The sequence below is a fragment of the Pseudopipra pipra genome, chromosome 2, assembly GCF_036250125.1.
Source record: "Pseudopipra pipra isolate bDixPip1 chromosome 2, bDixPip1.hap1, whole genome shotgun sequence".
NCBI classification, from domain to species: Eukaryota; Metazoa; Chordata; class Aves; order Passeriformes; family Pipridae; genus Pseudopipra; species Pseudopipra pipra.
Genome location: NC_087550.1, coordinates 63,466,890 through 63,687,149, shown reverse-complemented (window position 1 = coordinate 63,687,149; position 220,260 = coordinate 63,466,890). Strand labels below are relative to the sequence as shown.

Below are 220,260 nucleotides of genomic sequence, written 5' to 3'. Positions count from 1 at the left end.
AAGCTGGAAAAATAATATTTTTAGTGCTGTGTGAATTATGTTTGAAAATACGCTTTAAAATATGCTGCCTAGAGGGGAACCATCAACAGGCTGTATGACCAGGAAAGCCAAGGTGGCATTATTTCAGAGAATGTGACTGCAAAATGCTTCATCACAGTTTATAGGATGTTTAAAAAGAGAATTTTCCTTGAAAATACATAGCAGTCCTGTGATGCACACATGAAAATCCACTCACTCTTTACTGCAGCAGCTCACTGGACCTTTTTTTTTAACTCAAAAGTGAATTACTGTTGGGTAAACAAAGGAGAAGCTTTACTTTCTTTTGATGTTCTAACTGAAGAAAGAACACCAGGCTTCTCTAGGTGGCAATGAGCTCTGTAGTGGTAAACATCATGGCCTCCCCACTTTAGAAGGGAAAAGTAAAGTCCAAAATGGGGCAAGACTGAGCACCACCAATGTCCTGCGTCACTGCAGCTACAGACCACAAGGCCTGCTGAAACAGTGGATACGGGAAAGCCCTTGGTCTGGTTTGCAGTTCTACTCTCTACACCACTTTCTTTGAAGTGCATCAGCAATACCATGCTAAAATTTGAAATGGATTAATGGAACAGAGAGTTGACTCTTCAGAGAAGATCTCTTTGGAAAAAAAAGGGGTTTTTTCAATCATTCATCTTGATATGCACTTCTAACAAGGTAATTTTGGTCAATCCAGGTTTTTAAATACTGTTTATTTTTAAAAGAAACCATAAAATATGACAACAGGACAATGGGCGTCATTCAGCAATATCAGTTTTGGGTCTATAGAGGAAATTAAAAAACATCAGCATTTTAAAAAAAATATGACTAATCATATGGAAAACAGGAAAAACAAAATTCATCTTCAACAACACAGACAGATATAAATGCTGAAATGTTGCTGTGCAAGGTAGAGGTAGAGGTAGAGGTTAACCAGACTTTTCCAACCTAGACCAGTTTTAGATCTGCCCACCCTCCATGCACACACTCCCAAAAGTTCCTGTTGCCAGTAATTTCATTTGAATCAGCCTGTCAGCTTCATCAAACTCAAACAAGTCTGTGTGTTCCTTGTAATGCTCTGAGCTGGAAAACTATTTCAGTTTTCTGTAGAAATTAGTTGCTGAGCAACCTGCCACCTGGTTTTGCAACTTGTGCAGCAAAGGAAGAGGCAGGAAGATTACACAGACCAATAAAATGCTCTCTGGATGATGCCCACTAGGACAAGTAGATGGTAGAGCCCTTTTAGGAATTGCAGTAGTCCATCAGCTCCTTGGCGATGCACCCAGAGAACATGCAACACTGCACTTGGGGTTCCCCCACTGAAGAGAGCATGGTCAGCAGAAATATCCCAAATCCCAAATAGGTACTTGCTGTGGGAGAGCCGATTGCCTAATACAGTCTGTTGATACCAAAAACTCACATGGTAGGGCACAACCCAAGAACCCTCTGTACAAAGCAGTAAGTGTCTTGACATAGTTAAATATAAAAACTAAAAATTGCACTGCACACAGATTTTCCAAATGAATTCAAGACAGCTGAAGTCAGATCGTACAAACCGTTAGTTAAAAAAATACCTTCTTGATATTTTGAGAAGTGGAAAGAGTCTTCGTGCAAATGTTCAGCCTTGATCAAGCAGAGGACATAAAATTGTAAACGCATTAGTTCCTTTCTCATCTGCTGTATGCACCCAACGTTATCTATCTTCTGCAGTATGATTAGGGTTAGAAAATTGGTTTCTTCTGTAAATGTCACCTTTCCAGTTCCACTGATGTAACATCAAGACACTACTGGTGTCATATCCCACAACTGTCAATACAATAAAATATAACAACATAGTGAATAACGGTTAAAGACAATAAAATACAGTATAAATATAATCTTTAAATAATTTGCACCTTTTTTCTTTGCTTAAGAGGGGCTACATGGTTAGAGGTAGATGCAACAAGTCTGAAGAAGTTTGATTTCCTTTTCCACCACTCATGTCAGAGTGGTGGAGGTTGACCAAACAACGATCTGTATGTCACTATGTTTTATCCCTATGAGTCAGGCTCATAGTTGGCCTTAAAAGAAACCAAAAAACTCCCATTACATTGCTAACTTGAATGATCAGCATATTCATAACACATTGTGAGGATTTTTCTTTTTTAAATTAATTAAGCTGTTATAAACTTATTCATTGTTTTAGCTATTTCTTTATCTAGCCACACTGAGATTTGCCATGGTGAAAAAAAGTTGGTCTTCCTGGAGGAAAAGCTACAGTTAGAACTTGTCCCAGCCTCCTTCAGGCAATAAATTTATAGACCAAGACCTCCTTGGTACTTATTGGGCAGAAATCCACTAGTGAGAAGCCTCTTGTGTGGAAGAAGGCAGACAGGACATAGCTGCAGCCACATGGGAGAGTAAGGGGAAATGAAATACAGGAGCTAGAGAACATTCCTTGCTCCTACCTTAATAACCTTGTCTGTCCCCGAGGTCAACAGCCATCCCCTGGTGGCATCAAAGTGTACGTGAACAATGTTGTGCTTACTGTCGTGGAAAGTAGCTGTAGGCGCTCGCCTGAAGAAAGAAATCCAAAAATCAACAAGAACTGTAACTGCAGGATTTTCCCCAAAATTTTTCTCTATTGAGGGAATAACTATCTGTCTGCTGCTGTAAGCCATTAATTCAGCAGCCACTCCATAAACTCTACCTTGAGACCTTTTCTGGCATGAAAGGAACAGGGTAGAGGAGGGCTCCTCTATCCCTCCTGGCTTGATAGTCACCCCAGAGGCTTATCTTGCTGAAAAAGCCCAGGGATCACCATGCCAGGCTGCTCCCTCCTGGAGCCTCGCATCTGCCCAGGCCCTTCCAGATGCAGATGCAGATGTTTTGCCCCATTCCAGTGCAAGCCGGCTCAGTGTCCACACTTACTCTTCATCTGTTATGGACTCGTGACAGCTGTCGCAGACCCTCACTTCAAACTCAAACCCCATCAGCGGGATGGAGGAGCGCTTGGAGCTGCATTTGCCGCACACGGCTTTTCCACACTTCCGGCAGTGATGCTGTAGGAGACAACATGCAGAAAGACATCTTAAGCCACAAACCCAGATCAGGTCACTGCTCAGGTCCCACTGGTTCTACCATCTCATTCTAGCAAGACCCAGCCAAGGCTGCAGCAAACAGGAAAGCTTCTCAAACTCCAGGAGAACATGGAGCACTTTTTCACCCCTTTCCCAAAAGTCTCTGTCTGCAGTCCTCTCCTGCTGAGCAGGAAAATACAGCAGCATGTTTCAAGCAGACCAATAAGCCTTTTCCAATACAGCCTGAGCAGTTACACACGTTTACCCAAACTGTTTGAAAACAGCTTTGGTTCCAGCACAATCTCTGAAAATCAGCCACAAATTTCTTTCTATAACATATTTCATTAAAATAAGCAAAATCCCATGTGGCTAAAGCCATGGAAGGCCCCAAAACAATCTATTCAGCCCAAGACATGCCTTTGTTATTGGGACTGGTTGGAAAAACAAAAGTGTGTTCCTCACAACCCAAAACCCAGCCTCATCAGTGGGGCGTTCACTGTCCCACTACTGAGCATTGAGTGGAAGAATGAAGTGCAAGTTCTCGAAGCTTTAGGGAGAAAAAGGTTACCACAATCTATTATGAGAGGAAAGTCTAATTGCAATATGTTAACCCATCAAAGGACACATACAAACCTGCCTGAGGCCTATTTTCTTACTGTCCCACATTTGCTTGAAGTTCCAGAAGAAAGGCTGGTCACATTTTTGACAGGAATCACTATCCAGCCACTCGGGAGTCTGCAACACACATGCACATAAACACAAAGTGGAATTGAGCAACAAACAGAAAAACTTCCAATGGAGCCTAAAGGCAGGACAAGAAAGATGTATTGTGATGTGGCAATATGGTCAGCTAAACTTGATTTAAAATCTCCATTTTCACAGGATGCCATTTTGACTGTTCCCTGAGATGTCTTTTTTGGCTTATCTCTGAGCTTTGAAGGACATGGGAGGAACACTTTGCACACAAATCATGAAGAAGAGTTTGATAATAAGAATACAGAAATAACCTGGGAACAAGTCAGCCTCCCCCATATCTCCAGTTCTGGAATTAAGCATGTAAGAATACTTTGTCCTGTCCTATCTGGACAGCATTTACCACCTGCTATTGCCTCTGATGGAAACTGGTATTAGTATTTCCAATAGCCAAGAAACTCATCTGAAAGGAAAGGGGAGTTATTGGAAATACTGATGTGGTTGGGGTTTTTCATATTCTTTCTTTCTTTAATACTGTAAGAGGTGTTCCTGCTGTCAGAGGTACCTGTGCTACAAATCACACATAGGGGTGAGAAAGATGAGATTAATCTGAACAAGTCAAAGACCCAAACCAGCTCTTTTCTCTACTTTTACAAAAGACAGGGGAAGGCAGGTCTCCTATTTCCTAACATGGTGTGTAGCTTTGCATTCATGCTGTGGATAATGCAGGTAAGAAGACTTAAAGAAAATAAAGACTATATTAAAGGCACTTCTCTCTCCTGCAGCCAGGTTTTGCCATGCAGAGTAGCATGGATCAGATGCCCTGTAGGGAAGCAAGTCTTGCCAGATCCTGAAAGAGCTCAGGAAATGCCTGAAGTAGCAGGAGAGCACATGGAAGGGTCAGTCATTGTCCTCCACTACATTTGGGTCCTCTGACACTTGTCTTGCACTGAGCTGCTGAGGGGCATGCAGTGCATCTCCCCACAGTGTTTAGGAAACCCTCCAGGGGACATGAGACTCGGGAAGAGTCCTGGTTCTTGACCCCTCTCCAGATGGCAGCAGTTTTTCTGTCCTAATCTGGCCTAGTGAGAACGACACTTCTTCCCTGACAGACAACTTCTGCTCCTTTTTCTGCCCCAACAGAGCAAGAGCTCCATCCAAAGCTGGTCCTGGTAAGTTGGTCCATTCCGTGTCTCCAGTGGAGCAGCCCCAGGCAGACCATGACAGCCCTGCCAGTGCTGTGTCTGCAACACTGCAACATGTTCCCACTAGTCCTATCAACACATGAGATTAAATAAACATTGACTAGTGTTTCATACATTGTGAGGAAACAATTAGCAAACTTCAGTTGTCATATCAGAGCCACTTATTTCTCACATGCTGCAAATTAAAATGGCAAGACACACTGCTGAGATTAGGAACTAATACTCATAGAAAAGCCAGACAGATATAAGTTAAGGGCAGATGGAGACCCTCAGCTCCAAGGATATCTTTTATCCCCAGCAATAAAGCAATCACCTGCTTCATATTCTTCTGCCAGTTATTCTGAAGGCAGTTCATTCTGCTGGGGCAAATTTTTGTCTTTTCTACCCACAACAGTCTTTCTGTTTAATGCCTACAGATTTACATCTGTGTGTATAACTTTTCATCTCTTAATCATTTGAATACTATAGAGGAAGAAGACATTTTGCTTGTGACAAGTAACCACTTTGTAGTCAAATAGAAACACAGCTTCTAGCATCTTTCAGATATTGTCTTCTTACAGCTTTTTAAAAATAGAGTTGAAAATGAAGATATGGCTTAATTCACTCTAATGCAATCTCAAAGGTGTGGGAAAATCTGATACAATAAAGTGAGTACTGAGGACACATCACATGGAGAAAACCTTTAAATAAGGGCAAAAATACCAAAGCCAAAATCCAGAAGAAGGTGCTCTAGGACCCCAAACCAAGATTTGGTATTAAAATCTCAAAGATTCATGTTTTGGGAGTGGTTTGGCACCAAGAACACCCTATTGTGCTACTGATAACAAGCCCAAATAGCCATAGGCTGAGAAAGCAGAGCACCCATTAGCACCTGCTGTTAGGCCTTCATTTAGCTAATTATATTTCTCCTCTATTTTTTAAACCAGCCTTCTCATAGCATTGCTGCATGTTTTGCGACAAGCAAACCCTTACTGTAGCCTTTTGAAGGCAGCAAATAAATAAAGATTTTAATTTCTGGATGTTCAAGTTGCAGCAAAAAGGAAACATCTGTTGGGAAGGAGGAAACCACTCTGCATTCATTTCACTTTAGGGGCTGATGACATACTTGGCCATTGGACTAGCAATTAAAGAGAGCCAAATGGAATGCTAACTCACATTAAAAAGGGAGCTCAGTTCCTGCCTATGCCTACTTCAGTAGTTTTTTAAAATCAAGTTTTTCACTTAGATTTCCTCCTTCCTCAAGAGAGACCCACAAAATCAAGGGAGGCCAAAACTCTTAAGAACCAGCAAAGATGATGAAAGCTCACCCTGTGAAAAGCCTTGCTCAGACCTATCCACTGCAGGGACTCAGGGTGCCTTTGTACCCTCTGCAGGAAGAGGGCAGAGGTTTGACACATATCACCAGGATTTGCCAGGCTGTCGAGCAGGGCTGGCACCTGACTCACTCAGCACAGTGCTCCTCCCCCTCTCTGAGTCAAGTCTCAGGAATTGCCAAGTGGAGGCTGCTCCCGCAGTGCCAAAGACATGGGCTGCATTTTTGCACCTGCTTACATTCGTTGGCTGTGAAGCACAAAAGCAATTAGAAATGTGTGGGTGAAATCTTAGTCTGGATCAGCGTAGCCATCATTTACCCTGCTTCTACATTGTTACACCAGAGCACGACCGAGTAGCAGGTGTGACTGAAGCCCTAGTTAAATGTCTTTTTATCAAAAACAGTGAAAAAATCACACTGGGTTGCAGTTTTCCAGAGATGACAAAGAGTTCTGTTGTTTTGTTTTCTTAAAACCAACACTAATCCATCCATTTACATCTGAACTGATGATATTTCTCAGGATAAACAAAGCTGAGCATGTCACAATATCCTCCTTACAGGATGTCTTTCAGAGCAGTAATGTAAAGAGTAAGAGTCATTTAGCAGTCTTTTTAATACACATTTTCTGCCAGTCAATTTCCCCTGTACCATATTATCGAAGACATGGCATAATTGCTGTATAACATCTGAGACATATCCAAAAACATTTTTAGAGCTTGGAATGATCTTGGTTATGTTGAAAGTTGCCATTTTAGAAAGGCCCCTTCTTCCCAAGACTGTTTCAGATCAAACTGATGAGAATTAAGCATCTACCTCCTGCCTCTCAACATCCATGTTCCAGACAACGATTCCTCCATCTGCTCCGCAAGAGATGAGCTGCCGAGTGTGGTGAGCATAGGAGAGAGACTGAACTTTATCACTGAAAAGGAAACAAGACAGTTACTAATCAACCATCTATAGCTAGTGCACAAGTAAGCACAGAATATACAATAAAGCAGTACAAACTGCTTTGTTTGCCCTCCCCCATTCACTGTACATGGCATCCATCAGATGCAAATCAGTCTTTGCTGTCCAGCTGGGACCAGAAAGAGAGTATGGCTTATCTGGGCAGCATCCACAAAAGCAAAGACCTGTTCTGATAACTGGTTTTGCTGCCCCTGAGATGGGAGGTCCCAGCTACACCGGGAAGCCTCAACAGAGCTGCAGCTCTGGGCCTCTCTGAAGGCACAACTAGATGCATGAAAGCTCCAGTAAGGTACCTTCTTGTCAGAGAGTCTGTAACAGCTTTGTTTTTGTAAAGCCCTGCATCATCTAGAAATGAAGCACTGAGGAACTACTGAAGATTTTCTTTTAGCACTAACAAGTACAGAGTTTCAAAAATAATATAGGAATCGCTAAATTGTTCCTAAGCTTTCTCAGAGTAAGGTAGAAAATTTAGGTGCTTCTGTTTCTTCTCTTAAGGAAAAAAACAACACGGGAAAAATAATTCACTCAAGCCTCCAAAGATGGGCTCGATCCTTCATAAAAGAAAGAAAACCAAGCTTCATCTCAAGCTTTTTACAACCTGGGGAATAAAGACCACAGAACACTGTTACAGAAAAAAACAAGGTTATGAAGACACAGTAACTGAGAATACCGTGACTGGAAATAATCCACAATATTTGGTTTTCTTTGCTACCACCACTGATCTTGTCTGCCCAAAGGACTTTCATGCTAACACATTTGCTTTTGCACATGACTGCACCTGCAGAGGGAAATGCACTTATGGAAGAGTTTGGTACAACACAGCCACCTTTCACAGTGCCTGCCTGCTGACACCAGAGGCACCATCAGAATTCTTAGGACTTTATGTTGTACAATTCCAGCTGACAGTCATGCCACAGATTAAGATCCAGAGGCTAATTTCATATTAGGAGAACTAATTTCCACAGCAATAAATCTAGCAGTAATGCATTAGCAAGCACCACTGGAAGGGTATGAGAGTGATCTGGGAACTTCAGCAAGAGCTCTGCAGTGCTCTGAAATCCCAGAGGCATGCAAATCACTCAGCAAGTGCAGCATCACTGTATGAACATGTATGAACATGTATGGCCAAAACCACCATGGGATTTTGCCTTTCCAGACCTAAGCCTGAACACAAGTCCCACATATATGCTGTCTCAATACTCTGAAACAAACTTGTTGCATTGCCAATGTTAAAAGATGCGGAGATCATTGCCACTAGAGCCATTCTGACCTCTAATCAATCCCGTAGGGGCTTAGTCTTCTTCAAAGACATCTACTATGCTGCACAAATGTACATGCAAAGATGATGTCTCTTGCATTGAGGAGATGTAAAGGCTCCTACAGGTGAAACGCATTAATTAGAATTCAGGCTGTAGGTAAAGTGGCTTGGAAAAAGTTAGTGTGGAGGAAAAAGGGACTAATTGTTCAAGCCCGATGCTCCCTCTAGGGGAAGGAAAAACCTTGACACCTAAAACTCGAGAATTTCTCAGCAGCTGTTCTCATTTGAGGACACTCCTCATTCCAACAGAGGTGCAGGCTCTGGCATAACACATTTGGGATTATAGATACTGTGCTTTCCTTCACCACCCTCTGCAGACTCTCAAATCAGCCTGTGGGCTCAACACTGAGAAACTTACTATAAGCAAATTATTCCTGATGTACATGAACCATAGGGAGTCATACATACAAGTTTGAAGTTGTGAAGACTGTAAGCTTTGGGCTGTTTGTTTCCAGATGTGGGTTCTGCCTTTAGCTTTTCTGCCATAAAAGCAGGAGGGAGGGCTTTGAACGTACTTATGTCCTTGCAGCTCGATGGCTGTTCCTTTTCTTCCTCCAATATCCCACATTATAATGGAATGATCAGAACTGCCTGAGAATAAAACTCGCTGTATTGGGTCCCAACAGAGAGCAGTGACACCACCTGCAATAACAGCGCACACAACAGTCATTTTGTTACAGAAAGCGGAAGACCAGAATGTAACTAAATAAAAATGACAGAGAGAGTGATTAAAATGCAGGCCTCTTTAGCAAAGGCCATGCAGCCATGTGCCATGTGCCAGCGGAAAACTAACAGGCTAGAAAACCTACTGAGATTCCTGAGAGCAGCCTAGTTGCTCTTCTGTGGGCAGAGGGCTCCATTGCCACTTGCACTGAACAGTAAAATGCAGTAGAAGAATGGTCACAGTGTGACTATACAGCTTTTCATCTCCACCATTTCTAAGAGATTAAAAGAGAAATAAGTGTGGAATATTATGGACATCTTCTCACTATCCTAGCACAAGGATTGTGCTACCTTGTGATTGACTAGACAGGAGGGATATGGAGAGAAAATGCTGAGGAATGACCACCATTTCTTCTGTTGGATGGCAGGATCCTATCCAGGATTGCTCTTTTTTAAACGGTGATGGGGCTCAAGTTCCAGCAGTGAAATAAGCAATTAGTGCATCCAAGATGTGCCTATTCCCTTTGGGAAAAAGTGTCTACCAGCGTGGGTCTCTCCTTTATGAGCACCCATTCTTCTCCAAAAACTACCACAACTTGTTCTAGTCTTACTCTGCTTTAATTGGTAGCTACTGATTATGGCATTTCCTGCCATACATGTTTTCTGCTCAGAGTTCTGATGACTCTTGTTTTTACCAATACAGCTTCCCTGAACTGCTGTGACAGTTTAAGGTCTATGTTCCTTTTATGCTGTGCACTGACACAAGCCCTCCTAGTGTTTCACAGGAGAGTTAAACCACCATAATGCTGAACACAGATGAAGAACCAGGCTGGGTCTCTGCCTGAGGCCTTACCTGTGTGTCCCTTAAATGTTGTAACAAGGCTGCAGGACTCTTGCTCTAGTTTGAGTATGGTCACTTGCCCAGAATGATCACCAACAAACACATGCCGGGTTTCCACATCAAATCTGATGGATAAATGCTGAGGAAAATATATTGTTTACACAAGCTATGCATTCCTTTCATGACTTGCTAATTCTTTTAACACGAGCATACTGCAACCTTGTGAATAGTGCTCCAGTCTCAAGGAGGTATTCAGAGTGTACTTTTAGGGACCTGTTCATACTAATAGTGCAGTATCCCTGAGTAAACCAAAGAGAAAAAATTAGACTATTCTAGAAGACACAATTTGTGGTTTTGTTATGAAACACCTTTGAAGCAGCCCTTCTCCATGAACATAGGAGTTGTCTCCCTGGGCTCTGTAACTTAGGTATTAGAGTTGAATGGTATCTACTCTCTCCTTCCCAAACTTCTTTAAAATAACTATTACTAGTTTTCTGTTTGTGTTGGATTTGCATGTCAAAGTTTTGGTAGTGGGGGGTATACGGTGTGGCTTCTGTGAGAAGGTTTGCTGGCAGGACTTGTGACCCCATGGGAACCCACTTTTGAGCAGTCTGTTCCCAAAGGGCTGCACCCCATGGAAGGAACCCATGCTGGAGCAGGGGAAGAGTGTGAGGAGTCCTCCCTTTGAGGAAGAAGGATCAGCAAAGACAACATGCAATGGACCAACTGCAACCCCCCAGGAGGCAGAACAAATCAGGACTGAAGTGGAGCCCAGGCAGGAAGAAAGAAGGAGTGGGGGGAAGGTGTTTTTAAGATTTGGTTTTATTTCTCATAACCCTACTCTGATTTGATTGGTAATAAATTAAACTAATTTCCCCAAGTTGAGTCTGTTTTGTCTGTGACAGTAACTGGTGAGTGATCTTTCCTTGTCCTTATCTTGGCCTTTCTTTATGTTTTCTCTCCCTCACCCAGTTGAGGAGGGGGGTGACACAGTGGCTTTGCTGGGCACCTGGCACCCAGTCAGGGTCAACCCACCACAATGCTTCCTCATTATAGTCAAGTTCATGAATATAGTGAAAAAGTATTGTTTCATGTCATATTTGAGGAACTGTCGACTACATCAGACACCTCACACATCATATTCTAAACTGAATAAAATCTGGACCACTTCACCACCACCTACTGGAACCACCTAACTGGACAGATTCTGACCTCTTCATCCAATTAATTCCACATTCAGAGTCCATACCAGATATTTAAGGAGCAACTGCTTTTAGCACTCCATAAGAGCAGTGCTATTTAAGAAACTCTGATTTTAAGCACACAGGACATAGGAGAAAAAAAAGAAAAACCAAACGTGTTCCTGGCTGTGCCAAATATTTTTGCAGTATTTGCCAATGATTCTTCCTTCCACTGCCCTCCACCATCATGAGCAGATGACTCAAATTAAAGTGTCCTCCAAAAGTTCACTCAAAATGGTCTGTTCTCTAGAGAGATTTAGAGAATACAGGACAAATTCTTGCATCATGCTTTCAAAAACATTTATAATTTAACTTAAAATTAAGTCCAGTCTCTATGCCATTTATATTGGCTGAATGACCAGATAATATAAAGCAAGTCCATATTGGAACAGTAATTTTGAGTAGGTCTCAATTCTCCTGAACTAGCAAAACACACATCTATACCACGTACACTCTGGGGCATTAAAAAGTCTGTTTATGCTAACCCCTGTTTTCAGCCTAAGAGCTCACACTTTTCCACTTTCCTTTTCATTTGCAATAAAGCTGAATTAATATTTCTTTTATTGTTGGGCGGCTGGGGCAGCTCTGCATGAATAAGCCACTCGAGTGCCATTTCTGGAGTCATTTACTCTTTGGTTAACCCAGATTCCCAATACATAGTGAGCAGTTCCAGAGTGAAGGACAAGTGCTCATTATTTTATATTAAAGTAATTTAATTTTTACCATGCATGCACACAGGCACTCTGACCTGATCACCAACCTACTTTGCTACCATTAATTCTCTGAAGAAAGCAGGCACTGCATGTTTAAATGAAGGCCCTATCCATATTTATTACAATAGCAGACCACAATAGGTTGCAGATTGCTCATTGTGGTGGTTAAAAATGCTTAGACCTAAATATGCCATAATGCATTAAGGAGACAAAGCAAGGAGAATAGGCAGTTTTTTAAATTGGCTTCAAGTAACAGTTTCTCTCACAAAACACAATCTATACAGGGCACAAAATTTGGAGGACAGCTAGACAAATAAACTAAAAGGGCTGTTTGAGTGCCAAAGAGCAGAAATAAAACTGAGAGCTCAGCAAAGGATACTGCAGGCCACAGGCACCTGCGCTGGTGCGGTACCCTCCCAGCCGCTGGCCACTTTCCGAACAGTGCCACGTGAAGTGTTTGTCTTGTCCAGTGCTTAACACCCACTCCATTTCCAGGACAAAGAGAATCATGATGACCCTGCTTTGATGAGCTGAAAATTAAGTAGACAGACACATAATCACATTGCAGAGAAGAACATGGGGGCAGAATAACACTGCGAATACCAACTGCACCCAACTCCTCCACTCACCCTTCCCTACAGAAGCAGCTGGTGTTTAATAATCCAGTTGACATCAGCTAGCATGCAAGGTTGTAAGGTCCCTGCTCTGCATTTACAGAGCGTTTACATGAGAAAGAGTGGAAGCAAGACTTAACTCCTTCCATGCCTATTGCAGCCATTTGTCTTCCACAGTAGCACAAGTCTTCCCTCCATGATTGTATCATCACTAACAAAACTGTCATTGTGGAATGGACTTGGGGCTTCGTTTAAACCTCTTTTGAGCTGGTTTTATGACAGCAGTACAGATGCCTACCCTGCCACTCCTCCTGCTGTGAAGTCTGGTGGATCTGGGTTGTGGTACCCCAGCAGAATGATGAGTTACAAGCACAACGCTGCACCAAAGGAAAGTTTCAGCATTGCATGTAAACCAGATAGAAAAGTTATTGGAATAAAATAAAAGAAAAAGAAAAATATCACAGCTGTGTTAGATGAATAAAACAGCTGAAGGAATAAATCTCTACTGCTACCAAAATAAAGCCATCAAAAGCTTTTCATTAAAACAAGGGAATGCATGGTTGTACAGACAGTTTTTTGTATGAATGACCAGTGGGCTTGGTCACGAAGTGCTGATTGAGCTGACTTTTTAATAAAACAAGTGGTTGGAAAGACTTGCAGAACTATTCCCAGCTGTAACTTAGCAGTGAATGCCATACTCCTCAATCTACAGCCCTGCTGACTTATTACTGTTCTGAGACCTGTCAACATGTATTGCACAAAACAGGGTGGTTGTATTGCTTGTATTTGTTTGTGCAAAAGCTGACACATGCACACAAAAAATTAAATGTTTGAAAGCTTAAACACCAGCCCCAAGTCTCCACTTGAAATGCAGAGAAATTCTTCAGAACAGTATCGGAATATTGCTGTCTGCCCTGCACAAATATACAGCACAATTGAGAGCTGCATTCAAATCCTATGAGGGGAATGGAATCAGTTGTAGCAAGGAAATGGTGGCTTACACAAGCCAACACCTGCCCTGATCCACGCTGCTTTTTCAGATGGAGATTCCCTGAGGAGAAAAGTCAAAAGACGCATTGACACAAGTTGCCACAACTGTGATTGGCAGCTAGACCAGTTTACAGTGTTAGACATGAACTTGTGCCCAGGTGCTTTCACCCTTGCCCATAGAAGAGGTCAGATTTTGGCTGTCATTTCCATACATTTTTACATTCCCGATAGAAGGATGGGGACCACCATGGAGTCACTTGAGCTCTTTCAAATAGATCCTATCTCCTCTCAGCCCTTGTTTTCTTTGCAGGGAAATTCAGTGACCCCATAGGTGGTTCATGCTTGTCTTTACCTTTCTGCTGGTCTCTCCGGAAACATCCACACTAGCTGGTGGAGTGGTGCACTGAGAGAGGGTCATGATGATCTGCATGCTGCTACAAGCACCTCATGGGCTTGTAAACATGTCCCAGGAGCTTGTGTGCACCAGCAAGGTCATAGACAAGGCCATGCACTTTCACAGGATGTCCAAAGCTGGCCGAGATCAGGCTGTTCAAGGCCTGTCCAGAAATGTTACTGCTAGTGACAGCTTCCCGTGGTTTGAATTGGTTGTAAGGATAGCTGGTGCCACCCAACTCTCTTAAAATTCCTATCTCCTAAAACTTCTAAAAGGCAGGGCTTGTAACTTTTGCTAGAAGTGCTGCCTGTGGATGCTGAGGCAGGCTCTTTCTGTCAAGTAAGGAGTAGGCATTGAAGAACTTTACTTGCCAAGAGGTGGAAGGGTTGTACACAATAGCTTTGCTTATCCTCTCTCCTCAAAAGGAGCTTTCAATTCAGCACTCTGTTGCACGCTTGTACATATCAGCTGATGCCAAAACACATGCTGATGGCAGAAATATCTGAACCAAGTGAAAGAGCATGATGGAGATCATCTCAGTAACAGAGGACAGAAAAGACAAATGTAAATCAAAGTCAAGGCTAAAAAAAAAAGTTAAGGCTAAAAGAACTAAAATGTCAGAAGGCTGGAAGCTGACACCAGAGCAAGGAAGAAGTCTGGGCCCTAGGATTAATGTAGGTACAGGGTCTTGAAGCAGTAAACAAAAAACTGATCCTTAATCCATGGAAGGTTTGATCACCATTTGTGAGCAGAAAAAAATGTGGAGCAAACAATTCCAAAGCTGTTCATTTGCAGCAGGATGGAGATGGGGGGACAGAAGCTGAATGTGTTCACAGTACAGGAAAAGCCTCGCCAAGCACCAGGCAAGAGCAGATCTGTGTAAGCCAGCATCAGAAGGAAGCCATTTTTGGAGGAAGATTATGCTGTACAGAAGGTAGAGAAGCAGCAGAGAAGAGGAGGGAGCAGGTACATCTGCAGCTGGAGAGTGGGAGGCAGCAAGGGGTCTGCTCTCCTTCTGTGAGAAAGCAACAGCAAGCAGTGTAGAAAAAACAGGTTGGAGAAAGGCTGTAAAGTCTGTGCCTAGAGAATAGAAGCTGAAACCAGGAGGTGAACACCGAGATACCAGCACAGGGAAAAGGAGGGTGTGTGCTATGTGTAAAGGCAAAGGTCTGAGAAGCATAGTCAGAGCATGGCCATGCACAGTGCAGGGGCAAGAAGCTGTGCTGAGGGGTTACAACAGTAAAAAGCATCACCAAAAGAGAGGTGGAAGTTAACAGCAAGAAAAAAAGCTTAGCATATGCAAGAAAAGCTCACATGAAGAGGCTGTGCATAGAGGAAAGCATAACTAAGCATGAGCTGGCCTGAAAGCAAGGGGGCAGGGGGACACCCTCAAAATAGGCAGGCTGCACAAAGCACAGGGCAGAAGCAGGTCTACTAACCTGGCTAGGCAGAAAAAGTGTGGTTCATATAAACAAATCAGTAAAAAGTAAAAAAACACAGGAGCTGTTATCTCATCCAGAGGGGGACTGGAAACATGGCCCCTGGCAAGATGGTGCACTTTCAAGAAGCAGGGTAGAGAAGGCTGTGCAGAGTGGGAAGCTGCAATAGCCATGCAGTTGGACCAGCCTGTGAGGGGCTGGAAGCCAAGGCTGCTAAGGGGAGGGAAAGATTTCTTCAACACCCATAGTTTTGCAGGAATGTGAGTAGCTGCCCAGGGAAAGAGTGGAGGGTGTGAGCAGAGATTGTCCATGCCTTCAGCTGGTACCGTGGCTGAAGAAGAGAGGACGGTGATAGTTATGAGACACCAACACAGAACGAAAAGTTTAATTTCCCAGAGCATCCCAAATGGCACTGTTCAATTGCTTGCACTACCCTTTCTTACACAAGAGAAGGAGTCAGTGCCTACAGGAGGCCAATGCTCTGAGAGCCACTAGGTAGTCCTGTCTTAACACTGCGTTACATCTCCGATCCCAGTGTTTCCCTTTCAAGAATTAAGATTTCACAACTCCAGATACAGTGCTGCAGCAAAACCTCCACAGAGCACATCCAGCCACATACGCTGCCGGTGCCAGACTGCCATATGTCACTGGACCTGGCTGCACACCCCTACCAACACCAAAGCAAAGCCTATACACATGCTGCCATTCCCTGTCACTAGCATATCATTTGGCAGGCATATTCATGGCCTTTCAAGACACGATTGATGTTATTTAATCCCTACAGCAGCCTCAGTTACCTTCTTGTGGGAGATGATCAATAGCCCACCAGTCACTAGGCAAGGTGTTACTTTTAAGAGCATTGTTGAACATTTACAAAGCTAGCACACACAAAACCAGACAGCATGGCTAAGCTAAAGCCCCTTGGTAGGCTAATAAAATTATTTACTCCCCCTAAAATATTTTTAAATAATATAAAGGTCTTACTTGAAAATCTTTAGTAAAACCAAAACTTTTAAAAAGTAAGGCCTTTAACAAAGGAATCACTAGAAAGCTGCCATACCAACAAAATTACCTGTTCCTTTTTAATTATGTTTTCCCTTGCCCCAGGGTTTTACCAAGCTGCTTATGCCAACCCCTACACTTCAGTACGGCCATATGAGGAAGGTGCACTATAGGGATGGGATTGTGGAGTGGAGTCCTCCTGGACCATGTGAGGAAAATCCATCTCTGCTGGATCATAATATGCCTACCCAAAGGACTACAATGCCCTTCCCTGCATATTCTCCCAGAGAGCATGGTGAAAATCAGGCTCTTTCCTCCTCACTGTGACCCAGAAGCACCACTGGATTCTGGCCCCAGGGAGGCCCCCAGTAAACTCAGATCCAGTGTTCTGGATGGAGGCAAATGTAGCAAGAGAAGTATGAAAGTGCCTAATGCTGGGTGGACCGATGAAACTGCAGGAACTTGTGACTGACAGTAGCTCAGAGCATCTCACTTATGCAATGTTTCCCCAGCACCCCAGACCTCCACTATGGGTCCAGCCAAGCCCAGGAACCAGGCAGAGGGGGTTCTATGCTCCTCCACCAACCTCTGGTGTGAAGAGCATAGAATCTTTGAATGAGGGTGGCAGGAGGCACTGTGCTGTGGAGCAGCTGGTCAGCCTCAGGTCACTGGTGTCCTGCAAACAGTGGGGAATCTCTTAGGGTTTTGTTTTTTTTGTTTTCGTACCTTGCACTGTCAGAAACCTGTTCACTTCAATTGTTCAGGTATGTGTGGTGAGAGACTAGAATAGGTTGCCCAGAGAAGTTGTGGATGGCCCATTCCTGGAAGTATTCAAGGCCAGAACCTGGTCTAACGGAATGGACTGCCTATGGCAGAAGGGTTGGACCTAAATGATCTTTACAGTCCCTTCCAACCCAAACCATTCTATGATTCCATGAAAAACTTTCCCATGCTGAGACAGACAGTCTAGGCAGGAGGCGACTCTAGTTATGACTGTGGTCAGTTGTGCTGCCTCTCCACTGATGTTAATGGATGCCCATTAGAATCCTTTGCTCTGCAGTAGTTGGGGAATGCCATTTGAACTCTTGGGGTTCTCCCCCAGGACAACCCATGGAGATTCTCCATAGTGTCTTCATACCCAAAGGCCTCCTGCAATGCTCTGCAGCACATCTGGCACACTGCAGCAGAAGGCCATGAGAACAGCTTTCATTTTCCTTCTTTTCTTTTTCCTTCTTTTTTTTATTTTATGAGGAGTGCTCCCCAGACCTTCAGTGGGCTGTCACAACCAACTGGCTTTTCTGCATACTGCCAAGATATCCATTCCCCTCTTCCAAAATTTTCAGCATTTTCCCTGAAGAGTTTATCAAGAAAATTTTTCTCATGCATATGTTGTTCTGAATATGCAGAAAAGAAGACTTCAGCTCATCTTCAGTGCAACAACCCTTAAATATGAAAACTAGATGCATCAAACTTTGGTGACTTGCAGAGCAATCACAAATTTGGATGCTAAAGACCTGTACAGTCAGATTGCAGCAATTTTATTTAAGAGTCACATATATATTTTATCATCATTCGATATTTTTCTTCAGTTTTCACAAGCTAAGAAAAAATGCAGGTAATTCCTTCTTAATTTTACAACACACCAGACATTCATGAAACAGCTGAAGTGAAAAACTCACATGTCAGCTGGGCTCTGCACAAATCAAGATTCTCTTCATACCTTAATACCTAACTGTTACAAAGTCATGCCCAGAGCCTCCATTTAGAGATTGAAATTACCCTCTCAGTCTTTAAAGGTACAAAATGCAAAATATGCATAAGTACATATTTTAAAATATATGTGAGAAATCTAAAGCCAACATGTCAGAGGCTTCTATACAGAAAGATAATGCTTAGCATATAATATGGTATATCATACCATCCCTTAGTCTAACAGCAAAAAAGATATAAGAATAAATAGCCCTCTAAAGGTTTGACAAGGATAAATAGCTAGGTTTCTGAAGATATCACATTAGTGAACACCAGAATCTAATTAGAAAATATATGGATTAACATTTCTTGACCTTTTACTATGAGAGGGATTCACTGATAATCTTGATATTATTGAAACCAACAGTTAGTGAAATATAACCAGATTAACACCAAAAGCTGCAGTCCTAAGCCCTAAAACACAGGTTTAGTTTCCTAAGTTGTTTCAGTAGATACATTGGACTACTAAAGACTGAAAATTAAAACTCCTCTTCCCAAAACATGGTCTGGATTTTGGTCAGTTGGCTGTCTAGAGTGATATTCCAAAGGACAAAATTAAAAGGAAAAACAGAAAATGAAATAACTATTTTAAAAGATTTGTAATCTCAGAACAAAGCACATTATAAATCTATTGATAAAACCAGCATTCACATTAGTTAAAAAAAAAATCACTGTTAAGAAGACTTCTTTCCATTCACACATATTAACAAATATTAACAAAATATTAACAAAAATTAATGACAATACAAACCAATTAACAGGATTCTTACCCTGGTAACTTTTCACTAGTGTCATCTTGTTGTAATCTTCAGATAAAATAAATTCCTGAAGGAGTGGAAAGAAAAAACCAAAAGAAACAGTGCTTAGAGATGTAAAATGTTTGAGACTGTTTTCATTTTAATTCTTTACCCAGGTAAGCTCTCCCTTCTTCACAACCACCGCCCTGTTTATACTTTTGCTAATTTTGAGTACCTCCATCTAAAAATCTACATTATTTTTCTTTTTAAAGTTGCCTAAGAAAAAACATCATGAGTTCTGCTGAACAGAATGGTGGAGATAAAAGAAATGGTATTAAAAAGAAGTCAAAAATGCTGACAGAGATGACCGCTTATGAGCCGAGGTGCCACAAAATGAAGGACATGAGATCTGGCAAACAGTTATTGCTCAGGACAGCCTGGGCAGAAATCTGTGTGTGTGCACAGCTACCTGTGCACACATGTGCATTTGTGTATGTATACACATGTATCCATGTTTGTGCATACACTACATTCCACCTCGAACACTCAGGAAACGCTATATTAATATGTAAGAGACTCTTGAAGTCGCTCAGTCCAGACTAGGTACCAATAAACCATTATGGGAATGGAACACATTTCAGGTTTCTGTCGGTGCTTCAGACAAATAGAACCCAGACTTTTTCCCACCTTGATTTCATTACACTGTTAGTTAATATTTATTCTGACACCTCAGAAGCAGACTTTTTTCTTTGCTACTGCTTTGTTGAAGCTAACAAGCAGCTGTGTGTGGGGTGGAGAGTGGCTTAGCACAGGCTGTGACTGCCTGGGGAGAAAGGAATGGTGTGAGTCCAGCTGCCTTGGTGCTGCTATTTAATTGCTGATATGGCTTTTGCATGGGGAAATGATGAAAACAGCAGCTAAGAGTTTGCATGGTGGCCTCGGCTCCTGAATAAACCCCATGTGGTTAAACTGACTGAGCACCTGGGTGCTCCTGCTGATCGTTTTGAAAAGGAGAGTTGCACAAAACTGAGGAAATAGAATGACCACAACAAAACTCCTACAACATCTCTCTGGAGGAAACACCCAAGCAAAGGGTAGGCTCTGTGGCACCACCACAGGAATTAGCTTTCAGATTGCTGTCAAGGATCTACATGCATGTGAGAAGTAAATAAGGTGGTTTTATTACAAGCAAGGATTTCCATGGTTACCTCATGTTGAGATACCTGGAGGTCATTTTTATTTAGGGAGATTGAGGAGCCATTTTATGGTCAGGAGCTGGTGAGTTGCATGTTGTTGTGGTCACTGTTACTTACTGCTGCTTATTGCTTTACTTACTGTTCTTGTTGTTCTGATCATTCTTAGGCGAATGGGAAGGAATGTAAAGGCAATAAGACCAATTTGGTCTTGCTGCCAAGGAACCATGCGGCTGGGGGCAGGGAAACAACCTGACAGGTGGACAGGAACAACCAATGAACTGTACCAAAAGGCAAAGATTACCTTTTAAGGAAGAAAAGAGCAAGGCCTGGCGTGAGAGGTGCGAGGGAGTGGTTATGTAAACCAAGAGACCTTAAAAAGGCTTGTCCCCTCCCAGTCAGGTGTGCTCGGACCCGGTCACAAGGTCGGGACACCCAGCGTGCTGAAATTAAACTTCTTTGTTTCATGTTATTTGGCCGTCTTTGAAAGTTTAATTAGAGATATTTCTCACAATGCATACATCACATACTCAGAAAAACACAAAGAAAAAAAGGAGTGTAAAAAGACATCATATTAATAATTTATAGCAAACTACACAGAAACTCCCTAAGCTAATCTACCTAGAGGACAGAAGAAGTAAAACTTAACTCATCTAACCTGAAATAGGGTGAAAAAATGAAATAAACATTACAAGCACAAGATAAGCTACATTTAAAAACATACAGTTGTGAAATGTTTATGTGCACATGCCAAAAGCACTGTGCAACAGTAGAGAAGACTGAACTTCAGGACCCTATAGACTACACTGAAGGCAAACCAAATGTTTAATGCAAAAAAGCATAAGCCATTCAAACCACCAAGAAGCCAGTATTTACCCCCAGTTTACAAACCAGAATTAAAAAAAAAAGGTCGCTGTATTTTCTGTGGGGTCACTGCAGGTAATCCGCACAGCTTTCGAGCACCAGAACCATCCTAATACATCACTTCTACTGCTTAGCATTAAGGTGGGGAGGTTATAATACTCATCTGTGGAACATTTACAGATCCCAGATCTAGCAAAACAGCTGTCAGTGATTTGAGGCAGCTATGTATTCTGCTCTCTCTAGGTTTCTGTTCAAAAAATTGTCATAAATATATTCCCTTGAATTGCTTCACTTCATCTTCCTTTCCTTAATCTGCTCCATCTCCCATTAACTTTCCCCTGGCAGTTGAGGACTACAGTGGGGAGTGTTATTTAAACAGCAGTAACAAATCAATTAAGTCAGCTGGATTTCTATACAGGGTCACCTTAACTCTACAAACCACAGAGAGTCAAAAATCTGCTACGCTTCTCCAGCTACCTACTGGGGAAAGTGTTTATAAACTACTATCTGAAGAATACTAACCCACACACGAAGTGCTTTGCTACAAAGCCTATCCGAAGCAGGACCCTTTGCTACTAATGCTAACTTTGTGCTATTGTTACTTAAAGAGAAATGGCTTTGATTGCTGCAACACATGGTGGGAGAATATATCTGCCTTTCCCACCAATGTGGATATCCCTGACTTTGACTGTGGTGGCACACAGATGCTGTGACTTAAGGTGGGATGTAGAGCATGGTTTGCATTCTCACTTTTCTTTGCATTTTTTCCCTTAATAAATTTGGTGTGGCCATTTTATTCTGTGATCCAAACAGTCCCACAGTTTCAGTAGAAGACCAAAAAGGCTTTTGAATCTCTCCATTATAATACAGTGAATCCAACACAAGTGCAGTTCGTAAGGTTTATCCAAGTAGTGCTTAGCACTGTATGCTTTAATACAAACCACAGCTATGTACTATTAGTACACTGCTGCATCCAAAATATAAACAAATGCAATACAAGATATACACAGTTTCAATTAACCCGAATATTGGATATAATTTCTTCTAATCTTTCTGTAGGTCTTTTACACCCTGCTCCCCTGTACACTCTCATGTGTTCTTCCATAGCACTTACTGCCCTCTCCCTCTCGAGGCCAAGTATTAATTGCGTCACTAGACACTCATTTTAGCACAGGGCACCTTGCTCAAGAAATTCATGCCCTGTTGCACATACATTATATCATCTGCACTACAAAAACACTGATTACATCTCTTTAACGTTGTACCAGCAGAAACTGTTTTTTTTTATCATTGCGTACGTAGGTGTTTTGCTCCTCTCAGAGCTGCTGACGCTCACTTCTCATTAGGCAGGTTTCTGGTTCTTCTTAATGAGCCACAGAAGCTAGGGTCACCCACATAGCTCAGTCTGTGCTTGTCAGCAGAATAAAGATTTCTGAGGCCCCTTTTGTACAGGAGGGGCTGGGATATATCAGAGCACTCAGGATGGTAAAACCAAACCCCCTCATTGCAGGGATTAAAAATAACTTTTGTGACAAGATCACTTTTTGCCCTTCAGAGGTGGTTGTGGAGCTTTATACTTTAATACCTTTTTTACCATACTTTAAATGTTAGTGCTCAGTCGCCTGTTTCAGGTAAACTTATTATTACAACAGTGACTTAGTACCATGAAAGCCTTCCCAAAGCAGTCTCAAAAACACTGTCAAAGTCTAGTTGTCCACTGATGTAAAAAGACTCTCAAATATTGCTTCATGTAGCACACCTCCCTCACACTAAAACACATACTCCCCCCCCCAAACTTCCCTTCACCATAAGACCTCTGTAAATCCTCACCCTGGAAATAGTATCAGCATCTAGTTTCAAATAATTCAGAATCCTTGACCATGGGATCTAAGGAAGACATACCTTTCCAGAGCTTCAGGTGGATGCCAACTGATGTATCCCAAAACAGAGAACTCTGCTTAAGCAACTGAATCCATTTCTGAGAGTTATGGGAGAGGACAGAGAACATCATGTTGTTTTCTTGGGGGAAAAATACTAAACTTCCCACAATGGCAGAGGGGAAGGATGTAGATCAGCAGGTAGAGCCCGACTCAGTCCCAGGTATTCGAAGTGCTGTTTATGGCCTAACCTGTAGACAGCTACAAGATCAGATGGAGTGGAAGATGAATTTATCTTACTAAGTGTCATACCCAAGGAAGAATTCTGAAGAGGTTATTCTGGTGCCTTGCTGTCCCTGTGGCTCTGATCAAAGTAACAGTTTCATATAGACACAAGCACGGTCAGCAAAAAAGACCAATTTAATTCAGCTTCAGCTACCTAAAAACTAAATCCTCATTTCAATCTCCCCAGAAATGAGAAGAAAAAATTATGTCATTTTATAACACTTTCTAGGGCAAGCAACATAGGTGTATCCAAAGACAATTCACCTTTCCTCCAGTGGCTGCAGAACCTAATGATTAACTTTATCTAGGAAATTAGCTTTCAGATGGATGAAACGATGTGAGGAGTCGCATCTTGGCAGTGGAAGTCTCCTGTCTATTGCAAGTAAAAGACCTTTCCTATGTTTCTTCTTGTTGTGGTATCTTGAGAGTCCTACATCCATTAGAGCATGTTTTCCTCCACTTCAAAGCAGGGAATTGATGTTCATGATAAAATCTTTTAAATTCCAAAAGCATTCCCTATGACATAATTTCTTCTCAAAAAAAGGTTTGCAAAGTGTAAAAGAAATCACAGAAACTTTTTTTTTTTACATTAGGTTCCACCACTCTTTAAGTAAGAAGACAATCTTTCATGCAAGAGAATGGTGTGTTGTGCCACAAAAATGTCTGTGCAGCCTTCATGTCGAGAAGCTACAAAAGATTAAAAACAATCTCTGTAGAAGCAAAAACTGTCGCCCTGTTTCATAAAGAAAGGTGGCCATACAAGCTCACCTCATGGTGGCTTTGCTGGAACTTCTTTCTGTGACAATAGCATTGCTGGCTGTCCTTCTCAAAATGCACTGTATGCATTTCTGAGGTGCCAGGCTTATAACCAAAATCCATACAGTTTACAAAAATTTCACAGAATAAAAAAGGCAGTTCCACTTTCTTATCTCTATTCATATCTGAAAGTACTTCCTTGGACTTCAAAAAAAATTCATTTGAGATTATGTGGCACTCTAACGAGTGCCACAGCTCTTGCCAGGAATCCTTTCTTCCTACCCAAAGTGAAGATGCAGAATTATTTTCAGCTTTTTTTTTTTTTTTGGCCCTGCACCCAGCATACACAAGAGTGCTGGACATTACAGAAGTGCTAACATGGAGCAGCTGACTAATTCCCAAATATTTCAAGCTGCTCAAGTAAATTGCCTGTACTTTCCCTTTGGGGGCCACAGAATTAAAAGCAAGGATACTAAGGTCACCTTGTTGCAGTGAGTTCTTTTATTTTGTGACCAATGTGCCCTGATGGTATATTCCTGGACTAAACTAATCATCATAGCTGTGTCCAGGAAAGAAAACTTGTCCTTTCCTCCAGAGAGTGGTTGTAACCCATTTCCAAGTACCCGAGGATTTTCTCTACACCCTGAAACTTGAAAATGAGGCTCCTCTTGCTCCTCTTCCATTCTCAGCTTCACCACTTCTTGTAGCACATTACAGTTGTGGTTTCTCTTACAAGCCTTAGGTTTGCTACAGAGGGAAACATTTCATCACTTGTGGAAGTTTGAGGAGTGCATTTTCTGCACAATCCCCGACCACACAACTGCCTGCAGCTACAGGGAACTAAATCAAGCGACACAGACAAGCCCTTCCCCCTTCCTAGGTACTTGTATCCAGAGAACTGGGAAAAGAAAAGCCCAGCTTAGCAACAAATAGAATCTGCTTTAGACACGGTAATATATACCTGTAAATACCCGAAGTCACGTGTTGGTTTATCACCTGCATATCTCATTTACCTTCTTTAGCTTTGGAATGGAAAATATTTGATCCCATTCAGACTGAAGGATCCTCTGACTCTTCAAGGCAAAATGCCCCCAAGACAAAGGACACATCTCCCATCATGCCAGAGTATTTAAATACCTTATTTACAGTTGCCTTCAGATTCCTCAAAGGCCTGGTGAAAACAAAAGTGCCTCGTAGGACTGGCAAATTACAGCTATTTCAGGGAGTGGGAAGAAGAGAATTTCAGAGGTGCAGGGAATTCTCTGGCAGCTGTTCCATCTCTTAGATACAAAAGGAGAAATTTCCCACAGGCACACAAAAAAACCTCTGCTACTAGCCATTAATAGCTTTATAGGTCAAAACCTTTACTTCTTTGATAGAGCTTACAGGCAACAGCTAAAAGGGTCACACACCCATTCCCAAATGCTGTACTGGCTTTAGTGCAGACAGCTGCCCTTATGTCAACCTGAAAACACTCATTCAGTTAAAAAGCCCATAAGGCAGAGACAACAGCAGTAAAAATTTGAAATGATGGTAAAATGACCTTAAACTGGAAGAGGAATCTATTGACGAAGCATAGGTGAAAAATACCTGACCCATAACTCTTTCACAAAGTGATACAGCTTTTTACTTATCATCCCACAGGAAAAATCCAATTAATAAGGTCAAGTGCTACCCTCTGTCACAGACCTAACAGACACATTCTTCTTTTAATACTCTGCTTCTTTCCACACATATATATCTCAGATATTAATGAACCAAATCTCTCAGCAACAGCACTACCAGTTAGGAGCAACTCCTCCCAAGGGACAGGAAAACAAAATCTGAACTCTGAAGTTTGGAAAAGCAGCTAGATATGGAGCAGAAATTAATCTTCTGCCTCTCAGAAGATGATTTTTCCCCCTCTTAAATTGCTGCTTTCAGAAAACTTTAGTATGGTGTGATTAACAAGGCACTTAAATTTAATAAAATAACAGCTGTTTTGTGTTATTTTTTAAGAGATATGTAAATTAGAACAATTTGTTGAGTTGCCTAATAAATATTGTAAAGCCTACTCAATATCCTTGTGGCAGTAGGAATAAAATTTTTAATAATTGCCATTTTCTACATTACAGATTCAGTTCTACTAGCAGTAAAAAGTCTGTTTCCCAAACACTAGCAAAAATATCCTCATCACAACATCACACACATACTTCTCAAAAGGGAAGCATTTCAACTAGAAATCTTTGGATGTACTTACTGAGATTGTACCATTGTCTAGACCTATGGACAGCCTTCTGGTTTCCGGGTTAAAAGACATGCATGAACATGGAGCTGAAAAAAATGAACATGTTGATGAAGTTAACAAAACTGTGATTCTCATTTTCTTGAAGTTCTGGAAAGCCTTAAACTAGCTAACATGCTTTATGATGCTGTTCAGCATTTTGCCCCTTCCAATAGACAAGCATTAAAATAAATGTGTTCTTGCAATTCATTCAACCCTATCCTATTAGGACACAGAACAATAGCTATTTCTTGTTCCAGTTCCTTTATTTTTCCTTACTAGTTATCTAAAAACAGGTATTTCATACAAGACCAGTGGTGGTTTGATACGAGCATCTGATATTGCAAGATAAATCTGAGAGATTAATTAGCTGAATAATTTAGTTTTTACATTTGCCTGAACTTTACTGACAATAAAACAAAACACTGTATTAGTAAGAGGCCTGCATCCTACACCTGCAGTAAGAAAGTTCTCCTGTAGGAGTCAACATATCACCTGATACTAAGGACTAAGTCCAACTGTCCCCTAGTGCAGTTGCATCACAGACAGCACTATGACAGTATCACATACTGTGGCCAAAATAAAAGTTTGTTTCTTAAACTACCCATTGCTGGATTACATTGATGTTACTCAAATAAACACCAGAATATACTCCTAAATTGCACACAAGTCAATCACAGTATGCTCCTTCAAGGATTGGCAGGGTTTGCACCAAGATTAAAACCAGAATTTTCTTGCAAGAATTCAAGAGCTATGCTTGGTTTAAAGTTGCATTCAGAAAGCAGGAATTGCTTTTACTGCTCAACACAGCAGCATGAAGCTAGGAGTCCTCCTGTCCCAACAGAAACCTTTGGGAATTATTTTTCAGGAGCTATTGTCAACTGCAGGTAGGAGTTGGCATTGCTCCTTTGGTAATTGTAAGAGTGTTTTTAAAACCATATTTTTGTGATAAAGTACAATCAGATGCACTTTTAGTTCTGCTTTTCCCCTCTCTCTTGGTTTCTACTCTCCCTTGAGATTACTTGTGTGTTTTTTGTTACTAACAAGCTTGGAGTCCTTTCTTTTGAAGTCTTGTAATCTGGTAGATTCTCAATTTGTGTGATGTCACACTTGGGACTACACAGTCCATATCTTAGCAAATCTTCCTTGATAGTTTAGTTGGCAGCAAAGCTATATGAAGAACAGGAGAGTCAATGTCGACTGTTTAATAAAACTTTTTCTACCTTCAATATTGAATCCCCCTTGAAACATTTCCTGAAGGACAACTAACCGTAAGCAGAAAGCCTACCAGATCCACATCCAGGCAGGCACTTTGGCTTATATCTTTCCTGGAAGGGTTGACAATTAAATCAAAGAAAAGGCTTCAGTTCAAGGAAACTGACATAAAGAAAACAGGAAAATTAAATCAGGCCTAGTGACAGTGACAAAATTTCCTCTTTCCTGTACCTCTCCCTCAGGAAAGGCAAACTTTAATCATGCCTTCAGATGGTGATGCACTATTAAATTGAGGCTTCTAGGGTTGTAGCAGAACAAGACAGTTGTAGAAAAAATGAACAGGAAAAAAAGCAATTCTAAGCAGAATAAACATCAAGTAATTTTAAAGGACTTAAATCCAGAACAGACATATTCTACATATCAGCTTTTAATGCTTGACACTGTGCATACTTTGAAAGAGATACTAGTAAGTCTGAAGGCAACTAATAGCTCACAGAGAAAAAGTCTCAGGTAAATTACCTATTTGAAGTGTGCTTTTCCAAACACTTCAGATACAAAAGGTTCAAGCAATTGCTTGACACAAATTGATTACAAAAGAAGTAACTTCTTAATTCCAGACCTGCGTGTATACTACTGCAGTCATAGTAGCATAAAGATACTTATTTTGCTATAATCATTTTCATAAGGGAATTCTTCAGTAACATGTACTCTTACAAAAATCATTATGTCATCACTAAAATTATGTCCACGCTAGCTACATTAATGTTGTTAAAGTGATGCCAATTGTAACAAGACTGAAGCAGCTTATATATTAGCAAAAATAAGATGACATTCAGATACTTAAGTACTTAGGCTCATTAAAAAGAGGGAAAGAAAAGAAGAAAAAAAGAAGAAAAAAAAAAGAAAACAAAACAAAAATTTGAAACCTTAAGCTTCTGAGATATTTAAGATCCTTTTAAAATAATATCCAGGAAAAATAACAGCACTCTGAAGGCTCTACTTGAGTACCTAGCTATGGTTTGGATTTCAAACTGAGAAAAGGTTGATCTGAACTATTATAGAGGACAAACAGGATATTTCTGATGCAGAACTCTGGCTGTAGTCTTATCTTAAATTTAGAGCAAATACACACTGATTTTTGCCCTTGAAAGGCGAATTTTGGAGGAAAAACCCTATTGACATACTTCACGTGCTCAACAGTGTGACCTCTATTAGAGGCTGACAGAAGTAAAAGAGAAATTCAAAACTTGTAGCAGTTTCAGGGTCTTTAGGCAACTTTCAAGTGCCTATATATGACACAGTTTAAGACCAAAGGAGTATGTTTTGCCTTGCAGTTTTTTTAGCCTCCTGTTTAAAGCAAAGTGTTAGCTATGAAAATTATCGTAAGACAAGCAGTGTATTATCTGCCTCAAAGACTTGATACTCCATTGTTCCTCACTACAATATATCCTTTACTCCATTCCACATCTGCAAGAGGTTTTTTTGGTTCTTTTTGGGTGTTTTAGAGTTTTTTTTATTGGCAAACTTTATTTGACTCTTGACTACAATTCCTTTGCCTTTCATGAATTTGTGTCTGCAAAGTTGTTTTTTTCTTCCTCCTGTACAGACACTGTTCAAGTCACAAATCTAACCATGAGTAACCAAGAGTACACATCTACCCATGAGGAGGGTTAACATGCTGTTGTTAATGAGCTGTTGAGACAACAGTGGTGTGAAAGAGGTGTGTCAGTGAGGTTTCCAGCTTACCTAGGTTACCATACTAACAATATAACTGTGAATGACACCCAGAGCTCTCTTCTTTCTCATGGGCTAGAGATGATAAAAATTGTGGCCACTGTGCTGTACAGAATTTTCTGACTACAGAAGCACTCATAAAAAGGGCATAAAACTTTGCAATTGGGGAAATCCCACCTCTAAAGAGCAGCAAGTGTCCCTACTCAGAAGAGATATATAATCTTGATATTTTTTTTCCAGATATTTAATGGTTTTCACATTCAGAAAGCACTGATGACCTTATTTGGGTGCAGAACCAAAGCACATAGCTGACTCAGCCCAACTCCTCATTCTCCTCATGTGCCAGAGGATCTAGGGCACAGACTCAGTTATTAAGGCTACCTGATATCAAAACATAAAATAGTTTAGATCACGCACCACCATAGTCAAATCACAAGTTATATTGATGGGGTATCTATAAGGTAGGACTGCCAGTCACATCTTGCTAAGCAGCACAAAGGCACTAATGTCTCTCCTACAATTTTACACAGAGAACCTCTGAGCAGTCGTTCTTTAAACAACAAAATCCAGTATGGACTTAAAGCAGAGCACCCTCAAAAAGGTGATTCACACAGAAACAGACAAAATGATCATTTGCAGTCAAGTGCAGACTCATGGAGATGCTGACTCAGAGCTTTTCCTATGATTTCCTAGCTTAAAGACATGGCTGATAATGTAATTGGCATTGCTCCAGTCATTAATTATACCTGATCATTCTTGAAATCGGCGAATAACACAGCATAATTTTAACATCTCGTGCCTCAAAAGCTTACCAGCCTTCAAAATGAAGGAGCTCTAAAATAGTCCCCCTTCAGTGGATCTGGATCTACTCCATCATTTCCACTGACGTTGTTATTACTGGCAATAACATAGCTTTGCTAAGACCAGAAGAGAACCTAAAGAGATTTCAAAATGCAAATGTATGAAAAAACACCACATGGAAAAACGGAAGTATCAATGCCAAACTGCTAGAATAGCCATTTCATAACAGTTTAACTGGGGAAAGCAAACCTCTCAGGGCAGGTCAAGGGAACTCAGGCCACTGTCAGTGATCATGACGAAGCTCCATAGACTGCCACATCATTAGCTAGTTTCAAATACCTTCTTGTGCAAACTTGAGCAGAAAGTACCTTTCAGGATTGACATATTCTTATGAGCTAGTCCATTACCAAAGGAAGATGAGAGATCTTCCTGTTTTCTTAAAGCAGGCAAACACCATGGCTGCTCTAAGGTCCCAGGCTGATGTTGTTGTAGTACTGAAACTTATATCTATTAAATATTTTATGTATCACAGAGACAGATGTCTCTTCCAAATCTACCTATCTTAGCTTAAAATAAGTCTTTCTCCAGACAGTAAGAATACCTCAGTGAGACTTGATATGTGCTCCCCAATCTGGATTTAAGGTCAGCTTTGCAAGCTTTCCAAAGACAGGCTAACCCAGCACATCTGAAGCTGATTGAGGAGCATTAGCACATGCCTGCCTCTGGTGACCTGTAAAGTTATATTCCTGCAATCAACACAGGGTTTAAGGCAAACAGCGAGGGCTGTGATTTCTTCAACTGTCTCTTGGAAAAGTGGACATTGATTTGCAGTTTCTCTTAAAGCATGTACACTCTCTCTGAGAGAGAAGGCATACAGCACACAATAATGGAAGGATCCATTAGGGACACTTGGTTTTCCACATTTAATTGCAGAGGTAAAATGATTCTGCTTCTACACTGGAAGAGTTGCCTTCCCTGTCTAGTATCCTCTCTATCATATTAGCTGCAACAGGATATTAAGTTCTTACCAAATAAAACCATTTACCATTGCACTCTAATGGACTGAGCACATGCAGTAGGAAGGGCAGAGTGATTTATACTGGAGACTTACAAAGCTTTGTGGACTCCATTGGGGCAGAATGAGAGACTACATTTTGAGCTCCCACATTTTAAAATCTATATTTGCATTAAATGCTCACCCCTTGCTAACATGTCTGTGTCCTTTTGCTGCTGTAACCTCTGATGCCCCTCAGAAGCATTAGTGTGTAACTTGATAAAGCTTCACTGAAACCACGAGAATTGTTCAACAATAACATTTAATACAGAGAGGTAAGCTTGCAAATGGTCATAAGCATAAAGCTTCATCAAAATCAGAAAAGCCAGATTGCAAATACACAGTTGATATCGAACCTCTCCTTATACTTACATGGCATTGCATGGTATATACTGGGCCAGTACTGCCCACTGTCTCTCTTCAGCCAAACACGAACTGTTCTACAAAAGAAAAAACACAGCATACACGTGAGGAAGAGTGGAAAAGTAACTATGAATGAAAACAAAGTGGTGACGATGAATGTACAAGACCTTCTTCAAAATTAAAGTATTTTGCTGAGAGGGAAAATAAACGTGCAAAATCCTACAGCAGCCTGATACAACAAACTCAGATTAACCCCTGTAAGGTGACGAGGGTAGACCACTCTTTGGTTCCCTGTAGTATTCAACATCTTGTCTGAACATACCACAACAGTATTTGGAAACTGCTATGCTTTTTTGTTCTTTGCCTTTACAAGGACTTGAATGTGACTGTTCATTCAGTGCTTCACATGAGGATTTGGGACACCATATGTAGACCAGGAAAGTATTCCTGTATCAGCACTTCCAGTGCTCTACAGAAGCCTTCCCCACTGGCACTCAGGGTAGGCCTTGGTCCATCCACTGCCTGTTGTTTCATTGTTCTGCTTCAGGAAAACCTCTAAGAAAAGGAATGAGGTTCTGAGATTTTCAGCTTCTAATTACTAAGATTACATCTATCTGTGTCAACAATGAGCTCTTCAGCTTCAGGACCTTCCTCTCTCCTCAGTGCACTCAGGATGCTATGAAATGCCGATTTGAGCATGAAGAAGCCAAACTCTTATCCTTTCTCTCAAGAGGATGACTAAGGTAACAGGCAGCCTTACAGTTCTCTGCCCCATCAGTTTGCAGCTGCTGTCCTTGAATAGGGGCACTTAGAACCAAACATTGCTACCCACAAACACATCGGCATTTTCCTTTCTGCTAGAAGATCTTCCCAATCTATCTCAGGATTACGTTTGCTTTCTCATAATCATATTATAGTGTCAGCTCCCTGACACTAAATACATGCCCTTCAGACACTTGAGATATTTGTTGCTTGTTTCCTTAGCAGAGGATCTTGACTGATGCTGTACCACCTGGGTCATTAAATATTTATTATTTCAGTCCTCATTGTCATTTGCTTGCTTTGGTCCAATCTCTGAAGCTTCTTTCTAATTGAAGCTCTCTCTTAAATTCAGTTAATCAGTTAATCAAAACATGTCTAGTAACAGTGTCAACAGTTAAAGAAGCAGGCAGCCAGTAATCTCCTGCCTGTTCCTGCATAGCCCATGGTCACCTCAATTACAGCCACCTGTTACCTGCTTTACTGTTCCTCTAATCTTTATCATATCCAATGTTAACTAGTAAACCCTACGTATAATACTGTATTCCACGCTTTACTGATTTACACCAAATGTATCAACCTTCTCTAGAAAATGTAGTTATTCAAGAGAGCATTATGTTAGCATAGGACAGTAGATTTTGACCCATCACCCACTTCTAATTAGTCTTCTCCACCAAAGTTAGTATACAACAGCAGATACAAGAATGATCTAAAAAAATTATTGTTTCTATAACTTCCACTTGATACTTTTATGGAAAAAGAAACAGTACATGAAATATGGAAATATAGCTTCTTGAGGAGACTACATGGTCATTTGTACTGTTACCTCATTTTCATGGAAAAGCAGGTTGCAGACCTTTTTGGTCAGAAAAAAGTTCAGAACTATAACATTATAATATAATATAAATTGATCTAAGACATTACATATACACAAATGCAGTCTGAACAGAGATGCCATGCAACATAATAAAGCAGTTTGAGAATTAGTAATCTATCCTTCAGACTTCAAGCCAAAGGCTGCACAACCATGTGTTCCAAAAGGTTTCTGCTCATCTTACCCTTCATTCAAGCCCTTTTTACAGCAAATAATTGAGACCTTGTTTATTTAGGCACTACACAAGCTGAATCATTTTAGAAATAACTCATGCATACACTTTGACACAATATGTTGCTCCAAAAACTAAAATTTCACTGGGTCAACAAGTCCCATGGTTAGAAAGCTCTCACAACTTACTCAAAACATACAACACTCCATATCATTATCTCCTAAGTCTAATGGCCTTTTTCTGTCAAACACAGCAGCAGATCTTCAGCAGCTATGAAATAAAACCACCAATACTTTTTATAAGAGACAATTCACCAGCCTATAACAACACCACCACATTTTTAATTGTGACAGGGGCAAATTCTCCGCTCATTTCTCCCTGTAGCTAACCATAGCTACATAGTTGTCAGAGTGGCACTCTGCATCCAGATCTCAGCACACATATCTGGGAAGACATCCATAGCCACAGGACCGTATGCAAGGTTTGGGTGCAAAACCTTTGGGTTCACCTTTGCTAAGAAGCTGGTCATTGTAACTATGGAAGTATGTCAACTTCTCTGTTTCCCAAAACAGAGGAGATCTTAGTCATGTGTTTATCCTCGACAAGTGAGGTGACTGTGGGAATAAATGAATACGCACAAAAAAATAACAGGATGAATCACAAGGAGCTGAAATAACTCAATACAAGACAGCCCTGAGGAGGTGCACTAATATCCTGTGAGAGACCTGTCTTTCTTGACCATCCCAATCTATATATTCGAGTGCTATCAGTTTCAAAATCCCTAGGCTTTGACAAGGTTGCCTCTCCTCTCTGCTTTAAGGCTCTGGCACATAACAAACCCAGCACAACATCTTATAGATAATTCAACTTGCTTGAAAAGGACTATGTAGAAGAACAGATGTTTCAAAAGCTGGAAGACATAAAAATGATCTTTATTTGCAAGAATGGCAATCATTTGGACACTATGTGTTTGTTTTATTGTTGTTTTTTTAAACTGCAGTATACAATTATGTCAATGTTAAGACTTCTAGATAAATTATATTGAGACAAAAAACATTTTCTATTTAAGTTAAAAAAAATCCAAACAAAAAACTGGTGGAGGTTCCTAGTTAAGAGTGAAACTACTTTAACTAGTACAGGCCTCTTCTCTAGGTATACAGTATGCTCATTTCTTTATGTAGTCAAATATATTTCCATTCAATGATTAATTCATGCAAAATGAGAAACAAAGCATTCTAAGAATAAAAATACCAGGAAAAGACATCATCTAACTGTATACAGTGTGTGAAAAGGCACATAACCGGGAAGCCAAATTCATGTAACTCAATACAGAAACACCATCTCCTCAGTAAATAATTCTAAATAAAGAAAACCAAAAATACCTTATAAACAATGTATTTTAAAATTAAGGACAATTACTATGCATATCTTTAAAACAAACATTTAAAAGTTATGTTAAGCATTATAATGGAATTCCAATATCTATGTATAAGATGATGTAAAAGACTTAAAATTCTTCCTTATATAATGGTGACCCATAAGTTTCTTCTGTTAAGATCAATGGAATAGATAAAACATTTTATTGAAAGAAGAAAAACTGATCTCAGTTCATTAACCTTTTCTAGGTAACTTTTTCTCAAAGTAGATTCAAGCTAAAGAGCAAACAGCACCAACTACTGAATTTGGGAGAAGCCACATTTTCTTGGAAGAGCACATATTTTTTCAGCTGCAGTTGTGTACATTTCTGTATACTTCTTTAAAGAATACTACCCACTAGATGAGAAACCAAAAGCACTTGAAGCTTCTACAGAATGCAAGGAAAAAACCCAAACATGAACAAAACCAAGCTTTTTTTATAGATATATGGCATGAGGAGTACTTGCTGCTTGCATGGTTACTGGACTTAAACACAGCACCTATCCAGCTCAGGATCCATTCTTCAACTGCACTAGAGTGATGCAGTCACCATGGAAATGAGCTGTCCCTTCACTTTGTTATCAGTAAATTGATTTGGAGAGATTTTTAGAACCTGTCAAATCAATGGATATTCTTCTAGTCTTTTCATAACAGAGATGATTTATTTTTAAAGGAGATGGGCTATACAGAAATAATTCTGCCATATAAAAGACAGACTATGTCTTCAAATATTAAGGGAAAGTGAAAAATGTATAGTTTAAAAGAAGAATTGCTTCTCTCTGGTACACTCAAGAGAATGTGTCTCAAGTTCAAGTGGCTGTCGATGTACCAGCAGGTCTCAAGCACACTGCCAGGCTGTGTACATGTGCAGGAGGCAAGCTTCATCTGAATGCCTGCTGCTCACAGAGGTGCCTATGTCAACAGTGGCACGTTCACCTTGGCATGGCAGCTCTGTGCTTCATCATCTACAGAAACTTACTCAGTCACTGGTATGTCATTTCTGATAAAGATGTTTTGCTCATACAAACCATAGTTTATGCATTTAGGCTGTACTGTGCTCCATGAAAGTCCACACAATTCTGCCAGGCTGCATGCAAGATTCTCTACTCCATCCCTACTCTGGCCTGAGCAATCACCTCACTGCTGCATGACTCAGTGTCACTTGGAGTGGTGGAGTTAAGTTTCTGTGAATCTGCCTGACTCATAGGCAGGGCTTGTCTTTTCTCCTTGGTGTCTTCCATGAAATTAATGCAAAAGACAAACATTGGTGTTGCATGCAGTACAGACAGACTGACGTGTGTAAGCACTGTCTCAAGATGTTTGTATGTTACAATACTGTGAACTCTGTTGTAGGGAGATCCATTATGTCGAGAAACAAGTTACCCCTATAACACTCCACTTCTCCAGAATATCCATAAACTCACCAGTTCTAGTTGTACAGTGTGAGTGAAGAAATCTGATATATCAGTTTCCCATAACAGATTCCCTCCTCTCCAGTTTGCAATTTTTTTTTCTTTCTTAATTCTGTCTTTATAAACATTTCTCTTTGATGAGATGCACTTCTGTAACATAATACCACCTTCACACCCCAGGCATACACCAACCATATACCAAAGCAGAGGTATCCCTAAAAACATACAATGTACTACATTATTTTGTAGGTAATACTGAACTCCAGGAAAACATTTTAAATGGCATTTTAACACAGTCTTTATTGTTTATACCTTGGATCATATATTGCAGGATTATTTTATCTCTTGTCTTGCTGAGTGACCAAGAAGGGTAAGCATCAAATCCAGCACAAGATCTGAAATGAGTTTTATTCCTATTTGTAGTAAGCACAGAAATTACAGATGTACAGAAATTTTCATCTGTCACTTTCTAAAGTCATATCAGGCTTAGCCAGAGACTCTGTGAACATTACTGCTCCTCGGGAAAAGGGAGTATGTCAACAGTGCAAATGACATTGCATGGTTAAAAATAAAGACATTCCCTACTGTCCACTGTTCTAGCCACAGAACTGATTTAACACATTTTCAGAACAGTTTCAAAATAGGAAAAGGAGGACACTATTCCAGAAAATCCTTTAAAACACTCCTTCAGCTATCGAGAGAAGAAAGGAAAACATATTAGGATAATACTATATGAGGGTTATTGTAATCTATGAGGTTTCAAGGCATACCTAATGGCCTATTAGCACAAATTCGCACCATCAATATACTGAAGACCTCTTTAGTGTTGAAAAAGAAATTTAAAAATTCCACCTCTTCCTAAGTATGCAATAACAGACAATTCAGAAGTATTCAAAAGATATGTCTCTCTAGAAACTAAATATCTGCATTGGTAACAGCAAAAGCTTAAGCTGATGTCATTAAATAAACATAATAATAGTAGCATTTGAAGTCCAAGTACACCACTGACAGTTTTATTGCTTTTAGCAGAGACACACTGTCATTAGAAGTAGGATAAGGAAAATTATTTAACAACTGCATTAAACTGCATTATACAGTACTATAACCCCCTCAGCTTCTCCAGGGACTTTTGTGAGTAAGAGACGTGAAAAGATTCTGGCTCCCACCAGTTAATGACATGGACTGCTACTGTGATTTTCTGAAAGAATAAAAGATCTTTCATGCCTCGTGGTAGCTCATGAACCACCACCAGTGCACTGGAACCAGTGATAAGGAGCTTAATTTCTCGAATAAATTTTGAAAGAAAATATATGAAAGCAAAAGTCAAAACCGGAACTGGTTTCTGAGCCAGCCTGTGTTTCAGGAAAAACCAAAAGAAATTTAATAGCAGAGTGCTAAAACCTCAGGCACCAAGAGGACTTAATCTACCAGTCCTCATCCTATATCCTCCTTAAAAAACCCAAACCAAGACAAACCCCCAATACTTTTACACCACCTCCTGCCCCCAAACCCAACCCCAAAGACCCAGTGAAGTGCATGACTGTGTCTCTCAGGCTCACCCATACTAGTTCCCACCAAGAAGCCCATCACACAACTATGATGAAGGGTTCTGCAGAAACCCTGAAATTTTTGGGCACATTTCAGGTGTTACCTTCTTTTCACTGGTTTTGATGAAGAAATGTGTGATTTAAACTGAACTAATCAAGGATTTACTCACTTGACTCTTTCTGAGACTGCAAGACAGTGCACAGCTAGGCAACATAAGATATTAAGCTATTTAGACAGCACGCAAAGGAGGGCTATGAAGATGGTGAAGGGCCTTGAGGGGAAGCTGTATGAGGAGCAGCTTGAGGTCATTGGTCTGTGCAGCCTAGAGAAGAGGAGACTGAGGGGAGACCTCATCGCAGTCTACAACTTCCTCACAAGGGGAAGCAGAGGCGCAGGCACTGATCTCTTCTCTGGGGTGATCAATGACAGGGCCCTAGGAAATGGTATGAAGCTATGTCAGGGGAGGTTTAGGTTGGATGTCAGGAAATGGTTCTTCAGTAGAACAGGCTCCCCAGGGAAGTCGTCCCATCACCAAGCCTGACAAGAGTTCACAGACCATTTGGACAATGCTTTCATACACATGGTATGATTCTTGGGATTATCCTGTGCAGGACCAGGAGTTGGACACAATGATCCTTCTGTGTCCCTTCTGACTCAGGCTATTCTGTGATTCTATGATCACTGTAGATCTGGTCAAGGTTCTTTCGTATTAGAAAAGAGCAGGCTCAGTTTCTAAAATTAAGTGGAAGAGCTACAAATTCAGGAAAAAGGAAAATGTGTGGGGAAAAGATAAAAAAGTTCTGAAGAATGGACTTTATTTCAAGGCTGTTTTAGAGAGGTTGTCTCTTAGCGGTGACTACATAAAGGCATTTCTAGAAGATACGATATCCTCATTGTAATCTAGGTCTGTAACTCATCATCAGGCTTCCTACAAAATAAAAGCCTTTTGAGCAATAGTTGCACTCCTTACTCTGTATATCTCAAGCTCTGCAACAAAGCCATAGGAGTAGTAAGATCTGACTTCAATAGGAACCTAGGCCAGCTCCCAACAGCTATCCCCTTTGCTGTATCCAAATTGTTGTATCCAAAATGTTGCTGATATTGTTGCTAGTCCAGCAACTCTCATGCACAAAGCTCAGAAGAAATATAATCACAGCAAGGGTGGTGAACCAAACATGGGCTGCACACAGTCCTAGATATGAACAGCACAGGGAGCATACCAAAAACCCATGCGGAGGCAGCTGGATCTGAAAGCAGTAGCTCAGGCACCAGCTGTGAGGGAGGAAGGAGTCTCAGGAGCACTTATATGTTCAAATGCACTGTCAATCCCATCCAGCGATATAAAACATCACTGCTTTGATTTCATATAGGTCTAAGGCTAGCAGAAAACATTTTAGGTGAGGTTCATCATTACATGGATTATCTCTATGATAATGATCTACACAGCACTTGTCAGACACAAGGCGATAGAAATCCTGACATTTCATTTCTCCTTTTGCAACACAACAACCAGATGCACAATTTACAATGCAGGTATCCCACCTAATGCTGAACGGGAAGCTCAGGAGCAAGTCTGCAGTCTGCTGCAAAGGATAGAATAGGGGAGAAATGCCCAAGGGGGCGAGTCACTCACTGACTTTTACTGACCATCATCTGGTGGCAACAAAGCTGATTTTTGCTACCTTTAATGATTCTCCTTATTAAATCTAAATAGTCTTATTTGCTTTTCTTCATAATCATCCCCTACAAATGTCTCTTGCCTCATCCATTCTCAGAGTCACTAGAAAAGTTTCCTGCCAAGGACCCCACCAAGGCCCTGGATCATATGAATACTAAAGAATATGTTACATACAATTTTTGGTCTAAATAATCTCACTTTGAGCTAATACCTCCAAAGGATACAGGGAATGAGCAACAAAGTGTTGTGCGAACTAAGCTCAGAAGTTAATGATCTTGCAGAACACCGTATTAGTTCTTCCTGCTTAGTAGAAATGCAGTGGAAATAGCTTAGAATGAAGCTCAGTGCAAAGGTACAATAGGAAAGAAACTGAAAGCTTGAAGTACTATACATTTATCACCTACCTTCATAAAAAAAACATTGCACAAAACAGAATGCCAAGCAAGCAGGCAGATGGACTGAAAGGCAGGATTTTTTTCACACAAAGTTTACTAAACATTCTAACTCAAACCATGCTTTATAAGATGTTTTCTCATTCAATTCATGCTGCTTTAACTAAATGCAAATGCATGTTGCATAATAGGGAAAATGTCAAAGTTTTAGTAGTTTATATGCAGCTAGAGAATTGCATGGGTTTGTCAGGGAAAAACTGTTATAACAATCAGTTGTACTTAAGACCTCAGAGAAAGAGACACAACTTTATTTAACACAGCTTTGGTTTACATAGAAGGCTTTTTGGGTACTTTGTGGGAAGTGACTGGAAAACAAAGATTCATAGGAGACAATCTCAGGAGAAACGCATTTTTATGACTCAAAAAAACCTGATAGTGACATGACAGCTTTACTACTCAGCTGTGAAACTGTTTCCACCCATTTTTCAGTTTTCTGGTCTGAAATGAATGAGCAATGCAGTTCAGTGATTTTTCCAGCTACCTGAGCACACAAGCCTAGAAGCAGCGCAAGCTCTGCTGTTCAGGCACTGGACCAAAACCAGATTCTGACCAGTCTCCACTGCAGAAACTCTGGGCAAGTAAAGAGACACTCAAAAAATGAACCAGAAGTCACAACAACCAAAAAATACTGTTACCTTGAGGTTACTAAAACAAGGTTCAGAGAGCTGAGCTGCCTCAGGTCTTCAGCAGCTCTACAAAGGCAGTGCTCATCGTGTATCATATGAAGCAGTGTGGTGACTACACCACATTCAGGCAAAAATGCTGTAGGGAAGCTAATTTTTTCTGCAAATGCAGTTAAATGCAGGACTAGAATTCTCAGTGAGCATCAACTTACAGCTTTGGAAAGTATTAAACAATGAGTATTATATCACATTGGGACTTTTTTCAAGCAAAATTTCAAAATTATCTCCCTCATTAAGAACTGTGCACCAGTCTTCCTTACAGAGGTTTGGGGTAACAAAATGAACTTTATCTCCCTCTTACCCGCAGACCTCCTCACCTACACCCCACCAAATGATTTCCCTTACAGAATGGATGCATCTATTCCCATTTGCAGTCAGGAAGCATAAATACACAAGCTTTTGAAGGTAATTGCATTGGATGATTTGATTATTGCAATCCAATTACTTTCACCTCCTTCCACATTGAAATGTTTCAGTAATGGAAGTTATTAGAAAAATCCTTGTTAGATTAAAATACAGGCCGGCTGTGCAATAAGTGACTCAGTGGAACCATGTTAAAAATACCTAGTGGATCCAGAATTTGCAAGAAAGCAACCCTCCTGCTTCCCTCTGAATCATCCATATAGCAAAGGTGAAGACTAGAACCTACAAGGTTCCAGCTGCCTGGAACATCTGTCCAGCAGAACACAACACTTTTTTTTTCCAAAGCTGCTATTGGCTCCCAACCAAGTTAGTGACAATTTTTTAAGTTATGCATGCTTTACTCTGCATAAAAATGAATGCATTACTCAACCAATAAAAAAGTAAATTTGTGCTTTTGAGTCTATGAAGTGAAAGTTGAACATACCCATTTTCAATGTAAATACCACCAGTATGGTGTTTCTAATAAATTATATTCGTAAATAGGTTAATTTACAGGAAAAGATTGATATTTGATTTCAAACACTAAATTAAGTCATTCCCTTAGGCCTCAATTTATTTTTCATACAAATGTTTTCTTTGGTTAACTATCCAGTGTAGCATCTAGTACATTATACCTTTACTGCAGAAGAAGGAACCACAGTTCCACATCTATAGGATAATGCCTTCTCTCAGCATTTTAATTTCTGGACAAGTCATCCGCATCATCCATTGCAAAAGATTAAATTAAATCATTAACTACTTCACTGCTTCTTAGAGGATATTTGATGTATTAAACAGAGTATAACAATTCATTGCAGATATTTCAGAATCCTGGTGTAAGGAAAATAGGCTCCCAGATACAGAGAGACAAGAGGATGCACAACCTCTAAAAGTGTTATTTTGCCTTGATAGTGTATTATCATTCAGTCAAAAAGCACCCAACATTTAATTCATACAAAACAAAGTTGTAGGGGAAAACCAGTGTCTCTTAGATTTTGAGAAGACCATCAATCATATATATCTCAATGCAAATGAACCCTTTTTTGAAGCAAGCAGCTGTTAAGTCCCAACATCCACACATTTCCCATTAAGTCATTACCTTACAATATGCACACTTATTTCTGTTGCTATATGAACTTTCACTTCAATTAATTGTTTCTCTGGATTTTTCTTTGTGAAAAAAAAAAACAACAAAAAGCTGTGCTGGGTTTTGGTGGATAATTTTCTTCATAGTAGTTGGTATGGGGCTGTGACTTTAATTTGTGCTGAAAACAGTGTTGATAATATAGAGATGTTTTAGTTATTGCTGAGCAGTGCTTACACAGACTCAAGGCCTTTTCTGCCTCTCACTCACCCCACCAATGAGTGGGTTGGGGGTGCATAAGAAGATGGGAGGGGACACAGCCAGGACAGCTGACTTCAACTGGCCAAAGGGATATTCCATACTATATGGTGCCGTGATCAGCATATAAAGCTGGGGGAAGAAGGAGTAAGGGGGGGATGTTTGGAGTGATAATGTTTTGTCCTCCCAAGTAACAGTTATGTGTGATGGAGCCTTACTCTCCTGGAGATGGCTGAACACCTGCCCCCTGATGGGAAATGGTGAATTAATTCCTTGTTTTCCTTTGCCTGTGTGTATGTCTTTTGCTTTACCTATTAAACTGTCTTTATCTCAACTCACAAGTTTTCTCACTTTTACTTTTCTGATTCTCTCCTCCATCCCAAAACAGGGTGGGGGGACTGAGTGAGTGGCTGCCTGGTGCAGAGTTGCTGCCTGGAGTCAAACCATGACAAAAAACCAAACTAAAACCCAACCCCCATACTTGCACTGTATATATGAATTCCTTAGCCAATAAATAGGACAATCACCTGGTCACAATAGCTGCAGGTACTGAAAGCTTATTGAAACACTCTCTCTAAAAAGAGATAGGCTTTTGTTTTTTAAATGCTGCTGAACAATTATGGCACTGTTTTTTCAGAGACAACAAACATAGAATCATAGAATCATTATCTACTTGGAATGTATTTGTGTGCTCTGTGCTATATCAAGATGTCTCTGGAAATGCTCTCCTTGAGAGCAAGGAGATCAAGGACTTTCTTCAGAGGAATCCCATTTCCAGTTCCCCCAGTTGAGCTTTAACAATGATTCATGAGTGATAACGTTCCCTCAGCTTTTTTGCACATTGCTGTTTTCTTCTCAGAACAGCTTCAGAAGTATTTTCACTGTCCTTTCACTCTATTTTCTTCCAGAGGAGGCAAGTAGCCACTCTGCTGCTCTGACCCAGCAGGACAATCTTGACTGGGGAGTCACAGCACTCTCTGGGAAGGAAACTAGCAAGGCCAACAGCTTTAGTGCCAGCAAAAAGGGATGAAGAAAGCAGGGCAAAGCTGTGTAAACCCAACCTTGTTCTGAAAGGTTTGTTCTTTACCTGCAAAGGAACTGCAGCCCTGAAGTGCCTTTGTAGGGGTTCTCAGATTTCTTCTTATCATGCATATTGAGTGCTGTGAGGTGCAGCAAGGCCCAAACCTCTGAGTCTGTAATTTAGAGGTGATCTGGCACTTTCAAGGGCTTATAAGACAGCCAGTTTGTCACCTCTGCATTCCCACAGGGGTTGCATAAGGAGACGGAAATCAACATTGTTGAACAGAAACTGTCTTCAAACCTGTATTGCCAGACTGAATATCCCATCCTAAACTTTAGGTTTTATTATTAAAGAAATCCATCTCAAACATGCAGTGCCTCTTCACATCCAGCTATTTCTTTCATATAGCCTAGTTACAACTTTCCCATTCTTCAGCATTCAAATTCATACTGTGCTAACTTTATTCTGTTATAACAGCAAATTTCAATGAACATCCTCTTGCTCTCCTGTTACAAGACTAGAAGTTCTGTTGTCTCTACCTTCTTCACTGGTTAGTTGCCGTGTATACTTGTATTATTACTTACATGCTTCATCCTTAAAGTAATCAGTCTTTCCAGTCTCTTGGAAAAGCTGTTCATGTGTTCTATTCTCCTTACCTGCCTTCCAATCCCTCTAATGATGCAATATGCTGTCTGAATTGGCATCTTCTGTACTAAATGAAAGAATCCAGACACAGACAAACCTGCTGAATTATAAAAGCATTATCATTGTTTTCTTTATCCATCTTCTTCCTATATGTACCCTAGCAGTGTTTGATTATTTGGTACAGCTGTACACGATTTTTATTCACACTGGCATGATTTAGAAACTTACCAACTATGGATGAGAGAAAAAGTGTATATTTATCAATATTAAATTCTCTCTGCAATACACTGCTATCCACTTACTAAGTTCTCCTGTACTATTTCACATCTCTCCAGATCCAATCAGCTTATTTGCTCCTTTGGGTAGATAACTAGCCCAGACTGCACTGTTAGGGGCAGGAACACAGGTTTTGTCATCTACAGCTCCCAGGGGCAATCCCAGAACCCCATGTTACTGGGAAGAGAAGTGAAAAGAAAATTATAAAGGAGAGTAATGGGCAGAGGTTATCAGATACCAGGGAAAATCTTGCCACTATGCATCAAACTTTTGCCTTGTGAAGACAGGACAGGAAAGCCATGTCTATTGCAGAAGTGTAGGGAGGACACAAGACCAACTCTCTCCTCAGGCACAAAAAAATTACACTATTTACATAGGTGAAATGGTGCAATATATTACAGTGCAGCTTTGTAAAAATGCCTGATGGAACTGTATCTTGACAGGTAACCACTGTTTAGGTGACTGCTACCCATCCATCAAACCAATAAAGCCTGTAGCAACTTCCATTCAATTACCTAGTCGTTGCCTTACAGGTAACTTCCTCTTTGCTATAAGGAACAGATTCTGGTTCACGGCAAAAGCATCAAACACTACTTAAACCTCCTTGCTGGCACCTTATTACTAGCTTATTTTACTGGTATTTTTCTTTAGAGGATTACGAGAAGAGTCCTTTGCAATTCCTGTCCAGATGCTGTCTCAGCTTGCGCTCTCCAGATCTTTACTGCTGCCATTCATAGGGAAAGTATCAGTATTATGTTGGAAGAAATAGATTTGAGGTTGTGAGATAAAATCAGCTCTAAAGATCTGCTTCTCTGGCAGCCTCTTACAATTAAATCTTATTTCAAGCTAATACAAAAGGCAACATCCTCAAGTTCAAAAATAGTTAAGTACTTACTAGGTTGTGCTGCTGGACAGGGTGATCTCAATGAAGGTGTCAATATTCATATATTCACAGGAATTAGGGATTCAACACTGAGTACTTTCAAAGCATGGATTTTCAAAGTCATTGCTGATTTAATTAGTCAGCAACTGTACACGATCACTGGAAAAAACTGACCAGCTTTCCCCATCCTGAATAAAGATGATGTTCCCTACTGGGGAGCTTCCTTTCAGTAAGCTCCTGCACCAGCCTACCAATTCAGACAGATAAGGATTCTTAAGCACATCAAAGAATGCTGGCAAGTATGGAGATTAAAACTGACATAAAGTATCTTATAACACAAACAACAGAGCTGGCCTACAACAGCAGCACAGGGCATATACAGGTATGAAGAACACATCAATCACGGTGCTACACAACCAGAGATTGGGGTTGCTGTGAGTAAACACTGCACCACCCATCCCTGTCATGATCAGGATGGTGCCATGGTTATTACTATAATTAATAAACTAGGGAATCCTATTTAAATAATAATAATAGTAAAGATCTAGAGACTAAGCTAGTAACAAGAGGAGGATTTGTACTGTTTCTTGTCTGGAAAAGGTAAATAGGCGTTAACCAAGATAACTACCCATCAGTGATCTTTGAGTTAAGTAATGTTTTTACAGTGGCCTGAGTTACCTGCAGAGAAGTTGCAACACAACTTGTTATATACCACTTTATTCAGAAATCATAGAATCACAGAGTGGTTTGGGTTAGAAGGGACCACAGAGACCATCTAGTTCCAACCCCTTTGCCATGGGCAGGGACACCCTCCATTAAACCAGGCTGCTCAGGGCCCCATCCAACCTGGCCCAGAACACTGCCAGGGTTGGGGCATCTACAGATGTTGCCTTCCAGTAGAAAGACTACTAATTAGCACAGGCATAATGTGTCTGAAGTAATGACTTTGGGCTATTCAAGGGCCACTGTAAGCAGAGAACGGTAGCAGATTGAAGCAGGCTACATCTATTGCTGGTCTTGCCAGAGAACACCAGATTTTAGATGGTAATACAAGGTAGAAGACAGCTAGAGACAACCCACTAGGCAAGTAAATCCTTTTGCTATTAGTTAAGCATAAAATCTGCTCACAGCATCTGCCAGGGAAAAAGATGAGCTGAGATGGGGTAAAGGCAGTAAATAAGGGAAGGGATCCTTTTTGATCGTGTGGCCTTGCATGCTCAGCACTGCCTGAAAAATTAACTCAGGCTTGCAATTCTGGCTCAACTACTTACAGGTCAGACAGGATTGCTTCTTACACGGCAGAGGGGAGGAACAGCTTTCCTTATAGGCGGTTAAGTTACTATGCAAAAAGGCTGAGACAATATGTCCAGTTACCTCCAAGCCATGAGATACATGTCCCACAAACTAAACCCCACTCTGTTGGTTTCAAAATCCATGTGAGTTCTGCTGTGTCAAGTAGTTCCTCCTCCCACTCTCCTGTCCTGGTATCTGAGACACGCTGAAAACATCCAGGTGGAATGACCTGACAGTCCAGTAAGTCTCTTCCACATGTCATAGCTGATAGAAGTAAATTGTGTCATCAAACACACACAGTGAGCTTTGGAGGGATGTATACAATTTGTGAGCAGTTATCAAGATATGTAAATTATTAACAATCTGCAGCAGATTAAGCAGTTTACTTAATTCAGCGATGTCCCAACTACTGAGCACCTGGGGGGAGGCAGTGCACATGGAGGGCAGTATTTTAATAATTTACTAAGGGGCCAGGGTCAGGTAACAATATTTATAACCAATTTTTATTCCAGTTGGAAGGGAGGAGGCAGAACATGTCAGAGCTGTCCCGTGGACAGAATCTGGCCCCTAAAGCAGATCAGCTGGACAGTTTGCTCTAAATAACACAAGTTATTTCTGAGTTTACAACCAAGATCCAGAACAGTTATCACCTTGAACACTGCAGTGAACAAAATGGGTTGCTTTGAAATACAAATTTTCATCATCTGCACTGCACAGTAGAAATAAATGCAAGCTAACAAAGGCTGCTAGAAATGCAACAACCAGATCATTCCACAAATACATCTTTTCCCTGTGGCACTGTACCTTTAAAATACCTGCTTCACTCATTTAAGTCTGAAAGATCAAGGTTTGTCTTTCTTTTCCTACTCACTTTTTTTTCCCCAGAGCATTTAATGGTTTTGCTTGATCAACTTTTGAAAGGAAAATATTTCTGTAAAAGAAACAAAAGTTCACAGTATGGCAGCTACAAGCTAGTTAAAAAGCCACTGAATGCTGAGGATCTATGTCCTAACTTTCCCAGTGGTCAACTAGTAAACTCTACTTAGGACATAGGAACCAAAGAAGACAGTCCAGTAGCCTGCTTCCCAATCATGCACTAAAAAGCTTAGAGACATTTTTCTGTACTCCCATCAACTCCTCCTGTCATCTCACACTGTCTCTTCCTCTGGTACCCTTCATTTTTACACACATTGCAACCACGCTATTTCTCTCCCCAGTTTTGGCTCCAGCACTCTGGTTCAGCAAGAGCTGACAGAGATTTACAAGTCCTGCTAGACTTGGCCTTTTACAATTACTCACACCCTTGGCAAGAATAAAGCTTCAGATGGGTATGTGTGGGAAAGCTGCAGATACTCCCCTTGCATCTCAGTTCTTCTGTTTTCAGGAACATCCGCTAACCAGTGGGTACCAGACTACCAAGGTCACCTCTCCTTGGCAATAGCAAGCCTTCAGTATTGCACCCCCCCAAGCAACTGCAGAGGTAGCCCACATACCTGCTCAAGCATCTGTTGTCTTCCTCACCAAGTCAATTGCAGCTTTGAAGTAGCGAGGCAAAAGCAAATATTGCTGTTCCCTTCATCCCACTGCAAAGGCAAGAAGAAACCCTTCCCATTTCATCTCCCTTTCTCTACTGCTTGTAGCATCCCAGCTGACTCTTCCATGCCTGGGAGGCATCAGATATTCACTCTCTCAATTACTCAAAACAATTTAATGCATTTTAATAATATTTAAACATGTTTAAAAAAATCTAGTAATAAACTGGGAATTACTATGGATTGCTGCTAAATCACAGTGGGTATTTCGGGTTTTCAGAAGGCAACACCTGGCAGATAAAAACAGATAAACACAACAAATGCCTTTTACATTACCAATGTGCAAGGTGGTTTTTACCAATTTCTAGTGATTTTCCTGATCTAAGCTGCCCCATTCCACTCTCATATCAGATGACTGTTGGATATTGGTATTTAACAGCATTCAACATTAGGCAAGGATATGCAGCTGCTCCAAGTTCAGGCAGGAAGGAGACAGCCTGCCTTTTTTGAATTCCAAATTGATAAGAGGGTCACTGAAAGAATTAATAAGCAGGAAGGTATGGAAATGAAAGAATGAGTTGAGAGGAGTTGTGTTAGAGGTAAAGCATGAATGGGAAGAATAAGCAGTAGGGAACAGGTTATAAAGTATAAATGATAGTCTGCAGTAGTGATGTCAGTGAACATCTGAGACAAGAAAACTCAAACAGCACAGTGTTTTGGTAATAACAGGTATATCCAAATGGAGGTAACAGGCTGAAGACAAACCCTTCAAACCCCAACACTCTCCTGTCACCCCAATCACTGTGGTATGAGGGCAGCTTTGTGCATGCGCACTGTCCTTCACCAGGATGAAGGGAGAAGTTCAGTTCCGCATTTTGCATCTATGAAGTAGCCTGGTGACAGATATGGCAGTGAAAACTCTTACAGCTGCACTTGACAGCTGAGCACTTCCCTGCATGTGGCATGGAAAATATTTCCCACATTAAGGCTTCTCCAGACTGTGCGCTTGCACTTACCTTAATACCTCACAGATACAAAGTTCTTGCTCTCCTACTTGGGACACTAAATCCATTAGTTTTCTCTTAACAGACAGGAATCAGTTTTGGCATTTAAGACAAACAAAGTTCATTACCTATCTCTGTGAAATAAGCAGAGAAAAAAAATAGTTTGAAAAAGGAAGTCATGACCAATGCAGGCTATCTGAATTCAATGTCAAGTGATCTTTTTCCCAACTGCACACTGCAAAATTTGTGCATTGTTTCAGGAAGAGAAAAAGCTCCACTTCAGTTGGGCTTCCTCTGCAGTGCTCATGGAAAGTTTCAAGTCTCAGCTCTGGCTCTTAACAAATTCCTATTCTCTTTTCTGCTGTAACTTGAGTCAAGTTATTACTGGGTCTCTAGAATAAAACATTTTTCTGTTCAAAGCAGCTTAGCTTTTGAATAAACAAACACACAGAAACAAACACACAGAATGGTCCTGTTTAGGGAATATTTACAAAATATTAATATTAGTCAAATATAAAAACCATATGTTTAAGATGCTTCTAAATCAACCCTAGACACATAGAGAAAGCAGCATCATGATCCAGTTCCACAAGAGAACTTAGGACAATGATATTAAACACCAGCAGGTCTCAGGTAAGTGCACAGGAAGCACTCCTTCCACTAAAGAGGTATGTACTAAAAGATAGGACTCTCATTAAACACCATAGTGAAAGCCAACTGACACAGAATGCCAAAAAGGTGTGTGAAATCCCACATCTTCCTCAGCCCCCAACACGCTCTTGCAATCCTACCTTGGACTGCCTAAGCACCTGGATCCCAAACTTTTGCCTCATGACACCTATTTTTCATCATCATCATCATCATGGCTAGGCTTCGCAAACGAAGATTTGGGAAGGGCTCTACCCACACTTGCTACAAGCGTGCTGGTGGCTAAAAAGGCCAATGCGAGATAGACAAGTCTGGTTGCAAAAGGCACAGCAGAAAGACTCCTTGGATGGTATCAGCAAGACACGATTCTTTCTGCGTTGTCTTTTCTCCTCGAGAGTGATTCTGAGTGTGTTCTCAAAGAAAGCAGCAGCGTTATAGATAGTGCGTCTCCAGGCCTCCTGATTGGAGGCCAGAGTAGATCAGTGATGAGGATCAATATGGCCAAGGCTGAGATGTTGTTTCAGGGAGTCCTTGTATCTTTTCTTTGGGGCTCCTCTCTTGCGCCAGCCAGTGGCAAGTTCACCATAGAGCAAGATCTTAGGGAGGCAGTGGTCCTTCATCCTTGAGACGTGTCCTGCCCAACACAGCTGTGTTCTCAGCAACATGGCCTCAATACTCGTAACTGCTGCCTGTTCTAGAACAGATGTATTGGTTACATAATCTGACCAGTGAATGTTTAGGATTGTACGGAGGCAGCATTGATGGAAGCATTCTAAGAGTTTCAGGTGGTGACAGTAGATGACCCATGATTCGGATCCATACAAGAGAGTAGACAGCACTATGGCTCTGTAAACACTGATCTTGGTACTTTTCTTCAGGTGTTTATTTCGCCAAACTCTTTTATGGAGTTTTCTGAAAGCACTATATGCCTTTGCTAACCTGTTGTCTATCTCTCTGTCAATCTTACCATCCGAGGAGATGAGGCTACCTAGGTAATTAAACTGCTGGACTGATTTGAATTCTGATTCACCAATGGTGATATGGGGATGAAGGAAGACTTTCTGAGGTGCCAGTTGATAGAGAACTTCTGTCTTCTTTAAGCTGACTTCCAGCCCAAAAAAGCTCAGCAGCCTCTGCAAAGCAGGATGTTAAACGCTGCAGAGCTGCTTCTGTGTGGGCGACAAGGGCGGCGTCATCAGCATAAAGCAGCTCCCGGACAAGATGGTTTAAGGTCTTGGTGTGGGCCTTCAGTCACCTTAGGTTGAAAAGGCTTCCATCGGTACAATATTGAATGTAGATACTGTCCTGATCATCGAGGTCTGCCATGGCCCTTTGGAGAATCATGCTGAAAAAGATTGTGAATAGGGTTGGTGCGAGAATGCAGCCTTGTTTCACACCATTGGTTATTAGAAAGGGCTCAGAAAGTGCATTGCCGTATCTGACTTGTCCGTGCTGATCCTCATGAAGTGAGATGATCATTTTAAGGAACATGAGGGGACAATCTAAACGTTCCAAAATCTGCCACAGACCTTTTCTGCTCACAGTATCAAAAGCCTTGGTGAGGTCAACAAAGGTTACACAGAGACTTTTGTTCTGTTCCCTACATTTCTCTTGCAGTTGTCTGAGAACAAATACCATGTCTGTGGTACTCCTGTTAGCCCTGAAACCACATTGGCTTTCAGGTAGAATTCCTTCTGCAATAGCGGGTATTAGTCTGTTCAAAAGTATTCTAGTCAGGATTTTGCCAGCAATGGAGAGCAGAGTAATATCACGGTAATTTGAACAGTCTGATTTATCTCCTTTCTTCTTATACAAAGTGATGATGACTGCATCACAAAGGTCTGATAGTAGTTCACCTAGTTCCCAACAGCACACCACAAACTCATGAAATTTAGCATGGAGTGCTTGGCCCCCGTGCTTCCAGACTTCAGACACCTATTTTTACTACTTAACAGATTAACTATAAAAAGGACTCAACTAGGAGAAGATGGCAGGTTAAAAGATCTCCTGAGCATGAGGGGATTGGCACTACCCTCCTCAGAATCTCATCTCAAACATGAGTCTGGAGTGGGGTTTGGGAGGGAAGCAACTACGTAAACAATTGATGCCAGGTCCCTTGGAAGGACGAACACTGGCCATTTTCTCCCCAGTAGTAGGCTCAGAAATCACCTGTACTTGCTAAATTATACAACAGCAACTCACCACTAAACAGGCTTATCAAAGATGTAACAGTTATATTTTTTTGATAGTATCAAGACTGGATATGCACCAACTGAGCAAGAAGCAAACTTCTCTGAAGGCAGGATGGATAATCACACATTCTTCCCATTCTTTCACTCTACAAGGAAACCTTTCCTTTTCAACTTTCAGCTTTAGCAGCTGTTTTTTTCCCATGACCCTAATTTTTTCAGATAATACATAACCATAATACCTTGCCAAATGGCAATACCAGTGTCACTCTGATTTCAGAAAAGAATATCAATTTAGTTTTACAGGAAGGAGAGCTAAGTCAGACATCTTGTTCTGTTTATTTTTGTTACTTCTGCATAATTGATAGCTATTCATAATTTAAGTTTAATTGACTCCAAATATGCTTCTCTCTCTCACTACATGGTTAAAATTGTTGTTTCCATAAGATTTTAGGCAACGGAGGCCAAGCAGAATTTCTATTTGTATCCAAAGTAAGAAAGTGCAATCTTGTGGTAAAGCAAAAGCAGCAGATTTTGTAGAAAAATGCAATAAAGATTGTTGTAAAACTCTTATATCCTGAGTATTCAAGGTACATATGATTTTAACAAAATTTTTTTGCTTTCTCGATCCTCTGGTGCCTTAAAAAGGCAATCATAATCTTATAACAACTTAGAACTGGGCTAAAATACTCTGACACGACTTCCTCGGTATCGAGGATCTGTATCAGAGGATAATTTCAGACCAACCATCCTGAGAACAGTTAGAGTAATACTAAAAACTAACAAGAAACTTTTCATAGAAAACAAAATGTTCCTACATCAAGACACTCCAGGCAAGAAACTAATTAGAATATATAAATTCCCTCACGATCCAAGAGGGAACAATAACATGCTGTAAAAGACAGGCAAGCGTGGTTCCAAGACACAAAACCTAACTTAGCAAGTTGGGCCAAGCTCAGAAACAGAAGAACACAACTGTCACAGGGAACCACCACGCCAAAGAGTGTCAGAACAATGATGCTACATCCAACACGTATTTTCCAACTCTGTCACTGCCCCATTCCAATTACTGTGGCAGTGATAGCTAAGGGATATCTATCATCCTTCTGCCTACCACAGCAGCCATAGATGCACTCCTCTAGTAATGCAAATATCACCTGCACTTTCGAAACACTCATCTGATCCTGCTCTTGAGGTCAGCAGCAAAACTCTCAAATGACACTGGAGCAGGATGAAACCAGCCATGACAATTTTGATGTTTGTTTATATATTGAAGCAAAAGCAAGCTTCCTAACAGGAGACAGACAAGTCACTGTCCCTGCAACAGTGGGTAAAGGAGAAGGGAAAAAAAAAAGGAGAAGGACTGAAATAAATATCATGTGAGTTGCCAACCAGATACCCAAATGGAAACAGCTTCTACAAAAACTGTAAGATTAGGGAAAAGAGACTTTCCTTCCACAAGACTTTGCCCCAACAGCATACGCAACTTCTGTTACACTATCAGTGGCAGGTAGACTGGACAATGCAGAAAGACCTATGTGATAGCTGCAGAGCAGGCATCTCTAGCTGTAAAATACTTTCTATTGAAAATGTTCTTTGAAGATTCATTTAATTATTGTACCTGAAGTTGCTCTTCTTAGGTAGAGAAGCTCACAAGCTATTGAAGTAGTCCATTTCCTCTTCCTGGTTCCTGTTTTACTAGGAAATGAAAGTTTCTTATGCTCTGTCCACCTCGAAGTTTTGATACAACTTACATATCCTATTTGAGTTTTCTATAATCATTTGGCAGAAACACCAAATGTACGGGTAGAAAACAATGCCTAGAGTAAGGTCTGTGGTAACTGTATGTCCAGCTTATTTCAAGTATTTTAGGAATTGAAAGGAGCACAAATGTCATTTTCATGACTGAAGGCCTTTTCAAAGATGAAATGTTTAGGTAAAACCTTACTGCAGAGGGTCTCAGGACTTCCTTGACCTTGTCCAAGTTCTAGATTTGGATCACCCTGATGAAGAATTCTCTCTTCAGCACGTAATGCCCAACTGTCTATGTTTCAAAGGGGTAGATGATTAGTGACTTGTATTTCAAAACTGGTCATTACTACATCTTAGCATTGTACTATTACTTCAAAAAATACAGGACCAAAGCTTTCATGTGGTCTGAAACAGTGGAGGGACTGTTACACTTATTAGAACGAATCTGGGCTCTTTTACTAGCAGGCCCAGTGCATCTGCAATGACATCAAGCCCACTGAAATGATGCCACCCCAGGATGGTGTAAACAGGGAACAAGCTGGCATGTAAGGAAGCATCTGTGTCCCATCTCTCAGACCCTACAGGACATGCAGTGCTCCACTCAAACCAGCCAAAGATACAACCCTGGGTGTTAGAAACAAAGGCTCATGGAGAAAAATTATCTATCAGCTATTGGGGAATATGAGAAGGTGTATTCACATCAATTGCAGGTCCAATGCTTGGGCCTTCAGTGGTGCAGGAAGTGAACACAGGGGTCTGACCGGAGGACTTGGCCACAGAGCGTGACAGTGCTCTAGTTGGGTTCCAGCCCTGGCTGCAGCCCTGCAGGTCACTGGCCAATGTCACACACAGGAATTTGGCAGCACATGCATTTCTGCTCAGCACTGGGGCCCTGGGAGGCCTGTCGTCCTCTGGACATCTGGTTGAAGTTACCTTAAGAATCTCAAACAACTTCTGTTCTCAAATTCAGGCTCTTTAAATTTATTGTTACAGATAGCCAACCAGCAGAAATGTTTACAGGCAGACTAGTTTTAAGGGTTGTGTCTTGTTTAAACCAGTGAACTAGTTGTTCTTTTGTTTGGTTGTTTTTTTTTTTAATCACAGAACCAATTTCCCATAGGCAGTCTGACATCCCACCAGCAGGAATAGCCACATGATCTGGGTGCTCCAGAGATGTGAAACATACTTACATTAATAACAGAGGCCTGGGACCAGTCTGTGGCCATGAGGCCACCTGGCATAGAAACCAGTAGCTGCATCCAAGCTATGTACTGCAAACAGTTCCTGGTACAAGCTGATTCCCAAGCCCAGACAAACACTCTGGGGACTGTTTGATGCTGTGCAAATTGGCAAGAACAGTTCCTGATAGCAACAACCATACAGTACAGCCAGCCAGATACCCATGCTTGAAAACACACTCTCATGCTATTTATTAGAAGTACAGTCATTATAGCAATTTGCCATGGGTTCAACTGCACATTTCTCCTAGCTGGTTCATGCAACCAGGAAAAAAAGGGAACTACTGGTCCCACTGAAGTTTGCCCTACATATGCCACCCTGTGCAATACTGGGCTTGTCTAAAACAACTGGAAAGTGTGAACAACAAGGAGTTTGCTGTTTCTGCTCATAAGAGCTCTTCTTTCTTGTTACATTGTACACTGCAATACTATTTCAAGGTGATCCATACTTTCCCACTTTCCATTCTTCATTTTTATTAGCCTGAGGTCAGTGTAATGGCATTGGCCAACAATTGGATAAACACTATTTTTTGGCTTAGAGTTATCATACATAGCAATAAAGGGAAATGAATCTCAAAACAAAAAGACAACCATTGCCAGGATAATGCTTCAGAGTATCACAATGACCAGCTTGCAAATTAGGAGCCTGCCTGCAAACACAGGCAGTATTATTTATTTCTGGAAAAATACCATTGAGTCTGAGGTGTCAATACATGCACACGCACTGCTTTTTGAAACCATTGTTTGCACTTTTTAATCCACATGCAAAATACTCGAACACAGATCACTAAGCAATTACTCATGTCATTTGCCTTTCCCACCTCCAGAATTTTTGTCGAAATGGTTATTTATCTGCTTCTCCCGTATCATTTTGTATACAAAACACTAGCCAACAGAGTTAATATTTCAGGTTTTGTGCTTAAGAGCTGATTAACAACTACACTTTTTTTCTAAAAGAATTTGCTCTTAAAACCATATAAAAATGTCTGTTCATGTCAAAAAGTGCATGTGAACACAAGCTGTGTTTTAGAGCAAAGGAAAGGCCATGGGGACACACTGACTGAGGCAGAACAAGCCATTTTTTAGGTTTATCCATGCTTCCTGCTGGTGACCTCAATACCTGCAGTCCTTGGGCCATCCATTAAGGTGTGTTCACGCATTGCAAAAATCAGACAGTGATGTTCATTCCTGATTCCTCGAAAAACAGGGTTTAGGTCATCAGGTTTTCAGAAGGATGAATATAAGCTGTGATCAAAAGGATGTTCTGGATGAAACTAGCTGGGGATGGAAACTTCTTGGCTTGGTTTCCTGGTCACAAAAACGTATTAAGGAAATGCTTACCAAGTTTCTCTCTTATCTACCAAAGAGGAGAGAAAGGAGTAAAAGCATCTGAAATCACAGAGAAGCTTTCAGAATTCAGATAAAGTTCATGCATTTTTCAGCCACTACAGCATGTAAATCTTTTTTAAACAATCAGTACATTCATAGCTCCCTTTCCCTACTTTCTCTGGTGTATAATACAGGTTAGTGACAGTATTTGAGGAAATTTTTACTGCTGGAAACTAAAGGATCATGACCACCAGCATTTATAGCATTTCTTGTTTAACAAAAAATCCTCTATCTTTGCTTTTAATCTTCCACTGCAAACCCAACACTTTGGAACCTGAATTAGTGGTACAAACTACTGAAGGATTTCCTCCCTTTCTTCTGCTCATGTGCTCTCCAACAATATTAGCAACCATAAAGACTGTACAAAGCGAAATATGGAATGTCAAACAACAGAGGTCACAAATGTTCCCCCAGAGCAATATCTGCAGAAATCCTGCCTGCAGCAAGACTGAGAGAAGGCCTCTGCAACAGTCCATCCCACTCAACAGGGCTCCTCATCTGTTGGTGTGTCACAGATCAGACTGCTACAGGACTCCAAGCACCACAGCAAGCTCTCCAAAATTTTATATGCTTTTGCTTTTTGGCTACAAATAAACCTAGCAACAAGAGGGATCAGAATGTGAACCTAGAATTTCAGTGTTTGTATGGATCTGAGCTGATGTCTCTGCTGGAAGTCTGGAAGGATCATTTACCAGTTGATATTTTGAAAGCATGATGATGGATTCATCTATTCCCACTCATTTACTGGCAGTTCCTGAAGTTAGCAAGAAGAGATTTGCTTATGAAGTCTGACTCATTTCCTGAAAGGAAAAGACTGCACTCTTCTTTGGAAATGGATTAGTGCCTATACATTGTGTAACCAATCTCTATATGTAACACACTGTGCCAAATACAGTGATCTACCACCCATCGCAGTTGATACTCTTAAACTAGCTGCTTCCCCAGTTTTCTCCTGCCTAAAGAAATCCAGCATACGTCCATTCTTAGCCACCAACACCAGCTAATGCAGTCTCAAAAACTCCTATTACTCCTGACTTCAGATGCAACACAACCTAGAAAATCTGAGGTACTACCAGACAGGCTTTTGCTCATCAGACAGCACTAAAAGTCTAAGCTGCTAAGGCAGCCCACAAAATGGTCCAGGCTAGTCTCTGGTAGATGCAAAATGCACTTTTGGGGCTTAACTATAGTTATTTCGACTGAATAGGACAAAGGGGTCAGTGGAATAGAATAAAATTTATCACTTCACTGCAGCAAAAAGTATTAACTTCTCAATTCCAGTAATTAAATAACTTAACTCCAGGCCTAGGGTACAATAAAGGCAAAGGTGTCAATTTTGACTTGATAGATACATTATGTTTTCACCCTCCTCCCTCAGCACAAATTATGTTGAGACTACTGTAGTCCACTTTTCCCCATATAAGTACTACTGCACTGCATTACTTAGATATTTAGTTTTTATCAGTATCTGCTTCTGCCTATGACAACATAAACTGTTCCTATGGCATATTAAAAGCATAGAGAACATTCATCTCTAGAAGGCAAATGTGGGACTCTTCAGCAAAGACTCTTCCACTTTCCCTTAACCTCCTGGACAGCAAAAAGTAGGCTACACGGAGGCTGCTGCCTGATCAAGGACTCCTGTGCCACAGGAGTTTGAAGCAATGGGACCAACGGGACAAGAACAGGCACAAGGGCTATATGTCTGATGTTGGAACACAGCACAGGCATGAGCTTTCCTATTTGCCTTCCAGTAATTGCAGAAGTGCAATCAGCCTATGACAACAGCTTATTGTTGGTACAGCTGCTGAAACAGCCGGTGAAGCAAAGGCATGATTCGTAAGTCCAGCCAAGACGTGTGGAGACCTTCCCTGCCACTAGAATGCTGCAGCTGTCTTTAGTCAACCTTACATGCAGTAGAAGCTAGGCTGGACCACAGGCTATGTCCTTACCATCAAAGCAGAAAGCACCTCCTTGGAAATCCTACTTTCTTTCTATCCCATAGAATGCACATGGTGCTAAAAAACATGAAGCCTTTGAAATGTCAATTTGAAACACTCATAGGGTGGATGACTCCATAGCCCACATTTGCTCTAGCAAAACACAGAGCTGAGAGGAGGGGCAGAGTTTCTCTGTATCAAATGGGAAAAAGGGGTGGAGTATAGAAATGAGAAGATACAGCTTAAAAACAGTAAAGATCAAGAAGAAAAGGTGAAGTAAGGATAATTCAGCACATAAGCAAAATGAGTGCAAACTAGTTACAAACAAAATGTAGGCCATCATTTCCAGTTTCACAGCAGATTCCTAAAGTGTATGTATGTTGGAAAGAAGGCAAAGTACTTAATGGGGACCTGTCTCTGAAAAGGGACTACATTACATGGTTTTCTGAGATAATGGGCATTTGTTTAAATGAAAAGACAATACCTTCTGGATCTTTGTATTAATAAACTGGCCTAGAAACATGCATATAGACAAACACCTTACAGAATATTTAGTTCATCACTTGACCATGCAATGCCAGATGGCATCTGCAAGAAAAGATCAGTGTAGATGTTCTCGGAAAAGCATCCAAATCAGAGGAGACGTACATAAGATAAGCTTTGCTGTACTGGCACAGAAAGGCTAACCAGTGACAAGGAAAGCAACAGAATAGACTAATTTTCAGTGCTTTCCTACTTCATCTTATCTTACATCACAATAAATCTACTGGATTTCCTTTTTCTGTCATTGTTTATATGCTTTTTTATTTCAAACCACAGATAAGTTAATAGTCTGGAAGACATAGACTTTTGGTACTTAGATATCTAAATCTTGAAACCATTGTACCAGGATACGTACCACTGCTCTGAATCAACACCAAAACCCTCTCATCTCCCATCCTCTAGCATGCATTTCATTGCACTAATGTAATTATATTTTCACTATACCTTATTACCTTTTAAGCTAAAATAAAAACTTTAGCACCCATTCATGATTAGGCTTTATTAGAGCTTTAAGGAAAAAAAAAAAGCTGTTTACTTTAAGGCCCAAAGTATTTCACAGGGCAGATGCACCTCCCGCTTAAGAATACAATTAAGCCTTTATTTCCTATTATAAGTGAATTCGAAGCCAAAGGTAAATTTTTCAAATTTGTACTCACTGCTGGAGGTGCAAAATCTCATTATCTGTCACGTTCTAAATACAGGCATGGACCTCCTCTCCCTATCCCTTCAAGACAGCACTGTACTTGCTCTAGCACCTGAATCCAAATAATTCAACCTGGTGGCAAAATAGGCCACTTCACATTAGGACAGCCTTTTCTCAGATTTCTCTCCGCAGGACTCAACTCCTCAGGAAACCATGATTACAGACTTGTAAAGGTCAAAAGCACTGCCTTCTGGGGCTGATCGATCACTATTGTCATTGCAAAAACCTGTTAAGTACATTGATCTTTTACCTCACAGTAATAGGGAATGGTACAGGACTTGGAGAATAAAAGACAATGTTAGACAAAACTTTTCAGTAAACTTGGCAGCAGTACAGCAGTGCTCTTCTACCCAGAACTGTGCCTTGGCATCGCCTTCGATTCAGTGCTCAAAACCTTAAGAGTTCCCCGAAAAACTTAATTGAAGTGGTGAATACACATGGTGTGACAAGCAAAGCCCATATGTTCAAAGTCTGGCCAAGGTTAGTTACACAACACTATTTCCTGCAATCTGACTAAGTAAAATTAAAACACTACTTCTCTTAAGCCAGCCTCCACGACTGTTCTCCCTCTCATGAGGATGAAGGACATATTTTGTTCATCTATAATTTGGGCACAGTCTAATTTGTAAAATTGATTATTCATCTTCTGATAGCCAAATATCCATTTTGGCCACTATTTATGCACAGTTCTAAGCCATCAGGCACACAGACTGTGACATATGAAGAACCCCCAGAGATGCATATGGTTTTATGATTATGTAAAGCTCCCTCCCTGGAGGGCTGACTGATAAACTTGCCCTCTTCTACTTCTCCTTTCATGAAATTGTCCTTTTCCTTCAGGCTTGTTCCAGCCACTTGTCCAACCTGCTTGGTCAGATACTTGCCACTCTTGCATGTATTTTTGTTTTACAGTTTTCCCATTTGTGTCATTTCTTTATCTCACAAAAGTATATAGAGAGAAGTTTTATTTTCTCTTTCCTAAAATGACCCATGCAGGACAAGGCTCTGCCGAACAGGATGCGTCCCACTCTGTGTGGCTATTCTCAGTACCCCACAGCCGCTGCTCCCGTTCCCTCCCAGGGTGCCCCATCCCATCCTGCTGCATCCAGCAGCACCATCACTCCCTCACACCATATGCAGAAGGGAAACAGACGTGTTTTTTCTTGCTCCTGGCCTTGCCACAGACTACAATAGGGACTACTGCAATTCTTATCAAATCCCTGGGCAAATTCATGCAGATACTGGCAGTTTTATATAAAACCACTCATATTTGGCAGGTGTGTGATAAAGCACCACAGGCAAAGCAATTAAACACAGCTTCAGGGGTGCTTTTATGTGAATGCTCTTCCAGCGTCTGGAGGTTATAGGGCACAGAACACAGCGATGCACAGAGGACACTTGTGCAAAAGCCAGTTGCTCTCTTTAGGGCATTGCACATCATCTAAGAAGCTTTCAAAGCTCCTGAGCACAGAAGCACCCACGTGCCTACACTGTGTCCTCCCATTCTCTCCTTTCTATTTCATCTCTGAGCTGCTATGTATATTCTGAGTTCCGTCAGGGCTATTACAAACAGCATTTTACAAAACTCATGCCACTTCCCTGCAGTTCTCTTTCATGTATTATCACATAGAAAGATGTAGCTTGGAAATTTGTACACAGATCACTGTCAGCAGATGCCCGGCAGAAACCAGTGCAGCTGGACCGAGGGAAAGAAAAAAGAGTCTGTCTTAGTAAACAAAATACTATAAGGTAGATCAAATGAGCTATTGACATATTTCTATTGTGCTACAATGTCACATATTATTTGATACCTTCAGTCTGCTAAGTGACCCTCAATGAAAGGCCAGCTTTACTTAACTAGCCTGGTAGCTTCAGAAGTGTTGCAATTCCTTTAGTTTAAGGTTTTGAGGCTGTTTAATGTTGCAGCACCTCTGCCTCCTCTAGACATCTTTAGCTTGAGGAAGTAAATAAGTTTCCTGCATCGGTACATTTTTGCTTATATGCCATCTCTGTACTGCATGTGCTCTATAATTGGCATTTGTTTTTCTTCCAGGGTCCTGCAGGCCCACACACAGAGGTGGTATTGTGCAGTCCCCTCTTGGCAAGAAGCATTGTTCAGCTGCAAAACTGGAGAGACTGCAGGGGAAGGTCACCAAGCCTGACAGACATGAGACACACTGATGAAAGATCCAGCCTCTGTGTAAGCAGATGCCAGGGAAATTAAGATGGGGTCAGGGAAGACAAGAAGAAAAATGAGAACTGGTTAATATGGGAAGCAGATGCACCATTCCAAAACTTGCTGCAACGCAAGAACAGTGTTCAGCAGCTGGCAGAAAAAGAGGCTACCATGAGGCAAACTGAAGGTGTATTAAGTAGCTCTTGTTATTCCAAATAATGCTTGTATGATAAGATACATTCACCTACATCTTTTATATAAAGAATAACCTCTTAAACAGAGAGGTGGGTAAAATGCACTGCACCTCTAACTCTAAATGCTAAAGCACCTAATGTTCCACTCTATTTTGATGCACTGCTGAAGCTGGGTCTGTACAACCTGTGGTCCAAGTCATGCCATAGCACATTTTTGGAGCTGTCATCTTGCAGTCAAGGCATGAACTTAATACAACCTCAGGAGTTCCACTAATTTGTGCATTGACCTACATGAGCTAGTAGTTGCAGGAAAGCTCAAATCAGAAAGATAAGATTAAATGCTTGTGCTTTAAACCTTTAACTGACACACATGGGAGAACGTTGCAAGGCAAGGGATATACAAGCTCTGACAAACTTCAACAAGTTATATTCTGGTGGCACAAAATGCCACAGAAGGTTACAAGAAAACAAAACAGAAAAAAAACCCCAACAACAAAAAACTCAAAACAAAAAAAAACCTTCCCCCTTCCAAAAAAATTACAAAAACCCCAAACAAACAAACAAACAAAAAAACCCCCCACAAAAACAAAAAACCCCACGCAAACCACAAAACAAAACATTGCAAGTCTCCCACAAGTTACTAAGTGGAGTTTATCATTCCCAACAAGCATTGAGCGAGACATTTTATGTGCTAGTCTCACATTTTGGCATCTCAACAGGGTACATGTTAGTCAAATCAGGAACAGTTACTTTTCAACATCTGCAACAATGTCTGATTCCAAGTGCTTTTGGATCTTCTATCTTCTCTTAAACCTCTTGCCAGCATCCACTTCTTTCACTCAGCCAGCACTAACCTCCACCCTGACCATTATTCCAAATGCAGTCATCAAATTACAACATATCCAAAAAATTTAGCTTAAAAAAAATCAGAGCAACTAAGTTGCATCTACAGCAATAGGTCTCTTCATTTCCTTTCAACAACTTTATCATTGACAGATATTTTTATCAAAATTTAAAAAACCTCAAGGAAGGGACAAGTCTTTTTACACCTGTGAAGAGCATCCACACCTTCTGCACTGCTTGAGCTACTGCTCATGCTGCAATCACGGGGTGTGAAACCTACAGGCTTAGACCAATGAACATACACAAACAGTATCAAAATCAGTTCTCACGCCACCTGCACTTCTGCTGTGAAGCAACAGCCACATACAAGGCAGAACAGGTATCAGCGACATAACCTTGTGCTTAGATAAGAATTACAGACTTGTACTGCAACCACACTGCTGGGCAAAGCAATCACCTTCTATGACTCCACCATAGAAGAAAGGAAACCCAGAGAGTTTACCAAGGTTCTGCAGTTCCTCACACCCTGCCTGAATGCAGCATTCTGTAAAGAATCCCACATTTCCATTGGAGGTTTTTCACAGGCATGAACTATAATGCTATATGCTTAATGCTCTGGATCTGGACAAGAAAACCACAAGGAGAAAAAGATTGCTTTTGATATACTTAAGGGTGGAAAGATCACAGTTCTCCAGGCCAGAAGGCATGTCAGCAGGAAGCCAAAGACAAGTCCCACATTTCTTGTCACATATGCACATTCCCATGCCTAGTTCACCACTAGTTTAGCAAAGATATTTAATTTACACGAGATGGACTTTAATTTTTTGTGCCCCTTTAAAAACCTGCTATTTAGCATATGCAGAAGACAAGTCTTGAACAACAGCTTAAGTGCACATCTGTATTTAGAAACCTCAAACTGTAAAGCAAACCTAGGAACACAAGCTCTGCACAGTTTCCTCTATGTGAGATGAAGACACTGTTTATACAGCGATCCATACAAAGAAGCTGAGACATCTGAGTTCAAAAGGAACTTAAGATGATACAAGGTAGTGAAGACAAAGGTCTCTACTCCCTTATTTAAAAAGAAAAAATAAAAAACCTATGGCATAAATATTTTTCTCCTAGGTCTTGTCACCTTCTAAGAGACTAGAATGCCAATTTTTTAAAAACAAAGGATTTTGACAATTTTCAGTTGGCTATGAAAACTTTTACTTCTTGTGAATACTTTAGGGAGAACAGTTCTTGACTGCAACACTTACATTTGATATACAGACAATTTACAAGGTCTGTAGCATGGAAGTGAGCACAGAACTCCCACTCGAAAAAGGGCATAGACCAGAGTTCATAATTACCAGGAAAGCTACTTACACCAGCCCATGTCCAAGCTTTCCTCACCTACAATACAGCTAGCGGTAAAAAGACGGCTAGTGGCGAAGTGCAGGTTTACCACGACATACCCAGCCCCCTCCTGCTAGTCTTTCACGGTGACACATGATCAGCACATCAGACACCCAGCTGAATTACCACTCACATCACTGGCAGGCTCTTGAGAAACACAGAAGTTTGTCAACATCAATCAGAACTGCTTGCACTGAAAGCTGGGTGAGTCAGTGCACTTGTCCCACTGTATCCCCGTGCCCAGGTAAGATTAATGACACTAAATCTTCTCTGGAGCATAGAGTTAGATATGTCTGAACTTGACATGCCAGTGACCTACTTTTCAGACATGCCCAACAACCGCATCTCCCTCTGAAGGCAACAAAAGACAAGGACTCTCAGCAATTTTGAAATAGTAGCACATGCTTTTAATACAGAGGAACAGATGACAACTTAGGGTCAGCTGTGCACTTTAGGAAAATCCCACTTTGGCTTCACATGGGCATTCAATGCTATTGATCAATCAAGACACTCTATGTTGGGCTACATATGTCTGTTAATTCCACACGTTTACTGGCAGGTGAAAGAGCATGGATGAAAGCTAATAACTTCTTTCTTAGAGCTATCCTGCATCAGATTTATACATTCTTGGATAACAAATGTTGCCACTACTTTAACTCCCACCTGCCTAGACAGGTGCATTCCTTTCCCTAGAAGAATAACACAAAATACCTTATCCCTCCCTATACACACCAGCGGTATTGTAGATAGAGGCTCAGTCTATTTTGCCCGAGTAAGGAATAAGAAAACCCACTAAGATTAGGACACAATACACATCACTCAATTAACATGACTGACCATGATTCAGAAGAGAAAATCTGTAGAGCATACAGATGACACACTAAAAAGAAACTCCAACCTTGTAGAGTATGTAAAGTTTAGATAACCTACTTAAATATGTAACCTCCCTGAGACTTGTACTTTTTCCCCTCTATGCCACTTTTTATGAGGAATAACCACACCCTCTATTATTACTCAGTTTTCATTTAATTTTTTTCAAATATGTGCATGCATGTGCTACAAATACGATTCAGGGCTGTATAATGCATGACTATGTCTGCAAGCTATAGCTGAAACCACTTCCGTGTTGTTTAAAACCAGATAAAACCATTAGTGCCATACAAAATTAAGACCAGAGACCAAGCTAGCTCATGTTTAGGGGTATAAGGCCACATCATGCAGCAAAGGAAACCTTTAAAGTGATACCTAGCTGTTGCGTATGCTAAGACTACCAGCAACTTCAATAATGGTATGTTCAGTCATTAGCCAGCAAAACAATTTTTCCTTTATCTACAGAAGATGTCCCAACCTGAAGTAAATGCTGGAGGTGGTGAGTCATTCAGCTGAAGTTCTCTGCAGAAGTTTCAGAACATTTCTCATATGAGCAGTGCATATCACAGGCTGGGAAACATGGATGAAACTCACTTATTTGGCTAACAAGTAAAGAGACAGATAACATCTCCCCAACACAGTCCTTTGCAGTTTCTAGGAAGCTCTAAAAGTCCTTCACATTCCAAAGCCATTAAACAACCAAGTCAACACCAACACTAGAAGGCAATTTACCAGAAGGAAAATTTACCATAAGAATCTGCACAAGCCTAATCATAATACACAAGTATTGAAAGTCTGGTAAATTATGCTTTCGCCCCAGGTATCCTAAATCTCCAAATTAGACTCCCAATCTGCTATTCCTTTCAAATAAGTCTTAGACTCTCAACCTTTTAATTACAATAAAAATGCTAATGCAGGCAGAAAATGAAAGAAAGAGCCATCAACCAGCATCTTCATGCCTAAAGAAATAAAAGGCAGGATCACAGTTTACAGCATCTCAAGGACACTGCAAAACAGCCCCACAAGAAGCACATTACCTGGTTAATGCCTTGAAACAGAAAACAGCCTCCAGACTTACTCCAGTACTTTAATGTCTGTGGAGCTATCCTATATCACCAGCAAAACTTTAGACATCTATCAGCAACTCTAGCAGAAGATTTCTATACCCACTTTCATCGGCAAGCAGGACTTAACTGACTTACACCAGGGATTTGCTGTGGGATGGGAAGGATGAGGGTGGTGCTCATGAACTAGGGAGTTTCTTAGTGTGAAACCCCTGGCTTCTTCTTCACTGTTTGTTTCTTGAACCTGACGTATCAGTTACCAGTGAAAACAAATATGTCTGATCAATCCCTTTCTCTACACAGAAATATCAGCCTGGAGCATCAACCTGTTATCAACAAGTAAAGTTACTTATTTTTTTTCTAAGGTAGGGGGAGAGGCAGAGATTGAGAGAGACACTTATACGAGAGGAAACGAATTTCAGGAATACCTTCTTAGAGGTAAAAAGAATTGGCCAAGTAAGCCTAACAAGCTACAATGAACCAAAACAAGCTCAAGCTTTGTTCAACATCACATCAAATACATAAAAAGTGTAAAGACAGTAAAATCGTGAGTACATAGTAATGTAAAAGTCTGCTTAAAGTCCCTTTGACAGCGTACTTGTTTAAGTATCTTAGTTCCTCTTGCTACAAGGCATGAGTTCACTTGGAGACCTCAGCCTAGGTGAACTTAAATGATCTTAAATTTGCACATATTTGACAGTTAGCTAAAAACTAAATCACAGGGGGGACAAAGACAAAATGAAAGAAATACTGACTGTATTTCAGAAAGCTCACAGACACAGAAAAGCAGACACTCAATTTCATGATAAACAGTCCATCAAAATACCCTTGGTTATCTAAACACTGACACATCTTCCAATGTGTCTTCCAATCTTAGGACACAGGTTACACTGTGCACCTGAGTTGTGAAGAAAATCCACTTAAAGTAATATTTATGGCCATCACAAGAAAAACAAGCCGTTAAAGTAAAAATCTGTTTTGAAGAGTTTTGAAGCTCCAGCTGCAGGGCTGAATTAAGTCTGAGATCTTTCAGAAGAGACAGAGTTGCCTCTGGGCAGCCTCAGACCCTACACGGCCCTGCTAAACGGCCTGAAAGCATTCTCCTCTTTGGCAGCTTTACATGGGATTTAACTTCAAGATCTTATCACTGATACATGGTATTTTTAAACAATTACAAAGAAACGTTTGGAGAGGGGAAACGGGAACCAAAACTACTATTCTGGTCAATGCCACCGCAATCTTTAGGCAAGGACAAAGATCTCTCTACCCTCCTCGGCAATCCTTGTGATGAAGGGGATCTCAAATCCCATTTTACCCACGTCAAGAAAAGTCACTCAAGTCCTGCAAGTTTTAGCAGCGTTCCAGCCCAGTCGCTGCCCTGACCCATACTGCGGTGGAGAAGGGGGACACCAAGCTGGAGACTCCTGCTCCAAGCTTCTTCCCCTCCAGGACCTGATGTAGCTGCCTAAACCAATGTCCCCATGCTGGACCACCGGCACCCTGACGCTTGCCCGGGCTCCGGTGGTGGAGTGTACAGTCCCGTCGCAGATGCTGCCGGTCTGTCACCACCATCACTCGCCGGCGGTGGTGGTGAACCACCACGGCAGGACCCGTCCCCTCCCAGCACCGCTCGTCGGTGATGGTGGTGGTGATGGTGGTGGTGATGGTGGTGGTGGTGGGGCACCACCCGGGACCCCGCGGCGCGGGTCCCCCACTGCCACCATTGCCGGCGAGCGGTGCTGGGAAGGGACAGACCATCACCGCGGCCCCCAGAACCTCTGGACGCCCGCTCTCAGTACCTGTCCTCGGAGACGCTGATGACCCCGTCCTCCTTGGGCACTATCGCTGCCATGTTCACCACCTCCTGCGAGCCCTCCACCTTGTTGAGCAGGAGAGGCTTGCGAGTCAGCGCCTTGGGCTGGGGCTCCGCCGCCATGGGGCCGGCGGGCACCGCCGCTGCCGCCGGAGGAGGCTACGGCCGGGGGAGGAGGGGAGGGAGGCGGCCCGCACTGCCGAGGCGGAGGAGGGACTTGCCGGAGCCGGGCTCTCCCTGGGAATCAGGAACCAGCGCGGCGGCGGCGGCACCGCCCCCGAGCAGGGCCGGGCCGGGCGGGGCCCTGGGGCCTGGGGGTGGAAATGGCGGCAGCTGCCGCCATGTCGCTGAGAGGGGTTGCGGCGCTGCGCCTTCACGAGGGGAATCCTTCGGTTGGGCGGGGGTTCAACCACACATCTCCTGCCATGGCCACCCTCCCAGGCTGCGGGCTGTCCTCTGGGGGCAGCCCGGCGAGCGAGTCCCGCTCCCGAGCAATGCCCGGGTATCATCTGTCGGCACGGTGCTGCTGCCGAGCGGTCCGTCCCGCGGCCGCACTGCGGTGGCCGCTTGGCGAAAAAAAGGGGCGTAAAGATTAAACAGAGGGGCGTCTGCTTCCCTCTGTTTACATTTTTCTATCTGAGTTTTTCTTGGAACTGAAGGTAAATACGAGATTTCTACTGCTATGTTAGACAGGGGCGCAGGAAGGCAGGGCCGGCAGGAGGGCTGCAACGCGACGGCATCAGAAATTCACCTTCAGACAGCTTATTCCTAAGGGAAACGAAACTGACTTCCAGCAGCTCATTTTCATCAAGAGGCTACTCTTCACTCTCTTTTCCGGACAGGTTCATTGAGGTCTAAGAAAGTGAGATAATTTGCCCAGAGCTCTGTTCTAAAGCCAGTGAAAAGGCAACTTCCTCCCGAGGCTTATGCCAAACTTTCATAATCTGTCTCGAAAGATTATGGAAAATCATGCTCAATGTCTGAACGTGTTGTCCTACATCGCAGAAGTTGTCAGCAGATTGGAAAGTGTTATTTCAGCTGTAACTCTAAATTTACCCACACTAAGCCAATGAGCAGCAGTTCTCCATGAAAAATATCAGGTATGAAAATATCCACGATCAGGGGTTTAATTTATCTGCAGGAGTAACATGCAGCAGCATCAACTATAGAACAAATCCTGATTGCCCACTCACACTCATGTTGCCTATGTAGTAGATGTAGGCAACAGAGGAAAGATATTATTAAGTGCTTGGGACAAAAACTAAAATTTCAAGATATTTAGTAATCTCTGTTATACTAAAAAAGCAGTATCTGCAGGACCACAGCAAGACATTTAAGCTTTCTCAACTAAACTATGAGATGTTCATAAGTGTAGAGGGAAAGGTCTGGTCAGCAACAGCCAAAGGCTTATGTAACATCTTATAGGAAATGAATCGGCAGTCTCAAACTGTTTCCCTAAGGATGTGTGATCGGATTAGATAACATCTCTTTCTCATAATTCTTAGATGGGAACTACTACTAAAGAGGCAAAGACCCCACCTTCTTACTGGTATGGATGATCCTGCAGTCCTAGGCTAGACCTACAGATAAAAATGCTTGTTGCACTACTTAGTGAGGAGTGAGATATTCTTTGAAGATTATGACATGCTTGATAGTCTTCAGAATGGACATGTACCTAAAATTGTCTTTTACAACTGAAGTCTGGCAAGGTCTGCTGACTTTGCAGTTGGATTTGAGATTAAGCACTGTGCATCACTGATAGATAATAAGGGGCTGAGCATATGTTGGAGACAACAGGCTACAGGCTCTTGGGAGACCCAGAATACTTTTTTCCAAACACACTTTTAAGGAAGAAAGTAGTTGAGAAAACAAATGTCTTGATAGGCAAAGCTGTGGGTCACAGGATTGGAACTAGGTCCTATATATCCCCCAAATCAGCTGGATCTTCTTCAATTGCCTATTGAAACATCACATTTCCCTATTAACCTTATCTTTCCTATGTTCTTAAACAATTTCAGGTCCAACTAGTCCTTCAAGGTTTAAGACCTTTGGAGGAAAACACTGATAGGTGGGCATGCATTTTGGACCAAAGTCAAATAATAATACGCTGAAATCAAATATATGCTTCATGTAAGTGTTTGATCTTCAGAAATAAGTTACCTTTTAGGGAGAGGGGAAGGAAAAAAAAAAAAAGGACAACACAATGCAAGTGAGGATCCAGCAGCCATTCAAGATAAAATTCTTAAGGGCATTTTTTAAAGCTTGTCTGTAATGGTGATTTCCTCTGCAAAACCAGGAAAGTACTTGAATAATAGAAAGGTGTCCTGAGGTCTAGTCCATGATTTTACCAGGTGTGCAAACTTGAGGTCACTGCTCTACTCTCCCTGATGAGATGGGGAAATATTGTTGGGAAATTATTGCACACAGAAGCAATTTTATTATGACTGAGGGAAGAAAAAGTAATGGATGGAAACCTGGTGAGAGGAGGGAAGCAAAGAAGAAATAGAAAGATTTCAAAGTGAGAACCTGAAGCTTCATCCTCCATTTTACCTGACAGGCTAAAAGGGTGTTGTTGTGATGGTGGGAAAGGCATTGAAATTACCAATAAGACTAGACCTACCACTGTCACACACAATACTATCAAAAACTTTTAAAAAACAGTTTTCCTATAATGACAAAAACTAATGGACAAAAATACTTTAGTTAGAAGTTTTTCAAACTACATTTGTTTTAAAAAGCAGCTAATCACGTCTTGCATGACAATTCAGACAAAGTTAGAATTGCTGTAGACATCAAGTTTAATGAGTATCTACAGAAGCAAAATTAGGGTAGTGTAGAAAAGTGTTTCCCTGTGTAAAGGGAAAAAATTAAGGAAATAAATCTTATAAATACTTCCTAGAAGATATTTTTTAATTATCAGTCATAGCTTTCAGGTCAGATTGCATGGATTAAAAATATTGCTAGGACTGAAAGCAAGACAACTTAGTAACTGAATTTGAAGCCAAGAAAAGCAATCTTATTCAGTTCTTTTTCTGGATTAAAAAAAATCGTAGGATTGAGAATTATTAGATGCTCCTCTGGTATTTGCTTTTTGCAGGAAATTGCAAAACTTACATGGAAGAAAATTTATATGACAACACCATCTAAAGGATCTTTTTCTTGTTAACATAAATTCTGAATCAGTAAGAAGTGTGGCTACTAGGTATGCTTGGATTATCTGAACATTCTTGGAAAAGTATATTCATCAGTAACACAGAGTGAAAAACAAGCTGAAAAATGCAAAATGAATTAATATTACCTCATCTTCGTTTCTTAGTGTCATTTCTTTTACTCTACATTTTGGCATGACACCGTGGTAAATGAAATGTCTGTTAGTTTTGGCCTTTATATCCTTGATGCAGGTTGACTTTCACTCTTTTGATTTGGATAGAGCAGAATTAGGCTACCTGCCTAAGAGCAGTAATAGTGCCCTATGTATTCATGTGCGGGGTGAGGACAGACCACCTCAGGAAGGAAGCTGTGCTGGTTTGGACTGATGCATTCACACGCAGCAGAGCCTCCTTCCATGCACCAGAGCCTTGGAAGACTTTCTCCAATTTCTCATCTGCAGTCTTGTTTGGAGTTTAGGAGTTGGAGCAAACCGAATTCATCTTTGGCAATTTGCTTTAAAAACTGCTCTCTGGCTCCATCTTCTGTTTGGTTGGTTGGGTTTGGGATTGGGTTTTTATGTCTTTATTTATTTTGGTATATCAGAGTGAGATTCTTCTAAGTTTTACAAACTAAATTTGTTTCAAAAAACCACATCTGTGTAATCACATCTGTGACAGTTCAAACAAGCAGGAGAGAATCCCAACCAGCAGATGGAAGGGTTGGACCAGAGAGGAGGGATCTGAAGGGTCCCCAGCTGTGCTCTCAGCCTGGTGTTTAGATACTCCTGTCTGCGAAGTTGTTACTGTTATTACAAGAGGATGTGAAATCCCTTGACCAAAAGGTCGAGCAATATGTTCTGTTCTGTACTTTTCTGCAAAATTATGATCATTACATGATCTGGAAACATAAGTGACATGCCTCATACCTTTCAGCTAAAACTGGCAAGCACTGGGGCCACTGAGTACGTGTAGGGCAATTTAATAAACAGTTTGGCCTCTTTGTGGATGCTATATAAAACAGCCCTTTTACAAAGTGCTCAACAATAATGAGAGTAATATTTAAAGTCCCCAAACCAGGCCTTTAATAAAGAAAAACTGGTTTATGGTGATTCATTTTTAGGCCTGAACTATTCAACATATGCCCTTTGGAGCCATTAAGTAATCTGATTCTAGTTGCTCCCACTCTGCAAGAAGGGAACTACTGTGGGAGCAAAACTGCACTTTGACTGATTCAGTGCTTAAATTTAAAATTGCTCTGTTGACAGCAAGCCAGATTTCAGCTTCTGAGGCCTCTTCCTCAATCACCCATGTAAAACCAAAAAACTTATGTACAAAAAAGATAGCCACATAAAAAAGGTAAAACCACTTGGCAACAAGTAGAGCTGCCTCTCAATAGCCATTGAATACAGTAGTGTTTTACTCTTATGCTTTTCTTCTCTGCTTGTTTGTAAACTAAATGTTTTCCCGCTTTACAATATATGGGATTTACAGTTTCTTCTACATCTGTACTTCTATGGAACTGCAAAAATTCATGCTTAAAATTCTCTCCTTCTCCTGTTTTGTCATCAGTGACAGCCTTCATAAGATAATAACTGAAAAATATTTTTAGTTTCAGATGCTACATCATTTTGGAAGCATGTGGGAAACAAATATAAATGAGCTCTTTATATAGAAAGGCATCTTCATGGAGTACCAAAATGTTCTTGCTTAAAAATATGAAACTTGTTACAAAAATGCACACTCAAATTTAATCACTGCTCCTTATTTTGCTCCAGGTATTTATCAGTCGCACAATAAATATTATACTGCCCTGCATGCTAATTGTGACAGGTTTTTTCTACTTTTCCTTAGTTTCAATTTATGCAGGGATCCAGAAAAGAGGATCTATCATAAACAGAGCTTGGATCTGCTCTGGGTCAAAGTTATGGACAAAAAGATTAGCATTAAAAAATATGCATGGCAGTATTACTGTGTAGCAACTTATCAAGAAGATATACACTCATTTTTAGCTGCCATGCAAGTGCTGTTGGCTTTGTAACTGACTGTGAACATGTGAGAACAAAAAAAGGGATGCTGTGTCAGTGTGTGGGCTGCAAATGAGAACTTCTGGCTCATACATTTTGCCCCATAAGCAATTCTGGCATTGTATGCAGTCTTATTGCTGTTTCCTTTGTCCTCATTGATCCTGCTATAGTATTACTCACATTCTGGGCTCCCAACTTGCTGTAAAAAAAACTCTGTAATTTAATTCACTGTCTTTTTGGTGGAACTTTCTGACCACTAATTCTTCTAAGCTCATTATTCTTGCATTTTTCTAGGCCTCAGGACTTCAGAACTTGTTTTTTTCTTCCCTAAATCTTCCTTCCCTCTATGATATTGAAGAATCGTGAAGTATCATCAGTAAACACATTTTTGTATCTGGAAAATGCATTAAAATCACCTATGTAACCTGCTTGAAAGGTAAATAAATTTCTCTTACATAATTCATAAACTATATGAAAGCTTTGAAGTATTCCCTTTTCTTTCAACTAAAGTGTGCAATTAAGAAAATATCCAGGGAATATCAAGGAACTTTTTCTTACAATAACTTTTATACTTTTGTCTTTTAGCTTTTTTTTTTTTAAATTTTCTCACCTTTACTACACATGGGCCTACGGTGGATGTTGTTAGGTTGGCAAAATGCTTTCAGCCATCTGAAACCACATGAAGTTCAACAAGGCCAAGTGCAAGGTCCTGCACCTGGATCAGTGCAATTCTCCATATCAATACAAGTCAGGCGATGAATGGATTAGGAGCAGCCCTGCAGAGATGGTCTTGGGGATACTGGTAGATGAAAAATTGGGTATGACCCAGCAATGTGCACTTGCAACCCAGAAAGCCAATCATACCCTGGGCTGCATGAAATCATGTCCTGGGCTGCAGCATGGCCAGCAGGTCAAGGGAGGTGATTCTGCCCCTCTAGTCTGGTGAAACCCCACCTGGAGTACTGTGGGGTTCAACAGCTCTGGGGTCCCTAACATAAGAAGGATACGGACTGTTAAAGCAGGTTCAGAGGAGAACCACAAAAATGGTCAGAGGGCTGGAACACCTCTCCTATGAGGAAAGGCTGAGAGAATTAGGGTTGTTCAGCCTGGAGAAGAGAAGGCACCAGGGAAACCTTACTTATGGTCTTTCAATATATAAAGGCAGCCTATAAGGAAGACAGGGAGAGACTTTGTACTGAGGCCTGTAGTGACAAGTGGCAAGGGTTTTAAACTGAAGGAAGGTAGGTTTAGATTTGGCATAAGAAGAAACTTTTGTTACAAGGAGGATGGTGAGACACTAACATAGGTGGCCCAGAAAAGTTGTGAATGCCCCATCCTTGAAAGTGTTCAAAGTCAGGTTGATGGGGCTCTGAGCAACATGGTCTAGTGGAAGGTTCCCTGCCCATGACAGGTGGGTTGGAACTACATGATCTCTAAGATCCCTTTCAACCTGAACCGTTCTGTGATTCTGTGATCTGAGTCCAGAATGAGAAAAATCAAATAAGAAAACTACCATTAAAATACAAACCATGGTTCATTTCTTGTTAATACTGAAAGCACCTTTGAAGAAAGAATGCAGGAATATTTAAAAAATAAAAGGTCTGATGCAACTTATGGCCAAAAAGATCCTAGCAGTGCTACTGCTAACAATGCTCTAGCATCATTTTAATACACATTTTTCAACAGAAAATTTTTGGAGATTTTTATAGATTAGCTCTTACTGCAATTACATGGAAAGCTCCATATTGTATAAATGAAGCATCTGACTCTCTAAAAAAATAGGTAGACCCTCACTAAAGCTGCCAATTTTTGACAACTAAAACCTGTGACAAAAGATTGCTTTAAAAGCTTGTTGTTCCTGAAGCAGGGTGGCTGAACTCATCCTTTCTGTGGAAAATGATTTCTGCAAAGAAGTCCCAAGAAGCAGCTTGAGAGCAAAATTGCAGAAGCTTCAGTGTATGCAGGGACTTATGACTCAGTATCACAGGGCTATTTGAGGAATTAAGAGAGAATCCCAGATTGTCTAATCAAACTTTTGCATGTCTTATTTTGTGCAAATATTATGTATTGCCTTCACTTTAGCAGGTAAGTCACTGATTCTGGCCATCACAGCAGGATGAGGTTCCTCAGCATGTTAGCACATAATGCCACATTTAGATGGGCACTATCACGAATGGTGTTGTGGAGCATTTGGTTCTCTGATTACTTCATGGCCACTCCTGATAAGCATCATTTTTTTTCTAGATAGATTACAGCCAGAACATCTGATTGCTTTGAACATCTTGCACAGTAGTAGGCCCATATGTCTATCATCACAATTTACACAGTGCCCTTTGATTCTGAAGAGAGAACCATATCTGAGTCAGGTTTAGCTGCTGTAAGGAGACATCCTTTGTGACTAGAGTGGGTGTGAAAGCACTGGCCCACTGTAGGACATCCACCAAATGAGAAAATTCATGGAAGTGTGAGAAATACTCTTTATTGTAAAATATAAAATGTACATGGGTTTCAAGGGCAAAACCAATTATTCAGTGATGTCCTCATCTGTAGCTCAGTGACCTCCTTGTATAAAAATATGATCTGACAAGATAGTAGAAATTCTCTGCGAAGACTAAGGAACTGACATATGTACATCTTGTACCTCTGAAAGTGGATGAGGAAACTCCAAATGGGAAAACAAAGAAAGCCCCTGAATCAGTCCATCTTATACTGACTGGTGAGAGGAAAAAAAAACCAAGTTACATTCTTAGTTGTTTTCATTAGCCCCCAAAGTTCAGGCTAACTAGGCCCAGAATAGCCTCTGTATTGTATGCTTAATATGAGCATAGGACAATATTCACACAGAAGCTCTAAATCAGGTATCAGTGTCATAAGAAAAAGGTGCTCAAAAGACTCCATAACAGGCCAAGTGATGCTCTTGAAGTCAAAAGAACTTGTCTGCTATGTTAGTTCAGTTCTCAGTAATAGGAGGGGACTTGGGCAATAGTTAATTTTCAGTGAACTATGACACGAAACACTAAGAATTGGCCACATGTCCCAAAGTGTTCAAGTGTGAAAACACTAGAGAAAGGACAGGTAAAGAACATGTAAAGACCCTCAAATTGTAATGAATAAGTGTTGGAAATCTGAAAAGTCACAAGTGTAGGTATGCATGTATGCACATTCCTAAACACATTAAAACAAACAAACAAACAAACAACCCTCAAAAAACCAAACTGAAAAAGAAACTTTTCACTAAAGCTACAGAGACCAAGGCCAAAACTGTAGCAAGAAATTCTGGTACCTGCTCCAGCTATTAGCTCATAAAACAGACCAGAGATCATTCTTTGTATTCTGAGGCCAAACAGTGCGTCCCAGCTTGTATCACAGAACTACATTTTCTTCTTCATTCAAAAGTGATGATGTAAAATCACTTTTGGGGAAATGACCCCTGCTCCATGCTGTCCTCCAAGCCATGTCCACATACAATCTGAGAAACTAAGAGCTGCATGCCAGAACTGCCAAGTAATCTGCTTATACTTCAATTTTAAGTGCTCTGCATAGCAGTGCAAGAGCACTGGCCTCTGCACCTTACCAGTGTAGATCCAGCTGATGAGTCTTTCTCCAGGGTTTTGGTACCTTCCAATCCATCAGTTTGGCCCCAGCGATCCTGGGAGCAGGTACCAAGAACATGTAACAAACTTTTTGGCATTTCAGGAGCTACATGGTGAGGGTCCCAGGCAGCTGCCAGGACCCTGATTGCTAGAGGAGCAGGCAGCCCAATTTCTCTCCTTCACAGTGGTACACAGTGAAGTACAAGCCATCCTCTCAAGCACTTCACTGTGCAGATTTATATTCTAGGGATTTCAGCACCTGGCTGGCAGAATATCTCCATAGGGATGTCTGACTGGACCTATATCAATCAGCATTCAACTCCTTGACTCCCTCCTCTGGGAGATGAGAGCCAGGTGTTAGGGACTCTCTTACCTACTCTTTGATACAATCCTGCCTGACAATTTTCCTCTCACAGGTGCTGATAACCGAAAAGAGAGAGAAAAAAAAGAAGAGAAACTAGGACAACTTTCCTATGCAGGGATGGGCTGGAGCCTGATCTGAATGGAGAGGAGGAAAGAGGGAAAGGCTGTGCAGCTGCAGCATGATTTCATACTGTGAACACATGACTCCAGTGGCTTCAATCCTCTTGTAAGACTATATTTGCCATATGTGCAAAAGTGACAGTCAAAGAGGCTTTGTTACCATGGACTTTTTTAGACATCTACCCTTTCCCCAACTTGAGCACTGGCAATGTCAGTTCTGACTTGTATTAATGGAAGTACTTTTTCTTTGAAACTATATTTTGATTAATTTCACAGGGTTTTATTCACGTCCTTTGTTTTTGGCTAAGGAAAAATATGGAGCTATGTGCATGTGTGCATTGCATGCACACATTCATGAACATAAAGATTCAAAAGAAAATGAGGGGAAAATACCACTTCTGACCAAGCCTAACAATTCTGAAAGGAAAATTTATACACATTTTATGCTTTTGTTATTTAATAAGAGGTGACACGCTGCCCTAGTGCCGACTTGTAGTAGAATAGATTTAAAATTCTTGGACCATCAGTAGCAAGAAATCACAGGGCTGTACTTACAGAGGTCATTAACTGTCCGGACATCTGTTGGGTAACAAATTCTGCCAAACATAGATCATGAAATGGTTCTTGAATTATGCAGAGGATAATTTCACAATCCAGAAACCAGAGAATTCAAGCAGAGAAAGAGCTGTGTAAGACCTTCTTATTGCCAGTTGGGAAGGAATTCACTACAGTGTCAGAATTACAGGAAAGTTTGGTGCTAGTGGAAGTGGCCTGCTGGATTGCTAGCAGTAGAATAAGGAGCAGATTTAGACAATGGTCACAATTACAGTTACATACTCCACAAAGTAATTGACATTATAGCAAAATTGGCTGTAATAATTAGAGGGATACTGTGACAAAAGTAAACTTCAAATGTCTCAGTGAAAACTACTGGTAAAACATGTTAGCACACAAGTAATAAATTTCAGTATAATAAAACGGGAATTAGGAAACAATAAGCAGATGCAGAAATGGGAAAATTTGTGCTATGTTGGAAACAAGCTAGAACATTCTAAACAATGTATAATATAAAGCATAACACAATCTCATTCCCCTTGAAAAAGGAATACTGTCCCATTTCCCATAAGTTAACTGTAGTAGCCAGTTGGTAGAGGATCACAATTGAGTCCAATTATGCTGCACTGGACTATAATTGGGTTAAAGGGCTGCCATTTACTTATGAAATGAGAGCTCAAATGATATCTGTCAACCTTTGGAATCAGGAGTTAGTCTGGCATCAGGAGTTACTTATTAGCTGCTACAGAAGTCCAGCACACAGCACAACCAATCATTGAAAACATGAAGAGTGAAAACACTTGTCAGGGCAAATGAGTTGTTTTGGCTTTTTTCCCTTGGACAGCTGAGGAAAGCCATACTGAATAACTAAGTAGAAATGTCAAGAAAAACATATTGTAACTTCTTCTGAAAGGGAAGATAAAGAGGACCTGGAATGGAAGACATGAAGAAAAATAAGATTTGATCAAAGAAAATAAAATACATTTAAAAACCCCTGCAATACCTTGAAAGGTAATGGAACGGATATAATAGTTAAAAGCCTGGGAGGGTTGTCTCCTTTGGATTGTTAAATTTTATCTTCCTTTGAGACCTCCATTATATAAATCACTCTTAGCTGTATTCAGAACTCACCTAAACCAGTCAACAGGAATGCACACAGGGCCAAGGTCCTAGGAAAAAAGAATAATAGAAAATAGAAATATTTTAAAGGAGGGAAAGAACAGAATAAACTCAGAGCAAATGTTACATTTATCATACAACCAGTGTACACACACACTCTGCCAAACCTGGAAAAGCATACACTTAGTGTCAACCTGAATTATGGGATAGGATTTCTTGGAGTTTTTGCTTTGGACCCACGTTTGGAAAATAACCATAAATGGTATGTTGCCTTAAAAATGGCTTACCAACAGGAAAATATTAGAACTGATCCTGAAACATTCAAGGCTTTCTGATTGCAACATCAGGAAATTGACAGCCATCTCCAACAACAAAAGAACTCAGCACGGACCAAACCAGAACTGGTTGGTGAAGACTGTTGTTATGAAAAAAGGTTACGCTTGTAATTCAGGGTTTGTTATAAGCTGGTCTCAAGTCAATTCTAAAATTTTCCTAATGAGAAATGCTTTTGTGATCTCAGCTCAGTAAGAATTATCCTTTTGTGACTTTCAAAGCTGTGTTTTAGTTGTCCTTCCTTCCCATTTGAAGTATTTCTAAAACAAGACACTATTTCTCTGCAAATTGGTGCAAGACAGATTTTCCCACTGTGGCACCCATTCAAGTTTTCTATGACAACTAGGCCTTATATCAAGGTTTCAGTGTGTACATAAAAGTGGGAAAAAAAATCCTTTCACTTAATTTTTAACCGCATCTTTTGAATAATATATTCAGGAAACAGTCCCAAGCACCTTGCCATAGGTGCTTGAAGTCATGGAATACAGAAGAACAGATTTCTTCCCTGGATGAAAGAGGCTTTATCAGGTTTATTTTATTCTAGAAGACTTATGTCTGTGCTTTATAGATGGCTTTTGTAGAGGTTTCCGATCAGCTACTAGCTGAGATTTGGTAAGTTTTTATTAACTGCTAAGTGGAAAAAGATGGACCAACTGGTCTGTATTCCATTCAACATCAGTCATTCCAGCTGCTTTGCAGGGAGCAACTGAGTGCATCTTTCTTTTAGAGCGCAGTTTGATTTTGGGCAAAAGATGGCAAGGTATAATAATGACATTTAATGACATTAATGACATAATGATAATGAACTTCTACAGCGTGGCAATATTTTAAACAAAGAACTCCCAGCTTTCAAATACCACACACAGGTGTGATACCTCAGTGGGAAGCAACTTAGGGATGAATGAATAATTCTGTCTTCTTGTTTACCAAGACTATACGCATTACATTTGCCATTAAAAAAAAACCCCAAGCACCAAAACAGACTACCTCATTGCTTTGCCTCTCTGGGAAGTGCTCGTAGGCTATCTTTTAACTGCAAGTGCTTTATAATCCAAGCTGACTGTAGCTGAAATTGGTGTCCCTTAGCTGCTTGATTAGTTAGATAAATTCTGCATGCTTGTGCCTGGGATCCATGGTAATGGAGTTACGTTGCTAAGCTATGAAATGCGCGGGAGGGTCCAGCACTTCGGGAAGGATATGATTTCCAGGGCTAATGAAACTTGGTAGTGAAGGCAAGAAGGAATGCTTGGAGGAATGAACAACAGCAATCGCTGGAACAGTGACAGGGAGGGGATTGCTCAGGTCAGCAGGTACAAGCAGAGCAGCAATGCCCCAGGAAAGCTTCCCTGTGAGGGATGTAACAACCATTGGAATGATCGTTTAAAAGTGGTGTTGCGGGGGAAGAGTCTAAAAATTCCTGTCACCCTGAGGAAAGCCTGCATGGCAACATTGTTACAGGTATTTGTGTGGAGGATGCATTCACCCCTTACCACATTCGCAGGAGCTTTTAACCAGGGCTACAAGAAGAGAGCTAAGCAAAGCCAGGGCAGTCTGCTACACATGGTGGCTCTCAAACCTTCCGGTAGACATAATGATATGTCTGGCCATCCTAGCAAGAGAGGATTTATTTTTTCCCCCTGGCATAACAAGCAAAGGTCTCTTCAGACTTGTTGTTTTAGTGAATGCAGAAGACTCCTCCTGTGTTCAAGGCCGGGAGGTGGCTGGCGGGAAGCTGTGAAGTCTGTACCCAGATTACCCTGGGTACTCTGGTGTTACCAGTAATCAAATGGACTGCTGCTGCCTGCTGCTACCAGCATCTCAAGGATGGAAAATAAGAGGAAAGAACGAAGTGGAGGAAGGGGAGGATGGGAAGGAAAAACGGAAAAGCAGATAAAATAGCTTTTGCATGCTAGAGAGTGTTTTCTGCTCCCTTTGGGTCTTGACACAACAGCTGAGATCCTCAAGAGACAGGATAAACTTAAAGGCCCGGAGCTGAGACGGGTTTTTATTCTTGACCAGAATCCTAACTCAAGTGCAAGGAGCAATGTAACACATCAGGAAGGATAAATAAGAACTGTACATCTATTTGAATTCTCATATGTACCCCCTTATTGGAACTGTAATTTTGAAAAGTTTGTTTTAAGTAGCTTTCGCCATGTTAGATTTAATATTTTCCCACAGTACCAAATAGGAGAGGACCTGCTCTGCTAAACCCTGTTTAAATGCATGTGAAGACAGTTCATAGTCCAGAAGACCTTTCAATCTAAGACCAGTAAAAGTAAAGGAAAAGCGTGTATCAAACATACTATTTATTTAATGACAAAAGCCTCCTTGTCTTCTATTCAGGTGCCTTGCAACCTCTCCATCATTAATGGACTGAATTCTGCTTTCACAGGACAGGTGGTCCTCGAAGAGATCAAATTTTCCTCTGAAATAACCTTACTGTGCACTTCCATAACTTACTTTGAAAGTACCAGAGTATTTCATAAATACTTATGAACTTAGTCTCCTTGTTCAGTTTGCCCAGTTAGAAAACAAATTATATCAATGCACCTTGCATTTTCACATTAACTATTCTTCCCCTGGACAGTACACTGCTGTTCACTGCAGTTCCAAATCCCAAGCCAGGAAACAGCAAGGGATTTGGATGACTGGAGGGGTGGTGGGGAATACAAAAATCCCTAGGAAGCTTCAAAGGCTATCCTCTGGGCTTCCCAACGGATGGACAAGGGAAAAGAGATAGTCTTTGAAGATGGGCGAAGAGAAGCCAGAATGCCACTTCTTTTAGATGTCATCATTCTGCAGAGGGATGTAATTTCACTGTGTTCTGGTGCTAGGGAAGCCAAAGTACAGGCTTCTAAAAGGTGCTGAACAGTTTCAAAGGAAGGTAGCTGCCTCTGCAAATTTTGGAAAAATAGGCATCTTCAGTTCAAGTCCTAGAATATACATAAAAAGCTGAATCCAGTTATCTTAAGGCCACTTTTCTGAAAAAAATTTTGGGGTTACATCTTATCTGATCCCAGCCTTCTCAGTAATTTCTCAGTCTAGGATGAGTTTTATATGTTTCCCTAGGCTGCCTGAATTATAAGATTAAATCACTTTCCCTTTGGTAACAATTTCAGGAAGAGGAAAAAAAAACTGGGTCAAAACCCGCCGAACTGAAACTAGTAAAAAACCCAACCAGGACAACAACAAAACCCCGCAACAATATAAGCTGCCATATATGCAAGACAAGTGACAAATAAAATTTTATTTATAGAAAAAAAGCAAGTAAGTTGAATGCACAGGACTTGGCTAAAGGAAGACTAAAAAAGACACAAGTATTAAAAGATAAACTGAAACTTGGAATGCTGTATAAAGATATATATTTTAATGATATACAGTAATATAAAATTATGAGAAGGAAAATATAAGACCATTAAACAGGGGAAAAAAGTTTAATAATGACAATCTAAAAGGCTACAGAATTGTATTCTGAAGGAAGCTCTGACAAATTTACCTGTGTCATTAAAACCTCGACTGACTAAGATCTGGAAATACTCTATACTGAGAAGGAGAAAGCCAATTAGAAAATTTTACTTCTCAGATCTGCTTGAAGGTCTTTAGCACAACATCTTCCATTCAAGCCTGCAGTTTAGGACAAAATAAGGCTAACACTATGTGATAATACAACAAAAGTCTCACAAACATAGACTTGGAGAAGAAGCTGTTTAAGGAAAAACACAGTAACAAGAAATGATACCAAAAATGCTCTTCAATGTTTTTCATATGATGGGTTTTTTTCAGGTATATTTTCACACTTATATTTGATTTTTGGTTTATTGACTTAGCGTTCAAATGTAAAGTCAAATTTGCATTTTCAATGCTATCTCATTTGCCTCCAAATGAACAACACCCATTCTAAAGATCAGAAGATGAGTAGTCTTAGGCACACATAGCTATTCATGCTTTCTTGTACATGTACAAGAAATACAAATAAGTATGAAAGTAGCCGGAATCTTTTTCATCATCAGGACAGTAACAGTATTCCTCCAGCCAGAATCGTGCTGAAATAATTCATCTAGATTCAGCAGAAAAAATAGAACTGGCTCATTTAGACTATGCATGGGGTAAAACTTTGTATGTCAAAATGTAAAAACAAACAAACGAACAAAAACAAAATGGAAAAAACCCAAAGAAAGATGCATCTGTTTCCACTGACAGCCTCACTGTCCCTGCTCAGCTGTGTCAGTTCTGCCAGTAATGAGCATAAGAACTACTATCACTGGGTTTTGTTCCTTTGCAGTAAATTATAAATGCAACTCCGATGGCAGTACAAGCCATTATAACTCTGACATCAAGAGGCTGAGGCACACTTAAGGCTTGGGTTGATTACCTGTCTTTGAAAGAATCTCTCAAAATTAATCAAATTGCCCTGCTCCCCGCAGAAGAGTACTAATGCGTACCACAGAAAACATACACCCAGCCTTAATTCTGTCCTGTAAGGGATCTAATATAAGGTGCACAGGAGTGGTAAGGATTGGCTGTTCCAAATGGCCTCAAAGAAGCAAGCATATACAGAAAAGTACAGTACAGTGGTTTGCTTTGTATAAATCCCATAGTAACTGTGTGTAAGTTTTGTCTGTAGGATTCCTCCATCGGTGGTAATCACCAGGGCTGAGGGACCAGGGGTAGAGTGGGGCCAGCTGCTTCGGTCTCACCTTCCTCTTGTGTTGGGCAGAGAAAGTTACAGCGTGCCTATAGCTTACAACACTCAAAGATGATGCAGAATTCATGCTGGCTTATGACCAATTCTACCATCATGAATTAACATGGCTTTTCCCCTCCTCTCTCTTCATTTACTGGCAACAAAACTTAAAAATTCCAAACAACCCTTCAGGATTTATGCAAAGTCTTCATGGCCCAGACTACCTTTTGCTATGACATTTTCTTGGTATGGCAAGGACTCTAAAATGCTTCTTTTCCAGCATTTTGGGGAAGGAACCATTCAGATGCTCTACAAGAAGATGCATGATGTTTGACATGTAAAAGGACGATCAATGAAACATCAGCAACATACAAACAGGAGAGAAGGTGGCATGCCTGAAGAATGTACCTATCCTAGAGATTAAAAGGAAGCCAATCAAAGGCCAACATCATACACTCAGTCAACATTACTCCAAAATGAAGTTACTAATCCCAAGGGCTAATTTGTTAAAAGCAGCACTGCAGCCTTTACCTAATAACTTGAATCCCACCACCTTAGGGAGACAATTACTACACTACCAGCAGCCAATCTTGCTGACCTTAGGAGCTGCAGAAGATACCTGCCATCTTCTGTGGGGAGCTGAGGGAAAAAAAGATGTCCAAAAAATGCCTCTGTAGAGAGAAAATTACTATGAACCAAACCTCTCGGACAGTTCAAATATTTTACTGTTTAATGGGGATTGGTGAGCAGCTGGATTCCAGGGCAGCTCGGCAATGTGGCCTCTGTGGCACCTGTTGGTTTGCACCCTCTAACAGCAGGAATTCGGATTAAACAGTAGAACCTGTACCAGAACAGCCTTGCTGCAGGTCATGGGACCCAGCACCAGTGCTAGAGCTCTAACACTGAACTGCTGGAAAGATACAAGCAGCTCAAGAGCCAGTGGGTGCACATGAGCTTGGCCACCACCAGCAGGATCCACACCGAGAAATACTCATAGTAAAAGATGTTACTTCCAAAGAAATCCAGTTGCTTTATTTTGGTCTGCATTGACTCCAAAGATTCCTTCCCAGCTCTCACAGGATCCTTGAGACTGGAGATTTCTTAATGGCCTTGAATGGTGAACTGGCTGAAAGGAAGTGTCCTTGATTTCACTCCGAAGTCTAAGAAGGGCTGGCAGAGGTCACAGGTGCAGCACCAACAGGAACGCCAAAATAAGCTGCTTGAAGGCATAAGAATGCATACCAATTTGTAACGGAAACGTGATTCTATTCCTCTCTCTTCTAGAAAAGCGAATCTTTCATTAATCTTAAAAAAAAAAAAAAGCCCAAACCAGCTCTTCCCTAACAAGACACAAATCTTGCCTGGAAAACCAAGATGAATCAAACCAGAATGCTGCCAATTTTATCTTGGGAGAAGGAAGGAGCACAGTGGCTGCATACCTTCTAGAGCAGTGGCTGTGGGAGCACATCAGCTGGATCGGGAGGAAAAAAACCCCAAAATACCAGTTGGATAGGAAACAAAGCAATCTCCTGAACAGATTATGCTAAGAAATGGCTCTGGAGTTACTGCTCCAAGGCTATGAGAGCAGAAACTGCAGACTCAATTGCTGGGAAAACAACGCCCAACAAATTGCCAAAGAACTGAGAACACAGATCTTCATCATTAATTGGTAGGAAACACTCAACAGTTATATTATTTATAGGAAGTAAATTTGGAGTGTCTTAGCGTGGACGAAAGAAACCTTAGTGTTAATCCCTGCCCGTATGTAGGGGAAAAGGTCACAACTAAGGCTAGCCAATTTTTTTTTTCCCTTTAAGGATCGAGTGAAAGGCCAGATCATGTCTCTGGAAATTCATCACCAAAATGTTACTGGATCGTTTTCTACATCCCAAACCCAGTGGGTACGACAGGCGGCCCATCTGGTGTCTGCCAGGAGCCGAAGTTCCCTTGAGGAGCGAGCCCCCCGCTCCCCCGGCACCGGCGGGGCTGCCCGGCCACCCCCAGGGCCTCAGAGGCTGCGCTGGCACCTGGCCGCAGCACAGGGCACCCTGGCCGCAGCACAGGGCACCCCGGACGGACCGGCTGTGGGGGCAACCTGAGATCTTCCCGCAGCCTCAAGGAGAGAGGTGGCGTCCGGAGACGGGGCGGGGGCAGCGCCCGCCCCCTTCCCTCCTTCCTTCCCACCCCCGTGACTCACCCGCCCGCTCCCGGCGGACAAACTGCCAGCGCCGGAGTCACCGCCCCGTCCCGGCACTCCCGCGGGGCCGCGCCACTGCCCTCCCCGAGCGGGCGCTGCCCCGCGGGACGCGCCAGCCCGCAGCCCTCGGACAGCCCAGCCAGGGGGGCGGCGGCGGCAGAGCCCGCCGTCCCTCCCGCCCGCGCTGCCCCTCCATATTTCCGCCACCTGGAGAGTGTCCATAGAGAACGCCCATGGAGACTGTCCATGGGAAACGCCCATGCAGAACGTCCCCCCGAGGGCCAGCGCCCCCCGCCCAGCCCCGTGTCCCCCGCCCGGCCGCCACCCCCCACCCCGTCACCCCCCCGTCCCCTGCAGCTGCGCCTGCGCCCTCCCGCCGCCCGCTCCCCCGGCGGCCGAAGCCGCCCCGCCCCGCCGATTTGAATATGCTAACGAGGCGGGTAGAGGTTGCCCTATGGCGGGGCTAGGAGGCGGTCACGTGGGGCAGGGACGTGTCCTTGAGGGGCGGGGCCCGACCTGCCCAGGCTGCCTTAAAAACGGGCGGCGAGTGAGGAAGCGCCTCAGTCAGAGCGAGAAAGTGCTGGGGCGGCGGGGTTACGGCTGCTCCGCCCGAAACTTCTGAGTAACATCAACAGGGGGAGGGGAGGGCGGGCGGCGGTGGAGGAGGAGGAGGAAGAAGGTGGTGGTGGGGGGAAGGTTAGCCAGCAGCGCAGCCCTATCCGCCTCTCCCTCACAAACCAGCCTGTGTTGGGCTGAGCAGGCCCCTCACACAAAGGAGGGCAGGGCAGGCAGGGCTGCCCCCCCTTCCCCCCCGCCTCGGCAGAGGGGCAGCGGGGAGGCGCCCTTCCCCGTGCACAGCACTCACAGCCACTTACTCCTCTCCCGTCCCCCGTCTTCTCTCTCTCCCCCTTTCCCCCCCACCCCGCCCAACGGTTCTCCCTTCAGCCCCCTGCCCGCTGTCCATGTAGCCGCCCGGCCGCCGGCCCTCCGCACTATGCCCATCTTACTCTTCCTGATAGACACGTCCGCCTCCATGAACCAGCGCACCCATCTGGGCACCACCTATCTGGACATAGCCAAAGGCGCTGTAGAGACTTTCATGAAGGTACCGAGCTCTGCCTTGCGAGAAGAGGCGAGAGAGAGAGAGCGAGAGTGACTGCGTGGGGAGGGGAGGGGGCGGCAGGGAGCGGGGGGCTGCCTGGGCCGGGGGCGCGGGGAGAGAGCGGGCGAGTGCGTGTGTGTGCGGGCAGGGAGGGAGGGGAGGGCCGGACCGAGCTGAGCCGGGGGGCTCCGGCGGCGGCGCCGCCTCTTGGCTCACCCTCTGCTTTGTCCCCCGTGCCGCAGCTCCGAGCCCGGGACCCGGCCAGCAGGGGAGACAGGTACATGCTGGTCACTTTCGAGGAGCCTCCCTACGCTATCAAGGTAACCCCCGCTCACCCCCCTCCTCCTCGGCCTCCTTCCGGCCCCGCCGCCCCCCGCCCGCCTCGGCCCAGCTGCCGGCGGTCCGGGCAGCGCGGCACACACGGGCTCCGGCGGCGGCGCTGACATCAACATGGCCGACGCTTTCCCCTGTGCGGTGTGTGCGAGCAGCAATGAACTGTGGGGGATATTTATTCAAGTTGGGAGAAGTGACAGCAACTCCAAGGAGAGTTCGGCTGCGAAGGGGCGAGCTGGCGGAAGGACCGACTTCAGCCCGGAGAGCCCGGACTCGGAAGGGGACGGCACTTCCCTCGCCCCTCCGGGGCCGGGAGAGGGAGGCGCACCGCGCGGGGGAAGAGGGTGGTGGGTCCACATGACAGAGGAGGGTGAACCTGTTGGAAGTCAGTCGCTTCACAGTGTAATTGGCTTCCATCTGGAAAGAGCTCTGGGAGTGTGGTGTAAATAGTTATAAGATTTTGGCACCGGTGACTTCACAGAAATTTGTCCTGTGGAACAAAATGCCTGTTTGATAGCTGGGGAACTCTAAGGTTTAGGAGGAGTGCATCTTTTCAGGCTTTTTCGACAGCATTAAATATAAAGTAACTTCTGTTTTATTAGCATTTGTAGTGAGCTGTATGCAGTGTGGAAGGCACTTGGTAGCCTAACAGGAAAGTAAAACGTGTATCTGCAGAATAAGTCTTCTCATGTTTCTCTTTGCAGGCTGGCTGGAAGGAAAACCATGCAACGTTTATGAATGAACTGAAGAACCTTCAAGCTGAAGGACTTACAACTCTTGGCCAGTCCCTAAGGACAGCTTTTGATTTATTAAACTTAAATAGATTAGTAACTGGCATAGACAACTATGGGCAGGTAGGTTGACTATTAATAGGTGAAAAAAATCTTATAACACAAACTTCCCAGAGGTAGCAATTAGCTAGTTGTCCAAAGTGGCATCTTCATGAAATACTCAATATGGGGACTTCTTCAAAAATAAGCAGAGCTCAAATAGCTTGAAGAAATAGTCAGTGATCATAGTTTGGTACTCAACTTACCTTTTTTTAAATTCGGTTATTCCTCAGTTTTTAAGCTGTGACATAGCCTTGAAGCTGACATTCTCAGTTCAACTGTAACTTTTTTTTTCTGTATCAAGTCTGTGTTCAGTACCTTAGCTAAGGAACCTGATACGGTTATGAGAACTTTGCTCTCTCTATACAGTGCTGTATAATCAATTAAGTACAGTTTGGGAGATGAGCCATTTTTGTAATAACACTACATGTCCAAAAGTACTAGAAGGAGCATGACTTTTTGAAAACCATTTCTTTCCAGTGAGTCTACCACAGCATTTCTCTGCATACCTGTATCTTTATAAACCTGCCTGTTGTACCAGAGCCTTGAGAAGTTGTGGTTTTTAAATATCTCTAATGCAACTATCCCTTTAAAGCAGGACTTCTGTTTGGGGTGGGCCAACATTCTTTTGCTCATCGATATGAGTTGCTAAAAGACAGAAACTGTAGGTTAAATGTGTGCATTAGGAAGTGTACCGAGTTCTTTCTGGCACTGGATCAAAGCCTGGATTTGTTTCACTCGAAGGATGTTATTAGTATTGGGCAAAGTATAACATGTATTTTTCACATGGGATGTACTAACTTGAATCTTCCCTTTTTGGTTGTTATTCTCACGTGATGCTTCCTTCACTATCTGAGGATTAGTTACTGCTCTTGGTATTTAAGATGGAAATGTGGTTGTGAACATAAGTCCCTTTCTTCCCCTCCCCTTTCCAGTCTGTGCAGAGTCTGTGTGATAACATGCCACGTCTGTTTGGGAAGGAAATTTGTCATGCTGCATTGTAATGCTTTGCCACTAGATGATCAAGTGAGCCTAAACATTTTTAAAACCCCAATTCAGTGATGAAATTAAAAAAAAAAGTGGTAGTTCCACACATGGCTATATTTTTTCTGTTACTATCTGATGTCCTCATACATCTGTGTGTAATCTTCCCTGTATTTTGATGTTTTTGTTTAGTTATATGAGCTACACGAATCTTTTTGAACAGTTAACCACTGTAGGCACATACACAGAATACTTGCTCTTTCCTGTTGCTACTGGTAATCTAATTCACATCAAATAATTTGCTCTAAGTGAACCAGTTGTGCTCAGCTACTCAATCAAGTGGGCAGTTGAGTTGTCATGATTGTTTTAACTCACAAGTAGTGTTCATTACTGCAATATTCCCTTTTTTCTGTGAAGCGATGACTTTTATCTGTTTTGGTTATAAGTATCTCTGGGCTTGAACTCATCCGTGCTTATGCATGTTTTTTGCTCCATTCCATATGTGGAGCTGGATGTTGAAGAGGTGTTCACATGTGCAGTCAGGTGACTAAATAGAAATCCTAACTCTTTTTAGTGTCTGCAAAAATAGATGAATATATTGCAAGTGCCAGGTCATCTGCTGCTGAAGTCACAGGTTCCCATTTTGGCTGTTCTAATCAAAGTAGCTTTTTTTTTTTTTTACATAAATCAGATATAATTCTGGAGCACTTAATTGGTCCTCCAGCACTTGCAGGGTGAGATCCAGGGCAGTTAACTGTCCCATCACATTGGTCTTTGAGCGCTATGTCTTTTTATCCTGTCTTCCTGTTGTTCATGTCTGCTACCTAAAATTGGCTCCAGATGAATGGGTATTTAACCGTAGTCTGAGAAACTTAAAAATTCAGGAAAATAAGTGATCAGAATGCTCACTTGAATTTGAAATAGTTTTCACTCAGAACATCAAGTGCTGATTCTCTTTTTTTAAAGCACCTGCAAATATTAAGATCACAAAATAGTGGTTAACTAAAATACAGCAGGCAGATGTTTGAAGAATGATTATCTTAGAGTGGGAGGAGATAATTTTACAAAAAAGCAACATTTAGACTCTCTTAGGTGTGGTATTATGTGACATAATAAATCCAAACTTTTATTAAGCGCCTTTTTTTTTGTGGGAAGTCTTTCTGGCTTAAGATCTTTTGACTAACTTTCTTGTATTTTAGTGTACTGACAAACTTCTAAGATATTTGCCAAGATCCACTTGTTTCACGTTTGAATTGTAAAACAGACTTTTCTTATACATGCAAATGACAAGACATGATATAAGCTTGATGGGATTCTCTGGTTATGTCATCCAGCAGTGTGATATTTTGTCCCCCTACTGAGTATGAACTTTTTGTTTGAATGGCACTGTGACTCACTTTACTTGATTTCTTCCAAAGTCGGCCAGAGTTCTCCATCAGCTGACATCCTGAACAAGAGTGATGGCTGAATGGTCATTCTGAAATTGAAGAAAATCTCCTGCTTCATATTTTCTTGCAACTTTAATGTTTGGATTTTTATTATGAGTGTTTATCATACTACTTAGGTAAATAAGTACTGACTCAGTTACTCAAAGATTGAGTTATCAAGTGGTCAGATGATCACTGCGTCTCGCATTTAGATCTTAAAGGGACACTGTCAATACATTTAGATTGTTAAGAACCTGGAAGATTTTTTTCAAAAGCTATTTCTACTACTAATGCTATGTTATGACTTTATAAACACTTTATCTTAGGTAGGATTGGTAGATCCAGGTTTTTGTGAAGGCTTTTGTCAAGACAAAAAGGTTTTGGAAAGTACACATATTTTAAGGTGGCTGTTCCTTTAACTTTTGCAGCATTTTGAGATTGATAAATTCAGTATTATACTGCTCGAATCCAATAATAGCTTTTCCCCCCATAGTATGCTTTGTGATGATTATGATAGCAGAAGAATGAATGTTCAAATAGGGTGTCAGCTTTTAGCCTTTGCTAAAAATAGCGGTCCTTCTCACCTTCTGCATTTTTATGGAGAGCTTAGGAAAAATACAGGATTTAGATGTCTTCAGGAAGAAAGCAGTTTAAACACATGAATTTCAGGAAGCGTTTACTGTCATACAAAATGTTGTTCTTGATTAGCCCAGTTTGCACTTAGCTAATTGACTTCTCTTATTTTTCTCCAGTTAAGCTTCTCCATTGTTTTAGGTAGTCTGAAATACTTAGCCTTTTACTAGCAGATTTTTTTTTTTTGTCCTCTTGGAATACACTAAGCCTTAGAACTATGGTTTGTTCAGCAGTACATGTATAGTCACAATTTAACTAAATAGTTTTGAGTGAAGTAAATGTGCAGTTTGTAATCGTTGATAGAAGGGTTAAACACTAATAGGTGTGTTTCTGTGGAAACAGAAAACATGGGAAAGGTAGCTGCTGTTATAGTAAAAATGTAAACAAATGATTGAAATGAACTGTCAATGTACTTCAATTATTTGAAGTTTGTAGTGAGATTTTGAAGATTAAGCACTGAATCTAAGGTAGGTAAAATATACGTTTCAATAGAGTTTTGATATTCACATGCAAAGGACCAACACAGCACTGACGAAACTAGAATCTGACAGATGTTCGAAATTGCTAAAGCTCTGATTTTCCCATACCCCAGGTGTTTCACCTTGCTCGTTGATATTTGTGGAATGAAGGTCTCCTATTTTTTTTCAGCAGTATTGCATAGAATAAGCTTTGAGAGGCTAAAATACACTTATCTAAGTGGATTTCAAAGTGATTGAGTTGATACATCTAAGCATTTTTAGAGATTTTATTTCAGGGTAAAATTTTGTTTTAATATGGCAGATAGAGTGTTTTTCAATAACATAAGCTTTTTATGAGCTTTTTATTCCCTTAGAGTATCTTGCACATATTCTTCAGCATTGTAATTATTATTGATACAGTAAAACTGTGCTAGATATCAGTTTGACTTTTAAAGAAATTTGATGTAAAAAAAAGCACATGCTAACTTAGTTGTTTTGCAACAGAACAGTCAACCATAATGCTTCTGTAATGCAAGTGGACTTAATATAAGTATTTTTCAATCACAGTGCTGCCTGGAGTTAGAGTAATACATGAAACACTTGTTTGGATGACTTACCAGGCTGTGTGCAGTCTTGGTGAAAGCCTCTTTTTTTTTTTTTTCCTGCAGTGCATTTCACATATGAACAGAAGCATAACTAAGAAATATTGAGACAAACTAAAATCCAAATGGAATTCAACTGATTAAGAGTATTTTGGGAACTTAAAAATATGCTGAGGGCTGGAAAGAGATATTTCTGATCTGGAAATTGGAAGGTATTCTGTATTGTTGGCATTGTTTTAAACACCTTAAGTTTTTTCCAAGTGTTTTATTCATACCACATATGACTATCAAACAATACAATCTTAGGTTAACTGCTACTTCATAGTTCTCTCTGAATATATGGTTAGACCCATTCATAGCTACAGTAGCAGAATTGCTGATGTGTTCACACAGTAAAACTTAACATTGGTCTGTAGAGATCAGCATGCTTTGCTGTAATGACTTAAATACTACAGTATTCCAAATACAGGTAAATAGCATACCTAGGAGATCAAGTCTAATCATCCTTGTAGGCACAAGAGAGCTTTAAGTCATGTGTTGTAGGCTGACTCCTTGCTTGTGTGCTTATCCATGTCTAGGATCTTCTGAACTTTTAAAACCCACAACAATCACATGTGAAATATTGTCCCCTGACATGGACTGCGTTATGTTTTTGCAGTGATGTTCTGTTTTCTTTAAGTTGTTGAACAATTTTATTTTCCCAATAGGTTTCTGAGGATTTTTACTGGATTTCCTTGTTCTCAAAAGTCCTTAGAGCATGGCTTTTGTCTTGGCATTGTGGGATCATAAACCCTGCACTGAAATGGCCTGTGTTGAGTCTGCCTCCAAATTTGGAACCAAAGTTTAGGTTAGCATTTCCTGCTTTGTCATGTTGGCACAGTTGCACGGGCAGTTTACTTCCCATGTTGGTAAAGGCAGAGGTTTGCACTTCTAGAGTAGTTCTGTTCTGTTTGGTTTTTTTTCTCCCATTCCCCAACAAAACCAAATGGGAGTAGTAAACAAAAAAGCAAGCTTAAGCATGGCAGAAGTATATATAAGAAACATTTTCTCATGGTCTTTTGTGGAATACAAATGGTTTTAACATACACCTATATTCCTGCTAATGTCAAAGAGCTGTATGTGAAGTGCAGGTGAAAGCCATTCTCAGTTGCTGCATGATGAAATTAAGCATATTGGTTTGAATTTATACCTTTTAGGGCGTAACTTTAAACATGCCATCTTGTCCACCCTTGGAATCTTTGTAATTTTTAGTTAGTTTTGTTTTATAAACACCTTGAATGAGAGGTACAGCAGGCACTCTTAAAGTGTGTTTTCACATTGTGAGGTGGAACTGCTTGCCGTTCAGCCTTGCTAGCACAACAAAACTCACTGAAAGTCTCAATAATAAGTGTTCTGAAAATCACATTTTTAGTTCTAATCCAATGTATTTTTTTAAAGAATTTAAAACAAGCTTATACAAAGGACTTTATTTTTTCAAGTGAAAGCAATCTCATCAGTCTGTTCCACTAGCAGAAAGAAGTGGGGTACTTCATCATGCTCTAAATGTGCTTTGACCACTTCTAAATACTAAGCACTTAAAGATTCAGTGTGATTTGGAAGGGGCAGTACTTTAACATGTTCATTGTGGCTTTGATTTTTAGGGTGTCAGATGAGCACAGTTGCACTGCCAGAGCTTAAGCAGATGATACAGATATCTGTCTGTGGCTGATATTCTTGGATTCGCTAAAAAGTCATCAGAGGAAGTCTGAGGACAGTTAAGAGTACCAAAATTTTATCTCTTGGCTTGACTTTCTGGAACAGTTTATTTACTTCAGGTCATTATAGACTCCTTGGATATGCTAATCTTTGTTATTTGGGTGCTCCTATAGCTGAAGTGTATTTGCATTCCATCACAACCAGTTGTCAGAGGGGCAGCACAAATACCCATGGATAATGAGCCAGGAGTTTGATTATCTTGTGAAATACAAGGTGGTTGGGTTTTTTTGGGTTTTTTTGTTTGTTTGTTTGTTTTGCTACTATTTGTCATTGTTTATTTTCTTTAAGGTTGTTTTCACTTTTCTAACTAAATAGTTACTTTTAGTCTTGGTTTTCTGTTGTAGACAGTCCATATCTCTGAAGGTTGAAGGGAAGAGCTGTTACTTTTGAATGTGTCTGAGTTTTAATTCAGCTGAGGCTCAGTTGAAACTGTTGTGTGTCTTGAGAGCTTGCTTGCTGTTGCTTTTTTCTTCAAATACATTCTGTACCATTAACAACATAGTCTTTTAGTTCATAGAATATTCTCATATCTGTGTCTCCCACTTGAAGACTTAGTGAAGACACAACTTCCTGTTGTGTTTTTTAGCATCATGTTGTCTGGCCCTTTTTCCAAGTTGTTTTCACTTGTTTATATAACAGCTTGGAATTTCATGTAATTTTTGAGCATTTTATCTTAGCTAATACAGAACTCTTTATTAAATGTCCGGTTTTCATTGTGTGATTATGTTGATAATTTTAATTTTCCAAAGTTTAGACCAGTTTCATTTAAGGAAAAATGAATGCCACATTAGGAGGTAATGGTTTTATGTGTATGTAGGATCTTTCATATATATTAAAAGATACTTGATTTTTTTTTTAAGGTGAACTAGCCTGTGAGCAGTAAGATTTCTGATGATTCTGAAGTATTTATGTGATGTCTAGAAAGGATATCACGTTTGTGAAGTATTTTCTATGTATCAGTATATTTTTACTCTTGTAGTTTTGAATATTAACAGCAAGCAGGATTTCAGGTTTTCCGGATTGCCAGTGTATTTTACAAAAAAGATAAAAGGGATTTATTTAATCACTCCAATACCATCAAGTTGGCCCCAATGGACTAAGTTTTTCAAAAATGGTATAGGCAATTTCAGTCATAAACTATTGAGAAATTAGGTATCTTATCTAAGCACCTGTTGTTTTCATTCTAGAGATAGTGTCTCTGCCTAAGTTAATTGATTTGCCCTAGCTTGCATGAATCTATAGTCCTATCTATAGATTGAAACCTGAATTTTCCAGTGGGGAAATTAAGTTAGTGCTTACAGTTAAATTAAAATATGCAGGTAAGAAGTTGCTAGATGCAAGATATAGTACTAACCTTCTCAGGAACCTTGAATGACTGTTATTGGACGCTGAGTAGATAAGATTTCTGATTGTATGAGAGGATAAGAGAACTTGTCAAAATCTGATCCTACTCTAGTTATTCTAACATGGGTGGTCAGTGTGGATCTTGCAGTACTGCAGTGGTAGGTAACTAAAATAGCAAATAAGTGTTTATTATGTGTATTGTAGTTCTGTGCTTTGAACTTCAGAGGTCTTTTAGAAGACTGACCTAGCAGGAACCGCAGTGCAGATGAGGTCTTTAGTATGGGATTTTGACAGTGATTCAGTGACATACAAATTGAAAGTTATTTTTAATGTTTTGTTGACTTGGCAAGGAAACTTTAATCTGAAAAACCACATTTGGTATCTTCTCAGTGTAGCCACTCCCATTTCCCTTAATTTATGTTTGGTTTTTTTCTCGTCTGCATGTAACTGCTACTGCCTGGGGAGAGCAGGGTGTTAATCTTTCATTCAGTAGTAATGTTTTACTTCCCAAATATTCGTCTGAGAAGCCTAGCCATGAGTAGTGTTTTATGATATATTATCTGAATACACTATGCATTTTGTCAAGCTAGATTGAACAAATTCAGAGTAATTATCATTGGAATCAATTTAGGGCACTAACATTCTATTTTAATGCTCTGTATACAGAACAAGTGAAAAGTGGCCATCTCTTTCTACCCTTCCCTGCCCCCCCATCCCTACTTTGAATCCCAGAGTGCCAACTTGATTGTATGCATCTATTGTAAGACATCTTCAACTTAGATGCCCCCTCTGCTCTGGAACTTACAGCCTCTCATGTGTTGATAGTTGTGCCAAACTTGCTTCAAGTTGTGAGTGTGACTTTATGTAGTAAAATAAATCAGTGAGGGATCAAGGAATGATTGATCAGCTGGATTGTGAACTCTGGTGGTTCAGAATTTGTTCTAAAACAGCTAAGTTGTTCCTGCTGTATTGGTGATAAACTCAAGGAGGGAATTGTGGGGGAGTCAGGAAAGTTACTCAGAAGAGTTGTCCTCTGTTTGTAGGTCAATAACCTACTTTCAGTCAGCTTGTCAGTCCTCTGGATTGTTAATCCCCCAAAAAGGTGTGGAGATTTTTGTACAGAACTGTCTTTTCCGATTGGTGGTATTTTGGTTGGGTGTGTTTTGATTTTGTGGGTTTTTTTGTTTGTTTGGTTTGGGGTTTTGGTTTTTTTTGTTTTGTTTGTTTGTTTTTTTGTTCTGGTTGGTTTTTTTGTGTTTTCCCTACTCAGTGTGCTGACAACTGTAGGACTCATTACCCTTCTCCAGTATATAGAGAACAGAGACCTGGCTTAGCACTGAACTGCACTGACTGAGCCAGGACCAGCTATGTAAAGTCATTGCTGTGAAGCAGAAAGGCAGCTGTAATTAGGGACTTGATCCAGGACTTGACAAGGTCAGTTATATTTGGAATAAAATGTTCAGAAATATTTTTAGGAAATATGACCAAAATCATCATAAACGCAGAGTCTTTGGACTTTAAAGTTATGTTTGGTATGGTTGATTATTTATTTTTTTTTTAAAAAAAGTTTATAAAAGCTCAAATATAACCTGTTTTTAGCAGCTTGCATCTACTATATTCACTCAGACAGCTTTGAAAACTGCAAGGATTTGTTGGTCAATTAATCCAATTTCAGATGATTGAAATAGTGATTCAGTTACTAATCTGTAACTAACTGATAAAGTGCATCTTTTTCTTTAACTGACAATTTCCATTACATTAAAAATAAGGTCCAAGTTGTGATCACAGTTGCTTTTGCTGCTTATGTAGTTCATTTAATTTAATTTGAGAGAGCTAAAGTTCTTTCCTTTGCGAGATTAACATATATCTGTCATGTAAGTACTTAAATGTTCCAAATGTTGGTGGCTTTTTCCTCATTCTAATGCCGGTTTTCACTGTCCATTTACTTGCTGCAATTCATTATATATGAAATATGTTCTGTGTATGTTTTCCCTTTTTTTTTTTTGAGACTGTCACATAATTGTGAAAGATAGGACTGAATTGTTTTTGAAACTTAGCAAGGACCTTATCTAAATTGGAGCACTTAGAAGTTAATCAAGCAGTTATCACTTATATACTATGATATTTAAAACTCAATTAAATCTGTTCTTAAATGAAAGAAACAGGACAAACCTATATACTAAACTGTAGTTTTTGAAATTCTGACTTACTAATGTTGAGACTTCTGTGATTTAGGCATGTGAAGACATCAGGGTATCTTGAGGCTTTAAGCTTGATGTCTAAGTAAATTCTACCACGTATTCATCATTGTTCAACATGAACAGAGTCTTAAACTGTTCCCTTGACACATGCCTTCTGTCTTCACATGTGCACTATTCGATATGGAGATTTTGTATTCCAGATGATCAGTTCTTGCATTGAATCTCCTTTTCAGACTGCTTTGAGTTGCCTTTTTTGGTTTTTTTGCTGTTAGTTTTGGTTTTGTTCTTGGCACAGACTTTTTGAGAGAATTCCAAAATGACTGAAGTTGCACAATTAAATAGTCTTTAAGCAGTACATTCAGTGCCAGACTTGGAAACCCAGAATGTGTAAAGTTATGAGCATCTATAAAAATGATATTAAGCACAGAATTTTTTTGTTACATGTTTCAAGATGGATATGAAATCATTGCCTATACAACACACACTTGCAAGCTCAAGCAAAGCTAACAGCTGATATGGTTAAATATATTTCCGTGATTTTTATTTTTGAAAATGGGTTTGTCTTTTTTCTTGTGCAGTTCAGATGTTTTGTCTCTGTAGTATTTCTAATTGTAGAAGTGATATCTAACTGGAGCTTTGATTTTTATTACAGCTCTCAGACTGGGCACGGCTAGTGTAAGATGGCATATGTTTGGCAGATCAGTAGTTAATCAAAGCCATAAATAGTTATTTTTTTGAAGATTTTTGAAAATAATGCTTAGGACCAAAATACCGAGAATTAATTTTTTTAATCCAATTTATTTTCCCAACTACCTTAAATTTCCTTTTCATAAATGGAACTTAGGTAACTTGTGTTATGGAAATAATGGTTGTTTCAAGAATTCTCCCTTCATTCTTATATTTTGTAACTGATGTGCTGAGGAGTTTGATCTCTGGTTCAGCTTTAGAAAAAGTCTACTGTTATAGTTTTGTTCTACTTCGAAAACTTTTTGCTAACTGGTTTCCTTTTTTTTTTTTTGTTTTTTGTTTAAACCTGCAACTGATTTGTTCTAGTTGCCTGAAATACAGAAAGCTTCATACCACTAAATGTCCTAACTAGGTGTGGAAAAATTTACATCTACTACTAGTCTGTAGTGCCAGTAAGGGATGAAGCAAAAACCATGTAACTATCTCATAATCCTTCATAGATATTCCACATAAGAAACTCTGGTGCATGTCTTGGGTGTTGTAGTAACTCTTAAGTATTTGTAATGTAGTTAACTAAATGTAATGTAGTTAACTAAAGAATTCTCTAGAACATGGAGAATTAGTTTGCCTATAATAACCTTACTGTAGTCTATAGAGAAGGGCAGCTGTACGTAGCTGAATTCAGGTTCTGTAATCTCTTCTCCTCATGGAGGAAAGATCTCTCTTGGTAGCCATCATTACTGTAAAATGACTGCTGTTGATACATTGACTTTCACAGTGTGAATGAGTGCAGGGGAAATCATTACTGCTTGAACAACATTTTCTGTTTCTTTAGGGAGAAAGATGGTGGGTTACTGGAAGCATGAGTTCAGACCTTGATAAATTCTAGCAGACTTTATTAAAACTCTGTTTTCAAGGTTTTCTCCAAAAGGCAAAATGAATGTTTATGGCTGAGCCTTCCAAAAGATGGGTAATTGGCAGCAAAATGGAGAAGTGGAATGATACAGTGTGTGCTGCCCTGGTGCCATAAAACCATGAACCAACTGTTGGATTAAACAGTTAGATTAAGAAATTAGAGTTCAGTTAATGATTACTTCTTATTTATACTTATGCAATTACATTTAGGGGTTTTAGGTATACAGTTTTGAGATGGTATGCAAACAGAGCATGTCTCAGGTTTATCTTGTTACTCAAATCACCTCATGAGGGTAGGTTTTGTTAACTTGTGCCCCCTCTACTGGCTAGTATTCCAATTACAAAGTAAAATACAAGTTCATGTAGATGAGGTTCCCTCTGATATGCTATTTTGGCCAAATATCAATTTACAAATGTTCCTTTTATGCCGGTAAAACTACAGAAAAATCCGTGTGAGTTCTGATTTGTGAGAATCAGTGGTGGTGTTGAGAGTTGGTGTTTTCATAGTACATAGTTACTGTTATGGGCACAGTCAAGACTTCAGCATTTTTTCTTTCCCTCATCCCTCAGTTGAAGAGATTTGATGTCTTTACCCACCCTGTGTGTGTATATTGTTTCTTCTATAGAGGAATTAGATCCTTATGATTATTGGAACTACAGAGGACTATACTTTGGACTTTTAAAAGCTGCTGCTATCAACCTGCCTTGCTGATGGTCATTTTCCCCTTGAGATGCAGAGCTCTCTTATTTTGGTTGTAGTAAGGGGATCTCTCAGATTATTTTTAACCGGTTCTTTCTGAAACCTGTCTGTGGGTGAGGTAGTATTCCCAGCTGCCTATCATGAAGGGAAGGCAGAGCAGAAGTCCTCGCATCTTGGATACTGCAGGGAGAGCTAGAAGATTTCAGTATTATAATAGAAAATGTTTCTCCATGCTGTAGATGTTTGTGGACTAGCACTAATAGTAAGAATCCTCCTGCTGTCCTTCAGCCATTTCAGAAAAACACTGGGCGTTTTATCTTGGTGGTAGTGTAATTTCTGGAATAGGGCTTTCATTAGGTTGTTTCTTAAGATTGCTGTTTGTGACTGATCTGGTGTCTGTCTTTCCATTAATAAGGCATCAAGGGAGATTTCTGGTTTACATTAAAATCTGTTTTATGACTTAAAATCTTGGTAATAGATTTCAAAACACTTATCCTGTGTAAAACTCAAACTGGTTGCTGTAGCTTTCATCAAAGTTTCTTCTGAGACTTATGAAAGTGATCTTGAAATACATCTGCTGTACAAATATCTGATCATCTACTACTAAGACAGAATTGCTACCACTGCAAAACTGTATTATATATTGAATAATCAACAGCATCAAGGGAATATATCAATCTTTATGGACAGCAAGACAGAGATGAGTTAGAAGCTTTCTTTGTGCGTGAAGTCTGTCTTGTCAGATCTTAATCCCGTACGGACAGAATTCCAGTATGTTCTTCAGCTCTTACTCATTCAGGTTGAAGTCACAGAAATCTCTGACACTGAAGATGTTCCTGTTCAAGGAGTCAATTTCAATTCTAAACCAGCCATAATAAGTATTACTTTTATCATGCAGTTTCAGCCACTTGTATAACGCCATGATAAATTTAGAGGTGCTGTATTTTTCAGTCTGGCCACAGAATTATGGAGCTCTGTGTTTGTGACTTGGGAAACAGTTGTGTGAAAGCATAAAATACAATTGGTTCTATAGGTCTTCACAGCTATATTGATTGGTTTTGCAGGAACAATAGAAAATAGTCAAAGCTGCTGAAAATGTGAGTAGGACAAGTAAAAAGTTGCACAAGATGCTACAGCTCTTACATAATTGTACCTCTGTGTGACTGATAGTGTTCAGCTTTGAGCAATGAAGGGGAAAGTCTAAAAATGTTAACTTATGTCTTAGACACTTTATGATTTTGCTAAAGTGTAACTGAAGTTTCTAAGATACAAAAAGTCAGTGAAAACCGTGATTGATTTGGACTGTCTGGTTTAGCTTGAAATTCAAGTTCAGTGTTTTGGTATTTTTTTATGCTGTTATCAGTTAAAAATAGCTTTAAAGCTAATAATTTTGCTGTCATTCTTACTTTCAGATTTCATTTTAAGCTATTGTTTTTGAACAATGGTTGCTCACAGATTCTCAGGAGCATGTATGAGAATGTTGACCTTTAAAATTCTAGGAAAAAAAAATTATTGAACTGAAAAACTGATAGTGCACTTTTGTATTTCCTGGTCAGATATCTGAGTTTACTGGCATTTAGGGCTGATACTTGTGAAAATGAAAAGGCTCTGCTGAGATAATATGATGGGAAATGGATGTGCAGTACAACTTCTGTTAAATTTTGTGATTTACTGAAATGAAAGTGTACCTTTTGGAGGTTTATTATGATCTCAAAATGTGTTTTTTTCCAATTATTAGTAATCTGTTAAAAATATACACTGTATTTCAGTTCACATTTATTTTCAACTTCTAACCTTTCTTGGGCATGAAGTTTTTGTACCACTAAATATTTTTTTTTTACAGTAGTTGCTTGTTGAACACATCACTTTTAGTCTCTGATTTGGTGTGTTTTGGTTATGTTTCTACCCCATCTATTTCTTGAGGTTTTCAGCACTTCTGACTCTGAAATTACTATTTAAATATGTGCATTGAAATAACAGTAGTCTTAAATCAGTCTTCTCTTACTGCATGTACAATATTGTATACTTGCATGTGTAAGGTCAAAGTAGCTCTTGAATTCCTTTATTCCTTGGAAGAAGGAAAAAAATCATTGGTGTGTTAATCAGTCATGCTGAAACTTGATGCTAAGCTACTTTCCAGTGGAAGTGAATTCTTAGTTGTGAGAGTCTTAACTAGGCAACAATGTGTCTTGATAGTAATTTGATCCTGGCTTGATCTGAGAACATCGCACAAGTTGAGATGAGATGACTGTACCTCTCACTGTGATGCCTGGTTAGTGGTGTGAAGCTCAGTGGTGCTCACAGCTCTGTATTTGTTTTGTATTATCTGAGCTACTTCAGCTGGAGACCAAAGAAATGGCAACCAATGCAACTGAGTTGCTTTGTGATTTGGAACGAGTAGTTGTGAAGCTGTCTAATTGTTCAAATGAAAGTGTTGTGTAACAGGTTAGTTAGTTTTAAAGCTTTGAATATCTTGCTTGTTCTTTTCTTAACCAAGCAAGCTTGCCCTGATATTGATGCTGAGTTTTAAATAACTTTCTTCCAAAAAGAGGGGTGTGGGTCATCTTGATGCCTATCTGTCTTTGAAAATGTGGATTGTAAGTGAAAGAAAAAGTCCTCCTTGTACCATGTTACAGTACTTGGTGGTTGAACAGGATCATTAGCTGGGTGCTTCCTAGTACTTTCTTTCACCGCTGCTACAAACCTTCAGAAGGAAAAGCAATTTACTGAAAAGAATTTGCTTTTGAAATAAACCCTCATGGTGATTAGTTAGTTGTCCAAATAAGTTGTGAACAGGCTTATTATTTACACCTTGTTATCCTGAGCTGCTTTTCAGTGCATTGCAGCATACCTGTGAGTTGCCAAAGAGCTGGTAGTGTACACTGTCACCCAACGTCACTGCATGTCCAAAATAATTGGGGTGGACTGAATTGGTTACCTATGTGTTTACAGTCAGTAGTGCTACTATGTATTTTGAAGAATATGATATTTCTAAGATGTGTAAATTCCAAGTGTTATATTTCTAGAGGAAGAGAAATGGAAAGCAATTTGATTACTGTAGAATTAGATTAATTAGATTGATGTAAAGTTCTCAACCATTCATTGACGAAAGAGCTGCAGTTTAGTTAAAAACATTGGTAAGTGTCTGGAATTTAATTTTGTGACATTTACAAAATGTCTGAGTTTTGAGAGCTTATTTATATAAGAGGATTTTTTTTTTTTTTTAGAAATACTTGGCTTACTCCTGGTTTTGTGTGCCTTCATAAAGCAAAGGTGGGGAGCATGGTCAGAAGAGTCCGTGGTGTTCTTTAAAAATTAACGACATGGAAATTTTTAGTCAAAAATAGTAGATCTCAGTAATGGGCATTTTAACTGAAAATCTTCCTGATACATTCTGTTTCTGAATCAACTCTGAATGAGTTGATTCTTAATATGTTGGTGATCATCCTTTTTACAGGTAGAATGCTTGTGAAATTATAAAAATCAGACTGAAGATGAAGACATTTCTCCCTCAGACGAGTTTCTTGGGGGAGCTGAAGTTTAGAAACTCTTGTTTCTTCCCTTATGATTTTATAATCATTCTAAGATCAAACTGGTTAAATTTAAGGCTTAAATTTTAGATGGGTAAAATTGAGAAAAAGTATAGTTGAGAAATTAAAAAGTTCTTAAAGATAATGAGGAATATCCAGGTAATAGGGGTTGTCAGAGACTAAATTTTTAATACTTAATTTCAAATAGCACCACAGTATTGACACAGAGCATTGCTTATGACACCTTAATATAAAAATCTTACAATTTTTATTTAATGTAATTTAATTTTTACACATTTATTAGCAATAGGTTTAAAGTATTTTTATGTTCTGTACTTGCGAGAACAATGTTCTTCTCCTCTAGTTAGAAACCCTTTCAGTAGTATTTCAGTGCAATGTAATTAGCTTCCAGCTGATGTTTTGCAGTTGTGGTAAACTATTAGTTGGCAAATAACGTACCATAACTGTTTTTAAGAATTAAATAAGGCTAAAAATTCTTATGAAGTTATTTTAATTAAATTGAGTTGGTTTTGAGAGTCCTTAAATTCTTTTAAGTAATTGTTTAAATTGGCTTATGAACTAGCTTAGCTTTCATAGGAGAGATTGATTGCCTTGTTTTGATTTTATTCCTTCATAATTTTTGTAGTAATGGCATGCTATTTTAAAAGAAATTAAGATTTTTCATGAAGATTTGAAAAAATATTGAGCAAATAACTTAATTTTTTGTTGGCATACAATAAACTGATCACTGTAAATGTGGTCTTGCCACAGTAGTCAAACTGCATACCCCTCACCAAATATATTTCAAATTGTTTGGTAATATTTCTATTCTAAGCACACAATCAGTAGGTGATCCTTTATATTTAATGGGTTCTAAAAAAATGGATTTTCAAGGCCTTTTTCTTAAAACCTGTTAGCTCTCTCCTAATATTTTTACAGTCAGTTGTAAGCATTCATGAGCTAGTTTGTCTTTATAAGCAGAACAAGGCTGTGGGTGTAGTTATATTTTTCTTTGTTTTCTGAAGAATGAAAACAAGGCTTTGATCTTGGCAAGAGAAGAAGGGTAGGACTAACTAAACAAAATATTATGGTGACTTTTATTCAGTCCATTTTTAACCCTAGGTAGAGTGGAATGTGCTACCTGGTCTTGGAGTTGATATGTGCATGGATTACTTTGGAATTCTCTTTTTCAGGAGGGACAGAAAGCTCCTAGAATACTGGCAGTAGGAAAAGGAAGTGCCAGTAACTGACCAAGTCTTTTTGTTACAGCTGGGCTAGTTGAATGTCATGGGATCATAAAATGTCTTGTCCTGTATGTGTTTGTCTTAAATGATTCGTATAGAAAGTTTATGTTTTTTAAGTATTTGTTTCTGAAGTAAATTTTGCATGTTTGATTGAACCACTGTAATCAAAATGTAACTGATGCTATTTATGTCAGTGTTAATACATAGAGTATTAGTTCTTAACCCAGGGTCATGATCCCAGGATACTATGCTAATGCTTTACTTGGGCACATGATAATTAAATCACACAAAATCAACCCTGCAATAGGGGGAATCAAAAGTATATTTTTTGAGGGGATGGTTGCTTCTCCTAACAACTGCTAGTTTGTCAGAAAACTACAGTGCACATTATTTGTGAAGTGCTGTGTTACCCACTTTTGCTGTGTTTTTGTATACGTTTATTACATACAGATATGTTAAGTAGCTAACTTTTCATGGCCTAACTGTAAAAAGACTCAGAAGTCCATTGCACTGTACTATATGTAGTATGTGAGAATAAATACCTCAGGCTTCATTGTTTTGTTACTGGGTATCAGTGGCATTTAATGACTGAACAGAACGTTATGAATTTGTTACACCATTTTAAGTGAAACTGCTTTTTTTTCCCCTTAGGGTCGAAACCCATTTTTTCTGGAGCCAGCAATAATTATTACAGTTACTGATGGAAGTAAATTAACCACTACCAGTGGGATACAGGAAGAGGTAAGGTCTGACCTCTGTTTACAGCAATGTGTACTGAACATGGTGTTACACTACTGTTTACAGTAGGAGCATAAATGCTCATTAATAGCTTAAACTTGCATGTGTTTTGCTTTTAATTTAAAGTATTTTTGTGCAACAGTACTCCAAAAAGCTGAGTAACTTCTTACTTACATCATGTGAGAGAAGTCTGTGATACAACTGTTTAGTTGTATCTGTTTAGTAACCTAGGTTTGCTATTTCTGTCCAGGGAGTTCATGGCTATTCAGATGTTGTTAGCAGAAGAAATTGATTTCTATAAAGTGTTTGTCTTTAACTGGTCTAGATATTAGTTCTTTGTGTATAGATCCAAGTTAACAAACTAATTTTCCAAAGGATGTGGTCACTAGAGAGTGTGTGAAACGTACCAGTTTCACGCTGGATTCTTAAAAATAAGTATATAATGTATATAATCAAATCAGTAGTCCTTATAGTCCAAGATAAGAGCTGAAGAAATGTATTTCAAATTAAATCTGTAGAGCAGTTTAAAATCAAGATCTTAATGTTCTGGAGTACCCGCTCAGACATCTGGCAAACTCAGAGCTATACTGATGCACTGAACTATTTTTAAATTACTGGCTGTTCTGAGTTCTTTCCTTAAAAAGATGGAAGTCACTGGGGATAGGGTTGGTCTGGCCAGCTCAATGCCCATTCCATGCAGTAGTAAAAACCCCAACCAAATCAAACAACAACAAATCCCTAAGATCGTTCCCTTTTCAGGGAAAAGATTAATATCGAAAGGTCTGTTTTAAAACTTAAGAGGAGGATTCAGTCTTTTGCTTGTGCTACACCACATTTGACTATACAGATTAGCTTGTCATACATAGCTGTTCATTACTTACTCAGATTTCTCCTAATAATCTATTATATTGCATTCTTACAGCACTTACAGAAGTTGTCTGTATGAAAAGTGGTATTTGAGTGTTTTTGTAATGTATCTGACTTAGAGGAAGAAAGTTGAATGACCTCATAATTCTATGTGGACTACTAACAAATGAGCATAGCCAGTAACTGAAAGGGAATTCCTGGATCCATGATAACAAGTAGGTTATATGTATAAAAACTTCACTTCCATCATATTTTTTTACCCAATAAGCTATTTTCAGCTTAATCTGGTGATTGAATGGGTGCGGTCCAAAATACCAATAGAAGACACTGAAGTGTCACACTATTCTACAACACACAGTGGTGTTAGCAGCAGAGTACTGTTCTGAGTAGTCTCTTAGCTATGTTTCTTGAGGAGAAGCATCTTCTTTGCTGCCGGATGACTAACTTGTAAAATCTGACATGGGCAGTCTGGAATTACAGACACTGAGGTGCACAGAGGTTAAGCAAATGACATCTTGGTGGAGGCTGAGAACTGGGTTTGTTCAGCCTTTGGTAGAGAAGGCTGTAGTGTTTCATCACCATTTGCAACAACTTAAAGGGGCAGGGAGCCTGGCTTTTCTTGGAGGTACACAGGGCTGAAATGAGAGGCAGCAGCTGCAAATTGTACAAGAGGAAATTCTGATTGGATATCAAGAAACTGTAACTATGTGGGTGACTGAACGCTGGCATAGGTTGTCCAGTGGTTGTGGAGATAGTAAAAGCTGAACTGGACAACGCCCTGAGCAGTCAAAAGGCTCTGGACTGTATAGCCTTCATGTGTCGATTCTAATGCACACAGTGCTATGATTCTCTTACATTTCCTTTCATCTTGTTCATTATCCAAAATGATTTAGATAAGAAAGCTGTATTGTTTGTCATAAGCTCTTTTACAGCAAGAGTCAGGATTTCTTTTTTGTAACCAGCAAGTTTTTTTTTCCTACCTTTTCCTTTAAATGTGGGTGCAACTTTCTTACCTTAGTCTTCACAGGAAGATATTTTCTTAGGCAACCATTTGGTTATACAGTCACATCTTTAAACTGTTGTAACTTATGTTGAGAAAAAGGGTTTTCTGGTGACTGCTCTAATCTAGTAAATTTAGGCTTGGCTCATGAGCAGTGCTGACTGGTAAGTGCATGCTACACCTAGAGTTTTAGAATGATTGTGACATTGGGCCAAATTTGATGCATAATTTGCCAATTGTTCAGTTATGTTCTAGAAATGCAGAATCTGCTTTAATGATGGTGAACTACTGGTTTTTTTTTTTTTTGGTAAATAAGCTGATGATAAGGCATTGTCTTCTGGAGGAATGGGAAGTGACCATGGCTCTTACTTCCTGCAAGACAAAATACAAGTTTCTTTGAGTGCTTTTCCATATGTATATACTGGATATGTGTTTCATACCAAGCAATGGAAGTGATTTTATTTTTTTTCTCTTTTGCCATAGGTGTACCGGTAGGAACATTTTTAACAGTATCAGAGAGCAGAGGAACAAAGCATCAAAGGGTGCTTCTGTTCTTCAGAGCTCATTTTTGGCTTTTGTCTGTGTGTGTCCTATTGGTCAGAATTTTTCTTAGTGTAGCTTGTGTCCTTTACAGTTACCTCTCAATTGGGGCTTGCAGAAATGAGCAAGAATTAGTATGGTAACGCCACCCTGGAGATAGAGAAGTTTGTTGTTGCTCTTTGGTTCAATAACAAAGCTTTTCAGTCACTTTCAAATGTCTGTTTTGTTCTTCGGGTTTGACTTTGGGAAGGCTTTTCAGAGTTGGAAGTGATTGTATCCCACTGGCTATGACAGGTGGTTTTACTTCTTAACATCGACTAAGGCAGTATATTTTTAATTCTTTTAAGTCGTGTACAAGAGAACCAACAAAATGTTGGGTTTTGGGGTTTTTTCTGAAAGCCTGTGAAGCCAGTATGGAACCTGGAGGCAGGTTTTCTCAAACCTTTGTCATCCAGTTGAACGTTTGCGTTCTTACCGGTAAAATCAGTTTATCACTATGGGAACACTGTCATTTGCCCTAGTGTGAAGCAGTCAAGCTTAAACCCTGTTTCAGAGCTCTTGCTGAATTCTTCAGATGTCCTGTTCCTTTGTAGATTTTAATATGGGTTTTGCAGATAAAGAGGCTTTCCTGTTCAGTGCTTTGTCTCTTCTGTGCAGTTCCTCAGGTTGAAGGCTGAAATGATAGTCTGTGCAATTATGTCCACCTGCACAAGTTAGTAACACTTCCAGTTCTGTGCCTTCTGCCAGTGCTTTCTAATATGCTAGTGCTGAGGTACTAAAGAATGCCAGCATCAGGTCTACATTCAGCAAGAGTTGTTAACCAGACTCACTTGTCCCAGTCATAACTTGAGGAGGGGACAGGCTCATACTGTTGGCAAACCATAATTAATTAGTTGGTCTCATGCTATGGATTCCTCATGGAGTGGTTTTTGCTTCTCCTGATCCCTCAAATCTGGTCTTAGCCCTTTCTTCATCTTTCCTTTAACAGATGTTTAATTTCTTGAAGGGATTTCTCTTATTCCTCTTGATATTATGAAAAAAATCATACTTTTCTAGTTTTACAGCTGCTATGTTCCCTTGTCCTCCTTCTACATACCCTCTGTTTTAAGAGGAAGCATTAAACTCCTGTTTACAAGACTGAAGCTGGGTTATTGGCCTATTGATACATTCTGATGAATGATTATGCCAGCAAAAAGTATGAGCAGTGCTGCTTGGTTTCTGTATGTTGCCATTCCTATGGTCATTCAGTTACAAGAGACTCTTACAGGAGCAATCAGTGATTTTCGTATGTCTTCATCCCTGAACTGTTTTTGGCATTGTCACATTGATCCTTCCCAGGGTCAATCATCTTGCATCCCTGTTGTAACAACTGCAACAAGTGGCAAGGTCCTGCTTACTTTCAGGAATAATCAGGAACTGTAAATGATCCATTATATTTTTAATCATTAGTTCCTCCAGTTAGAAGTCTAGACTTGAAAAAAAAATTCTGCAAGAAGTGTGGCAAATGCCATTAAATGTACATTCCCATTCTTTCTCAGCCTTATTATTCCTGTTAATAGCAGTTTTGGTGTTTGCAGCATTTGACCCAGCTCTAAAGCTCTTGATACACATTTTTGATGTGTAACCATGAGCTCAGTGAGCACTCGCTCATGGTTAATGCTGGCATTGGAACCCTGGAGTATATCCATGACATTGACATGGTATGTCAGTTGACCTCGGTGTCTCTTTGTGGTCTTAAGTTATCTCCTATGGAAGAAAAATTTGTGGCTCTCTGTGTGTTACAACTGCATGGAAAAAGATGGGAAAACTTAATGTTGTTGATAACTAAGTAGAGTTTCTCAGTCTATCAAGAGCTGGTTTTCTTAATTGGACTTGAATAGAGTTACCCATCCTTAAGTCCTCTAACGATGAAATGCTGCATTTGCTTGGAATATTAGATGTGTCTTATCTTTCTGTGGGTAGCCGAAAAGCATGCAAGGAAGGTTACTTGAAGGTAGATTATTTTTTAAATCATTTTTTTTTTAGATGCAAAAAGAAAAGGTGACTGTCTCTGTATGGATATTTCCATTCAGTGCCTGATGTGTAACAATCTTTTATGAGATTTCCCAAGATGGAGCTGCCTGTAATTATCTGGGTACTAAAGCTTAAGTAGTGCTGGTGCTGCCCTATTCTAATGTATGAGCTGGTATGTGCAGCCTCTGCCAGAAGATCGTTACTGTCTTCAGTTCAACAACTGCCATGCCAGTGCGGAATGCTCTAATGCTAATTGTGTCTTTTTTCAACCTAGGGTCTCTAGGATCCTTTTTAAATTTTTTTTAGGTTTTTAGACTGTGCTGCTGGTTATGGTTGCATGAATGTAGGTAGAAACAAGGTCTGAGAATAAAAAAAAGACCTGCTCACCAGTAATAGCGTTCTATAAGATCTCTTTGGTACAATGCTGTCCTCCACCCCCTCTTGGTTCTTGAATATTTTAGTGGTTTTAAAAGCAAGGAAGAGGGGAATAAAGCATATACTGCTATCTTATTGTATCATTGTGGCATTTGGGCATGGTGGTAGGGTTTGTGTGTGCTCCTACAAACTAGTATTGAGACAAAACAGCTAGTTTCTAGTACTAAGCTGGGAGAACACTCGTGTGTGATGTACACAGACAACATGTTGAAGACCACTGCTGGTAAATAACCTCCCTTTTAATACTTCAGTCTACCTTTTTCTCAGCCAATATGAAAGACAAAGAGGAAAATATGTGCATGCCTTCGTATTGAAATATGCATGGGGAAAGAAAGGAAATGCAAGATATAGAATTCTAGGTTCATCTTCTGCTAGGTATGCAGTTGCTATGGTAATACAATACCAGTTTAAAAGAAAAGCTAACTGGAGGTGAAAAGACAGTTACTGACGTCTGTGGAGAATGAGTTGGTTTGAATCTGTAACTTCGCTAGTATAAAAGTTAAATAAAGGATGCTAAACTAAACTGGAATTAAATCGTGGGAAAGTGAGGGCATTTGACTTGATGATGATTGCTTTGTGTGGTGTCTTCGAGTTTCAAAATATTTCTGATAGTAATATGTACCTAATGCAATGGCCTGCTCCTGAGTACTGTTTGGTTTTGGGATTGGCTCAGCTGGTTGTAGGGAGATAAAGAAAGCTTTTGTAGCTTGAGAGAAACTGAACTCCAGGATAGTGTTGGTGCAGGGTCCAATGGGATACTTCACATATATATAGTAAAAAATGTGTATATACTGCCTGAAGAAAAACAATGATGTTACATAGGTATGTTTTGCAGATCAAGTATACTCTTAGGAGCTAGTAAATCTTCCATTTAGTCAGATCTAAGTAGGAAAGTTTGAATGGCATTCCTTAATAGCCACAGGGGAGGACGGTGGAGTGCTTGCAATTGAGTCTTCTTACAGTCAGGATTCCAGGCTGTTTGCTAAGAATGTGGTAATTCTTGTAACTGAATTTCCTTTTCTCAGGCAGTCTTTGCTGGCCCTTTGTGTGAAAAGGGGAAAGACATGCATGTCAATCAGTAATAAAGGAGGTACATAGCTGAGTTCCCTTTGACCAGTTTCATGTGAAACATTTGGGGAAAATAGTTCTGTTCTCACATGTACTCTGTGCTTGTATAAGCAAAAACAGAAATTCAGGAGGGATCATCAGGTGTGCTTAAAAGTCCAAAATATTGTGATTCTTGGCCACATGTTATGAGAATGGATTTGTCATGTTTGTTCTAGCTTTGAGATTGTATTAATAAGTTGATTGTTTTTCGAACATGAAGACCTGTATTTTTCCCAATAAAAGATGCTTGCAATTATGTAAATAGAAATAGATGAGGTGGCTGGTGTGGAAATCAGGTTTAATGCTTTTAAGCTATCTTTTAAAAATAAGCAAACAAGAAAAACTGCTTTAAGTGTTCTGCAAATTCCCCAACTAACCACTATGAACTAAAGATGAAGGCAATATATAATGGGTGCTTATGTGGACTTGCATCAAGTTCTGGAAAAGATTAGTACTTTCTTGCTAACATTGAGCTGAGATTGAGAATTGGGATTTTTTGAGTGCTGCATGAGAAGTGTTTGAGGAGACATGAGTTTGCTTTAGCATTTGGGCTTAACTCTTGTATTTGGTGCAGTAATGGAACTGTTTGCACCACCTGAGTCATTGCTTTGGGGATTTTTTTTTCTCCTTAATGGCTGCAGTGCTCCAAGTGAAATGAGAATTTTGCTTGTGCTAACAGTGTTATCATCAGCCAGGGATCTATTGAATTTTCTGAATCTTGTAACCATTACAAATTTAGATTATCTGGTCAGGGCTTCTGTAGCTGAACGTGTGAGTAAGCTGTTTTTTCCCCACTAATCTGTGGGAGGTATCTGGATTCAAGAAGAGAAGATAGGATCTTCTGAATGCCTTCTGCTATCCTTTACAAGCTGACACACCTTGTTTCAGTTCACTAGATATAAAACTGCTGCTATCCTTGAAATTTTAGATGTTCTGTTACTCTCTGGCTGTTGCTGTTAGTGGTTAATAAATAATGTCCTGACCATTGCTGTATTTTTACTGCATCATGTTTGAAGTCTGACACTTGAATCTCTTTGCTTTAATTCACAGAAAAGACAGTAAAAGAAATACTCCCATGTATTTAGTATCTTCAGTATTTTGAACTAAAACTTTTGTGTAGTTTTTCCCAGACAGAGGCAACACAACAGCACATGGCAAGCAATTCTTCTTTGTATGGGTAGCTGTGGCTGCTGTTATCTATTACCTAAAAGTGAGAACTAATTTTGCGTTCCAGTGTTGATTTTAATTTTAACATCCACTTTTCCCTTAAAGCACAGACATGAGTTTAGTTGTGGGATGTACCTGAATTGTGTAGAATCTGCTTTCTGGTTCTGTAACATAGCTACGACAATAGTTCACTTGAAGCTAAGTTATTTGGAGTAGGTAATCGTGACATCTACACTCGAGCTATATTTCTTCTGGGGTAGTCTTAGATTAACATTACCTTTTCATTCAGTTGTGCTTATCTTGAAGAACTGAGGAAAATACTGAGCCGAGAATGGGCCTGTTCCATAAAAAACTGAACAAAAGAACACTACAGTGAAGCAGCTTTTACTGCTGAAATTCTAAAGAAAATATTCTAGTGCTTCTGAAGTTTGGATCAGTTTCTAAGAGTGGTTGTTACTACTTGATTTGTAGCTCTCAACATTATGTATCATGTTGCTTTGAAATGTTTGAAATCTTCATTAAATAATGGGTGTCTTGCTTGTCATGTACAGCACTTGAATAGTTATAAATGTGTGTTATATACACACATATACAAGAGATGTGTGCTTATATAGAGTGATTGCCATTGCTATGTGACGTGAATTTTTGTTTCTTTCTAAAGCTGTACATTTTTGTTTCTTTCTAAAGCTGTACATTTTTGTTTCTTTCTAAAGCTGTACATTTTTGTTTCTTTCTAAAGCTGTACATTTTTGTTTCTTTCTAAAGCTGTACATTTTTGTTTCTTTCTAAAGCTGTACATTTTTGTTTCTTTCTAAAGCTGTACATTTTTGTTTCTTTCTAAAGCTGTACATTTTTGTTTCTTTCTAAAGCTGTACATTTTTGTTTCTTTCTAAAGCTGTACATTTTTGTTTCTTTCTAAAGCTGTACATTTTTGTTTCTTTCTAAAGCTGTACATTTTTGTTTCTTTCTAAAGCTGTACATTCACAGATTTAAATTCCTTTGCAGCTCCATTTACCTCTCAATTCCCCTTTACCTGGAAGTGAGTTGACTAAGGAACCCTTTCGATGGGATCAGAGGTTGTTTGCTTTGGTTCTTCGTTTGCCTGGTATTACAGCACCGGAATCGGAGCAAATGACAGGAGTACCAGTGGATGACTCTGCAATCACACCTATGTGTGAAGTCACAGGAGGTGAGTGCCCTCGGTTCGTTTACAAGTCATTACTTAAAAAATGTAGATCAATTCAGTTTAGTTCAATTAATCTTGTTCAATTAATCTTGTGATTCCATGTCATGGAATAACACTTTCCACGTTCTTACAGCACTTCTAAAAACTCTCAAGACTCGCAATATGAAGCTAAAAACACTGCATTAAAGCTACAGACAATGTAACCTGTCTAGGAAGTATGAATCTACTCTCTTTGGGAATTTTTTAGAAGAGTACTTGCTTTCTTTCTGCTGCACCTTGATATTGCAATTAGAAATTGTAATAATTGAGTCTGTTCTGCAGTACAGTTTAGCTAATTTTTTGTCGTACTCTAACCTAAAGAAGCCAAAAGTGAAGGAAATGTGTTGGTTGTTTGGGGTTTTTCCCTCCAGAGCATGCAGAACATATAATAGTTCTGCAGAATTGATACTTTTCTCTCAGTCATAAGAAATCATATTCTTAGTCTCTTAGAAATTATATTCCAGGTCAGACTCATGCATTGATTTTATCACATTTTAAGAACATAATGATTTTTCTGATGCATCAGAGGGGGTGTGATAGAGAGTAAAGGGATTTAAGAAGTATTCCAAAAGGATTTGATTCCACTGGTTTCTGACTGTCTGTAGGCTGTACTAACAGCACTTTGACTGAAATTCGAGGACAGTTAAGTGTTAATGTCACAAGGGGGAGCCCATTTTCCGTGAATGCAACCAGGAATTTGAATTAGTCATTAAGGGTCTAAGATCCAAGCCTTTCTGATGAGGTATGTGTTCCTGCTTCACTAGGCTGCCTTGGTGCTTAAACAAGGAGGGACTGTTCAGGAGAAGCTTTAAATCGGTGATCTTACATAATTCAACATGTGTGGTGGTTGAACAGTTTTAAATGATCCGAGTTAAAATAAGGGCAGAAACACTGAACAGCCTTAACCTTAACTGTTTTGTTGTAGGTCGATCATATTGTGTGTGCTCTCCAAGAATGCTGAATCAGTGTCTTGAGTCGTTGGTGCAAAAAGTGCAAAGTGGAGTGGTAATCAACTTTGAAAAAGCTGGACCGGATCCCTCACCAATTGATGGTACTTGACGTTTTTTACACTGGCATCAAATAACAGGGATGACTGAATATAATGTAGTGAAGTTAATGTAGGAGTTGCCAAGAAAAAGGGCAAGTGTTGCAATTTCAGAGACATCACTACGAAAAGGACCTGCTAATTCTGAAATTCTGTTGTGTTTCAAAATACTGGCTGCAGTTGCTAGACATATCTACATTTGTTCACATTACTCAGGTAGTATTAAGTGCAGTTATTCATGTCAATCATAGTTGAATGGGTTCATGAGTTTTAAGCAGTGGTTTTCAGCCAGCTAGAAATGTGAATAACTTATGGAAAGACTGGGGGTTTATACACTTTATCCATTTTTGTTCAGTGTAACAAAGTGGTGGCACTAAGAGTTAAAATAGCAAATACAACTGTGCAATGTTAACTTCTCATTCTAAATGGCTTAGCTGGGTTCCTCTTTGGATGTTCCTGGAAAATGTTTGTGGGATTTTTTAATCTTATTTTGCTACGATAAAAAGTTAGTCCAGCAGTATTAGTCACGTATATCACTTTTTTAATGCAGGATTTTGAAGGTTATCTGTTAGTAAAAATGGAGGAGAAAGGAACTGATGACTTTGAGGGGCTCGAGATAATTGGCTTTCTCAGCTATGGTCCTGTAAACATTCAGTGGTTATTAGGTTTCTCATAGTCTGTGCTTTTGCAGGAATGCTTACTGACAACTATCTACTATTCTTAGAAATAATATTAACTGCAGGAAGAGCTTCCCTGAGGTTATAGTTCTTGAACTCCTCACAGAAGTTGTTTAATACTCTTCTTTAGTTTTAACACTGTTTTGGCTCATAAAGCCTTTTTCTTCTGTAGATGGGCAGGTGGAGATATCTAGACCCTTTGGACCCCAACCTTGGCACAGCTGTCACAAACTTATTTATGTCAGACCAAACCCTAAAACTGGGGTTCCTATAGGTCACTGGCCTGTTCCTGAATCCTTTTGGCCGGATCAAAATTCTCCAACGCTGGTACGTACTGAAGATAAAGCAAAGGGTTTGTGCATGTGGGAATATTCCAGGATTTTCTGTTCACTGATATTTCTAAAATCTTGAATTACATTGTAGCAACTGTAAAAGCAGTATGACCCTAGAAGGAATGACATGTAAACCTGTTTTGCAGTTATCTCTTATAAATTATTGATGAGCTAATAATAGAGTTTGCTTTTTAGTAACTTTGATGCATTAGGAAACTGCCTGTAACAGATCGATTTGTTGACATGTATGGAGTGTTACTGCTTTGAACCCTGTTAAATATCAAATGGTGGTACTTTGGTAAAACCCTGTTGAATTCTATTGCCTCATAGATGGCATTAATAGAAGATAGTATGATCTTCTCAATTTGAATCCTTTTGGTAGTTCTGTCATCCTAGCAAGTGAATATAGTTCCATATGCTGTAGGTGCAGTGTAGCCATACCTTCAATTTATCCAAGTTGGGAAAACTTTGTTTTTTTCAATTATAGCCCAAAGAATGAATTTATGTCTTCTTTTTCATAAAAGAGTATATGCCCACTGCCTTCTGGTCTGAGAACTAATCATTAGTATAGTATAGTGTATTTTTTATTTCTACTAATATTTGAAAATTATTAAAGTAGAAATAATGCAGTTGCATACTTGGTACCTACTTTTCATAATTATTTTTACTGAATTTGTGTTCTTTTGATCTGAAATGGGTGTGCTGACTAGTACATTCAGTGAACTTCTCATAAATTTTACCTATTCTGGTTGAAAAACATATGAAGTCCTCTGAAATACAGGAGTGATACCAGTATGAAATTTTAGTGATATTTACAAGTTTGATGTTGATGGCATCTGTGGCTACATTCATTGAAGGATATGGATGCCTCTGTAAAAAACAGAGCAAGCTAGCATATATGAATAAAAGTAAATCTTATGTAGTTATTAAAAACACAATTGTTTAAAAGCTGTTTAAAAGGATGTTTAAAAGCTGTTCTGCAGGAAAGCTGTTCTGTGTACTCCTTGTAATGACTGTCAATGGCATATCTGCTTCCATTTGCTGTGATGGGTCAGTACAGTTTGTCTGCTACTGCACATCTTGATTGATAAAATAGATCTTGCCAAGTGAAGAATTGTTGAACTAAATCTTCTAAAAGTATGAGGTTGACTTACCCAAATGGAAAGATGATGAGAGATTTTTTCTCTCAGTTGTAGTATGTATAGCTCTCATAATTCCATAAAGCCCTGTCACATGCAGATAAATTCCTGTTAACATCAATTGGAATTCTGCATTAAAAAGATTAAAATCCAAACACTGGAATTCCTTGAATTGAAATAATCTTTTTCTCAGGCCTAGTTAAAATGAATTCTTTCCAAGTTTTGGGGGTTTTTTGTGAATTCTTGCTGCTCTTAATCTTTGTAGTTCAGTTCAAATTTTGTAACAGTTAAATTTGCCAAGAAGGAAAAGTACTGGGGGAGGTCAGCAAATGCAAAAGTACAACACTTGCTCTGTGGAGAATGAAAATGGACATGCCCTAGAGTAGCATGTAGATTGTAGATTTTTTTTTTTATTGTCCCTACTGAGAATTGCTTCCATTTGCAAAGTTTTCGTGTAAATGCAAGAAGTCTTAGTTGCATATTGCTCTAGACTTATAGAGTTAAATAATTGGCATTTGTTTAGAAAATAAGATTCCTTCAGATTTTAAGGTAGTGCTAACATCATAAATTGATTGCTTAGGTCTCATTAACAATAACTATGAATCTTGTATTGAATAGATTCCTTAAATACATCTGTTTTCGAAGAAGCTGTAGTGCTTTAGTTGTTATAGTGCCATTGCATTTTAATTGTGCAGACTTATTAACAGTGGAATACTTGTGTTTAGCCACCTCGCACATCTCATCCTGTGGTGAAATTTTCCTGTACTGACTGTGAACCAATGGTCATTGACAAACTGCCTTTTGATAAATATGAATTAGAACCTTCACCATTGACCCAGTTTATCCTGGAAAGAAAATCTCCTCAGACCTGCTGGCAGGTAAGTAGAGTGCGTGCTGAATCAAAGTTTTTTTTATAGAATGCTATTTTTCCTAGACTTTATTCTCTATTCTCTAAACAAAATAGAATGTAAAATTTCAGAACACAGTACTTTGTATTTACATGCAATGTGATGTGGTTTATTGCAGGTATATGTGAGCAATAGTGCAAAGTACAGTGAACTTGGTCATCCTTTTGGTTACTTGAAAGCGAGTACAGCACTGAATTGTGTGAATTTATTTGTGATGCCTTACAATTATCCAGTCCTCCTTCCACTGCTAGGTAAATACCACTTCATACAAATTTTCTTACGCAGTAGGCAATTCAAACATTGATGTCATCTAAACAGATTACTGCAATTAGTGCCGGTATTCATCACAAACCTATAGAAAGGTAGAATCAGTAACTTGTTTCACTTGTCTCCAGTTGGCTGACCTTCATGACTCAGACTCTAAGATTTGCTTTATCATAATTTTCTGATATGTTTTGGTATCACTTTCAATATTTTAGGAGCCATTTTTCCTAATCCATTGTGTCAATGCCAATTCATTTTGATAAATAATTTATCAGGTTTCATCTTTTGGCTGCAGTGTTTATCTTGTGTGTATATGTTTAGTTGTCTATATATATTAATTTACAGGTATTCACTTAGGTATTGGGGAGCTTGCATTTCTTGAATAGTTTCTTTTACTAGAATTTTCTTTTTTTTTTTGAGAAAATAATGTAATGCTGTCTAGATACTAGATATGCCTTTCATTTTGTCTCTTTGCTTCATGTAACCCTTAGATGACTTGTTTAAAGTGCACAAGGCAAAGCCTACATTGAAATGGCGTCAGTCATTTGAAAGCTATTTGAAGACAATGCCTCCTTATTATCTTGGGGTAAGATGACTTACTGTGTTAAAATTTTTATTTTATGGTTTTCTTTCCACTATGGATGTGGTCTGTATTTCAAATAAAATATGTATTAATTCCACAGAGAATAGTTAAACTTCATAGCTAGTGATAGTGTTTTCACTGGAGTCCTGTGGGGGACCTGAGACCTGAATGTTATGAAAATGTCATAATCTCATAATACACTGTGACTTGTATATAAATGATATCTTTGTTAATAAGTGGTTCTGTATGAATGGCACTATGTTTTTAAAAAAAAAAAAAAAAACAAAACACAAAATGCTGCCCTGAGAGTCTTTGTTCTTTTCTTACTTTGAAAACCTCGGGTTCTATTTGAAATGGATACAGTTGGTTGAAGTATCTATAAAGTTAAATGTGACCATAAATATATTCCATATTTCAGCCTTTGAAGAAAGCTGTGAGAATGATGGGAGCACCAAACCTTATAGCTGACAATGTGGAATATGGACTTAGTTACAGTGTCATTTCATATCTCAAAAAGTTGAGTCAGCAGGTAATGTTGAAGCAAAAGAGCAGTGAAAACTTATTCTAATATCAGGATAATCTTAAAATACTGAAGTTCAGTGGGTTTGAAGGAAAAAAGAGCAGAAAGATGAAGTCAATACCTTCCCATAAGCAATTGGCAAAAGATAATTTTGGTCTTCTGAATTGCAGGAAAACATAACATTTAAATATAGACTTTGTAAACTGGACTATAAAGATAGATATGGAAGTATAAAATGTGATTTTTTTTTTATTCATTTAAGGAGCATTTTTACTTGTACAGACAGTAACATACTTTTGTCCAAAAGAAAACATGTTGTTGTACCTTAGATATTAAAGATGTTTTAGGATTTTTTCAGGAAATAGAGAATTTTACTTCGTCCATCTGAATCAAAGTGTCCTTTTTTGGCTTGTGACATGAAATGGAAAGTGTTTAGTAAATAAGATAACTGACATAATTCAGAATCTCAAATGAGGATACAGATGTAGAAGTGACAAGTGACTATTTGAAATTGTTGCCTGTGTTCAGAATAGTGCCAGTATCTTTGACTAGTCTCCTGCACCAGCTAAAGCATTTCTGCCCTGCTACCTCCACTTTTATTCAACTGTGCATGTTAAGCTTTCTGTTCAAGATAATAAAATAGTAGGCTTGAAACTTCAAGAAATAGTAGTGCCAAGTACTTGTAATTCAGCTAATGAGCTCTTATGGATCAGTTTTTTTCTTAAAACATTAATATAAATGATTACTTGAGGAAGCAAATGTCTTGAAGTTTACAGTGTGTTCTGTTAAATCAGTCATGTTGCGCAATACTCTGTGAACTGATGTCTTAATGTAGACATCTTTGACTCCTCTAAAATGGGATGACATGCACTGCAAATTGTACTTAAAGCTTTTTGAACTTCTGGAAGGCCCTACCAGTAAAGACTGACTATTCTCAATAAGTACATATTCAAATTTTGAGTAGTCTATAAATTAGTGAAATTAGAAAAACAAAATTGGCAGATGTGTTACTAAATTCCTTTGGGTCTTTGTTCCACTGTATTTTGTCAAAAAGCTGGCATTTATGAATATGTTTAATTTTGGTGCAAATCTAACATGATATTGAAGGTTATGTCTGTCTAGCCAAACAGAATCAGGTATTATCATATATTTCATTTTTAATAATGTTATGATTATTTGTATTAAGCTTCTAAAAAGTTGATACCATTGGGTGACTGATCACAACTATAGTTGCAGGAGAATCAGTCTTGTGAGAGACTGTTTTCTACAATAACAACTGAACCCTATATGAGTACAGGTAGATTTTCAGAGAATTACTAGTCAAATTACGGCATTTTATGAAAATAAAAGCATTGCATGCATATTGGTGCTTAGATACCATAATGGGCAGCAGAGGAGAAATATGCAGAAGACCTAGGCACAAACTGTTCACTATATTTAAAATTATAGTAAGCATTAAGTGGTTATGTATTAAGTACTCCTTAAGCGCTCATCCTGGTTATGGTCATCGTAGTGTTTTAGCACGTTGTTGAATCTTGTAGGTAGGAATTTAAAATGAATAAGTCTGACTAATCCTTTTAAGAGCATATTGTCAATTTTATTTATTTATTTATTTCAAATTAAGGCCAAAATAGAGTCCGATAGAGTCATTGGCTCTGTAGGCAAAAAGGTAGCGCAAGAGACTGGAATTAAGGTCAGAAGCAGATCACACAACCTGTCTATGGCACATAGGAACGATTTTCAACATCTGCTACAGGGGATTACTGGGGAAATTCCTCATAGACCTCTAGACCTCAATATGAAGGAGTATGCTGGGTTCCAAATAGCTTTGCTGAATAAGGTAAGCACCACTGTGTGTAATGTTGTTATTTTCAATATACTTCCATTGAAATGCTAGATATTGTTTTTTACATGACATTAATTGGGACTTCATTTACTGGAACCATAGGATTTGAAACCTCAGACTTTTAGAAATGCTTATGACATACCCAGAAGAAATCTTTTGGATCAGTTAACACGAATGAGATCTAATTTACTGAAGAGTACTCGCAAGTTCCTGAAAGGACAAGATGAAGGTTAGATAACAGTTTGTTTTGTCTACCTGTGATATGATTATTACTTAAAAACAAGGTAACAAATAGTGTAGTTCTTTAAAACTTGGATGTCTGTTGCCATTAAACTGCATGGTTTCTTAGATACTTTTCCCTTAAGTAGCTCACTGGAGGAAAAACGGTGAGGATAGAGAAGATTGCACATTCACTGCTCTGTCCTTCAATCCATATGAGGAAACCTGGGCTTTTACAGAATATTCTTTTTCCAATTTTTTTTTCTTACTTTTGTGGATGTATGGGATGAAAAAAAAAAATCACAGCAGTTCTGAATGTTATGATCTCTCTCCATAGAAGTGGATTGTGAACAGTGGAAAAGTAAGCTAGCTCACTGGTTGTTGCTAGTGTGATTCTTTTGCCTGTTAGGCCAACAACAAATAGTTCAGTAGTCTGCTAATTTATTTCTTTACCTTTTTCCTGTGTCTTCTGGCACTGCTTTATGGCATCTAACAGAAGATCAAAAAAGTGGAGAAGATGAGAAGGGTAATGCAAATGAACACATATGTTAGATTAGTCCTGCCACTACTTAGGTCAGATTAACATCTGTGCATTTCACATTATAGTACCACTTTGTCAGAGTAGTTCTTTGAGGAGGGGTTTAAACTACATAAAAACTCAAGTTAGGGCTTTTTTCTGCTGGTTCTTCTGATGCATGTTTTTCTGGATCAAGCCTTGGCAAATCTAAAGCCATAACAAGTTTAGAATTGGGTTGTATGGATTTTTAAGAATTTGCTGACTGCAGTGGTCAGAAATCACCCTTGCTTTGGTAAAATGCTAGTTTTGACAATTAAATTTTGGGTAGCTAAAACTGGGCAGTTATGTCAAAGCTGTGTACAGCATGGCATGGCTGCTTTGCGTTAATGTATCTTTTGTATTGTTGTTTTAGTTCTGATTTGTTCCCAGTCTGTTTTTTCACCTGTCAACCTGTTGAAAAGTTACAGGACACATGGGAAAACTAACATCCATGCCTAACAACTATTGCTTATTTCCTGTCATAATAAATCCACAAGACATGTACTGATTCATTTAAGCAAATTGCCTGCAGTGAAAACAGTGTTATAAATACCAGCTAGGCAAGAAAAATGGTGTTTTGCACACCTGTTCTGTTAATGCATTTGATGAAAGTATGAAGACTGAGGTGTAAAGTGGGTATAGACTGAATTCTCATAAGGCAAGCAGTGGTGTATATTAATAAACTTTTCTATTATGATAGATCAAGTTCACAGCATACCTATAGCACAAATGGGAAACTACCAGGAGTATCTAAAACAAATACCTTCTCCGCTCCGGGAACTTGATCCTGATCAACCACGAAGGCTTCATACATTTGGCAATCCCTTCAAATTGGACAAAAAGGTGACTTTTCTGTAAAGCTTTTTAAAAAATGTGTGATTGTGTATACTGCCACTTACATTGCTCTTCTTGAGTAGTCTGTTGGATAAAACCCTTTCAAATATTTTCAGAAGCACTCCTTACAAGAAAGCATCTCAGATGTTTTTCCATCAGTAGTATTGTATAGAGGGCAGTCTTTATTGAAAAACCAGTGTTATACCTCTAAATTATATTATAAATGAAATACATTTGTCTCTGTAGTATAGCTAATATTTAATCATGTTTTATTTACCAAGCTTCCACCAGGAAAAGCTTCCCATAACTTCAGGAATCTGGACTGTCCCTTCTGTCCAAATCTTTCTTAGAATTGACCAAACTGCCAATATAGTTTAGAGCCTTTGTATTAAATGTGAGTTGCTTTGGAGTTACTGAAAAGGAAGTTTGGCCCACTCTGTCTTACTTGGCAGACTGTTGGATAAGGACCTTAAGCACATAGATTTAGTCTTGGAAGGATTTGGTTGACACTTTATAATTCCAAACATAATGGCATGTTGTATGTAGCTACCTTATACATACTAAACATTATTGTAATATCAAAGCATTAATTGTACTTTGTAGTTTTGGTGTAAAGTTTAAGAATTCTTCCTGTTACGTAATTACAGGGAATGATGATAGATGAAGCAGATGAATTTGTATCAGGACCTCAGAATAAGCATAAAAGACCTGGAGAACCAAATATGCAGGGGATTCCAAAAAGACGGCGCTGTATGTCCCCCCTGCTCAGAGGCCGACCACAAACTCCTCCGGTTGTGAATAACCACATTGGAGGAAAAGGGCCACCAACACCAATTGCACAAGCACAGCCTGACCTTGTTAAACCTATTGCTATTCACAAAAGTAAGTGAATCTTCAACTTCAGAGTTTGCTGTTTAATTTATGCAAAAAAACTTGTTTGTGTAAAAATACTGCTGATGATTTATCAAATAGGGCAGTTTTATACCTTGTTTTTGAAAATGAAATATTTTAAGTGTGCATCTGGGGTTAATTACAGAAAGAGTTCATACAGTCCTTCAGACAGAAGTCTCTTTTGTATGAATTCCAGGTATAAACAATATATTTCCTGTACTCAAGGAAGAGACAATGTAAACAGGGAGAAAGTGTTGCTCCTTTGCCTGGAAATTCACATTCACAAGTATCACAACATGAAGTTATTTTGAATTTTCTTCTAATGCAGTGAAATCACTTCCCTTATTCTGGAGTTGAGCTGCTGTTTAACAGTCTTGCTCGCTGTTCAGTACTAATGTAAGCTTGTTCAGTTTGATTTAATAGGAAAAGACACCATGTCATAAAAGCACATCCTACAGGTGGTTTTTGTTGGTAGTTCGTAATTTCCTTTTTTTTGTATGAAGAATATACGTGTGATTTTTTTTTTTTTTAAAAGCCATTAATTGCCAGAAGATGTAGTGATGGGCTCAGTGTTATAACCCACAAACAGGTTTTCTTATGCCTGGTGTGTACAGTAGACTGACTATACAAGCTGGAGCATAGTTTTAAAAGAGTCCAATACTGACCTGACTCACTGACTTCTATCAAATGATGAAGAATGTAAAACTGGCAAGTGTAATCTTTGTTTTTTCAGCATCAGAAACAAATAATGAAGTTGCAATTGATGATGTCATTGAGAATCACGTTACAGGCCCACTTTCATCAGATGTTTTCCCAAATTCTGCGGATTCAGAGTTTTCACTGTCTTCTTCACCATTCAATTCTTTGGATCGACCAACAGCTCATACAGATGATGTGGTCCGTGAGCATTTAGGGAATAATTTGAATGTTGATGGGTTTTTGGAGAATCATGAGGAATCAGGTAGTAAAGAACAAAGTACTGAAGAGAACTTCGCAATGTCTTCACCCACCAAAGGGAAAAAACCAGTTCATTGCAGAAGTTCCAGAGAGATCAATATAGACCTAAGAGCACAAATTATGAAAGAGATCCGAAAACCAGGAAGGAGTAAGTATACCAGATATCTTTCAGATGATTGACATAAGGATTAAACAAAGAATTCATATTAGGTTACCATTTTAGAAATGTACTGAACTATAAGACTGAAGCAAAATACATTTAAAGCTGAAAAGGTTTGTTTTAAAACCTCTGCCAAAAACTTCCTGTATGAGTGATTGAAATATTGCTATACCTATCAATGTTCATGAAAGCTGTGGTTTTTGTATCATCAGTATTAGACTTAACTTGTTAGATGTTCCAGTAATACCCTAAGGTGCAATAATCTGTGTTCTTTCATGTTAGTTTTCATTAAACAGTATGTCATTACTGTGATTGATAGGAGATACAGCCTGAAAGCATACAAAAACTTGAAGTTTGTTGCATTTCACTCAGATCTATTCAAGAGATATCTGTATAAGCATTTTTAAATAACTGATTTCTCTCTTTTCTTTACCTCTAAGAATATGAAAGAATCTTCTTTTTACTGAAACATGTACAAGGAAGCTTACAAACCCGACTGATATTTTTACAGAATGTTATTAAAGAAGCTTCAAGGTAGGTAACTGAATTGTGTTAATCTTATGAACTGCACCATGTAGTGCTATACATAACTGCTTGACAACCATGCAGTTACTTGTTTGGAAACAATGCACTGCAAGTAAGTAATTCCGTATGAAAAAACAGAAATGCTTAAGCTTCTTGAGGTGTTGTTTGCACAAGTTTACCTTTTCCCCTCAGATTTTGTCTTAAAAATTTAGCAACTGTAACTGTCAAGTCACTGTAAACGTAGATGGACAATGGGATAGAAAGAGTAGGTAACTTTAAAAAGATCATTCAGATTTCAAAGTTCAGGTGTAAGTATACTGCTAATTTGAAAATCTGATGGAGTTGCATATTACTGTGAGTTGGGCTTTCAGAAACAGTTTCTGCATCAGCTCAAAATCTTGTCCTAAAAAAATAGTCTTGACATTCAGGTATGCTCTGTAAACATGTGTCTACTCTTTAGACATTTAATTCCGATATTATAGTCCTGTCTGAGACTTTGGAAATGGAAGTAGCTTTTCACTGGAGAAGAGACTTGCTGAGGATTTAAACCCTGTGTTGTTGATCCAGGTAGAAACTGTTCCTTACAGTATCCTGTAGATATACTGTCCAAACTTAACCTTCTGCATATTAACTAAGAGGAAAGAAATGAAAAACATATTAGAACCAATAATGTTTGAGTTGCAGGGAACTAGTAATTCCAGCAGCTTGCTTGGATCATAAATATAGCTAACTTTAAAGCTTACTTCCAAAACCTCAAAGAATAGTTGCTTTTTCTTCCTCTGTTCTATTTTTGTAGCAGTCAGCTTTTTTCCTGTGGCATTATTGAACAAATTTTATGATCAAAAGACAAAGTAATTTTTGGATAAAACCGTGCTAAGAGTTTAAGGTGCACTGGACATTGGACATTTGTACAGATCCTCTAGCCTTTATTGTCAGCTTGGCGAGGCATGTAAATTTATATAGATCATGCTCTTTCTATAGCAACGATTACTTTATCATGCTTTTGTCTGGTTGATATATTGCCTGTCAGAGTTGTTGCATAGCTTGGAGGTTAAACGTGCTCCCTCACTGTCATGGCACACCAAAAAATAGTGTTGCTCTTGGAGTTTGTGGCAGCCTTTGGTGGGGTTAGAATATTTGAGTCTGTAAAATTAGACTCTTAAGATCACCTGTAACTCATTTTTTTTCTGCACAGCCTCTTTGTTACACCTATCTTGAGTTGACGCTTTTTCTGCGACCTTTGGTAGTGATTGAGTGTTGCTGTTGAATGCATCAGAATTAAATCCTGTCTCCTACCATAACCTACAGTTTTCTGTATCTACTGGTGGAAAAGGCTGGCTTTTCTTTGTTTCTGGTTGTTGTTGTTTGTTTCTGATTGTTGTTAACTTCAGTTTTTATTGATTCGAGTGTAGGAACAGCTTGATCTCCCTCCTCTTCTCTTGTTGGTTATGTTTTTATAGTGTGATCATTTTATCCACCTGGATAACACTGCCTACAAACCCTGTTCACTTCTCTGCCTCTTTCCTTATCCAGGCAAGCTATCACAGCTCAGGTTTCCTGCTCCCTACAGGAAAAATCTCTAGGCCTTCCAGAGCTGTCAACCTAGTTTTGTTTTGTTAACTGATAGTTGACTTTACAATGCCATGGAATGCAATTCAAATTTGAGATGACTGCTTTTGTTCCCTGCTCCACGAAGCTCTGTCTCTGAACACAGGCTAGGGAAAGCTCTGGATCACTTCAGCAACAAAATGTGTTTATAAAGAGCCCCATTCAGTTTTGGAGGTTAGTCCACTGTAGTTGTTAAGGGAGAGGAAGATTTATAAAACAGTCCCAAGCTTTCAGCTTCCTTTGGAAACTGACTGGCCCACAGTTTCTCTTTTGGCAGCAGAGAACCTATCACTTTTGAGAGGCAATGAGGAAAAATGGAGGTGAAGCAGTACTTAAATGTGGTATGTCTGTGGGATACTGAGGACAACTGTAAGAAAGATGGGTAAGAGGCCAGAGCATGGGTATTGACTGACATAGCGGTTGGGAATGGGAGCTTGTTTTCCCCATAGTCAAGGTGGGATTGTGAAGATTCCTGTGATAGGGAAGTTAGGGCAGATACCATGTCTCTGTGAGCCAATGACATGGACCAGGATGCCTGACTGGAACCTAGAGGCTTTTGCTGGGCTTTAGTGAGGCCAGAGAACTGAACTTGGTGTATAGTTCAGAATGTTTTCATTGCTGCCTATCTGTGAGCACCAAAGCATGTGGCTACCAAAGCATTAGTCAGAAGTGGCTTCTCAGCCCTTCCCCTTGTGACATTTCTGCACCTATCTGGAAACAGCAAGGAGTCTTACTTTTTGAGGCAGGGGGTGTAAGCAAAGGTGACAGAATGGCCTACTGTTTAGATTTATTCAATCTATACAGAATAGAACTGCAGAGACTCCAGATGTATGGATTATGCCTGTATTTTTCTTTAATTTCTTTCTCAAAATCTAATTTGTATTTTTGTCAGGAAATCTGCTCTGCATTGTGTAATGGCTGTTCCTTCACCAGTACCAACTTCACTAACCTTCTGTGAATGCACCATGAAGGCATGCAAATAATTTCTAAAAGCTTTTGCCAGCTTCTGAGTTACAGTTCTTTTGACAGATATTTTACTTCTGTATTTCAGAACTACTTCTAGAAAAAGCAAACACTTAACTTGCTTTTACCTGGATTTATGAGGGCTGAGTGGTGTTCAGCAATGTGCTAGAGTAGACTGTAGTAAATGTAGTTTTGTATTCATTAAATGGAAAAGCAAGTTAGCAGTTAACCAGAATGTTAGGAGAACAGCGTGTATACACACGAGATATTTGTAGTCTCACCATGTGCTGGTCCTAAAGTAATAACTGAACCTTCCAGAGTTCAGGAGAAGTTTTCTGAATGATGTTTCATGTATTACTGTGTGCATCCATTATCATGTTTTCTTTTAAATACAGGTTTAAAAAACGGATGCTAATAGAACAGCTTGAGAGTTTTCTGGAAGAAATCCATCGCAGATCCAATCAGGTCAACCATATCAACAGCAGCTAGGAAACTGCACACAAGAGAAAGCCACAGCAGGGCACTGCTGTCCTTAATTGCATTCATTTTTGACATGCACTCTTATCTCCAAGTTCCTGTACCTGAAAGAATGAGCTGCTCTATAAAATGATGAGAAGAGTATCCATCATCTTTCTTTTTTTTTTTTTCCACTTCTGTTATTTTTGTAATGTGAAAAATACTACGAAAACACTTTTATTTAACTAAATGGAGAACTTCTTGCTTGTCATGGACATAAGTGTCACTTTCCCTCAGGTTCTATTTTTCTTAATCCAACCTTCAAAACTATCACCTCTTAAGGTTGAACTTTGCCAAAAAGTTGCTTTGTAATTTTCAAAAAAAAAAAGCACATACATTAAGCAAGGTAATGTTTTGTATATACAGTTATTTTGGATATATTATTGTAAGTTGTATAAATGTATTTTGAAAAATATTTAAGAAAAGCACTTTTGTTATTCCATCAATAAAATCTCTATTTTAATCTTTGTGTAGGTTTGAGTACAGTTTTTGTTGGAGTGATTAATTTTGCCTTCCCTTTTCAGAGCTTGTATATTCTAGTATCAGTGTTAAAGAATTAAGTGTTTTGTATTACTGGGTATTCCGTTAATCAGAGAATGGGTGAAAGAAAGCTAATGCTGAATTGCAACTACAGTAGGATGATATATTAGCCCTTCACTGTTTGGTGATGTTCTGTATGCACATTTGCAGCAATGACAAACCCCTCAGTTCCACTGAGAGATAGAGTGGGGTAAAGCATGAGTCAGTAGGTTGCACAGGGTTTTTCTGTGTCAGAAGTTTTTATGTGTTTACAAGTGCAGGAGTAGCCAGAAGGTGCTGCTGCTTGGACACAAAATATCACTGATTGCTTTACTGGCCTTGTCTTTCATCTGTGCTAGATGTGCCCTGAATTTCTAGAAAGCTTTGTTTGATTCAGTGGGAGCTAAACCTCTCTGCTTTTCATAGGAGTCAGTGGTTTGCAGTCTTCACCCAGAATCTCTGGGCCTTGGGTTCTGGTGCTTGTACTGTGAGTCACTGAACACTTGCTGTATCCCAGCTTTTGTCAGTATGCTGAAAAAACTCACATTTTCTAGATGATTTTAGCTTCATTCAGTGTTCTTTGGGAATGTCCATTTTATGTTGCATACACTTCAAAGGTAGTAAAGGTAGTACTGCTACTTTTTTTTGGCAAAAATATTTGTTTGGTCACTGATTGAGTGGGTATTTCTGCTTCCTATCTGCTCTATCTGGAATAGGCTGCCCAGGGAAGTGATGAAATGGCCATCCCTGGGAGCGTTCAAAAAGTGTTTAGATGTGGTGCTTAGAGACTTGGTTTAGTGGTGGATTTGGCAGTGCTGGGCTAATGGCTGGACTTGATAATCTTAGACACCTTTTCCAACCTTGATGATTCTATGATTCTGTGCCAGTTGTGAAAGTCTTTCAACTATATTTTCTTTTCACAGCATCATGCTGTTTGCTTGATACCTTACTATCTCAGCTGGATTATATCTCTCTGGGGTCAGACTGAATTTCAATTTTATTCTTGAGCTTTTGACTTCAGGACAGGGAAATGAAATTGTGCTTGAAAAATAACATCACGAAACTTTCTTGTAGGATGCTTTCATTCAGATGACCTATATACTCAGCAACAGTCAAGCTTTTAGCCATGATGAAGTTAAGTAGCAGCTGTTTGCCCATACTGTTAAATATTTGGGGGGCAAAATTTGTTCATTTTTTTCTCAAATGTTTATATGCTTACTGTCTTTGCTGTAGTTGTGGTGCTCATGATTCCTAGACAGCTATAAGTTTCCAACAGTATGTACAATGTAATAAAGTAGTGGAGGGCTTACTCTCACTTTTTCTTGCAAAAGTGTTACTGCTTAAAGCAGTGTTTTAATAAATACATATAATGTAGCCTTTAATTTCTTTGGAGGAAAGCTCACCATAGGAGGAACAGCAGACAGTTTATTTGTTTAGTGCTTATTATGAAGGATTTGTAACTCTTCCTATAAAGAGTACTGAACCTGTAAATGAAAACAATATTGTTATTTCAATTTAGGGGCTCACTTTCAAAGTGTAGTTCAGTTTAAATACATAAACTAAGCATGGAATTAGCAAATCATGGAATCACTCATTGCTTATATGGAAAAACTGACTGCAGTTGCACCCTTGTCTTAGAATAATTTTTTACATTTCTGTATTAAAAGCAAAAAGACCTTTTCAAGTAGTTGGTAGCCCAAACTAGAAGTTTGCCAAAATCTGAAACCTACCCAAACCATTGGCTAAAGAATCACTTCTGAACTGAGGAAAACAGAGCCTGAATTCGTTGCTTTGTGTTCGTGTTTTAGTTACAGAAGAGGTTATTACAACCCCTTGAATGAAATCACTGCCTCAGATACACTGGATTTGTTGTTGTTTGTATTGCTGTTACCTTGCCTGTCCTTCAAAGGGAATGTGTTCAAACATGAAATTCAAATTAAAAAACTTAACTTTTTAAATTATTTTGAGCAGAACTATGCCATTTTAAGTCTTGGAAAATATATTTCTACTATTACTAGAAGATTGATGCAGTGAAGACTCTTGGTCTACATAAAAATTCATTGTGAACTTATGGACATAGTGAGTTTTAAGCACCTCTAGATAGCTTGGTAAAATATACTAACAGTCTACTTTGTTTACCCTTTCCCCTTTTCATAACCGAAAAAATTGTCACTAAGTCTGAGCAAACAAAATTACTCCATTAAAAAGCTAAAAGTACAGAAATGTACTTCTGATTTTGAGTTGATTGGAAAGTATTTTATACTTCACATAAAAATCTTGTTTTACAATCTGATTTCCTTCCTTTATATAACATATATTATAAACTGAGCCATTTTATTTACCAAAATCAGTTTGTTCTTAATCCTGAAGAGTCTGTGGCTCAGGCTTCATAGATGAGCTTATTGATGCCTTTTTATTTTTAAAATTCTGCGTTAGCCAACTAAAAATACTTTTCTTCATTAACTGATAATGATTGCCAAAGCATATTTAAAACGAAATGTCCACCAAGGTGTAGTGATTTTTCTCTTTAAAAAATAGCTGCTTGCATTGTGATGTTGAAATGTTAAGATACGGATTTTTAAAGCAGAATATTGCGTACACAGGTATTCACTGGCTAAGAGAAGTGTGTTGCTTGGAAGCAGATAAGGAAAACTATTCTCTGTGGTCTTCTTGTTAGGCCCCAGTGTTTTACTGAACCCTATAAATTACTGTGTTCCCCACTTACGAGAGAAACTTGGTGGTTTGAAGGATTTATTTAAGCTGCAAATTTACTGCATTGCTAAGAATGGTAAGAGCTGTTGGAGAGGGCCTGATGCTTCAGAGGAGCAAATAACTACTAAATGGTGCATATTGCCAACGAGCTATATAGTGTTTTCTTTTGGCAGAGATTCTGGAATAATGTGATTGGACATCTGAAATGAGACAATAATACTGAAGCTAAAGGAGCACTGTGATGCTTCTCTCTCAAGACATGCTCTGCAGCTTTGTTTGTGTTTTTGGTTGGATTTTTTTTGTTTGGGTATGGGGGTGGTCAAGAGTTACCAGTTGCAAAAGAAATGCTTTTTTTTTTTTTTTTTGGCAGAAGTCTGTTTGCTATCAGTATAGGCATGAGTAAGTTTCATTTATAGGGAAAGATCTCTATTTTAACTATTTCCAATGTTAATCTGGCCAGTTTGTAATTTTAATAGCCCTGTGGAGTTCAGTACTTTAATGCTAGGGCATTTAAAATCTTTAAGATCTTTCTAGTGCCTAAAGCTGTTGTAGAAATCTCTGAGCTCGTACTGCATCCAGAGAAGAGGCTAATCTGACTTCTATGAGTCGTGCATTCTTTTTAAGGAAATTAAACCATAGTCTTTATGCTTTAAGAACCCAAACCCCGCTGTTCCCATGTTTGATGAAATTTCCTGGATTGAAGAATGGCAGGCTATTTAGAAAGAACTTGTATTGATTTCAGTGCTACTTGTGAAGAATTCTGGTCCTGAAAGGCAGAGCATGCATACCTGTATTAGCTTGTCTCAGAAAAAATGTGAAGGGTCGGTCTGCTTTGAAAATAGGTGTTCGAGATCTTTTTAGTAATACCATTGCTGTAATGCAACAAAGAAAAAACATTAGTAAAATGCATTCCTTTTCTTTGCATCTTCTGTACAGTGTCCTCAAGCTCTGATGTTTAGTACCTTGAGTTTTGAGTTGCTCCTCTGCTTTAACTATAAACCAAAAATTTTATCCAACAGTGAAATCAGTCTGAATTAATGAGTCCAGAGTCGTCAGACTACATGCAGGTGATTTGTCTGTATTTTGATGCTGAAGTGAGTCCTTCTGGCTTTGGATTTCAAAGGTAATGTAATTTTTGATGTTGTTGCAGCCCTAACTCTTCTGAAGTCATACCATGCTATTGCCTCACCTGTTAGCCAATTCTTGGCTGTGCTGTTCTGATGAAAAAGTTAAGCAAGGCACAAATGTAGTCCCTTTTCTAATTGGGAGACATGGAGCAGAGAAATATCTGTCATCCTGGAATTTCCCTTGTCAGAGCTCTGAACAAAACCGAAGTATCCTCAATCTCAAGTTATGATTGATTTTCCCTTCTCTGTTTGTGGGTTAATTATTAGATTAAATAAAGAATCCTTAAGAATTATGATGGCTCAGCTATTATTAAAATACATCTTCTTTAAATAAATTATTCCTTGTAGCTATGTAGTATTAAGAATGCATTGTCAAAACACCCCAATACTAAACCCAGCAGATTTGGATTATTTTTTGAGAAGTTAAAACAATGGAATTAATTTGAAGACTCAAGACACAGTAAAACTAGTTTGAGAGGCAGTGTTTTAATGCTCATTAAAAAAGTGCCTGTTTTTGCTTTCAAGCCACCAAGTGACTAGATCCAGAACTTTTAAAGTAAACAAACATATTTTAAAATCAGCTTCTTAGCTTGGTCTGACTGGAGTTAAGGGAGTTTTGGCATTTGTTTCAATGGGATAAAGATCTATTACCCTCAGATTGAAGCCATCTAAAAGCTTTTATTTTGTGTAGGGATTAGTAGAAAAATTATGAGAAGTAATAGAGAGGAAAATCGTTTCAAAATTTAAAACTACAGCTCTGCAGAAAGGTTAACTTGGTTACATCAACTGTTAACTGTACACCCACCTGTGTACTACATGTGTCAGATTCAAAACTGTTTCTAGAGAAATACTATAAATACACCGACTCAGGTGTGCTCAGGTTCCTTTTGGCATTGTGACTGTGGGACATTTGAGTGAGGGAATGTGCACACTGCAGTGAGGTTCACTGCTCTCTCTATGTGCCTCTTGAATCCCTTCCTGGAAGCAAGGAGGAGAAATGGGAGAGACTCAGATCTTGCCCTGATCCACAGTCAAGGACCACCACCAGCATTTGCAATTGTGCGTGTGGAGCATGTCTACAGTTGGCACAGCCCAGGGAAGGAGAAAGATGAGACGTGGAGAAGTGGTTAATGATCACCCTGCTGCTGTGCTGATATTTGAATGGCTTGAGGGCAAGTTCATCCTTTTCAGAGAAGGAATGGAAGGGGTTTAGGATTACAGTTGCTTTCCATGCTTGCTTGGATCATCTGAGGCTTCCAAAGACAAAACAAGAAAAGCAGGGGCATTCTTTGATAAGGCTCATGTGACCAATTAAAAAAAAAAGGGAGGAAGACACAGCTCATTAATTTTGGTTCCCCTGCTTTATGTAAATTGTGTGAAGGATTTCAGCTGGTGAAGGTAATTTACTGGCTGTGTAGTCTGTAGCTGAGATTTTACTCTGAATTTCCCTGTTCACCCAACCGCAGCTGCTCATGAGGAAATGATCCTGTAGCAGAAGCTACTGCATGTGAAGGTCACACTTCAAAGTATGTAAGAATCAAGCCTGTCTTCGTAAAACTTTCCCATCATTACTTTTAGTGTTATCAAAGAGATCATCTTCAAATCTCATAGCAGTTCAGACACTATAGATAAAATATTACCAAGCTTTTCTCATTATTTGTTTTTATGGTCTGGATAAACATATTTGACCAACAGAAAAATAAGTGGTATATTTTCTCAAACAGAATTTTCCCTGGGTTGATAAAGTTGTTTTTCATTAGAGCCATTACATGTTAGACTGAGATGAAAAATTACAGGTTCTTACGAACATTTACAAAGGTAAAATGGAAGTGTGTTAAATATAAAAGTTTAAATTTAGATTAGGCATACATTTAAATGCTACCGTGCTTGTTTGCTTTATTTTAAATAAAAGGCTAGTAGTTGGTTTTGTAAAAGGCTCCAGAAATGACAAGTTATGTCTGTATATTTGATTTACCTGTAGCTCCTGATGCCTTTGTACCATCTTCTGTTATTTCAATCTCTGCTTTGTGAATAGCTTCCGAAATGTAAAGACTATCTTGATCTGAAAAAAACCATGTTAATAGTTATTTTCTGAATTCCATTACAAACTTATTTTTAAAAGTAATCAGAATGCTTTTGCCTTTTTTCCTGCAGAATCTAAGGATCATATAAGTGTTAGGTATTTTAACCACCTAAACTGGTTTTCCCTTATATGGACAACAGTGGACTGAATGCTGGATGGGAGTTACTAGTTTGAGAGGTCTCCAGATTGTGGTAGAAGGCAAGGTTACATGGTGAAAGCAGAAACTAATAACACAGTGAGGACAAGGCAAGAACTGAGGAACCATTGAAAGGAAAACAACAGGAAAAAAATGCTCTTCAGGAAGAAACAATGGGACTGTGACATAAAATGGAGCTTGGAAAAAAAAACTATTTTGGAAAGCTACTGAGTATTACAAGCCTGCTTCTCTCCAGCTGACTGTGGAGGGCAGAAAGCAGGGAAGGTTGGCAGACTTTTTTTTCTTGTCAAATACTTCTAGAAGCCTTATTCTTTGATGGAAGCTACCAGGGTGCGTACAGAGGAAGGAAGCTGCTAAATTATATTGTTTATGGAGTTAATTTCCTCCAAGCATGTGTCTTATTTAAATAGATATTAACTTTATAAAATACATCTTTGCACACTTCATCAGTATATTAATATGTGTTTGCAATAAACAAAGCAGCAGGCTTTAACAAAAAGTGAGCAGCAAAATTATTTTAATGTGCATCTCTTTGCAGTCTGAGATATAGAACATAGCAATAGAACACTACTATGTTCAATTTTAAAAGTGGCATGAAAAATTCCGTGAGAAATGTGCCTTCTGAGGTTCATCTCAGGAAAGTAATTTTTCTGTAAGAGCAGGTTTGAACTGAAGGAATTTCAGTTATTCACTCACATGCACAAGAATGTAAGGTGCTCTCTGGGCTGCTACCACTCCGAGTCTTTACTATGAGCAGAAATGACTAAGGTGAAAATCTTTGTGTTGCTGGAAGTAGTCGAAGAAGAAAGAAAATTGATAATTTGGATTCTTTTTGTATTTAATATTAAATAGGGGCAAAAATTTTCCAAGGAGCAGAAGAATTTCAGGCTTCCAAAACCAAGAGTTTAGTCATAACACCAGTATTTTAGCGAAGGGAAAGTATAACTCCATCCACTGGTCACTGGATTAGCAAAATAACGTGACCTGGGCATATACCACTACTGTTTGTAGTGTTAGGAGCTGAAATACAGACTTGTTGGTCCAGCATCCCTAACTGTTTAATGACTATTTAAAAACACAAATAGGATGCTTCAGTACAACTTGCATTCCTAAATTTCTGAATAAATAAACATTTTTCAGGCCTATGCCATCTTGACAGTTTTAATCTTAAAGAAATCAGAAGGAAAAAGTAAGCTCAAGACCCAAACCAACCCTGTCCTTTTCAGGTTCTTCTTTTCCACAAAAAAGCTCAAAATTTTATCAGTTGGCAAAATTGATAAAATCAATTGATAGAATAGAGCAGTTGAGGTGTAAGCTGTGTTTTGGAATTTTGCAGAGAAAGCAGTGCAATTAATTCAGAAGACTCAGGTCTACCAAATCACTCAAAGGTAGAAGTCTACACTGTTGGGTCGAGGATCATTTTGTATTTAGTCAAGTCTCTTACCTGAAATGCCTTTAAAATTAGCAGTGATGGGATCAAATGCATCTTTAACTCCCAAGGCAGAAAAAACTGTCTTTAGGTCAAAAAGGCTTTGAATACTGAACCTGAAATTATTATGATAGATTTTATTTAAATGCTGGATTTGTAGTTTCGTAGAGTTAAAAGCATAACAGATGCGATTTATTTCAAGCCTTTCCCTTTCATCCATCTATTCCTGTATGAGACCAGTGCATGCTGTCTGATTAAGTGTACTTTGCAGAAAAGCACCTCATCTTCACCTGAAGTTGTTAATAGAAGGAATCCCTCACCACCATCTGTTGCACTCAGATTGCCTGAAAATTTCAGTCTTCTTGACATATGAACTCTGCATTTTCCCAAGTTTGGCTATAGCAAATGGCACTTCGAAACATTTGCCAATGATTAGCTTGGAGAAAAAGAATATTAATGCATAAACAGTTTCTCAGGGCTTCATTAATGTGATGAATGCATAGTAGGAGATGCGTAATGAAGTCCTTCCATGCTGATCCATACAATAGGTACAGCCACAAAAGGCCTCCTGTACTTGCTTCCTCCTGCTATGCAATTTCAGTGGAATAGATGATAGAAAGTACCTCCAGGGTATGTGTGTTTGCTAACAACAGCAAATGGCTAAAGTGGAAAATGAATGATGTGAGCTTGGTTTGTGCATGGAAAAGATGGGTATGACTATGAGGGTAGGGGTGTGCACAACTTCTTTGTACAGTGCCTTTTTGTAGTATACTGACAAGTTTAAAAAACGCACAATAGTGTGTATTTACAAGGTTATATATTTTTTTTCCTCCCTTAAGCAAAGAGAAAAATGGAGTGTGGGAAAGGTCCAGCAACATATCTCTTTTAGGTCTTTAAAGGATTGTTAATCCCTAACAAATTTTAAGTAAAACCTGTAGGATCAACTGCAATAGTTCATTTTTTTAAGACATTACAGAGCATACCAGGAAGTCTTGTCATTCCCAGCTCACCTGTTTGTGCCTTAAGAAAGGCCATCTCTGATCATGAGATGAATAACAAAACAGAAAGCATGTCACTTGATTTTGCTCACACATTGCTCGTGAAGGTGCTATCACATGAAATTCTGACAGTTGAAGTAGTGAAGCTATCGTGCTAACATTGCTTACCTAGGTAGAAAAATGTCCATCTTTGTTCTCTTTAAGCTGTTGGCCCAGAGGGTTATGTCTTTGGCAGAAAGGTGAGACTCAATCTGGGACAAAGGTGTTCTTTTATGGCTGGGAAGCACTAGGAACATGCTGTGTTTCTCCCCCAGGTAGGGTAACTCGACCACACTGAACGCCTCCAGAGCCGCAGTCTGGAACTGGCCTGTGGGTGGGCAAATGTAGACCCTATTTCATCATCAAAGTGGGAAAACTCCCCCCAAACCCACAACCCCAGCTAGGGTCAGCAGACAGTTCAGAGCAGCTGTGGTAGGATTTAAGGAATTGTCTCTAGTACATAGATTCTTGTAGCCAGCTCAGATTGCTGTTAACTCACAGCAGTCTCTCGTCTGAACAGAGCTGATTGTGAGAGAGGCGTATGTATCTTGGCAGAAAAGTGCTAGTGCAAGTAATAGTAGCTGAAGCAGCGCCTCAAGAGAGCATGAGTATTTTATTACTTTCTCATATAATAGCTGTCCTCCTTGCTCAGGGTTTAAAAAAATATTACCAAGGCAGTGACAGCAACTGTGATGACTCGTCTTGCAATGCACGTTCTTTAACTAAAGATGCAATTTTATAATATCTTTCGCTAAAATTTTAGTGCTCATAGAAGTTACAAAAACAAAATGGAGTATCCTACTTAATTAACTGAATCTACTTTGCCTCATGTTTCTGTCTTTGTGACTTTTAAAAATCAGTTTTAGCCTTATTTCAAAAAAAAAAATGGTTATATTAAACAATAGTTTATGCTTATTTAAGCATCATATTTATAATTTTTGAAAATCTAGGCACAAAAATCTATCAAAATCAAATTAAGGTTATAAAAACTAGTCTCAAGAGTAAAAGCTGGAGGGCTTCCAAACTTGCAATTGGTTATACAACAATTTGTAATAACCATTTTAAAGTACCATTTTAATGCCATATTTCAAAGAACAATTTAACCAGGCATTTCTAATGGACTCTGTTACACAGTAGAACAGATTCCACTATCACAATTTTAGCTTCTTATTTTTCCATCTGAGAATCCAATAAATAGCATTTCAGGAACATTCAGTACTAGTTAGCAGACCAGGAGTTAAATGCAAGCTTAATACAAGTTGCAAGCAAACATCTTATTGCCTTTGCTGCAGGCTATCCAAAATACTCAATCTACTCCTTCTTCACCTGGCTGTAGTAGTTGTAACTTCAAGGTGCTCACACTTTCTGAACCAGGGGTTGTAAATAACAGAATATATGTAGCTTATGTTCATAATATCTAAATATTTGGCAATATGTACATAGCTGTAGGGTGTCTCAAATACTTAGCTTACAATATTTGTTAGTGTTGCAGATATGGACTAGATAGGATTTGTAAAGTGTTGATTATTCTGCTAGATTAAATCTTAGGCTCTTAGATGAGCCCTCCTGCCTTGCACCATGGAGAGAGAATTGCTCTGTTAAAACTAACTCCCAGCGTGTGGATCATTTGCTGGGAAAAGATGTTCTGCTTTCCAATGGGCAAACAAGGAAGATTTACATTTGTAGTGCACTGGGCATGAGTGGTTTAATATGCGGGCATGCTGATATTTTGAAGTTAGCACATTCTGCGCAAAGGTTATACAGTGCTTCCTTATTTGTTAATTAGAAAGAAAATCAAAGACTTTATGTTATTGAGTCAGAACATTTAGCGTTCCTTGCTTGAACTGATTTTGAGCATCCCATAAGGATTATACATATGCTAAATTAGAATTCAAATGTTGTTAACAAATGGCTTGGAAAAATGAATATGTAAAGTAGCTGCAGTGTTTAAGAGGCGTGTGTGAACAGTAATGTTGACATTTTCTTAGAGTAGTGTTACTTATCCTCAGGCTGGTTTGTTCTTCGTGGCAATATTAAAAGGATAAACAATGTTGTAAAAGTTGCAGTTGGTAGTAGGTTACAGCTAATCTTTCACACTCTGTGCTTTGGATCCTGGTGGGAGACAGCTACTATCATTTAATAATGACAGAAAGTTATCTTGGGCCTCTGTTTAGTTATACTGAGCCAGTCTTTTGCATTTATTTCAAGTTGATTTGTTAGAAATGTTTCTGTCACTTTTAGTGCCAAAGACTGAATTGGCTCAATCAAGCCTGACAATCAGCAAATTTTAAATGATCCCTTTCATTTTGGCTTTCCTTAAAAGTCTCTCCAGCTGCAAAAAGCTTACATACTTCAGGCTGGATTAGTATTTTGGCTAACTTCCTTTTCTGTGCAAATATTTAGTGCTTCAGCTACCTACTTAAGGACGATAGGATGGAGTTCTTATGTTCAGGCAAGTGGTTAAATAAGCAGAACTAACGATTTGACATCAAGTTTGCAAAGATTCTGGTGCAAATATGGGGTCAGACAATGCAGTTCAGCTGCTGAATTCCTGGTTACTGGCTTTCCCTGACTATACCCACTTGTATAAGCATTGGCAGCCCCCTGCCTTCTGTTGTTTTGGACCTCTCGTTTCTTTATTTCTCTCTGCTAAAAGAGAAAGTTTGGAGAAAAGGTCCATTCTTAAGGTAATAGCTGTATTTGGTGAGCTTCTTTTGCTATGTCCTTCTGAAATACATGGTGCTCACCAAGTATGTTCCCAAGAAACCTATTTGTTTACCTCTTAAAGCAGTGAAGGGTAAGGCTATTCAAGACATCATGGGTAGCAAAAGCCCTTGCTGTGAGCTGGTGATACAAAATCACCCAGGACTGAAAAATTGAGTTGATGTAGTTCATGTTGCTCAATGACAAGGAAGATGAGGTGTAGGGTTTTGGAAAGGGAGACTGCACTCCTCAATAAAGTAATTTAACTTGTAAAAGCTTCAAATGTAAATAGGATGGGAGTGTGTCAAGTCAGAGGTGTGAATGTGGTCAGTAGCTGGCAGTCCCAGCAGGAGAAAGAAGCAATGGTGGGCACACCATGAGTGTCTGGGAAGAAGAGATGCCACAAAGAAAGATGTAACTGTAAGGACAAACTTCCAAAGAGCAGGAGAAATTATTTCTTGACCAGGTGCATTATGGTTTAGAGATAAAAAGGCATAGAAATAATGAGCTGCCATCTGCCTGCTTAATGTGACTGTTGCACAGCAAAGGAAAATGTTTTAGCCATATAAGCTATTAAGACATATAAGCTATTAGATATTTTTTTAGATTCATGCCAATTATTTGTTGTAACTGGTGACAAAGAAGTAGTCTGATGATAGAGCAAAAGATAATGGTTAGGTTCCTAATGGAAATGAAGAAAAGAGTAATTATACTGCCAGAGATGGAAACAAAGTTCACGTTACTTCACATCATAAGTTCTCATCACATTAGAGAGATGAATAATAATCTGGAGCCTGGATGATCGCCACCCCAAAATATGAGAAGAACTTAGATTTGGAATTGCAAATGAGTGAGCAAAAATTTTAATAGACTGTAAATTCAGTTGTTTCCCATGATTGGAAAAAAGGATTCATTTATAAAGAAAAAGAAAGTAATCTGGGAAGTTTTAGAAAGTACTCTGGAGAAAAGAATAATCAAGTCACAGAAGGAAATAGAAAGTGAGATAAATTGCAATATAAAGTAAACTAGCAAACAAATCTATAAACTTTTTTGGCTCAATAACTAATTTGATAAAAAGGCATAGATCCAGCCATCTAGTTTTAAATAAAACAGCAAATATAATTTCACTGTGGCACTATTTACAGGTAAAAGTGATGGCAATTAGAGCAGGAAAAGAAAAGCAGCAAGCAGACACTTAAAGCAATGTAAAAGAGGGGCTCCCAGGTTGAAAAGAGTTACTAGTGGCTTTCCAAAGTATTGTCCACACTAAGACTTTCATCAAAGACAGTGATTTGCCATGATGACTAGCGTGGTGGAAATCAAATGGTAGAGATTTCTCCCCCCTTCCCCTTGAGGACTCATCAGCTGGAAAAAAATGCAGAAAGGAAAAAGGCCCAGGTGGGGCCAACCTTGAGTAACCACCCTGAGCTGGTTCTGTGCTACACTGTGCAAGGTACTTTTAGGAAGACATAGAAATACTAAAATCATTTTAGCGAGCATGAATATAGCTTCATTAAAAGTGTTGTGTACACTCCTGATCATTTATTCTCAAGAAAGATTGATTTAAATTTGGAAAAGTGCAAAAAAGAACTAGTAGAGAATTGGAGCCTCATTTTCGAGTAGCTTAGATAAGCCAGCTGCTTCAGTTTATCTAACAGGAAGTTGAGAGACAACTTGGTGACTTGCAAATAACGTTTGGGAGTAAATATCAAAGCTGAAGAGAAACTATTTAACTTAAAGCTGGCATGATGTTAAGAGATATAAATCGGTCTTGAGAAAATTTATACTTGGAATTAGGGAGGTTTTTACCCAAGTGCACTTCTGAAATTTAGGGTAGAAGGGAAAGGAGCTTTTTACATTTTGAAAGAGATTGTATAGCTAACTGGCATAATTCCTGTTGGTAGAAAATTAAGCCTGCAGCATAAGTCCTCTTGTCAGCAACCCACATACATCAAGCCTTTGAAAGTAGCCTACACTGTATTCATATATTATAAAAATAAACATTTGACCTATATTTATAGTGGTTTAAGCCTGTGCTGAAATCACCCACTGATTTGGTTTAAGCACCATAAAAAATTATCTTTTCTTGCAGAATTTGGCCCTGAAGATCTGCGGTTTTACCCTGAAGTCTTGGAAACAGGCTGTGACTAGAGACACAGGGGTGGGTGTGCAGTGCTGGTGTTCCTGGTTATGCCATCCTCCCTCGGTGCTCACACGCTCAAACAACAAGCAGGGGTTAGACTGAGGGGCCAGAAAATTTTTTATTTCCCCCACAAATCAAATTGGCTTGATATAGTTTCAGTCTTAACTGCCCCTCTGTCATGGGGTCAAACGTGCTTCCCATGGTCCTCCTTTCCTAAGCAGCTTTATTTAGCAAGCTCCATGCTATTGTAAAGGACTTTTTATACTGTGGTACCCTCAGTCTCTTATGTTCCTTTCTCCTGGTCCATTATCTTGGTGCCTTTTGGTTGTTTGCTACAGCTGACAAGTTTATTATGGAGTGCTAGGAGGTGTTGGTCTGTGAAGGATGGGACAGGGACAGTAGATATTTTAGGAACCATTCTGAATGCAGAATCTGTTTAATCAATGCTTGGGATTATAAGGAGTCAAGTTGGCCACCTAGGTCATCTCTTCATTTGATGGGATTTCTTCTGAGACTTCTCTAAGCTAGGAAAATAACACTATCTTAGTGTGGTATTTGTGGAAAATAAATAAAGAAAACTGTTCCAGGTTGTACAATAGCTCAAATCTGGATTAAGGACAGTTACCGTAGTTAACTTCGGCTGTATGATGCATTGTGGGCACTTTCAGGGTTGAGCCCTCTGATGTGGTAAAAGGCAACATCTGAGTGTCCATAAGGGAAAACTTCTTTTGCCACGTGCTTCTGAAATACATGGTGCTCACCAAGGCAACCTGGCTGAGCGACGACCTAGCAGTCTCCAACAGCGTCCCACGCACATCCCCATCTGCATGGAAAAGAGACAAGGGAGAGGGACACGTGTCCTACTTGCCCAGGCCTAAAGGCCAGGTCCGTGTGACTAAATAAAGCAAGTCGGGACCACTCTCCATCCCGAAGGGCAAGAGGCAAAACTCATAAGGTACCGTTAACCCTCTACCTTCCCCTCCCCAGATGTACATGGACCTCATCTGGATTGCCTGCTGGTCCCTGCTCTCCCCAGAACTGAGTTTGAGTTGGGCAATGTTGAGGGTCAAAGCTGTGCCAGCACTGTGCTACTTGCTGAACAGTGCAGATGACAGCAGATGTTCAGCACCATGCCCTGGCTCTAACTGGTGTTCTAGGTTAAATATGCCCAGGTGTATCTCAGAGGTGTTCATCATTAGTACCAGAAATACCTCATGGCATGACTACAGACTGCTTTATGAAGTAACTAAGTCACTTGGGGCTTATATCCTAATTTTCCCCTTCTCCTGTTTACTTGTCAGTTCAACTGATCCTACTTTGGGTATCTCAAAGATTTCTGAAACAGTGGTCTGCTTTTAATTCATTGATATTGCAATGTGAGCACTGCAATATGACCTCCCATTTTAGTACCTGCTTCTAGAGCAACACACTTCTGTCATGGAGCTGGATCACTTCTTAGTGTTCATTTGAGAAAGACAGAATTTTTTTTTTTGTTAGTTTCAACAGCTTTAATGTGTGTATTTAACATCAGCTCATATGTTGCTGGCCAAATTAACATTCACATAAGTTGATGAGGCAAATCAGGGACTGCTTTGCTCTGCTGCTTCTTAGGACTTTCTTTTTCAATTATTTTTTTCATTAACACCGAATTTAATTTCATTACTTTTCTTGCTTATGTGGAAAGTAAATTCTTTTTATTTCCCATTTTGACTTTTTAAACTAGGGGTCTGACTGCTGAGCTTATGACCCTGCATGTTCCCCATAGCACCATGAAAGCATTCAGTGCCACAAACATCCTCCCTGGGGAATTTGGCTGTTCTCATTAAAAGTGAAAACACTGCAAAGGATTGCCATTTTAAAAATTAGATGAATGAGGCCAACTGGTTACCAGCTTGATACTGCAAACTTATACTCGCAGGTTCAGACCTATTCCCACTCTTTCTTCACGTTAGAAATGAATGTCAGCACAAGAATTAGGTTTTCTGGCTTTCAGCCTTGGTTTGGACAACACAGTGTGGCAAAAAACTGTACTTGGTTTAATGCAGTTTCTCTCATCACTCTTATTTTACATGTTATCCATGTGCATTCTTGTAGGTTGCTATGTTACCTGCAAGGTTACTGGTGATCCATTCCTGTATTTGGGCCGTGGTTCTGTTGGGGTCAGTAAAGTTGGTTTGCTGCAGGCTGCTGTTCGCCCAGCGTGCGGCATGTGCAGTGAAGTGAGGCGAGAGCTGCGTGCCAGCATCCACAAAGAAGGAACATGCCAGCTGAACCACTGTGCCTTGGCTCGAGTCGGTCACTCCTTCATACACTGTGCGCAAGAAGTCCTGCGCGTTTTCATCTGCCAGGCAAGAGAGAGGGAGAAACTGCAACTATCATGTTGAGGTTAAGGATTGCCCCAGGGCTCCACAGCTCTCAGCTCCAGTGCTGACACTGGTGTCCTCTGATTGTTAAAGCACGGAAGCACCCTTGACTTTACGGAGCATTACTGTCAAGCACTACTGTTGAGGGCAATGATGCTCTAGGCATGGTAAAGCACTCTTCATGTTGCTGTAGGAATCACTCTAGTGCAGATGTGTCAAGCAGCTGAACTCACATCAGGTTCACACCTCTATGCAAACGCACCTCTGAACAGTTTATAAGGTACATTATTTTTTGGTTTTGGGCCCTCTCTGAGTTCCCGTTAGTGAGATCTAGTACCTCTGGCAGTGACTGGCCACAGTACCACTGTCTCCTCCTCTTGCCATTATCCACCTATCCCAGGAAAGGCATCTCCCTTATAGCCCCAAGTTAGTCTCTGCTGCCCTTGGCCCCTAGCCGTTGTTTTCTTTCTTGAAGGATAGTGTCCCAAACTGGCCCAGTATTGGTGATGAGCCCTGGCAATGCTAAACAGAACTGATGGTTGCTTCACATGTGTTAGAAGCAACTCGTCTATTCATACAACCCACAACCATGTCTGCTTTTTTTTCAAGTACAATTGTATTTCCCATTCAATATTATTTTTTTCTAATTCCTAAGATCCCTCAGATCCTTTCCAAAAACTACTATTTTTTGACTCATGGTTCCCCAATTTGGATGACTGATTATTTCTTGTAAATGTAGAATTTTGCACTTGTCTTTACTGAGTTGTATCCTATTCAGTTCACATGTTTCTATGACTTTCCAGGATCCTTTTAAATACTATTCTGGTCCTCCAAAATGCTTGCAGCAGTTACAAGCTCAGTGTAATTCCAAAATTCAATAGTGTATTCTTTAGTTTGCTGTCTACTAATGGAAATATTTGAATAATGCCCTGGTCTCCTGTTTCTGAAAAGCTCATAGTACTTCAATGGTGGTGGCTTCTGTGATGGATACATGGCTGAGGTGTGAGCCCAGAAGGAACATGAGTCCCACAAACTCAGAGAATCCTGTGTTTTTAAAATCACTACGTTCCCATAGACTCCCTTGAAGGGTGATTTAGGAGCCATTATTTTTCTAAGTTGCAACGATTTGTGATTGAATGGTTCATGCCAAAGTGACCTCCTGAGGCCTGGGAGTCTCACCCATCTGAACAACATTTATGTGCTCTGTGTCAAATCTCCTCAAACTTCCTGTGTTTGCAGTTCAGCCCCTTTCCTATATATCTTGTTGTATTTTTGGAGGAGACTTGCCTATGTCCAGATAATAAAAGTCTTGTTGAGATTGCTACTTGCCTTTAAGACATTTTCAACAAGTTCCTCATTCTATAACTAAGTTTTCAATGAGGACTGGGTAATGTCTGGAGTACTGCTTTTCTTTAGCAAGACATCAGTGCCTTTTGGCTTTGTGGGACCACCAGGAACTTTCGGATTTCACCACCTAGTGCCCCAATATCTATGTGAAACCTCAGTAGCTCACTGTTGTACATGAATTCCTTGCCACCATTTTCAAGGTGGGTTAGTATTGTGTTCCTTGCTGTGGTACTTGGCTCAGATGCTCCTCTGCTTTGGCTTGAAACCCTGGAATGCCCTGGGCAGCTCATAGGTATCTGGCTCCCTATGGTCATGGCTGAGCTCACCATTATGACTGGTTGGAAATCTCTTAGTTTTGAGTCAAGAGGCCTTAGGCAAAGGGAGTGATCACTCAGTTTCTCCAGTCACCTGTGGATGTGGGCAGAACAGGAGGGAAGTCAAGACTGCCATCTGGGATGTGGGTGTTTTGGGGTGGCTAACCAGGGAAGTGAATCCCACATGGACTGACCTGTCCCAGGCTGATCAAATTAAGGGTCTCAGGTCAGGGGCATGATAACCATGAGACTCCAGCTGCCAGACAGGTCATCAGGACACTTTTACTGCATTGTTTCAGATTCTTCATGGGGCAAAAGAGAGTTGCACATCTATTGATTTTTACCACCTGAGAATCCAGCGTGTGTTTTCTGACCTAATAATACTACTTTAAGTAGCTAACCTGGAGGAAGACTAATCACCTATGGGAAGTTTGGTATTAAAATTTGGATCTATCACTCTATAAGGGGTAAAATACTGAACTCCTTGAAGAGATGTCTAGAAAACTCACATAGTCTGAGCTGTAAAGTGCTTTCCTTGTGCGTTCTGCATTAGTGTGGGAGCATCTGGTGAGCACTCTGGAAGATGTGAGAAATCAAGGATGGTAAACTGGAAGTAGATGTGGATGTGAGGGGTGGTATCCCAGACTTGTAAGTTCCCCAAAGTGCTTAGCTAACCAAAGTCCTGAATTCTTACTTGGAGAAGAGCTCAAAATTGCTTTTAAATACTGTATTGTTAATAAAATAAATCAGCTAGGAGAAAGCATTTTAAAGCATGTCATTTTGTTTGTTCTGTCTACAGATACATCCCCTTATGCATTGTTTTCCTTAGTATTAGAATAAAAGTGAACAAATCTTCCAAACATTGAAAGAAGATTACAAGTGCATGCAAGAGCAGATTCTCTGTGAACAGTGAATAAACCATCAATGTTTTCATTGTTTTCAACCTGCTAAGGTTTTAACCTCATCCTTCATTATTGTTTAGGGCAGACCAACAAAAACATTAATACAAACATTAAGTTGAAGAAAGGGATTTTATCACATATGCATACCTATATAATTTGGTTTTACTCATCTGATAGGAAATTTCATCTCAATATTTGATTTATTTATTTTACTTATTTATATGATTTAGACCATTTGAGGAAGTGGTTTCCTTCCCCATTACTGGAAATATGCTGTTATAACCAATAGCAATAGATCCCATCCTACTTTATTTTCACATTCCTGCATTAATATTACTGAAAGCAAAAGCTCATGTGGCTTGTGCCACAGAGAGCTAAAATGGAGATATAATGTCTCCCTGCTATGATGTGCCACATGAGAACATAAAAGACCTAGCAAGTCATTGACAACCTCTGCACTTCTCTTTGTTACATTTTCTGTGGAGATCTGTGCTTGAATTTCACTGTGAAATGTTATTCTTTAAGGTTCTTTCTTAATAACTGAGCCCCTAATGACCAGAAGTATCAAGCAAGGTATAATCCTTGTATGAATGAATGTTGTTTCGGAACTGAATTTACAGAAATAGGAGTATTATAGGCAAGAGTTCATTGTATCAGCTGCTCATAATATAGATGCACTGTTCCTATGGCAGTTCATGTAGCTGATAGCTGTATCTCTATTTATCAGCCAGAGTTAGCTCCTACTGCTGTGTTGGTTTTTGAATATTAATCTTATACAGAATGGTGATGGTAACTAAGTCAGGTTACAGCACAGGAAGATGAAATTACTGTAGGTTTTATGTTTAGTTTTCATACCCTGAAAGTGAATTTTATGCTGAGAAATAGCAGTGTCACGTCTATACATAAGTCTTGTATATAAGCTGCAAATTTTGAAGATGAGGCAGTCATCTGCTTTTCATAAACATTCTGCCCATAATGTAAAATAGTTTTTGACATGTGATGTGAGATGGTAGGATAATCCAAAGCTAAAATGAAAACAGCATCCTTAAATTAAGCTGCCTTAATGCTGGATTTAAAGACATCTGTCTTTCCCATATCCCTTCCAAATTCCCAGTGAGTTTTATTTTAGCCTGCTTTCAGGGAAAGATGCAATTGCACCATCCATCTGTCAATGTGTATCTGTCTGCCAGTCTCCTTCTGATAACTTTTCATCTTTTTGGCCAGTTGTAATAACATCATAAGTCTTAAAGATAATTCAACTTCTATAGGTTTCATTTGTTAATGGGATGGGAGAGAAAACAACTCTCCTCTGCCTGGTACCTCTTTGCAGAGCACACAGGGGACATCAGGGCACAGTGGACACGATGAACCTCTAGGAAATCTGGAGCAATTCTGCTGTTCATGGAAGCGGCTTTTCTAAATGTAGCTGTATTTTTGTACCATAAGAGAGTAAGTACTGATTCAGGAAAAAATGGAACAATAACATGTATATCAACTACTCCTTTGAGTTTCCTTTGTTCAGCTGATACCTGCCTAACAAAGATGGAGAAAACACTCCTAAACTAGATCTTGCAGTGAGACAGAAAATGGAAGTTTAATATGACGTGTCCCATTCCTGTCTCCTTATTAAGCTGTGAATTTATTAAAAAATGTAAGACAATAAGTATTTTTTTTTAAGCAGTACATACCATGAATGTTGTATCCTAGGGCATCCTGCAGCTCTGTAAAGGTATTTCCTTGCGCTCCAAACTGCAGCAGCTCCAAAGAAACAGCCACACTTGCTGGAGAGACTACCAGATTGGTTCTGTTCTCTGCTTCAGATACATGCCGGTAGAGATTGATGGCGAATTCAGTTTTCAGCTCTTTCAGCTCATCATAGGAGATGCAGTCTCCTTTGGTTAAGCAGCAAGCAGAGAGGATAAATGCAGAGAAGGAAATGGGCAACATGAAGGCGAGCTGGGAACACTCTCCACCAGGTAATCACACCTGCAATTAATAACACAAATATATTTAGAAAAGTAATAGGCTGAGCTGACAGAGGAACTTTCTCATTCCATCAGTGCTGACATATCACTTGCAATAGTAATGATCACTATTAAAATACTTGTCCGGTTCTACTCAGTAGCTGTTGTCATTAAAAAAAAGAAAATAAACGTAGGGACATGCTGATGACTCCGTTGACTAACAAGGATTGAATTTTCCAGAATGCTGTAGCATACAGGATGGTTGGCCATTACAGAGCGCCTTGTCTCCCTTGTGTGGAGACAAAGAGTCCCTTGGTTAAAAAGTTAGCCACCTGCACACATGATGACTGCACTTCAGTGCAGTCTCCATGCTGCTGAGCACCCATAGCTCCTTTCTGTCCCCAGCACTCCCAGAAGAAAGGCCACCCGTCGTGAGGTGCAGAAATCTAACTGGATGCTCCAGGCTGGGCTTTAGATCCAAGTTTGCAAAAGGCTGGCTTCAAATTTCCCCCACAGATATTCCTGCTATGAAATTTCTCCCAGTGAAAATAAGGTTGCATTTGCAAAAGGTTCTAGTGCTTGCAGCACAAAATCACCATGTCGGATTTTTATGGGAAATCAAGCATTGGTCAACTTTATATTAAGAGACACTTAGGTTCATATTTAAAGGAATAATGCTAAAATGACAGAATATCTTTCCTTACAGAATTTCACCTTCTGAAGATTGTATGCAAGTATATTTTAAAAATTACTGCACCTTCTTTCACCTCAGGATTTTCTACAAATCTCTCTCCATGCCCTTTGCTCTAGAGAACACCTCTAATGCTTTGCATTTACTCACAGTTAAATTGTCTTGCCTTTCTGTGTCCTTCTGTGTGTCTGAATGGAAGCTGTCTATGAACGTCTTGTCTCCTTCTTTAATAGGTAGTGGAGTAAAGACTAAGTCATGAGACTGCATTTAAAGGGATAGTCAGTGATCAGAGTCTCTGTCGGCGATGTCTGTACCACTCTGTCCAAATTCCTGTAGGCTACAAGCTCTATGGAGAGCCAGGCAAAGCAGCATGCCACTGACCAGCAAATCCAAGGCAAGGAACAAAAAGGTACACATGGAGATAGAGTCAGCAACTTCCTTGCAAGCCCTGCTGGAGCCTCATGAGACTTGTGACCTGCTGGTACCGAGCAAGGCATCTCCTATCTCTCTTCCCACCCCCCTCCTTCTTTTGTATGAATTCCATTGATTCCTCTGCCACAAAGGGGAAGAGAAAGGGCTCTCTGTGTACCAGGCACACAGCTATTTTTTTACCCCCACTTTGAAAACTTATTCAGAAATCCCATGCAATTAAAATGTCTTTATTTCCCTTTTTTTTTAATTAATGCCATCCCAAATAGCTAGATTTTCTTTTACTCTTTAGTTTCCAGAAGGAAAGAAACAACAACATGGTGCACTTGAAGGAGATTGAATAAGGAAGGGGTTGCTTTGAATAGACCAGAAGCAGAAGAGCTATGGTTGTGACTGCTTTAAGAGCAGTTGTAGCTGCTCATGGCTTTCTTCATGTGATGGGGTCAAAAATCCTCCCTGTCACATTCACAGGTTCAGCCTCACAGCTTCACAATGCCAGTTAAAGCAAGCAAGATTTGGGCTTAAAAAATAATGTAAAACTGCAGCTTATTGATCTTCACAGAGTTTGACACTATATATATATTTAGCTATTTCACAACATACATTCCTGTTGGAAGAAGACATTGGGAAAAAGTTTATTACAATCAAACAATAATTTAGGTGCTAGTTTCATCCTTAGCAGGTAAGGAACAGCCACACAGAATAGATGCAGATACTGGGGCCTGTTTCAGGATCCTGGGCTTTAGACCACATTCCTGCTAGGACTGATGAAGGGGAAAAGCTTGGTCAGTCATAGTCTAGTACAACAGGCAGGGATGTTGATTTTGCTAGAGATTTCAATAAAGTATCCTCATGCTGAAAATTACATTTGAGCTTAAGGGTTTGGCTGAATGAGGACCTCTCTGCTGAAGTTATCATTAACAGTGTCCACTGGACTGGAGTTGTATTCAGAGGGAATGAAACAGAGGCCACCAAGTGATTTCTCGAAGGGCTCAGAGCTGTCAACAGATAAATTAACTGCGGTCACTGGTGAGGATTATGCGTGTGGATTTGACGTGATGTTCCCAGAGGCTCCAAACCTGATAAGACATTTCCTCGGTGCCCTGGTTGATACTATCCTGTGGATTTATTAAGATTTAAAAGAAAGATAAGGAGTCCCTGAAGGTTTTAGGCATTGTTGTCAAAAATTAACATTTAATTGCCACTTTGCAAAAACGTTGCTGTCGCATTTGTCATATGTATTTATGGAAGATGTTATTGAAAATTGCACCTGGTATAAATGTTGTGTAGAGCAGCATAGTTTCAGTAGGAAAAGGCAATATGTGTTCTGGGTCTTGTCTCATCACAGAGGGGACTTAGAAATTGGGGAGTTTGTTTCAAATCCTCCCTTTCTGCACCTACTTTAGGAAAGGAAAGGTGTGGAGGAACCTTAGCAGCAAAAACACAGACAAGGAGGGAGGACTTAATAAAACTAAAACTGGATCAACACTGTTCAAAGCAACCATGGGAAATAAGAAATGTGCTTTACATATAATAAATAGCAAAGAAATCCTTTGGTGAATGATGAGAATGATAGAAGGCAGTGGAGTAAGAAAGAAATAAGAATCAGTGAAACTACTGTGGCTAAAAAAAAAATCGATAAAATACTAGGGGAAGGTTGTGAATATTTATCACAATCAAGGTCAGAAACAAAAATTCTTACACCTGTTCAGTTTAGAAACCTAAGTTTTAAGTTTTCTTCCCCAAACTGGGATCCAAGGTTGACAACTGGGTGTCTGAGAAGCTGGTGCCACATGAGGGTGAATCTGAAAACTGAGTTTGCCAAGTGAGTCCATGGAGCCAGGAACTGAGCTGTCCAAATGACCATAGTCTGGGGGGGACTGCAAATCAAATAGGCTAATTACAGAAATCCTGTGTTAGAAATAGAGGTGTCCTGGACCTACTGCTGTATTAGGGTTGTGCTTCTTTTGAGAAAGGGAGTTTCTGGCTCTTTCTTAAGCATTCCAGCTTTTTTTTTTTTTTTTGGAGTCTTCATATGTGCCTGTGTCCTAGTTTAGACATCACATCCTTCTTTGGTCTTAATCTGGCTATGCATCACAAGGTATTGAGGAACGTACTGATACATTTTCTGGAAATCATTTTATTTTCAAGATGCTGGAAATGCATTTAAAAAGGCATGAAACTGACTGGTCCCTAAGACAAGTCTTCAAAGTTAGAAAGGGGCAGAGGTAGCAGCTGTATTTTGAGAAATGCTTTTTCACATTGAGATAACAGACTGCCTGTGAAGCAAGTGAGAAAAGGTACAAGCTGAGGATTTCTGGAGAAAACACAGCACAGGGGTGTGTGTGTAGGAACCTGGATCATGGAGTGCTGTGTCTCTGTGGAGGTCCTCTGAGCACCTACAGGTACAGCTCTGAAAACTGCAGAGGGATCCCAACCTCTCCATTCCCTCACTGAGCAGAAAAACCACCACTCTTTGAGAGGGAAAACAGCCCCCAAACAGGGAGCAAACTAGTGGAAATCACTGAAGACAAGCCATAAGTGGTGACTGTTTTCATCAATGGATTAGATGCTGTGTCTGCAGTGTGCCAGTGCTGTTACTCTATGGGCCCTCGAGGTCCTCCTGTGTGACCACGGCAGTGGGCAAGGCGACAGACTGCTGAAGCACCCACAGCTGCTCAGCTGACAGATGCCTTCATAGATGGCTCTACAATGTCTGGTCCAAAAATATGCAGAAATAGAAAAAGATGAGGAAGAAGAAACAGTAAGAGGCAGCTGTTCTTCAGAACTTCATCTTCAAGGTCTTCATGGCTCAGATTCTACTCTAAGGTATAGGACTGTGAAAGGCAAAATTGGGTCCTAGAGCAGATGGGGAGATCCTGGAGGACTGTGGGCTGTGGAAAACAGACTCACGGTTGAGCCTCCATGGCATCAGGGAGGAAGCTGAGGAACTTGTTCAGCCCTGATAGCACTAGCAGTCACAGGACTCAAATGAGAAACCAGAGGGAAAGGCGCAGCCTGCACGGGCTGCTAGGGACAGAGAGAGATTTCTTTGGAAACCTTTCCCCACAACCAATTGTTTCTCATTGGAGACTGGAGTTTTCTCTGATTTATTAATCTGTGTTCTAAGAAAACCAAGCCCTAGTTTGGTGTGGCTACTGAGAGGAATGAGGGAGCAGTTCAGCTTTTGGGCTCTAACCAGTTTGGGCTTCTACTGCAGGGACTTTACACAGTGATCTGGAGCAGAATTTGGCCCAGGGAAAGGCTGGAAGATAAAAAATGAGAGAACCAGTTGGGAAGCAGGTTTTCCTCTTCAGAATCCTCTTGTTTGCTTTTCTGTGTCAGGTCAGTCTCCCATAATCATAGAATCATAGAATCAGCTGGGTTGGAAAAGACCTCTGAGATCATCAAGCCCAACCTTGATAAACTTCCTTCCACTCTAGCACAACCCTATTATCAGTAGGATTACTGTACACTTACCCCTTCATAAATGATAACAGAATTTAACCTTCTATCTGCATCTGGTTTTTGTGTGCTTACTCTCTTTAACATATAGAATAACCCTGGGGAAATTAAATAGAATCCAAACCAGCTTCCTTCCTGCTTATATCTCTCCTTCAGGAGAGAGCCTGCACTGCAAGACACCAGCACATTTGCTCTGTCAGGAATGTGGTTCTGTTGAACCTCAGGATAAGAAAAATTTGCATCATCATTTTATACAGATCTTATTCTATGGGGAGACAGTTGACTGTGGAGCTGCAAAACTGCCCACTGTGCAAGTTCAAGTGAATTTTCTTACTGCTATCCACATGCCATGTAAAAACTAGCCCTGCCTCTGCTTCCCCTGGAGTGGGAGGACAAAATCTGGCTCTTCAAAGGGTGACCACTGTGGAGGGTCATCTTCAAAGAAGAAGTCCATCTGCTTAGTGAGGTGTCATGGTTTGAGCAGATGGGCTTGGTGCCAGTGCCTGGCCAGCCAGGACCTGCTAGGGAGGTCATACAGTGCAGAATCCCAGAATGAAGGTCAATTCTGCAGGAGACCCCAAACCACTTCCCTCATACCCTCCTGCCCAGCTCCATGTGGAAAGAAGTGCAATTAGCAGCAATAGAGGCTTTTTGGCAGCTCCACAGCTGGAGGTAGTCTCCCTGCCCATGGTGCAGTCTAAGTTGCAGAGGAGCATGGGCTCAGGCTGACTGTGACCAAACTGTGCAGCACTTAGTTCTCAATCCTCTTCAGCGCCTGTGGCTCTAAAATATTAATATAATACTTTTGTGAGTTCATTTTTCTGTATCTCCAATACTGCAAGTGGAACAGAGCAGTGGTTTTACAGTGTCACCCTGGGAATCATTGTTTCCTGCCCTGCAAGATGCCCAAGGATACATGGGCACCCCTGGGGATACAAGGGCTGATGGGTAGGCATTGGAGGACTCTGTGGGATCTAGACTCTGCCATGGAGGCTTTTGGGTTGAGTCCTGGAATAAATGAGACTTGGACTTTACCCAGGGGCAGTTTTGAAGACAGGTAGTGGTAGCAAACAAAAACTTAGTCAGGCAGTAATTTAATAAGTGGTGTGAGAAATCAGTGCTCAAGTCAAGACTATTTTCAAGTTTCAGAGTAAGTATTTCTAACGTGTTATGTGATGTCTTCTGCAGTGGTGCCTTTTTCTGGTGGGAAGCAGAGCAAAGCAAACAGGAGTTCCTCTTCCACTGAATAGGATTAATATTGTGACAGTGATGAAGTGACACATGTTTCCACATGCAGAAGTGTAGGCTGAGTAAAACCCCAAATCAAGACAGTTTTCTAAACAACAGTGACTGTTTTTGTTATAAAGTTTTCAGTAGACAAAAATAAAAAAGGCTGAGGAAACACAAGAATAAGCTCACTTCTCTTTTTTAGCTTGATGAAACTTACTTGAATTAAAAAACAATAAAAAAGGAAAAAAAGGCTGATCGAGGAGAGACTAAAGATTTTGCACATCCTTATTTTAATGCAAGTAGTTCTCCTATGCATGTCTCACAGGGGAAGATGGCTTAAGGAACTCTGGGGAAAAATATGCATGAGCTCTAAAGAGATAATCTCAGCTGTGTATATATTTCCTTCAGTGTTATATGAAGATATTAGCAGTACAGCCTCTTCCCTGTGGACTCTGAATGTATGATAAGAGCCTTCCTCAGTGCACAGTGACCTGTGAGGGCTGCTGTCACAGATCAGCTACTTAGCTGCCTGCAGTAGCTCAGAGGTGCTGCATCAGCACATTCAGAGTTGACTTGCCAGTGTGCCAAATGCCTCCTCTGCCCCCAAATGACATTCTTTTGGTATCTGCAGATTTAAAATGCTTCTGGGAGAGAGACAGTACTCTGCATGGGGCCTGGTGGAAATTCACACTTAGACAAGACATGCCAGTGAGACAAAAGCAGTGTGGGGAGCAGCACTGTGGCAGCATATTTTCCTCCCAGATGACTACAAGAACTGACAAATTAAATGCATTTGCTGTTGACACAGAATATAAAGTAAGTTAAAAGCTGATACCCCCAAATGCTTATGTAACTGACTATCACAGTCTTCCACAGTGCCAAATGAATGATGCCAAGTAAATGACATAGGAAGAGGTCCTCATATGAGTATGTTGCCAATTGCAATTTCTGATGCTGATATGGCTGAAATGACAGGGAACCAAACAGAAGATGAAATCATGAAGATGTTTATGAAGTTGCAGTGCTGACTTCCCATAACAAGGCTAGCTTTCAGAAAGAGGGATTTGGTTGAGTAGGTAAGAGTTGAACTTAGAGAATGAATAACATGGAAGAACATTATTTAAAGAGCAGCTCTGCATGGGCCAGTTCATCAGTTGTGGTTTCACCTCTCCCATGGCCTAAACTGACCGAGGGATCCACGTTGAAAGCCACATTGCCAAACTGGTTTAGTATGACCCACAGCTTTTATATTCTGCCTGTCATTTCACAGATACCCTCCCTTCAGCCTGGGGATCAGGTCAGAAAACAAATTGGACCCAACTGAGCAATATTTGAGTGACCTCTGGGGCTACCAGACCCACGCAGAAGGAACAGCACATCTGCCATGTGTCCCATTGTGGATTCCATGTGTGTCTCCCTGTGCTCACTGCAGTTTCACAGAAAGCTGCTGTCTTACTGTCTCACCCCAGCTTGTGATGCACCCCTGAGCTGGGCAGAGAAGCAAGGTTGTACGTACTTGTACATGTTGCATACATTTTCTCATGCACCCATTTTATTGCATCAAAGTTTGCCCAAGCCAACCAAATCCTTCTACCCAGGCAGCCCCAATCTTGCATTACCAGCCTATGAAGTAAAATGGCCCTGCTCCACCATGATAGGTAGGGGAGAAAGGGTGGGTCGATGTTTCCATCTCCTTCTACTAGCAGGGCGAAACAAAACCTTTATTCTTTAGGAGCTGATCTGCTCTTGCGGCTTACTCCCGACTTCAGGTTATAATCTCTTTTGGTGACATCACAGGTAGTGCTTCGGCCGCCAAGGTGATGTCACAATGAGAAGCTTATGACTGTAAATGGGGAATAAGTCACAAGAACAGATGACCTCAAAATAAGCTAATATCCTGTTATTATATAAATGTCCCTAATACTTATATAAATGTGCCAGTAACAAAAAATAAGAAAGAAAAAAAGGCTCAATGGTCTATCAGTGTATGTGGTGTGTGTAAATTTGACATTTTCTCATGGACCTGTAGAACATTTGTTAGTGTATCTTGCCTCTAAAAATCTTTCTACTAGCTTCTTAGCTTTTTAAATCAATCTCAGGATCCTTCCCTATGTAACAATATGGTTGCATTTAAAATTAAGAGCAAACCACAAAAGTTCTCCATATTTTTACCTATCCAATAACCACATATATGCTTAGGGATGGCTAAGCATCTCAACAGAATATAATCTGCATTTTAGTGTCATGAGTGCATTAAGTATTTTGACCATATAAGAATAAAGAAATCTGTCTTGTCTGTGAAGATCCTTGGGCTCCATGAGGAATGCCATAGAAAGGGTGTATAGATAAAGCTATCTAATTATTAGTTGTTGTATTTTTATGATAAATAGGAACTAATAAAATTGAAAACTAGGTATAATTGTATCACAGAAAAAGCTTTATTGTAGCTATAAGAATTATATTTCATATACTGAACTAAATTCTTAGAGGTTTGAAATAACTGAGAATCTCTGAGGCATTGTTTTTGTAGATGTCTTGTCTCCATTGTGCTGCAGGTTTATTATTTTATGCGGTCAAATATTTATTACATTTTCTTCTGGAAATTTTTTAATGGATTTTCTTGCTTTGATAGGATAAGAAGCACATTTAAATGCCTCTAGGGGTAAATAATTTCACATCAACACTTTCAAGCACAAAGTCTGGATCTTCAGTAGGTTTTTACATTATGCAAGTAGACATTTAAGGTACTTAATACTTTCTAACCTCTAGTGCCCTTTTTACACACAGACAGGCAGTCAGCAGGGATTAATCTGATCCTAATTAACCACAAACTCTTCTGATATTTGGTCACTGCACAGTAGCATGCTGCCAGGTACACAGAGGTAAACTGATCTGGATTATCTGCCAGTGTATGTGCTTCATGGAGGGAGGTCTGTGCTCTGTGTTGTGGGTGACTTACAGGCAGATACAGCTTTAAACACGGAGTGGGGAGACTGCTGTACCAAGCTGGAGTTGTAAAGAAAGGGAAAATCACTAATTAGAAGGCTTCTTCCTAATGGCTTTCTGTTGAGGTTTCCTTTTTACAGATGGCATTTGTTGGTATGGTACTGCAACAGGGTCAAAAGTGAGAAGCATGAAAATCCAAAGAGAAGATCCTTTTCTTCCTCTTTTTCTGCCACAAAGGAGCACAACTTTGTACATACAAATTCTCTTTCTTTTTTTCCTTTTGCGTACAAGCATCATGTCTGATGGAGTTTCGTGAATTCATGAGCAACTCTGTGCCTTTACTTGCATGCTGTCCACCATGGCTCTCATCTTCCCTTACCAAGCGCCTGAACTCTGCCCTCATGCCACACAGAAAGCAGAGCACTGAAGGTCTCCCCCAGCCTCATGGTAGCCATTAAAGCAAAACCAACACACAGTAAGTAAGGCAGGTATGAGGTGTTATATAGGTGTAGCTGAAACTTTGTGCAAATTTGGCCCTCAGGATTAAGGATGGCAAACCAAATATATTTATGTGAATAAAATAGATGATTTATTTTATGGATGATGGTAATGATTAGACTAAAAGACCTTAACCAGAATTATTTACTACACAGTGCAGATAGTTATTTCTACTAGTATAGTGCACTGTTTTTTGATGCAATATTGAAACAGTGATATTAAAGCTAGCAAAACAATTACTAAGTAGAGATTGATGTTACTCACCCATACCAATGACTGTGGGCAAATCTCTTCTGCTCCTTGAGGAGTAACCTCGAGGAGCATTGCCACTCAAGGGAGGAGACTCCACACATAGTCCTTACATATCCTTGAAGGGATATGTAAGAAGTGCCTGCCATTAGAAAGTGGGATTTCAGCCTCACAGGAATAAGTGGTAATTTGCATTTGCATTCTCTGACTTCCTGATGTTGGGAGGTGGACCAGGGTTGGTCCACCAACTGCTAAGGCAACAGACAAAACTGGGGACACATGGTGGCTCTTGCTGCAGAGCCAAAAGAAGACCCTACCCAGTGTTAGTGCTGGATGCTAGCAGCTCTGGCTCTTGATCTTCCTAACAGTGGCATGGCCAGACCAGCATTTGAATAGAGAGCCAAAATATTAAAATAAAATTTTTCTGGGGAGGACAGAACAGGGCATGCTGCCTGCAGACTCTTCACAGAACCTCAGCCCTGCTGGACCATGGCCTCTGAAATGTTGCCTCATTTGAGATGGTCATTTAGGACTTTTGCGTTAGATCAAGGCGGGCTGATAGGATCACACTTATGGCTCAGGGAAATAACTTTAAAATTGAATTTCTTATTCTGTAGTGCTGCAAATGTTTGTACAGATGGAAAAAGGGAGGAAGCAGCAGAACAAAAGTCAGGGAGACGAATGTCTCAGAAATGGGATCCTGAAAAGTAACTTGCTAATCCTGAAGTGGCTAACATTAGACAAATTCACCAAGAAGCTACATGGACTTTCTTCAGATACCGTAGTGATAGGGGCGCCTGCAGTCCTCTGGGCATAGCGTGGTTTACCATTGTTCAAACTTCTCCAACAGTAGAGCCAAAAGCCAACTCAGGCTATGGGAGTAGGCAACCATGTACTCACATGAACAAGTGCTGGTTTCCAGTGTAGTTTGTTTGCTTTCTACGCTCCTTCTTCTTTTTTTCCTTGTAAGTCTGGAGCATTCTGCTCTGAGCTATTGCAGTTAATGGAGATCAAGAGAGGTAAAATAATCCCCAGAGTGGCAGTAATTTTGCTGGCTGCCCTCTCTTGTATAAGTGTGCAGGCTGTGCCTCATATCCTCATTCTAACATAGCTGGAAATTGGCAGAAAAAGAGAGCTGACTCCAAGCTGAGCTTTCGGGGCTGTAATGCAGGGCCGGTTCTTACAGAAAACAAGCAGTGCCTTCTCCTCTTTTAAACAGAAGTCTGCAGGAATAGGCATCTGATATAATAATATGGTTTTGTTTAGGTTTCTCTGTAGTAAGTGGGACTACATTAGAGCTAGGTTTGGTAGCACAATTTTATTTCTCTGGGAAGACCACCATGTGGTTGAAGGTCTTGTGTGAAGCCCCACTGAAGGCATGTGCCATTCAGTACCGGATGGCTGCTGGTATTTCATCTGGAGTTGCTCTCTGTGCACTCTTGTCCTGAGATGCCTTTCAAGGTGGGAAAGGCACTGTTGTATTCCCAGCCCCTGAGGTTGTATTTTTGAAAACAATAAATCTGTGTTATGGAATAAAAAAAAATTAAATTGTTAAACTATCTTGTTTCATCAGAAACATGACAAATAATAGAAAAGAAACAGTGTTGAAAAGCTAATTCCTCTTTCTGAAAGTCACTTCTTCAATACAAAATGATCCTTGATAGCAGGATCATAGCATATATGATTCTTGCATTACTGTTGCAACTGAAGGTAAAACATTTATTTCTTAATGTTTGTTTGGTTTGGTTTTTTTTCTCTGCGTTTAATGTGTATCTGTGGCTGCTTGGTCTCATAACAACTCTACTAATTAAGAAAAAGCATCTAAGCACCAACTAATGAATGAATGAATCAAACAATTAAGAAATTTGTTTTCTCCAATGTTTTCTTTCTTTTAGAGATAGAACAGCTACAACTCTCTGTAAATGCTCTTGTCAAATATGGGGACATTTAATGTTGCAGTTCTTTGGAAAATAAGACTCTTTAGCCTTTCAAGAAGAGAAAAAATATTCATAGATTGTTTGGGGGAAAAAAGAAACAGCTAGTAGTTGTCACAGTGTCAAAATTAATTATTTTGGATTGATTCATTTGCCTTGATCTTTATGACCCTCAAGAATTTCAAATACTTCTCAGTCAATCATTTAAATTCCTCAGCTAAACCCCATAGCTCATTAAATAAAGAAATAAGGAGGGTCTTGATATGCTTTTCTTTAGGCCTGTCACTCCAGAGTCTGAAAATACAGATTATGGCATCTTGAAGTATTCTTTTTAAATAGCAAAAAAATGTTTCTCTGTACAGTTCATCACATTCTCATAAGTGATACTTTCTTGCTGGAACCTCTTAGGACTAACTTCAAGTATCACCTTCAGTGGTGGAAAGAGATAGTGAGACATTAAATTTACTGGTGACTGTGCTAATGTCACCAAACAACAAAGGATTGTTGGGTGTCGTGATGGCCTAAAGAAAGGGGGAAAAGAGGAAGGGTATACTTAGAAGACATATATGGAAAAATTAAAGATGTGTGTGAACCCTTTTGGGTGTGTACTGACTTCTCAAAGATATTGGGGTCTAATGGAAGTATTGCAGAATGGAAAGAGGGACTCAAAATATCAGACTATAGGAGAGTATATGGTGTATACAGTACACAGATGCTGTACTTTCATCATTCTGGGTGCAAAGCAAAACAGAGGTAGGCAATTTTTTTACAGGGCTTCCAAAATCACACAAGCATTCCCTTAAAAGAACAACTAGGACCTTTCAGTTGATTCTGGGATTCCCCATGTTGGTCATTTTTGCATTTCTTTGGGTTGAAACATCAGTGCTTTGGTGAGCCACAGTAATGTACATTACAGGATGTACAGGTAACTTAATTTGCTTCTTTCCAAACCACAGTAAATTCCCAGTCTAAGTACTGCTGACGTATCAGATTTAATGTTCAAACTATGCAAACAGATGAATTTCATGCACATCATCCATTTCAATCCATCATAAGTCTTTACTGATACATGAAAGCCAGCTTTTGCCCTGATCTATGTTTTCTCATGATAGATAATTTCTCCTCTGAGCATTCAGCCTACTTTTGTTCCAGCTTCTTTAAGATGGCATAGCTGGTTTGCTTTTCACTTTCAGTTTTTCACCTTTCATCTGCTTTTCCCATTCTCTCACAGTGTGATGAGCAATACAGGCCAGTATCTGGACCTGGAATGCTGCCAAAGGGGAAGCTGAAATCAGAGACAAATCAGATGCCATTTATAAATGTAACCTGAAAAGATTTTGGCTGCAACTTATATCTCACAGTACTGTGCACTGTGATAACTTAAAGCGGAAACACGTCAAACACTCAGGTTATAAACATGCTCAGAGCGACTGCATTTAAACTTAGTCCCCAGACAGAGTCTAGACCTCTCAAGTTTCTCTCCTCCTAGCAGGTAAGACCTCAAGCAGCGTGGTGGCCCTTGTCCAGATCTGATGAGTTGCCATCTGATAGCCCCCATTTCCCCAACACAGCAGAGCATCCCATAACTCCTTTCTGGTGTGTGAGCGACTTCATATCATGCACCTTCATCTGTCAGACCCTGTGGCCCGTGGAGATGTCCCTGCCACATGCACATACAACATGTATAAAGATGTGCTACACCAAAGTTACAAAATTTGCAAATCTGGTTTCTTGTCATCCTAGTTGCCTCTCAGGGGCAACAATAGCCCTTCCCAAGCTCTGGGATAAGAAGTGTCCCCTTGGTGAACATCAGAGGAGAGACGTATCACTGCCATATCAGTTACCAAACTCAGCTGAAGCAGCTGACGCTCTTCAGCAGGACCTGTACCCTTTACCTGTAGCTTTTGTCCTGTGTAAAATCCAGCTTGCATATGCATCTGCAGAGAAGCTTCCCAGAAAAGCAATAATTATTTTCATGGAAAGCTGTTGCTCAGTCCCTGAGATTGCTGTTCCCCAGAGTCTAGTTCTGAAAATCAGCAATAAGAAATAGGATCGACTGTTATTCCTATCACCTTTGGGAGAACTCTTATGTTATTTAATTTAATTTAATTTATATACTTTTTTCTCAATAACATTTTTTCATGTACTCAGAATCTTAGCTCCTGTATCACAGATTGCAGTCTCCTGTCTACACTTCTCATCCATCCATATCTTGTATTTTTTCTATGCCAGTCCTTACATGATTGCATATAATTTTCAGAAGATTTCACACTTCTGAAAGTCCATATGGTTGTCAAAATCTTTTCTGATGCCACTTGTTTATTACTTTGAAATAATCAACATAGATTCACACATCCTTTTTTTCTCCGTTTTCCTTTCTCAGTCTCTTTTGTACACAACTCCAAGAAGATTAATTCACTTCTCCAAATGATACCACCAAACTTGACACATCAGCAAAGAAGGCTTGTACTAAAAATCTGTTCCATCTTGCTATGCTCTTCATTCATGCCAGGCTGCAAGCTAGCTGACAGTCCTGAGAGCAGCCAATTTTTCTTTGGGCCATCTACCAAAAATCACAGCATCAGAAAAGATTCTGGTGACCTGGTACGTCTAACAGACAACAAGCCTCCTTTGCAGAGAATGACAGAGCACACCTGCAGCTGCATCCTTGTGGTGTCACTGAATGATTCCCAGTGATGCTGAAAGCAGAATTTTGTCCCCTGCAGTCTGCTAGAGATATGGTAAGTACCAAATCCAATTGATTTATTAAGGAGATGCTAAAGAGATGAGTGGGTAGGAAAGGAAAGGAGCCTGGGTCCTGTCATGCTTTGTTCTCGACACAGAGTGTAAATGCAGCCTCAGACTTGGGTCCTGTCTGAAGGGATGAGACAAAGCATATGTCAGGGAACTGGTGGAGTGGGCTGAGTGGGAACACCTCCAGGCTGGTTCTGGCCAAGGAAGAGATAGTGCTGTACTGAGTGGGATTTTTCTGGGCCTGGGGTTTTGTGACAGAGAGGGGATGAGGTGAATGAGAAGAGAAATAAAAGAAAAGGGAAGATTAGGGGAAGGAAGGAGGGAAGGAAGGAAGGAGGGAAGGAAGAAAGGGAGGAAAGAAGGAAGAAAGGAAGGAAGAAAGGAAAGGACAGGCAAGAGGAGCATCTGTGGAGACAGGCAGCATGATAATAGTGAATGGCATTACATCAAACTGGCGACTTGTCACTAGTGAGGTTCCATTGGGTTCCATCTTAGACCCTGTTCTCTTCAACATCTTCATAAATGACTTGGATGCAGGACTGGAAGGGATACTAAGCAAGTTTGCAGATGACACAAAACTAGGAAGAGCTGTTGAGTCGCTTGAAGGGAGGGAGGCCCTGCAGAGAGACTTCAGCAAATCAGAGGACTGGGCAATCACCAACCAGATGAAGTTCAACAAGGGGAAGTGCTGGATTCTACACCTGGGATGGGACAATCCTGGACGTTTGTACAGACTGGAGAATGAGATGCTGGAAAGCTGTACCATGGAAAGGGACCTGGGGGTTCTGGTTCTGGTTGATGGCAGGTTGAATATGAGTCATCAGTGCCCTGGCAGCCAGGAGGGCCAACCGTGTTCTGGGGGGCATCAGGCAAAGCATCGCCAGCCGGTTGAGGGAGGGGATTGTCCTACTCTGCTCTGCACTGGGGCAGCCTCACCTTGAATATTATGTGCAGTTTTGGGTGCCACAATATAAGATATTCAACTCTTAGAGAGTGTCCAAAGAACAGCATCAAAGACGGGGAAGGGCCTAGAAGGGAAGCCGTATGAGGAGTGGCTGAGGTCACTTGGTCTGTTCAGCCTGGAGAAGAGGAGACTGAGGGGCTACTTCATCGCAGTCTACAACTTCCTCATAAGGGGAAGAGTGATCTCTTCTCTGTGCTGACCAGTGACAGGATCTGAGGGAAAGGCCTGAAGTTGTGTCAGGGGAGGTTTAGGTTAGATATTAGGAAAAGACTTCCCACCTTTTTTCAGGGTCTTTGGTCACTGGAACAGGTGACCACCAGAGAAGTGGTCACAGCACCAAGCCTGATAGAGTTCAAGAAGCATTTGAACAATCCTCTCAGGCACATGGTGTGACTCTTGGGGATGTCTTGTGCAGGGCAAAGGAAGCAGTTGAAACAGCAAACCAGCCCACTGTTTCAGAGCAAAAATTGCCCTGGAAACCTGTAAAACACTGTGCACTCAGGATGGTTGGCAACATGACAGCTCCAGCATCCATAGCTCCTTGGGCTGATGGCTTCCCTCCACATTCACATATCTCACCCCAATCCCTCGAAGAGCAGGGTATTGCATAGCCCCACATACCTGGAACTGGTGCACCACCTGGGGTTAGAAAACAGGAGGAAGGTCACAGATGGATCCTATCTTTCTGCTCCTCTCCTGCCCTTTGGCTTGTCTGAGCACTACCCTGACCTCATTGCCAGCTCTCACCTCACTATCTCCTAGCCAGGTGCAGTGGCAGCCCTGGCAGTGGCTGTTTCTGTTGCTGCCTTAGGCAGCCTTGAAAGTCCTTTCTTCAAAACTTCTGCAGTCTTTACACATGTGGCTGGGTGGGAAGGAGTGTCCTTGCTCCTCCCATGGGAAAATCAAGCAAGGCACCAAAGTGCTGAGGAGAGAAACTTAAGGGCAGAGGGTGCATTTCTATGGCTTTACATGGCACAACAGGGGAACATTGGCATTTAGTCAAATTCCATAAGCAGAGCCACGGAGTAATTAGTTAAAGCTTTGCTTTCTTGTGACCAAAAAACCCCCCAAAAAGTAGGAAAAAGCGGGACTCATAACTATGTCAGGGCAAACCATGTGAAAAAACCCCTCCTACTCCTAATTATAGACCAGTTTAAAAAATAATCTGTCCATGCAATAGTACATGTGAACTGCAAAAAGATGGCTGTTAATTCATGGTAGTAGAAGGAATTATAGAATTGGTATTATATTTTGCATTCTTAAACTGTATCTGTTCCGGGCAGCCCTGTCCCCGAGTTCATTATACCTAAGGAGCAGGAGCTCTCCAGTAGCACTGCTGACCTCACAAGAAGCATTGTCTTGGCAGGAGTTGGGTCATACTTAGCAGATTATCTCCGTACCAGGAGGGCTAAAATTTTCATCAAAGTAAATAGAGGAATTTGTGACAGCCAGCCGGCTTACCATGCTGTGCTGAGGGGCTTGTTCACAGCAGATGCTCGGCTCCAACCCAAATGCAGCCCTGAGTGATCTCCCTGTGGGCTTTGAATGCTTCCTCGCCTCTGGCTACAGAGCAGCAAAAGAACATGTCAGAGCCTTTTGTGTCATCATGTCATTGGTTATTCAGCTCCCCAGCTTCGTGATGGAAGGAAGGTGATAAAGCACAGCAGCGGGGTGGGAGCACAGCTCGGGCACTGTCACCAGCTTAGGCTGAAATACAGGGCACAGAGGGTACAAGGGCAGGAGAGCACTGAGCCTGAGGTTCCCCCGCCAGGTGCCCTGCAGGTGTCACCCACTTGGGCTGACAGCTCTTTGCGCTGTCACTCGTGTGCGTGAGAACCACGAGATGGCACTAGCAACTTTTGCAGGCTGGTGGCACAAAAACCCAAGATACTGCATTGCTGTGATCCTGTCACAGGATACAGGCACTCCACAGTCACGAAGGTGGGAATGGGGTATTTCTCTTACCGGCTGGTCAGCTTTGGCTAAATCCATTTCCATTGCCATTTCATTATGTTTTATTAAGTCAGCAGTTTTCATTTATGACAGGCAGATTTGATTAATGGCCTCCACCTAGCAAGCTGTTTTGCATTTTATGCATCACATATTCGGAAGAAAAGTGATTAAAAAGGATAACTGATTCAAACATCAACCGTGCTTAATGCAAGAGGCTGGGCCACAGCAGGGCCAGGGTGCACCTGTGAAGCTCTCTAAGATTCTAGATGCCCTTTCTGCAGCCAAATTGATGCAACACTATCTGTAAATTGCTCAAAAGAAAGCAGTCTGAATACTGTTCTCCAGCTCCAAGGCCACTGTTTGACACCCTTCAGAAATGTCCCATTGGTCACTAGACATACCACACAGCAGCTGGCCTGGCTTCCCTCCTGGAATGCTGCAGGATCCTTTCAGCTCTAGGACAAAATTAGCCCATTTTGCACAGGAGTTGGTTATCCGAAAGGAAGTTAAAACTGCACTGCAGCCCAGCTGAGAGGTGTTTTTTACAGCATGACCCTCAGAGGCTGAGTTTCATGCCCTCTGGGATGCCCAAGGGCACACACATGCTAGGGCAGAAAGATGCCAAGTCTGGTGGGACAACATTGGAGACAGAGGGACCCAGGCTTGATGTTGCCTCTTCCATAGTGGGAACAGTCATTGGGGTGAAGGGCACCACCAGGTAGTGTCTTGGCAAAAGCTGCTTGAAGTGGTCCAAAACAGAGACAAGAAGCAATCAAATGATCCAGTGTCTGAACCTCTTCCCTATCCCCTGTCCCACTTCCATTTACCACTGTAGACATACCCCACCACAGGATTTACGCCTTGGAAGGCTGCAAGGCTGTCTGCAACAAGCAGTTGGACTCCTCCACAGTTACCCCACAACCAGTTGGTTCCTGAGCTCAGGGGGACACAAGCCTTCCCAGCTACTGAGGCAATACTGCCCAGCACTCTGTATTGACTTCTGGAAGTGCTCAGTGAAATTATCTGGGTGAAGGCTTCAAACAAATGTGTCTATCTTCTCATGCAGGGAATGAATTCAGTGCTGTTCATTCCCCTGAACTGCTGAGGAATTAAAAGAAATTCAACAGGAAATCTGATAAACTGAGGGAGGATAAATCCATTGGTAGCAGTTGGTCACACAGCGATCTGAGTAGTTTTTGGCTCAGGAAGTCTGGACTCTGTGTAAATTTATCAATTTGCACTAGGCTGAATCCTGGAAGCTGGGAAAGAATGCCACAGGGAGGATTGCTCTGTACTCAAACAACACTTAGGCTCAGATGACAGACAAGTCATTATCTGAACAGATAAAATTTTCAGGATTTTTTGGGGAAGAGTCAATATGGTTTTACAAAAGTAAATCACACCTCATAAATCTCTTAGGGGCTTCAGAAGGCATCAACAAACAGGTATACAGCTAAGAACGGTTTTCCAAAGTCCTTCATCAAAGCCTCTTAAAGAAACCATGCTGTGATGGTTTAAGAGGTAAGGTTATGTGAATAAAGAGCTGATTAAAAGGCAGGAAACAGAAGGCAGAAATAAATAGCCACTTCTGATAGTGGAAGGAGGTTTGGCAGTGGAGTCATGCAGGGATTTGTACTCAAGCTTACATTGCTCAGCATGGCTTAAACCTGGAAAAAGGGAGTGTGTCACGAGATGGAAGTTTGTTGAGGTTATTAAGCATCCAAGATAGTAAAGATGATGAACAACTGGGGAAGCTGCAGAAAAGTCTCACAATAGACACCAACTAGGCAATAAAAAGGCAGATGAAATTCAATGCAGCTAATTCTAAAATTAATTATTTAAAAAAAAATCTATTTTTACATACATGATAGTAGAGTCTCAACTGACATTTTCTGCTTGAGAGTTGGACCTTGGAGCTACCTAAGTGTCTAAGAAAAGGGTAGCTCAGTGCTCAGCAGCAGCCAAAGCAGCAAGTTCCACTACTACGAGAGGAACAGAGAATAAAATGGAAAACAGCTTCAAGCCACTCTGTATATCTACAGTGCAGCTACACCTCCAAAAACTATGCATGGCTATGGACCCTCTGGCTCAAAACGCATGCAGCACAACAGAAAATTATACAAAAGGGTAACAAGAATGAACAAAAGCATGGAATGGTTTTCCGATGAAGAATGAATAACTGGATTAAGACTTCTCAGCTTGAACAGAGGGAAACACCAATGTGTTCCAATATTGTGATTTCTTCAGTAGTTAACACACACACAGTTTTAATCTGCTTCCAAAGCCCTTTGTGAGGTGGGACTGTCTTATCAACACCTGGGTGGCTCCATTCTGTTGGGCAGATGGGACAGCCAGTGCCAATACTCAGGCTGCTGAACCTGTAAATCTCTCCTGAAGGACCTCAGCAGCTTTGTGCCTGCTTTCAGCAGGCACTTTGGACTAGACAACCTCCAGAGGCCTCTTTCAACTCCCAATGTTTCTACAACTCTATAAGTGACATACAAATATATGTAAATGTTAAACCATAAACCCATAAAAACTAAACAAAGCCAAACATACACAGCTTTGCATATATAATGTAATGTTGACATGCAGACATGTCCCATGGGGGGAATAAAGAAATGTATAATAGACAACAAATAAGACAGAAGGACTATTATGAAGACCAACTTATATCAAACAAACCAAGATGGGATTTAAGCATGCAAGATTACCAATATATGTCATAGCTCCTATTTTATCATTCAGCTTTACTGGAGTAAATTATTTAAAACACCTCAGTAAGAATCAAAAGACCCAGTCTGCAGAGGCAAAGCTGAGTCCAATATAAAAGTGTTTTTGCTACATTTATTTTGTAATTATCCCACTGACACACACTGCCAAAAGCTGTAGAGCTTGTGGCACTGCAGTCATTTTTGAAGCCTAGTTAAAATAATGTGTGAGTCTGCAATACTTCATAAATGAACACGCAGAAGAATAAGTACAATTGACTTTTTATCTCTACTTTATTTCACAGAAGAAATGCATTCTGGGGTGAGGAGAAAGTTCAGGGGAAGCCTGCAGTTCTTAAAGGACATTGTTCATAATTTAATCAAAACAATAAGTAAATGCCATGAAACATGTGCATATTCAACTAACTGAAGAGATGAGCCCCTTCTTAAATAATGAGAAGAGAATTAATGAAGCCTACCTCCAGTGAAACTCACTTCATAATCTGGCTTTTTTTTTTATAGACAAAATGTTTTCTGTACACTATCACCTCTGTTTTTCCTGACAGTAGGACACTCAGTTTTTTACAAAATTTGGTTACAAGTACCATCAATGTAAACAATTAAAACTTTCATTTTTAGTTAGGTATCAGTACACAGAACAGAAATACCTGGAGACAGAACCAGTGAGACAGCATAAATTCAGAGTCTGTGGGGACTCATTTGGTTTTCTTCCCATTAGGAATGTGCTGAAATTTGGAGCTGAGATGCTTGCAGAGCTGCTTATTAATACCACACGTGAACCTCAGGACTGACACCTGAACTATCCTGTACTTTTTTGTAGATCTCCAGTACTGGTGCTTCCTGCTGCATCAGGTGATGGCCCCCAGATGTGCCTTCTTCTAGAGGCATGCCCTAGGTGGAAAGATGTTTCAAAGTCTCCTCTTCATGAAAAATCCCACTCAGCTTTTGTCAGGAGTTTGGGTGTTGGCACAGTGCCAGGATCAGACAGCTACATCAGGTCAAATGAGTTTTTTATTTCATGTTCAGATCAAATCTTATCTGTATTATTAAAATATTGTGAAAAGGCTCTTTTTTTTTTCTTATTCCAAATAAGGAATACTAAAAGTTTTAACCAATTTGAATCAAATTTATCCTGTTGTTTGTCACATCTAGAAGTAGCTAGTGTTGATAAAATGTCTGTCCAATAAATATACAATGCTATTTCATCATTTATTTTTGTACGACCATGAACATGACACAAAATAATGAAGCATAAATTTAAACCTGTGGAGCGTGACTGTCCTAGGCATCACTGCTTGTATGGTGAATTGCAGGCTGATGGAAAAAGTGGCTAGTCTGACTTCACAGTGTATTTTGGCAGGGTACAAACAATAACATGGAAGAGGACTTTAGATAAATTGGGCTTACCATGTTCCAGGGGGGGATTTGATCTAAAGGTCATGAAAGTCAGAGGAAAGACTTCATGGGCTCTGAGGGAGCACAGAGAAGGTAAACACATCCACACCATGACAAATCCTTCATTACTGCTATTTTTGGTCCCAGAAAGAGAACAGTTTACCCCAAAGTGCAGTAAGCTTACACAGTTTTAGAGGGTAGGAGAAGGCCGATAATATTCTGTGCTCTTAGAGCTTGAATAGACTTCCCTGTTTATTCATTGTGTTTAGCACAAAAGCCAAAGTCTACCCCTGGTACATGCTACGATACTATCTCACAGATGGGAGACTTAGACTTCAGCTTGATGCCTTTTTCCCTGTGTGGAGAAAACAACCGCAAAAGGAAAAGCCATTAGGCATTCCGACTCTTGAGTATCCCTCTGGCCTCTTCTGGACTGGGGGTGCAGGTTAATTGGAATTCCTCCGTCTCCCCTATAAACATGTACTCAGTTTCCCCCAGGCTTCCTTCCAGAATTGTTTGAACTGTGCACTTCCTTAAATGAGCTAGGGAAGCTGTTCCACGTTTTGTAACTATTATTTAGAGTATGTGTGCTTTTCTGCCTATTTTTTTTCTTTTTTTTTCCCCCCTTTTTCTGCAAAGCGGCAATTCTTTTGATTAAAATTATCTTGTAATTTCTCAAAAAATGAGTTTTTATTCCATACACCACAATGTCATCATGGTAGGCCTTCAGCATCTACACCTGTACATAGGCTACATCCATCATTATACATACACATTTTTACATGCTTATTTTCTCAGTGGCTAGACCAGAGCTGCAATCAGGGATACTTTTCAGAATGTGCATGATGAAATCTGTTTATTTGACCTAAATCCTGGAGAAGGTACTTAGCTTTTTACTTACATTTTTTTTTTTAAATACCAAATTAACCAGAGCAAAACAGGTTATCAAGAATGTGCATTTTAAAAACATCTTTTGAAAGCCAGTAAAATTTGACTTGTTTTCCCTTTGGAGAGAAGTATTTGAGAAGAAATGTGTTTTACCCAGAAAGAAGTATGCTTGCACTGGAAATACAAAGAATAAGTTTTTGCATTACTTATTTTTTAACAGAAAAATAACAATCCTTTAAAAAAACATGACGCTGTCATATATTTGGGCCTACATAAAAATGCTGGGTTATCTTTCAGTAAGCTGTGTATTGCCTGAGTTAGAAGTAGCAAACATGGTGTACTTGGGTTACCCCTGTCCACAAAAGTAGTTCAGACAACAGCCCAGATAGCTCCCTTCCAACTGGGAATGAAGGGCTTTTTGGATGGGAGGGGTTCAAAATGTTCTCTAATGTTTCCCTCTTGGCACTTGCTGCATCTGGCCTGTCAGAGGTACAGTGGAGCTTCCTCTTCCCTGGGGAGGAGTGAAGCTTCTTCAAAAAATTTCTATAAATACATTGGCAGCAAAAGGAGGACTAATGAGAATCTCTATCCTTTGCTGGATGCAGAGGGTAACAAAGTGTCAGGGGATGAGGAAAAGGCTGAGATACTTAATGCCTTCTTTGCCTTAGTTTTTAATCCCAAAACCAGTTTCCCCCAGGATATCCAGCTACCAGAGCTGGAAGTTAGAGACAGGGAGTAGAATGAAGCCCCTATAATTCAGGAGGAAAGGGTTCCAGTCAGACACCTATGTGCCTAGATAGGATGCACCCAAGAGTAATGAGGGAAGTGGCAAAAGAGCTTGCCAAACCACTTTCAATCATTTACCAGCAGTCCTGGTTAAATACAGAAGTCCCAGCTGACTGTAAATTAGCAAATATAATGCCCATCTACAAGGGTTGGAAGGAAGATCTGGGAAACTACAGGCCTATCAGCCTGACCTTGGTACCAGGGAAGGTCATGGAGCAGATCATCCTGAGGGCCATCAATTGGCATCTACAGGACAATCAGGGTATCAGGCCCCCAGGATTTACAAAAAGTAGGTCCTGCTTGACCAACCTGATCACCTTCTATGACAAAGTGACCCACTTAGGAGGTGAGGGAAAGGTGGTGGATGTTGTCGATCTAGACTTCAGTAAAGCCTTTGACACCATCTCTCACAGCATTCGCCTGAAGTAATTGGCTGCACGTGGACAGGTGTACTCTTTGCTGGGTGAAAAACTGTCTGGATGGCCAAGGCCAGAGAGTGGTGGTGAATGAAACTAAATCCATTTGGTGGCTGGTGACTAGTGGTGTTACTCAGGACTCAGTATTGGGGTCAGTCCTTTTTCACATCTTCATCGATGATTTAGATGAGGGGATTGAGTGTATCCTCAGTCAGTTCACAGAAGACATAAAGTTGGGCAGGAGTGTTGATCTGCTGGAGGGTTGTAAGGCTCTACAGAGAGATCTTGACAGACTGGGTCAATGGGCTGAGGACAATGGTATGAGGCTCAATAACATGAACCAAGTGCTGGGTCCTGCACTTGGGTGACAACAACCCCAGGCAGAGCTACAGACTGGGGAAAGAGTGCCTTAAGAGCTGCTTAGTGGAAAGGGACTGGGGGGTGCTGATTCACAGCCAGCTGGATATGAGCCAGCAGTGTGCCCAAGAGGCCAAGAAGGCCAATGGCATCCTGGCCTTTGTCAGCAACAGTGTGGCCAGTATAGAACCAGGGCAGCAATTGTCCCACTTTACTCGGCACTGGTGAGGCCACACCTCGAATCCAGTGTTCAGTTTTGGGCCCCTCACTACAAGAAAGACATTGAGGTGCTGGAGTGAGTCCAGAGAAGGGCAATGGAGGTAGGGCAGGGTCTGCAGCAAAATCTTATGAGGAACAACTGAGGGAACTGGGGCTGTTTAGCCTGGAGAAAAGAAGGCTCAGGGGAGACCTCACTGCTCTCTACAACCACCTGAAAGAAGGTTGTAGTGAGGTGGTGGTCAGTCTCTTCTGCCATGTCACAAGTGCAAGGATGAGCAGAAATTAACCTCCCCCACCAGGGGAGTTTCAGATTAGATATTAGAAAAAAATTATTCACTGAAAGAGTGGTTAGGCCTTGGAATAAGTTGTCCAGGGAGGTGGTGGAGTCAGTCTCTGGAAGTGTTCAAGAGGCAGCTGGATATGGCACATGGGAATATGTTTTAGGGGTGATTATGGTAGTGCTAGGTTGACACTTGGACTAGACAGTCTTGAAGGTCTCTTACAACCTTGATGATTCTGTGGTTCTCCCCCTCCTCACCACTGCCAGGTCTCAGAGGTTAGAAGGAATCGTGTGTCTCCTCACAGGAAACTTCTTGCCTGACTCTACTTGAGAGGTACTGCTGGGACCTGCTGTGCTTAGAGCTGCCTTTGGAACTTGTGAAAGTGAAATAAGACCCCTTTCTTCTCCCGTCTTTCTTGAGTTAAAGGAATTTCTCATAAAGTTAAAGCAGTTTGGTATCACAAATTAATCTTCATTTTCTGCCAAATTAAAATGGAATACTATATGCCTCTTCTGGCATTTCTTTCACCACCAAAGGGTCAGTCACAGAAAACATCCACCTTGCAGTGCTGTGGAAAAGCCTCTGTGCTGATCATCTCCTCCAGTACAAAGGTAAAGGCACAAGCTCAGACTGCTTTACTGTACCTAGTTTGGGAATACCCATCTCAGAGGGTTCTGAGTATTTTCTTCAAATATTTAATGTGCTCTGCTGCATCACCTTCTCCTCAGCGAGGAACCTTCTGTATGCTCAAGGTGGACCCACTGCTGCCATTCACAAGTAGAACACGTTTGCCCTGGAAGGTATAAGATAGAGAAACCTCAGATGTAAAATTCTTCTTCATTAACTGGTGAAGCTGGGCAAGCATGATTGTCCAGAGAACATGGAGCTGCTCTCAAGGACTGTTTGTGATGCTTGGTGGGAGATGCTGATGTGAAAGAGCTGGAAGACCATTCAGAAAGAGAACGCAATGAATCATCAACTGACTCAAAAGTATTGCACATGGCTGAAACAGGCCTTCCACTGGTGGCCGCCTGTTTAGCCTTACTGACAGTTTGTTTCTGTAGGGGAAGAGAGTCTGCCAACTCACTGCAAAATCCATTAAGGGAAGAGTATGCAGAAACCACAGACAGGTCTGAGAAGGACAGCTTCATCCCTGTATCCACATCAGTCTCTTGGGCACCTTCCAAGTCATCAATGTTAAGCTTGGGACTGCATTTCCATGTTTTTAACCTGGTTGCAGTTGACCCAGCATTTAAAAAATGAAATGGTTCACTGAAATGAAATGTCTCTGACGCTGAAGAGGAGTTCACTGTGGGCAAGCAGAACAGAGACCTGCTTCGTTGAAATGACCATGAAATGCTGGAGGCACTGCTGGATCTGTGCGTGAAGTCTCCCTCATCACTGTGTCTCAAGTCCTCCTGGGAGAAACCAAGATAATGACCAAGGCCGTTCTTGGGATGTACCTTTTTTTGACCCATTTCTTGTGGTTGTTCAGAGATAGATAGGTGGCTCTGAGGAAGAAAGGCTGGCAGAGTGGTGAAGTGGGAATCTGTTGACAGAGATGGATACGATTGCTTGCTCTGCTTTGCAGCCTTCCTACACCAACTGCGTGCTTGCTGCAGCCAGGAGAGGGAAAAAAGAAGATCACATTAATACAGAATTGGCAGTTTTACAACCATAAAGTCTCCGTTGATGAGTTGTTACTGCAAATAATTACAAAGCAGACTTCAGTCAGTATGCTTGTAGCAAATGTTTCACTTTAGTAACAAAGAGAAACCACCCTGCCAAAATCCCAAATATTTACATAAGGAGCCTCAAAGACAACAAGAATAAACGGTAGAGAAGCCCTGCCTTGGGGGCTGAATTACACTAGCTTTAAATTCTCACTTCCTATTGACTTGTTCAGATTCATTCATATTCTCTCTTCCTACATTACTGCCTTAGTGGACAGCTGAAGAACAAAAATGAATAAATGGAAGATATATGTTACCAAAATGATCATTTCTCATTTCTTCCTTGCTGTGTTTTTTTTTTTTGTTTTCCCCTCTGAAACATCAGAAAGCCTTCAGCAAGCAAGCTCATTCTTGGTCTTCCCAACAGAATTTACTACTTCTTTCAACTCTTTCACATTTTCTCTTTCACATCTGGTTAGCTGAGCAGTGCACCCTAGAACCCACTTGCTCTGTTATCTAGCTCATAGTGACATTATGCACAGACATACAATTTGCTTGTAGACACGTAGACTGAAGACTGAAACTGATGGCTATGATCTGAATTTGGACCTGAATCTCAGTCCTATGGCAGGATTCAGTTGTCTGCCTGTCAGATACTCAAGCATTTGAACAGGGAAAGCAGCTGTGACAAAGGGGGAGCCAATATCCTTCTCAAGTGGCTGGATGCCAGGTGGCTTTCCTATGGGATTAGACACTGATGCGTGGGTAACTGCACTGTGTTCGACCAATCAGAAGGTTTTTCATCATCTCATTTATTTCAGTGAGGCTTTTAGAAGTTTCCCTTTCAAAAAGTTTAATTTAAATTCTTGTTACTGGAATTTCTCGCATAATAAAAAATGCTTTATCTCTCTCCCAAAAGGGACAGAAACTAATGGGACAAAGTGCAAGATACATATTCTTGAAGATAAACAATAATCTCAGCTATGGGACTTGTCAGTTGGAAACAACAAAGGAGAAAGAAAGAACTGGGATTCCTGATCACTATGTGCTATTAAAGTGACAAGGCTGCGACAACATGATATGAGGCAGTTTCAAGTGAGTTAAAAAAGTCTTAACGCACTATGGACAACACTGCTAAGGCCTCATCCAGAATGCTGCACATGACTCAAATCATGCATATGTGAAAAAGAATAAATTTGAACTGATAAAAATGGAGCCACAGGAAAAAAAAAGACGAACTGTCTATTAAAAAACTGAACCACAAACTAATAAAAGGTTTCTAAGAACAACAGCAGGAAAAGAGTCTTACAGGGCAAGTAATGGATAAAGACAGAGCTTATTCATTTTAGCAAAGAGATTATATGACATGACAGAAAGGGCTGAGACCTGGCAACAAAGGAGGTCTTTTGTATCCCCTGTCTCTAAAAGAACTCCATACATCGCTGCTTTTAACATCTTGCTAGTGCACATCACATTGTCTTAGTGACCTATATCTGTCATAACCATCTTCTGTTTTTTATTGAAGTGATTTTAGAGGCAAAAAAGGATTTCCACATCTGCAAAAAATGTTTTGCTCATTCATAATCAGTTAGGTAGAGATTTATAGGACAGCCAAGCCACAGAAGTTCACTTAGATGTTGTAGATTAATATATATACACATATATATCTGTAATGAAATACGTTAATTCATAACCTATTTCTGTGTAATACAGTAAACTGTTTTCCTTAGTGCCATAAAGAATTAAATGAATTAATGGAGAAATTAAGAAATTGAGTACATATGAGTCAAATAGAACAAGTCAATTGTCAATAAAACATTAGTCAGAAATCACTTTAGACTTCTACACACATTATTTTATTTATGCAATGCATAAACCAATTTGCTTAAAAAATACTCAGCAAGATAAAAGGCTTGTGCCCATGAAGAAAATACCAGCTCCTTCTTAAATGAAGCCATTTTTTGGATAACCCTGAAATAAGAATATGACACGCTGAAAGTATACAACCAGATCACTCTTTTGATGGGTTTGTCTAAGAAAACACCTCTCATTATATTTTGTTTGCATTAACCAAAGGTACTATTTTTTTTCTGCAGTAGCTCTGTTATCAGATATGTTACATGAACTCAACCATCATGCTTGGTGAATCAACAGAAGCACCTCCAGAACACTTCTACCTCTAAGAGAAACAATCATGGATTGCCCCACCATGGCTTGTTTTCACGCTATTCTTGTATTTTTGTGGACTTAATTGATAATTTGGTAGATCAAGCATCCAGAGAAATCAAGGATTCAAGCAAGTCTCCTCTTCCTGTTTGTGAAAAGGTAAGGATGGGACCACTGGTAACAACTCGGACGAAACTGTACTTTTGGGAACTGGCTTTTGGGAACAGATCTGTACTTACACCGCAGAGAGTTCTGTGAGCAGTACAAAAGCCTTATCTTTACCTTGCACAGACTATACCACCTGTCCACATGTATATATGTATATATATACATATATATGTATATATACACACGAATATATGTGTATAGATATACACAGGCATCCTGGGTAGGATTTAGTTGTCTACTTAATACAGCCAATGGAGTCTGGCGAGCAATTCAGCTTTCCCTGAAGGAATTCTTGTGTCTGTTTAGCTGAATTTCTTTCTACGTCCTTAGGCTGCACTGAGAACATACCCACCAACTACAGTAAGAACACAGACTGTAGTTGACACAAAAATACCTGAAAGTAAACATCAGTTTTAGGTGTCTGTGATTTGGAGCTGAACCAAATCCTGCAGAGATGACTCCCATGTGTTTATTTGGCTTTGGTGTATACAAGAGACATTTTGCACACTAATAAAAATCTCATGTTTTTAGATGATGGCAATAATTTCTTATTTATTGACATAACTTCTGACATCTGTTCCAAAGAAAAAGTAATTTAATTTGGTCTCTCAGGTCACCACTATTAAGAGATAGTTGGTCCAATTCAATTGTGTAACTGTACGTATTTGCTGTATCCTGGCTGGCTCACAAGCACACACACAGGCCACTCTGTTACAGGGATTTCAGCAACTGGGAATGCTGCCGGGCATGTGTAATTTATTAATACAAGGAAAATCTTAAGCATTTTGGGAGTAAACCACAGACATAAGAACAGCTGTTTTGAGCTCCTTCTATTATTTTGAAACCCTCTAGTTTAAATCAGATTTTGTTAGTTTGGGATTGTAGATATGCAACACAATGACTACAGGTGCAACCAAATTTTCAGGACTCAAAAGGATGCTCACCCAAGGCATCACCAAAGAGGATGTGAACCCAAGGGCAATACCAGAATAAATGGATGAGGTGAGATGAAACACGCCTGCTAAAACCTCTGCTCTCATGTAGGAACTTTCTATCCAAAATGCAGATAAAAAGTAAAAATTCAAAGGAAAGGGGAAATGCACTTCTAAGTGGAAGTACTTGGAAGGGGCAACCTGCCCTAAACAGTCAAATAACTTTAAGTATCTGGGCTAAAACTAACAACAATTTACTTTAGGTAAGATACTAGTTTTAGAGTTTTGTTATTTTAAACTTTTTTTCCCTAGCTCTTTTAATGTTCCTGTGGTCAGACAGAGGCATTTCATTTTATACAAGGTATTTGCTGTTAATCCTGATACTGAGTCACAGCTTCTGGTCAAGCCCAGTTGGCCTGGCAGGCGGTAACGGTGGATCAGAGGAGAAGAGGACAAGTACAGCCTGCCTTAGGATGTCTGCCTGCAGGGCAGGCCAAGTGACATCACTAACACAGCTTATTTCCGAACAGCTCTGTTTACAGGAGGAATTGCTTATCTCGATAATTTTTTTAGATAAATTCAGATTTAGAAGACCTATTTTCCGATGCTGGTCTTCATTACATGGGCAGAAAAGGGAAATAATAGGGAGATATTATTTTAATACTTTCATCTTAAAGCAATATAACTGAAGACTTTTCTGGCTATGAGAATACCAGACTGCACAACTGCAGAACAGGTAGTGCGTCAGAAGCTCCATCTCATGAAATACTAGTGAATAAAGCTTACAGGCTAATCCTATATTGTAGAGAACTGGATTATGTGGACTAATAAGACTTTTCTATATCTACATTCTCTAACTTGTCAGAGATCACAGAGAGGATTCAATGATTTAGCCAGGATTAAAACTCAGGCAAAATTAGCTCCTAGTCCTGTGCCAAGCCCATTGACTGTGCTCCCTTGTGCCACCCTGGTATGGTACATGGAGTGTTGCATCCAGCCTTTGCATTGTGTGATCGCTTCTCTTTAGTTTTTTGAGGAGGCCTCTCCCACCTCCTTAAGCTTGCCATTGGCTTTGGAAACAGTTGCATCTTCTTTAATTTTATGAATTTTTTTTTGCAAGTCCTCATCTTCAGCCTTCTCATGGCTTGCTCTCAGCATTGCCTGTTACCTCCCCGCAGCCTGGCAGAGCCCTTCCTGGTACAGCCATGCTGCCTGCAACAGGTACAAGCACCACAGAGATGCCAGAGAGGGGGTCAGTCATCTGAAAGGACAAAGAGATGATCCAAAATGACACTCTGATTTGAAATTCCAAATACAGGGACACAGGTTTATCAGACCTTGCCACAGAGATGCGCAACAAACCCGGCCATTGACTGAACAGATTAGCTCTCTAACAGAACAGATTTTTTCATCTGGCGCTAATCTGGTGCTCATTTATAATCTCTGCACAAATCTTTGTGAAGCCTGGAGGGATTTAGAGTCTTTGTATTTTACAATGGGCTGCAGAAGAATTTCATGATGAATATCTGGGAATGCCATAAACAACTTGTGGCGAAGCTTGCAGAAATACACTTTTGCCTTGGGCTGCCTGGACCTAACAGAAAAAAATCCATGAGTGCTCTTGCAGTCTATTTTAAGTTATCTGCTTTTTAAGAAAGCAGATAGAGATCTCCTTAAGTATTATCTGTATTAAGAACTGCCAGCAAGGCTCTGCTGAGGTCAGGACCCAGCCGGCACAGCAATGACATCACCATTGAAGCCCAGATTTTGCCTGCCTTGCTCAACAGGAGTGCAATGGTGTTCATTTAATTGTATTTAAACCAGTGGGATTGATCCAGGAAAAAAATCAACACAAGAAAAAATGGCAGAAGTTAGTCCTCAGTATCACCATAATACATCTAACTTGAAAGAAAGACTTGAAAAAATGTATTCAGAAGCACAAGATATCAAAAAACAAAATGCACAAATTTGATTTAAAGTTGAATGTATTTCAAAAGTGGTTTAGAGTGTGTTTACAAAACTAGAAAAGGTGGGTGCTTTGTAATACAAAATATATTCACTCTCAAGAGTTTTTGCTGGGTGTATAGAGTCATAAGAGATCCTAGTATGCCATGAAACATAACTGCACTAACAAAAAAAATAAAGTACCTTAGGTTGAAGAAAAAAACAACTAAAAAATCTCCTCTTATTTGAATTACTGACTGATTCACTATGCCCCCCCCCAAAAAACCCCAGTCATTAGTATTAAGGAGAACCAAACACCTGTGTCACAAAAAGGAAAGGAAAAATAGAGTTAAAGACTTTAAACAATAGGATACTAGTATTAAACTTACAGACTAATTAGATCAGCTTAAGGCACCTCCCTTGACTGAGTCAATTTTTGCTCCAAACACTGTCCTTTTCTCTGGTTTCTAAACAAACTAAAAGTAATTTTTGTAAAGATGCCCTGGGCACATCCTTGCTTGTCATAACAGTCATAGAATGTTTTGGGTTGGACATACCTTAAAGATTGTCTAGTTCCAACCTCCCACACCATGGGCTGGGACACCTTCCAGTAGACCTGGCAGCTCAAAGCCCCATCCCAACTGGCCTTGAACACTTGCAGGGTTGGGGCATCCACAACTTCTCTGGGCAACCTGCTCCAGTGGATGCTTTTCTTGTCTTTCTTCCTCTTTGTGTTCAGTTTGGTTCTATCTGCACTATTAATTCAAGCAAGTTTGAAGTTCTTTTCTCACCTCCATTTCCCTTCCTGCAGACTAAACTGTTCTCTGCAAAATTGCCCTTTTTTTGCCTGTTTTTGTCTTTTTGCCTCCTCTGATTCTGGTTTAGATGCTCTTCTTTCTTTTTTCTACGTGTACTTACCTGTAGTGACTCCAGACTATAGTAGTGAGTGTGTTTTCTTTCCTTTATCTCCCAGAGTCTGCTCTTGGTAATGCTTTGAGTAACAGGGATGACATGATTTAACTGCATTTAAGACTACAGGCATATATTTTATCATCCAGCCTGACTTTTTGTTAACCATTTCACAAATCATTACACCATTTCTTTACAAAGCCTGCTGACACTGCAGGCAGACAAAAGCATTTCAGTTTTCAGGATACTAAATAGCTGTATGCTTCCATCAGGGACATGGCAGAGGTGCCACAAGGCCCATATCTAAAATGGCAGCAGATTGACTAATGCTCTTAGAATATTTACATGTTTTATCGAGGTCATATGAATGTTGGATGACCATCAAGGCACCCAAACTGGAAACTAGGGGAAGGAGAAGGAATACTCCTTTTTGTTGGAGAGGAAAGGCAGAGCCAGCTGAGGTCTGGAAGGGTCTGGTTGGTCAGCTGAAGTAAATGCAACCATGACCAAATTGATCTGAGTCCTAAATCTAAACGTAAAAATAAGTGGATTCCATGCCTCCAAGATTTGCCTCTCCTTAGCAAAGATAAGCTTGAGGGGCAAACCATTCCTTATGCCGCAGAGGAGAGTAAAATGTTTCTTTTAGTCTCAGTTGGAGCTGATCTGACTATTTTATTTCAGGTAGGACTACCACAGACTGGTAACAAACCATATATTTCTTTGATTTTACTTGTCTTGTTTTTGGTGCTGAGGAGGATCAATGAGGGCAGATTTCAGCAAGAAACTCGTTATTACATGGTGACTCAGATGCCTCGACATACATGTTTGGTACATGCTAGTATCTCCTAGGGTGCCTGTCTGGCATTCCAGGAAGGCACAGCCTTCCTGTAGGTCCTGAGTCTAATCTGTCCAGACATCTTTTCTTGGTGGCTCAGGTACCCTTTGGCACACAAAACAGCAGTAGGTCTTATGCTTAAGTGCTGAGCCACTGCCTAGACGAAATACTCATTTGGTGATATCCACCTTCCTCCTGAATATGTCTGTATGTTCCACCTCACACAGAGCAGCTAAGAAATTCTGTCAAAATATTATTTTACTTTTCCAATCCTACTGAAAGTTATTCTCATGATTTAAAGAAGCCATCTGTGCACTTTCTTCTCTCAGCTCACTACCCCTGCTTTTCAAACATGCATGCCCAAGCCAGTCCAATCTCTTATGAACCTTTCCTGCTTCCCATGTTGCACTGCCAGGAGTAACAAGTTGATTAGAACTTCAGCTGTCTCTGTGTGGATTATGCCCACAGGCAGCCAGGAATCTGGACAAGACCTGCAAACCTGTATACTCAGTATACCAGTATATGGTAGATTCTTAGCTACACTATTTACATATTCTTCCCACTGCTCTGACAAGAGCTCCTGAGAGCTCCTGTTTCTGGGCTTAGCATTGGTGAAGCAGTGTGGGCGTCTTCCCACAGGATGCAATCCTGTTCTTAAGCCTTGCTCTTGCTACAGCCAACTGAAGCTTACCCTTTGTGCCTCAGCTGGTATGTAGCTGCACCCTTGGAGCTCATTTGCCAATATGGAAAAGCTACTGTGACAAAATAGTTCTGAAGGGCTTCCTTGCAAATGAAGGAATAGTTTCTGTGGCATTAAGCAGACTTATCTTACCCATGAATAACTTTGTTTTCTCTTGCACTGACTTTATCTAAGCCCCTTGATAATTGCATTTGCAAAATGGATTAAGAACATGGATCAATCTGGCTGGCAAGTATCCAAGTCCCTGTGAGGACACCAAGAAAAACACGGAGGTCACATCTTGTTAGCCTAATCATGGAGGTATATTCAAACTTGAAACTTTAAACATTGCCTGCAATTTAATAGGGATGCAAATCTATCATTTTTGGTATAATTGCAATTTTAATCCTTAAAGAGGTGCAGTATTCTGATGATTGTGAAGTACCAACAGACATGCAGACTGAAAAATACTGGGAAGTCATTGTTTGAGTTCATATAACTGGAAAGAAGAGTTTTACCAATGCTGTGGCATGGATAATATAAATAATAGCAGCTCCCTGTGAAAAGTCAAAATGTAGGCCTGCCACTTTCAAAGGTAGATACTATAATTTCTTTGGATTTAGAATTAATTAAAAGAATATAAGAAGTCCATGGATCACAAAATCCAGTGTATCCTACAACCCATGCCCCATCATTTCCTTCTCCCTAACCAACCGTCCTGCCTTAAATTAAGGTATTAATCTGCTGGCACCTGCTGTGTGGCTGTTATGTAGTTAGCCATCAATCTGAACACTGCCAACTAAAATCTATTTATTGACAATGTTTTTGTTCCTGTGTCAGAACAACCATTTAGTGAAACAGCCTTTTCCTGTTCCTGCTGTTTACCTTCTTGTCTATTTTCCAAGCACAGTCAGAGCTCCCTTTAGACTTACTTTAGCTGGGCTCAGATGACCCTAGTCTTCCAGTTTCTCTTTGTAAGACAGTCTTACCATTCCTCTGCATGGGGGGAGAGCCCTTCCCTGTACCTGCACCTATCAGATGTTACCTTTCTGGAGTCCAGAGTTGAAGACAGGAGAGGCCTTTGGGACCCAATGCATGGGCACAAACACTTTGCACGTTTCTTAGGTGTGTAACACCAGTACACACCAGAGACTGCACGCACTTTTCTTTCCACATGTTGCACTTGTGGCTTGTAGGTACCTGAGTACAAACAGGACATTTTCCCTTTGATTTAGTTGTAGAGCTCCACTTCTAATTGTACAGACTAGCTTAAAACTTGTATACCAGGACCTAGTTTTCAGGATTTCGTAATTGCATAAGTTAGATCCAAAGTCTCTGTTTTCCTTCCACTTTGCATATATTAAACTTCTTTTGCTTCACCACACTTCAAATGTGATGAATTCCATCATCATCCTCACCAAAAATAGAAATGAAAATTAATTTCACTTGAAGGCCACACTTAGCAGGCTTTTGCTTTTTTGATACATATGGCTAAAATCTTATTTTGATTTTCTTTGCAGGTTTTACCTCAGTCTGCTGCTCAGCAAGTCTTGCTTTACCTCTGTACTGCCTGGCATCTGTTACTTCTGAAATCTGGTTTTAAATCAAAAGCCTTATTTAGAAGCCCTATTTTTTTTTACCCTTCCCTTCAATTTACTTGAAACTGGTGCAAGATCCCATAAAGTTAAACCACATAGCAGAAACCTCCTGAGAAAGAACAGGGAAAAGGGGATATTTGTGAGTGTGGTTGCTGTGTATAATTTTCATGATGACTCTTGTGAGCTTCAGTTTACAAGCTATCTCAGACATGGATATGCCTACAGTACAATCAGTAACTCTGACAAATTGGTGACTGTCTTGCCAGATGGGCAAGGAGGCTGCCCTTCTCAGCCCTATATGTGTGTTTTTCAGCTCTGGCATGGGGTTTCTCTGAGGGTGGCATCTGCAAAGCAGCATCGAAAGGTTTCACTACCACTTGGGTCTGACTCACCAGAGCACAGATGCCCTGTATACCTGGATTTTCAATCCCAGGAGCTACAAATCCTGAGGCACTGTGCTACACACAGTGTACACACTTCTCTGCATGCTGGGAGGTCTGTATGGTGGAAGGATGGCATCCCCAACACTTCTTCCACAGAAACAAGGCCAGACAACCGGACAAGCCACATGAATGAAATTCAGTCCAAAAAAATACCCTTTGAAATCTGAACAATTGCCTTTCAAAGGTGAGGGCCTGCGCTCCTCGATACAAATGTAAGCGGCAATAAATACCTCTGCAGTGCAAGAATGCATATTAACCTGGCTCTGGATTGCCAGATACACTCTCTGCAGGGCAGGCAGCTATTAAAAGCTTGGTACTTGTTATCTTTTTATCTCCCTTGGATGTGGTGTAGTGAAGCAGAGCATGCTGATACATTGCCCAGATATGGTGCCTATAGATGTCCTAACAAATAAACTCTCTTTCAGGATTTAGTTACAAGCACTTGAGATTAGTTCAAAAGGAGAGTCTGTGGGAATGTCTCTCTTAGGCTGCTCTTCAGGATGCATTTCTTTTCCTTCATCACCTCTCTCTTCATCCTGATAATCACTGTGCAAAAGAGAGATGCAGTATGTCACCCAGCGGTGCTAGAATAAAATGAGTACCATCAGGAATTCTGCTTGTCTTCCATAAAAATCTCATAACTGAGGGCTATTTTAGAACTCCCTATCAGTTCTGTGCCCATATTTCTTATAAAACAAAACTCAACAGCCATCATTTCTTCAGTCAGGCTCATAATTCCTTCTCTCTGTACTTTTTAAAGAGCTACCTCACATCACTCTTAGCATAAACTGAGGTTAACTGATATCTGGATAATATCAGTCACTCTTTTCTGATTAGTTACACACACAGCAAGGGGTTTCAGATTCTTTGTTTAGCAGTACTGTCCTGGCTCTTTCTCCTAGAAAAAAAAAGGCTATTTTTCTGTCTTTTCAGGTTAAGCTTTCCTGCACAAAACCAAGAAATGTGCTTCTGTTTCCCTTTGTACTGAACTTACCTGCAAAAGGATCCTATTTCCATCATGGTCTTCTGTCTGCCATCTGTCTTCACTGATGGGGCTGCATGGGTTGGGCAAGAGAGGCACAAGCTGCCCCACATCTTTTACTCTAAACTCCAGCACTGCTGACTCTGTCGTCATTGGCACCTGGCCCTTTGGAAGTTTCTTTAAAGAAAACTGAATGTCTATTTCCATGTTAGAATAGACAGGAAAAACACAAAAGTCTGCTTTTTTCTGACATACAGGTCTTTTCAATATTAACTCATACAATTTCAAAATGTCCACAAAGTTTTCGTTCCTGCAGTATATGGTGAAGCGGATCATTTCTTTCCCGTAGTGCACTGGGCGAATGGCCCACAGAGGAGTCTCTGGAGCCAAAGTGTAAAAGTCTTGGCTGCAAGGCATGTAAGGGAGGAATTTCCCATGCATTAGCTCTGTGTGGTGGTAATGCCAAGGTGGCCGCTGAAAGGTTTCGTGGAGCTGCAAGATTGGTTCTTCTCCATACTCCTCCTGCAGAAACAGAATGATGGCAAGAGCTGGCTGAGAAACACCAGCCTTAACTGGCTTCCTGCGCTTCTTGGGCACTCGTCTTTCTGAGACTCGGAACAGCTGGAGGTCTGGATGGATCCAGGCTAGAAGCTTATCGATGGCTTGCTGAAGAGTCTTGGATTCACCTGGGTCTGTGATAATATGTACACTTACAAGGAATGGGTCTTGTATGCCTTCCACAGAAAGTTCACCTGAAATATTTTAAAAAAAAATCCTTTAATTTTGTAATTTGTAACCAAGTTGACAACATTTAGGTGATCCTTAAAGAAGACACTGTCCGCTCAGTCACAGTGGGCTTTTTTTTTTATCTCTCTCAAGCTCACCTGTATTAAACAACAAAAAAAATGTACAGAGATACAGCAACCAAGAAGACAGTCAGAAGGCAGAGAAATTTCATCATGCATACCGTAAGAGTTACTGTTTCTACTGAAGTAGCATTCAGAAGACATTACTCAATGTGTATTCATGTGTTAGAAAAGAGCTGCTCCATATAGCTGAGAGGTAGGAAAGACAAAAATACTGATGTAGAGTGGGGGTGAAAGGGATATTAGTGATGTGCAGAATGATCACGGTGGACAATGTTCATTCCACCTTGTTTTAATTTGTGCCAACTGGCTTCGGCCATGGAAATCACACCATTGAACTCCACTCTATTACCCTGACGTTGGAGTTTTCTTAACACTCAGTTAAGAATGTTTTGTGTCCTGGAGGAAATTGTTCTAATAAGTAAGGTGAAGTTTGTAGGGAGAAGTAATATCTTTTATTACACCAACTGATACAGTTGTGGGGAAAAAAAAAAAGCAGAGAAGCCTTCAGGCACATAAGTCTTTCTTCAGGAAAATATATTACTTGTCCCAACAAATCTTCCACTGTTTATATCTTCAGACTATCAAGACTATAATAATACTACTACTTCAAGGTTTTTATAAGATTAGGGAAGACTCATAAAAGCAGGAAGCACAAAAAAATTACACTTACTCGGGGGAAGAAAGAAACCTCTAGTTAGCCTTGGCAATGTTCACAGGGGCTCTATCTGTTGTTTGTCCCTGAAACCTCTTTGATAGCTCAGAAGTGGAGCAATGTGTGGTTGGAGGGCTGAGTAGAAATTGTTACTTCTGTTCTGCTGGAGTTGCATGCCAATAAAGATGCATGTGCATGGTGATCCAAGACAGTTTAATAAATTAGCCATGCAACCTTGATATTTTTGCTGAAATGCTTCCCCTTGTGTGGTGTTCTGAAACCACCTCCATGTCTGAGACCCTGAGCCTAGGCACAAAGCCCAAATGTGTGAAAACTCAGAAAGACTTCCCAAGCTTTTAATTGTGCAGCCCACATTTAACAGGGGGATTGTCCTATTAGCAATCAGTACAAACCTCTCCCTCCTCCTTCCTGGCATCAGAATAACATTCTTGTGATACTTCACCAATTGCTTTAATGGAAAAGCAGCTTTTATACGAGTAGTGTATTTTAGTTGTCTTTCAATACAAAATAGCTGTAAGACCCAGAGGAAATCTAGATGCAACTCATAGCTGTCCAGACAGAGATGGCTGGTAAACATACCATCAGCCTCAATTTGAAGCTGCAGAAAGATATGGTATGCACAGCAAATAGCAAGCATGCATCTTGCCTAAGGGAGACAGAGAAAAATCAAATAAGTAATCAAAAATACAATTACAGAAGAGTTCTTGTATCTCTGTGTGAAATGGGTGATGTGGAGTGACTTTGTCAGATAGCTAATGGAAAAAAAAAAAAATTGAAGCAAAAAGAAAAACTGTGTCAGTATGTGGCTAGAGGTTTTGCTGTGGCAATCGTTACCGGTAGGTAATTCTTTGAGATATCCCCATGTGGGGTAGTCACAGTGTGGGAGTAAAACAAAGGGGTGTGTGAGGGGAGGTCCTCTCATGGGCCTTTACATGGGGCAGCAGGACAGGAAGGAAAACAAATTGCAGAGGACAGTGATCTAATAAAACCAGAAAGAAAGTAGTCACCATAGCTACGCAGTCATTCATTCTCTAAGATTGGAATAGAAGATGTTCAGCTCTTTTCTCCCTCTGATTCCTTTGTTACACAAATGCTATCAAAGCCTGCAACAAGTGACAGGCTTGATATTTATGCATATAAATGACTGGAGCTCTGAAAGAAGGCTGGGCATAACAATGTGAAGCAGAGAGCCATCGTTGCTGATGCCTTCTTGCTCTGCATTGAAAAAAAGTCCCTGAGCATGGCTTTTCTGTCCTCCTGTTGCTCAGCATGGTGCATGGACACTGAATGGCTAAAGCATTTTTCACAAGTAGAGCCTTGTGGGAGCCAGTGCCAGCATTAGTATTCTGCAGCCATCACTGCCTGTACCCATCGGCACCAGATGCTCACAGAACCAGCCTCAGAGGCGCAGCACAAAGCCATCATTAGGAGCTGGGGTTATACACAGAGCAGGGCAAATCATCTTTTTTTTTGAGCTAGAAGCAACTCAGTTGAAGGGGGGAAAGTGTAACAGATCAGTAGAGAAAGAGCTTCAGTTCTATTTTATGTTATGCTTTTCCTGTAATGCTTTTACACCTTTCATTATGTGGTTTCTGTGCTTCTAAAATGGCAGCCCTTTCTATTTGGGTAAGAAAAAGGGAAACTTAAGAAAAGCAGAAATACGAGGCAGGAGGAAACTTTCCCTGAACTGACATTAATTTGCAAATTGTTTCTATGTTACTAACAAGTCTTTTGCTCCATCTGACAAAGAAGGAGGGGAAACAACACCGTTTCTCATGACACAGTTCAATTTGCCCCCGGCAAATTGTTACAGAAGCAAATGAAAGCTCTGCATATGTATTAGCCTTCCTGTGTTACTAGTTAATCCCACAGAAAATATCAAAATGCTGAGGCATCTATTTGAAAATAAGCTTCACAGTTCTCATAGCTGTTACATTTTCCCCCTTTCTATGACAGAAGGGGATTGGTTCTTTTTGAGTTGGCAAGCACTAACTTTGCTAAGAGGTAATTACTACCAGGATTGAGAGAGTATTTTACAATTCTAAACTTTTTACTCTTCTGTTAGGTATTATTAACCACCTGTGAGAGGTTAAAGCATCAGCCCAAATGCTGTGGGGCTGTCAGACCTGATATTTTACAATTGAGCTTTGTATGGGTCCTTCTTATATATTATTTTTATTTTGCTGCTGATGTGATATTGCTGAGCAGAAATAAAAGAAAGTCTTGCAAAGCAGAAGGGCAGTCTTGCCCTGTGGTTCTTCCTTCCCTCCTCTTCCTGCCCAGAAACCACCATCTTTTCATCAGAAAGACAATATGACAGGAAGCAGTGGGTCCTGTCAAGTCTGTCTGTGCCAGCTATCTCATTTCGGTTTGACTTCTCTGAAGTTGAAGCTGCCTTGGCTAGAGAACAGACAGGATAGGTTGCTTACATCCCCTGCTGTGTGTATGGAGAGAGGCAGCCACCTCTGAAAAACCTGTGGAGGATGATCTTGCCTTCCTCATTCCTTTCCTCTCCCCTCACTCTGAAGGGAACAGTAGTGCCTGCAGAGGCCAACCTTCTCGGCATCCAGAGCTGCTCAGCCCTTCCCTGGCCAGAGGTGCCCAGCTGGATGGCTATGACAAGGGCTGGTGAAAGGGTATAGAGAACAGGTCTTAGGAGCAGCAGCTGAGGGAGGGCTGAGGGCCTGTTTAGCAGAGGGAAAAGGAGGCTCAGGGAGGACCTTATTGCTCTCTACAACTGCCTGAAACGAGGTTGTAGTAGAGGTGGGGGTTGGTCTTTTCTCCCAAGTAACAAGCAATAAAACAAGAGGAAATGGCTTCAAGTTGCACCAGTGGAGGCTTAGATTGGATAATGGGAACAATTTCTTCACCAAAAGCATTATCAAGGATTGGAACAGGCTGCCAAAGGAAGTGGTAGAGTCACCATCTCTGGAGGTATTTAAAAGATGTGTAGATGTGGCCTTTAGGGACATGGTTTAGTGGCAGACTTGGCAGTGCTTGGTTAACAGTCAAACTTGATGATCTTAGAGGTCTTTTCCAACCTAAATTTTTATATGATTCTATGATCTGGTGACACAAATGCCCATGGGTGAAGTGGGAACGAATGGGTTAAGTCCTCTGCTCCCTTAGGGTGGTGGTTGAGGGGGCAGCCACCATCCCTGAGAGATGCCAAGACAATTCAGGTATCTGGTAACACCATTTTTACAGCAGCTGGCCAGGAAGGCAGGGCTCCTGGCCCAAAGCAGGCTCAAGTGGGTGCAACATCAAGTCAGCAACCCCAGCAGCTGGGAAGCATCTAGACTCATCTGCAAACATGGGGAACTGGAGCTAACACTCCTTCTTCCTGGAGTATGTATGCATTTAACATTAAACAACACAAGAGGCAAAATGTCCCTAGAGTTTTCTTCCATGCCACCTGCATAATCCTAGATTACAGAATTCTCCCTCTTTCATATGTTTTTTGGCCCTGGCTCTCATGCATAGCTTGCTCCAGCAAAACTATGGCCATGACCTGGCAGTCTGGTCCCTCTTTTACACTGTGACAGACCCAGGTTGCATTCCCTCTTGACCAAAAACCAGACCTGTCCTTCTCCGGGCAGTGTTCCAACCCCTTTTTAATTGCAGGAGAAGTCACCATCAGCAGTCTAAATGAGATCTGATTTTCCAGGCTTCTCCAGTGGACTAAACTCAGCCTGTAGAGAAGTTTAGGAAGGATTTAAGTATCTGTCTCTCTGAAATATCTCTCCTTTTGGTGAAACGAGGTGTGAACCTAAAGATCTCTCTGTCTCACCAGGAGGTATTTAATGAGGACTTACCTATAGGGTTAGGCAAACTTGGAAAGTATGTGAGCTAGGACTGAATTTGTAACAAAGAAAGATTGTCCAGGCAGACTGGTTCCTGGCCCCAGTTTGTGCATGGGAAAAAGCATTTCCAAACTTTGGCAGATATTTTCAATATTCTAGTCACCCACATTTTCAATCTTTTATTCAGGAAACGCAGAGGAAATACCCAACCTAAAAATACTTGACTTTTTTTTTTTTTTTTTTTTTGTGCTGACCTGCATTATTGCATTGAGAACCTGAACATTGGAATGCTAACTTCCATTTTTCCACTGCGGCATGCTGCTTCATGGGAACCAACACCTGAACATATCTTACACTGTACAGATCAGATTCATTTATCGCTACATCAAGCAGTAAGATTTCAAATTTCATTCGACTAAATTGCATGATGCAGTATCAGAGATGTAAATCGGGCAATGGGAGAGGGTAAGAGCAAATGTGCCAAGCTTCTGGATTGCAAGTCCCGTCAAGCAGTACTTCATTATCAAGACGTAACTGCTATCAGGAAGTAATGAAATAATTCGGAATGAACATTGCAGATCAGCATATTTTTTTTCATTGTTAATCAATGAAAATATTTCATCTGTGGGAGTGTAAAATAGCCCCAAACACTGTATAAATAATGTCAGAAAAAAAGCACTATAATACTTCCAATTGAAATTTCCCAGGATTTCTGTTGCACAGAAAATGTCCATATTTCCTTATTTCAATCACATTCCAAAACACAAAGAAATGTCAAAGTGGTAGAATTTCTCAGTGAACAGAATCTTCAAACTTTATTTGAGTCCAAGGCAAGACCAACCGTTTTTGGTGTACTAAGTGAAAGGCTCATGGGTGGACATAAAGGCAGAGGCTATTTTCATAAACAAGGAGCGTCACTTTATGGGCAGCTGCAACAGAAGCAGTACTGGACACCTCTGGCACCAGAACTCACTGTTAGGTCATGCTTAGATGAATTATGCAGCATCAATAATCTTTTGAACAAGCAGGATGTGACAGATTCACCAGCTCTTCCATTCTCTTTCCCTGCTGTTTAATAGCATCTGACAAATGCAGGGCTGCTGGATAATGTGCTTCTCAGCATGCCCTGCTTTGCACACCGCCTCAAACTCATGAAGGATGTTCAGAAGCAAGAAGAGGATATTCTGCACAGCAAAGAGCCAAGAGGAGGAACCTCTTTCACACTCCCTTCAGAGCAGCATTTTCCTGAGGAGCTGCAGTTGAGCGTTCTACGCTGGTGTCAGGATGGTCACGCCTCCATCTGTACTAAGGTAGTATAGACAGTGCATAACAGCCCAGCATACAAACAAGCATAGCAAAATGGTCAATCTGCTCCTCCAGTTGCTGTACTACAACAACAACAACAACAACATTGCAAAAATAAAGCTCAAAAGTTAAGCCCATTATCTGTCTGATGGAGATAAAAAGCCTTCTCCGGTATATTAATATGAATAGTCTTAAGAGGCATCATTGCCCTTAGTGTACATCATGCAACCAACCTTGAGGGAATGAATCTTATCAAAAATTGATACTTAATGTCCACAGAGGCCCTGCATGATCAAGCAAAGGCAATGTAGATGGTGCAGTTATTGCTGAAACTCCTCAGTATGCTACAGCTCCAGTGAATTATCATCCCTCCTCCACATATTACCTTCCCCTGACCTGCCTAAGGGTAACTGCATGACCAACCTAAGCTGCTGTTGAAAGGGGTTATCTCACTTCATCTCACATTCTTCACCTCTCCATGAATTCCTGCTCACTCCCTTCTGTTGGCCTCGGCACTTGTGTAGCTACATGTCCTACATGGATCATGCAACAGCACTCTGATGCTCACTCTCCCATTTGCAGTCATACAGTCTATATGGTGCCAAGATCACTGTCTTGGCCCTTTTCAGAGCCATATGGCCCCCATCTTCTTTATAGGAATCACAATTATTGTGGCACAGAGTCATCCCAGGGAGAGTTAGGTACCTGAAGGATATCCCTCCAGCAGGAGGTTGGCTGTACTTGGTTCCCTTTGTAGCCCAAGGAGAGAGACAGAATCAAACCTTCAGATAAGGCCCATCACTCTCTACTGTACACCCTTCCATCTTGGATGCCTCATCTGTCCAACTAAAATGGAGGGTAAATTGTGCCTATGTGCATATTTTGAAAATCATTCTTGTTCTAGTATCTTATCTTGCTGTAGTCTTTGTCAAATGAGAAGTATTTTTGTGATAAGTGTTACGGAAGAAAAACTCTTGAACTATGTGATTATCATATCTTCCACCACATCCTCCAAAACCAACTTTTTTGGCTCCTTTAGTCAGGCAGCTTACTGTTCATAGTAAGGCAAAGAGTCAGAGACACTCCTTAGGTCACAGATATGTCCTCAGTCCCCATTTCCGTCATCTCTTGATTCACAGCTTTCTCACTTATCCTCAAACTACCTGGTAGCCAAGAAACAGTTCATACTTGGTATAAAGGGATGTGTGTGTTGCCTGTGGGCTGACTGTCCAGCTGGAGGGTAGGAAAAGAGGTAACTCGAACTCATATTACAGTCTTTTTTCTCCATGGAGACAAAAATTTGTCCCACTGCCTTTCATTTAGTTCCAATGAAACCTATGGAAATTTAGTGTCTCTGTGAAGAAAGATGACACATGTTCACATCATGTTTCCCTTCAGAGAAGGGTAAAAGGAAAGGGATGAGAACGTCATACTGTGTTTCTGGCTGCGTAATCCCATGTCCCTGGCCCTCAGCCTTCTCCTTGGTGGTGTGTCCATGTAGTTTACCTAGGCTTTATGGAGCCTGTAGGCATATCAAAGCAGAGGTTGTGCTTACTGTATATTAAGCACCCAGTAAAAAAAAAGACTTCCAGCTCTGAGAAGACAGTGTATTGGATCTTCATGCAGACAACCTTAGGAACCTACAGTGGGTGCTTTCACACCATGGTTACAAGGAATAAACTGCTTGGCAATTCCTCACAAACACCACCAGAGAGAAAGATTTTTCTGCCAGTGCTACGAGCTTCTCTGTGAGCTCCTTTATTCTTACTGCCTGCTGTTCTCCTCTCTCAAAATATGCTGCTGGCACCTTATGTTACATTGGCAACAGCAGCGTTAGAAATAATCAGAATTCCAATTTAAAAAGCCAATAACCTTATCATCTACTTATCCTCTGGAGGGCACTTGAAGCCTTCAATACTCTCCTCAACCACAGATTAAGCTGCTAACTTGCTGAAAAGCAAGAACCCCAAAATGCTCATACACCTTTACAGATATATTCCTGGATGTAAGCTGCTGTAATTTTCTCTCCTCCCTTCCACACAGTTTGCCACAATTTGAGAGTTGTCTTGGTGTCTCAGTCTGCACATGCTGCAAAACAGATTCACATGATTTGGCATTCTCAAACTGTCTTGACTGTTTCAGCTGTCTTCACTCAAAAGCCACAATCTACATCCATTTGCCTATCTAGGGCCTAAATGTCTTCATCACACAGATTAATTCTCACAGGAGACTCAATACCCACAACAGAAACAGCATGGTAAATTTATTTTGATATCCTGAAGAGTATTCCTGATCTATGGAAAACAGCTGGCAATTGCCATTCTGTGTCTTTCAGAAATGCACAAGAAGAAACAGTAATCAGAAAGCCCTGAGTGGGGAACTGAAGCACAACGGTGAGCTGCTGCTCAGAGGATTTGATCCAGTGAGTTTGGTGATGCTGGCATGAATGTGCCTGAGCCATCAGGGTAAGATGCGGGACTTCATGTAACAGCCTATATTGCTGCTAAATTCAGTCCAGTGGAGAGATATAGGGAAGGTGTGTTAATTATAAATGCTCAACTATGACATTAATTTGTTTTTTTGTTATTTCATATTGTATGTAGAATTCAACCAAAAAAAAATGATCTCACTTTTTCGGAGTGGGGAGGGAAGGGAAGAGGGCATGAAACTGAAACAGAGAAAGCAGTATTCCAAATGGCTGCAGATTTCCATTTTAGAAGAGTAAAGTTTTGCATAGAAATACGTCCTTCCCAATCATAAATCTTCCTAAAGGAAGATATGGAAAGATTGTACTTGGAAAGAACCCAGATACCGATCTTCGGTATAAATACCAAATTCTGTACAGTGTTGCAATGTGTAGTAATTCAGTAAAACTCCCATCAGTAAGCACCAGTAAATCAAAAGCTGTACAAACTGCATCCAACACCATACTTTTAAAAGTCTTGTCATTACAGGCATTGTGTTCTCTTAAAATTTGACTCCTATGTAAAGCTGAGATTCTCAAAAATGTGTTTTTTATAAAAGGGCACAAAGAACACTGCCTTAAAAAAAACCCCAAGAAACACTGTATGCTTGAGCAGCTAACAAATTTGGTCCAACAATGAGCTCCATACCGCACACAATGTACTCTAGTTAACTGAGAGTGTGATTTTATGATGGGCTTAAAACAATTTAAGACTTTACTGCTGGCACTCTTCCCCCTACTATTCCCAGCTAAGTGTTTCCAGTGCTTCCCACATGTCAGGTCTAGATGCAAGTTAAAAGAGCTTGCTGAACATACTGAAAAGAAGCCTTCAGACAAGAAGTATTAAGGATTGTGTCTTCTGGTGGCAGTCAGAAAACTGTTTTGGCTATAAATGTTAATTTTCAGGCAGACCTCTTCTTTTAATGACCTTGCACTTTTGCACAAATGTTCCTGGTACCAGAAAGAGGTGACAGAGAAAAGCCAGAGAGCAGGCAGAAGCCACAGCAAAACATCTACACTCTAGACATGTCCAAAGAAAATACGAGATCAAACCATGAGACATGGTCAAGCATTGCCACGTTTGTGTCTCTGTAGACAACAAACAATATTAGCATTACAGCAAAGGACTCATTTGGACTTGACAGTAGTGGAAAATTAGCTGAATCTCAATCTTTTCAGATTGAGCCACACAGCAGTGTGTGGCTCAAAAGATCTACCCTGTACCATCTGATGGATAAGGGAAGCAGGAACAGAAGGCATGCTTTTTTTTGGTGCTTCATCCTGGTCCCATATGATGGAAGCCAGGAGTCACCTTGGCCATATTGATGACCATAACTGGTCTACTCTGGCCTCCAATCGGGAGGCCTGGAGACACACCATCTATAAAGCAGCTGATGCTTTTGAGAAAGCACGCAGGATCACCCTTGAGGAGAAAAGACAACGCAGAAAGAATCGTGCCTTGCAGAATATACCATCTAAGGAGTCCTTCTGCTGTGCCTTTTGCAACCGGACGTGCCTATCTCGTATTGGCCTTTTTAGCCACCAGCGTGCTTGTAACAAACGTGGGTAGAGCCCTTCCCAAATCTTCATTCGCGAAGCCCAGCCGTGATGATGATGATTTCATGAACCTTTCAGAAATCACAGATACAATTTTTTTTTCTAAACTACTAATTAACAAATATGTTGTACCAACAAAAACGAGGCAGGCAGAAGACATCTACTGCTCTAGAATGCGGCATGCACCAATTACCAAATGTCTCAGCTCCCCAGCGAGCTTGCATAAATAAACATTATTTATTTATTTTTAAAAGTTCACATTAAAGGAAATGCACCATGATAATGCACTATGGTCATAAAATGAGGAAACTGATTGTTGGCATTGTCAAAACAGTGCACATTTAGCAGAAACTGTCTTAATAGCTTCAGCCTTCACAAGTGTTTTGTTATTTGACTCAGTGACTCAGATGGCTTTTCCTGTTCTACCCCAACTAGTGCCTCTGAGTCAGAAGCTGCCATGGGACAGACTTATTGTTTTAGCTTCCCTCTTTGGGCTTTAACAATTCAGACAGACATCACAATGATTTCCAGATCATTCTCATCACTGTACCAGCTGAACTTGGATTTCCTGCAACCCATTTCTCAGGGTAAAACACCCACTAAATGGCTGCCTAGCTCCTTGTGGTTTTCTGCGACAGCAGCAGTAACACTTCCACAGAGGGAAATTTAACCCACATCACCAAATAATCCAATTTAACTTTCTCTGAAATATTTCCTCTAAGTTTTTACTAGAACTGTATGGCACTTGATAGCTCAGTCAATCAAAGACTTCCTATGCTTCTGAATTATATTTGGTAATAAAAAAAAGAGGATGTGTTTGGTTATATGGTTTTGATTATGACTGTGTGCTTAAAAAAGGAGCTAGAAAAACATTCAGATTGTCATCCATACACATTATTCTTTTTTAATAACTAGTCCAGTTTTCATTTGCTGTATCTATATGACAGGAAAAAAAATCCTGACTGCATACGGACAGAAAAGACTATACGAAACAACTGAAAACAATGTTTTGATAGCTCTGGTCCAGTAACTGTTTAGGGTACACTTACACCCCCGCTACAGAAATCCCAAGTTAGCACTAAGCCAGGAGGAAATAATTTAATCATGGGACACATAGCTTGGTGCATGCTATATGATCCCAAAGAGGAAAACTCTGAATTATAAAACTAGAGATACGTGGGTTACTCCAAGCTGTACAGATTTGAACAGGAACTTCAGTCTTTTCAAGAAGAATGGCATGTTGTGCTCATTGCCACACACTTGGCATATAAAAGTCAAATCTAGGTTTGATTCCAAATTACACATTCTTTTTTGCATGTCCTTACACAGGATTGTGCCTGACCTCCAAAGGAGCCTTCCAACCTTAACCTTCTGTGATTCAGTACCATACTCTTCTATCCTGTATGCAAGCATTTGGTCCTTCATCACGGTGGAACTTGATGACAACCAGCTACATAAATACATTTTGCACAGCCAAAGACTGCTAAGTGGCATGTAACAATTACATTTTCCTTCTTCACCCAGACATGGTGGGAAGCACCATTGCTCTTTACACCTAGCAGTATAACACAGGCCAGGCAAGATATGCAGAAGATGTATTTTATTTTACATATGTATTTTCCACAGGAGCTGACACTTCAGATTTCACTACTATATAGAACACCTGAATTTGCAACATTGATAGATGCTGCAGGCTGACTCTACATGATTTGGGTCCAATTTCCTCTTGCATTTTTCCTCATACTTTAATTAGTCTTTCTTTTATAATAACACCTTCTGGAAATACAGATTAATGCTGTCAAGCCCACTGTAAATTGTTTTTACAATTGTATTTAATACAGCTCATTGCCAGCCATTGTAAAAGCATCTCAGTTCTCTATGGAAATAAGAAACAATACAGACTACAGTATATCTTTGCATAGCAATAAAAGAACATAATTACATCCTTACACTCATTAAATTACATTGTTTGAAGAAACAGACTTAGAAAATACCCAGTCCACCAGTGCCTGGGTCAGAATCAGTTAGAACAAACCTAAATTAAAGTAGTCAACTATATTATGATATTCAAGATTTGTGACAGACTTTTCAAAGCCCAAATCAAACCCACTCCTCTTCCTGCTTCCGGTTAGTTTTCATCATCTTTAACAGTTCATTGAAGACAGACAGATTTTGAAATTATACAGAAGTAATAGGAAGCCATTTCTCTGTATGCTGTTGTTACAAGGCATCTTGTGGTGGTTTGACCCTGGCTGGACACTGGGTACCCACCAAAGCCACTCTGTCACTCCCCTCCTCAGTTGGGCAGAGGAGAGAAAATATAATGAAAGTTTTATGAGTTAAGGATAGGGAGAGATCAGTCATCAATTACTGTCATGAGCAAAACAGTCTTGATTTTGGGAAATTAGTTGAATTTATTACCAATCTAAATCAAAGTAGGATAATGAGAAATAAATCTTAAAAACAACTTTCTCCAAGTCCTCCCTCCTTCTTGGGATTAACTTTATTCCCCATTCTCTACCTCCTCTCCTCCAGTGGCACAGAGAGACGGGGAATGGCGGTTATGGTCAGTTCAACACGTTATTTCTGCCACTGCTTCCGCCTCAGGGAGAGGAGTCCTTCCCCTGCTCCAGTGTGGGGTCCCTCCCACAGGAGACAGTCCTCCATGAACTTCTCCAACGTGAGTCCTTCCCACAGGCTGCAGTTCTTCATGAACTGCTCCAACGTGGGTCCCTTTTCATGGGGTACAATCCTTCGGGAACTCACTACTGCAGTGTGGCCAACAAACCTGCTCCAGTGTGGGTTCCTCTCTCCAAAGGTCTGCAGGTTCTGGCAGGAGCCTGCTATAGCGTGGGCTTCCCATAGGGTCACAGCCCAGGGAGCTGATGCAGATGACACTGACACAATGTTGACCAAACATTGACCAAATCCAAAAACAGAGATCTGAATTTATACTAGCATAGGAACAGAATATCAAACAGAAAATGTATTAAAAAGAGATACGCTCAGTAACCCACATATCTTAAATCTGCCAAAACAAACTTTCTTGTGCTTAATTTTTAGAACCAGAAAGTGGGTGAAATTCCATGGGTTAGAAACATGGGTATGTGCAACATGGAAATAAAATTTTAATATCCCAGCTCTCAGGTTTACCACTGAAGAGTATGAACAACCTAAAAACACCCCAGAAGGACTCAGCTGTTTCCTAGCTGCTAAAAGAAAGGCAGAGGAGCAGGGGAAGGTGAATTACCAGCTTTCCAACTGCAAAGCAGGTGAGTGAGCCCTTTACCTCATTGAGAAGCAAAACACAAACTAATGTGTGCTACAGGGTTTTGCTATCTCAAATGCTCTAAACTCTTCCACAAGGGACCAATTTTATGTTTCATTTACCAACTTCGCTGGATCAGTACAAATGTCTACCTGGGCAGCTACCTCACTGCCTAGCTAAAAAAAGAACCAAATAAAAGAAAAACCCTCAATCACACAATTATTTCTAAGATAATCTGGTTGTATGGCTCCAGAGCTGACTAGGTATGGAATATTTAAAATCATAGAATCATTAAGATTGGGAAATATCTCTAAGATCATCGTGTCCAATCATTAACCCAGCACTGCCATGTTCACCACTAAATCATATCCCTAAGTGCCACATCCACGTCTTTTGAATACTTCCAGGGATGGTGACCCCACCACTTCCCTGAGCAGCCTGTTCCAATGCCTGACCGCAATTCAGTGAAGAAATTTTCCTAATATCTAACATAAAACTTCCCCTGGTGCAATTTGAGGCCATTTCCTCTTATCCTTTGTGAATGTTACTAATCACAAAAGTCTTTCTTCAAAATGTCCACTTCTGGTTTGGGTCTTTCTGAAGAGCTATTATCATAAAGGCAAAGATTATGAAGAGGAGGTAATAAGCAGCCCCCATCAAAACTCCTCCTCCCTGGTCGAAAATCATCCCTGAAACACATAGCTCAAAGCAATCAGAAGATAATTAAAATGATGATGTACAGAGACTGTTGCTTATTGTGCCAGCCAACACTAATTAATTATTTCTTTGTGATTCCAACTGTCTGTATCCATATGCCACCTATGGTCTTTATATTTTGGTATTAAGTACTTCGGGTAAAGGTCTCTTCTGTGGGTGTAAAGTGCCTAGCACAATTCTCTCTCACATAAAATTAGGGATCCCTAATGGTAATTGAAAACCATAATTGAAAAGGTAATTAAAAATATGAGCAAAAAGAAGGTTAATACATTTCCTAGATTAATGAAGAGCACACCAAAATGCAAAAGCACACTTCCCCCTAAAGAACAAAGGGAAAAATGATTATACACACCAGAATTCAGAAAAAAATAACCAGCATTTTTCTTCACTGAAATCATACTGCTGAACCTCTGAAAGCTGTAATACTTCAAAATGCAGCATCCAGTGGACAGGTTTGCCTGGCCTTTTTGCTCTACTCAATAAGAAAAGGCAAAGTGGCACAGTCACCTTGACAACAGCCAGAGTCCGCACAGCAGATTGCTGCTGCATTTTCTTGCAGAAATACCCACATTCTAGAAACTTTGATACTCTTTCCCAAATTACGTGCTGTACAAAACCACAAATGCTAGATGAATGCTGACAGTAAAAAAGGATTTTTTGATTATTTGAAGCTGGGACACAAAGGCAAAAAAGAAAAGTGAGATGTTGCATAGACCCAAGGTCCAACTAACCCACCAGGCAGGGCTTTGAACTGCTGAAGTAATACTTGATAACTGCTGCCATATGCTTAGGGAAAAAAAGTACTAAAAATAAACACATATACAGAATGATTCCTCCATTGCTGTATATCAGTCAATGAGATTCTACTTCTGATTTAGAGGGGTGTAGGGTTATTGTACACCTTTGCATTGGTGCAAAGTCCTGCAGTTTGCTCAGCTGCAGTGACATAGGCACCTGTAGTTAATTCACCTGCTAAATCTCTTAACCTTTTCTTGGCATGTCTGTGGAAAACTGTTGTCCAGTGGAGTTCATCTAGAAAGACCCCCACAAAACCAAATTAGCTTATAATCCTTCTGGTTTAGATAAACTCCACTTCATTGGAACAGGAGCTTCAGATGAAGGAGCTATAGATAATTGAGATTCTTTGCTTCCTAATTTTCAACAGTCTGTGTTATGATTAGGGCCTAACATCATCATTGATTAGACTGCTTTCTGTAATGAGAATTATATCATTTGTTTAATCTTTTCCCCAAAGAAATTTAAAGGTCCAAATCACCTTTCATTCCCAATCTCTCTTCCCCAATAATCTCTTCTTCAAATACATTATGTACCCACTGACTACTAGCCTCTGACATTAAAGTATTTCTATTTTACTGAAATTCTTTTATTTAACTGTTTCTGTTACTCTTGCACTGTCTGAACAAACTAACCCCACAAACCCCTCCAAATGCAGAGTTAAATAATACTACTTGTGAAGCTGTATCAGTATAATTTGCATTGGAAGCAGAAAAGAGAAAGAAGGAGACTGTCCTGTCTCCTGAACTTGTGTGTCTTTGCTGGAATGATAATATCTTCTTGTACTGACAAATTACTCGTGTTGAAATACATCTGCAATCCCCACGTACACTGGACAGTGTGGCCAGCAAGACACTAAGGTGCCCACAGTTAACATGACAAATGGTAGCTGCCACACAACAAAAAAATTCCCCTTAGAACAGCTCATTTAATAAAAACAAAGACTTACAAATCTAATTTGTTACCTTTATTTGTAAATGTGCAGCAGTCATGCAAAGTTGGTAAGGGATCCAAACCAAATTTTTAGATGAGAAACACTTTACTTACAAGCCGTCTTCTGAACTTATCTGCCTCTACTAGGCAAATAATTGAGTCACCACCCAAAAAGACGAGGAAGTTGGCAGCATATTCCCCAGTCCATTACCTGGAATTGTGAGCTGAGGAAATACTGGGGCATACATCTGGTGTAACCAGTCAAATCCAATATGCTTTTACTACCATGAGAAGTTGATTGCCTGGATTTTGCATCCCAGTCATTTCAAAAATTATGTCTGACAGTGGGAATCCAGAAATCTATTTAAATAACAGAATTTAGGAAAAAGCTGCACTAAATTCTCTTTTTCTCTCTCTCTCTCACACACACACACACACTGAGCAGATGGAGGAAAGACAGCAAGTTCCCTGCTAGTCACATCAGCTCATGAGCCAGACATTACAAAAACTGTCTGATCCAGCTCCTGTTGCAGTCAATAAAAGTCCTTCACTGAAGACCATGGGAGATAGAAAATAACCCTCTCGACGCTTCAGTCAGAATGTGTGAATGAGAAAAAACTGACAGCTTTCTTCCCCTCCGATTTTCATGGTTCCTAAAGATCCCGATTACAAAACACAATTTGTCATCTATGAATTTTTGATGTGCTTGCTTGGCATAAATAACGCTCATGTCTATGTGTGAACCAGGGAGACAGGCATCACTTTGCACTTTGACAAGAGAGAGATACTAGTAGCCATGCATGAATAAGCATTATTGCGTTTCAAAGTGCTGAGGATGCGGTATGTTCCTACAACTAAGGAAGTGGTTGGAGTAGAAAGACGACTGAAAAAGTGCTCCTTGTTCTTAAAAAAAAAAAAAAAAAAAAAAAAAAATCGTCATTTTGCATTGGTGAAAAATAAACAAAAAATAATCCAGACACCAGAATTTGTCTTTTATCAGTTGGGTAACTTGAAATTCAACTGGCTATTGTAAATACCTAGAAAGACTGGGACACTTATTAGAGCATCTACCATCTTTGAAATCAAAGAAAAACTTGCTCTGAAGTGCTTCACTGGCATCAGCTTACAATAATTCAATTATTCCTGCATTCCCCAGCTTTAATGACATTCATCGCTGCAAACTCCTTTGGATGAAGGGCCCATTCAGACTGGCTACACAGTGTCTACAGGTTTTATTCTCATTTTGCCTTCCATACTTGTGAGCTTCAATATGACTTTACCCACGGCTTATATTTTGGTCATAAATATTTAATCAATTTAATTTTCTATGCTGTTTCTAGACATATATCCAAGAAGAGGAGGAATGGGGGCTTTACTGCGTCAAGGTGAACTCCATCGATAACATCAGGTTGATGTTAATAAATATGAAGCAAGCAGAAACATAGAAAATACAAGAATCTGTTTAAAAAAAAATAATCAAAGTTATACTCACTGCTGGTAGAGGACATACGGCTGTACTCAGACCTGCAAGACAATGATTTTAGTTAGAATTTATTACACTGAAAAGAGATCATGAAAAAATTACCAAACGTAACAGACACTGTATATTAAAACAGTTTAATGCCCATTTAGCATTATTTTTGTGCTGAGAGAATAACTGGAACAGGTTATGAACACTGATTCAGAAAAACTGGCATCTCGCACGAATTTTGACATGTAAGCAAAGTGAGTAGAGCAACTAGGGTTTTATCTAGGGCATTCATGCTACCTAACTTTAGGTGTTAAAATTAAAGCTCAGAAGGCTCTCTACAAGGAAAAAATAGTCTGCTTCAGACACAGGTCAGGACTAGAAGTCTTACTAGACTTTGACTCAGTTCCTCACCTTTCTCACTTTACGATCTCTAAATGCTGCTTTGTAGATTTTTTTTCATTTTTTTAAGAGAACTCAATTTGAAGAGCAGAATTTTTATATTGGTCACAAATGGCAGGGAAGAGAAAAAAAAAGAGTGCTAAAATACAAACATTTAGGTGACAAAGCTTTTTGCTTTAGGAAACCATTTTCCTCCTCAAGACATCTCTCAATAAAACCCTACAACCATTGGTTCTAGTTCAGTGCATAGTGGATTACCTATGATAAATTAGAGCAGTTAAGTATTTTGAGCAATAGTGCAATTAATTTTTCAGCCGCACTAACCCCAATCTCCTGAAAACCCCATTCTGGGCTGATTAAGACATAGCCCATTTATGTCCTGAAGATTCAGAAACACTAAAGGTAAATAAAATACACCATCATGAATCTTAAAAAAAAATTAATAAAAAAACTCCACTTCTGAGACCCTACCTATGACTTCTGGGTGTTTCGGCTTGGAGTTCACAGTCACACAGCCTCCACCCTCCCAGTTGCTGTGTCCTCAAAACAGACCCCACTCTCCAGAGCACTCTGCCACAATTAACATTTCACACTTATGCCCTGCGGTGCCCTGAAAATAACAGTTAAAGTGCTCGGGGAGCTGTAACACAGTTCTTGGATTCAAACCTAAATGCTTGTTTTTATATAATAGTTGCAGCAAGTTTGCAACATTTCTTTAAGTTAAAGAAACCATATGAGCCTTGACTCCTAAGATATTTGTGTGGAAGTGGATACCATCTAAGCATATTCTCAGGATACCTTCATGCTCTAGGCTCTCAGGCATCCAACAGAATAAAGGACAATCAATCCCACATAGCTGTAGTATCTGTTCTTGATTTTAATATGGACACATCTCTGCAGAAGAAACAAAGCAATTATAGTCATCCCCATATTTCAGAGCTCTGTGCTTAGCACTCAGTATTCTGCAGATCAGATGCCAAGACTGCTGGTTTGAGTGAGAAAGACCATGAGACCAAATCTTTTTGCCAAGCCTGCTGCATCAGTGAAAGATGACACAATCTGAATTTTCCACAATACTCAAGAAAAAAGATCCACTAATATCATCAAGTACCATGAGGTTATCCTAACTTTCAGAAAAGATATGGGCAGTGCTGGGGAGACAGTTGCTGATGGGGGCTTGCAGCTCTCCCTCGCTCACTCTCCTTTGCTAATCCTGTACCCCCAGCCACTTTGATAATGCCAGGGAGCAAGCAAACATCTTTGCCACACTGGCAGAGACCACAGGATTAGGCTGTTAGTAGCCACTATCAGTCACCCATGAATACCTGTTACACAGCACCTTCTCCATGAATAAAGTGCTATCCCTCAACCGATAGCCTCCAGGACTCTGGTGTAGCTGAGAAAGGCAGAGGCAGTAATAACATTGTTGTCCCAAAGGTAGGCTCGCTGCCTGGTGCACAGCACCAATTTACACACGAAGACAAAGTATTTCCATTTCTTCTCATTTGCACAAAGTAGCAGCTGGTGGTAACCCGCAATGGGCTGGCTCCCCAGTCATCAAAACTTTACACCGTTTATACATTGTAGTAAACAAAGAAATCACTGTTCATTGGCTACAAGTCACAGAGTTCTATTATTGATTAGTATTCTACCTTCTATTGGTTAATGATTCTCTCACATCTCATGCTAATTAGTCCACATGCTCAGTTTTTCTCCTGAGTAGGTGGGTTTCTTGACTCAGTGGGCTGTGAGTCGCTGGTCACAATCTCATTTCTTCACAGTTGCTGAGTTGGCTTTGTTAGTTTCTTCCTTATCTTGGGAGTTCTGCCAAATGTCCTTGTGGCTCACAAATTCTGCATTCTTTGTGCCCACTATCAGCAGTAAATCCCTTTCCCCAAGCTTTGCTAACCTTCCCCTGGGTTGGAGATCCCTGAAGCATGTCAAGTCCCAGTCCTTAACAAGCCAATTCTACCAACAAATAATTTATCTTTTAAACACATCACCATGAGCAGAGAAGGAGACCTGCTTCTTCCTACTGCTGGGCAACGTACACACATCACTGGTCCAGCACTGGGCAGGGACCAAGGGGAAGTGATCCCAGGAGCTGGCTAAGGTGCTATGCAGGCCATAAAACTGCATAGTATTTTCAGCAGCAAGTCACATCTGTCATTTGGCACCATGTATATTTGGAAGGGTGTGAAAACTGTGTAACATGTCACTCCTCATAAGCCTAGAGGCAAGCAATATGCATCCAGTTGCCTTCAAGCATCCCAAGCAAGGATTCATTTACTCTGCACTTCTGTTTCAAAACAGCCTGGGGCTGTCCTTCAATGTATCTGTGTTCAGCAGTTGGTAGCTAATTCAAAATCAGCCTGCACTGCTTGTATTTCAGATAGAAGTGAGACAACATTTTGCCTTTTGCTTACTGCAAGTAGTAGCAGCATTCTATTACTTCACACTGTTATTTTATTATCCCAAAGTGCTGCAGGCACATTATAGGACATGGAGAACTAATGAGTCCTGAACTGAGGGAGAAGCAGTCCTTACATGAAGGACTTGAAAAATGAGACAAGAGGAAAAATAAAAAGATGGGGAGTGAGAAAGGAGGAGACAATAGTGTGCTTGGAGACTAATTGCACAGACACATTTTAATAGGCTTTAGAATTGTTTTGGTTTTTTTTTTTGTAATTCTAATATTGTTCAACCTAATATTTAATTCATGTTTGTTGCAGAACTGACATACACATAATTAAAAAAAAAGGATAATTAAGCTCAAAGGCATACGTCAAGCTCAGACACCAAAATGAGGACTGCACCCTCACTAAGCTACCTCTATTGTCAATAAAAGGAGAGGTCTGAAGTGTGTCTCCCTAGCTGTGTCTAGTGAAGAAAGCTACAAAACCAGCATTCCTAATGTAGGACCCTTTGTCACATGTCTAAAACCTGGGGCATATAGGCTCTCTGGACATCAAACTACTTTGTTCCTTCCTGTTCTTTGCATTCCTGCTTAAACATCCCAAGTATCAGCTTCTATCGGTTCCCTTGGAAGAGGAATTTCCCATTAGGATAACTTAAGAGTAAAATACTCATGGTCTTTAATGGTGACAGATGGGGGCCATACTGGGGCTCAGAGGTTCCAGGCTAATTATATGGTCTTGCAGCAAGCTATTTCCTCTGAGAGATGTTAGATTATAAATAAAAGGAAAGAGACATTCGGGACAGAAACTGAACAAATAGAGGACTATTCCTTTTATAGGCACATAATGAGAAAAATAAAAATTATCAAAAAGGGTATTGAAACAGTGTGAGGTAGTGAAAAGGAAGGCTCATTGATCAGTCAAAAAACACACCAGTCCGCAAAGAATTTGTCCTCAATGAGCAGTCCACCAGCAAAGAGGAGCTGTGAAGATGTCAAAAGACACTAAAATAGGAATGTAGAAGCTTGAGATAAAGGTGGGACCTCGATTCCCATTAGTGCCATTGAAGGATGACAACTATGTGCTATCAGAGAGGGTAATAGCACCAGGAGCACAAAAGATCCCGAGCAATCCTCTGAGATGTACGTGCACTGCTCATTGCTGATTTGTGATACAGAGAAAATACCCAAGAGAGGGAAACATCCCAGGGAATACCAGTAAGTAGCTGCTAGTGCAGCTTGCAGCTTTTGAGTACAGTATATGAAAACACTGTTTCTTTGGGTAAGAAACATGGCTATATTACAGCTCTGAATCACACAAGCAATGTAGCTACATCAGCACTGCTCTGTGCTTGTGTTTCTTTGGCACACTGATCAGCTGTGGCACAGCATCACATTAAGAGATACAGCACTGACAGCTATGGTAATAAACAAATATTCCCAAGAGAACTGTCTGGGACCAAGGCCAACTGCCATGAAACAGTCTGCACCTGTACCACTAAAACCTCTTGCCTTCCAAAACATACTGGTGAGTGGCCTGCTGGGAATGATCCCTGAACCATGGTAACATGGCAAAACAAGTCCCTGGCCCATGGTAAAACATACTCAGGAATGACATGGGAGAGAGCTAGATGGGCCCATCCAAACTGATGCCATCAACCATTTTAAGTATTCAACAATATGGGCAATTCTGTCCTGGTGCTCAGGGACACCCCTACATGCTGTTTAATGCACTGGCATGGCTGGAACTACGATTTCTGAGGCGTGCAGCATTTCCACAAGTCAGTTTGCTGTGTAAAACAAACAGATCTCAAGTAATTCTAACATAACACTACACCCCAATATGCCCATGGTCTCCATTAGCAGGGCTCCTAATCCCACCCCTCCAAAATGAAATAGTGGAAAGTTTACAATCCCTTCTGCTGTCTATATCCTTCACTTGCCTAGGACTGATGGAACGGCATCTGCTGGATTCACGTTTCCAATGTCTTCTCTACGTAACAGTTGTTGCAGATTTCACTGTTACATATTAAGAGCTATGTTTAACAGCTTCTTTGCCGTCCCTCCTCACAAAGTGCTCCAGAGGGCACATGGGAGTATTTAATAGCAGTTAAAGCCCCGTGCACAAGTCAGAAGATTTGACCCTGTAGCTCTGTCTTGGGTTTCTTCTCACCAAATTCCTGTAGATTGGATTACGATCTGCTTCACTAATACCAGTCCAATGCAAATCTCTTACCTTCATTGTACTTCTACTCGTGTAATCAAGATGACTGAAATGGAATAACTCAGAGCCACTTGTCTCAAAATCCTTGCTCTAGAATTCTAGTAGAATGATAAAGTCAGATGATGGATTCCCATCATGCAGCTCTAACCATTACACTCAGGAGCTTATTACCAGCAGTAATGTTTGTGACTCCACATGAGAGACATCATCATCATTATCATATAAGAATGAAAGGTTGTTTGTAATCTTCCAAAAAGCATCTGATGAGGCAGGACCACTCTGTGCTTTAGTGAACACACCTGCCTGCACACTCTGTTCACCACTCATTCACAGAGCACTCCCAGAGGGACAGATCAGGTGTCATGTATCTACATACGCAAAGCCAGGATCAGTCATCTTCCTGAGGTCCTCGTTCTCTTAATTAGCAACAGAAGAAGCCTAATTTATACTAAACATTGAACATACACACCGCAGCAGTGAACCTCACTGCTTGCTGGGACCTAGCCATCAGGGGTGTCAGCACAGAGCCCATGGCCACCAGAATGTGATTTAAAGTCTGTTTCAACCTTGCTTTCAGAGTCTAGCCCCAGTGCCAGGCACTGGGGTATGCCTGCCCTGAGGTTCAACCAAACAGCTTCACTCCAGTGAGTAAATCTGGTTAGAAATGGTGCTTCAAACCCAATTTGTGACAAGCAGCTCAACTTTACATTATTCCAATGTCAAATCAGAGACAAGTTGAGTACCGTGACATATCTGGACTGATGTGTCTACATAAAGTGAAAGTCTCAGCAAAAAACAAAAGAAGCCCCAAGGTAAAAATAGGCCTTGAAAAAAAGGGGCCTTGGTTTGTGTTCCTGAGAGTTTCTCCTAGATGGATGAAATATGTGACAAGAGACTGACATGTCATTTTGAAGGACCACCATACAGATGACAAAGTCATAATGTTGAATCCCTTTAAGCTAGAAACACGAGACATGAAAACAACCTCTCACCCCAACCATTCCACTATTCATTTGATAATTTAATCAACCCATTCTGACTGAGGACACACAATGCAGTATTCTTAGTATTTTACCTTTAAGTAAGGAATACCTTTTTTTTATATAGGCTTCCTTGTCTTCTATTAACAATTGTATTTTCTGCTTTAGAATCTCACACATTTTAGAGAGCTGCAACAAATAAAGGATTTTTTAAATCTGCTTAGGAGATAAGTTAACAGAGGCTCAAATATTTTGCAATTTGGCCAGGATCACACATACAGCTAGTGAGAGCCACAAGGAAAACCAACAAATATAGCACAGTCAAAAAATTAACATAATCTCTGCAAAATTAATTTGAGGAATAGAAACACAGAAGAAAATCTAAAGGAGGGAACAAGCACCATGAGTATTAGCTGTAGCCAAAGAGTAATGGAAATATAAGTGGAAAATTGCAAATTCAAATAAATTAAAAGTTACAACTTCTGAAAACTTTAAATGATTTTAAAGTGAAGAAAAAAACTATGTATTTAGGCAAAATTTGAGACAATAAGTAAGCTAATGATTAAAGTGTGAACCTTTTAAGGCCTGGGCTCTTACAGCTGTTTAAGTGAACAAGTAAATTTCTGCTGGGAATTGTCACATATGCTGAAATCTTCATTAATGTCAGCTATCTTACTGAAGTGTTATGCTCAGTTAATGCATGTATGCTTGATAAACAGGAGAGAGCATTCCTATAGAAGCAATCCTTGAACACAACTAACATGAGCCAATAAAAGTCCAGGAATAAAAAATCAAGAACTTTAGAACTGAGAAAATACCCATTTTCTATATTCATTATGTATCACTTGGGATATCAGTCCTGAATACAGTGAATTCAGCAGATGTTTTGCGCTCGATATTAGTGGTAGCAAGAATCTGCTTCAAAATTAGGCACGCCTAACAACTTCAAAAATTGCCTTAGTTTGTTGTCTTTGGTGTTTTAGCCCCCAGACCCCTTTGCTCTTTTCTAAAGAGTGAAATGACTGCATTTACATGGCTTGTAAAATGAAGAAAATTTTAAAATTCAGTTTCTACAATTAATTTTAAGTAACTCAGTATTTTTTTCCTCGTTTGTTTGGTTTTCTTTCCCAGTTAACTACAATTCTGTAAACTTACATATTTCTCCTCCCTTCAATGTCTTTCTTCCACTTATTTTTCCTCTCTGTTCACTTTCTAATAAAAGCCCAAAGAAAGACTATTCTAATATTCCTAAAATGTCATGTTTTATAATACAAATCCACTACTAAAATTACTACCAGAAAAGCTCTATCCCCCATACTTCTGGGCTAAAAGTTTTCAGTAGCAGATGAAATTAGGTTTTTATACTAAACTCCCCCAAAAATACGTTTCCCAAGAAGATACAATTTGTACAGGCAGAGTCTCTCAGGCCAAGGATGGACAAACAATTTCAAATCTCATTAATAAATAGCCAATATAAACTAATTGGCTTATATGTTCTACACCCTTTATTTAGGTACTTGACAACACCAGCTCAATCCATTCTTATTGGATTCAGGAACTGAAAATATGCTATTTTTGTTCATCAGACCCTTTGCCAACCCTATTTACCAAGGCAAATGCAGTAGGAGGAACATATTTTCCAACGGATGAGGAAAATGAAGTCTTCAAATTGTAATTGATCTTGCCTTTAGCACAGAGTTTTGCCTGCTTTTGTGGCTGGCAGCCACAACAAAACCTCAAGCAACATATGCCCTGTGGAGTACTTGATGTGTTCAATTTGGTAGCTGCTGTAAGCAGCTTCAGCAGTACAGGCTCTATATTAGAGCTCACACATCATTACATACAATCATTGAGATGACAAGGGCTTGCAGTGCCTGGATTTACTAGAGTCACTATCCACTATTGTTCCCTGAGTGACAGAAAGGGACCACTCGACATAAAACTGTTGCTGAATTACTCTGACAGTTGTTTCTCCTTATACTTTCAGAGCATGATAGCTGAACTTCAAAACAGTTACTTTTTTTTTTTTTTTTAACCATTGAGTAACTGGAGAAAAAGGAAAACAGCTCAATTTAGCAATAGCTGCGAGGGGACTGAGACAAAGCAAATAGCAGATCTTCTGGTAAGAGGGAAAAGCAAGTGCTGTGAACAGTTGGTTTGGTGAGAAAGCTGAAATATAAACATTGTGAAAGAGACATACGCAACGTGTTTATCAGAGTTAAATAGCTGCTAAACAGAACTAAAAATAATAATTGAAATGCAGAGACTCATTGCTTTTCAAAATAAACATCAATGCAAAGCACTGCAATTATTAATTGCCATATGTCCCTGTTCAAATTCCTCAGACAGACTCTAACACCAACCTCCAGTTTCCACTGTCAAGCATGGGAGAGAGATGCTTCATAAAATCATCAGCTTTAGCACCTCATCAACGCCAGGCACAAGCAGCTGTCATGCTGGCCACTGAGGTCTAAAGGCTAATGTTACCAGCTGGGTCAAATCCTTCCAAGTGCCTGTCCCAAGGAAACCGAGGTTTTTCTATTAAAGGTAAACACAGCAAATTAAGAGTGACTTGACCCACAAGGGTTTTTTGAGCTTTGAACTGGCCAAGAGTTCACTGATTATTACTTTGTCTTCCTTTTAACCAGGTTCCCCAAAGGGGACTAATCAATATTTTGAAAATTGGCCTGGATTTTTTTCCTTTAAGTTCATGTCACATGACTTTCACCATTAGGTGTGCCCACAATACAAAGTTATGGAAAAAGTCCTTAGACTACAGAAGAGATTAAAAAAAAAATTGAATTAATAACTGGATATATGAAAAAAATTACCACATTCAATTTTCACCTTTTTGTTTTTTATTTGTAATATTGCTACTTTGGTTTTAGTACTGTGCTCCTGACACCACTGTATAAAGAATTAGCTTTACAGTTTTGCAACAGTTGGACTAGAGGTCAAGGGAGATACGTGAGAAGAAGTTGGAGAATAACAACTGGGAGAGCAAAAAGGGAGGAGAAAGAAGACTCAGGAAAGAACAACCTTAACAGGAGCATGCAACCTTCTTTTGCTCATCTGGAGACAGAGAAGGAGCAAAGGCTTGTTGCCATTCCTGACAAGATGCCATGGCAGCAGCATGTAGGATGGGCTGGAAAGCACTTTCCTCTCTCTCCAGAAGAGATGGGCTGAAGGCGTAAGCTGAATAGCAGACGCCATGGATCACGCTTGCAGCTCCATGAACTGAGGAGAAGCAATCCAACTAACAAACATAGCACAGCTCTGGCAGTAGGGTCACGAAGTCAGAAAAAAAGTCTTTCTCCTTGATTCTGATATGACACTATAAGCAAAGTTTACTCAAAATTATGAGTATCATGACAAGTATCATGATGAGTATCATGACAGAAGCAACTCAATTTCAGGAAGCCTACAAATCTAACTTGCTTTTCAGGTGGCTCTCTAATGGTCCTTCTAAGGAGTCAGCTCTCTTTGCCTGATGCTGTCTCGGTGTCACTGCCTGAAGGACAGTACAGGTACCTGGGCATGCTTCCAGACTATCCTCAGCCACGCTATCCCTAGGATACAGGATGGTGGGGCATCAAGCCCTAACCAGTGTGTCTACAGCCCGCTGGGCCTCACAACTGAGGCAGCACAACGCGTTTTGGAGCTCAAACTTAAAGCCTATGGCCACGATTTCTTTGCGTCTTCCTCCCCATGTGTAGCAAGAGGGCGGTGGGGACCTCCACCGAAGGGGTATGTGAACTCCCCGGGGCTGCCCCAGCAGCGTGATGCTCCGCGGCAGGCGCGCTCCCCGCAGGGTCACGGCTGACCCCCAGCCCCGGGAGGAGAGGAGAGGAGACCCGGCGCTGAGCGGGATGGTGCCGGGGCACAGGCCCCCGCTGTAGAGGGGCAGCCGTGCCGGGCAGTCGAATTCGCCGCCCCAGCCCCGCCGCTGCCGGGACGCGCTCAGCGGCGGCCGCCCGCAACAAGTGCAGCCCCGCAGCCTGCGCGGGAGCCCCGCCGCGACCCCGGCCCGGGGGCAGGTGCTACTCCCGCCACTCACCCGCCCGTCTCCGCTCCCGAGTCCACGCAGTCGTCCTCGCCGCCGGGCTGTTTCTCCATGGCGGTGGCGGCGGCACGGTGGAGAGGGCTCCAGCCCGCCCTCCCGCTGAGAGCGGCGGCTGCCGCGACCGCCTCTGCCGCCGCCGCTCGCCCAGTGTGAGAGCAGCGCCCGCCGCCGCCACCGGCCGGCCCGCCCGGGGCTCGGGGCCGCTCCTCCGGCCCGGCCTCCCCTTCCCCGCCCCGCTGCCACCGCCCTCCCGCCGCCCGCTCCGAGGGGAAGGCACCGCCCGCCTCGCTCGCTCCCCTCGAAGCACTCCCGGCCCGCAGAGAAGACCTTTCATCCACGCGTGGACACCGGGTGTAGGGGCTCGTATTTCAGAAACTACTTCAACACCTCCACTCTATCACTTTCGCGTTTCCATCTGGAAGATGGGCTAAAGGCGCGGTGCCCCATATTCAGCGCAAGTTAGGAGAGTCTGTTGGGTGTATGGACGTCCTCACTATCTGTCCGGTTTTGGAACATTTCGCTGTTACAGCCTTTTAATTTGAAATCTTTCACTGTGCTGAGCTTTCTCCAGTCTCCCTCCTTCAGTGCTGCCTGGCACTTGCTCATTACATTGAATACAATAATTTTGAAATTACACACAAAACCGGGGAGGGGATGGTTTTCCAATCACAGAGTTTCTGTAATGGTGCAAAAGGAGCATTTTGAATGCTGCCTGTGAAGAAATGCTGATGTAGGACAGCTGACTGGTATTGTCAATAACATGAGAATGCAGGGAAAAGTTGTAGATGAGCTCCCATATTCTGTTCATGTCGTACATGCCTGCTTGTTTTGTATTTGGAGATGAACACCTCTCTTTCTCCATCACTTGCATAAATACAAATATCCACCCATGTAAGTGTGAACCAAGATCTTGCTCAGCTAAAAAAAAAAATAAATCAGTCTTCCCTTAATCCACTCATTCAGACTGTGGCAGATTTTACAAGAGGAGGTGGCAGAACTGATTTGTTACCTTGTCTCTCCAAGCTGGGATACCAGCTCTCTGTCTCTTCTGAATCAGCTTCTAGCACAAAACTGGCATGGGGTGCTCTGTGTTCCCTACAATCTAGATATTGTGGGATAATTAAATCTACCCCACAACTGGAAACCTCTTCCATTAATGTGTTGTGGAAAATGCTTTGATGAATTGGAATTTTCTCTTCAAAAATCTCTAACAACTATCAAATTTCTAGCAGCTGCAGGAGATGGCCACTTGCAGAAAGTGATCAGAAGTAAAAAAAATGAATAAAAAGTTTTTGAATAAAAAGTTTCTTCTTCTACTTTTTATTGTGTCTTACAAGAAGGAAGTGAAAATCTCAACATTTAAGACATAAAATTGACCAGAATATAAAAATATACCACACAAAACAATCTTTCGTTGGCATAAGAAGTGTTGAACTGGTTTAGTTTGCTACCAGTACTTTTATATGTATCTCTACATTGCATGGCATTGATATTCCTCCCCTCATTTCAAGCTTGCCATTGACCTGTCAAGTTGTATGTAGTAGCACAAATAGTGGCATCTAACATTGTTTAACAGCCTGGGTGTAGTTCATGCTACTGTTGTCTGTAATAGTGTATGGCCCCAGTTCTCTAAAATAATCTAGATATGAGAAGGACCATTGTGAAATCAAAGAAAAAGAAAACACCTTGGGAAGAGCTGTCAAGGTGTTGTGGCCATATCATAGGAACAACAAATGAGTACTAAACTCCAAAATGCTTTTTATGAAACTAGTGAATTCCCACTGCTTTATTAGGAGAGACACTGAACTCGTGTGCTGTCTTGTAGCCTCCCAGCATCACAGAAGGTCAGACCATTGTGTGTCTCCAGAGATCTTCAGAGGAAACTTTCAGCCTCTACTGAAGTTCGTGAAGATTTAGAAAAAAAATCATAACATAGGAAAGTTGGTATTTGACCTGTTTTGACTGTCTGGTTAGGTTTGCATGCATGTCATTTTGAAAGCAGATAAATGATTTCTCATTTTATGTGGAGGATTTCACATTAACGTTCCCATAAATATGAAGCTTTAGGTATGGAATAAGACCCCTTAATTACAATTCCTCTTCCATCCCTCCCCCAGCAAGTTGTTAAATGCTAGTTTGGAGAGAAGACTATAATAGAGCTCATACAGTATAGTCCTGTACAGGCACCTACACAGTAATTCAGAACATATGGAAACAAACTCTTTTGTCCTTCATGAATGGTAAACTGCCATCAAGAACGATTTACTCACAAAATTAAATTCATACCCTTTCTTTTAGGACTGCGACCAAAATGCCGTGCCTGTCTGGTACCCAGCTTGCTAGTATTTGAATAATCATATTCAGGTAGGAGGCATTAATGTGTTTTCAGACCTAGTGTGTCATTAAGAGATTTCTCCAAGGCTAGAGAGAGGCAAAACTGAGACAACAATTCAGTATATTTTGATTCCCAGCTTGGGCCTCTATTTTGAGTAGACATTTTATTCTCCATCACTGCAATGGCCATGGACGACTGAGGCCCCCAAAGAAGGTATGTGATAGTCTCTGTTACCAGAATTGGACAGACCTGGCTGTCTCTCTGATCCTTAGTCTACACACATGCATTTATTTAGCTAGTGCAACTATGCTTAAGTACAGGTCACTTCCATTTGCTTTTAAGAGTGATTTCAAAGTGAAATAAACTGACTCTAGCCACCATTGAGCTGATTTAAGATGTAACCATACTTCCTTAAATATTTAGAAATAGGTTTAGTTAAATTGATACATTTCTGTATATAAAATTTTAGGTGGTCAGCTAATAGATCTTTTCCATCTCTGACTTTTATTATTCTAGTTAGTTATGTTTAAACACTGGCATATGAGGGGATCTGGAATAGATTTTTTGCTGCATTTAAGATTAATTTATTCCATCTGTCCCAGATAGGGAAAAAAGAAACATTCAAAGGAAATATATAATTAAGATAGTACGTAAAGTTACCACAAAGTGTAGGTTCTCTTATTTATATATTTGCCCCATTTAACTCTGTTTTATTCTGGTCTTTCACATAATTATGGTGAAAAGGAGACTTCTCTGCATTAAATTCCAAGCATTTCAGAGATTTTAATGAATGAGATGTTAAGTCCTGGCCTTTATTTAGGTTTTCTCTGTTACCTGTACTTCACATTAGGTCCTCTGTAGGGTTTCTTGAAAGAAAAAAAAGTTAAGTTTTAATTACTCTCTTATGAAGCTGTGATGTCAGTTTAAAGATAAAGATAATAATGAAAACATTTCTAGGTTAAATTTCTGCAAATTTCAAACCTTTTATTTAGCAGCAGTGGTCACAAGAACTCAGACACAAAAGTATCAGGAGACATCTCAAAGATGCCAAAAAAATAAAGCACTCTGTTGCCAAAACCAAATGCTGAGGACATGAAATTAATGTTAGTTCTGCAGGCAGCTTTCTCATTCCTAGTTGCCGAGAGTCAGATCTAAAATAGGACTTAAGGTACTTAAAAGAGAATGTAAAGACAATTTTTATGACTGTGTTCAAATCTGTTATGTGGTAAGTCCTACACAGTGCCTGATAAGGAGATATCTACCTTTCGGAGGAAACTTCCAACGTATCTGGTGCTGTATGCATAAATTGCACAAGGTTAACCATTTTAGCTTGTATCAGCAAAGTCAAGCATCATCCAACTGCAACCTCCAGCTACTGTAATCTGTGTCCTTGCAGAAGCAAATACAGGCAACAGAACCTCCTCCTCATCCATCACATAATGGTCTCAGTAACCGAGAACACAGTGCAGGAGAGTGATATCTGCAGCCTCGAGCTGAAGAAAGGCAGATTGGAAAGCTGAAATATGAACCGCATCAGGTCATACATGGGCTAAAACAGAAGAGGAAGCAAAAGCATCCATTTCCCTGATGAATTCACACTTGGATTCAAATTTCAATACCTTTTCTGCTCCCTGAGTTCTATCTGCTGGGGTATCATCTTTCCTGCACCAGCCTGAAGATGGAATGTGAGTGAAAGAGTGTAGTAAGGTAGGGAGAGAGGAGAAAAATATTTCTCTTTTTGTGTAACTGAAATTCTGGTGATAAGGGCACTCTGTTGGGGAAAAAAGCACTGAATTCGGTTCTTTTCATGCAGCATTTGGGATCTCTCCCTTTTTCTGTGCAATTCCAAAAAGACAGGATAAATGCCACTGCAGTTCCTTCTGGCATCATGCTATAAATTAGAGATTCCTCTTAGTTTTGAGAGACAGACCAAGAATGTGGCTTATCAGAGGATTCAGTACCATAGACAAAGTCTATGGATGGGATTTTTCATTCCCAACTAAATCTTTTCGAACTGTGCTGTCTCCACCCTCTGTTATCTGACTCTGGAGGCAGAATCTCATCCCTGATAAAGGGTTCTAGATTCCATTCGTGGCACTTTTTAGCCTATTCTGGATGCTGCAGTGATGAACTTCCCAATTTACGGAATCTGGCATTTATAGAAAAGATTTCTTCCTTTAGTGGTCCCAGTGGAAATTAGCACTCTGCAGGTCAAGGCTTTGTTAACATTCACTACTGGACTTAAGACACTGGGTTGTGGTTTAAAAAACTTGAGACAATTGCAGTTTTGGAAGGAGGAAGAGAATTATGGCTTGACATGTGGTTCAGTCTTCATGCTAGGTCAGCCCTAGCAGCCCTGATTTTCAGACCGGTAAATGTTGCCAAAATATTTGTGGCAGTTTCTCACACAGACTGTTGGGGTTGAAGGGTTATGATGAGGTCAGTTTCATTTGTGGTAGGTCTCAAGCCAGACACCCAACCTCCTAAAATTCTACAATTTTGAGGTAAAATACAACTATGCAATAAAAAGCTGTTTCTTCAAAACACTGGGAAAAGACTTTTCAGTGAAGCTTAAGGGAGCTTGGTTCCCATGTCCCGCTCTTTTAAGTTTCGTTTGAAAACCATAGCATGCACACTCCCACCAAAATTCATGGTACAGTACAGCAAGTATGCGTTTTATAAGCATATTACTCTGTTTTACTTGAATTCTAGTATATTAATATTTTTATGGAAAACTTTAGCACTCAGTAACAACTGCTATAAAACCTTGACTGTTTGGAATCCTTTTCTGTATCATCCTGAAACCCAGAATTCAATGGGAGTACAAGAGGAAGCAGAGCTGTACCCTATCTCTGAGCTGTACCCTAGCTCTGAGCTGTACCCTATCTCCTGGTTGGAGGCTTGACCAAGCTGGATGATGGAAAGTCCTTTCCAGGGGAAGTAAGTCAAGATTACTCTGTATTGTGGACTATTAGGAATTAATCTTGCTCTCACATTGCAATGACCCCATTCCGGCAGACCTTTCCAGTTGATGTAATCAGTGGTTTGCTGCATGTAGGTGCCAGGATCAACACCCAGGCCTGGACTTTAGGGCAGTAGCTCTGTGCCAGGCAATACTGAATCAGTCCCCAAGCTCTGTGAGTGCACTGATCAGTACTGACATCCTAGATAAAGCATAAGAGGTGAGCCTTTGCTCTAAACCTTGACCCAGCCCTTACTGGTGTGAGGGAATGTAGAAGAGCTTAGCACCAGTTTGGACAGCCCTGAAGGTGGGAAGCCTGATGTACAAGGGCTACATGCCACAGTTGTCTGAAGGGATGTGGAGGTCACGTGGTTGAATCCCCCCTTTTCTGGTCACCAGCTGGTGATGCTGCACTTCTTCTCTGGTGCCCTATAAGAGACAGCACCAGCACAATCCAAAGAAGGCTGTCTATACCTCCTCTGGGACTGGAGAGGGGCTTTCAAGATATCAGCGGCTGGATATAGACCTACAAATTTGCACACATTTCCAGGTACTCTTAGCCCGCTTGGCCAGAGACTACTCTGATCTGTGCAGGCTGATGGACAGAGTATGTAGTTGTCCTCTGTGGACTTGTTGAGGTAAGGAGGCAGTGCTTGAGCCAGAATATGAGTTTGGTGATGGTCAGGTGTTTGCATGGTTTGTCTGTTGATGGAAATGTTAAGAGTGTATTGGCACACTTCCATTAAAGCACAGTGGAAATGTTTCAGTTGACACATTTAAAGGAGTGCTAGCCGGTGTCATGGCATGCTACATATATGGAAAGTATACCAGGAAAGCAAACAGTGGATTTGCTGTCACTTTTATGAGATCAATAAGACAGTTCTGTCTTCTGGTGAGCATTCTGAACCCTTCATATATACTCAGTGAATGTTTATGATTTTCATACCTATATTGATAGCCATCACAACTCCTATTAAATGCAGTTTTTCATTTAATAGTATGCTTTACAAGGCAGATGAAATATTTATTTTCAAGGACCAATCCTGTACCCATTGGTATTAAAAGAGGAAGGATTAAGCCCCTATGGCAGCAGCAGTAAATATTACAACAGCTTGTACATGTAGACTCTTCTGAAGGTGAAAATGATCTTCAGTTTTTTTCCTTTTCAGCTAGTCATGAGAGTAAAAAATTTTACTCTGGCAAGCAGCTACAGTGAAAACACTGATCTCCAAAGGAGATTTTATTTCTTAATGGTTCTACCACACTTTAAAAAATCCAGTTTTGAATTACCTGTGATACAAATTTTTGATCATAAGATTGGCAGTCTGATGGTCCTATTAGGTTTAAATATTTTTACTAAAACTCTTCATTCAGTAGCTGTGAATTTTAACAACTTATTTATCAAATGAGCAGCAGGAATGCCTCTTTCATGCATAATCTAAACAATGGTAAGCATAGTGAAGTAGATCACAGAAAAAAAATTTAAACAGTTTTTGCTAGAACATATTTCATTCACTTTTCACTTCTGAGATCTGTAAGCAAGCGTAGATTTACTGGTGTAGAGGGAGATGTTAAAGTCCCATTTGCTCTGGCTGGTGTAGGAGATCCTGTGTCTAGTGGCTTTGTAGAGTCCTCCTTTCCCTGTCCTTGTGAGACTGAGGCTGAGACTACTATATCCCTTC

The 220,260-nt window shown here is 40.3% G+C and overlaps 4 protein-coding genes and 2 long non-coding RNA genes across 12 annotated transcripts; 2 read left to right on the top strand and 4 right to left on the bottom strand.

Moving 5' to 3' along the window:
* Nucleotides 1-709: 709 nt before the first annotated feature.
* Nucleotides 710-85,905, bottom strand: WDFY2 (WD repeat and FYVE domain containing 2). 2 transcript variants are annotated; one of them, XM_064645777.1, is made up of 13 exons: nucleotides 85,649-85,905; nucleotides 78,444-78,481; nucleotides 31,366-31,433; nucleotides 26,166-26,239; nucleotides 18,985-19,039; nucleotides 12,406-12,556; nucleotides 10,085-10,197; nucleotides 9,084-9,210; nucleotides 7,098-7,203; nucleotides 3,708-3,809; nucleotides 2,926-3,056; nucleotides 2,463-2,571; nucleotides 710-1,821 (listed from the first exon to the last, which is right to left on the bottom strand). In XM_064645777.1, exons 1-13 carry the CDS (start codon nucleotides 85,868-85,870, stop codon nucleotides 1,792-1,794), a joined length of 1,326 nt encoding a protein of 441 aa, XP_064501847.1. In that variant the 5' UTR covers nucleotides 85,871-85,905; the 3' UTR covers nucleotides 710-1,791. The 2 variants fall into 2 exon arrangements, with proteins under 2 accessions (XP_064501847.1, XP_064501848.1); XM_064645778.1 differs by lacking the exons at nucleotides 78,444-78,481; nucleotides 85,649-85,905 and adding an exon at nucleotides 67,495-67,631 and having other exon boundaries at nucleotides 1,557-1,821.
* Nucleotides 24,410-26,156, bottom strand: LOC135409799 (uncharacterized). The gene is made up of 2 exons (XR_010428365.1): nucleotides 25,064-26,156; nucleotides 24,410-24,673 (listed from the first exon to the last, which is right to left on the bottom strand). It is a non-coding gene; the product is annotated as an uncharacterized LOC135409799 (long non-coding RNA).
* Nucleotides 67,951-79,774, top strand: LOC135409798 (uncharacterized). Its single transcript, XR_010428364.1, has 3 exons — nucleotides 67,951-68,167; nucleotides 72,976-73,117; nucleotides 76,691-79,774. It is a non-coding gene; the product is annotated as an uncharacterized LOC135409798 (long non-coding RNA).
* A 287-nt stretch (nucleotides 85,906-86,192) lies between the features above and the next one.
* INTS6 (integrator complex subunit 6) lies at nucleotides 86,193-128,491 on the top strand. 3 transcript variants are annotated; one of them, XM_064645736.1, is made up of 19 exons: nucleotides 86,193-86,270; nucleotides 86,594-86,753; nucleotides 86,993-87,070; nucleotides 87,788-87,937; nucleotides 105,045-105,134; nucleotides 113,266-113,449; nucleotides 114,411-114,536; nucleotides 115,380-115,534; nucleotides 117,404-117,556; nucleotides 117,705-117,837; nucleotides 118,342-118,436; nucleotides 118,852-118,962; nucleotides 120,578-120,793; nucleotides 120,902-121,028; nucleotides 122,275-122,417; nucleotides 123,056-123,290; nucleotides 124,033-124,404; nucleotides 124,857-124,950; nucleotides 127,908-128,491. In XM_064645736.1, the coding sequence occupies exons 2-19, from the start codon at nucleotides 86,643-86,645 to the stop codon at nucleotides 127,999-128,001; spliced, it is 2,667 nt and encodes an 888-aa protein (XP_064501806.1). In that variant the 5' UTR covers nucleotides 86,193-86,270; nucleotides 86,594-86,642; the 3' UTR covers nucleotides 128,002-128,491. The 3 variants fall into 3 exon arrangements, with proteins under 3 accessions (XP_064501806.1, XP_064501805.1, XP_064501807.1); XM_064645735.1 differs by lacking the exon at nucleotides 86,193-86,270 and having other exon boundaries at nucleotides 86,315-86,753; XM_064645737.1 differs by lacking the exons at nucleotides 86,193-86,270; nucleotides 120,578-120,793 and having other exon boundaries at nucleotides 86,315-86,753.
* On the bottom strand, nucleotides 128,143-150,229 carry SERPINE3 (serpin family E member 3). 3 transcript variants are annotated; one of them, XM_064645780.1, is made up of 9 exons: nucleotides 149,670-150,229; nucleotides 148,553-148,850; nucleotides 144,046-144,279; nucleotides 142,564-142,761; nucleotides 137,222-137,420; nucleotides 136,071-136,171; nucleotides 134,362-134,448; nucleotides 132,048-132,131; nucleotides 128,143-130,031 (listed from the first exon to the last, which is right to left on the bottom strand). In XM_064645780.1, the coding sequence occupies exons 2-9, from the start codon at nucleotides 148,809-148,811 to the stop codon at nucleotides 129,991-129,993; spliced, it is 1,203 nt and encodes a 400-aa protein (XP_064501850.1). In that variant the 5' UTR covers nucleotides 148,812-148,850; nucleotides 149,670-150,229; the 3' UTR covers nucleotides 128,143-129,990. The 3 variants fall into 3 exon arrangements, with proteins under 3 accessions (XP_064501850.1, XP_064501849.1, XP_064501852.1); XM_064645779.1 differs by having other exon boundaries at nucleotides 128,143-132,131; XM_064645782.1 differs by lacking the exon at nucleotides 142,564-142,761 and having other exon boundaries at nucleotides 128,143-132,131; nucleotides 149,670-150,227.
* Nucleotides 150,230-168,927: 18,698 nt separating this feature from the next.
* On the bottom strand, nucleotides 168,928-213,418 carry FAM124A (family with sequence similarity 124 member A). Of its 2 annotated transcripts, XM_064645770.1 has the most exons (5): nucleotides 213,276-213,418; nucleotides 203,221-203,252; nucleotides 185,357-186,096; nucleotides 174,479-174,631; nucleotides 168,928-173,808 (listed from the first exon to the last, which is right to left on the bottom strand). In XM_064645770.1, exons 1-5 carry the CDS (start codon nucleotides 213,332-213,334, stop codon nucleotides 173,740-173,742), a joined length of 1,053 nt encoding a protein of 350 aa, XP_064501840.1. In that variant the 5' UTR covers nucleotides 213,335-213,418; the 3' UTR covers nucleotides 168,928-173,739. The 2 variants fall into 2 exon arrangements, with proteins under 2 accessions (XP_064501840.1, XP_064501839.1); XM_064645769.1 differs by having other exon boundaries at nucleotides 168,928-174,631.
* Between the last annotated feature and the right edge of the window lie 6,842 nt (nucleotides 213,419-220,260).

Bases quoted from the DNA above. Each gene is read 5' to 3' on its own strand.
- INTS6 (XM_064645736.1), top strand. From the start codon at position 86,643: ATGCCCATCTTACTCTTCCTGATAGACACGTCCGCCTCCATGAACCAG. The intron at 86,754-86,992 runs GTACCGAGCTCT...CCCGTGCCGCAG, and splicing joins CTGTAGAGACTTTCATGAAG to CTCCGAGCCCGGGACCCGGC. The intron at 87,938-105,044 runs GTAGGTTGACTA...TTTTCCCCTTAG, and splicing joins GCATAGACAACTATGGGCAG to GGTCGAAACCCATTTTTTCT.
- FAM124A (XM_064645769.1), bottom strand. From the start codon at position 213,334: ATGGAGAAACAGCCCGGCGGCGAGGACGACTGCGTGGACTCGGGAGCG. The intron at 186,097-203,220 runs GTGAGTATAACT...AAAATATTTCAG, and splicing joins CCGTATGTCCTCTACCAGCA to GTGAACTTTCTGTGGAAGGC. The intron at 174,632-185,356 runs GTAAGTTCAGTA...TCCTGGCTGCAG, and splicing joins GAAATAGGATCCTTTTGCAG to CAAGCACGCAGTTGGTGTAG.
- WDFY2 (XM_064645777.1), bottom strand. From the start codon at position 85,870: ATGGACACTCTCCAGGTGGCGGAAATATGGAGGGGCAGCGCGGGCGGG. The intron at 9,211-10,084 runs GTAAGGCCTCAG...CTGTTATTGCAG, and splicing joins AACATTTAAGGGACACACAG to GTGGTGTCACTGCTCTCTGT. The intron at 3,810-7,097 runs GTAGATGCTTAA...TGTGTGTTGCAG, and splicing joins TGGATGTTGAGAGGCAGGAG to ACTCCCGAGTGGCTGGATAG.
- SERPINE3 (XM_064645779.1), bottom strand. From the start codon at position 148,811: ATGTTGCCCATTTCCTTCTCTGCATTTATCCTCTCTGCTTGCTGCTTA. The intron at 144,280-148,552 runs GTATGTACTGCT...CTTGCCTGGCAG, and splicing joins CCTAGGATACAACATTCATG to ATGAAAACGCGCAGGACTTC. The intron at 142,762-144,045 runs GTAACATAGCAA...TTTTCCATGCAG, and splicing joins GATCACCAGTAACCTTGCAG to ATGGGGATGTGCGTGGGACG.